The sequence below is a fragment of the Strix aluco genome, chromosome 5, assembly GCF_031877795.1.
Source record: "Strix aluco isolate bStrAlu1 chromosome 5, bStrAlu1.hap1, whole genome shotgun sequence".
Lineage (NCBI taxonomy): Eukaryota > Metazoa > Chordata > Aves > Strigiformes > Strigidae > Strix > Strix aluco.
In genome coordinates this window covers 80,553,758-80,810,747 of record NC_133935.1, presented here as the reverse complement: position 1 = coordinate 80,810,747, position 256,990 = coordinate 80,553,758, and the positions used below count along the sequence as shown (strand labels likewise).

The following is a 256,990-nucleotide window of genomic DNA, read 5'->3' as shown; positions in this document are numbered from 1 at the left end:
TGGCCCCTCCAGGATGCCCCACACTCTCAGAGTTTCTGATGCTCTCTCCTGGATCCCTCACCATCCCTGCCCAGGTAAGAACAGCCATTGACCGCTCTCATCTACCCAACCAAGCTCATGTTTCACAAGCTTTGGAAAGCTTTCTGTGACCTCTGTGACCACCAGAGATGACCATGAAGAACTGACCATGGAATATTTAAATAGAAGAAAATCTGTGTTTTTCCTGTGAAAGGGCTACTCCTCCCCACCAAAGAGGTCAAGGAAATCTTCTTGGTTCAAACCCCCCCCTCTACTCCGTCCCGTAAAACCCCACCTGGAGTACTGCACCCAGCTCTGGGGTCCCCAGTACAGGAAAGACGGACCTGCTTGAGATGGTCCAGAGGAGTGCTATGATCAGGGGACTGGAGCATCTCCCCTGTGAGAACAGGCTGAGAGAGTTGGGCTTGTTGCACCTAGAGAAGAGAAGGCTCTGGGGAGACCTTATAGTGGCCTTCCAGTATTTAAAGGGGGCTACAGAAAAGATGGGGAGGGACTCTTTATCAGGGAGTGTAGTGATAGGATGAGGGGTAACAGTTTTAAACTGAAAGAGGGTAGATTTAGATTAGATATTAGGAAGAAATTCTTTACTGTGAGGGTGGTGAGACACTGGAACAGGTTGCCCAGTGGCTTCCCCCTGCCTGGAAGTGTTCAAGGCCAGGTTGGATGGGGATTTGAGCAACCTGGGCTAGTGGAAGGTATCCCTGCCCATGGCAGGGGGGCTGGAACTAGATGGTCTTTAAGGTCCCTTCTGATTCAAACCATTCTATGATTCTATATTCCTGCTCACACTGTATAGAGACTTCCCATCTTGAAGACCTGTTGAAGCTTGGACACCTCCAATAAGAGCACAATCCCTTTATAGAAGGGCAAGGTTGGGCCACAACACCAGTCTGAGGGCAACAGCATGTGCTGGTGATGCTCAGGAAGGATGGCATTACCCAAAACAAGGTCCTGCTGAGTCCTGGCATAAGGACAATGTCTTCTTAAGGTGGTTCCTCTTCCCTGCCTTTGCCACAAACCAGTGTCAACTCTGCCAGTGTGACCTTGCCTTGGCCCCTTGTTGCAGCTCTCTCAGCCCATTGGTCTCTGAAGCTGCTTCACTCCTGCCTCACCTTCTGGCCTCTAATTGAGTCCTGTTTCTGAGTTAATCCTGAGCATGTCCAGCCTAAAGCAATATCAGATTTTGTTCTCCATCCCCCTGGCCATGTCCTACCACGGTTGAAGAAATCCCTGCAAGGTCACAGTGGTGTGTCTGCAGTCAGGCATAGCCATTTCTTTTGAAATACATGAAACTGTATCTGAAGCTCCTAATCTTTTTGGGGCTTAGAGAGGCATCTTTCTGCCATTTTAACTTTCTACTCAATCTTCATTTTGTGGGGTATTCATTTTGCAGTCTTACTGTGTTGGGGTATTAAATTCCCATTTACAGTCTATAGGAAGAGACTCTTAAATGCTCCTTTCGTAGATGATTCAGAGTAAAAGCCACTTCATTTGGTCTGCCCCAAATCTGGTGTTTATAACTGCATACACTCTGAGTACACGTCAGGGTTTTCTTCTGTGCTTATAACAAACTCATCAAATTTGTGGGAAGTCATTTTTTACTGTTCTTAGAGAATGAAATATTGTTTTTTCTTTCTCAGTCACCATGGGAAGGAGCTGAGAAGCAATTTTGGAGCTGACAACTTTTTGCAAGGCTGATCTGGAACACTAATTCAAAACTCTTAAAGTCACATTAAACATCTGATCAAAGTATTTTGGGTTCCATTATCGTGGATTTCTTAAATAGAAACAGATGGTATTTTACTGTGTGAAAGCACTGAGATTTCTTTCCTTTCAGTTTTATCTAGGGGGAATACTATTCATATGAATTCTTATGTAATTCCTAAAAAAAGCCCCCAAAGAAGTAAAAAACTAGCTTGATTCACAGAACTCTTCCTAATGAAATAACTTCTCCATCTCTGTACCACTCTTTATTGCACCTTCCAAAAGAAGCCCCTGATTCCCCGTGATTAAAACACTAGCGTGTAAACAGGTTTCATGCTATTTATATCTTTTTGGTCATCAATATTCCCCTTACAATAAAATTTGAGCAGGAAATCATGACTGTCCTTAGGCATCGCTATAGAGAGGAGACTGGAAGCAAATCCCAGTTAGCAGGGCCACACTGAAGTCCTTTCTCTTACAATTTTAATAATAACCTGAAATTATGTATAACGTGAATTCTCCCATGAAAATGATGGTGGGACTCCACCCAAAATTAAAGATCTGCCCATCTAATCAGTTGGCTGTGAAGGGGCCTAAGATCAATGTTTCTGTATTTTTCTTCTGAAAAACACTCTATTTTATCAAACAAACACAGGAGAAACATTGCTCCCTCCCCATCAGCTTTGCTTCTGCTTTATTTATTCTTTGCCCCAGAACTGCAACTCAGGAACTTTGTAAGTCTGCGGGTTTGCCTCTACCTTATTTTATGAAGAAATATTATGCTCCAGGGTTACAATGAAGACTAAGAGAGCAGTTTATGCTATTTTCTGTCCAAAGCTGCTCTCTGAGGCAATCCAGGGCAGTTCTGCATTACAGCAGATCTGAGAGGTGATTCTCCTAATGACATGACTAAAGGCAGAACTTCTTGGGTAACAAAAGTGGATTCTTAGGGTATGATTTTATGAATTGAGCAGGCAGAACTGGTTCTGTAAGACAGGATTTGTCCTGCCTGGTCTAAATCAAAATGAAAACTGAATAAATATATTTTTCTTTGCTGTATGGAATACTAACGGCTTCAGGAGTGTCAGACTGTTACCATGACTGATGTAAAGTGAATCCTGGCTCTCAGCGCTCTCCATTTCTATGAATTTTGCATAGAGGTTAAGAAAGATAATGATCTTCATAAAAGCAGCTCCCAGAATCGCTGCACAAGGCTGGGAGTTTCAGTGCCTGGAATGTGGATGAGATATCCACTGCCCTGGAGATTGCTTCCAGACCTGTGTTTCTAAGATTAGCAAGGGCTCTGCTTTCGTTTATCCTGCATAATGGTATCACGTCACTGGGGCATGTTAGCTTAATATAAATTGTGCATACATTTCTGCCCCCCAAAATGGACACATTTGCCTGGCCAAAAAATCAGAGCACTGTTAAAAATTGTAAAGCGTTTAAAATTCAGTTTTATTGTGGGGAAAGCTGCAGTTTTTTACGGTTTTGGAGAATGAGGAATTCAACCCAGAGCTGGACCTGGGACAGTTTATCTTCTCCAACATTACCCTGCTATGAATTGTGGACCATGGCTTGGGGAAATAATCTCATGTTTGGACACAATCTTAGTGAAAAAACAACAGTCTTGATATGGGCTCAATCTTTTAAATACCTTGTAGGGTCACATTTAATCCTCATTGTAACAGGTGGAAATATTCTTAGCAATGTCAGTGATTTTTAATTAACCTCTGAAACTAGCACTAGTTTGGGATGCCCCTGAGCCAGTGTATATCTACAGCACAGACACCTGCATTTCACTGAGCTGCCTAGACCATTCTAGCCATTGGAGAGAAATAGGTATCTGTTGGACGTCATTCATCCTATTTTAGTGCAGATGTCTGAAATAAGCCATGTGAATCCAAATGTGCAGCAGATGGCTCTGAAATGTTTGATATTCTAGCTGCTCCACCTTAAAAAACAGAGAGAGCTTTAGTCTATTTTTAGCAAATCAGTGTAAACGGACAAAATCCTTCGATAACTCAACATTTAACAATCATCTTGTGATTTTTTTCAATCAAAACTGAGGTTGGTACAAAACACTCATATTCTTAGCTCATTTACTAAATATGTGTTATAAACTCAGTGCTACAGTTGCATGGAGACCCCACGATCTCTCCCCTCACAGCCTTGTTGAATATTACAACAGCTTTGGTTAACACTTGCTGGTGAGAGTCCCTTCTCCATAAACTCAGTTGCCAGCTCTGCAGCAGCTCCGCAGTTGCCAGCTTTGGGGACTCCTGACACCGCTTCAGGATGTTTGGCATGACAAGCTGAATTTGTTTTAATATTGCTCTTCCTTGGGTGACACTCTGCCAAGAATTTTCCAAATCTCTGAAATGATTAAGTAGGCTTTGAGGTAAGAGTAAAATATGCATCACTTAATAAAATGCAAAATAAGAAATCAGTTGTTAGATTTAGAGTGACATATCAAAAGATAATTGATAATACACCTTATAGTTTCATCTGTGCTGGCAATGGGATGTCTGAAAGCTGGGTGGTGAATGTATTACAGATGGAGAAGGTCCTGCTCAGCTGGCCTGATCCAGGCTTACAGTCCATTAGCACAAAACCCCAAGCATATTGGGTGGCAAAAAGTGGAATCAGACTTCACAGAGGCTGCGCTACTTTTAAACCTTCAGGATTTAGGGGATTTTTGACCCTGTTGTACATCTACTGCCTCCAGATGGCTCACTTTTGGTTGATACTTTATTCGTGAAATCCCATCCACCTGGGTTTGCTGGAGACGCGCAAAGCGGTGCTGGCAGAGAGTAGCCTTTTGGGAAGCTGGATCTTCATGTCGGTGCCCATGTAGGGAGGACAAATGCAACTGGAGTAGGATGAAGCACCCAATTCATCTTACATAAGTGCCAACAAAGTGTCTATATTTTGCCTCACTATCAGGGACCCAAGCATGCGGTTGGTTCTCCTTGTTTACTTCCAAATGTTTTCCTGTGATTGATCAGATGTGTTGACTAGACAGGGAAGTGCTGTATTTGGAAAGAAACTATAGTTTACTCATTCGATATTTCTGACATAGGGCTTCTTTGCGGTTTGGCTTCACGAGTTTTTGTCTTCTGTGTTTGTATTGTGCTCAGCAAATTACAGACCTATTGTCATCAGCCTCAGGCATTAATGGATTACCTATACAACAGCAGCCTGCACACTGAGCTGGCCAGCCCATCGCCTGTGCCCCTGCCCGCAGAGGTGACATCTGTCTCTGTTCAGCTGCTTGTGACACAGCAGGAGGAGGGCTGAGTCACCTCCGTTATCCCTGCTGCTTAAATCATCTTTGCCTGCTGGGTTGTCTGGAGCATTTGGGGTCAGCTGGGTTACCTCTGTTTGGCCACTTCAGTCACCAGAAATGTATATAGGTATATGTCATATATTACATATATATACGTTAATTAAATATATGTACATTTAATTAACACTGAAGTTTAGCAGAAATAGGCTGGGAAATAAGAATAATCAGTCTGCAGGATTTGTCTCTGCATGTGGGAAAGTGACAGGGAAGCGAGTTGTCCAGCTATGGCAAAAACACCTAGTTATTATGATGGGTGAGCTGAGTCCAACCTCTCATCAGCTTTTGAAAAGACCTGTAGTATTTTCATTACCTTGATAAATATCAAGGGTCACTTTAAATCTTAAAACAGAGATTGCTTCGACAAAGCTTTTAACTTCAGGCTGACATTTTACCTTACCTCTATGGTAAAGCACGTTTTTAGAGATTAATTCAAACAAACTATTCACTTTGCAAGGTTAATTTCAAATTCACTCGGTCTGATCTCTTGCAGGTCTGTGAGTTTCTAATGACGTTAATGTTTGTATTTTTTAAAGCCAGAGGCACTAAAGATTCACCTTGCCCTCACCTTCACTATTTCTTAGTAATATCTAGGGATGAGTTAATACATAGCTTCACAAGGGGTTTAAAAAAATCGTTCTAGCCCTCAGCGGGTAATGAAATGCAGGTAAAACAGAGGCATAGCTCTGCCATCTTTTCAGTCTGGGGTGGTGATGTGTTGGCTGTTTTGTTCCCATCCTGAGATGCCTGGTTCTCCTCTGGAGCCCTGTGAAGCTTATGCCAGGACCAGGCTCCTCGTGAGTCATCCTGTATCTCTTCTTGGGCAGGTCTAGGCTGGAATGAGCACCCATGTACCAAGGACAAGTAGACAAGAGCTCCAGCATTAGCGTTTGTGCTCCTATAGAAGCTTGGATCAAGGAGACTTGCACTCCAACTTCACTTGCTAGATACTGCACTTTTTTGGCCATAATCAGCTGGCAGACAGACCTCTCCTGTCCTAGCATAAGTCTTCCTCATCCAAGCATTTCAAAGGCTGAGTAAATACTAATTTAGGGAGAAAGAACTTGAAATAAAGAAGTATAAAGTGGCTTCCCTGAGAGAGCAGAAGCCACAGTTCAGTCTGGGGAGGAAGACCCATAAAGGCATCATTCATCTCTCGAGTCTATTGAAATCCCATCTTGAGCCTTTAACTAGAGACTAAATAAGGTGTAAGTTTCAGGTTGATGTTCTGCAAAAGAATAAATTTTATCCAGAATGAGTCAGTGGCAGTGATGCGAGTGGAAAACACGTCCCTGGAGTGCTCATTTTACCCACCAGACACAGATCTCTTGCAGGGACTCGTCCTCGCTGTGCTGCTCTACATCTTCATAACCAGTGGGGCTGGCGCATGAGCTGAATCTCTATTCGGAAAGCAGGGTTTAAAATGAACTGGAGTGCCTCACAGACTTTTAATTCAAAATATTTTCTTTCAAGCGCGTTTGTAGAGAAAGGGGGCATTGGGAAAGGTGTTGGGGAAAATGCATCTTTGGGTAAGGTAATAAGTTAAGCAGCATTTTAAAGAGGGGGAAAAATCAGACACCAAGAAAAGTGGTAAAGAGGAAAGCAAATCCATGAGGGAACAATTAATAAAGTACCAAAATCACATTTACAACTTTTCTACTTAGAAAAAGTAGAGCCACTTAAGCACTAGTATGTTAATACAGTAGGCTATTTATAGTGCAATAAATCACTTCACCCCTTAAATTGCAAATTTACATTTGTGTATTTTGAAGGCTGTAGTGTATTACCAAATTTAAAGGTGCTGACAGAGCAATTGGTATTTTGTGGAGCAAATCCAACTGAGATTTTTTGTCAAAACAACATCATCCTGAGGGAGCTGGAGAAGTAAACATGTGCAGCCAAAGGTATATTACCCATTCAAGTACTGCCATATTCCCTTGAGTGAAACAGCTTACACTCCTAAAGATGCTGTAATACTCTTTAATCTATAGGACTCAGAGCACCTGCTTAAGAGACAATTCACCCCAAAACCACATGTGGAGCAACCAAGGCTGACTCTGAGGCAGCTCCTGAAGGTGGGGACAGGGCTGCTGTGGTATGTACATGTCTGCTCCCTCCTCCTGTGGAGAACCATGCAAAGCCCAGCTATCTTCCAGATCTGTGCACCCTTTCCCCCAGATGAGTGGTCCTCTCTCTTGCAAAGGGGTGAAAGGCCCCAAGCTGCGGGGCTGCTCCTCTGCTGGGTTTGGCCCCAAACCTCCCTCTTTCCCTGAAGATCAATAGAGAGCTGGGTTGAATGAATGAAAAAGTGTGGGAGTTTCAGGAGAGGAAGGCTGGAAACTCAGCAAGGCAGGCAAAGAGTTTATGCAATCTTTATTTTTGAGCATGCAGGCATCTGCCTGTGGCACCTGAACGGCTGCAGAAATTGTTTTCAGAAATTAGACATAACTGAGCCCAATCCACTGGGTAAATACTCTGTGACTCATAGAGAGCTGAACTACAGAAAACCCAAATGGTGACTGTCAGTGTTAGGACAAAATAACTTCTCAAATACATGATGCATGTGACAGTTAGATGTGCTCATCTAATTGCAATAACCGACAGAGAAGAAGAGGTTGTTACGAAGGTTTTGCATTAGCACACACGTTTGATGGTATTTATTGCTTCCGGGACTGGTGATGATGGAGGCGAAAGCTTTCCAGATGCTGAGAGAGCTGCTAACAGCACTGTGCATTTTAAACTTCCCCTGTCATAGCTGCAAAACCATCTAACACCACATGCTCTGCTTTAACTTATGCAGGTCCTTACCCGCAGGAGCATACTTCTGCAGCATTGGGAGTCAGGTACAACATGTGTGGCTACAGCCTCCTTAGAGCTGAAGCCTCACAAATATAGATGAGACTTTATATTGACTTGTAGGTCAGCCTGTCAGGATGGATCAGGCTGCTTGGTCACAGCTTCACCTTGGAGTGACCTTGAAAGGACCGACTTCATCCGCATGCTCGCATAGGGGCAGCGCAATTTCAGAGTCATGTATGTGAGATCAGAGTCAGTCTTCTCACATGATGAATTACCTTCTACTAAGATGACTTTGTTACAATCTCTGACATTTAGTTGGGTGCTTTGTATTTGGAAAAACTGGGTTTTGAAAGTTTACAAAGGCTCTGCCAGGAACAGAAAATCAATACTGTTAATACTGAGTTACAGTCGTTTGCCGCCATTGTGTGTGTCAACACTACCGGCAGTGTCAGCTCAATTAATTTTGCTGCCAACCATAGCAACAATATGGTAATAAAATACACCATATCTACAAAAGTTCCTGTTTATCAAACAGGTGGGACTTTCAAAGCATTTTAATGTTGGCTCAATATGGCTCCCACTGATTTCCCTGGGAGACCCTGGCATTGCTTTCTTTGAAGCTTTTGAAGAGTGAGGAGAAGTTGTCATTGATTCAGGGAAAGCAGAAAGACCTTTGAGAAGACCCTTGAAAACGCAGCCTTTTAATCATAAAAGCCTTCATTAAGATCAAGCTGGTCAATAGAAAATATGAGCCCCTTTTACCTTTCAGGGGACACTATCATAGAATCATAGAATGGTTTGGGTTGGAAGTGACCTTTAAAGGTCGTCTAGTCCAACTATGAAAGTCTTGTGTCATTTTGATTTTTATTTTTCTGGAGAAGCAAGATGCTTCTGGTGGGATGGATGGGAGAGGGAATTCTCTCCACCACACCGTGGGATAGTGGCCCCTGACACTTTGGTGATGGTGCGAGGGACAAATGGTGGCTGGAGAAGGTGCGTAATGTAGGGACCCTTTGGGCAGGGATACAGCACTGCATGGGGGCCACTCTGCCTTCTGCTCTTTCCCAGAGCCAAGATGTGCATCTGCAGAGCCCTCACTAACCTACAGTGAAAATGATCAGCCTCAATATGCCCGGCATCACTATAGAAATGAATACAGGATTAGCCCAAATAACCTTTCTTTACTGCAGAAAGCTATTTATTCAGTGTTATTCATCCTAACGTAGTTCACACACCAAATCAACATAGCCAGAGGATATAGATTTTAGCCTTCTAATAGTTTGCACGTAGTGCTCTATAATTGAGCTATGTTACTTTTCAGATTGCTCACCCAACCCCCCCATACGGCGTGTCCTCTTTAGACATAACCATGTCATGATGTGTCCCTGACAGTCATCTCACAAGGCTCAGTTTTGCATACAAAAATCAAGGGAATCATCATCACTCAACACACTCTTGCTACCCGATAGCAGATAAATAGGTCTGCTGGGAAAAGGCGTCTGTGGATGAATGGCTAGGAAACTCTAATAGCAACAGTAAAAGGCTTCGGATGCTGATCCTGCTGTCTATCATCAGTTATCTTGGAAATATTTACCACTGCTGTTCCTTGCTCAAAACAAACATGCTAACTGATTTTAACGCAGTGAGCACTGCTTTTATTCTATATGCATTGGGGGCGGAGGGGGAAATAATCTGGTCTATACATTTTAAAACTGAAAATGAATATTTTCCCCTTAGTCTAGAAAGCAAAAAAGGAGCTGTCAAATCATGTGGCTATCTCAAAAGCAGAGAAATTCTTCTCTTATTGCTGAATTTCTGGTGATTCAGATCCAAGCAAGGCAGCTTACCTCTCTAACCTCTCTTCTCCAGGTCTGTAGAGTAAAATGGTGCAGGAGTGCTTTGGGTCTTTTATGTCCAACCTTGGCACAGCTAATATTAAATTGTATGTATTCAAGGAGCTCTTCTAGTGCCAAGCCATGAGCAAGATTTACAGGAGAATTCAGCTACAGTCACAATGAGAGAAAGGATGAACAAAGAGATCACAACTGGAAGGCTCATAGAGGTTTAAAGGGGATCCAAAAGATGAAGGTTGCTAGAAAAGCAAAATACAGGCACTCTAAACATCTCCAGGGAGAAGAGTGAAAATACAGCATTCAGGTACAAGGGTATTAAGAAGGGAGGAAAAGGGATAAATGCTGACTGTTACGTATAGGAGTGAGAATTACAAAAGGCAGTACAAGCTGATCCTGGCTTTTCTCTAGCCAGGAAGCCTTTTTTTCCAGGGCTTTGCAGGTGTGGGTTTACATAAGGAGGCTACAGCTACGTGATGAAGCCTGCACCACAACATCATGTAGCCCAGCAACCACTGTCCCAGGTCCGTTCCACCGTGCTGTACTCTGGTTTGGATGCAAATGGGGCTGTAGAGTTTACTCTATAGACCAGTCAGACATTTACCACTTAATACGCACCTAAAGCTGGAGGACATGAACCTCATCTAAAGAGGACGATAGGCAGCAGAAGATTACCGAGGGTGGACTTCATTTGACCATGTGTAGGTGTCCATATCTGAGCTACCTAAGCAGTTAATGGAGAGAAAAGACATTCAGCTCCTCCTAAAATAGGTGATTAAAATGTCTGATGAGTGCTACCATCGCTTTCAGCTTTGGACACTTCTGGGTACCCTTTAAAAAGGGTATCATCTGATGTGTTTATAACTTCTTTTTTAGGAGAGGGTGAATGGTGCTCCCAAGGTACCCCAAGCTGTGGGTGATAAAATTAAGTGAGATGAATTCCAGCATCAGACTCTTCCATGGGCTACAGAAGAGCCTTAGAGAGATCCCACTGCAAATGTTATTCGTTTATTATAGTGACTGCTTGGCCTCTGTCCTGACATGTCAGCTTTCTCTGCATGGTTCTCCAGCCTATCCTAGCATGGATTCATGATGGTCCTTCAATGACTTGAAAGCAAAAGTGATGTCTAAGTAGGTCAGAGCTGCACCAGAGGCACAGGTATAAAACATTTTTTTACTGTTGCTATGTATCTTGAATTTCCAAAGAGCTTGAAGAGTCCGGGAATCCAAAAGTAAGAACATGTGCATGAGCAAGAGCATATTAAGGCTATCTTGAACCACACTTAGCAAAGCACCAGCATGACACGACATCTTGAAAGAGTGTTAATTTTTATCTCAGATAAAGTATACCCTCATGGAGAGTGCACAGATGACCAAGTTATATGGGGAAATATATGGTCCATAAGAAAAAGGAGATGTCTGAGCAAAACAGAGCCCACAGATAGATGTGTTAGCAAATTAAAAGAACATGCTACCTTCTGTGAGAAAACCAGTTACCCTTGTAGAGGGATTGTGTAATTTAACCACATGGAGAGTCACCAGTGTTGGAAAATGAGTTCCAGTGAATAAACTCCATAGAATTGCTTTGTATTTATTACTTTTTCCAAAAGCTGCAGTGAAATGCAAGGGCAGGCAAGGTCTTTAAGGAGTTTTCATCAGAAGCAGGTAGAGCAAAAAAGGGTTAATAGTTTCATTTACTCTATGATGTATTCCCACGCAAGCCAATGTCAGCCTACAGGTCTGACTAATCCCAAGTGTAGTTACTAATTGCTGTCATCCAAACAGTAGTTGGCAGACATTTAATTTTCCCTTTCACTTGGTGTCATTCACATTAGCGACATATGGGTGTGTCCCTGCCACAGCTAAATGGCTACTGGAGAAACCTATGGCTTGAGCTCTGCAAACATGAAAGTCCATGATTAACTTTAAGCATCTCGCTGATGTCAGGAAGAACCATTTACAGACCAGGATCCCAAATGCTTGAAAGCTGCTGGGTTTTTCTAGGCACAGTTATGGCAACAGTACAAAGGCACACTTTTTAAGAGCATCGTTAACTTATGCCAGACTAACGGAGAGGCACAATAAAACAGTTCTGGAGATGCCGCTTGAAACACATCTCACAGTTGTTGCAGTATAAATTATTACTTACTACTTAGCTTTCTTCCTTTCTTTTGGTACTTCAACATAGTAGAGCAGCGCAACTGTTTTTAACTCAGGTTGCATGATTCTTCTGAATTACTTTTGTATCCTCTCGCTTGACTCAAAATATTAGGTCGAAATTTCAGATACAGGTCTCAAAACTCCCAGTTTCACTGCCTGCTACCTGCTTTTACTAGATTTAAAAATCCTTTCACTTTGCTGCCTTATATATACGTGTTACTTTTTTTTTGGTGTTAAAGTTACATGATGCTTCCCAAATCCAGCACTGCTTTCCTCTACCTCATTTGTTCATGTCTGTCTAAGCTGATTAATTTTTTAAATAGTATATTTTTTCTGCTGGCCACATGCTTACTATGCACTGCAGAATTTTTGCCATGCTGCCTTCAGGTAAGATTTGCGGGATTTAATATTACAGACATTTTAGATCCTGTTCAAATAGTACAGCAACCGAAGTGACAACATTGCTTTTAAAGCTCAAGAAATTTCTGGACCTTCATTCAGTTGAAAACATAAAACAAGACAAAAAAATCTCAGATCTTAGTGATTTTTCTTGCTAGGAAGACAGCAAGTCCCACAGAGGACAGTAAATAATTTTTGGTAACATACAGTGAGCACTGAAGATGAGTATCTTTTTTATTATTATTATATTTGTATTTTATTCGTTGAGTTCTTCCCATTCTGAGTTTTAAAATTAAATAATTTAGTGAAACAAAAGGATGACAGAGCAGCTGACACAGCACACTCTGGCACTCCCTTTACTCACCCATCCCTATGCTGTACAGGAGGGCTGCTCACTTCAACTGACTCTAGCTGTTGTTGTATTAGTGGCACCGTTGACTTCCTGAGAGTCCCTGGGAGTCAGCAGTACACTGGGGGCAGCAACCCTCACATTGCAGAAAGCAGCCCCCGCCAGGTCTGCTTCCCACCCTGAGTTTTTATTCAAGGCCAACAACTTGAACAAGAAGTGCACTTTTCTGGAAGTTCACCCTATATCCATTTTCCTTGTCTGAAAGACATGCTGAATCCAACCAATATCATTTTCTCCTGTGTATTTTCAGGGTGAGTCCCTTGCTGATGTCTAGGAGTGCCTGCTTGTGTGTTTTATTTTAGCAAATGTAGAGAGAACCGCTGCTCCAGCTGAAATCAGTGTTCCTCAGACACTGGATTTTATCCCACAGTTAAGGTGAGCAATGAGTCTTTGGGACCGACTTTGTGATCTGTCTGGTCCAGGAGAACAAAACATAAAGCAGCATCACAGTTTCTATCCTGTTCTTCCCTTCTTCTGGAAAGATAATTTGACTTTTTCATGTAACAGTTCACACAAGCTGCTTCATCTGGCACCCTGGTGAGGGATGGGGACCATCAGTGGAACAACCAATAACCCATTTTCTTTCCTCCAGCTGGAGCTAAAAGCAGAACAAGGCTCGGTGTGAGAACAAAGGGAAAATTCAAACTTGTCTCCGTTAGCAGAGTGTCACAGAGCTCCCTCCAGACTGCTCCAGCAAGGTCCTCAAATAACATAAAATGAGCGAATTAAACCATTTTTCTGTTAGCGTACAGTCACAGCGATGACACCAGCCTGGGATGGTGAGAGGGGTTACACAGCGCAGGAAAAGATCTGACTTTATCCTCATACTCCTCATCTCTTTTCGAGAGATGAATAAAGGCTGAGTCAAACCTGGATCATGGTGAGCAGGAACTGCAGTAAAATTGCCAAAAAAAAAAAAAAAAAAGGTCACTCCACAAATTAGAAGTGAAAAATAAAGGGCTAGGTATTGGAATTCGAAAAGGTAGATCAATGGGGACAGGAACATACTGTGCTAGCAATGAGGAGCGCTGTGTCTCTGCTGGGTTTTGTTGGCTAGATAAGAGGAGGTAGAAAAGAAGGAAGAGTCAGGAGGGAGCAGGGAAGTGAGCAGGGTTGGCAGAGATGCCGGGGAGGCAGAGGACCGGCAGTGCCTGAGGAAGTACAACACTTCCCTAGGAATGAGTAGCTGGGCATTGCTGGGGAAGAGGAGTCAAAATCCGGGCTGAAAGGCAACCACTGAGGGAGAAGTCTGCATAATTCCGGGATAATGATAATTTGGGTCAGGCCACGAAGAAGCTGCTCTCCCACCCCACGGAGGAGGGCCGCTGTCATGCTCTGGCGAGGAGGCGAGCGGTGCCCCGCGCGTCCCAGCCGGCGGGGTCCCACCTTAAGGGGGGACAGGGACATCCTGAGCGCGGGAGGGGCAGGGAGAGGGGTGCAAGCCCCCCGCATCGCCTGGCGCTGCCGCGCACAAGGACGGTGCCAGCCGCCCAGCGAGGGGGGACGGGGGCTGCGGGCCAGGGGGATTTCACCGCTCCCACCCCAGAGCCTTTTAGGGCCGTGTGTGTGTGTGTGTGTGTGTCCAACCGGGGCGTGCTGTCGCGCTCCCCCAGCAGGGCCGGAGCTGCCGGGCGGTGCCTGCGGGGTTTCACCCCCCCCCGGTGCTGCTCCTACCCCCAGAGCCTTTGGGGCTGGGGAGATGCAACCGGGAGGGTACCGCCGCGCTCCCGCTTGCCACGCCGGGGCTGGACGAGCCTCGGCAGCGTGCGCCTGCGCTGCCTGCCTGCCTGCCTGCCTGCCTGCCTGCCTCCCTCCTCCTCCTCCTCCTCCTCCTCCCCCTCCCCCTCCCAGCCCCTCCTCCCGGCTTTGGCGGAGCCGGCTGCCGGGAGCGGGCGGCCGGCGGGGCCGCTGCCGTCCGTGCCAGCCGCGGGGTTATGCCCGGCGGCAGGCGGGGCGCAGGGCCAGGGCCAGGGCCAGCCCGACCCGCCGGCCGCGGCCGGGGCAGGGAGGTCTCCGGCAGGAGCAGGGGGCGGTGATTCCCCCACCCCCCCGCCACCTCCCACCCCCCCGCCCCCGGGAGCGGCGCGGGGAAGGGGTGCGCGGGCGCTCCGCGGCGGGGGAGGAGGAGGATGAGGAGGATGAAGATGCGGCGGGCCGGCGCGGAGCGGGGGTACCCGGGCAGCGCCTGGGTGTGCTGCTGGCTGCTGGGCTGGCAGGCGGCCGCCCTGCAGCTGCCGCCCTGCGAAGAGGTGAGATTTTCTTCCTCCTCCTCCTCCTCTGGGGTTTTCCCCATCCATAGGGGCGGGGGGGGAGGGGGGATGAACCGGCTCGGGGGGAGGGTGGTACCCCGGGAGGGGGGGTGTTGCTGGTTGTTGCTGCTCCCCCGGGGCTGTCCGTGGGACGATAGAGGGGTCGGACCCACGGAGAAGGTCCCTCCGCCGCGGTGCTGCTGGGGGCTCTGCGGGGCGGCCGAGGCCCCCCGTATCACGCGTGGAGCGGCCCCTTTAGCCGTCGGTCGCGAAGCCCCCCTCCCCTCCACCCCCCCGGTTGTTGCGGCTCCCTCCGGTGGGTGGAAATAGCAGAGCCCCCCCTCCCAACGAGGGGGACTCGGCTGGCTCCGCTGCTTTTCTAAATACCGTGTTAAATCAGTGCAAAAGCAGGAGAGAAAGGAGATGGTGTGGTGGGGCTGTCCCGACCCCCCAGTGTCAGCCCGGGGTGTCCTAGGCTGAGCCGAGCGTGTGACATGGGGAGAGAAACTTTCTGCCTCTCTGCTACTATAAAAACCCGAAACGGGAGGGACTCGGTGTCTTCGGAGCAGGGACCACTCTGCAGGGCTGTGCAGGATGCGGGAGCTGAGGCTGCCGGACAGAGATGCTCAGCCCTGGGTGGCCCAGAAGGAGCCCCGATGGAGGGGACCAAGGCTGAGCCTCTGCTCCAGGGTTCCCATCCTCACTCCTGCATGCAGGGAGATCCTCTCTGCTACTTTTAAAGAGCAAGTGGGTCTTTCCTGTGTTTTAAATCTAGATGTAGGGGTGAGGAGGTTAGATACCACCTTCCTAAACAGGTCGCGGTGGCAGGGGCTCTGTTCTAGCAAGCACAAACCTGTGAGTGTGCAGTGGTCAGTCCCTTTCTCGCACTCCTCTGAGCATGCTCTGGGAACAGAGCTTCCTCACCTCTCCTACTGCAGTTGCACTCTTTAGCAAGAAATACTTTGTATAGCCTCAGACTGGATTGGGGGTGGGTGACTGCAGCCCGGTCAGAGGACTGGTGAAGGGTCCTGATCCAGGCTTGGGGGCTGTTGCAGTGTGGGACCTCCTCAGCTGGGGGTGCAGAAGCTCCCTGCAGTGAAAGAGGCTGCTGCTGACCCGGGGAATATTCCCTCTTTGGCTATTGGATCTACTTTTTTTCTTCCAAGTAGCAGAGCCTCAGCGGGAGAGCTCAGTGCTAGTCTAGCATGGGAAATCTTGCAGCAGGGGGACGTGTGGGATACCCAAATCAATGATTGTTTTGGTCATGTTTCTCCTAAATGTTGGTCATTCTCAGCGAGGGGGATTTATGTAGCCACCTGCTTTGAATTACCTGTCTCCCTTGTCAGCCAGTGAAGGCAAACAGGCCCTTCTAGAGCTGATCTCGTCCTAAAGTCTTTACTTAAAAAAACGAACCTCTGCAGATGGTTAAAGGTGACAGCTGAATCTCAGCAGAGGTAGCAAAGATGTAGAGCTGGTATTTGGAACATTACACATCAGGCTTTAGGTGTGCAAATTCTCTCCTGAGCCCCACTTCTGGGCCCCCTTGGATCTGTACCTGAATGATTTTGCTTTCTTTTCAGAAGGTTGGACTGTGTTATTTTGCTTTAGTTTCACTTGAATACTCTTTGAGACAGAGACATCCCTCACATACATGGTTAAAAAGCTGTATGTCACTTGTGCTGGTGTATGTGTACAGCCATGCAACCATATGTCCCAAGGAATATAAATACAAACATGTCTGGATGGAGAAGGGGAAAAAAAAAGCTTGCAAAGCACCAGTGTATCAGATCAGAAGATTTACAAAAGGGAAGAACAAAAGTTAATAGTTATGTAAAACATGTCTAATACCTGGCTGTTATGTGTTGGTCTCAAAACTTTGCCATTTGCCCTAATTCAGCCTAATTCGAGTGATCTGGGTGTATTGCCATTAAAATCACAGCAGCTCCTGTTGTGATTGACTCTGGTTTGGGCAGACTTAGGGATGAAGTCACACAATGAGAAAGCACAGCCTGTTAGAGGGTATTGCAGTCCTTTGAAGACTTGGTAAGGGTCTTATTGTTTTATAACCAAAAGGCTTGAGAAGGACAAGGAATGCACTGGCAGGTAGTTAATTTTGAATCTATAGGGGATCTTTCCTTTAGCTGCATTTAGCTCCCTCCCCCTTCCTTGACAGCAGTTTTTCTGTTTCCTCACTGTTACGAGAAATACAGATATCTGCCAGTTTGTGGGATTCCTGTGCTGGTACAGCATTTGGAGCAGTGGGATCTCTGGCTATGCCTGAGGCTCCGTGGTGCTCTGATTACGTAGATAGTAAAAATAATAATGTATAACAGTGTCACTTTCCAGAAACCTTTTTGTCATTGGCTTCTTTCATCGGGGACTGTAGTAGTTCAGCACACTGGATTTAGGAAAGGTGTGTTTGTGCTGCAAACCAAACATACAAGCAGCTTGAATGAATGTTCCCATGAGTTTTTGGAGTAAATTGACATAGCCATAAGCTATATAACAGCGTTCAGTCTGTGCTGTGATGCCCATTCACATCACGAGCTTTCCCTGAGCTCTCTGATGCCAACAGCTAGTCTGAAGGTGAGTTAGGTGCACCTCCAAGAGGTGGAGGCAGGCTCGGCTTGGATGGCTGGGGTACCTCTGAGGTGCAGAAGCTGGGGAGACCCACTGCTGTATCCTGTGCTGCTGGCGACTTGGTAACTTGTATTAGGACGGTGATAGAAGAATAACTGCTTGGTGAACTCTTTCTGCCTAAGCCAACGATGAATGGGATACTAATGCAAATGTTTCATGTGCTGCATGAGACTTCGAATGGAGTTGACACCCATGTTTTTCACTGTTATTAAATGCACATTCAGCTATTATGATGAAAATGATGAGATAATTGTGTCCATCCCCCTGCCACTGCAGAAAGCATCTTCACTACATCTTAATTTTCCAGTGATTGGTGTTTTTTCTAGACTTTACAAGTGAATGAGTCTTCTTCAGCTTCCCCTTAGAGATTTGCCCAAATCTGAACAGATTTTGCTTTTAGGATGTTTTAACTGATATCAGCCTAAATGCATCTTTTCTTCATTTCATTATTCTTTCTCTATGCTGTTTTTGCAAGCATGACAAAAAATAATGGACGGACTCTTCTTACATCCCATTCAGACAAATTGTTTGCAAAGAGAGATACAGAATATCTGAGCTGCTGGCAAAAATGTTTTATTTCATCTACCCTGTTGAACTCTCAGTTACTATGCAGATTGAGAGCAAACACATGTTTTTGATACAGATAATAAATGTGATTCTGCTATGTTGAATGGTTTACCTGCTGTTTCAGTAGGCAGGTAAACCAAATATAGAATTATAAAGTGACTAAGTGAATGAAAGGATAATGCTAAATGTCTTCTATAAGGGAAAGTGTTTTTATACTAGTGTGCTGGAATACTTCTGGAGGAGATAAAAATGATAGAAGTAATTTATTTGGATGATGGAAAAATCTTTTATAAATTCACTTGCAAGACAAAGCCAAGGAAGTCTTAAAGAGGGAGGGGAAGTGTGAACTTGAAATTGGGTCAAGTACAGTGGATTAAGGGTGTTGAAATAATGTCAATTTTAACGATGAGAAAAGGTTAAAAAATGGGGTGTGTCTAAGTTAAGTGTGAAGTATTTTAAGTATGTTAGTATATTAAATCAAGATACTAGGTACTGAGCTAAGCAGCCTGGGAAGCAAGGTGAAGTTCTGTCTTCTCATGTAAAGGATGGAGAGGAGACATGTGTCAGTCTTGGAAGGATGTTACATAACAAAGCTAGATAAAAGTCACTGTGCTTGTCACCAAATATACATGGCAGGAATAACAGGGATGTCTGCTGGAAGGAATCTGAGTATCTTATACACTCTTATGTTGTAAGTGAACTGTACCTGCTTGGGAAAAGGGCTGGGGTCATTGTGGATGACTCTGTAGGGACAGCCCATGTGCTCATAGTGAAGTAAGTTGGAGAGATGATAAAAAAGCAGAATAAAGCATGTAAGAATGTTTTTGTGCCTTATCATTAGTGCTCAGAAACTGTGAATGTTGTGTTTGTTCTTTAACTTGTTAATAAGGATACAGTGATCACAGCAGAGGCTGATACTGTCTAAGTAAGAACGGAATAACTTGAGGGAGAAAGAGAAGGAAGAACATGCATTAATGCATGGGATAGAGAAAATTAATGAGATGCAAATCTTTAGGACAAGGTAGAAAGAAAAAGGCTTTCTGTGCACTTGAAAGGCTAAATGTTATTACTCTTAAATGGTAATACTTTTTTCTTTTCATGTAACTGTAAACAACCTCTGAGACTTCGTGATCTCTGGGATTCATTTAGACTCTGTTGGCCTTAAAACCTCTGAAGGGATTAGCTCATTGCTAAACATTTAGGAAGGAGTTCTCCTTCTAAGTCAGTTCCCTCGCTGTCCCTTATTGGTGCCCTTGTCCCTTTCTCTGAAGCATCTTCACTGGCTATAGCAAAACAGGATCTACCTGTGTCGGCTGCTGGGGTGATCCATTGTTCTATTCCCTGATTTCTAAACACCCTGAAAGATCCTAGACTCTGAATTTATGAACAGATCATAGTCAGCAGAAGAGGCTGTGGAAAGATTCCTAGACCTAGATCATCTTATTTTTATCACCTCCTATGCAGACTTGTGTCTTTGAGGTGAAAAGAGAAATGTATGGCTTCCATTTGCCACTGTGATGGACGGTCTTAAAGATGAAGAAAGAAGAGGAAAAAAACCATGCTATAAAATTGCTGACAATAAAGTCAATGGAGTGGAAACTGGTGCACAAAAGGTGAGAAGACAGATGCTGAGACACAGGTACTGCAGCAGAAAGCATCGCCACCGCAGCACGTAGACAGACCAAGGTGAGAGGTGGGGGGAAGCACAGGAGAAACCAGCGAGGTGTCAGAATTTGAAACCTGAGAAGGAGGACAGATACTGGTATAAAAAATGGAAAGTGAGCCATGGTTGTAATGGTGCAAGAATAAGAAAATTAGGCACAGTGAAAACTCCTATAACAGACCATAAATTCGAAAGACTACATTTCTTCCACTATCAAACAGCACTTGATCATTCAGGATGAGTATTTATCATCTATAAAAAAGCCCATGATTTTATTTTCTTCCTTTCCCCCCGCCTTTGTTCCTCATAGCTTGTGTAGATTTAGAGAGGGCGAGTGAGGACAGAAGCTGTGCTGGGATTCCTGGCGCATCCATGCATGGTACCAGTGGGGGACCATCAGTGAGCCAGGTGCTGGGATGGGTGTATGCAGTGATTTGGGTTGTCAGCTGCCTCCTCCAGGCCACGTTTGGCTGGGAAGGCTTTAGCAGTACTGTGCATTATTTTATGCTGGCTGATGACCTGGGTCAGAAATGCTGGAATTGCTTGAAGGGAAACCCTTGCCTGCAAGTCTGACCCTATGCTCAACGAAGACATTGGCAGGGCTCCCATTGACTGCGATGATTGCGGGTCAGAGCCAGGGGTTATCAGGACTTGCAGGGCTCACTCTGTGGGCATCAGGGAGATGCCACCAGAAGCAGACTTCCCCCATGTCGTTTGTGTAAGTTGCTATTGACATCTGCTGAAGGAAGCAGTAAGCACCAATTAAGTAGAAAAAATTAAAAAAAACGTGGAGAACAGATAAGGGTTGGAAACAAGTAAGGCAGCCTTGAACCCCTCATGCTTGAGATAGGAAAGCCGCAGTGTTTGGGAACAGGTCAGGAGACAGGTCCCACGTGTCTCCCAGACATTGCCAAGGTCCTTCTAGGGGCTGCTATGGCAAAAGTCCTGTGCAGGTATCCAGCATGGCTGTGTCTTTCCTAACTCTTACGTCTACTTGGGAAAGAGTGTCCCTCCCACTCCCCCTTGGTAATATTTTAGCTGTTGTGCCTGACCTGAAAATCTGTTTAGGTTTGGTTGATGGTAGTGGAAACATTTTGGTTTTCAGTCTTTTGAAAGAGAAAATCTCTGGCTTTCAAGAAGAGGAATAATTAAAACCCCTTTTCATGACAGCCTCCTTTTTTTTTTTTTTTTTTTTTATTAAAAAAAGCAACAACTTTCAATTACAAAACATTAGCCAAATCTAATAATGGCCTTGTTTCACAAGCATTGTGATGCTCACTTTTATAAATAGTGCCAGACAGTAATCGCTGTATACTTGGGACAAGGGCTCACAGCTGGTTTAAGATGATCTAGGACGACACGTGCAGCCGAGCTGCTGGCTCCCCTGTGTTGGTGCTGGTGATCCTGTCACTGTGTGCTGAGTCAGAGTAAACACTGATTTGGCTGAAAACTAACCTGACAAAAAAAAAAAAGAAAAAAAAAAGAAAAAAAGGAAAGGTTGAGTGTTTAGCTGGGTGAGTGGCAAAGATGACTTGGTGTTTAGTCTCTGGGAGGCTAGAAGTAGGCTTTGGGACCCACCAGGCACAAGGCTGGTCCATTATTAGTTTATTTCTAGAACATAAAATTTTGGTCAGATGGAGCTAACCTGGATTTACACTGAGATAATGGCAAGGGGATTGTATTTCCTGATGTAGGAAGAGCAAAATAAGAGATGTGTTAGTTAAAGGTGTGAAAGAACTGGATTGTTTCTCTGTTGTGGAGGTCTGTGCTCTGGCTTCAGAGATGCAAGTGCTGTCTCTGCAGGGAAAGGTATTTGCTGGCTGTAAGGTAAGTTTTCAATGAGAAAAAAAAGATTCAGATGACGGGCTATTCCCAACTAGAAAATTTCTTTGACAGAGAATTTTTACTGCTAAAAAGAGAGGGCAAATCACTCATCTTATTTTCCTTGCTGATATGGCATTAACCTCTCTTTATCTGTTAGTGTTTTATGGCCAAGAAATACAACATATAACAGAGATGGTTTATGGTGATACTTGAAGATTGTTGGAGAGCATCTATAAAAAATGGTAGGAACTGTATTGCTTGGTGGTGAAAATGCTGGGAAACTCAATTTTCATTTGTTTAGATTTTGTTCCACCTTAGGGGTGCAAATATTTTCCAGAGATAATCCACAGGAAAGTGGCTCAGGGTGTTTGGGGTTGGGTAAAAGGACATGCCCACCCTGCCGAGTACAGGAGCATCAGGGGAAGAGATTCACATAAACAAGGTGAGCCAGTCCATGAAAAAATGTTTCACAGAAAAGAGTGGTCAGCCAGTGGAATAGGCTGCCCAGGGAGGGGGTGGAGTCACCATCCCTGGATGTGTTTAAGGGTCGTTTGGATGTGATGTTGGGGGGATATGGTGTAGGGGAGAACTTTGTAGAGTAGGGCTGATGGCTGGACTCGATGATCCCAAGGGTCTTTTCCAACGTGAATGATTCTGTGATTCTGTGACACTGGACAGATCTGTGGCCCCCTTCTAGTTACCAGGGTAGACACAGCCAAAAGAGCTATTTTCTATATAATAATTACCAGGGTGAGTTACTAATGCTAATCTTACAATCCAATTTGATGAAAAACCCCTGCTTTGGGGAAAGGGTGAACTTTCCCTCTGAGGTTGGAACTGACCTGAACATGCTTAGAGGTATTTTTGATGTAATGAATATGGTCAGAAAATTGAAATGCATCAGATAACCAAGCTAGAGGAAGAAGTGATGGGGAGTGCAAGACCTGAAGATGCCATTAACATAATTGCTGCTGGCTTGATAAAGTATAGTATACATTTAATATTAGAGAAATACATGCCTAAATTGATCATACTGTCCATAAAACTAAAATGCACTGAGATGGTGACTTTTAGCAACACACTCAAAGGCAAAGGTGATTTAGACCTCAGCTGTTGACTCCTAAAGTGTTAATTTCCCATAGTGTTTCTTGTGGTGTGTGAAATCCTTCTGGTTTTGTAGTTACTCTCTGAAGTTTCTCAAAGGAGGATCTTCACACAGGCTGGCCATGTTTTATACACACGTAGGGGTGGTGCCACGTCTTTTGAGAGACGTACGTCGGAAATGGATGACTTCTGATTTTTCCCAGGCTTTTATATCCATGGCTCCCTCCTGCTGGCAGGTCAACAGTGCTGATCAAATGCTGCTTGTTTCTGGTTAGCTGCTTTTTATCTCCAGCTCTGTGGTTCCTTAAAGGAAATGAAGAAAAAGAAAGATTTCCCAAGACAGTTTTTTTCTTCTCTCTTTTGTTTGGTCTTATTTCATCCAATTTTTTAAAAAATCAGACTCCTTTTGAAAGGAAAGAAGCAGGGGCTCTAACCAGACTCCTTTACAGCAGGATTTATGCTTGCATGGAGGGAATATGAGCTGATGTGCATCTCAGTGATGCTGGGGGGAAGGCTGCTCAGTAGAACTGGAGTGGAGGAACGATTCAGCTCTTCACACTGCACCTTTCTTGGCACACACCTGCCCTGCGGACCTGCTGATGAGCAGCTTGTCTTGCCTTGTGATGAATGTCAAGTGCCCTGGTTAGTAAGGTAATGGCTGTGTCCCATAGAGCTGCTCAACTCGCAGCTGAACCCAGGCCAACTCTCTCCTCTTCCAGAAGATGAGACAGGGTGACTTTGTCAATTAATGCCTGGTTTTGGTGCCAAATGTAGGATTCACCAGGACTCTGATTTCTCCTTTTTTTGTCTGGAAGCCCACTGTACTCTGTGTTAGCCTCTGCATGGCGAGAGGCAGGGGATCCAGAGGCATTGCTGAATCCTGCACCAAAGCAACATGTCCTGTGAGTGTCAAGGCATCCTTTCAGGGTTGCACAGGCCAGGTATCACAAACAGTTCAGCACTGAGCCCTGCACTCCTACTGAAATAGCTGTGATCGATGATCAGATTCCCATTCACCCTAGCTAAGAGAAGCCATAATGCAAAAAAGAATCAATTCCTGTATCTTTTTGTTTTGCAGTATTTTTAACTGCACTTAAACTCAACCCTACTTAAATGTTTCCTGGCTTCTCTGAAGAGTCATTGCTTTTTAGTTCCAGCTTTTAAATTAAAAAAATAAAAAGCTGATTTGCAGCATTGCCCATTGCGATACTGACATGCTAATCTGTTGAACTGCTTTGCTAAACAAATGAAAAGATCTCCTTAAAGCCTTATCATGTGGTTATGCAGGAATTGCAGCTTTCATTGAAAAATGGGGGAAAAGAAAAGGAATGTCAGCTCCTCAATATTGCAGAGAAGAGTTGGAAAATGTTAACCTTGAAAAGCAAAAATCTGGAAAGTTAAGTGAGCTGGAGCTAACTTGCACCGTGTTTTAAGGTCCTGTGGCACTTAAATAAGTTGCATGAACTTGATGGGCTGGAAGCAATGATGCCTGACTCGAGGTTTTAGGAGGCTTTATGTGACTGTTACTGAAAGTACAATTTGATTAACAAACTTTGCCATTATTCCGCTTTAGCATTTACACTGTAGATGGGGAGACCCAGTGGCGCATCATTGGGCACCACACATGCTGGAAATAAAAGTAAATTACTGGGGCAATATCCTGCTTTTGCAGGCAGTCTCTAGCCAGCTAAATATGACAGATCCAAAGACCTCTGGTCCTTGAACTGTCCAGATCACCCCAAGGTTTGTTAGTGTGCTCTCTGACATGGATTATCCCATGAAAACCAGAATGGGAAGCTGTGGATGAACTTCCACAGTAGTCCTCCAGTTAGACAACTGTCCAGGAGACAGTTTTGTCATGGGATGGCTATAACTGGATACAGTTACTTAAATACCCACCATGTTAGGAGGGCACATAGCACCCTTGTAGTTCTTCAGGACAGCAGAAAATCAGTGTGAGCAGAAAACTTGCTCCAGCGATCCATGCGTAGTCCAAGCATGAGATCCTGGTGTTGTGGAAGTAGTTGAGCGCTGGGCAGAACCAGCATTTCATGCCATGAAAAGGACTTTTATCTCACTTTTAGCTATATAAGTTAGGCATCTAGTCTGACCTGAATGTCTAGTTGTCAAGACAGAGACCGTCACCCTATGAGTCTAATTTTTTCCATCCTGAAATGGGGGTGATTTTTCTGCTGAATGTGCTCATCCTTTTCTGCTGACTATGGAGGGACTCTGGCTTATATCAGGTCGATGTTCAACTTTTAGTTATCTAAAGTAAAATAAAATGAATCTGGACCCATCAGTGGAACCTTTACTAATTACACATCAGTGTAATCTCCACTCTAACTGTATTACATTAGCTGTTACACAAGCTATGAGGTTGCTCTGCAGTGCTCCATAAGCTGCAGGGGTGAAGGTGTGTTGATAAGGCTGAGACATGGCAGTGGTGGAGCTAGGTCTTTGCAGTGATCTAATTACACTGGAGAAGGGACCTAAATCTTTGTCTCTGAACTGCTGAATTAAAATGGAAATGGAGTAGGAGCACAGCCTTGGTCCTTAGTTCTGGAGAGCTATCTGTAAGTAAAGAGTTTTATTGTTTTGCCTTGTAGCAGCGTCCTACTGAAGGCGTGTTATCACACAGCAGAGTCCCCTCCTATCCAAGGAATAATTAACACCAAGCTCATGCCAGTGTAAATTTTTGTCTATGATACATGCAGGATTAAACCTAACATGTAAGCTTGCATGTAATGATCAGTTTTTAATTTATTGCAACTGTTTGTCAAATGGGCTAGGCCTTGTATTTGGATTTAATTTCCCAGTGCAAAAAGGCAGGTAGGTGTTCAATTTATGGTTGGCTGCAATGTGCATGATTACAGGCTGACTGTATTACCTGGGCGGGAAAACCAGCTATGAATGCATTTCCTTCTTCATGTTGTAGACTGGATCATGTCTTGTGAGTGCAATCAATAGCAAGGGACAGCGCAGGGACTGTGCCTGAGCAAAACTCTGATCTCTTCCTTATCCTGTCTTTCCCCTCAGTCTGTGGGCTGATGAGTCACTGTTAATTGATTTGACTGATACAGCCATTTTGATAACCCCTGCCTCTTGAAGAGGGTTTAATGGTGCTGCAGCCAAAGCTCTGCCTACTGCTGTCACCAGCCAGCTCATACCTCAACCCAGTCTTGGTTCTATGTGAGAGGGAAACTTGTGGCTCCAGGCTGCTAGAAATGCTAACAAATTTGGATTTGTAGCTGCCTAAAAAGCTGCCTTAGCCCTATGGGTAAATCTGGTCTTCAGAAGAAGTGTGTACTGAGCAGGGCTTGGCTAGACCCTGCTACTGGACATCATCTGGACTGGGGTTAGCAGCACGAATACAGGCAGAAGTCTAGGACCTGAATGCAGCTGGTGGCTGAGTTAAATCTAAGATGCGTTTTCTCCATCATTTGCTTAGCTCAGGCCGTCTTGTGCTGCTAGCTTGTCCTTGGTTTTATTTATTAGTTATTCTTGCAGTGGAAATGGACTCTGTGGGCTTGGAGGCAACCCAAGAGGGCAATATTGGATGAGGCTTCCTCATAAGAATATACGGTTACATATTTTTCTTGTCAGGCTGTGGTTTAATATCTTGCTTCGTTCAATGAACAGGATTATTTCAGACACATAATACAGTTAAGCAGCCACAAAGGGCATGGTCCTATCCTGAGACAAGTGGTTGCAAGTCAGGCAGAAGTTCCTGAGCTAAACCTCCCAAACATGACCTCTCTCTGATGTTACAGGTGTCATCAGTTTCTTTTTGTCTTTTTTTTTTCCCAAAAAATGGAATATTCATAAAAACATGTAGCATTCCCAAAGTTGAGTATCAATGAAGATTCAGCTAAAAATTTTTTAAAAATGTCTTATTTGCTATGAGTTGCTTTTTTTTTCCTGTTTGAAAATATTCAGCCATCTGGTCAGCAAACAAATAAAATGCTGCATGATATTGGCAGCAAAGCATACACTGAAAAACAACTAATGGGAGAAGGAAACAGTTCACAGTCTTTCTGTAGTCTGGTGGGTTTTGGTTTTGCAATTTTTTTTCACCACACAGAAGACTCTTGAGTTAAATTTGGTTTCATAAAAAGCAGAATCTGGTCATGATCTTCACATAAGTAAATGCAGCTTTGGCAAAGCCTGAAGTCAATAAAAATATTTCTGTTTTCACTTCCCCCCAGGGATTAATTAGGCTCAGTGAAAGAAGCACACCTTTTCTTCATTATCAGAATCCTTACTTTGTAATATTGTATGTAACAAGTCCTGGCTATAAATATTTTCTGTCAATGTGATCACTTTGGTTAAAATCCTGTCTCGACGAAGTTATGTGAGTTCAAATTCTAGTGCAAATCACTTACATTGTCACAGAAGTGACCTGTAGCTCTTATCCCTCTTATTTTGGGGACTATATATATCGATAGAGGAGACTTTGTATTGGTGTGATATTAGGGTAATCCCTTCCACGTTGAAGGTTTATTTCACTATATCTGTCCCCAGCTGTACCTAAAACTCAGCCTCTGAGGAAGTCAAAGTCTGAACGGGAAAAGCTGAGCTCCAAAATGAGCCAGACTCATGTATTCTCACAGCTTGAGTGGGGGCACAGACGCGGGTCAATAGTGATGAGAAAATGAGGGATGGGCTTTTCACAGCTGTACCCTGCTCCTACCCTGTGCAAGCCAAATAGCTAGCGGATATTTTTTCATATAGTAACATCTCGAGTGAGAGAAAAGGAAATGTGGAGCAAATGCATTTGGTAGGAAATTGTAGAGCAGGTGACAGGGCAGAAAAATGATACAAGATCAGATGAACGAGCATCACCCACACTTCCCTCTAATAACAGCATTGTTCTTTTTCTAATATTTTTCTGCTGCCTAGCGCCGTATGAAAAGCTCACACACCTAATGGAAACTGATAACCGACAGCAGAGGGGCAGGAATGGAAGCTTTGCAAAATGCTCGTGTATGTGCCTGATTTTAAGCACATGAATAATTCCACTGAAGTTCGAAAACCAATGCCTTATTTAAGATGAAGTTCATGCTTAAATACCGTGCTGGATTAAGGTCAGGGAATTCTGTGAATTACAGACTCTGACATAACTGAGATACATTATTGAATTTAAACCTTTTACTTCCAGTAAACCAAAGATTTTCCTTTAGGTGCAGTGTTGAAAAAAATGCGCTGACTGATGTACTTTAAAAGTACTTAAATGTTAAATCAGTTTGGTGCTCATTTCATGCTGTCTTTTGTGGGTTTTCATAAAAATACTTCTTTTGTTCCATATACATTCAGTGAACTTTTAAAGACTAATTTATGATGTCCTTTTATGTGCTTTTTAAAATGTAATTGATATAGCAGATTGGACAAGATGCTGCTGTGGGACTCTGCTACTGGAGAGGAAATGCAATGAAATGGGCCACATTGATTCCTCAGATGATTAAATCTGGCCATAGTTCAGGTCCTCACTGGATTAAAGTGGACAACTTGTAAAATTGTATTACCTTTATACTCTTCCACATGAACCTGCTGGAAGCCCTGTGAGGATGAGACGGGCGGTTTGGTGGTAGCTTGTGAACTGAATCCTTGAAGATGTATTTTCCCTGTGGGTACTGTAACTGCAGAAGTTAACTTGGTTCAGCGTGGTGGCTCAGTGAAGTAGTGGCCATACAGAAGGAGATGCACAGGCTCTAGGATGCGCTTGCTCATGCCCAAAAATGTTTATATTGCGCTAAATGGTTCACTCAGATTGGAGGAGCCTCATAGATAAATATGCTATAATATTTATCTTAACATTTGCTCTATCTCTCTCATTTTTTTTCAAGTACATAGATACATTTTTCCCACTGAAATGATCAACTCAGGGCCTCATCTGAGGTAAATTATCTTACTCTGCTCTGCTGTTTTATGTAATGTAATTCTCGTTTGTTGACTCTACACATCTCAGGAGCACCTGAAGTGAGATGTTTGCTGTGTTCTTTATTTTGAGAGTATAAAAAAGGACCCAAATTTATCATCTTGTCTTGCATCTGATAAAGAAAAGATATGACAAGGCATGACAAGAAGTGGGCTCACTTGGCTGGTGCTTAAGGAACTGCTGAAATTGGGCTCAGCATTGGTGTAGGGGTTCAGAAGGAGGGCAAGGGGCAGAAATAAAAAGGAAAAAAAATTGTCCTGGGGGATGAAAAGCTGAGTGTCCAAGAGAAGCCTGGGGAAAGCTTGTACATCTGTTGAGCAGAGGCTGCCTGTGGCCAAAATCTGCTCACTTGCCTTAAAGCAGTTGACTCGTGTGGTTGCTGTCCATCTCAGGTCTGGAACCTCCTGATGACCTTGACTCCTTCACAAACAAAAGCTTAGAAATTTTCCCTGTGGCTTTAATACATCTGTTGGGGTGCTGAAGGTACCTTAGGTAATTGTGTTCTTGGGATTTTTTTTCTAGGCTATTAAATAGTTATACCCTGAACTCCTTTTTGTGCAGATTGCCTTCTGAATAGGCAACAGTCAGCAACATCTATACTCAAAAAAAATAGAAGCTTCTCTTTTCATTTATGAGTCTTAAGCCTTGAATAGCTGGGAATAAAACATCAAGGTTGAAAAGGAGGAGGAATGAATAAAATCCAGCATATTAAAAGTTATAATTAGAACTGTGATCAACTTTGATACTGTCAGGCCTTCTCAACTGTAATAACTGTGTAGCTCTGAATAAAGAGCCTAACCATATTTGCAGTGAAACATGAATCTTGTTCTTCGAGAACGTTTTGGCTTATTACACAGTGCCAGTGTGCGTGAATTAGAGTGTGCTGTACTGAGATCCTGTGGGTGGGTTTATCTAGTGTCCATATGCACACAATGTTTGCATAAGACGTAGCGTATAGTTGATGTTTGTGAATAATAAGCACTAAAATTTACTTTCCTGAAAACAAAAGTTGTTTTGTGTGTATGGAAGTGACCTTGTACTAACAGTTCTTTGCAGATGTGTCTGGATGCTGCTCTGTTAGTGTGGTAGAGAGTAGGTGAGGGGCACCTGGCCAGCTGGGGACTGTCCATCCTGATGGCACCATGGCACAGGGACTGTGCCTGAGCACCTGGCGTCTTGGAGCACTTTGGGGAACGTCTTTCACCATTACCCAAGCTTTCCTTGCCGTAGGGAAGACAAATGAGTGTCATCATATTGGTGGTCTTGGAAGGCCCTTCAGTAGTCAGCATGGACAACACCTGCAGCTCTTGGCTAAAGTGGGATGTGGAAACTCCTTGCAAATGTGGCAAGTGGAGTCAATGTGTCATTCTTCCCTCTGCAAAGCTGCTTATTTGCTTTGGGCTCTGACTGTTGAACACCAAACAACAAAACATGGTGATTTAGTGAGTTTTCTTCTTTATAGTTTTGTAGGTAGAAATTTGTGACAGTAGAGGAGGGAAAATACTATCAAATCAAAAGCGTGAGTCACTACACCTCTCTTTACCTTTTTTTATTGATATAAAAGAGCGGATGAGGGATAGATTCCCGGTAGTTAACAAAGCAAGTACTTAAGCTATGGATAGGATGCTTAAATATTCATAGTTAAAAAGCTGTAGCACATTAATTCTACTTTTGATGGCTCTGCATGGGATCATGAATATTGGCATTAAACCTGACATTTTTTCCTTAATCCTAAAGTCTCTGTTAATGCTTGATCTTTCAAGCTAATTGGCTTCAATATTGCAGGTTTAAGCCCTGAGAGCCTACTTCAGCAAGGTGTTTAAGGGATTGGTCTTTTTGGGTTGAGGTGAAGATGTGCCCGGTACCACTGTGACCCTGTTCTCCACCACAAACTTGCACGTGCAGTGACCTGAAAACCTCTTGTCAAAAACTAGAACAAGTAAAAAAAAAAAAGTTATTTTTAAATACTTTTATTGAGTATTGAAATAGGGCTTCGTGCTTTGGAAGAGATAACCTGAGTAAAAGGCATTATCGTTGAAAAGGCTGGAAATAGTGGGATCTCATAACTGCTGGGAAAGCTGATTCTTGCTGTGTAGAAGCAAAGTAGTATGAGGCAGTGGGGTGAATATTTGTAGGGTAGTGTAAAATAGTCACACGTGCTGCCACAGGTAATGAAAGTACTACTGAAGAAGTTTAGCCATGTAGCAAGTTGTGTATTTATTAAACTCAAAATATTATTACATGTGCATTTAAATGCTTGTAGCAAGTAAGACTCCTAGAAAAAGAAAGAAAAAAAAAAACCACAAAAAGCAATCCTTCATGGATAACCCTTAAATGGTAAGATTTTCTTGTCATGAATAATAAAGAACAGTTGTCATGTATAGATTTGTAGTAATAAAAGCCATTCTCAGTTTGACAAACTGTATTTATTTGGTTGTAAATATAAGAGTAAAATTATAAAAACTCATAGGAAGATCACTGCAGTTAATGGAAAAATACTCACTTTATGGAGCTGGATTAAACCTGTCCAAATATTACTGCTGGGTGACTAAAAGACTGGATAACTCAATAGTATTAGGACAACAAAGATAAACATATTTATAAACATCCTTTACCACCATGTTCTTCACTTCAGTTTTCTCTTTGACTGTTTTTGACAGAAAATTTAGGAGCTCACTGAAAAAAATAAGATTTCCTCATCACCCTTGTCTAAAATCTTTTTGAGAAACAGTAGAGATTTACAGGTGAATTTGTTAGGTTTTGAGACTGAATGGTTAAAAACCCCACAACCCAAACCCCGAATTTCTGGGTTCATCAGAAATGTCCTCATGTTTTCCAGGAGAGCCTGGCAGTCTGGAGGGTCAACTGGGTCAAAGCAGGGGATTCTGCACCTTTCTGCTGACAATTGCCTTGATTTAAATCTTAATTTCTGGATTAGACCTTTAAGTCTCTGCTACAGGCTGTGTAGGAAACCTGAGTGTCATAGGAGAGAAACATTGAGGAGCAGGGAAGTCTTGAGTTCTCCATCCAAGCCGTGAAGCCTGTCTGGGTGGATGTGCCTCACCACAGCCCTTTCTTCTGTAGGCTGGACCTGGGTGTGAACATGGATGTAATGTCATTTCACACTTGCCCTCAGGGCTCTGTTGTGACTTGCTAGTGGGAACTCTGAAGCTTTATACAGTGTGGCTCTTCAGGACGGTCTTATGTTTCATCATCTCATTCAGCAGTCTCGCATTTCTCCTGCTCTTGTGAGAAAGGGACGTGATGGCTGTGGTGAGGAAAGGGGAGTGATATGATAACAGGAGTCATTGGAATTTTTGCTTTGGTTGTGGAGTTAACTTCAGCCTGTGTAAATGACACTGAAGAACTCCCTGAGAAGAAAGACTGGTCAATCGAGATGAAACCACAATGTTTTGGGGTAATTAAGGTGTGAAGCAAGCTTTCAAAGCAGTGTTTGAAAGGATCAGCCACTTCTGCCTGTTCAGAATCCGGCGGTCAGGTTTTCTGTTAAAGAAAACCCCAATCTGAATTAACATGTGCAAACAGCATGTTTTTTTCGAATATGAGTGTTGAGCTTCTTTCCGTGTGTGAAATGGAATAGGATTCATCTCTCTGAACAGTGTGTCTCCAGTGGGCAACAGTGCCACATCTCCAACCTGCATCCCACCCTATCCTGTACTAACTCTACCCTCCACATGTGCTTGTTGACCACACAAGAAGTCCCACCGTATAGATGGTTGAAACTGGATGAGATGGATCCACCAGAAGTCCCACCATGTAGATGGCTGAAACTGGATGAGATGGATCCACCCCTCTTCTGCCAGCATTCTTCCAGCAATGAGGGTGGACAGTAGCAGAGTTAGAGAGCTGGGAAGGTTGTGTCTTGGAGGTGTCTAAGGGGTGTGATGTGTGGATGCTGTGTGAATGCATTGAAGAGCGTGCTTTGACTCCTGGAAAACTGAAACTGAAACTTGGTGCGGTGTGAATGAAGATGAGGCTTGCCCTCTGCCTCTGTCCTCTCACTGGGTGGTGGAGTTGCCATCCCGTGTTGAAGGGTTTAATATTTGCTTTCCAAGAGCCCTGGTGGCAGGGACTTTCACTGATACACTCCTGGGAAGATAGTGGAGAAGTGAGAGGAACTTAGCCACAGTCAATTCATTTTCACAGAGGGTAATTTTCAAGCGGGAATGCTCTGAACTCTCCTTTGGGCTCTTTTAATATTTGTAGAGCTTTATGAGGATGAAAGGCTGTGCAAGTGCTCAGTGTTACAGTTCAGAGAGACAGCAGATGACATGCCGTTACCCTGCAGTAAGCCAATGTGCCACTGACAAGTCTATTACAAGTAAGGTCTGGCTGTAGCTTATTGCATTCAGCATCTTCTTACAAAGGGTAAAGTGTTTTAAAGAATTTTGTGGGAGAACTGTGACAAAATGATTGCACCGATTTCTTTGCTCCACACCAAAGACAATGCTAGTGTCAATGTAGCAGACCTCCTCCAAAGCAGTTGTTATTTAAGGCCAGAAATGGTAAAATCTGGCCTTACAATCAAATCCAATGTGGTATTTAGACTACAAAACCCTTTGAGAAAGGTCCTCTGGATCAGGAAGAGCAAGACCCCAAGTGGTTTAAGCATTATAACTGGATGAGTGTGTATCAGAAATACATAGGGTTGGTGCTGGGAATCCTGAAAGACAAATTGACACATCTCAGGTTAGCAAAGGTTAGAAAAATATTAGATATATTCCAGGGATTGGAAAGAACAATAAGTAAATGTGTGGTGAAACACTGACAGTTGAGAACTGGGTACATCGTGTCCTGGCAGGAGCAGGGGCTGTAGAGAAGGAGGAGGTGGGGATAGGTAATGCAGCCCCTTGCAGTGTTTGAACTGCCCTGGTCCTGGAGGCTGGCTGGCTGGAGGTTGGCTGGGCTGGTCTTTGTGCCAAAATTATAAAAGTTTATATTATAAACTAAATTATATTATATAATATTATATTATATGTTCTCCTAACTAGGCAGTGCCTTATGTTTTCCTGCTCATAAAGTTTCTCTGTATTAATCAAATGAATGCTGCTGGATTTCAAGGCACTAGTTATTGTAGAAAGGGTTGTGACAAGCTTGAGGCTTGCTAGCTGCAGCTGTACTGGCTGCAAGGGGCATCTCCATCTCTCTGCCAACCCCTCTACAGGCTGAGTTTAAAAATGTATGAAAACTGTGTTGGCTCACTTTCAGTGATGCAGGTGAAGGAGGGCTTACGTGAGCTGGTCATCCTGTGAGTGGGAGAGGGGAGGCAGGGGAGTGAGCTGGGGTGAGTAGTAGGTGTGGAGAGTCTAACCCTGTACATTTACCACAGTAACATCCAAAACAGTGTGTGATCACACTGTGTTTAGGAGCAGAAAGTCTTTGTCATTTCTGCAAAAAGAGGATCCATATTATTGCTGCTGACCAATATTCACTGAGTTGCAATCAAAATTAAATAAAAAAAAATCAATGAATTTTGATGCTACCAGAGAAAAACCCAAAATATTGTAGACTATGTGGGAAACCAGTTCTTGACTGCCTGTGATATATACACGGGTACCCCAGCCTGTAATACCTCACAGTAAGCTATACATATTCTCTTGCAGTGGCTCTATAGCAGAGCTGCTATCTTCTAGCCTTATTTTACAGATGAAAAATAATGGCAGATGTGACTGGTTTATGTGTATCCAGCTGCAGTTCAGAGAGGATTGTTCCCATTTGGTTCTAAAAAATGGCCATTTGATCCCTCTGCATAATATTCCCATGCTCCTGGGCCAAGCTGGTGATCTGTGTTAGTACAGGGTTCCTGCCCGCAGCTGAGATCTCTGCCCATGCAATGGAGAGTGCTACCAGCCTGGGCTCCTCTCCTACTCCAGCCTGCAAAGCTACATCTTCCCAGCACGTTGTCAGAACAAGGTTCAGAGTTTCCTCAGGACCTTTTATTTAGCTTGATTATGGTAGATTTCTTAACGATGGAAAAAAATGACATCTTGAGTCCTGGGGAGATGAAAGGGGAAAGGCCCACTCTGGGCCCTGATGGATGGCATCTCCTCACTGCTCCCACCACCACCCTGGGTGCTGTGCCATGGTTTTTGCCTGTTCAGAGTTGTGTTGTGCCCCAGGCACCATCGTCACCTCTGAGCTGTGGAGGAGCAGTTTTGTGCCAGTCCCACTTGGTCCCCTAGGTTTAGGCAACCCCATCACTGCATGGGAGTGGTTAAGCAAAGCACGTGAGGGTTTGTGGGCTACCGAAATACCTTGCTTGGGTGGGAAGATGTTTGGAAAATCTATCATAAAATAATCCTAGTGTTCCCTGAGCCCTCCAGCTAAGGGGATGGGTAGTAACTTTGTACTTCTCACCTCCTCATTAGGGGATTGATTAGCTGTGCTTTTAAAGATTTGTTGACAGTCTTGAGGTTTTTGTCTCAAATTATTATGACCTCGCTGTTTTACCTCAATTGTTTCACCTCTAGAATTGGACAGCATTTTCCTGCCTTTGGGCAATTTCAGTGTCAAAGCTGTTATTTTCACTCAACGTTATGGCCTGATATAATTTCTTCCTCTAATTCTACAAAAGAGGAAAATTGACATCTCAATTTCTCAGCCTCCTACGCAGGGTAGCACAGTATTTGCCTTTTATTCCCAGAGTAGCAGAGTTAGTTAGCAGTGGTAAAATCTGGTCCTGTTCTCTGTTACTGGAGAAATAATAAAAATAAAACAATAGAGGAAATTGTTTCCTCGTTTGTTGTTATTTTGCCTTTAGGATTAAATGATGTGCTGCTGAAACTGGAGACTTAACGATGGCTCATTCTCTCTCTGTTATTGGATGTTGCCTTTTGAATCAATCTCTAGGTCTTTGAGCTAATTATTTTGAGGCGATATGATGGTGCATAAGTGTTCCCTCCCTTCCCCCATGCTGGCATGGCCTGTGAGGAGGGAAAGGACTTATACAAAGTCCAACATAAATGCTGACCCTCTCTGAATAAGTTAAGAAGGAGCTGGAATTACTGATAGGAGTGTTGGACTTCATAATCTGAACAAGAATGAACATTCAAATAAGAAGTGCTTTGGATACTTAGGTGAATCCATAGTGAAATTTTAATTATGCCCTTTTGTGACTAAGCCTAAATTGCTGCCTTAACAACTTTCCAATCAGTAAGGCTAGATGAAATGGTGTTAAATATTGTTAGTGTTTTATCACTAACATTTCTCAGGAGCAAGGCTACTCTGTTAATTTTCCATGAGAAGCACAATGTGTAGTTTTCTGCTTTGTGCCAGCCCTCTCTGATGCTGTTGGGAAGGTGCTCGCCCACTGGATCAGGAGCTGAATCTGCCGTGGGCAGGCGGCTGCAGCCGTGGTGGGCACATGAGCTGCTGTCATGATTTCAAGAGTAGCAGGGTTGATGCAGACCATCGGATGTCCAGAGGAACCCAAGTTCCCAACGCAGTTGGGAGAATTGGGCTCTGCATCTGAATTTTCTGATTATAGGTGCATGGTTTAGGTTTTGCAGCTATTTGTCTTCTCTGACTATATAGGGTAATGGATGGGGATGAAACCCATCTGTCTAGAAGTTAAGCAGCCTATAAATAATTGTGCCTTGCTTCTGAGTTTTCCACATTTCCAACAGTGAGGCATAACACAATATGCTGCAGCCCTTAACCATTGGCATATTAGGACATTAACAAACCTATGTGTGCACATATTCTTGTATCTTGTAATACTCGTGTCCTGTGAAGAAGGGCTTTAAAAGAGTATGCTTTTAAGGTATGAGGGATGCAGAGATTTAAGTGGGAGGCCTAGTGGTTCTCTCAAAGCCACACAGCAGCTCAAGCTGGTGGCAGAAGAAGGATCAGGAGCTGTAAGCCCTATTCCCAGTGCTTGCTCTAAACACTAATGAACATGCCTTTTCCTTATGCAAAGCCAAAGTCTAAAGTCTGTGTTGTGAAATATCCAAGAGAGTAAAACTCAGGATGTTTATAAGCCAGTTATCTTCAACCCTTCTAGACATTTAATACAGAGCCACAGTCCTGACTCACTCTTCTATACTGCTATGAGTAATCAAGCTGGTGAAATGATGGAAATATCTCTGATTACTTATAGCAGTTTCTTGTGTTCAGGGAAAAACATACAACTAATGTACAACTTAAGGTGACTACCAAAACTACCTACAGCCCAAAGAGCAACAGCATTCATTTTTAGATGTACATTTTCATCGTACTTACTCATCACAGGACTCGTCAGGAAGAAAAAGAAAACTGTACAATTTATTAGACGGAGTGCTGGAGAAAAATGGATGGAAAATGAGTCATTGACTCTCTAGTTGTTATGGCACCCAGATGTGCATGTTGTGGACAGGTCTAGTATTTTCATTTGGATACATACTCATGAGTAATTCCCTATTCCCTTCTGCCATGCGGAAAAGAGCATCTGCACTCTCATTTATTATTTATCTATGAGCAACATTTTCATTTAATTAGAAATGTCAAGGTAAAATGATCTTTTCTGGGAATAGAAATGGCTTTTGTACGTAAAGGGTAATGTGTGCTTGGAAAACATTAATACATTTTAATTAGTGAAGATCATGTCAAAACTATACTGTACTGCACCACACTTTGTAGAATTAATGTTTTGGAGAAGATGATAGAATTTGATAAAAACCCCTGTTATTTTTGGTCAACTTCTTAAGCGATCATTTCTTGGTAATTAAAACTCATTCTTTTTGTGTTGTCTAATATCATCCCTGTATGTTATAAAGCTCTTTGATTGTGGATGCACATAAAGTGTAACATGTAGGAAGAGAGGCACTGCTATATCATGCCTATGCTTTGCACTTACCCCTGTTTCACATTTGGTCACCTCTTAGTTTGATGCGCTGATTGCTATCCATAATTAAATTTTCAGCAGCAAATTCAATTTCTGAATGGGTGTGGGGTTGAACATGTTCCTCCTGCGTCTTCTTGGATGGTATTCCAGAAAAAAGCAAGGCAGCATGCAAAAAATATCAAGTGTCTTTAGTAGGAGGAGTTGAGGAGGGAAGCATGGAGTGGGTAAGGATTAGTCCTGCCAGTCCTATAGACCTTAAGAAAAACACTCCTGAATTAATGGAAAAGACATCTGTCTTTTTGGGGATATGGTCTCCATTCCCTTTCTCCAGGCAGCATGGCTCTGGGAGAGTGGTTGCTGCGGATGCCAAATCTTTAGTTCCATGACAGAAGTACTGGAGCAGGGCACTAACAAAAAGGATATTATTTTTAGTGTTAAATGTCATCTGGGGACCATATCACTTAAGTAAGGATCTGCCCATTCATATTAACTTGGGGATGCTCAGACCCACTTGTGCTATAGACAGACCTTACTATGTGGCTTCCCATTCTTTTACGTGGCCAAAGGGGGGTCCACAGCCTTTAGGTTGTCATCTTTGCTAGGTAATCCAGTTTCACCACCAGTAAATCTTTTAACAATTTTTAAAAAGGAGCAGCTGTAGTAAGATTAATATGTTTGAAAGCATCAGTTGATGAGAAATGGTGTTTTTTGGCAACTCTGGCTCACACGGGTAATTTCTCTGAAGTCAGTGGGATGACTTGCTTGAGTAGAGGCCATTAGTCATTGTGCCTGGCTCTGTACATCCTTAATGAAGCGCGTGTCACTAAGGGAAGGTTGCTGCTTCTAAGAGGAAGGCACAGATTCAGACTTACTGAGTAGATGGTTTTGTGAGCAATCATTGCTGCTCAGTAGTTTCATCATTTTTGGAAACATGACTCAAGAAATTGTTTCTGTCAGAAATTCCCATTATATTTTTGTTTGGATTAGGTTAAATGCTATTGGGTTGGTGGGAAGAGAGTCTCCATTAGCCTAGAAGCTATGTATATTCTTACCATGAATAATCATCTCTGCCATTTTCATTGGTAAGCCAGTAACCAGGTCTTTGATAGATTTGATAGCCTAATTCCACTGATTTCAGTAGTCATAATCTCTTCGGCAGGTTAAAATAATGCAGACAGGCTGGGGTATAGTGAAACTCTTACCTAGAGGTGTCTAAAAGGAAAAGGGCTAAGAAGGCCACCCAGTTCAAGTAATATTAATGTTTCCAAATTTTCCAAATTTTCCCAGACTTGAAATGCATTTTCCATGTGAGGTATACGGTGGGAATGGCTGGAAAACAGCCTGCAGCCCAAGTGGTGCTGCTTTTATCATTTAGCATTTTTTTCCTCTGGTGATCTAATTCAGTGGACTTTTTGATATGGGGTGTTGCAACATGCAGTTGATAGCACCAAAAGGATGCTTTCATACAAGCTCTGTATGCAGCAAGACTTGGAAATTCTTCTTAAAACAAGAAAGAAAAAGATTGACCAGAGCAAAACTGGACTGCAGAACCAGATCCACTGATGATCCTGGTCATGATTTGGTGGTACCTGAGCAAGGCCAGAGTCCTCTGCTGGGCTGGTAACGCTGCGCGCAGGCAGAACATCGGGGATTTCTCTACAGCATGCCTGTGCGCTTATTTGGACTGGGATTACTGGGGAGTAGCTGAAAAAATACAGTGGTCGTAAAGGACGAAAGGTTTTTCTTAACATATTATGGACCAATTAACCTGAGTTCTTCAGAAAAAGAAATAAAAGCGGTGGTATTATCAAAACAGTGGGGATAAAAATTTCTGCACTGAGAGAGGTAAACAAGCAGATGAAGATATAAAGAGGCATCTCTGACTAATATGGGAAAAATAGCAAACAAAAATGAGGAATTATATATATTACATAAAATAGGTGTTGTTGGCTGGTGATGTTGGCCAAATATATCAAGGAAATGGAGAGAGCTTTTAGACTCCTAGAGAAGAGAGAATAATGTTTACTTTACACTAACTCTATTACTGATAATGTCTTAAGTATTTTATGATGAACAGATACTCACCTGTGAAATACCTTTATGGAAAATAATTAGAAAGTGGTGAAGAGCTTGTACAACAATTGGAAGGATGATTTTAATCTAGAAAACAAATATTCAGTTAATGTATATAAAGAGTTTGGTACGATAATGAGTAATAGAAAATTCTGAGAAATGGAAAAAAAAATGCTGTACTGTTTTTCAAAAAAAGGCAATCTTGGCTATCACTGGCCCATAAACCTGACTAAAACAGTGTAACAAATAATGGAGGAGAGAAAATCATTATCTAGCAAATAGCAAAATCATGGATTTCGCTGGAACAAATGATGTTAGACAAATTTCATTGCTTTTCTGATAGAGACAAATCAGTAGACGAAGGTGACTACACCTCATGTTATTTATGTTTGTCCTGTGATAAAGCACTTGCTGTTGTATTGCGTTGAAACCTTCTCAGAAAATAAATTCAGCCTGTGCTTTGAATCCTATCGCATAGATTGATAAGTGGACGAGGAGCTATAAACAAAGCAATGACATGTCCAGACAGAGATTCATAGCAGGGTAACTAGTTCACAGAAAAAGCACTTCTGTTTGACATTTCCTCTGATAAGGGTAACTTTCAACTACCCTCAGAAACTGTGTAGATGGTACTAAACTGGTAGGTATAGGAAATACTGAGGAAAAAGGAGTAATTCATGGCATGGAGATGTTTGATTGCTAAATGTACAACTTAGTGACAGAGCATCCAATAAATAATTTTTATATCCTCAGTGTTTGCTTTATTTTTTATTTAGGATTTAGGTGTACACAAAGAAAAATGACATGAAGCTCTTCCTTGTTTCTATGCAAGAGAAAGAGTTGGCCATATGAAGTGAATTGAATGGATGTGTCTTAACAGCAGAATTGCATTGGTTTACTCAGAAGGAGACTGAGCCAATGTTGGCCAAATTTGCAATGGAAATCCAATTCTTTCTTACATCCCTTTCAAAGGCTGTTCCTGGACATTTAGACAGCGTTTTGTCCACATGCATGTTTGATAATTTTAATTTTAAAAGCTCCATCTCTCCTATAAAGGAGCCAATACAACACTTACAAGTGCATGCAACTGGTAAGAGAGTATACAGATCCTAGCCCCTGACCCATCAGCCTCCTACAGATACATGCTTAGTTCTGAGGTTGGGCTGGATACTAGAAGAATACTTTATATTTTGGGTTTAAATGGGGGATATGGAAATGTCAACACATGCTGGAGTGCTCCACCATGTAACTGCAAGTGAGAATGCTCTCCCAAATGACTCAGCTCCTGCACGCTAGCTAATATCTACCAATAATAAAAAAATAACTTTCTGATGACTTCTTAGAGAAGGGATGATTATATTAACCAGAAAAAATGACTTCCAGTGAAGAATTCAAATATCTGTAGTAAAAATAATCTAAAAGACATGTTCAGTGGAAAGCAGAAACCTGGAAATAAGGAATGTCTAAAGAGATCCAGGGATACAGGGTGGCAACATAACAGACTCAATTTGTCAAGTAGCATAGTGAAAAAGAGTTTGGTGACAGAAAGTGCCAGTCTGTCTCCTGGTGGCTTCGCCTGAAGAAATAATAAAACATACCAGTGATGAAGGGTGTAAATAAATAGCTCAGGGAGAAATTAAATTCAAATTCAAATTTGATTCAAACTCAATTCAAATTAAATTCAAAAATTCAAATTCAAATACATTGTAAGTGGTTGTAATGGAGAGGGAAAATGCACCATCAGTTTTATTCTGCTCTTTATGGCCCACTGAGCACTGAGTTGAAGCTGAACTGCCTGAAATAACAACAGTATGCAATGAGGACATCTCACTTCTAACAGGGTGACCGATTTGAGATGACCAGGGTGACTGGGACTGATTCCTGCACTCCTGGGTCCACCTCTGCATCCTGTGGTGGCATTGCTGGAGGCTTTCCAAGGCTGCTCTTTTTCCCTAGGGAGCAAAGGTGTGGCATAGAAATATTTTCTTGGGAAGCTGGGGTGGATTTAGACTTTCTAAATCAAAGTGTCCTGAGGATCACTGCTAATGGAACTGCTGTCTTTTGAAAACCCTTGCAAATGCAGGTAAGACAATTACCAAAACAATGTTGTCACAGCGTTTAACTCTTTTTCACATTGCCTTATCAAAGCCTCTGTAAGTGCTGTGGTGGATCCAGGGAGCTGGCAGCCTGTTGTGGCTGGCATGAAATGTGCATCCATTTAGGTCCAGCTCTGACGACACCCCATGTTGCTAAGGCTGCTTGAGGGCTGAAAGCTTTATCCCCTCCTGACATACAGCTCCTGCCAGTGTCTGAAGCTAAAAAGACTTTAATGAGTCTGCCTCTCACAATAGTGACGGGCCAATTATAGGCGGTGTTTAGGTTTCAGGATCATTAAATTCATCAGGAAAATGCACCGTAGTTCCTGTGAGGATGTTGTGTTTTGCTGCCTTTGTCCACTGCCCATAAACACCGAAAAAAGCTGAAAAAAGAAAAAAATCCTGTTGAAGGAAAAACAACTCGATGTAGAAGTCAGTATTGTTAAGATGAGGCCAGCCATGGATGTGGTCTGTTCTGTTGACTTCATATAACCATGCTGCGATATTATCTACCTGTACCTAGTTTACTCTGTGAATGTATAACATGATAGCTAATATATTTCTTTCTAATGTATTCCTTACAGTTAAAACAACCCCCCTACCTCCTGTTTGGCAGCAATGACCTTGCCTTCTGCCTCCATCTTAGTTCTTATTTCTTCCTTCTCCTTATAATCCTTCCATTTGTCTCCTTTCTCTACTAGCCTTGTACTTCTTCCCCTGCTATAGCACAGTCTGGTTTAGAAATGATTTCATGAACTGAACTTCACAGAGATAAAGAACCGGCTCCTGCAACTCATCTGTACATAAAAGACCAATTAACCTTGAGAATCAATCCTGAAGGAAGCTGGGGAAGATTTCTGCTATTCATAAGCCTATGTGGTTTTTTTTCCCCTCTTTTCTTTGAAATGTGCCATTGGATCAAGCTGTAAGGAAACTCCATTGACTTTAGTTGTGCAAATGAAATTTCATTTTGATACTGAATTTGACTCAGTCGTTTCCTTTGAAGAATGCCTGTGCTAGGAAAAAAGTGACAAGTTGTAGCTTCAGTAAAGATGTAGCAGGGTGACTTTGGACCAAAAAAATTTCTTTTCATCAAGAGAGTTGTAGACATCTTTGTGATTTAACATTTTTAACTGCTTGCTCTTTAGAGCAGAAATTTAGTTTTGTGAAGTTGGATGTAAATGTAGCAGGGGTCATTTTACAGACCATTACTGTAGATAGAAGCTATCAAAATAGAGCAAGCCATTTGTTTAAAGAACAAGAACACAGGCAACAAAGTTAAAGACAAATATTGGCAACCAGATTCTGTTCTGTTGAGGGATAACTTGGTGATAATGCCAAAGATTTAAATGAAAAATGGTTTCTAGATGTGGGGTGAAACCTTTACATTTATACCCAAGCTGTGAATACATTGAAAGCTCTCATTGCATTCTTAGAGCATTATATTTACAGAGTATTTACATTTTTGTAATGTACAAATGTGCTATATATGCCCTTGATTTCAGTAAAGAGTTGACTCTTGTTTTAGAGAACACTTTCACTGGCATAAATAAGATCTCAAGCCTAACATGCTACAAGTTGGGAGTTGTATTGAATTTATAATTTTCTCCCTCTTTAACTTTTACAAGATTTTATTAAAGTCAAGCTATAGAAACAGAATTATCATTTACTTATTGAATCATACTTTGGAGTTTAAAAAAATCACATTAGGGAAATCCAAGGAAGGAAACTCTTACTACTAACAGGAAACTGATAAGAAACTGCAAATGAAGCCAAGTTGGACCAGGAGCCTGGAAATTCATAGATATTTGCAAATTGCAGTGTGGCAGTCCTGAAAAGCATTGAAGTTGTCCTTGAAGTCGATAAGAAATGAGAAAGCTTCTCTCCTCAGCTGAACTCCAGGACAGTTTTGAGCTCTGAAGCAAGTATTTTTAGGTTTTTATTTTAAAAAGTCTGAAATGCAAATCTCCCTCAACTTACACTGAAGGAGGATGGATTCAAAGTGTGCTGAAGGCAGGGGAGGTTTTTGCACTGAATTCAGGGGTTTCTTGCACTGTACTGTGTCCTCCCCTCCCTCCATCTCTCAATCTCCCACTTACAGCCTGTGCTCTCATTTCTGTAGCTGTGTCGTAGCTTTTTCACAAAGAAAACACAGAGCTGCTCTTTTTATAGCTGGCTTTGCAACAGTGTCATAAGATGCTGTAAGACTGAAATACATTAAAATGATAAGGATATATGAGCAGTTCCAGGCTGTAATAAACCTCATCTTCAGTCTGTCCTTATATGTCTAGTCATACTGTGTATTCCCAGCTAAACAAAGGAGTAAGGGTGGGTGATAGACCTGAAGACTTTCCTAATTTGGATAGCATAAAAATACTGTGAAATCAATGAATATCATGTTGCTATTAAACCTTTTCATCCGGGCATTTCAGGAATGGTGAATGGGGACAGAGCTTTCTGCCCTCCTCTTCACCCCTCTTGCCCCAGTTGTGTGATTCCCCTTGGAGCTGGTTCCTGCCATTTCTTTCCCCCAGGGGGTGAGGTGGGGAGAAATGGGTCCCACTGGTCCCTATTCTCTTGCCCTCCAGGGGTGTGGACACCGGTGTCCCAGACACCCTAATAATAATCTCTTGGGACTCATGTTCTTCTTGTCCCTTACTAATGCCACATACACAAAGTCTTTGCTCTGTGTTTCAGTGGGAAGGAGGTTGTTGTAGGCTGTGGGAAGGAAAGGAGCCTGTGGCATGGCAGGACTTCTGGTTTCTTGATGGGTGCAGGGCATGCTCAGCATTTCAGTTGCAGGTGATCCAGCCCTTTCCCTTTTGCACTTGAAGATGGTTCCCTGCGGATGCTAGTGCTGAGGGGTTGCTATAAATGTTTGGACAACCTTCCCCATGCTTGTCACTTTACAGCTGATGATTGTTACAGCTACATCTTGATCCCCATATGTTCACATAAACTCCCGTTGACATTAATGGCAATGTATGCCAACAGAAGGGCTCGTAAGGAATGACATCCTCATGGTGTGTGAGTGGGCACAGTAGGTTTGAGCCCCTCTGATGGTGGGATGCTGTAACCTTCCTCTCTGGTCTGGGTTGCTGGGATACAGAACACCAAAGTGGCAGATACAGGCAGCTGTTAATTACTGATTTCTGTCAGCAGACAATGACTGCCACTTTTCAGGGCAATCTACTTTGCTTTCCTTTGTGGCTCCAGCTCTGTCAAAAGCCCAACTGAAATCTGGACTGGGTGGTTTGTCCTCTTCAGATCTACTTTTAAAATACTTTTTCTGCATGGAGAACTTTCCTTTTAAAAGAGTTTTTTTCCTTTTCTCACTTAATTTATTTGTCCACACTAGATTTGTAGGTTCGCAGAGCTGGGGTACTGCTGTCAGCTTTGCTCTGCTCACTTTGGTTTACTTAGGACTCCAGAAATGTGGCAAATGCAGTCAGAGAGAAAATAGCAAAACTGCTTCTCCAGCAAAGCAGAGGACTCTTCCAGCCACTTGAGAAACAAATAACACACATTTTATCAAACACTTTTTTCTGTTGAGATATCATATTACATTTTTTTTCTTACTAATTGACGGGAGTTCCCAAATCCCCAGTGTCAGGAGGACCCATGGATCAAATCCTAAGGGCCCTTTCAGAGCTTCATCTTTTAAAGGGTACATCTTTCTTACACCGTGAAAGTGAAGAGAGTTTAGTCTATTGTATAGTTGGTCCTGAATGAAATTTTTTTTTGTTGGCCTGCTTGAAATTGGTTGAAAGATAGTTACTGACTTTGTGGATTTGGATGGTGGCCCTTTTCTGTGTCAGTTAAAAGCTGAACTTCTCTGGAATCAGCTGTTTCCCTGCTCAGCAAAAGCACTGGAAGCTCAGAAGAAGCATGCTCCAGTTCAAGTCAAGCTTCATTTTTTTAACAAAAAAGTGGAAAAAAAATCTGGAAAAGACAAGACTAAGAGCCTGTCTACTTGGAGGTTAAAGTATTCTGTACTATTTGAGTGAAAAACTAGATTATATATAAAAAGACTAATGAGGACATGTGAATAGTACAGATTTTCTAAAATGTTTTAGTTTGAAAAGTTTAAAAAAATGTGGTCACTTCCCACAAAATATCTCAGGGAACTTATGCTTTTCCAAACAACAATTTTTCAACCAGAAACTCCCAGCCAGTTTCTGTCCATATGTACTGACATTTCTGAGGCAGAGCTTCTGTCATAGAGTAAGGCCAGATGAGGTCCTCCTGGATAAGAAACTTGCCCTGCTGTGGTCTGGAGCATCTTGGCAGCAGCAGGAGCCCTGGGGGCTCATGGGCCCTGGGAGAGCATCTTCCTGAGCCCTGCCATCACTGTATTCCTAGTTTTGGTAGGAGGACAGGAGAGGGATCTGTGTATCCTGGATGTATTTATGGAGTAAGAAGATGTTCTTTGAGGGGTGATTGCTGTCTCTGGTAAATACTAAGCACCTCCTAAGTTTAAAAACAGTCATTTTCCCTATAGTTCTTCCCTGCTCCTATTCCCAGAACAATTTATTTTCTGCCTTTTCATGTGTAGCCTCTTAACATTAAGCTTACAAATGTGCTGTGTTTGTGCTGAATATAATCTATTTAATAGAAAATGATTGCCTGAGGCTACAGATCTTAACCAAGCGTTAGGCAGACCTAATTTAGCCATGGTGCCTATTGGCCTGCAAAAGCCAGTTGTTTTTTTTTCATTTCCTCTTTCCTGGCTGCATAAATCTTCAGAGGATCCTTAGTCATGTGTCAAACCTTGTTTGGCCTGAGGAATTAATCCTTTTTAAGACAAGTCTTTTCTTTCTCACATGCATGGGTATTCATGGAAGCACAGTCTAAATCCAGGAGAGTTTTCTTTAGAAACTCATGGCCTTCTGCTAAGGAAAGTACATTATTCACCTAAAGAAGAGACCACCAAAGCTGCTGTCTTTAACATTTTCCGCATATATCATAACCTTAATTTAGACCCATCTCTGTCTTTGCTTTGGAAAATTAAATTGTTTAATTGCTGGAAATTTGATTCTCTCTCCAAAACAGGGAGTACAGACTCTCCTGCTTAATCTTCCTGCATCTACCCCCAACCTGAGCTCCACTAATATGCATTCCCTGACTTTTAGTAGGGTTTGATATGCCAATAAATCTGTGCCTCCCTCTCTTTGCAGCCTAAATTTCTGCTCATGAAAAATAATTTTTTAGCTGTATGGGCTCACAGTCATTTCCATGAATTCAGTCTGGTTCATCAGGACTTCAAGGGGAAGCTGTGACTGAACATGCTTATAAAAGAACACTCTTTTTTTTTCTTGGGATAAAAGGATTATGGTTATGTGAACTGCAGTATTGAATAATGAGACCATTTGTAACAGGAGGTATTATATGTGAGATCCTTCTAGGTAAAAGGACAAACTTTGCTTGCATGCAAGTACTAAAAAACCTTTGTACTTTTACGATTACCCAATTACATCAGCCATTACAGCCACCCAGATAGGGTTCTATTAAATCCATGAGCTCCAGACACAAGTAATTACAGGCCAAACACCTCAACTGTGGGAGCAAATATGCGAGCACCCTTCTTCTAGAAAGCCTGTATAGCCCCTACCATCCTCTTTGTGACCCCAAATCCATCTCTGTGGGCAACTTCTTCCCTTTCATCTCCATGTACAGCCTCATGTTTCCCCTTCCCCAGCCCCATGTGTGTCTATCTCCAAGCCTTCAAATCATCCTACACTGATGCACAACCCACGGTATCAGTTATGTCTGTTTTTCCCAAGCATGTTGCTCTCTGCTTGTTGCCAAATGACAGCAGAGATTTAGGTGTTCAGCTGCTAATTCACATTCTGCACTACACGGCGTGTCTTCAGGTGGTTTATCCCTGTGGGAGCTCTGTTACAGCCCAGGAACCAGGTGGGTGAAGCATCTGTGGGTGGAAATATCCTAAATCTGCTGGGCAGTTGGCTATGCCTTGCAGTCTGCAGATTTCTCACCGCTAACCTGAAGGTGAGACCTTGCTTGGTGATTACTTTCCCATGGGCAAGGAAAGACACCAATAAACTGCTTTCTGCTTCTGTCTGTCATCATCTAACATGATACATCTTATGATTTGGGTAGCGTGTGGTTGGAGGAGAAAAAATCATTAGAACTTGATTATGCGCCTAGTAGCATCATTCACATCATATTTTCTTCCTTAAAAAACATGCTGAGTATGTAAGTGCAGTGGCCCTGTACAAACGGCTGTTAGTCATCTGTGTTATTACTGTTTCAAAATATAGAGGCTTGTTCTCTGTGCAGGATGTGGGAGTGGCATTTAATGGTCCAGTTACACCCACCTCGGCCTATAAAATTTAGGTCCTGTGGCTCTTCAGAGTGTTTCTCCATTTGGGATTGCTTATGGCGGGAGCCAGCATGCGGGTGAGCGGCTCCTGGCAGCTGAGGCAGGACTAAGCCACTGACGTTTACAAATTGGTTCTGGGATTACGCGGATGGGAGTTGGCTCTCTGTCCATGGTGTGCTGGGTCTCACTGCACAGCTGCAGTGAATGGAGGAGAAGAAGAGTTGTCAGGATGTACACCATTATCCTCCAGTGTGTGCTTCTCACCACCCTCAGGCAATGAAGAACATTTTCTCTGTCCTTTCTGTGAGTGGGCTGAGGACATCTCCCACTTTGTTGCAATGGTAAGGGTTGGTGAGGCATCTCCCAAACCCATGAGAGAGGTGGTCTGGTTGCACCTCCATGATGTGCACTGTCAGGACATGGCTCTTCACCAGGTACCTTCTGCAATATCCTTCCCTGCTTTAGACCCAAAGATAATCCTGAGATTACACCTTTTTCCTCCTCTCTAGAAGGCATCCATCACCAACCATTGCTATCACGTTGGTCCATGGTCTCCTCAAGGAGGATGTGGCCCTTGCCATGGACAGGACCAGGCTGTTCCCAGGGGATGCTCATGCCTTACCATGCCTGAACCTACCTGCATCCCCCAGTGACTCCGCTTCCTGGCCATGTCTTTCACAATGAGCAAACAGCTGTGTTGCTCTACCAGTGTGGGTAAAACATCTTAACTCCTCCTCTGCACTCAACTGGCCTGACTTCTGCATGCACTACTGCTTGCTGATGGCCCTGCCATTCCTCATATGCGTTTTTATCCGTAAGGGTCAATTAAATCACTAATGCCATCATCTGTCTGCCCAGAATGACTCCCAAGCACCTAACGTTTTGCTGCGTAATAACACAGAGGCACTTATTTCTTTGAGGCTGTCTGTGTGAATCACTGTAATGTATTTGCACAGTGAAAGGGATTTGGAATTAATGTGGCCCAAATCATGGCTATTGATTTAGCCCTCCTTTCTGTTTGACACTGTTTATGTTTTTTAACAGGGACACATCAACCGTGCAGTTCATGTTGCGCTGAATCATTGTTCATAAATCACTAGGTCAGGATGGTTTTTTATTTTAATCTCCCTGTCTGGCAGAGTGGGGTTAGCAGTGCTTCGTGGGCAGCTCAGTCCCAAAGGGATTGGTCACTCCTGGGTTTAATTTTGTTGTGATTTACTGCAGCATCACACAGTAAAAAAAAAAAAAAAAAAAAGCCAACCCCCAACCTCGGACAGATGGCCAGTGCTGGTAATCCTTCCTCATAATGGCTCCTGACAGAGCAGCTGTGGTTCACTGCTAGTCAGGGTCTTCCATCAGAGACAACAGTTTTCCTGGGATATGAAACTTGGCTGTAGCAGTTTTCTTCACTTGAACATCTCTCACGCAAAAGAACAACAAGAAGAGAGAATAACTCTTTTGGAAAGGGAAGATAATCTGCTGGCACGTGACTTTTTCTCTCTGCCTGTGGTTATGTATTTTAAAAAAAAAGTCTCAGCATTTAAATTGTGGTATTGGAAAACTTGTAGAGGCTGGAGGTGAAAGCCTACAAAAGCAGAACAGCTTCAAATGGTCACAGATCTTCATGAGAGACCAAGGTGGAGGCAATGGTGAATTAGGGAGTCTGGGGTTGCTAATGGAGAATTTGATTTAGCGCTTTATTTCTTCTCTTTGTGAATCCCATGGATATAAAGCAGGAAACCCCCAGGAGCTTCACTGACTTTGTTATCTCTTGTGTTGGATTTTCCAGTCCTGCCTGAGGTGTCAGGTGGGTAGAAAGGCTGTAATTGAGATTTGCTGCCTTCGGTTCTGTGCCCATACATATGTGTGCGAAATGCTCAGCCAGTGGCAGAGGATTCATAATTATTTCTCTATCTCTGTGCCGAGTGGTGCACAGTTGTATATTGATTTGCTGTAGTCAAGATGAGCAGACTAATTACCATGTTTCATTACGAACACTGAATTATGGCATTGGGCAGACAGTTGTTTGGTGTGTGACAAATTGTGAATCAATAGGATAGGATGTTGCACAGAGAAGGACACGTGGAAGGTAGCAGGCTGGAAAGGCATGGAGTGGCTTTGGCTGACTTGGCATGACTGCTCCATCCCTGGAGTTTTCCTGAGTGCTGCAGGAGACCCTTAAGTCATGTTGATTGAAGTTATCTCTGCATTGGGTGTTACAATGACTTAGTGCTGATGGTGTCTCCATCTGACACAATAAAGCTTTGGCTGGGTTCTTTCTGGCTCATGTGGAAGTGGAACTGCCATATGGGTTGTACTGTGGTCGTATTCTGAGTCCTGACAAAATTTTCAGTCTGCAGTATTTTACATGAGTGAAATGAGAGAAAAATGTCCACTGGGTTGTTTTTGTGTTTTTTCTTTTCTTTTTCCTTAGAAGAAAATGTTTTGGTGGGTGGGATTTGAAGTATTCCACATTAAAAGGAATGTTTCCCAACTGCATTTTGACAAGCCTCCTTTTATCTGGAAAGCAAGCCATCTCCTGTTGAATTGATGTTTCAGAATGAAATATCCTTTGCTTTTCAACTGAGAGAACCCCGCAACTCAAACCATCCTCCCTCCTTCCCTTCATCCTTCCAGCCTTCAGAGTGAATGACTTTGACATCCCGAGTGGTTTCATCTTAAAGACTGTCAGGTGGCAGAGACTCCTCTGAGATGACATGTACTGTCCTCTGGAGGCCCTACCTCTCTCCTTGGACAGTGAAGGGAGACATTTAGACTCATTTAAATGAGGACAGCAAACTTCCAGACTCCTGGGTTGAGGCAGATTTGATACTGTTGAAACAGGTACAGTTTGCAGAGAAAAATGGAAACATAATCATTCTATGCATGTGCTTAAATCTGATTTTCAAAGCTAATTAAGAATGCATTTGGTTGCCCACTGCAAGGTAGAAACATGTGATGCCCGTATGACATCTCTTCATTTCTACTTGTCACTCCTTGAATCTTGCTTAAAACTTCAATACTTGCAAAGAGCACTGTGGCCAGTGGTGGGAAGATGCTGTGGAAACCCATGCTAACGTTAGTCTGAGAAATTCAGAGTTAACAGTATTTGGAAATCAGCTGCTTTATATGCACGTTGCCTTTCAGTGGGTTTTTTTGTGGTTTTTTTTTTTTTGTTTGTTTGTTTTGTTTTTTTTTTTTACACCTAGACTACATTAACCTTGTGCTGGCTTCATCACGCTGGCTGACATAAGATGGATGATGTCGGTGGCCTGGCATAACGGCCTGCATGCCAAGTGCCTTTGAATGACACCCACTGCCTTCGAGGGGGGAAGCCTGTTTGCTCAATGAAAGCACATTTAGCAGTGCTATCTGCCTAATTGGCTGGAGAAGCCCATGCCCCTGATTTTATGGGATGAGCTTTCCTTGGCAAGAAAACAGATGGATTATCAAGAAAGCTTTGCAGAATGACAGAAATGGGGCCAAATGCTCCTGTTTTGCTGCTTTTTGGAACCCTGCTGAGGTGTTAGTTGGGATTACCATGATGTGGGCTGCTCTAAGGAGGTTTCCTCCTGCGGTGCTTCCACCAGTCCCTCAGGCAGGATCAACTCAACAGATTTAGGATGCTCTTAAGGAGGAGATTCATCCAGTCTTTAGACACTCAGGAGGCCTGCATTCAATTTTCTTGTGTGCCACCTTGTCACAGTGCTTGGGGCACGACTCTAAGCTAGTCAGGAGCCCAGCTGCTGTAGCGATAGGTGCCTGCACAGGGACAAGGATCTTAAATATGGACCTAAATATCCTGGACCTGAGCTCCTGTGCAGAATGAAATTGGGGATAACAGCACTCATCTTCCATAGCAAGGTGCTATGAGGATAAAGACACCATATTGCCCAAGGTGTGCTTTGATATTCTGTGTTGTAAGGGAGCAGATGTAAGATGAACACTGAATTATAAGATTTTTCATAGACTCTCATTTCAGATCTCAGATCTAGAAGCTGGGAAGAGCAAACCCAACCAGCTATTGACATCAGAGCTGTTCTCACCCATTTCAAATATTTGGGCATGATTCAACCACTACCTCAGAATTTTACATTATCCACTTAGAGTGGGAACACGAACCCCTGCAGACAGATCCTGCTTCAGACAGGAATTTGCAGCAAGCTGGGTGAATGTCAATGTGTGTGTTGTGAGCTGGTCAAGAGCTCAGATGCTGAACTTCCAGCATACTCAGAAAACTTTTGCTTAATGGAGACTGACTTAAGCATGTACTGTGGTCTCTCCTTGTCCCTGTGCCTCAGGTGATACTCCAGTTTTGGGGAGAGGTGTAGGTTTGCTCTTTGCATTTCAGACTTGCTTTGAATTTTGCCTTTGGTGCTTTTTTGGGTTGATTCCTGTATGGTTTAGTGTTAGCTGCAACTCCTTCCCCAGCGGCATGGCAAAGACATGGAGCTTGACTATCTGTTACTGGTAACTGTGGAGCACTGCAGCGAGCCTGGGCCTTCAGTTCTATAAATTCCTGTTTAATGAGGACTTTCTTCTGCTTTTGGCTCAGAAATAATAATGCTTATTTACTTCCTTACACAGGGAAAACGCCTGATAAACTCAGAGGGAGTCATATGCAAATTCTGCAGCCCCAGGAATAAATATTACGCCTCTTTTAGCTCTGCATGCAATCAAGCCTGTGCAGCTCTTTTTGCGCTCTGTTGTGTCAGGGCGGTCTTGTTTCTATTTCAGGCCTTGACTGATTGAACTTTTGTTTGCTGCGTTTTGGCTCAGTTGCTCCATGCTACCTGAAGAGGAACTGAGGGAACAAACAGCTTTCCTGAGCTATTGTTACTGCCTGGGGCAGATCCGAGCAGCTTGGCCACCCCACACAGGCATGAGCTGTGATCCTGAGGGGTGGCCAAGGGGACAGGGATGAGATAAGGCATCTGGCATCTGCTTTTTTGCTGGAGTGATGAGGCTGGTCTCGCTTGGCAAGGATGTGAGGCTAGGAAAAGTCTCATCGGCATCTCCAGTGTCAAGAGGGAGGGAAGAAGGTTGTCACTGCCCCAGAAAAAGGGTTGTAAACTGTTTTTTCTGCTCCGCTTGCTGAAGACTATCTCTGTCCAAATCTTCTGTGACCTTTTCCCATGGGAGTTTTGCATAGAAATAGGAAATAGAAGTAATGAAAGGGGGAAGAGCGATTACGTGAAGCTTGTGGAGAAGCATTACTGCAGCTGTTTTAGCTGGAGCTTTAAGTCACAGTCCTTAAAGGAAAGGGAATAGCCTTTGATCGCTCCTGGTTTACCATGTGGGTCTGAATGCCTTTCTGCTTTGTCTCGAGTTATAGTTCTGCCTCCTGTATTTTTGGGGCACCTGTATCCCTTTCAGATCTCCAAAGACCTGCACTTGTCTCAAGCCAGGTTAAGGTGGTCTGCTGGCAACCACCTGACTTCAGAGCAACATGTGCTTCACTCAAAGTGTGATTTTTATTTTACTGGAGTCACAGGTTCGTCTCCATGTGGCTGAGGTGAAGCACACACTGAAGCAGTCAGGGTGCTATGAATGGGCAGTTGCATTGCCACTGTGACGTGTTCCCCTCTCAGTGTCCATCAGGATATTTTCTATCCAACTCTACAGACCTTAGGAGCTCAGATACTTGTTTCCTAGCTATTTGCAATCCTTTGTCAGGCTGATCTGAATCCCTGTGTAGAGGAAATTAGAGTCAAATTTGTGTATGTGCATGTTTGTTGGGATGTCACAGAGGCAGAGGCTGCAGGAGAAAGCACGAGGCTGGAGTAGCGCAGGGCGAGGAGAATAGATTCGTAATCAATAAAAAGTTGGCTTTGGTTGTAATGCCTATATTTATATTTAATGTTAATATCCCTCCTGGAGCACCAGCACTTCAGTGATATGTAACACAACATAAAAGCATCTGAGGAGAGAGGGCATAAGAGAAATGGGTTTGTTGTATCCCAGGAGGAAATCCAACCATGGACTTTGTTGTGGGGTTTCAGTGGGTATTAGCAAGCAGAAAAGGCAGAAGTTAGCTACAACCCTCCTTCAGAGCACTGTGGGCATTGCCTTGACATGCCCGTACTGTAGATCCTGAGGAACCATGATGGGACCCTGGAAGGGAGTAGCGTTGTGCCCAGTGCCCCCGCAGCGGTGAGACTTTGCATTGTGAAAGGGGTGCTTTCTCAGAGCATCTTTTTTATTCCAAGATAGGGACAGACATCAAGCTCCTGCTCTGTCATCCTTGCTGTCCATGTCCTGGCGAGGTCGTTCCCATCCTGTCTGGCTCCTTATAGAGTCTCCTCATGCTGGTCCATGGTGGGATTTACTGGCATGCTTGGAATTGCTTTCTGATTTGTTCTGTGAATGCAATTAGTCACCACTGGCATGCAGGTGGAAGATGGAAGTTAATTCTGTGGTACCTAATTAGCTGTCATTGCTGGAAGGGTTTGAAAGCAGAGACAAAAAACTGCAGTTCTGGCTGCACGATCAGGTGGTCTCATGGAGCAGCAGTGAGATATACCAAATTTCACCTGAGACCTATGTGTGTCAATGAGATACACCAAATTTCACCTGAGACCTATGTGTTACCTTTAATGACATTTTGTCTTTCTGTTAAAAGATAAACAAGAAGCTTGAGTCTCTGTGAGTGTAAATCAGTGTAGCTCTGCTGCAGACAGTGGAGCTGTACCAAATTTTATCAGCCAAGGAGAGGTAGACCCTGTGGGTTAAATGATGACAGAATTATCCTTGTGTGAAAATGCACATGCAGGTGCATACATGCCCACACACTAGTTAAAGGTGACTGCTTTTTTTATTTGTTTGTATTTAGGGCACCTTGGAGGCCCTAACTAGACAACAGTCAGAAATGAAATGTCATCGGATCAGTAACACATCCCCAGGTTGTTAACAAAATAATCACATGATTTGTAGTGAAAAAAAACAATTGAAAGACTCGCTGAGTAATATTCCTTCCAGTCTCCTGACATGTACATATATTAGAAATCCATTTGATACAAAGCACAGGACAAAAATGATCGATAGCAGGTTATAGTGCTCTTTATTACAACAAATTAATTGATCATGTCTAGCAGATTTTCCTCCCAGCGGAAACTCTGAGTATTGAACATGTCTCTCTCATTTCTCTTCTATCCTTGCTGTTGGAAACATGCCAGACAGTTTCATACCATCATTTAAATTTATCTGTGACCTGAGAAAGTTGTGTCACCCTTGAGACGGTTAACTTTCAGCTAAAAAGTTTGGTGACATTGTAGGAGATACAGGGATAGATATTACAAAAAGTTTTCTGATGAGGAGGTGGAACAACTCAATCCAGTCCTGCATCAGTAGGTCCCACCTGAGAACTGTGTTGAATATTTTCCCTGATCCTTGAACAACTCTTATTTGACTGGCATCCTGTTCTAAAGCCAACATATTCCAAAGGTATTAACCAGCACTGTTTTTCATAGTCCTGGGCAGTGGAGCCCAAAAGCAAATGATTGCAGGGAGTATCCCTTCAGCCTAGACAGGAGAGTTCTGGTATCAGATGATGACAGGGATATGTTGGTGGAGAAGAAGAGTGGAAAACTTCTGCTGCTTGCTGTGACATACTATTTGACATTATGCCCTCTTTCCGGTAGGTGTTGGGTGACTTATATGTGGAATGACCTGTCAGAGACACAGCAGCAGGTTATTAACCTGCTGTTTTTACAACCTCTATCCTGACAGAAATGTCCTCTTTGAGGCTCCTGTCACTGGCCTATTACAGAGTCTTAGATGTAAAGAACATAAGTGCTCCAAGCCTTTCATTCTTCTGAAGCTATGCAGACAGTGGGCGAAATGCTGTGGAATTACATTAGTTAATTTAGATCTGTTTTGTGGTTTTCCCCTTTGCCTGCAGAGTAAGAAGTATTATCTGTTTAAGGACTCGGCTTCTGGATGCCACTCCTGACTTGTCTCATAATTTGACATTAGGTAAAACACTCAAAAATAGTCTGGCTCCCCAAATAATCTGCAGAGAAGTGTATCATCTCCAGGTGTGCAAAATGAGATTATACTTGTAGGGCAGGTGAGTGAAGAATTCTTTGAGACTCCACAGCAAGCCAGCAGTTGACGAAGGAGGAGAACTTATGCCTCTGGTCCATACAAACCCGCCTATCTATTATAAAAGAGCCCTAGTCCTTCTGTTTGCTAAAGGATTTGAGGTCTCCTGCCATTTTTACAAGGTACCATTTACTCCTTCCATCTCATGTGCTTTATTTGAGATGTGTCTACAGCCTTCACTCCCACATCTCCAAATTACCTAAGTCAAGCTATTGGGGTGGGGGGTCAATGGAGCGGTCAATGGAGCAGGGTGGGAGGATTTAACTGTACTGTCTCCTTCAGGAAAAAAAGTGTTTTAGGGCTTAAGATACCATACAAGCATGTCTGAATTTCTTGCTGATGGCTTTCCTGCGAGTTGCTTTATGTAAAGTGGGGGAGTATTAAAAGAGGAGTCAGCATTTCACCAAAGATGCAGTTAAAACACAAAGTTTATTCTTTAACTCTCTAGTTTTTATGTCCTGATTGGCATTATAAAGTCTCTCTTTGATGAAGATTTGTAAGGCTTTGTTGCTATGAATGAGAATATGCATTTGGAAATTCTGTTGAGTGGCTGTGAGATGTGCATCCCTAGAGACTGTTTTAATTTCCATATTCATTATACTGTTCTGTCGTGCCTGAGAGAGACCCAAACCCTTGAATAACACAGCTGTGAAAGCTGGGAGAGGAGACATCAGGATCAAGACACACTTTCACCATCAGTTTAACCCAGTCTTAAGTCTGCATGGCCATTAGGTCAGTCCTGTTCCCTGCTATTCTTCCCCTCTCCATCTTTCCACCTCGGCCACCCATTGCTACTTTCTCTGTGTCCACAGCAGCACTTATGCAGCGTGTGATGAACCGGATCAGGGAGCTGTTCTGGCTGAAATCTAGTGAAAAAAAAATTACTTTAGGATGGATCAGGTTCTTATAAACTGTAGTGTTGACACAAGGGAAGAAATAAAACATGGCTTGGGGCAGACAAACTGCCCAATATCCCTTTTTAACTTATTAAGCCATCACTGGAGACGTGTCCACACATATAGTTTGTCTGGCTGGAAATAATATTTTTGAGGGCCATTTTGCACCATCCCTTAGAATTCTGTATTTGATATCTCCACCCATGAAATTCAATGGGATGATCTTAAAAGGTAGAAAAGTCTTTGCTTTCTTTACAGTTTTGCTCGCAAGGATAGCAATGCCCATTGCCTGTTATTTATTATTTAGGGTGATGAGTACACAAGCTGGTTGACTGTGGTTCATCCTGTTGTCCTTTGAAGTCAATGGATATCTTTTATTGACTTAGCTGGGCAACAGATGAGGCCCTGGATGAAAGAGCCACTGTTTTACTAAAGACTACTTGTCTCTGTAGGTTGCAAAAATAAATAATCCCAGACACTTTCAAAGATGGCTGGGGTAGGGCTGCACATAGCTTGTTTGTGAAGTTTTATTTAAAAGAAAAATAAATTTCTCACAGTCAAAGGGCTGCTGGCTGACCTGACCTTTTCAGGCTGAAAATGGTCACTGAAAGGATAAATAAGATAATGATAATAAAAACTCTCCTAGTCATTACTGGACTGCTGCTGAAAGGGATTTGGCAAAGGCTGAAGAAATGTCAGAGTGAAAAAGTGCACCGCCCCTGCTGAAAGATGACTGTGTCTGACCCCGTCCGGTGCCCAGTGAGGCTGGTGATATCTCCACTGATTTCAGCCAGAGTGAGGGTGGCTGAAGGCCAAGAGAAGACACTGCTCAGAGCACAGGCCTGAAGTTTCATGCAAGTGATGTTGTGTTACATGGGAATGCAACTGTCCTTAACAAACCATACAGTAAATGTATAGTATAGTAAATGCAGTTTCTTGGAAGGACGCAACCAGCCTTTGGTGCCAGCCAGGCTCTCTGAATCTGTTTATATATGGAAATGGTACCTTTTGAGCGGTGCTTTTCAACAAATAAACCCTTCACCCTCATGTATTTCTCCTAGCTCTTTTGCTCAGCTTCCTCGATGATCATAACTGCTTCATTAGCTGCCTGATGAATGGTCTGTGCACATTAGCATCATTTTATCTAGTCAGTAACTATGAGCTGTGTAACATCCATCACTGGGGGTTTTCTAAGAGGCTAGGCAAACTTCTGTCAGGAATGGGTGGGCTAGAAGATGGAATTTTGAAGTACCCTTCTAGCCCTGCTATCTCTTACTTTAAGAAGTACTTACTTCTACTTACACAGAAATAACACATTATTTCTATGACAAGCATCTCTGTGAGGCTCAGTTAAGAGGTGGGTACCTCTTGGACTAGGAGCTGTTCAGAGGCTGCACCAATGCTCAAAATTGAAATGGCAGCCCAGCGTGTCACAGCTGGGTGAAGACGTACAAAGGGAAGTAGTTGTCCCACGTAACCTCAGATGCTTGTTTGAAAACATGTGTGTACAAGCTAGCCTAGCTAGCTCCTCCAGCTCTGGAGAAAGAAATGAATAGAGTTCATGTGCCCTGCTCTGAACATCTGAGATGTGCTGGAAACACCTCTTCTCTCTGCTGACCATCATCTGCTGAAGTATGTTAACCAAGGGCAAAGGAAGTCCTTTGACCTGGTTGGTAGGAGAGCTTAGTACCTTTCTCATTTCCACTGGGATGCAATATTAATCCAAACACTTTTCTATCAGCTGTTTGTTTCTAAACATTGATAAGGGTTGTCTCTGTCCTCCTTCTGCTGACAGAGTTGCTCATGGCTCTCTGAACTTACCCCATCATTCTGCAGAGATCTGTCCACTGCAGGTCACTCCGCTCACTGGCCTAGGACTAGACATTTATTTTAACACCTTTGGGTTAGAAGTCTGGGAATTATGTTTAAACAAGTTATATAAAAACTTACCTAAAATGTCATTCTGATTCCTCACAAATATTGATGATATATTTTTGCTGAATTTTGGCTTTCATTCAGTAAACCTCTTCAGTTCATCTTTAATTTGCAGATGGCTTTGGCAGTGTTTCAACCTCAGCTTCTGGTGATTGAAACCTGGTGCTGGAATTAGGCTCAAGATGCAAAAAGCCTGATTTCAGAAAGTCTGAATATATGCAGCTGCCTTGTGGAGTTCTAAGTAATGCAATTAGGGCTGGGTTTCTCACTGCCAAAAAAGCCACAAATGAATCAGGAGTCCAGAAAGAGAAATGCAACAGAATACACATAAACATCTTCAGGAATTTGTGGATTTAGGAATATGGATGGAAATAATTGAAAGCCTGGCTCAAGTTTTCAGCTGAAAAGTGCTAATATAAGTCATTTCAAAGGAGATAAAAGAGGAACGTGATCACATTCAGGAGAAATGTTGAGCTGGGCATTAAGTCTAAATGAGTGATGTGACAGAGCCCTGCTGATGGACAGGTCTGCTGCTCACTCATGGGCTGGGGATGATAGGAGCAGAGAGGGAAGACAGGGATATTTACCAAAGGGTATAATCAGAAATAATGAGTGCAGTAAAAGAAGAGGATGGGCTAGAAACCTGAAACTAATAAGAAGTGGGAACTTGCATCTCAGCTTTCAAAGCCTAAATTAGGAGAAGTGACTGATAGGCAGCCCTTGAAAACACTGGAGTAGTCTCAAAGTGTTGAATGCGAAGTCCCTGAGTATGCTAATGCTACAGAGGCCAGACATGGGGAAACAGCCACACAGAGAAACTGCTGTGTTTTTACACCTGCTGGCTTTTGGGATATCATGTCTTGGTGTATCAGGGAAGTGAAAATATTGTCTTCTTTTCAGTGTGATTAGTGTGGGGGGATCACAAGAGTTCTCGGTTGGACTCCCTTCTTAGCTCTTCCTGTATTCATTCTTACCTTAAAGACACTTTTATTTGTGTGTGGGTCTATTTTTTTTTTTTTTTCAATAAATACACAGCTAATCCCTGTTGCACATGTAGATATAGATAGCATGTGGGTCTGTAAAGATTATGGATGCCCCTTTCAGCAAGCAATATCTTTTAATAGCATTGTGTGCAGTTAATCAGGTTAAGCAAAAGTATCAGTGGAACTATCAGTGCAAGTTCAGGGAAGGAATAAGTGTCAGAACTCTCAAGAGATGTTTAGTAATATTGTGGCAGGTAGGGTAGAAGCTTTTTTTCTTTCTTTTTTTTTTTGGCTCAGTGATGTCAGTGGTTGGAAAACAACATGAGCAGAGCAATCTGTTAAATTGCAAGAGATTCTTGCTATTATATTTCATAACAGATATGGTAAATGTTTATTGCTCCTTGGTTTCATCCATTGTTTTATGCCCATATCAAGTGTTCAGTGCATTGGGAACTGGTTGTAAGGACTTGTGCCCTCTCTGCCCTTCAGTTCTAGTTAAGTGGAAAGGGCTACAGGGCATCTCCCATCTAGGGGAAAGGAGGGAGTGAAAAGATTGGTGCAGAAAAATAGGAAAGGCATTGAAGTGGGTGTTGCTCTTTGTCATGGAGAAAGCTTAGTTCTACAGGGGGTCATCTGGGAGAAAGCTCTCTGGTCAATGGAGAGTTTCATAAATGCCCTGAAATAGTGAGAGGAGCTGTGCCCTCGAAATGCCTGTGTCTGTCAACTGTTGTAAAGGACCGTGAGATGACTAGCTCAGATGAGGAGGTCTGCACTGGAGGCATCTAACACTACATGCACTGGGTCTGGGGACCTGGGCAAGGAGGAGCACTTGCTGCTGCTTAGAGTCAAACCAAGGACTGTATGAGAAGAGGGGCAGTGAAGTTACAGGACACACGTCGAGGGGACATGCCTTGCTGAAGTGTTGCTCAGCCAGCTCATGGTGGGCTGGGAGCTGGAGAAGGGCTGCAGGTCAGGAGGTGCAGGTGCCCCCAGGGAACCAGGAGATGTCTGCTGGAGTTTTGCACAGGACATGTGCGAGAGTGACAGGCATTGATCCCGTATCGATGCTTTTTGAACATAGGATGCTAGATAAATTCTGTTTTTCTTTCTCCCTCTGGCAGAACGGTGACCAGTGCACCATCTCTTTGGTGTCATGTGGATGCATGAGGACATCTTTTTTGTACACAGTGTCCTTCAAAGAGAGCATATGTACGTCAGAGTTTCTTTATAACAGCTTTGCATGGTAGTGCAGGTGTGAGTTCACTAGTTATCCAAGAACAATGAAGCAAAATTCAGCACAGGGTAAAACAAACACACTTGACTATTTTTGGTGGCATTTTTCAGGTTACTATAAACCTTTCATTTGAAATGTAATGCTGATGACCACACATTGATTCTGAGTGGCTTCTTGTAACAGCATCAATTTTTCATTTAGAAAATTGCTTTTTTTTAAGCTTAACTCTATATGGGGTGTTGTTCATTTTCTCCCGAGAGACACTTTTCTATGGAAACCTACTCTTTGGGTCTGAAATTCAAACCAGTTTTGCCAAAGCCTAGGATTTATGAGCAATAAAATAGGAAATGTTATAGGAAATAACAGCTGAACAGGGGGAGGGACATGTTTAAAACATTAAGGCCAAGCCCAGAAAAATAATAAAACAGAGTCAGAATTACAGTTAAAATTAAAGCAGGCCCATGGCCAAATTTAAAGATACTATATGTCTGGTTGATAGTGGGGAAAAAACATTGAAAGCAAAAACACAGTAATAGCTGGCAATGGATAACATCTGGCAATGAATTTGCTGTGAAGTTCATTTCAGAGAACTGGTGGGTGAAGAAATTTCTCTGTCAGGAAGGAGAATAAATCCCAACATAATGCAACGGCATTTTTCAGTGAGAGGCAAAGGTGTTGTAAGTGTCCCACGGTGCTGAAGAGGCTCCTCTGTCAGCCTTCTATATTTGGAAGTTCAAATTGCTGAGGCAGATTAGAAGTGCTGAGCCTAGTAAGCCAGTGTTAATGGCTGATTTCCAGTGCCTGCATACATCACGTGTGCTCTGAAGGTGTCGATGCTGTGGTCAAGGCATGCTTCTAGCTCATAGGGATGGACCTGAGCTACACCAGGTGCTGAGGGTAGTGTTACCATGGCTGCTAAACCAGCCTGATATGCTGGATCATTTAGCTGAACCAGAGCTCCATGCAGCTACATTCACCCACTGTAAGCAGCCAAACTGGTTAATTTAAAGCTGGCCAGTGGTGCAGCCAAAGTTGAGAGCTGCTGTCATGCAGCTGTGATGCAGCATGGATGTATTCTGATTATAAAGGATACGGCTGGGCCCTCAGTGATTGTTTCTAGGTAAAACTATAGTATAAGGGAGAAGAACTATAGAATAGAATAGAATAGAATAGCATATACTATAGTGTATAGCATAGCATATAGCATAGCGTATAGCATAGCATAGCATAGTATAGCATAGTATAGTAAATCCAAGGCACAGCTGGAGCTGAACTTGGCTAGGGATGTGAGAAATCACAAGAAGGGTTTCTTCAGGTATATAGGGCAACAAAGGAAGATGAAGGAAACTGTACCCCCGCAATGAATGAAGTGGGAGACCTGAGTACAGCTGACATGGAGAAGGCTGAGGTATTCAACAACTTTTTTTGCCTCAGTTTCACCAGCAAGTGCACTAGCCATGCTGCCCAATTCACAGAGTCCAAAGGCAGGGACTGGGAGAAAGAATAACCTCCCGCTGTAGGAGAAGATAAGGTTTGAGACCATCAAAAGAACCTGAATGTGCACAAGTCCATGGGACCTGATGAGATTCATCTGCGAGCCCTGAGAGAACTGGCAGATGAAGTTGCTAAGCCACTATCCATCATATTTGTAAAGATCTGGCAGACTGGTGAAGTTCCCACTGACTGGAAAAGCAGAAACATAACACCCATTTTTAAAAAGGGAAAAAAAGACCTGGTGAACTACAGGCCAGTCAGTCTCATGCCTGGCAAGATCATGGAGCAGATCGTCCTGGAAACTATGCTAAGGCACATGGAAAACAGGTGATTGGTGACAGCAAATGATGACATGGCTTCACTAAGGACAAATTGTGCCTGCCAAATTTGGTGACCTACTACAATCATGGATAAGGGAAGAGCAACTGACGTCATCTACCTGGACTTGTGCAAAGCTTTAGACGCTGTTCCACATAACATCATTGTCTCTAAAATAGAGAGACATGGATTTGATGGATGGACCACTCAGTGGATAAGGAATTGGATGGATGGTCACACTCAAAGAGTTGAGGTCAGTGGCTCGATGTCCAGGTGGAGACCAGTGGCGAGTGGCGTTTCTCAGGGGTTTGTCCTGGGATCAGTATTATTTAACATCTCTGTTAAGGATGTGGACAGTGGGATTGAGTGCACCCTCAGCAAGTTTTCTGATGGCACCAAGCTGTGTGGTGTGGTTGACATGCTAGAGGGAAGGGATGCCATCTGGAGGGACCTGGACAGGCTTGAGAAGTGGGCCTGTGTGAAACTTGTAAAATTCATCAAGGCCAGGTGCAAGATCCTACACCTGGGTAAGGGCAATCCCAAATAAGGATAGAGGCTGAGCTGTGAGTGGATTGAGAGCAGTCCTGCAGAGAAGGACTTGAGGGTACTGGTGCATGAAAAACTGACTATGAGCCAGCAATGTGCGTTTGCAGCCCACAAAGCCAACCATGTCCTGGGCTGCATCAAGAGAAGTGTGGCCAGCAGGTTGAGGGAGGTGATTCTCCCCCTCTACTCTGCTCTGGTAAGACTCCACCTGCAGTGCTGTGTCCAGCTCTGGGCTCCCCAGCATAAGAAGGATGCACGAAGATGATCAGGGGGCTGGAGCACGTCCCCTGTGAGGACAGGCTGAGAGAGTTGGAGTTGTTTCACCTAGAGAAGAGAAGGCTCTGGGGAGACCTTGTAGCAGCCTTCCAGGACTTAAAGGGGGCTACAGGAAAGATGGAGAGGGACTCTATCAGGGAGTGTAGTGATAGGAAAAGGGCAAGGGTTTTAAACTGAGAGAGGGTAGATTTGGATTATATATTACAAAGAAGTTCTTCACTGTGAGGGTGGTGAGACACTGGCACAGGTTGTCCAGAGAAGCTGTGGCTGCCCCCTCCCTGGCAGTGGTCAAGGCCAGGTTGGACGGGGCTTTGAGCAACCTGGTCAAGTGGAAGGTGTCCCTGCCCATGGCAGGGGGATTAGAACTAGATGATCTTTAAGGTCTCTTCCAAGCTAAACCATTCTGTGATTCTATGCATCTTTGATTCTCAGATGGTAGCATTGGTAGCTGGCAGAGATTTTTGGAGCTCTTTGTGTGTGACCAAGGGCAGAAATTAATTTGAATATTCTTCATTGCAGTCAATTATCAGAGGAACAACCAGGTCCATGGAGTGGTTTTCAGTCATAAAGTTGAGTTGAAGGTCAGATAGAAATCAAAAAAAAATCCCAGTCTTCCATAAGGGAACTGAGCACACAGGAGGAAAAATTATTGGAAAGAGACCATGTAAGAACTGTAGTTCTACTGTACACCCTTCCTTGTGATTCTTGGGACTCCTCTGTGGACACAGCTAGCTGCACATGAGGATGGGGTAGTCAGAGGGAAGGACATCTGTTAGATCTGTCTCACTAGAATCCTCATCTGACTGGTTAAAGCTGGAGAGATTTCCATGGAGAGGTGGAAGAGGAGACATGGAAACCTGACTGTTTTGCCTTATCTTGGAAGGAGAGCAGAAATCCTTTTTCCTTTGTATTTTAGTTACTGTCCTGAGTTCTGAATCTCTGATGATACTTGACAGTCAGACAACCATTAGAAGGGATGTTTCTGCACTGCATGGTGTGTCCCTTGCAGCTGCGTCACTTCTGAGACCCCCTCTGGCTGCCGAAGGATTGTGTGCTGGCTAAACATCCCTGAAGTGTATTTTGAGAGGATGGTTGTGAGAGCAACCTGGATTGTTGACACCAAACTGCTCTCTTTTTGACCTGATACAAAATAGAAAAGAAATCTGAACATGAGTCAGATTCAAAGCATTTAAATGTCGTTCTCTTTGTTTTACTCCAGTTGTGCATATTTAATTTTACAGATATTTTTTTTCTTATGTGATATGAACTATGAGATGGATCTATTATGGATATGTTATTTATGTATTCTGGTTGCCTTATAGGCAGATTTCATACCAAGATGATTAAGGACTGTTTTTTTCTGTTCCTTCAAGATTGTATAATGAGATGAAGGGGAGAAAATGCATATTTTAATTGAGTATATTTGTAGAGTTGAGAGTATGGTATATCATATTTCATGTTTGGCTCTGGGTTTGATAGTATCTTCTTATGCCTTGATTTATTTTTGAGACAAACAGTTTTGCTTTCTGCTATGCTGTTAGGTTTCTAAACCATAAGTTGAGCCACAAAGACATTTATTGAACTATGAAAATATTAATTCCAGAGAAATCTGAATATTATTTTCACTTGGATGCAAAATAGCAAAGGCTTTCATGATGTTTAAGTAGAACTTTATTAACATTTGAATATCTCTGGAGATCTATGGTAACAGTAGAAGAAGGATTAAACTCAGTATTGTTTGTTTTTCTATAAGTAAATGAGGAGAATTGCAAGTTTTCTCCTTGTGAGTCAGCTGAATATTTGCAGAGATTAACTAATCTATACCAGAGACAGCATGGACCAGCCCTTATCCATCTGATTCCCCTTCTTCTGCTCCATCATGTGGGATGTCAGTACTTCAAGGGAACAGAGAAGGAGCCAGAAAAGATCGGCCCCAAAATAATCCTTGTGTGCACAGAGTACCTCCTCACAGGGTAGTATATCTTAGGGACCGATCTCTGCAGTCATGGTGACACAGATCTTTAGGAAGGCAGTATTATGCTGCTTCATGGGTGGGTTTCGTCATAGTGAGAGTGAGCTATGCCAGCTAAGGAGCTCTTCGGCTTGTGCCTTGGGCTGCAGACATGACCACTGCCTTCCCCCTACTTGGTTCATGGACAGTCCTGCCAGGAGAAGCCAGATAAATTGCAAGGAACCAACCAAACTTTATGGATCCACCACACCAGTCTGCCCTAAAGCTGCATAAACCTCAAGCCTGTCACTAAAACTCTGATCCTGTTTTCCTTGGTCCCACAATTTTGTGTTTTATGGGCCATGCAGGGCTACAAAGACAAAACTAAAATTGTAACTAGATGTGAGTCTAGATTGTATGTGGGATCTGATTCAATATTATTAATAAGATAAATAGCTAATATTATTTTCTAGCTAGTGTTAGGAAGTTTCTTACTGCTTTTTGCTTAGACTGCTCAGGGCATATCTCAGTCACAGAGATGGGGCTGATCTCCCCTCACACCATCATTCTGCCTTGAGGCACTCCTCAGAGCTGACCCTGGATGGCATTTTCAGAGGTATCCCAATATGGGGTTTATCTCCCCTAATGTGCCTGGTTTTCCTCTGAAATTGATGAAGAGGGTGATTCATCCCATCCATCTTAGACATCCAACCTAACATGGGATGACTTGTGCTGTAGGTATGGCTTGCTCTGTTGACCAAAGAGGAAGCCTGGTTGGCTGCTGTAGATCAGATACATGATGGTCAGAAGTTTGGGATCAATCCCGCTCTAAGAGACTGGGAAAAAAATTCTAGTGGCATCTGTGTCCCATCTCTCAAGTGATTTTGCAAATCCCACCCTCTGCGTTAGCATTCGTGCTGCACAGCATCTGATGTGCTTTGTGCTTGCTCTGTGATGATACACAGTGATCATCAAAGCAGTGAGAGTGCTGCACAGTATGTTCCATGCCAGCTACTTCCTTTCTGGTTTAATTACAACTGAGTTTGCTAATCCCAGTCTTGATTAATGAGCTTAATATGCAAATGTTATGATGAAACTGAAACTCTTTGTAATTGCTTGCAGACAGATTACCACTTCGAGTACACAGAGTGTGACAGCAGTGGCTCCAGATGGAGGGTGGCTGTCCCGAATCCGTCGGTGGAGTGTTCTGGACTACCTGACCCGGTGAAAGGGAAGGAATGCAGTATGTTGGCACTTTTCATTTTACAGACCATTACTAGCTGTTTGTGCTATTTACCCTTGTATGGCTTCTTAGCTCTGTCACTGATGTCCTGAGTGTCTCTGAGTTAGTCCTTCCCCTCCAATCCTTATTCTTGTCTCTTGGAGCTGTGGAGCAGGGATTGTCTTTGCAGCATAGTTGTATAGCTCAGTATCTGCTACAGGTACCCTTGTACGCTAATTCACAGACAAGGCACGTCTATTACAACACCCCTTGAAGAGATGTGGTGGCTTGTCTTGAGCTGCCATACTCTTAAGTTCTGCAGCTCTCTAATTCATTTGGCTCTATTGGCCAAAATGGTGACCAAGAGTAGACAGATTATATTTGCATAGTGTCCAAATTCTCATTACCTGCATTATTTAGCTAATTAATAAGCTGAATGCATAAGTAATGGTAAATATCTTATTTGCCTGAGTTATTTTCATGATGAAGCTTTTGCATTTTATTTATTTTTGTATTTATTTTTAGCGACTTGGAGTGGTCTCATATCACTTGGTCCTGTGGTTTTTTAAACGTTAAAACACTTGTTTGCATCTGGGGACATAAGTGAACTTCTCTGCAAACACGTTTGAACTGTTCCCTCACTGTTTTGTAGCTTCCCAGGCTGAATGCTTTTTCTCGTAACACACTTCCTTGCTCTAGCAATTCTCTCCACAAAAGATCCTAGCAGTGCTGTTCTTTCTCAGTAATTTGTATCAGGGAGTATAAATTATTGTATCTGACAAACAGGATGAACAACTGCGACATCCTTTCAGATCTACTGTAGGAGAGGTGAGATTTACTCACTTCTGACTCTCCTCCTGTAAAGGTTTATTGTTCATTTCTTTACAACGTATGTGCCAGTGTGAGACACGTAAATGTTTTCTGCAGCAGTGTTGACCACTGGAAGATTGCTGACTGCTTGCAAGCATCATTTGAGAAGTTGCCTGTGTCATTCCTGGTATTTGGGTTTAGTTTCTGAGGTTTTAAATGTGGAATGTCTGTATATCCTTAGGGTGTGTTTTTCAATTACAGAAATATAGAGCTGGGAAGCAACTCAGTTGGTCCCATATTTCATACCCCAGCCCAAATAGCTATATAGCAATGACTTTGTCTTTCATGGCTGATGTTTGGCTGGACTGTTCTCAGGAACCTCCGGTGATGAAGAGCCCACAAGCTCTCCGTTTATTTGCTCATTTATTTTGTTCTTTTCATTTTCCCTCCTGTTACAGCTTTTTCTACTGGTGAGTGTCCCTCGTTATACTTAGAGCCTGTGACTTTTTGCTGTCTGCACTATAAAGGAGCACATAGTGTTATCCCTTCTGCTGCAAACCCACTTTTGTTGTACTCTGGAGTACATAGGTGTAACTCATTTTTTCTGACATACACTATTTCTTCTTAAATCTTGTGATAAATGGTTTAAGGTCCAGGAACATTACACTCTCCTTGACTTTCTGCTACAGATTTCGACAAATGGTGCACTTCCCTCTTCATCTCCTCTTATTTGTGTGTCTTTCTGGTCTTAAATCAGTTCCAATGAAAATTCAGCTGTTTTATAACAAGAGATGAATCTCTGGCTTCTCCATATCTGGCCCCCTGATAGACAAGGGCAAAACTTTGCCCAGTAGATTGACTGTGATATTATACTCCAAAGTACAGGATTCTGTTAAATACACTGGAAAACTCATCTCAGTAGATGCCTCTCCTCCTCGTAGTGTTGCTGTTAAGTCCCATGGAAATTCAGCTGGTTTGAGAAGCAATTGGATATTCGACTTTTTTTACTGAACCCTTCAGAACTCATCTCTTCTTTGGGCTCTTGGGAGTGCAGTGGTGTTAATGTAGTTCTGTCTTTTTTCGTGTCTGTAGTAGATTATCTGGCTTCAGGAGATGTCTGGCTATATTCTGATGGCAAAAGTAATTTTAGGTTTCTCATTTCTTAGTCTTTCACCTTTTGCTTTAAGAACAACCAATCTTTCAGGCTGAAAACATGAATCTGTCGACAGTAGTCAATCACTGCAGGAATGTGTAGGGAACTCCCCTCCCACTTGGCTAACGTGGTGGTTTTCACTGCAACGTATCTGAACCAGCATAGAGTTTGGCTGACAGTCCATTCTTCAATGGGTGGGATATACTGGGAGAGGCAGCTTTTAAAAATTATGTGCCCTCCAGCCCCTTAGAGTTTGCACATGGGTGTCTGTTGTTGATGATGAGTTGTATGGAAAATGCTGACAGATAGACACCTCCTCACTGACTTGTCATATTCTCTGAGCTGGTGGCTTCTGTCTCATCTGACAACACAGCGGCTGGACCAAGGATGTCTTATACTAAAAGCATAAATTTATTTCTGTAACCTGAGGAAAATGAAAGGTTCTGTATTTGGGGCTGCTACAACTCACGTTCTTGATGGATTCTGTACAGAGTGAGATTTGTGGGCCAGGGGTTGCATATGCATACACCTCTCACCAAGTAATAAATGGCTCTTTGAGATGCCTTCCTTTTCTCATAGGCCTAGGGTTATTTTATCCTGAGGCCTATCAAGAAATACCATAACTATGCCATTATCCTTTGAGATGAGTCTTTCTAGACATTCTGCAAATTTATTCAGAATCTCCTACATCTTGTAGATCCTACCCTATGCCAGAGCATACTTACACTGGGACTCATTATGACATTTGGTAGAGTCTTGGGCTCCCTTAGATATCTCTTTCAGTCCTTCAGCCTGCAGAACCAGGGACCACAGCACAATTACCCCAGGTAAGATGATTTCCAGTTTTGGAGATGTTATCTTCAGAAGTTTTGATTGGTATCTACTAGTCATAAGATGTAGCTTAGCCAACTATGTTCTGCTGTTAAAAAAGGGTTGCAGTTGTATAGCAGCATGAGCTCTTAGGGCTTTTTTTGTCTGGTTGGGGTTGGTAGAGCCCTCAGTGGTCCTTGGTGGCAGTTAGGACACAATGGATATGGAGGAATCTGGGTGAGAAAGTGGGCTCTTTTGGGAACACATCTGCCACCGTTGCTGACTGCACAATGTACAGTTTGCAGTTGTTTTCATCTATTCAGTAATGCCTGCCACTTGAGAATATCTGCTATCGATCTTTACTGCTCTCTGAAAACAGAAGTGACTTGCAGGCTGTCATTAATTTTGGATCCTGAGAATACTGCGCCAACCTCTCCCGCTTCCAAATGCTCAACAGTCATTCTCTTTAAATTGTGCCTGAACTAGGAATTTGAAAGATGGTATAACAATATGTTAAATGTCTCCAATCATCTCTGTAAATATGTCTAGACTGTGGTCTCCAGTGGAGTGGAAAGACACTTGAGATTGCTAAAAATGTATTAGCTCAGGTGCTTCACATATCTGGAGCAATCTAACTGTGGCACCAGAGCTCAGTCGGTGTCTTGAGATGTGCTCATTTTCAGGATGTTGTGTTTTACTGCTTTTTCATTCGAATGAACCCATTTAAAATTAGGTTGGGTATCTCTGTGCTCTGCTGCATTTTGAAGTGCACGCCAACCTGCAAAGCACAGCTGACTGTGACCTACTGAGAGTAACTGTCAGCATTCCCTGAAATGGCTGTAGTCCCAAAAACGTGTCAGGATTCAGCCTTTTTTTTTGAGTCTTCAAAAACTTAATCCGCAAAGTTTACCTGCAGAGAAGACGGGGTCCTCTTGAGAAATAGTCATGGGGTTCAGTAGAAAGGGCTGTCATATTTTGACTGCTTTATGACCTGGTTATTAGAAAAAGGGTTTTTTTTGCCTTTATCTTGCCATGAACACAGAGCAGCAGGATGACCCACCTTCCCCTCCTGCTACCCTCCCCTCCACATCTCTCTCTCCCATCCAGGTGGGAGGTGGGAAGAAAGAAGGAACCTCACATGACACATGTTTGTGATGCTGTAGGAGGCCCTGCTATGCAGTGACCCCAGATACAGGAGGGAAGGTGCAGGAGCAGCTCTGTGGCACAGTAGCTCTCTTGCAATGCACTGGGATAACATGCCCCTTTCTATACTTCACTCCCCTCTTTTTTGCTGATCCCCTTGCCCTGTGGGGCTATGGCCATCGCCACTTTCAGACCCCACATCAGGGTGTCAGCCTGCATTTTGTCATTCAGTGTAGTGTAGTACGTCAATGCCCCATGGGGCTGGGCTGCCTCTGGACAGGCCATGGTACAGCCACGCCAGACTGCTCGGCCACCTCTCTCAGGCTGGTGTTTGTTCAGAAATGAGTCATATTTTTGATGCCACCACATTACTGTTTCAAGGGATCCTGCAAAGAGATGCCTTAGAAGTGTAGCAAAGATCTTGGCTGGGAAAAAGACAATATTTATTGTACTCAAAGCTACTCTGTGTGGCTCTCCTCTGCGTCCCATTTAAAATGTCCCCTCCAGGCATCTTCCCCTTACCGTTTTGGATGTAGGGTACATACATGGAGGCAAAGAGCATTGCACTGGTGGGGGGTGGCAGACAGGGATCCTCTCTCAGTGAAATCCAGACCTCTGAATCACTCCATTACTTCTTGACAGTCAGGAATGAGCTTAACTAATTTGGTATCGTTCATTTTTAATTACCACAGATCTCACTCTGATCTCCTCATGAGTCTGATAGCAGGGAGAATTTAGCTGATAAGGATCACAGCCATCAGGGCAGTTGCTTGGCTTCTCAAATGGAAAATATTTATGGCAGTCAATGGGAGCAGTTTGCTTTCAGGGCTAAGTCCTTGCCTGCACCCTGTTATGGCTGGTACCTCTGAAAACCCTTTGCTTTGGTGTGGGGGCTGTATGCAGTGTCTAATGGGGACCTTTTGGGGCCTGGCAGCAGGAGCAGGACTTGGCATTGTGCTCCCGCTGACATTACGCTGCAGTCATTTCAGTGGCCACAGTCAGCCTTTTCTACCAGCCTGATCATATGCTGCATGTTTTACACTCAAATTAAAAGTCTGAATTTGGAGCCTTCCTTCCTTCCATGTCTCCTTTCTCTTCTTTGTCTCCCTTCACTCAAGTACAACCCAAATATCTGGTTCAGAGTGTGCCGTTGCTCTGCTCAGGTGCACTGATATGCTTCTCTCAGCAGTTTGTCACCAAAAAGGGCTTAAAGTGTTCACATTTTGACCTCAAATTCTTTTCTAATATTATCTCTTATTCCACAGAATATGAGTTATTTTTTGCCATCCTAAATAAGAATAGGTTGCACCTTATCTCATAAATATCTGTTAGTTTTAGTGGTGCTATGCGCATAATAAAGAAACTATAATGGGAATAATAGAGCAGTTTAAAAAAGTTTTGTATTTGCCATATTCAAGGGGAAGAAGTGCTGGTAGAGTCATTGTTATAATCAGCATCCTGAAACGAAGAAATTAACTCAACAGTCAGAATCCAGTATAACTGTTAAGCAGGTATTCTTTATTAGCAGCGCTGGGGTCACCCTGGGGATTCTCCACCATAAGGGCTCCCAAGAACTAGCAAGGGACATCAGTTTACATACACACAAATCATACATATTAATTAGATTTCCTGGAAAGGGGTGTCTTATGATAATGAGTTCCTGGAATTCATTTACATAGTCCAAGCATGCGTAGTAAAAATAGAGTGAGGGTCTTTGGTGGTTGAGGGAAGAAGTACGTGATCTTCTTCACGGTGTCGGCTCTTTCCAGAGCATGGCTGTGAGGTAAAGTCCAGGTGTCGTCTTCTCTCCTTCGGCGAGATCATCCTCCCTAGACTGTATCTCTGTGTTCAAGTTCCCCCTTATCTTAGTTTACCCAAGTGCACACTGAAGGCTGCTATCAGTGAGTTATATAGGAAGCGTTTTACTTTTGTGTAGAGAGGCAAAGAGGCGTGGGGAAAACAGCTGAGGAGTCCTTGGGAAACAAACACAAGCAAAACTTCCATGCATCACAGTTTAGTCTTGATCAGAAATTCATTGGTTTGAGCCCTTTCAATCCAAATGCCAGTTATAATCAGCAAGATTTCTTAAGAAAGGAGATGCAAAAATTATTGATAACATGGAAGAACTTGATCGTCTATGGTGCTGTGGAGGTATTAATGGCTCTGCTTAGCAAACTCCACCTTTACCTGGTGCCACTAAGGTGGGAGGAACTTCTTTGAAATCAGAAATGTGCTTCAGTTTTGAGGTGAGGTGTGTGAGCGTGTGCCAGATTGTCAGCATGTGAAAAGGTCCACTGACTTCAGAAAATACCATGGACTTTACTGGGGCCCGAGAGCAAAATTTGTCCTGATTTATTGCTACTGAGCTGTGTTTGTTGAGTTTATTTTAACTCATGTAATCTGCTCCTAGGATACCACAGGAGGAGATATGGATCTTCCTGCTAATTGCAGTGCACTTCAGACACAATTAGGGCAAATGACCTTTTTAGGGCTTGTAGGTTTTATAATATACACTTTAAAGCAATTTAAGTGATCTGCAGGAGTTTTAACATTCTGCTTTCCTAACAGAAAACTTAAATAGAAGGGTTTGAATTTGATGTTCTCTCTGTCTCTGGTAAGATTGGATATCCCAAGCAGGTAAGAAGTAGGTCTGCTCCTAACTTCCTTGAAGTCGTTGGGCATCTGTAAATTTTATAATATGCGGTGTATGAGTATACACATCTGTGTAGATGGATAATATAATATAAATGTTATATGTCTGTCAAAATCTGTGTGCTTGTGTTACAACTTTCTGACATAAAGTTTACATCTGTTCATTGTCAACTAGATATGTATTCAGGCAAATTCCATGTAGTCTTTGTGCTGAAGAATTGGTTCTGCTGAAGTTTTAAATAACAATGATAACTTTTAGTAGTTTCTTTAATGTTTACATTATTGCAGATGTGGATGTGAACATACTTACAAATACTCCCATGAGAATGGTGCTATTTATTACACAGTCATATTTATTTATGTTATCTCAAAATAGTTTCTTATGTAATCAAAAAATTTTATTATCACCACAGTGTCACATACGAATGCATGTAAGAACTACTTTTCATAAGGCTTAAATAAGCCCAGAGTTACAGCCTCTTGAAGCAAACATGTGAATCCTAACAAATCATCAGAGAGGTTTTTTCCTTTTTTTACTTGACATTCACTGAGGATTATTTTGTGGTCTCATTAATAGGCTTTGAAATGATTGGGATTTCTTTGTTTCAGCTGAAGAGAGGAAATATGGTGACATCAGCATAGCTCTGAGGCATGTATCCATTTCCATTTTTTCTCATGTCTTGAAAGCACTGGATCTTGTCCTCATCAACCTTATTTTTTTCATTGTCAGTGTCATTCAGACATATTTTTTTCATTGTCAGTGTCATTCAGACATTGCTTCTTTGGGTATTCACCTTGGAAGAAACAATGAGGTCAAGTTATTAATGGCTGCTGGTGTTTAACCATGTCATTGAGATGTGACATATGCACATAGATATACTTATATAAGGTGACAGGTTCTGTTGGGTATCCTGAGATGTAGGAAAGTACTATTTTGAGACAATGTTCAAAAAATGTATTCAGAAGATCTCCCCTTTCATTCCTCCATCCTTGAGATTGCTCTCTTGAATGGTATATGCTGATCTTCTCCCTCATTCTGGCTAACACCTTCCCGTCTCCCTTCTCTTTTGAACAGTTCCATGGCTCCCATGAAGTTGCCTGTCAACATATAAGAGTCACATATGAAAGGTTACTCTCTCACACCTAAGTACCAAAAAAGCGGATTCTTAGTGGGCATGAATTCCAGCAAAACTGAGAATTTCTTGATATGCTATACATTTGGCCCTTGGCCTGTCATGTCTTACCTAGCAATTAAGGATATCTGACAGAGAAAAACATATAACTTTGTCTCTGGAGCCATCTCTGACATCAACGGCAAGATGTGCAAGAGTTAGAGTTCAAAGTCATGATCTTTATAGGGGTACTTTTGTGCGTATGACCTGCAGGACTGGGCAACCCAATTTTACCTGAGTCTCTTTTGTATCCCTAGGAAAATTTTTATGTCTTTTCTGAAAGGAGAAGGAAAAGCTTTCCCACTACATCACACTGGGGAGGGGACTAGCACACAGCAGCGGAGGCTGCTCTGAGGAACACTGAAACTGAGGACTTAATGCAAGGCTGTCATGTAGCAAAGATGTTTAGCCAGCAGTGGTGTTCATGGCACAGTTTGAGAGTCGCTACTAAAAGGCTGTGATTTAGCAAAGCACTCAAGCAGATATTTATTCCTATTGCTCTCAGAACATCCCTGCTAATGCATGTTCCTAACTCAAGTCAGGTAGATGAGTCCTATTGATGACATTAAATTTCTCACCTGGACAGAGGCTTGAGGCTACATTTTATCATGGCATTTCCATCTGGATATTTTCCTAATGTGTACTGTTACCCTGAGAGATATTGCAGTTTTACAGGTAATTTTTCCAGATGTTTTCATCTGTGTATGAGCAATACACTGTCTTTGGAGAAAATGTCCCATTGTTGGCTTTTTGAAGCAGATTCTTCTAGGTAAATAGTTATAAAAGCAGAAGAGTTTGCACTGAACTCACAGAGTTTAGTTCCTGGAGAAGTTACCAGGAACCGCATGCTGATGTATGTATTGAGACTTCCAAGAGAAAGGTTGGCCTTAGTGTCTTTTGATGGTTTCTTCACCATATTTGTGTAATTAAGTAAGTTGAACACAGCTTCCTCCGAGCCACTGATTTCTGTTTCAACAGGGAAAGCAGCTGGCAAGACCTTGAGATTTGTTATGGCTTGGTAGAGGGATGAGAGGCAAGCACTGTGTGTGTGTTTGTGTGTGCAGAGGACATCTTAAATGGCACTGGAAGCCATTTGTACCAACCACTTTGGTTGATGAGCAATCAAATAAGCCTGATGGAGTCAGTGGGACTTTGAGAGCTACTCACTCACCTCGAGATATGTTTCCTGCCATCTCCAGTGTTGAGTCACTAGAATGGTTGTAACCCTGGCAGACAATGTGTTTGCTAACCTCTTGGTGATGACTGCCTTCCTCCACATTATGCCACACATCATGTATTTATTCAGTATTCCTATTCCAAAACCACACCTTTCAGTGTCCAAATGATGAAATAAAAGTGATAATAAAACTGTGCTCTTTGCCAGGCCAGCTGGGGAAAATTATAGAATCATAGAATGGTTTATCTTGGAAGAGACCTTAAAGATCACCTAGTTCCAATCCCCCTGCCATGGGCAGGGACACCTTCCACTAGACCAGATTGCTCAAAGCCCCGTCCAACCTGGCCTTGAACCCTTCCAGGGAGGGGACAGCCACAGCTTCTCTGGGCAACCTGTCCCAGTGTCTCACCACCCTCACAGTAAAGGACTTCTTCCTAATCCCTAATCTAAATCTACCCTCTCTCAGTTTAAAACTGTTACCCCTCAATACAGTCCTTTATAAAGAGTCCCTCTCCATCTTTCCTGTAGCCCCCTTTAAGTACTGGAAGGCTGCTACAAGGTCTCCCCAGAGCCTTCTATTCTCTAGGTGAAACAACTCCAACTCTCTCAGCCTGTCCTCACAGGGGAGGTGCTCCAGCCCCCTGATCATCCTTGTGGCCTCCTCTGGACTCACTCCAACAGGTCCACGTCCTTCTTATGCTGGGGAGCCCAGAGCTGGACACAGCACTGCAGGTGGAGTCTTACCAGAGCAGAGTAGAGGGGGAGAATCACCTCCCTCAACCTGCTGGCCACACTTCTCTTGATGCAGCCCAGGACATGGTTGGCTTTGTGGGCTGCAAACGCACATTGCTGGCTCATAGTCAGTTTTTCATGCACCAGTACCCTCAAGTCCTTCTCTGCAGGACTGCTCTCAATCCACTCACAGCTCAGCCTCTATCCTTATTTGGGATTGCCCTTACCCAGGTGCAGGACCTTGCACTTGGCCTTGTTGAACTTCATGAGGTTTGCACAGGCCCACCTCTCAAGCCTGTCCAGGTCCCTCTGGATGGCATCCCTTCCCTCTAGAATGTTGACCGCACCGCACAGCTTGGTGTCCTCTGCAGACTTGCTGAGGGTGCACTCAGTCCCACTGTCCATGTCACCAACAAAGATGTTAAACAGGGCTGATCCCAGTACTGACCCCTGAGGAATGCCAGTTGTCACTGGTTTCCACTTGGACATTGAGCTGTTGAACAAAACTCTGAGCGTGTCCATTCCACCAATTCCTTATCCACTGAGGGGTCCATTCTTCGAATCCATGTCTCTCCATTTTAAAGACAAGGATGTCATGTGGGAAAAAAATGGTACTGTTCCTGTCAAAGAGATGAACTTGAAAAAGCATTGCTCTGTTTTATAATTTCTTGGGTAAAAGGAAAAATTATTTACTCTTAAAAGGAAGGGTCTCTTCCACAGAAGGTGCTCTTCCTGAAGTTACATCAGCTTTCAGTGTGATCCCATTTCAAGCCTAAACAGCCTTGACAGACTTTTTTTCTTAAATTAGGATTCAGTCTGGTTCCTGGTAACACATTGAGATATAATGACTGAAGAAAACGAACATCAATTATTCATGGTCTATTGGAGAAGCCTCATATAAATTATTCATGGAAGACATTCTGAAGCTGGCTGAGATTATAGGAAACATTAATAATGAAGCAATGATTTCCTCTTGTCCTTTGGCTTGCTTTTTTTCTCCTCATCCTGTATTTTTGTTGGTCCTTGGTTCCATGTTGTGTGGACCCTGATGTCCCAGGGTATCACTGAACAGATGCCTCTATGTACTTGTCCTTGCCCACATCTTCCCCTCCAGGTCTGTGGCATGTGTCTGCTGAAACCAGCAGCTGTTCAGAGGGACAACTGCGTGATGCTGCCAAACTTATATTTCCTTTCGAGCTACAGTTTTCACCTCTGTCTATGGGAAGCTGAGATAATTCAGCCCAGACTCTGCCTGCAGGAGATAGTAAGATCTCACTCGAATCACAGGCAGTGGAGCTTTAGATGAATAAAATAGGAATGGAGGGGGAAGAGATGGAAAGCCAGTGTTTGAGGTTATTTTTCCTGTGTATTTTCACTGGTTTGGGTAGAATTACTCCATTGCATGTCGTTATAATCTGTCAAAATCCAGTCCTGTGTCTTTTTTAAATTGTAATGTATTGAGAGTCAGGGGGACACAGAAGGATACACATGAACGTGCACATGCTTAATGGCAACAGAATAAAGAGAAGAGCTGAAATAGTTTTAGGTATCTTAAGTAAGAAAAGTCTGGAGGAAAATGTCTGCTGAGAAGAGTGATAGAGGTAGAAGTAGTGGGTCCAAGTGGTGTGGGATGAGAAGCTAGACAAGGGAGGGTGTAAAACTGAGTGGCCAGGGCTGCATAAAGGAGGAAAGCAATATATTATAGGTTTGGTGTTGGAGGATGCAGGGCATTGAGGCAGCTTTGATTAATCTTCTAGTGCAATCACAAATATTCTGATCCCTCTCACAGTGTGGCAATATCTGGGAGATACTCAACATGAGAAAACACTCCAGAGGAAGGTTTCAGACCTGAGAAGTTGGGTGGTCATATACATGTGAGGATCTACTCTGTTAGTCCAGGTGTGTTCATGATAAGCCTGTCCTGATCTCCAGCATGAGAAAGTTAAGCAACATGGGATTGTTAGGGTCAGTTACTAGAAGAGAAACATGCCAACTAACATTGATCCTAGTCCACCAAAATCACTGGGAGGGCCACAGCTGTACTAAAAGGCAGAACGTGACCCTGGTGCCTTGCAGTCAAAGGGCAAATGAGGTAAGCTTGTTTATGGTCTGTTTTGCCCTCTGGGGAGCCATTTTGATGTCTGCAAAGTGATTGTAAAGTGCTATCAGATCTGCAAAGTAATCTATTGCAAGCACCCCTTGGAAGTGGTTACACAGTGTCGGAACTCCTGCTTCAGGATGCCCCACTTCTGTGGTGTGTCCCAGGAGGGAGGTAAGGTACCATCACTCTTGACTCACAGAGTTTAAGAGGAGGGGGATTAATTAGATTTTCTAGTTTGATCTCACAGGCCATTAAAGTGCATCCAGTTAGGCTGATGCTGAGGCTGATAATTTGTATTTGGCGTGAGCTTTTCTTCCATATGGTGTCCGGATATGGTATGAAGGACTTGAGAGACAAAGGGTCCATTGCATGCCGTGACAGATTGTTCCAGCAATCAGTCATTCTTCCTATTAAAAATGTCTGCATTATTTCCAGTTAGAGTTTGTCTAGGGTTCAGCTTCCAGAAGGTAGTTCTTCTTTCGCAGTTCTCTGCTTGATTACAGAGTCCAGTGGCATCTTGTGTTTTCTCCCCCTGGAGATGCTTATATATTAATGAAGTGGACTCTCAATCTTCTTTTGATAAAATAAATAGACTAAGCACTTCCTATCTCTCACTGCAAGACATTACCCCTAATTTTAAAAGCATTTAAAGTCGTTTTGTTTTGCACTGACGTCTTAAAAATGCCAAATCACAACTATATTCAGTATTAGAATGATCTTCTTGCCTGTAATACACACGTCTCATCCTCCACTTCTCTACCTCCACCTCTAAATATATCCAGAGAACTCACTAGTGCCTTTTTGCGTGTCTTGACAGTGGAAGCTCTTGATGAATGGTGAGTCCACTCTGACCCTCAGGCGTGCTGCTCTCTGGGATACATTTCAGCCTTCTGCAGGCAGGGCCAGCACTCCTTGCCTTCAGTGGCTTGTCTTTACCTTTGACTCTGTTGAAGCACACTGACTTCGGGTGGGCTCAAGCTTGACAACAGTCTCTCACCCACCAATTTTAATATTGTTCCCTTTCTATTAGCCTGCAGATCATTGATAAAAATGTGGACAGCCATCAAACTCGGTCCTGGGGCAGGCAGAGCTGCCCCCTTCCTCCCTGCTCAGTGATGGTTTCCTACCGACAGCCCTGTCTAAGATCTGTTACTCAGGCAGTTCTTAATCCATTTAAGATGTGCCTTACTGGTATTGTGTGGTACTACCTTCTTCATCAGAATGACATGCAAAACTAAGTTAACTGTATTAGAAACCCTAAGTCTATTACACCCACTCAGTCACCTTTATCAAGTGACTTGTAATCCTTTTAAAAAATGAAATGAGGTCTGTTTGACAAGACTTATACAATGGTTTCGGTGGGCATTAGTACTATAGCACTTGTTAATTATTTATGAAGTGAATCCAGTTTCAGCTTTATTGCATGCACGTATGAATGTGTGTGGCTGCCTGTGGCAGTGTCTATCTAACAGTACTTTACAGCATCTTTTGTTTGTACAGGCAACCAAGACCAGTTGCCTGTACAAACCACAACATTTTTTTTCTTCTGTATTTTTTTTTAAGAAAGCTACAGCCGCAATTCACCAATAATTGTATCAGCTTCACTGGAGCTACTGAAGGCATCAGTGTATTCAGTACCACAGTATGTTGTACTGTTCCTAACTGCCTCTGAAAATGTTCTCCCGGTTTTAAAAATGCCCATGATGGGGCAAGTCATGAAAACTTCTAATGCATTTCACAGGTTTTTTAACAGAAAGAAAGAAGTTCAAATTCAGTTTTCACAATGTGCGTTGCTCTGTGTAAGTTGGTGTGTAGCACCTAAACTGATATTTGAAAGGTGTGATAGGAAAGTTTGCAGTCAGAGAGGGAGAGGGAATACTCTAATGTCTAAACAGGATCAATAGTGTCGATTCTGGAATAGATTTTCAGAATTGCCTACGTGATTTAGCAGCCTTAGTTCAGTTTTCTGAAACAGGGTAGACATGTAAGGAGTTATTCAATAGAGATGTTTTCTCCAAAAATTAAGTATCAAATTCTTAAACAAATGGGCTCAGAGGTCTAAGCTGTGTCTTAGTGAGTTGGAGCAACCCTGAGCAAGGCGAAGTGCCAGTGCCCTGGGACAGATCATCTGTCTGTGCCCTGTCCCTCTGCAAGTGCCTTCTGGCCCATCGTGGGGGACATCTGCTCTGCAGGGTCCCTCTGGGCATGGCCACAACCTGCCCCTCTCCATCTGGGACAGACTACTGAATTGATGCTGCTTAGATTAAAGAGGGTTTGGCCTGACTTTTGGTCTCCCCTCTTGCTGGAGGAACAAATTGTGACACTCTAGGAGAGGAGACCATCTCCATGTTCGTCATACGTTGTGTTTCTTCCCCATCCCCCTCCAGCTGCTCCCAACCGCCTGGAATGAGACCAAACGATGCATCTGTTCCAATGTCGAAAGTGGTTCATGTTGCCATTAGCCACATTCAGCCCCAAATTGAACCTGGCAAGCAGCTGGCATGCTCAGAGCTAGTTTGCTTGCAGGCGTATGTGTTTTGACGGGAAATGCTGCTGCTTTTGAAATACGATTCTTAGAAAAGAGAAAGAAGGTAATTCCCCACCTATATAAGAAAAAGGCTCATCTGTCTCCTGGAAGGTGGGCGATGGATGGAGGTGTCCTGTGTGGCAGTCTGCCTGATCTCTTATACTCTTTTTTTAATCTGAAATGATCAGGCTGCAAGGAGTTAAAAGATATTAGTTCAGTTAAAGCAATAATCTCTGCTCAACCTCACTGCAATCAAAGAGGAGGCTCTGCTGCCTTCTGCGTCTTCATTGTGGCAGTGAATCGCTCACCGTTACTGACTCCTTATTTGAAATTCACAAATCTGGAACATGTGGTTTATCAGCTCTCTCATTTCTTGCTATTTAACGTTCTTTAAAAAAAAGTGTTGAAACTGTTAAAGCATTCAAATATGTCATGAGAAAGCTCGCTTTGTTACTTCTCTTCCTGATGGCTTCTCTTTGAACCCTTCAAAAGAAAAAAATAAAGTAGGATTTATTAATAATGCTAAAACAGTGAGTCAGAACACCTTTATGCATTTAAGGTGAAAAGCTGTACAAGGTGTGGTCTCAGTTCAGACGCATGGGGAATTGCTCGCTACTTTTCTCCAGGTCTCTGAAGAAAGCTGTGTTTCTGACCCCAGCTGCAGGTCCAACCTACGGCTTGAGCTGAGGTCGCAGAGGTAGTCAGATGGGATGTTAGCTGTACTGCTGTGTCACGTGCCACTGCCTACTGAAAACTACTTGCCTCCACTGAGGGTGGATCTTTTGCCTGTCTATCAGTCTTTCACAGAAATCCATTGTGGCAGGATTTCCTTGTATATACCCACCCCAAACCCCATCCCTGCTAGGCTTCTTTCCTTCTTGGTCCATCACCAGTGAGCAACGAGATTAGAAAAACAGATTTGTTGTCTTGAAGTCCACTGGTTCAAATTCAGAATATGCTGATATGACCAAGAGGGAAAAATGCCCCTTTGGCAGATCTTTCCATCAAAACAGACCTTTTTGTCTGCATTTCAATCTGCCTGTCAAGGACAATTACACAAAGAAATGCTTCAGGATCCAGCACAGAAATGGGAACCTGAACTGCAGTTGGATTCAGATGGAAATTGGTGTTATACAGCCATGTCTTTATCAAAGTACTCACAGTCAAACAAGTTTTTCTGCAGTTAGATAAACATCAGCACATCTATAAAACTGCATATGCTGGGACTTCAACTGGCATCAGTTGTTTTGGGCCAGTTTCACCACTTTGGTTAGCAGTCTGGTCTTGTCCTACAGTTTCTCAGAATATTGAGTTATGTCTCTCAAAGTGAGTGTATGAAATACCTGTCACTGCACAACATGGCATGCATGAAACAGTAAAAAATCCCACCATTTCTTGGAATGTGAGTTGTGTGCATTGCTCTGAATCCTGCTTTGGCTAGACTGACACAGTTAAGTTTAAAAATCGAGCAACATAGGAAATATTATGCTCTGCAGAAAGTGCTCATTTGTTTTTCATCCGGGATGTTCAGTTTCAGAGAGGACATGGTGCAGCATGGGGCTGGGGGAAAGTGGGATGGTCTGCCATTGAGATGAGCATCTTGGCAGGAGTTAATGATTCCTGGCACAGACATGGGGCTCTGTGGTCATATACAACTTCAGCTGCTGTGTGCATTTCCTCTATATAATGGGAATATTCTTCCCTTAGCAGATAGAGGTGTGATCAGACCGGAACAAGGGACATATAGCTACTTGGAGTAAGTAATTTTAGAGATATCAGTAAAAAAAACACTTTGTGAACATTCCTTCTAAATTATACTTCCCCTAGTTACATATGTTTAAGTACAGTCTTTGCTGTGCTGACAACCAATGTTTATTCTCTCAACATGCTAATATCACACCCATCAAAGATCCTCATTTACAAGACACAGGCCCACTAGTGATCTTTTCCAAGACCACCTGGTCTGTCAGGCAAGATGTTCAAGGCTTTGTAGGCAGCCCATGTGAGGAGAAATGTGGAGAGAGCCTTGAATTAGATCTGCAACTCTCGGCTAAGGTTTGTAGTGTTATATTACAGTCAGCACGCTGCTGTGCACTCTTCTTAGCTACTATATGGGTGGGTGATATGAGTCTACTCTGGCTCTCAGGTGCTGGTGATTTTAATTGAGTTCAAGGTGTAACAGATGGGTGAGCAAAGGTGAGGAGAACTGTATTACAAGCTCTCATTTTCCAAATTGCTTTTGGACACAGTCTGTGGGTAGAGTTTTCATTTCTAAATCTTGTTTTGCCAACGGAGACAAGCTGCAAATCAGGAACCGTCATCTGAGATTTGGTTTCAGTGCTGCTACATTGGTAGAAGCAGGCACTGGTGAACATCTCAATTTTGCAGCCAGTGTTGGTACTCCAGCTGTTGTGTTCCTGGGGCTGGGACATTCTTGCTTGGTTCCCTTTAGTCACAGTTCACTCTTAGTTAATTAAGTGGAGAAAACCAAAGGAAATTAGTTGGGATTAATTTCTCCATTCATATGTTGGAAACAATTGTCTCCCCAGCTTTCTCCTGTGCCTCTGGTGAATACCTAGAGATGAAGAACCAAGTGTGCAGCAAATGTGCAGAGGGGACGTACTCACTGGGCAGCGGGATCAAGTTTGATGAGTGGGATGAGCTACCAGCAGGATTCTCCAACGTGGCGACTTTCATGGACACGGCAGTTGGCTCAGCAGAGAATAAAGCCGACAGCTGCAACAAGTAAGAATTTCTGTTTGCATCTGGTTTACGCAGCCATGGGTGAACCTGAGACAACTCAGCAGCACAATGCCAGCTTAATGACTTACCTAAGCTCTCCAGAGGGTAACCAGACCTACCAATGGCAAAGAGTGGCTGGGAAGTGAAATTTGTAGCCATCTCTTTGGTGTCATCGTGGTCTCCTCAGGCTCATCAGCAGCTTGTTAGTCTAAGAACACCATGGAGCTGTTCTTATTTGTAGCTGGAAAGCTCCAGGGTCATGGTATAGTAAATGCAGCCCAAAGGTGCTTTCACAGCCTATTTAGAGACCCATGGTCATTGCAGAAGGCTGTTTCTGAGTATAATTGAAAGCATCTTGAACCTACAGATAATAAACTTTTCCTATGTAGGCTGGGTCCTAAATTTCTTCCACTGAATCCTTTCCCATGCATGGTTTTAATGAAAAGTATTAAATTCACATGAAAAATAAATGGGAATCCAGTAATAAAGTTATAAATTCACTGCAGTCAGCTATTGTGGGATTCTAGGTTCTTAATTAAGTAACATGTTTTTGCATAGTAGTGTAAGAAAAATCTGTGTCTGTGATCTCAGCTGAGGCTTGTTTTGTTTATGTTCATTAGCTCTTCGTGGACGCCTCGAGGGAATTACATAGAGTCGAACAGGGATGATTGTACAGTTTCTCTCATCTACGCTGTGCACCTGAAGAAATCTGGTTCTGTCTTCTTCGAATACCAGTATATTGACAACAACATCTTCTTTGAATTTTTTGTAAGGCCTTTCATATGGTGAATCCAACCTTATATTGTAAGAATTCAATCCAGATAAAGATCATTAGAAACAGCTTTTTCCTCCCTTTACATTCCCTATATGTCCATATCTTGTTATCGCTGAATAAGATTAAAAAAAAAATCTCCTCTTTCTGTCACTTATGCTGCCTTTTGGCATTTATTCAGCTTCAAAACTCAGGCTAAACTGATTCTATCTACCATGCACTGGGATTTTTCCATTAGGGGTCATGACTGCCTTTTATGAGACAGCTATTGGTGGTAGATGCTTCAGTTTGGGGGTGTTTGACTTGAGATGCCTTTGAAAGAACGTTTCAAAAGACTTCTTCCAAGGTAGGCATCCAGAACCTGAAGTGCTCCAAGGCATTAGCATCTGGAAACCTTAGCCCTGGTAGGAATTAGGCTCCGAGGACACGTCTGGACTGTGAAATGGAGGGGCTGGGGATCATTAGCTCTGAAATGGGAGCAGCCTGGCTGGGCTTGCACCATGTTGTACCCAGATTACTAAAACAATCTGATCAGCAGTGATCAGAATAGGAAAGGCAACCCTGCTCTGCCCATGTGGATGGACTGATTGGGGTCCAGGGAGCCAGAGGGTTCCCAGCACCGGGCTCTGCAGTGTGGTGTAGATGCCCCACGTCACTGAGATGCTTTGGAAGGTTCCACCAACACCTGCATTGCTTTCCTTCGCCTGTTGTACCTGCCATTTGGGACAGAAAAAAACATAATGGGGGGACAACTCAGAGCAGGAGATGACTGGAAATTTTCAGTCTCCTCTGTTGCTGCCTCTGTATCTGTTGAGCTCTGGTTTTCATCCCAAACACACAGATCACGGTATATATCACAGGAGTGAGAAGCCTTAGCTAGTGTGGGTTAATGTTTCTTGAAGCTTAGACAAAAGTGCAAAGTATCCTTTATCCTTAGTAGAGGTGGGAAAGGAAGACAAAAATAACCTGTTGGGGGCACCCTCTTGCTGCTACATCAGTGAAATAGATTACTATTGCGCTTTGATAACAGACAGTGCAGGCAATATTATTTAGCCATTTCAGGTTTCTGTTAGACTATTATGCCTCCTTCATGGGGAGAAAGCAGCAAATATGCTTTCTGCTGTCAGATGAATGTACCAGGATTATGAATCCTAGCTCCAGTTGCTTGACTGACTGACTATTCTGTACCTGCAATGGAGCAAATATATTGTTTCTCTGAGCACTGACTTTGAAAATGGCTTTTTGATTATTACTTTTATCCCACTCATTCACCTCCTTAAATTTATCATTCCCTGTTCAAGAAGCAGTGAGAAGTGCAGTCCTTTATAGAAATACCCACGTAAATAATTCCTAGTCAGCTTCTGTATTTCAGGGAAACCATATTTAACACTTGTCTAAAAGTTTGGGGTTTTTTCTCCAGCATGTCTTTGTGCTTAAATATATTTAATGATGACACTTTAGCTCTGGACAGTGCCATTTCAGTGGCAGTAGCTTGCAGGTTGCTGGGCAACGGTGAAGATTTTGGGCTCTCCAGGTGCATGTGGCTGCACTGCCAGTTTGAGGATAAGCAAGGAGATGTCCTCAAATGTGGGAAGCAAGCATGGACACTTCTTGTTAGATACCTAGTGCTTCTGCAGCCTGCCCTTCCCAGGCTCTTTTTACATATTGAAGCCCTTTACACCTTGTGAGAAGAGACTATATACTCTTATCTCCTTTTTGCAGATGGGAACTGAGTCACAAAGATGCTGTAGCTCAGTTGTGCAAGATAATTAGGGATCCACCTTCTACTTAGGTGCTTCTTCTCACCTCTTTTCCTCCATGCTGTTGATCTAGGTGGGAATTAAGTGCAGATATACTTTGGAGGATGTGGTGTTATGCAACTTATTCCAGACTTGATGTGGAGCAACCTGAGGAGGATGCTTGACCCCAGGTCTTCTGAAAGTGTTGGACTGGCCTTTCTCCCTGGTGGAATAAAAGCTGAGTAATTGTTGTGCCTCAAAGGGACTTGATACTTCTTCTTCGGAGAAGACAGTTATGAGAGGAAGGAAGTGGACCGCTGTGAGGCCACACAGCAACGCCTGCTGCAAGGAAAGGCTGCTGAGCTGTGCTGGAGCTGGGCTAGGGACCATTAAGCTCACACTTCTGCCAGGGCACGCTTTCCATCTCATGTTGCCTTTCCTTTGATAATGTTACTCTCATCCCTAGGGAGGTTGGGTGGCAGGGAGCCAAAGACATAGCAGATATTGGCTTCAGAGAAAGCAGTTTGTCTTCTAGCTTTGGCCTGTCCATTCCTACTTCCCTTCTGACTTAGAAGCCTCTGGATTTTAGAGAACTGGGTCTTAGTGGGCTCAGGAGAAGGAGGAGGCAGCCAAGCCAAGATGCTCAGCATATGAGTCTGACCAGATAGTGAGAGGACAAGGATGAGATCTTCTCCTCCTGCTCTTTTTTCTGTCTGCACCAGGGGTATTCATTGGAGGCACTGTTAAGCTGCTAGCAGGTTTTGAAAGTTAGGGTTTTTTTTGCCACAAGCAAGGCAGCTGCTGTCAGAAATATCTAGACAAGAGGAACAAAGCTGAATCTTATCATTCCCAGCCAGCAGTCAATATGCTGACAGAGAGATGCATCTGATTGTGGTCACTGATCTTGTGTTTTTATTAACAGATACAAAATGACCAGTGCAAGGAGATGGAGTCCACAGCAGACAAGTGGGTGAAGCTAACAGACAATGGGGAATGGGGCTCTCATTCTGTAAGTGTGCAAAAAATTTCTTCATGAAGCTTTTTTCCATTTATGCATGTCTGTGATTTCCTCTGAGCAGACAGCAAACAAGGGCCAGATCCTGTGAATGAATCTGAAGAAGCACAGCTTTCTTAGCACTGAGGGAAAAGCCACCAAGATCTCCAGGGGTCTGATCCCAAAGCAAATGATACAGATGCAAGACTTTGTATTGATTTCTCTGGGCTTTGAATCAAGTGCTTTATGAGGTTAAATAGATTTATGCATATCTGCACACCACAGTCACTCTGCATGATTGTAATTGAAATCTACAACAGTCATGAGAACGTGAGATCGTTCCCTCTTGCTCAGCAGAGTGGCGGGAGCAGTGTGTGTATGTGGAGGCAGGCAGGATGGGCATTTTATTCTCAAGTGTGTGCAGAAGAGCTGGACTGCACCCAGCTTGTGCTCTGTGGTGACTTACCCTGTTGAAAAGCAAGCTGGCAGCACCAGGGTGGCTCCTGCAGCACTGATACAAGCATGTCCACGTTGGGAGCTGCAGCCCTTTGGCTGGCCTGTGGCCCAGCTGGACAAGTTTGCTCAATGCACAGACCACGTGTAGACCAAGTCATCAGCTCATGGTGATGCCTGGCTTCCACTATACCATCATACCCTAATTCCCAGAGCCATACCACCAAAGGCCCAACACAGGTGATACTATGCAAGAAGGAAAAGGCTTTTTATGGGCATATACAGCAGCCTGGTCTCTGTTTTCCATGTTCTGCTTATCCTTCTGGAGAAGAAACTGTATTCTCGAGCCAGGTCTGGTTGTCAGTGCCTGTTAGCTCAGGTGCAAGCCCCTCACGAGTCACATTGAGAGGCAGGAGAAATGGGCAAGGAGGAGCTAAATCCAAGGTCAGGACATTGACTTGGGTGAGCTGAGAGATGTAGACAGTGTCTGCATGGGAGATGATGCCATCTGAGCTCATCATCTGGGATGTACAAGTATCTCCACTGACTACGAAGGTTGCTTGGATGCCTGGCTGAAATGTAGACACACGAGCTAGGTGAGACGACTATTCTGGTTCTCCTCAAGGCTTTTGTCTGCACTGCAAATCCTGTCATGGTGGCTTCTCTGAGCCCAGTTTCTGCAGCCTTTGCTTTCAGCATGTTAGTCCTGCTGCAGCAGAGCTGATGTTGGGTATCTGCACCACACAACGTGATGTTTGGTTCCATATGGTCCCAGCTCTGCTGTTACCTGTGGTATCCCAGCTCTCCTCTGCCCCCCTGGATAGTAGCTGGGAAGTGGGAGATACAATATTTCCACTTTGCTGAATTTTGGGACTTTTTATCCTGGGTGAACAAAAGCTGTGGTCCTGCCAGGCCTGTACAGTATTGCTGTAAATCTCATTATCCTGGACCCTTATGCTGGTAGGGTTTATCCCTCTTTTTATGTGAAAATATAGCACCTTCAGTCCAGTATCACTGTGCTGGCAGTAAGCATATTATACCGGACTAGTAGATATGGTACAACTTTGCAGGCCAGGCAGGGTCTTGGTAAACTTTCTGCTTTTAGTGAGTAGAGTGATACTGTAGTTACACAGGTGAGTTGAAGGCAGCAGGCCCCAACACTGCTGCTGAAAGAAGTGGTCCTGACTTCCTTCTGCCCCTTATCCCAGTGATGGTGCCACCAGCCTTTCCTGTGCCAGCATAGGAGTTTGTGCAGCTGCTTGCTGAACCACGCTGTGAAGACAAGTAGGTCAAGACAGTTGGAAACCAGGTTGTTTACTGCATCTCATCTGCTGTTCGGGGTCAGAGATGATCAGGAGGGGTGGGACTGCTGCTGGGGACATTCATGGTTTGTGCCTGACTTACTGATCATGATGCTGTAGTGTTAGATGCAGCCAGAGCTTGATTTTTAAAGCCTATAAATAAAACTCACTTGTGAGCCTAGATTTTTGAACTCTGTGTTGTGTTGGGTCTCTGTATAAAAGTGCATCTCAAGGCTTTAAGAACAAACTGATTGACTACATCTGAACACAGAGCTAGAAATAAAAGCTCCTGAGTGCCAGGGGTAGCTGGATAAAGGCAAGAACAGCTTTTTCCCAGTTCTGCTTCCAAGGTCAGAAACAGCTCTTGGTGGTTTTCCATAAATCTGGGGTGTTGAGAAGCTTTTTTATAAAGCACACTTTGGCACTCCTCAGAGATGTCTCTACAGCATCTGCCTAGCTGTCTCCCCATTACTTCTTGACTCCTGAAACAGCTTAGGAAAAGCCAGGATTGCTGCTAGAGTGAAAGAAATCTGAGTAATGGAAGTAAGAAATAAAACAATTTATTGGTGAGGGGATGTCTGCTAACTGTCATGCGTGTTGTTGCAGGTAACTCTGAAATCAGGTAGCAATATATTATACTGGAGAACAACAGGGATTCTCATGGGGTCCAAAGTAGTAAAACCAGTTCTGGTGAAAAACATCACAATTGAAGGTAAGTGATATTTGCCTTTTAGGTCTTATCTCGCCCTGTCGTCACAGTGTTTGCCAAGTGCCATTTCTACGGGTGTGCCTACAGCTTTTTTTTAGCCCCCATTGTCCCCTGTCTCCTCCTCTGAAGTGTAGAAGCAGAACAGCAAAACTTCACACTGACAGAGAAAGGCTGAAAAAACGTTTTAGCTGGTAAATGATGCCATCTACTGGAGAAGACTGGCTTAGCAAATAAAGAGAGAAAAAGGAATAAACAGGTTTTCTTTAGTGTTGTATAGAAAGATCATGCTTATTGGTAAGCCTCTCAAAAGGGATAAATGGATATATATCATAACACTGTCAGTTAAATTACTATGCAAATAATTTAATTAATCTGGGATTACTCTTTTGGTCCTGTTCTAACTGTAATCAAACTTGGAGTGTCATATAAGGTTCTTACATGGGTCAGACTTGCATCGAGGAGCAAAGGTTAAAGACCTAAATTATAAGTCAGCAAAGACAAAGTGTCTAAAGTGAGTGGTGAAAGTCTGTGATTTTTAAGCTGTTATGCACCTGGCTTTCTTTCCTCCATAAGCAGGTAGGCAGTAGTTACAGAGATACCTCTCTGTATTTCAGTGCTTTACCTGTAGTTTATCTTACAGGAGTTGCATATACATCTGAATGCTTCGCATGCAAGCCTGGTACCTTCAGTGACAAGCCAGGTTCATCTGGGTGCCAGGTGTGTCCAAGAAATACTTATTCTGAGAAAGGAGCTAAAGAGTGCACCAAGTGTAAAGAAGAAATGTATTATTCAGGTACATAAATCAAATGGGTTAAGCCAAATCAACAGAGTCTGAGTACGTAAAGTTCTAAGCTGTTTCTGTGTGCAGATGTGAGAATGGTTTTATCCAACAATGACGTTTAGTCTCCAGCTGATATGCAAAGGGGAAACAAAGATGGGACTTCCCGCAAGCTGCAAAGGGCACGTATATACATAATGGGCAACAGTCAGTCTTGGCTAAGGTCATCTATGCTAACATGAAGGAATGGAGATCTTTATGATCCCGAAGTGAACAGTTCTTCTGAAGGATAATAACAGTCGTGCTGTGCCCTCTCGTGGTAATTTGTGTTATCAGTTGGCAATGACCTGAATTGGCTTCATCACTGACTTCAGACTTGTCATGTTTCAAGGAATCTCCTTTCCAAATCTCTCCTGACCTGTCCCTGCCTCCTGTGTGGTTGGAAGATGTGGTGACCTAGTTGCAAACCCTAGTCCACAAAGACCTCTGCATTTTCAGCTGTGGTTAGTTGGTGATCATCAGTTAACATGGGCGCAATACATTCTTCATGGACAAAATGTCTTCAGTTTTCTTCCTTGTAGTTGTTTTATAAGAAAGTTTTTAAAGAATCAGTTACCAACCATAGCACCTGATATCACAGACTATGGCAGATGCTTAGGGACCTGTGCCTGTGCTAATGATGGGAATGGAAATTTTGCAAAAATATCTGGGGAGATGAAAAATTGGGCCAGTGTTGCAAGGAAGTTTCTAATGGGTTAGAGTGTTCTTCTTCCTTATCAAGTGAGAACATATTCCCATGCTGTCACATCCCGCTTCACACATGCTTGGCAAACTACACAAATTACTGCTTGAAGGTGAAGGGGTGGGGTGAGGTTTGGGTGACTCCCTGATTATACTGAATCAATGAATTTCAGCGTGACCAGCATAGCTGGTATTTTCCCTGTTCCCCGGCTTCAGTTCAGGGGAAGGTTCATGTAGACTCCACTAAGAGTTTGTTTTTTCATTCTTGTTTTGTATTTTTCTGCTGACTCAGTTTAATCTCCAGATTTTAAACTCGTTATGGTTGTTTCCAGGGACCATTTGATAGTTTAACATCCTGTTCCTCACCCTTTCTTTTTAGATGAGGGATCAAGTGTGTGTATAGAGCGTCCTCCATGCACAAACAAAGACTTTTTCCAGATCCATACCCCATGTGATAAGGAAGGAAAGGTAAGTAGAAGGCATGATACTATTTTTAAGCTCATTGAGCTTACTGTGATCTCTTGATTTGAAAACAATATAGGGTTTCTATGAATCTCTTTCCCAATTGCTTTCTCAATTTTGCTTACAGCATTGAATCTCTCTGAGGCTTTAGGCTTGTCCTTTAGCTGCCTTCTCTCCAGCATTTATCCATTTGTAAGAATCTGCCTGTCATGGGTCTGCTTAAAGGATCTGCCATTGTGAAATGCTAAGCTCCTTGCACTTGTCATTAGTCTGACTGGGTCACTGGTGCTATCTCCTTGCTCATAAAAAACGAGGGTTGGAGCACAGGGTGAAGTACTGTCCCAGAATAAGCCCCACTGTTTAGCTGTTAGCAATCTCTCCTGGCATACTTTTGGCTTGTGACAACTTGCCCAGCAATGCCCAGGTCATAATTGTACCTTTTTCAGGTGGAAAGAGTGTTTGGCTGCATAGGTATGATGTGTATCATATCCCTTAGTTTTAGCATCAAAGAAGAGCCTGTGATCTGTTGAAATAGTGATATATACATAGCCTGGGAATATTCATATGCAGCAGCAGAGCTTAGCTGCTGATAATGTGCTTGCCTCATGGGATGCCTAGAAACACCTGGACTCTTTCACTGTGAGATCCACTGGGTCTCTCACAGAGGGACCCGCTGGTGGAGCAGCCTGGCTTTGGAGCTCTCATGCTCTTTGTCCTAGCAGTCAGGTGGGATTTCGGTGGGATTTGGAGAAGAAACTCCTATTTACTGGGATATGGAGCCCACAGAGGTGTGGACAAACGGTCAGGCCTGTTTAGTCTCTTATCTTCCGTTTCCCATCTCTCTTAGATCTGGATGGGATAGCAGGTAGTCAAAATCCATAGCACTTGTAGGTTGCTGCCCTAGTATTTGCTGGCACGATGGAGTGTTTTGGTTAGCCAGTTCCAAAATGTAGCTGAGAGTTTGTGTGTTTTAATAATGAAGCAGCAGTGAGTTTAGCCCCAGAGCTGGCAGGATCTACAACGTAGTCTTGATTCACTGATTCTTGCTCTGTTAACTGCCTGTAATGACTCGAGGAATTAGCAGCAGTGTTCACTGCTACACCCCCAGGTAATTCTTTAATTGCAGCCTTCTGCAGATTACCCTGTCACTGCTCTGTGCCATTCAAGGCTCCCTGGCATTGAATGGGCTCCTACTGTTGACCCTCTTCCTGCCTCCTCAACAGCCTTTTCCTTCACTGTGGACATCATCAGAATACAAAGAAGTGGGTCTTTCTGCAGACACCCTTCATCTTCCAGTTGCAACAACAAGATGTGTCATAGACGCACAGATACTGGCTGGGTTTTCAGGACTGCTTTCACCATTTAGTGCTCTGCATCTCTGGAAACAGGTCCAGGTTTGCCATACTCCCCAGCCATCTCTCTGTGTGATGTAGCTCAGTGAGAGGACCTGACGCTGCAGCCCATATTCAGGTGAACAGTGGCTGTAAAGCACCAGCCTAAAGGCCTGATGATCCATGACTTACTAAAAGCAGCCAGGTTTTTCACCGGGCATTAAATTGTTGTCTCCCTCCTGCTGTCCCCACTCCATGTGTAGAAGGGGCCTCACGAAATTTAGGCACTTGACTCCTATTGACTTTTTACCTACCTGCTGCTTTGAAAATCCCAGTTTGGTTGCTTCAGCCCCAGTCTTAGAAATCCTCATCTGCGTGGCTGTGGGCTCTCTCTGACCCTTTTCTCTGTGCTCAGGTGCAGTAGGATTGCTTTAGTGTGTACAGTGTATGTGGGATCTGGGCAACCACACAGGTACTTTGCCAGCTCCTGAGCCTTTTTATTTTAAATGCCATGCACCCTGATGCTGCTGAAGCATTTCTGGAGCTATACTCCAGAAAGTCATCTAAGTGTTCAAGAGCAGCAAGGGCAAGGCTGATCCATAAGGGACAGATGCCACTCTGACAGCAGGAGCAGTCTCACAGTACCTGAGCAAAGCGAGCAAAGCAGACCCAGCATCAGCCAAGGTTGCCAGACAAGTCCATAGTGATGAGGCACGACCAGTGTCAAGCTGGGACATCAAATCCATGGGTCAGTCAGGATGTGGATCAGCCAGGGTACATGACCTGGCACAGGCCTGGCTGCAACACAGTGCAGGCAGGGACAAAGGGTGAGAGCCTCAGCTTAATTGCAGCTCACAGGAGCTGGGGCCTAAGCCTGCACTGAGGATTCTCCCAGCTTTTTTTTCAAACAGTTTCAAAGATGATCAATACTTCCTGAAGAGCTCTGTGTTATCAGGGGGCTAATCTTGACTGCAAGAAGCTCAACACCCAGGATGGCAGGGTCACCTGCTCAGGACCCTGGATCAAATTCATAAGGTGAAACGACCCCTGCCAAGCTCTGTACCTGTGCCTCTGGCCTCAAGGATCCCTGATTGCACTGCTGGGACCAAAGGGCGGAATTATCCAAAGGGAGAGCTGTGGCCAGGTTAAAGTCTTGCCAGTTGGGTTTCTCAGCTCTGGAACTCAGCTAATTTTCATCTTGAGATACTGAACCCTTTCAGGGGTAGACCCAAAGTCAGATGAAATTTGAAATCCAGCTTCACGGGTGATGCATCTCACCTTAAGCCTTTTCCTGAAGACAGAAAACTTGTCTCCTCAAAGAGAGGTGATGATGGGGAGGTGATACTGTTGTATATGGTAATGCCAAGGACTGACTCATGTTAGTGTTCATAAGCTGCTCCTTATGTGATGTGGAGAGACTGGAGAGAGGTTGGGAGAGCTCCTGTGTGGTTTTGGCATGTGCTCAGTGAGTGAAAATGGCTGGGGAGAAATTGAGGACTTTTCAAAGAACAAGACAATATGGAGAAAAAATGCAAAACTTGTGGTGTTCTCTGCTAACAAATACCTTCCCAATAAAGGGATTTTATAATGCAGAAGTTATATTTTGGGTTACTATGGTTAAAATACAGAGATTGCTTATGCAGTTGTTAGCATTATCTGACATTCCTCAGAAACATTTTCATGGCAACATTCACTAGATAAATAAGAATGAACAGTAGTAATTGTTTTAAGCTTCACATATTTGCTTTGCTCTTCTCTGATATCTTGGAATTGCCTGTGAACCAGATCGCTTCTCTTTCCCTTCTCTACCGTTTCCTTTATTGTCCTGGATGTACAAGGTCTGGTTTTGGCCTAAGGCATTGGGAATACCCTAATTGCATTTACAAGGGGGACCATGATTGTTGCAACTAGTCCTAAAGCTTCATAACACACCAGGTGAGCCCTGTGTCTTCTTCTTCCAGACTCAGATCATGTACAAATGGATTGAACCCAAGATTTGCAGAGAGGATCTCCCCAATGCATTGACCCTACCTCCTTCTGGAGAGAGGAAGGATTGTCCACCCTGCAATCCTGGCTTTTACAACAACGCCTCATCTTCCTGTACTCCTTGCCCACCAGGCACATTTTCAGATGGGACACAGGGTAGGAGTCCACGAAAAATTGCTTGTGTCCCCAAAAGCATTTGTCTGCTTGCATGTGACTTAGTTTAATTGACACTTCATCATAAACCAGAGTTCATTTTGCATAAAATACTTATTAAATAACATTGGAGAGTTGGAGTTGGATATCTATTTTCACTCTGAAGTCCTTTCTTATCAGGGATTGCTGCTCTAAGTTGACCTGCTGTGTTCTGGATGCATTTACTGGCTGATATAAACATCCTGAGAGTTATTTTATGGGATTCTGAGAAGGAAATCAGAACTACAGTCAGTAATTCCTCCTCACCCATTCTCCTGTCCATGCCAACTTCTTCCCTGTGAAAATCTCATTATAAGCAGTGTCAGACGAGTACCCTGCCAACATTGTCTAATCTAAACTCCGGCTTGTTGATTCTGAGATGTATTGGCCCAGTGGCTACCTGCAGCATTTTGTAGGAATTCATGTTTACTGGTATGATCAAACCTTCAGCTGAAGCCACTAAAAAGGAAGTGTGTCTTGGGGGATCAGTTGCAGATAACTTACCATGGGGTCATTATCTGCAGTTTATAAAATGCTGGTCTTGTTTCCACTCTTCTGGTCCTGATAAGTCTTTGACTGTTTAATTATAAAGAAATAAATTATTTTCTTTGCTCATTACTTGCCCCAGAGAGTAGAAAAGTAATATCTACGTTCTTTAAAACACTTTTTGAGATGTGCTTTGACTGTGAGATTTCCTTTTCTCGCCCTGTAGAGTGTAGAGCCTGCCCTGCTGGGACTGAACCAGCTCTTGGGTTTGAGTACAAGTGGTGGAACATCCTACCAGGCAACATGAAGACATCTTGCTTTAATGTTGGCAACTCAAAGTGCGATGGGATGAATGGTGAGCCAAACTCCCTGTGTTATGCGCCTGTCTCCTGCGCTGATCACTGTTGTAATGGAGCACCCATCACAATAAGTATGCTCTTTGCTGTGTGAGTCGCAACACAGTTTCCCTCCTTTTCTTTAATTGCACCAGGCTTGAAATTTCCTGTAGGAAGCAATGTCACAATATCACAAAGAAATAAAAAATCTCTTGTATACCAGAAGAGGGCAGGAGCTGCATATGTGAAGGTCCCCTCAGCCAAGGGCCTATCTCACCATAGACTTTGATGCATCTCAATATCCCCATTGGAAAAAACACAACTATTTGACTTCTCCCTAGTTTATCTCCTTACATGTTTTGTGATAACTATGCCCATCGAGGTCACACATAATTCTTCTTGAAAACTTCATTAAAGCCTGTGATTTTGTTCATTTAGCCCTCAGATCTTTCTCTCTGCACATGTGCTAAGATTGCAGCAGAGAGCAGTCACAGCTCACCGGTGAAAATGATCCTGTTCGGGACTTCTCCCACCTCCAGCTTTCTCAGGAAGATTTTCCTCAGCCTGAACCGCCCTGTCAGGCAGTTGTAACTCAAGCTTTGAATTACGTGTCTCTAGCAGAGGGGCACTGAAGTATGTTTAACACATAGATTCATTGATTCATCTGTTTTAAGGCTGGAAGAGATCAGATGGATCATCCCCCTTGAGCTGCACAGCACAGGTCAGGGAATTTCAATTGCTTTGCTGATTTCAAGGTGACATTTGCCTATAAAATCAGCAGTTCATACAATTACTAGAATTTTTCATCCAAAAGCATTATTATACTACTCTATACAAGGCATCATTAAAATGTACTAAAGTACTGAACTGCTTAAACACGTATGGTAACATAGAAATTTTTTTGGCCATATGACCCAGAAACCATTCATTTCTTGATTTTTTTTTTTTCTTTTTTTTGTCCTGTGAAGGTTGGGAGGTGGCTGGTGATCACATTCAGAGTGGGGCAGGAGGCTCTGACAATGACTATCTTATCTTGAACCTGCACATCCCAGGATTTAAGTAAGGAACAGGATTTTTTTTCATCTATTTCTCATTTATCTCTGTTTCTTACACCTATTTCACTTTACCCCTGGAATGAACCCAGTTTTCCTTTCTGAAGTGCAATAATGTCAGGAATGAGACACAAGAGGAAATTTGGATTTTATTCCTGTGTCCTCAGTCAGCCCATTGCAGCAGACAATTCTGTAAGACCTTGGTTTTTAGCAGTGTTTGCTTCAGTCTGAGATGCCAGCTGGTTGGCTGTGTGGAAACTGAAAAAAGATATTCCTATCCCTCTGTTTCTAAATTATCCCAAAGTAACCAGCTAAAGCTGCCATAGGGTGGATACTGGTGCCTGTCCTGAAGATATTTTACAGAAACCCAAGTTACTTTGTGGTGTGGCTCCAGGCAGCCTGCACAGACTGTGCTTCCCCTGGAGGCAGTGGAGAGGCACTGAGGAGAACAGGCCATCCCACCTCTCATGGACCCTCAGACAGGATGAAATAGCTGCTTGAGGTGCTTGTGTCTCTTTGTCAAAAGAGTGAGCTGAGACTCCTAGCCCAGACCAGGTGTCAAATATTCAGACAGGTAAGGTATGGCAAAATGAACTTCACCCTCCCTTTGTTGTATTTCAGCTGAGGGGGGATTGTGACTTCTTACACCCAATGAGCAAACCCTGATTTTTATTTTACAGTATGGGCAAAGAGCAATTAAAATAAAAGAGAAGCAAGAAACATATCTGTGGAAAAGCCTGGTGTGCGCCAGCTTACTGTTTGCTGTTTAGTACTTTGCAGGGAAACACCCTGAATACTTCTGATTTGCGTGAAACTCCTGAAAGCATCCCCCACCAGTGGAGGGTAGGGGCCATTAAATTGTTGTAAATCACTTAAAACATGTAATGCATTTAAGCCATAAGATTCCCTACCAATATGGTCAAATTCGGGTGTTGATTATAAGGAGGGAACTGTACCATAAAGAAGTCAGACAGTTAAAAAATAACCCTACTGCGCCCGATATCTGATGCAGAACTGCTGTGCAAACCTGGCCCTGGCAGTTCTGCAAGGGCAGGTTTTATGTGACAGGACTTTGACGGTTTCCTCGCTGTACAAAAAGCAATTTGAAGGATTGATTGCTGCCTGTCTGGAGAGCACCTTGTAAATGTTTTGTTCCTTCTCTGTTAAACAGACCTCCGACATCGGTGACAGGAGCGACTGGGTCAGAACTAGGACGGATTACTTTTATTTTTGAGACCATCTGTTCAGCAGATTGTGTGCTGTACTTTATGGCGGTAAGTGAGACCTCTCTCTCCATGACTGAGGACTGAACCTGGTATTCCACATGTCACTTTAATACCTCTACATAGGTGTGATTAGTTGCACTTGGTTTATTATGACTAAGATTAAGTATGACATTAGTTTAATATCTGCGGTGCCCTTGCAGGAAGGATTTAATGAATGACCTAGCAGAATTCCTCCACCACGTGAGTTGCAAACCATTCCTGGTTATCTGTTTATTTTAAAAGAAATCATTGGACACCAGAGAGCCAAATTTTCCCTTGTTAAGCTGACTGATAAAATTCTCAGCGTCTCTCCTGCAGCCTCTAGTCTAATAGAGTCATGAATCAAAATATGGGACAGAGGGATGGGAAACAGAAAATTTGGGAATTTAGACTTGATTCTGTCAGTGATCTGGGGGATCAGTAGGGCAGCAGACCAATGTTTGTTTGTGAAAGCAAAGTGCTGTGTTTTTTGCTTTCCTTATCTGCTTATTGAAAGTCCATGAGCTGAGGAAGGTAACTGGATCTACGAGCGCTCCCTCGCCCCTTCAAAGGGAAGCTGGTCCTTTTTTTTATTTAGTGGTACTTTAAAGGAATCTGCTCTTAATTTAAGGAGAATTAAGTGAAATTAGGTGGTAATTTAAAGGAATCTGCCTTTAGTGGTAATTTAAAGGAATCTGTTTTAAAAGAAAAGCATCTTTCTCTGGAACATTTAGAGATGATGGAGAATAAGAAACACAGACATAGATTGAAGACGTTTTTCTTATGTAAACTTTGATGCTGTCTTATTGGCTCCAGTTCTGTTTCAGTAGACACCAACAAAGTGGGTATCCGAAGATGGTGGAAACTACAATTTTTCTTTGAATTTTGGCCTTCCCCTTTCTGTGCTCTGCCACCCACATGTTTTATGCAAAACCAGAATTTCAAGTCTGAAAGAACCACTGTGCTGAGTCTGTCCTCATGACGTTTATAACCTGCTATAGGACTTTGAACTTAAGAGTTGTGTGTACTAGAGCATCTTTTGGAATAGACACCCATTCTCAATTAAAAAATTGACAGTGATGGAAAACTGAATAAATATGTTTGCTCTCCTTTATTGAATATGAAATGCAATTGTAAAGTCCTTTATATATATTAATCTCTATATTATAAAACAATAGTGTTCAGTGTAGTATGACCACACTCTTCATCTTTTAAAAAAAATGTTATGTCCATTTTATAGGATGTTAATCGAAAGAACACCAATGTGGTGGAATCATGGGAAAGAAGTAAAGAGAAACAATCCTACACTCACATCATCTCCAAAAACGCCTCCTTCACATTCACCTGGGCCTTTCAGAGAATAAACGAGGGCCAAGATGTAAGTACTTCTTTATGTACAGGGCTTCACAGCACAGCTTTCCTTGGACACTCATGGCCAGAGCTCCTGCCCTCCATTGAAGCTGACAGTCTTGTAAGGGGCAAGTGGCTGTCACCATATAGCAGCCCTTGGGAGGCAGCTGTGGGTAAATCATCCATGTGAAAGACAGATGCATGCACAAGTCGATCCCTGAATCAGTGCACTAGTGCACAGAGTTGTGGTTAGTGTCCAAGTGCAATGGTGTGATGACAGCAGGGTGGTTCCTTGGCTCTCGTTCCAGAGCAGACAGTTCATCAATGACATGGCAAAGATCTACTCCATCACGGTGACCAATGCAGTGGATGGAGTCGCCTCTTCTTGCCGGGCCTGTGCGCTGGGTTCTGAGCAGTCTGGCTCATCCTGTGTGCCCTGCCCGACAGGCCACTACATTGAGAAGGAGACCAGCCAGTGCAAGGAGTGTCCAGCCAACACCTTCCTGTCCATCCACCAGGTCTATGGCAGGGAGGCCTGCATCCCGTGTGGGCCTGGCAGCAAGAGCACCAAGGTACCGAAACCAAGTGTCTCTGAGTGATGGGCAGACAGGGTTTATTGGGATACAAGCACTCAAAGGGCCAGTTTTAGTGCTTTCCTACAGGTATGTGCCTTGTGAGCATTGAGGTATAATTATAACCAACCATCCCACTCTTCCAAATAAGTCCCTAATCTAAATTCTGTTTGTAAATATGCAATAAGAAGATAAAATTGACCACACTGTATCAAAATAGGTTCATTTCAAGAAGCTGCACTAGGGAAAGTGGCAAGCATATATGTTACTTCCACCTAAAACTGTCCCAGACTTCTGCTGCTTTAAACTCAGAGACTTCCTCAGCTGGATGATGTTTCTGTGTCTTTAGAAACCTGTAACAAGTTCCTCTTATATAAAATTGGCCTTAAACCTAGATAAACATTTATCATGTGCAGTGTCCTTTGGCAAGGAGCTGCACAGGGACTTGAACTGTTCCAATTTGTTCATATTCTGCCTGTCTTCAGCTGGGTTCATATCCTGTCCCTGTTTCTTGTGTTTCCTTTGCAAGATGCAAGTGTAACTGTGGCCATGTTCTGGTCTATCTACAGGGCTTTAAGCTGGGACATTGGGATCCTAAAAGCACCCACAACAAAACAAAGCAAGAAACTGCATTTTCTTGGCTAAAGCAGCAGACAGCAGAAAGGCCAGGTGTAGGGAACTTTAGAGCCCTGATATGTGATTACAAGGGACTGAAACAGGAATGGGAATTGTCCTAAGGGAAAGGTGAATTACAGAATAGGAAAAAGTTCCCCTCCATCCTTAACAAAGAAAGCAGTCCTGTCTGCACCTGCTTGCTTTAACTCCCAGGTGAATAGTTTGCTGCTGGTCCTTAACTGCTCTTTAACGGATGCCTTTTCTTCTCTGAAGGACCACTCTGCCTGCTTCAGTGACTGCTTGGTGTCATACATCAAGGATAACCAGAGCCTAAATTATGATTTTAGCAACCTCAGCCAGGTGGGCTCACTGATGAGTGGACCGAGCTTCACCTCCCGAGGGACCAAGTTCTTCCACTTCTTTAACATCAGCCTGTGTGGGAATGAGGTAAGCTCAGCTGGTGTTGAGGGTCAGGGGGTTGACCAATTTGCTGCCCATGTTGATGCTCTGTGGGGTCATACAGAGACAAGATGAGGACAGCTGAGCTGTCACTGACACCATGCAAACACTTCTCTCTGGATCTTGCTCAGCAGTGCAAGAGGACTTCTGAGCAGCCAAGTGATTTTCCAGAGCAGAGATGACAGTGTTTTAGGCATAAGAAACACTCAGAAGAAAATCCCTGTCACATCCCTACCTGTTCTTAGTTCTTGTGCCTTCAACTTACTTCACAACCCTGACCTTTTTGAGCTGTCACCAAGGAACTCAAGTAAGAGTCTGAGCCTTTCAATTGCCAAATTCTTTCCGTATGTTTCACTTGTGACTTGACTGGAGACACTGCAGTCAGCAGAGCCCCTGGTCACTCTGCTCTCTGCCAGTGGCTGGGGTGCTCACTGCTGACTTTGATTGCAGCCTTTTAAAGTGGTGGAAAAATGTGTTTAGTCCATGAGTGCAGTCTCTTCCCCAGAGTCAAGATTTTTCTGTCTGCAGCTTGGACATACATAAATTGAAGTTTCAGAGCAGTACCGGTGATGTGTATTGTCCCATGAATGCCAATGCATGTAGTTTACATTAATGTTCAGCCCTGTGAAGTTCTGAAGTCTCTTTCCCATATACCAAAGGGTTTGCATGAGTTGAGGCAAATGAGTAGTCACATTTCTTTGCAGTGTTTTGCATACTTTTAGGCTTAAATGTGTGTTTAAGTACCACCTGGCTTAGAGCTGCTGGCAACTGGATCCACAATGGTACAGATATGCTCACTCCCCCATGGAACTGGTCTTCATTTTCCTGGAGTACTACGATGGTAATACAGTACCACCAATGATTAGGTCGTGAGTGCTTGGCATTTTGTCAGGACAACTGAGTCTGGTGATTTGTCTTGCATTGCTGTTGCTCTGGGATTCTAGCACTGGTCTTGACACATGACATTAATGCAGCCTTGAAGGCTATATATCTGTTTAGGGATTTCATGTATTTGTGCTTTGAAAATATTTTATCTGGACTAAATCTCAAATAAAGAGGTATTCTACAGTATATCATTTAAGGGCAAGGGAAATATGGTTTTCCTTTGCAAGCCATTTTATTATGCTCTGCAAGTAAACACTGTGCTGTCAGGATAAACAAAGAAGAGTTCTTCATAGCACAGGTTTCTGATAAGACACATACCAGAGGTGACATCATGTTTCTGGGTCTGTACAAGGCTTTAATCGTAGCTTTCACAATGGCACAGTTTGTTGTTGCAATTTGTCCCTCTCATGACAGAAACATCAAGTTGTTACTAAGGTGCAGTAATCAAACTCATCCAGTTTGCAGACTCTCCTTTCTCAGGCTTTTTCATGTCTTATCAACAACCAACATCTTCCTAATTTTTTCCTGATTGTCCCCAGGGGAAGAAGATGGCTATTTGCACTGACAATATCACAGATGTCACGCTGAAGGACATGGTTGCAGAATCAGAAGATTTTTCCAATTTTGTGGGAGCTTTTGTCTGTCAGTCCACCATCATTCCGTCGGACAGCAAGGGTTTCCGAACAGCCCTGGCTCTGCAGTCCAACAGCCTTGCTGACAGGTTCTTAGGTACATGGTTTGTCTTCTGCTTATTGTTATCATAGATGTACTCTTGTGTATTTAGGGCTGCAGAGTAAATCCTTCTCAGCTCAGCAGTACTGCATTACCTTGGGGGAAGAGTGGAAGGGCAGCCCAAGATTCAGTCTCACTTTGTTCCTGAGATGTGAAGCAGATCTGGACAGACACCATTGGTTTTTGCTGCTGTTTCAGTTCAGCTGATGACTGGAGGAGAAGAGTAAGGGCTGCCCCCATTCTTTGTTTTCCATGTCCACGTTACTCTTCTCTGTGTTTGGTCTGGTGGGTCCCATGGTGCACAGAATTTCAGCACAAAAATCTGGAGAATGTAATTAAAAAGCACGGCTTTTCTTTCATGTTTCCTACCCACCTCATGCAGGGCAAGACCAATCACTGTAGTAGTCACATTTGTCCAAGTGTTTCTGTCCATGCCAAGTCCCCACTTGGGCAATTTCAGAAGAAGAAGCTGGTGCTGGGACATAATTAGGCGAGGAAGGAGAAGGCTTAGGGCAGCATGGGGCCGTGCACATCATTAAGTCTTGCATTGCTCTGACTCACAAGTTCCCAGGGTCCGAGGCCGGATTAGACAATGTAGTCATTTAGTCTGCTCACCTATCCATTACAGGCACTGAGTGTTTGTACTTTCTCCCTGGCACTGAGCCCAGAAACTCATGTTTGACAAAAGCACGTCTTTGGAAGAGCATTCAACCTGGACTTTTAACGCTGCCAGAAATAAAAGCTTTGCCACAGTCATTGGTATTTTTTTCCACTGGTCAAATACTGCCTCTGTATTTTGCTTTAAAGCAGACTTGTTTCCTGTTTGAATTTGCCTGCCTTCAGTTTTCATCTCTTGCTTCTTGTTATTCTTTCTCCATTTCACACCCACATTTTCCTCTTTGGAGAAATATTGTGTGTACTGGAACCATCACATCCTCCCCAGTCTGCTCTTCTGATAAACTAAGTAGACCAAGTTCTTCTAAGTCTCTTGCTATCATGTATTTCTCTCAAGCATCTGAATAATTTTTGAAGCTCTTTCTGAAGCCTCTGTAACTTGTTATTATTATATTTTCTTAAAGCATAGGTTTCAGAATGGAATAGGATTCCAGTATTTAATTCTCTATAATGGCAATAAAAATCACTTCTGTATTTGTATTTACATGCAAGGATCGAATCCCTGAGTCCTTCTTTCTCCAGACTCCTGGGATTTCATGATGGCTTCTTGGATCTGATGTCCACGCTAAATCTTGTTTCAGAGTTAGTTTCCAAGGGGAAATCTCTCTTCCTTAGGACTGGCCTTCATCTCTTGCTGCACTTCTCTGCACTAAAATATGTTTAGTATGATTGGTACCAGCTTACCAAGTGAACCAAGTTGCTCTGTATTTTATTCCTGTTCCTCTTAATCTTTGTCTCATCTACGCACTTTACCAGCAGCTATTATATAGTTCCTTGCAGATCCCTGATGATAATCTTCCATTTTGGGACTCCCAATATCAATACCTTGAGAAGCCTAGAGACATACCACATTTGATGACAATTTCCCATGGCTAGATAATTTTATAATTAATTAGTTAAATAATTTTTAATCCAGAGTGTCCGTTTAATTGATATTATACTGCTAACTTTTAAATCAGCATCTCATGTGGTAATTAGTGAAATACTTGATAAATTTACATAATTTTCTTTAGCAACCAAATTCATAAGCACTTAAGGAATGAAATCAGATTGTTCAACAGGAGATGTTCCCCATAAATTCATGTTGACTGTCACTCATTATGTATCTATTCATTAAGTGAAACCCATCTTCCACTTACCATTCTTGATATTTTGCCTCATCGTGTTAGCTACATTGTAATTTGGCTTACCATATCCCCTCTCCATCAGTCTTTTGACATTTTACTATCATTAAAAGCTCTGTTAAAGGTCACTCTTAAGTATGGGTTTGCTAGTTTATAAGTGTGCATGCCAAGTAGATGCCAATATTCTCTCCTGCCACTGAAGGAATGAGGTGTTCAGTCATTGTCTTGGAAAACAAGTAGATAGTCCTGACTTTTTCCTAGTAGAGAGAATAGATATCAAGCTCTTCTGCTAACTTTTCTTTATCACAATTTTTACGTTTCAAAATGGTTGAAATTTGCCTTTCCTATCCATAAGATGTACGTTTATTTCTAGTATTTCTAAAAAATCTCCAAACTTATAATTTTTCTACTACTGCCAAACACAGGCTTTTCCCTGAAGTCTTTAGCATCCATTATCATTTTTCTGTAACTCATAACTTTTGATTTTGTTTGATTCTCTATTCTCCCTCCATTAAGCTTGTGCCAATATTTTTATTTGAATTGCTCTTTTACCGCTGTTCTGATCCAATGTGGACTCTTAGTCAAAGCTATTGTCATTCTTGAGAGAGTCATTGTGGCTTTTTAGCCTTATAATTAATATCCTCTGAAGAATGACTTTTTTTTTTTTTTTTTTCACACTTGATTTTGCTTCCAGTGTTCTTATTTTTGAGAAACTGCACTTTGAGATGCCATCTGTATGGTACTGCGTATTGGTGGGGAATATTCTCTCATTGCCTCTGTTGAATATAATAAGGTCCCAAGGAGCTATCATCTTCCAGTCTAGTGAGTAACTAACTGTGTTGAAATCCCAATTTAAGTTACCCTGTGTTTGATGCAATGTCTTTGATGAGAGGAAATGATCATCCTTGCTGACGTCAGCATGTTTTCAGAACAGAGCCCCTCCACAATAACCCGACATCTTTCTGCACATGCCCTGATGGTTGCTGCACCACAGCTCATTTTGTTCTGTCTGTTGATGTGATGCTCTGTAGCTATCCCTCACCTGCAAGCCCTCCTGAGCAATGTTACTGAGCGCATTGATCCATGTGCTTTCACAGTCCCAGGCTCTGACTTGTCCTACACCAGGTAGTGGTGTCTAGTGCAAACTGTCACCTTTGTTATCTACTATATTTACCTAAAAGGGTTATAACCAGACATGGATTTTCCAGCTGTGTGAATTGTCCTCTCAAATGTAATGACAGTTAATCAAAGTCAAGTCAAATCCTAAGAATTCAGCTAGACTGTCTGAACTGTTACAAAAACAAGTGGAAAATTTATTTTCTTCAGTCTTTCCCATCTTCCCACCAGTTGCTGGCTGCTACCACTTTTTCTTGTTGTTCTAGCAATTTTTCACCTCACTAGAAGGATGCAGCCTATCCCATTTGTACAGCTCCCTTTTCTTCTGAAATGTTGCAGTGCAGCAACCAATATTTTCTGTGTTCTTTGGTTCATGCGGTTGGAAGGATCTCTAAGAACTTTGGTTACTTGAATTTTCCTCCTTTTCAACTCTTCTCCAAAATCCATGCAGACCTGTGTAACCTGTGTTGTTCCATTTTTTCCAAAATGTGACATCAAGGCTTGACTACGACTTCATAATCCTGAATATTGTCATTGCATCTTTCAGTTTTTCTCCCACAGTACTGCAGTTTGCTCAGGGTGTTACACGGTTATGATGTGTTAGGGTTATATATTCAAGGCATATGCTTTGAACAGCTGATTGAATCAGATATCTTCAGCAATCCTTTCCCAACCAATTATTTTATGATTCTGTAATATCCTGTGATTGCTTTAAATTCATACAAAAGAGTAAAACTTAATTACACTGGTGTTGTTTTATTTTTTCATTATGTCTGTATGAGGAAATCAGACTGTACGAGGAATGTTCAAATCTGCAAATTGTAGTTAGAATAGAGGAAAAGTGTATAATGTATAGTAATGCCATTAAATGCTATTAAGTGAGACCCATATCTTTCAGACTGAGAAAATGTTATATGTGATCCCTTCAGAAATCCATTCTTAGCTTGTTCCTTTTGTTTTTCCTTCTCAAATTTTAGGAGCTACTGTTGAAACAATGCTGGAAAATATAAGTATCAAGACAGATATGTTTCCTCCCTCTCCAAGCAAAATACCTGATGTGCATTTCTTTTACAAGTAGGTAAAAAGTAGTGTTTATTGGTACGTCAAATTTCTTCATTTGTTTAAAGGGAACTAAAACTGTGAGGGGAGATCTTTAATCCACCTTTAATCTTTATCATTTTAATCAGTATCTGGCTGATGTTGATTGGCATGTTGAAGAACATCTTATGAACTCAGCAAACACTGTTTACTCAAATCTAAATTACACTTGATCTGTAGAGAGTGATACCAGAGCTTTGATTCATCCAGGTGCCACTTCCAGTGTCATGTTCCTTTCCATAATTTCTCATATATGACTTTGATATGTCCACTTCCCATTGCATATTTTCTTTCACACGGATTTGTATTTAATTTGATGTTACAAAACTGAACTAACCGAGGTTAAAAATAATTGTTCCAATCTGCACAGTTACTAGTGTGCTTCTCCTATTCTCCTCTTTCCTCCATAAAAAGAATACCTCAGCTTGGGTAAGAATCAGCTCAAAGATCACCTCATTTAAGATGTTTACATGCTGGTGTCTTCATGTGAACGGGGTTTCTAAGCTTGGGATCTGGACCCTGTGGGGCTATTCAGCTTATTTTAAGGCACATACCTTTATTCTACTGATTGGCTCTCTAGATTGTCCTGGCTTTTAGTGATAGATCTTAACTGGCTATACATAGCACTTTAGATATTAGCACTTTATGCATATGTGAATACTTAAATTACATGTCTGATTCTGCAAACTGAACCCCACACCACTGGCCCTATTTTGAGTATATCATGAACCTGGCTTACAATGTCGTATCATGTTGGAATAAGGTCCATTTTTTGAATCCCCTTTGCCTTGTGCTATTTCAGGACAGTGTGATTCTCAGACTACTAGGCAAGGAGTGAGCCATCATAAACTCTCCAGCAGACTAATACAACAACCACAACACCTGTGATTCTCTTTTTTAATCATTGTGTTCTGTTTTGTGGGCAGGGTTATTCCTTGACTCAGCAGAATTCAAACTAGCTACAAAACCAGAGCAGTTCCTTGAGTGGCATCTCTGAGCACTTTGAGATTTAAATGAAGTGGTAAAACCTACCCTGCTTCTGTTGCTCCTTTTTTTATTTCCATCTGACAAAGGCAAAAGTGCTGTGGTAATGGGTATTTCTTTAGCGTTGCAGTTGCGTGAATGGACAGAGACCTATGAAAGAACAACAGGTATTTACAGTAGTGGAAACATAGTACATTTCTCCTCTTGTTTGACATTAGGTCTTCAACAGTGACAACCTCCTGTGAAAATGGCCGCGCAACTGTTGTGACAATGAGATGCAACCCCAACAAACCAGACCAAGGAGAGCTTTCTGTGCCCAGGTATACATGTATTTGTATCCTAGTAGTGCCAAAAAGCCTTTTATCCTCAGGTAATCTTTACAAAACTCATTAGTAATTTTAGACTTAAGTGCAATGAGAAACGCTGTCTCCCTCATTAGCCACCCAGTAGATCTCACTGCTTTCTCCCAGGTGAAGTACATGTGTGTCCATCACCTCCCAGCACACCAACTGGTTGTATTTAGACTGTGTGGTGAGAGATGTTAGAGGTCAGGCAGGTTGTTCCAAGCTTAAAGCCAAAAGAAAATGTAGTGATGTTTTCTTGTCTCCACTTCTCCTTTATTTCAGTTCCTTGTTTTAATCTTTGGCCTCCTGATCAAAACTGCCTAGTTATGGCTTTGAGAGGTAGTTTTTCTTCCTTGATCTATAGCAGTGGCTGTGGACAAAGTGATTTTTTTGAAAAAGAGCAATCTGTCCTAGTAACTATAAAATCTGCTATTGCAATGCTTATGTGAGCCCTGACTCTGTCTAGTTCAAATTCTGTATGTATTTATTTATGTGCCTCATCACTCCAGTTTGTATCCTGGACCCCTTGTACCAGTTGTGTTTAATTTGCCTGACCTTTTCTCCACTCTGATTCAAGTGACTCCAAAAAGCATCTTCCCTTCAAAGTCCTGTTTATGCCTGCACCTGAGAAGTTGCAGAGAAGAAAAAAAAACAGTAAAAGAATTAATTTCATTACTCTGTAGCAACACCAAGTGATTCTTCAGAAGTTCCTTTCAACTCTGATAACCCTCCTCTTTGGCTGTCAAGGCCCATCTTAGTCTGTTTGGACCTTACTATAAATCTGCTGGTCACCCTTTCACTCATGCTCCTTCCCAAAAGTTAAGTCCTCTTCCCAAAAGCTAACAGTGTGAGAAGTGTGGGATCCTCTTTGGTCCCTGTCCCTCTTGGGACAGGTGAACCATGCTCACTTGAATGAAGGCAAAGAGGCATCTACTTCACAGGTGATGGATGAGTGATTGACGTTTGAACAACTTTGGAGAAGCTTACCCCAGTTTCTTAGGGACCTGACACACTACAAATTATGCTGGGCAACAAGCCACTGTCTATCAGCTGCAGGGTGAAAACCCTCCAGGTGTCCTTCTAGTATTGTAAGTTTAACATGATGTGAGCTGTGTTAACTCACCAGTAGCGAGGAAGGAGAAACCTACCTTGCTTTTAAAAGTGTGAGCATGGGCAGAAATGGCACACAGCTGACATGATGTACCTTATCTCAGTTCTTTTTGATCTCTCCCTTCCTAGCTCCCTTTGGTTAGCTCAGCAGTCAGACAGCTATTTTCAAACAGTGAGGTATCTGATACATGTCAAATAATACTGCATGTAACTCCTTGATCCTCCAGACATGGTGTTTAGTATCACATGAAGGTACAGTATCAAATGAAAGAGGTTGAGGAGAAAGGTCTGGCAATGCTTTTGCCATGTACATTGAAAAAATGTTCCATAATCCATAGAGGACAGTTGTCAGTTATTCAGTTCAGGATATTAGGACTGTGGATTTTTCATTCCTTCAGATCAGGATGACAGTTTTCCAGATGATACAGAAAAAAAATTAAATCCATTTTTCTGTATGGATATATTTCACATTTACATGACCTAGCTTCTTGTGTGGACTTTTGGCCACTGCTGCTATTAGACCTGATGTAATTGTCAGTAACAAAAGCTGCGTGAATGTCCTGCCATTGCCAGTACAACTTTCTTCTGCACACTGAATGCAAAATAGGGTTATTAGTCTCTCTTAGACTAAGAAAAGCTGTTATCTCTTCATTAACTGGTGAACATCCGTCTAGTAATTAACCATGACAGGACAAGTCCATTCCATATGGATGAAATCACCCAGACATCATTAGAACAATAGCAGGAACCAGATAGCAGCATTCGTGTGGAACAGTCACCCAGTGCAGGAGAACAGTGATAGAGGTGCTTGCTGGGCTAGCCCATGCTGGGGCAACACTGGAGTAGTTCCTTTGGTCTCCAAGGCTTAGTTCTTTCTCTCCTCTTCATCGTAGGTGCGTGAGTAGCACTCACTGCCAGGAACTAGACTGTTATTTCAGACCTTTGACAGCCCAGCATCTGTTTTCACTTGAGAAAGCATTTTATGAACTGGGAAAAATTCTTCTCCCAGATTTTTCCATCTGCTGACTTGATGGATATTTACCCATTTGTTGTATGTACCATTACCAATCTCCAGCAGCAGAATGTGGAGTGAGGATGCAAACCCCGGAGTGTTTCATAAGTCATAACTAAGCTTTGCTCTCCTCCTAGCTCATGCCCTGCAGGCACCTGCGATGGATGCATTTTCTACTTTGTATGGGAAAGTGCAGAAGCCTGCCCTCTCTGCACGGAGCAAGACTACCACGAGATTGAAGGAGCCTGCAAAAAAGGATTTCAGGTACAGGACCCATGTCTCCAAGTCAGATGGGTTCATTTGGGTACAACTTGGACTCTGTTGAACTTTGGTGTGCAACTTAATATTTAAAAGTAGGTAGAGTTGGGAAATCTCAGTCCAGGCTCTGAGCTGACTGGGTGCAAGTCTTATTGGTGAGGTGCTGTGTTGAAACACAGAGATATTTTTGCCAATGGCAGTGTGGTTCCTCGAGGAGAGCTGGCTTGTGCAGACCAGCTATGTGGATAGGGATGTGAAGTCTGTATGCATTCATACATGCTGGCAAGTTATTTGTGAAGGATAGAGTGCCCTGAGGGCTTCAGTTCTTTAACAGCCATAAACATCAGGGGCAGGCTAGGAAAGGATTCAGAATTTCAGTTCAGAAGTTCATCCTCCTTGCTTCCAGATTTTTTGCTGATACCTTCTCTAGGCAAATATTAGGAAGTCCTTTCACAGGTTCAGAACTGTCCTGTTGATCAACAGCTCCAATGCAGGCACAACACATTCACAATTGCTGTCCAACCCACATTGTGCCAGGTGAAGAGCAATATGGAAGAGGAAATCCTTTTGCTGTGACTGAACCTGCAGGCACTATCAAGAGGACAATTGAGTACACAATATAACTCTACCTAGAGTCTGAAGACATGAAGTACATGTTTTGGTTGGCTTTCATTGAAAAGATGTCTAACCTTTCTACCTCAAAACAGCTTGTTTTCCTCAACTCCAGATAGTTCTCTCTTTCCCTACAAGTGGCTCACTTTTTGGTGCTTTCAATTTTCTGTTTGAAAGGAAACCTTGTATGTATGGAATGAGCCAAAGCATTGCATTAAAGGGGTTCCCTTGCCAGAAAAAAGGACCAGCACTTGTGAAACAGTGGATTTTTGGCTAAAAGTTGGAGCTGGTGTTGGTGCTTTCACTGCTGTTCTGCTCATAGCCTTGACCTGCTATTTTTGGAAGAAGAATCAGAAGTAAGTACTGAAAATTTTGTTCCATATATAAGTAAGCGAAAAGCTTGATGTAGTGGACAGAAAGACATTTCATGGACCTGACCTTATGACAATGTTGATGAGAAATACCGTGTTGGATCAGTCTGTTAATCCACCAAGCTGAGGTTTCTTTTGCAAGCAGTGGCTCTCAAAAATGCTAGTGAGGAAAGTATAAAAAATCCACAGTAATTTGTTATGGCATAATTTCCCAAAGGAACTGTCTTTTTAACCACTGAGAGTTTGAAGTTGACCTTAGGTCCTGAAGCAACATGGCTTTCTCAAGGTCTGAAGACCAAAAGGATATCTCTTCAATCTAATTAGTCCCTTTCAGCTGGGTTAAAATAGGGTTCTTGCTTAGGTCTATTTTGTCAGGATATGTCTGGTACACACCCAGAAGATCCCTGCTTCTCAGACTGAACATACAGACTGTTCCCCATCCCCATTGTCCTCTGCTTCTCAAATCTCATGCCATAAGCTTTCAAAACATGATTCCACCTCCGTGGGATTTCTTCACTCCATAGCACAGCCAGCTTCACCAACTCCAGACTCCAGTATCATGGTCCCCACCTCTTGCTGCCTCCTACCACACACTGTTACACATCTCTCCTCTTCCCCATAACCTCCTTGGACAGAAGTGTGATGCAGATTCTGATACAGGCTGAACCTGCTGTTGCCCCAACCAGCACACAGGTTGCACTTCTTCATGCAGGAAATCTTCTCGACCTACTTGCAGTCTTTTGGGAAAACATGGCTCTTTTATAAGTATAGAGGACTAATCTGGAGAGCAGGAGCTCGATGTATGGTTAACACTATTTTGGTTACACATTTTTAATAATTGAAAAGTACCTAATTTCCAGTAAATACATCTGAAGTAACTATGTGGAAGGACTGCAGATAATCTAAATTACAAACACCTTGAATATGGGACATTTGTAAAAAAATCTATGCCTGTCTGGCTTTATATCTTCAGGCTGGAGTATAAATATTCCAAATTAGTGATGACAGCAAACTCAAAAGAGTGTGAGCTGCCAGCTGCTGACAGCTGTGCTATAATGGAAGGAGAAGATAATGAAGAAGAAATAGTATATTCAAATAAGCAGTCACTGCTGGGGAAGCTCAAGTCCTTAGCAACGAAGGTGAGTAGTAATTGCTGCTATTAATACTAAAAATAATTATTACCTTTATTTATTACTGGATGTGATGAGGCTTTGATGCTAATTTGCACAGTGCTTTGCGCAGCCTCCCATGCACGCTTCACCCAGTCCATAGTCAATCTGCTGAAATCCACAGCATGGATAATGATAAAAAATGTTGCAGGGTATTGGGTAAATGCTCTCTTCTGCAGAGAAATTTCAGTGTCATTCTTTATTGTATGGGTGATTCCTAAAAAGAGCAGTTAATGGTGAGGGGAACCTCTCTGCCTGGATTCCTACCAGACACCTCCATTGCTGAGGCAAACACAGTGATTATAGACACAGAAAATTAACACTGGGAACGCAGCCACCAGCTGGCTGCTTGCAACTCACCTGGGCTGGCTTCATGGCTGACTTGAGAACCATAATTTTGAGTGCTATAGGATTCAGTTGAAGAGGAGGCATCAGCCACAGTCTGTTACCCAACACAACAACCTCCTCCATTTCAGTGGGAAGCAACAGCAAAAAGCATTTTTTTCTGCAGCTCATATGATGTAGGCTGCTGCATGTCTGAATTCATAGCACAAAGGTCTTTGGTGTCCTTTGAACATTTCTGAGAGGAGCAACAGAGGACTATCATGGTAGATCCTGCAAGCACTTTGGTCTTTATTCCAAATGCCTTGAAGACTATGGGAAGGTAGTGTTGTCTTTAAGGGAGTCCAGGTGGGGCATCTGTTATGATCAGGATAAAGGTGGATGACATTTTCTCTTTCAAACAGCTTTGCTGAAGTGGGTTATTTGAAAATAGGAAGGTTTCTTAAAAGATCTAATAAAAAATTATTTTAAAAAGTCACTCTCTTCTTTCTTGTTCAAATAATATTTCAGAATGTTGAATTCTGATATTTTTTTCTTGTATTCCTTTTTTTCCTTTCTGTGATTGAGTCCAGTGTAATTAAAACCCGTGTGTCTTCTTTCTTTTCCCTTATTTTTCTCTTCTCTTTGTTCTTTCACTTTTTTTATTAGACTGCTGTCCTCTTTACATGCTACCTGCTCCCCAGAACCCTCCTAGGAGAAGTTACCATTACACAGCTAATATGCGGAACTTCCCCTTGACCCCAGCCTGACTATTTGTCTTGCAAAATCAATATTGTTCCTTGTGGAAAGGGGCAGAAACTCAATATTAATTCTTAATTCAATATTGAGAATATTGAAAATGTAAATAAAATCAAATCACATCAAATTTTGTGGTGGTGTTGCAAAAATGGAAGTTGATTCCATTTTGAATCCTATAGGGACTGACTTTGAAGTACTGATGATTTTTTTTTGTCCATGAAATGGCTTGGCTGGCTGTGGCTGAGTGTGATGACCAGCGCTGCTGGTGAGAGTAATTTTTTGCTGTATGCCTGATAAGTGTAAAAGCTTTGCTGACTCCATTTGCAGCACAAACAACTGGCTCCTTCCTGATTAGAAGTATAGAGACAAGAGTGTGGGAGAAGTGGGTTTTTTTTTCTCTTTAAAGTAAGCTTTAGTACTTCAGTATTCAGACCACTTGAATTTGGACTCAAAAAGAGTTTTTTTGAGCAGGCTCCCTGAGTATTCTCTCCTTTTTAAACAAGCCTGTCAGATATTTCTAAGCTGGTTCCTTTTTTCCTGCTAGATAATCATAGCTGGCAAACTCAGCTTCCAGTACCTCATTAGCTTACTGAAATCTGTGTCCTGTATCCCTGCAGATAAATGGAATTTAATACATATTTCTCCAAAACAACTGTTATAGGCATCAGTTTTTATTTATGCAAAAGATGAAGAAATTCATCTCCTGCTGCATATGCATATAAAATACAGAAGAAATATATGGAGGAAAACAGGGGAGAAAAAGAGAAATGTAAACTAAGAGAGAAAGAAAAATCTGAAGTATCCTAACTATATGTTCAAGCTCCAGGCAATGGCATTTCTATGAAGCAAAACATCTCATGAAGCTATTAGTGGTTTTGAGTACCCAAGGAATTAAGGGCTGTAATATAGAAAGAAATGGTTGTTATTTTTAATGAGAATATAGGAGTTAAAGAATTATGAAACTACTTCACATTGAGGCTATTCTAGTTCCATGTGTTGTCTCCAGCATAACAATGCCAGGTCTATCAGAACAAGAAATATATAGTCTGCAGTAGAGTAGCACAGGACAATTTTCTCCTCTGCTCTTTCTCACATCTGCACTAGGCTGTCCTGATCTGAGTGAGATGGCTTTACAGATCAGATCATGAGGTTAGTTTAACATAGTTTCCAAACTGTTTGGGTACATCAACAAGTATAAAAGGTAGGTACATGAAGCAAGAACCAGCATTTTCTGGTGAGTAGTTTTATTAGGGCTCCTTTATTCATTGGCTCTGCATGGACCATTGGGTTGTTCACACACGCAGTAATGCGTGCGTCCACACTTCTCACCCTGATGCCTTCTGGCCAGATGGCCTAGGCTGTCACCCAGCAAATAACAGAAAGCAAACTCAACCCTCCAGCCCTGATTTTTAAGATGGCAGAGGATTTGTAGACTGCTTTTGTCCTGTGGGTCTTCCAGAGGAGGAGTTGGGATGGGAATCCAGGAACAAGGCAGTGGTGTTCACGTTCATACACTTTGCTCCAAACATTTTATTTGTTGTAGGAAACACATTAATAAGTAATAATAACCATAGATACGATTACCTTGCAATTCCCCAGCTCTAATTACCTGTCCTATACTATGAGTATGAAATGTAGACTTTCCCTGTGCCCTCTAATGTACCATGAACAATATATATGGCATAATTTTATTGATTTTGCAAATTTTTACAGAATTAGCAGTGTTATTAAATAATAAAGGGTCAAACCATGCACTTAATGACTGTGGTAGAAATAATGCAAAGTCTTTGACAAAGGCTGCTCTGGAGATATTAAGAGAAGAAGTGACTGTAATAACTGTTGGAGTGAATTTGATGAATCCCAGTTGATGGGAACCTGTCTTTTCCATTGCAGGAAAAGGAAGATCATTTTGAATCTGTTCAGCTGAAATCTTCAAGATCCCAGAATATATGAAGAATTAATGCTGCCTTCAAAGAAACAAACCTAATTTCTATTTTTACAGGACCATATTTTAAACATATTCTGGCACACATTGTAGTGGTGATCTTGGTGAGAAATGGTTGGCCATTTAAGAGGAAAGAAGACAGGAAGCAAACCAGAAAATTGGATTGCCTTACCGTGTGATTGAGTACCTTGCCAAAAAAGAAAGCAGATGCTTGGATTCCATATCGGGAGTGAAATTCAACTCAGGAAGAGATATACATACTGCAAATAACATGAATTTTTTCATTCACCTGGGCATTGCTCAGGCATGCCATATGATTTCTAGGTACCTTTCATTTCCTATCACTCCTTCTACACATATTCATAAGAAATGATTTTCAGAGAGGCCTGAAACCTGCAAAGGTTGTGTATTGTCCTTTGGTAGCATAACTATGAGTCTCTCTTAAAATCAGAATGTGATTGGTACTCAGAATGAGCCTCAGGTGAGTTTTGAACTTTGTAAAATCCTTTTGATTTTAATGCTTTGAAGGGCTGGATGATCTGTGTTGGCCTCTAATACAAGAGGCATGGTGTTGCACCTGCAAGTTGAACACATTCTGATGCCTAAGTCATGGTCATCAGTGTTGGGGTAAAACCTGTTGCAGTTAAATTTAAAAGTGTTAACTGCTGTTGTATGAATTGTAGGACTGGGCACATGAGTTTGTAGGCAGTAGCAGACTCAAACTATATAAGGAGAAGGAAAGTGATACCTGCAGTGCAAGTTGCACTTGTCCCTCTCTGTGGAAGCTTGTTCTTTCAAGAGAGGTCGTTGGCAGTGTCAGTACCCTCCGTTTGGCTGCCAATATGTCACCTTTCCCTGGGTTGCAAACCAACAAAGCCTGAACTCTGGAGGTAAAGCAAGAATCTCTACTTCTGGAAATCAGGGATCAGCTTTGTCAGTTGAGAGGCTTATTAGAAATACTTGGCCACCTTGATTCCTGAACCCACACAAGGAATGAGGATGGATGCCCAGCAGAGGTGCACATGGGTTATGTACTTGCACAGCTCAGCATCTAAATGCTTTCTGCTGTCAGTGCAAGTATCTGCTTTGGAAGAAAGGCACAAAATTGTGTCTTGAAAACTGGAGGCTAGGTGCACTTTTTCATAAAATCAGTCACATTATAAGCATGTGATCTTCATAATATCCACCGTAATAATTTCCTGAAATTCCCATTGAGGTCGAACTCAAAGGAATCTGAAACTTAGGCAAAAAATATTTCAGTAAAATTATGCAAGACTTTTATAGAGCCAGGAGAAAATGAGGAACGATTCTTGTATTGACCTCTGGTCAGACTCATATTTCCATTATAGCAAAATTATGTGAATTGTGGAATGCATTAAAACCAGATCAGACACATGAGCAGAAATGGTCTTTTTGCTGTAAGTAATATAGATTTTTGATTTTATATGACTGAGCTAGATCTATCAATAAAAGAGGGCCCACTTTTAAGTAAAATTTAAATTAAACTGAATTTTCTGCACTCTAAATATTTTATTATACTACAGATGTGGACAAAAATTTTATGAAGTTTAGAATTTTTTTTTTTCTTTTGGAAAAATTCAGCTCAGTTATTTTATATCTCCAGTCAAAGAACACAGACTTTACTCTTTTGATGGGAGATACATCAGGCATCTTAACTGAAGTGGTGTACATTTTTTGTTGTTCTTGAAAAGGCACTTCACTTTCCCAACAAAGATTTTTATGGGGTATTGTTGAATGTATATTAAATACACATTCCTTTTTGTATATTTTGTACCATTGCACACTTATTGTACATTGTATTTGTTGTCATGATGTCATTTATATATGGTTGTCAAAGAAGATATATGCTCACAAAGTAATTGGTTATGGCTTTGGGATTTCACTTCTTGGATCTTTTATGAAGAGGGTTTTTATGTTGTTGATTTTTATTCAACTAGTGTGCTGTAACATCAAAGATATATATCTGATGGACATTCATAAAATAAAGTGAAAATATATTTGAAATTTTGGACTTCAGATGTTTGGTGTAACTGCAGCCTTTCCTAAACAGTGCAGGTCTGCAATGGTGGCCAGAGCTTTTCACTGCCATCAAATTGCACCTGTCTACATCTCCTTTAATCTTTTCCCTTCTCTCTCCATATGTTTTCCAGGCCATAATTCTCCAGAACATTGTTTCTTCTTTCATCACTGGACCCATATCTCTGTAACGTCAAAATGTCTTAATTTTTATTAACTATATTTAATTTGACTTAATACCACAGAGAGTTTGTTTGATTCCCGTCTCTTTCCGTTTTATTTTCCAAATAAAGTAGAGAGTGGAAATTTTTTGTCAGCTCTGACAGACTTTGCTGTATGACCCTTCTCATCTCTGCTTCCAAATGGTTTGTCATGATATTGTTGAAAATTCTTCCAGGCAATCTAATAGCAGATCTGGTGCAATGCTAACATAGTGGGATACAAACCAATACCGTAGACTTTATTTACCTTAAAATAAGAAAATTGCATTTTCCAACAATTAAGCAAGTAAAAACTGGCATATGTTAGCTAACTTCTGCTATTCTTTTCTTTCTGTTAAAGAAATAGTAGAGACAGGAAGTTTCCATTTTCCCATAAGAGGCAAATTTTGGAAGCCTTTAACACTTTATTAAGAAATCAGTTGTCTGTGACCTCTTCTAGTACTCTGCCAAAATATACTTACAACAACCTCTCCCTTTTCTCCCACAAGGAATCACATCAGAAACTTATTTGATGCCATAAACCAATGTGAATCAGTCTGTTATGTGTTCAGTTGATTAAATGGAATGCATTTTATTGCTGCATTTGCATGCTTTTCTTTGAAATCTGGAGTCAAGCAACTGAATCTCTTTGAGGATTAAGCACATTTTAGTGGTGTCTGTATAAATTATTGGCAAATTAGCACAATGTTATTGTCTCAGCTTTTGACAGTGATTGCTAGTGGGGAAATATGCAAAGAATGTATTTTATCTTGGCTCTGATTATCCTGGTTGATGTTTGTAATGCATAATATGATTGATTAAGAGTCTAGGTTTTGAAAATTAAGTGTTTTAGACCCACCATGGGAAGTTACTGGGTAGCTTCAAGGAGCTGTCATCTTTGTTCGAAGGAAGGATTTAACTATTTTCTCTTGAAAAAGAGGTTCTGGGACTCTTCGTTAGTAAAGGGGAAAGTCTGCAGTTTTTGGCTTGTCAGTCCTACCAGAGCCAGTAGTACCCATAAAATCAAGATACTTAATTATAATCAGACAAGATAGCAGCAGATGTTGTCATTTAGAAGCCAGTGGTTGTTGACTCATCTGCAGCAATGGCCAACACAAATTCTTCAATGTAAGAGTAAAAGCAGCTACAATTGGTGCTGACACACCAATGGGGATGGCATTTCTTCCTAAGCAAGGAATGCTGCTGGTTGGTCCATATCATGAAGCATGGAGGCCTTAAATATCTACTCTAGGCAATGTAACAGAATGATAACCTCAAGGGAAATCTTAGGAAATTCTGCCTATCTTTGGTGGTGTTCTGTCTTAGTCTTTCCCCTTGTATACTTCTTTCACTGACTCCCCTTGTTTTTATTTCGTGCTGCTTTTGAGTGCTTGTGAACTGCGTTTCTTTGGCAAGCATGTAAGGAGATATGAAGAGAAATAGAAGGAGGTCAGGCTCATCCTAAAATATACAGTGTGTGTCACAGTGTATGGTGACACCCCCAGTCACGTGGTTGGATGTGTCCACCCCGAATGCACCAGGAACGAGGGAGACATAAGAATTGAGTTGGTCATAAACTGCTACTGTGTTTTGGATATTTCTCTGTATGTATAGAGTGGGACCTCATCAGGAAGAAAACTCTAAGGTCCCGTGTGCTGTGAGACTGGTGCTCTAACAGCACCTAAAAGCCAAAGCGAGGTTGTATGGATGTGTGTTTGCTTGAATAAAAGACATGCAAGAGTGACCTCTGAGAGTTTTGGTGTTATAGACAGCCCATTCCTGTCCTTGTCTCCTTCCATATTTAAAATGGCAATGTACTAGAAAGTCATTCTCTTTGGGGGTAACATTTTCTGTTTTCCAGCTGGTTGTAGGCAGTGGTGAGGCTGTTATCTGGCTTGCTGTTGTTGCCTCTAAAGGAGGGGTAGGTGTGTGTAGGGAAGTGGCACTGCTAGGGAGAGAGAAACCCCTTCCTGACCCTGCCATTTCCTTAGATGTAGGAGAAGCAAGAAGACTGGCACTCCAGGTCTCTCCCCAGCCTTTTCTTCTTACCCATCCCCTTCCTATTGCAACAACAACCCAGCCTGGCCTTGGCCTCTTTTCTTCTTGCAGTGACAAAACTCAGCTTTGCGTATGTTGCTGAGAAGCTTTGAGGTGGCTCTGGATAAACAGCTTCTACCTTTCATCTTGCAGACTGCAAGTATAAATGAATAGGCAATGACATCATGGACATCAGACTGCATTTGGTGGTGACTTAAGGGTTTGTTTTGGTCTCCCTTACTCTAAGTGTACTAATTGGATGAAAGATTGCAGTGGAAACCTCTTTAACCAGAGCTGAGATTTCTGGGTGGAGCTAGGGTATTTTGGACATTTTGTGCTGATTTTGGGGATTTAATTTTTCAGGTAGAACATGATATTTTTTAAAGAGGTTTTGATCATTTTTCAATTTGAAAAGACAATTCCTTTTGAAATTTCTTTGGCTATGACTGAAACCAGTTGTGGTCAATTAATTCAGGAAAAACGGTTACTTGAAGACAAAATAAAATGTTTTGTTTTACCACAATAAATTTTGGTTTTGCTTTCAGACTTCACTCAAGACTTAAAAAAGCAACACCTCTCCTACAAAACAACACCAAAAGCAAGAACAAGGACAAAAACCCTCCCAAATAATATTTACTTCAGATTGACCTGCGATGTTTTTTGAGTCTTACTCTTCTGCTCAGCAAATAAATAAAAAGTGATCAGTTTTTCAGAAACCTTTCTGCACTCTTGATTTATAGCACAGAGCTAAGGTACTCTGAAATTATGATTTCTGAATGAAAAACTAAACTTTTCTGCAGCCTCCAGTAAGGCACCATAGATGCTGTGTTAAGCCTTGCTCTAGTTCCCATCATTTTCCCCTGGTTGTCTGCGTGCAGGGCTCGGAGCAGTGTGACAACTCTTCAAGCTCACAACCAAGGTACTTGGGGCTCCCCTCCACCATGCAAGGAACCATGACAGGATCCACTGTGCTTTGAGATGCATTACTCAAATCTTTAGATATGATGGGAGCAATAAAGACACCAGAAGAGTTTTAGAGTCTAAAGTCAAGTTTGACACAAATGGGAACAAAAAGTATAAACTGTTTTAATTAGAGAAACTAAAATGATGATGTGAGACAACAGCAAAAAAAAAAAAAAATCCCTTTCTCAAGAGATTTTAATGCCAATATGGTGTGCAAAGCCTCTGACAGACTTTGACATTTTCCTTTTTTATTTTGCTGTGTTTTGAAACTAGATTACTTGAATCATCAAGCAATACCAGATAATCTGTGTCCCTGGACACCCAACAGAAAGTAGTGAAAAGCTTTCAAGACAAAACCAAGAATGTTGGGAACATTCAGTGGGGCTGAAACTCCAGAGCTCCATGTGCTGGTGGTTTTTTGTGTGAAAAACCGACATGCAAGTGGCTTTCAAACCACCTAAGTATTCAGAGTGTGTTCAGACATAGATGTTGGGTCATTTTCTCAATAGTGCTATTGAAATGAATGAAAACTCTGGGACAGTAAGATCCTCACCTGCTATAAATTAGCTTCAGTGATGCCAATTTAGATTTAGGGTTGGAATTCATCTGACACAATGCCTTTATTTTCAGTGCAGACTTTGTGATCTGAGCAAGCTGTGCTAGCCTTTATTTGGAGAGATTCATTTTAGCCTAAATTAACAGTCTGAGATAAGCCAGGGGAATTGTGCCTACTTCCCTCCACTGAGTACAAAGGGAGAAGGGGTTGACAATCTTATATGTAGCTATTTATACTGTAGACTATGAATGTTAGGTGAGGTGGATTTGACCCTGATTGTTGCTTTCTATAGAAATTGAGAAGAAATTCTCATTGGCTTAGACATTTTTAAGAGCTGCTTAAAGATAATGTAGATGCAGGGACATAAGCATTATGGTCAGATATTCTGCCCTTTTGCCGTACTGTGAACAGCCTCTTAATCCACACAAGAGCATACAAAAGTCACATGAATGTAGCTGCCCAACTTGAGATGCTTTTAGTGGTCTTCATTTAGAAAGTAAGATTCCCAACCTGTCAAAACTTGGCCCCTTTGTTGTGCATCAAGGTCAGAACCAAGCCTGAAACGTTAGGTGGTCTAGAGCTTGTGGAGAGAAAGAAGCTGAATGCAGAGCTCTGCATGTAATGGAGGCTGAGCAATGCCTACTTTGGGGGAAGTCACAGGAATTTCTGTGCAAGACAGCTCCATGATGCAGAGGCTTAAATGGCTGCCTGTGGAGCCAGTCACAGAAGTGTTGACATCAAGAGGTCTTTGCTGGTGGACATGTGGATGTCCAGAAAAATTAGTCATCTATCTGTGAGTAGGAATTTTAAGAACCTGCATCTTTAGTTTTTGTATTCAAAATAACAGCTACTTCCTCTGCCAGTTCAGCCCTAAGGACTTGCACCTTTCCATAAATGTGTAAAAACTTCTGCAAGTGCAGAACTGGGCTCCACAGAACTCATACATCCAACAGTATGTATCTATAGTGTCTGCCTTTCAAGCCTCAGTGGTGTTGCCTTTGAAGTCAATGAGAATTTTGCTATTGACCTCAGCTGAAATGAGATCAACGGGAACAAGCCCTTAGGTAAATTTGCCCAGACACATTAATCAAAGGTGTGTTTGTTTCCTTAATGACTTTTTGGACCCGGCAGAAGGGAGGATTTCAGATTGTTTCAATAGAGTGAGGGCAGCTTTAAGAGTGCAGTTATAAAAGTGAGACTTTAAAGGTATTTTGCAATTGTCTAAGTAGCTGGTATGTGTGTTTTGAATCGTTTGGTTTGAATGCAAAGGTCACTTCAGAGACGTGTAAATGTCTCCTGGATTTCTCTTTTTTGACTTTTTTTGTCTCCATTTCTGTGGTGCTCCAATTACCTTTCACAGCACTGTTGATGCAGGTAAGCTGAACCAGCTTTGTTTTGGCTGGAGGTATAAGACAGTCTTAGCTAATTTTCTGACAGATTTTATTCCATCTCTTTGCCAACCTAATCTAAAATCTCTTTGTTTTTTATATGCTAATCTATTGTGTGCATGACAGCATTAAATCATGCCAAATGAGTGAACCAGCGATCAAAAATTTTTTGCTAATATCTCATTGAGATGCAATTAGATATTTTCACTTTTGAAAATTACCCTACATTTTAATGATAAAAAGAGCACTTGAGGTGCTTTAATAATATGCATTTTTTTTTTTTAAGTAGAGGGAATTTATACTTGACCCTGACAAAGCATTTATTGTAAGCACTTATTATGTGATATGGATTTTGTAACACAGGCACAGACCCATACACAGATATGTGTTTGTACACACTAGTACTGCCGACTTTTTATCTTTTTTTACCTATCCTGCTGACTAGAGAAATGTAATGACCTTGAGGGAGGAAGAAACAAAAATGAAACCATGCTGAAAAACTTTTATCTTTTTATTATTGGTGCCTTTACATTAATACTGCTGTTTTGTGCTGAGAAAACCAAGCTGTTACACGTAAGGTAACTGTAATATACAACATAGAAATGCAGTCTAAGTTAATTACAACAAGGAGCTACAAAAAAATTTCGTAGGAAAGAAGTCACCTAACATTGCAACTCTGCTTGCAACAAATCACCCCCTTACTGCAGGACTATGCACATTGTGAACCATGGTTATTTACATGTCCCTTATGACCATTAACAACAGAAGGGCTAAAATCAGTCTAAAAAGTTCCAGAACATCACTATATACTGTACAATCCTCAAAAATAATTTATTACACTGTTTCTAAAAAAGGTACTAATTTTGTTTTGATTTCTTTTGCTTTCTGGTGTTTTCTGGAGTGCACAACATGTGCAAAATTTTGCCTAACAGTCTAAAAACTCAAGAACTGAACTGCAAGTCACAATCACAGAGATGAAGTGGTGGAGTCCAGAACTTCCCTTCCATTGCAGACAGTTGGTACATACATGCTAGCAGATGCTGAAAGAGAAAGAGAGGGGAAAATCAACTGACTTCAGGGTGGCAAAAAATTACAACACACAGGATTAGAATTAATGTTGATTTGGACCATCTCACCCAATTTAACCAAGATGCCCAATTAAAAGTCACTGTTATGTGACATGTACTGTGTCAGCAGTGGATCTGATGGAGGTACTGCTTGCACCTCTACAAGGTGCAAGATCTGAGGCTGAAGAATCCGCTGGAGGAACCTGATTTCTCTTTGCTGACCACTGAACGCTTCTTCTAGAAATGTCTGAATAAAATACATTAAATTTTTTTTGATTATTCTGCGCCACTGGGACTCACTTTATAGCACTTTGCATGGTAGTGTGAATTAATATAACTAGAGTGGTGATATTATCCCCGTAGAATAAAAAGTGAACCTTTGGATTTTGATGTTTTATTGGCAAGAAATGCTAAGGCCTGATCCATTGAGCTTTCACATAATTGGAATGGACATTCCTGAAATATAATATATGCATTTTTAAATCTGGGAGAGAATCCACCTCTGCATATTAGGACCTTGCGTTGATCTACTTTTTAATTAAAAAAAAAAAGAATTCTAAGTACATGCTGGATGAAGAATTTTTTTAATAACTGAATTTGAAAGCAAGATTATTTCTCATTAATCCCAGAATATTTTCTGGCCATAATACCCTTAATTTCTAGGAGCTCTGGATTGGGATTCAATATGCATCCAGAGGTGAGGGCCAGATTCTGATACCTTTGTCTACGTTGCCTAATATTTTATACAACAGGTTTTCATTGCTTCAGTGATACAAGATGACAATTGACTCTGAGTATCAGAATCTATTTCTAAATGTATTTGTATTTTGACTGTAGGGTATATTACCATTCTGCTAAAGACTGCTGGATTTTAATTTAAAAGCAAGCTGGTTTGTCCATCTTTGTTAAAATTATCCACTGGGCATCAGGAACGTGTTTTCAGATACTTTGTGACATCTCCGCTTATGGCACCACAAAGCTGTTTTTTGAAAGATGCATTAGGTTAATGATAACAGTGACCCGGAGAAATGTGATGCCTTCATCAAAGAAAACACACGGCAAGCAATGACTTAGTAAACTCAATCATCCAGTGTAAAAAGCAATTTATGCAGCTGACAAGGGCATGCTCAAACTTCCAAAACTGGTGCTGGCTACACTCTCAGTTGCAGACTAGTTCTTTAAAGATGGTCAGCATTATTTTTAGAACAAATAATTTTTTCTTCAAATCAGCTACTGTTTCTAATTCTTTCATTGACTGAATAAATATTTAATGGAAAACAGAACTGCTTTAACAAGAGAAATTTAGAGGCACCCATTGGACTAACCTAATACTTAAGAGGGCAGGATATATTCCTGATTGATAAATAAGAGAGCCAAGAATGAGCCCCTGCTCTGAATTAGGAAGATGGAGTTTGATCTCTCGCAACCTGGATATGTGTTGTGAGTCACATACATGAAAGCAGTTATTGTAGGTAAAAGGTCATAATGCATCATGTCTATGATTTTGAAAAAATTACCAGGTTTTGTATTCAGTTTTTAACTGGATATAACAGCACACTGACCTGAAATTTTTATTATTGTTGTTATTTTTATTTCTACTTATTGTTGTCAAATAGAAAAATCAATACTGCTTAGGAGACCCAATTCGAATCCCTGTTCTGCAGTATGACTACAGGCAAAATCATTTTTTTTCTGTGAACATCAGTCACCTACCCAGAACTTTTTTAGCTTCAGGGTTTTTTTGAAGTCCAACACATTGAAGAGCATGAATAGCTCAAATACTACGGTAACTGGGTCAGGAGGATGTCAAAGTTGGACAGAGAAATACGGTGGTAGGTGAGAAATAAGTGGCCTTGCCTTTTGAGTTCTCAGGCTTCCTCCACAGCACTTACCTCTCTTGTAGTGCTGGGAGGCAGTTATTAACTCTGTTGGGTGGAGTAAAGTATTCACACTAAGTATCCAGCTCTCTGAGACAGAACAAAAGATCTTGCTTTTTCTTACAGACCTCAGCAATGTTAATCGCTGGCCCTGCAGGGTTCTGAATTTCATGTTGTGTCTTATAGCAGCAGCCAAGGGGTTTCCTGAAGTATTGCTGGATATGCTAGAGATACTTCACCTCCATTTTGCCTTGTGTTGAGGTCAAAGACAAACGTGTGACATGACCAGAAGTCTTGATTTGGCTGCAATTCATGCTTTTGATCTCCTCTTTCCTGGCCATCCCTAATTTTGCTTTGGTAATCTAAGGAAAAGAACTGGAGGTAAAATGCAAGAGCCCAGCATTGCCATGGGCACCTTGCAGCATGCCTACATAGTCACGACCAGGCAGATTCAAATTTGCTGTCTGCATCCCACTTCCTCTACTTGTGCTCACAGCTGAACAACTGTGAGTTAATCATGTATAAAAGACATATATCAGGGATAGTTTGGAGTAAGGGCTGGGAAAAGAAATTCTGAGAGAGAAAATTTACCAGTCTGGCTATAAACAATAGCTTCAATTCTTTTTCTTACCCTTGTGAGGGTAGAACTCAAGTCTGTGTGCCGCTCTCCATGTGGACATAACTGTGTAAAAGCTCAGCCTGAATCATGTAGGAGCTTAAATCAGATCTGAGCTCTCTGAGCTCTCTTTCTAAGTGCTGATCTTCTACCTTATGGGGATACCTCTGCCAAACCAATAAAACAGGCCACAGGAAAACTGGGGAACACCTTGATGGTGGAAACACTGCAGGGGAAGCAGAACTTATAGCACTCTGAAAAATGTGAATTTTCAGATTCAGATAAATGTGTACAGATATATAAGTTTCAAAACATGTCGTATGCCTAGGTACATACATATCCTGACTCTCTTCAGCTTAAATTTATATATTCTTTTGTAGTCCAGACCTCAGCTGTCAAAATGATCAAAGCTTGGTGCCACTAAAACAAGTTTCCTCGCTTAGAAGTCAAGTATTCACCTCTACTTGTTTTCTGCAGAGCATGTAGCAAAGACAAGTTGCTGTATTCAGATGACTACGTGAGGTGCTCAGTTTAGCTCTCATGACCACTACCACATGGCAGCTTATGCCATTGACCACTGACTCAGGTGCCCCCTACACTGTTCAGTTTAAGGATGTAGTTGAGATACAACTTTAGAACTAACACTTAACACTACCCAAGAGCACCATGATGTCACTTACCTTTTCTCATAGTGTTTGGCCACATTTCATAGTTCAAGGAACTCTGTTAAAAACTGGCTGTGAGTCACTTGCTGCTCGTGACCCACTATACTCATGGCATTAATGACTGATGGAGTGAAGAGGTAGTGGCAGCGCTGAGATGTAATGGAGGTGGGAATCCATGGAGAAAGGAAACACTGCCCATTCGAGCAATTTGGGTAATCCTGTTCTCTAAAGCTCTGATAATGAACAAGAAATGGATTTTTGGATGTTGCTGTTACTAGAATGCCCTGGAGCTAATTTTGATCAGCTTCATATCAAGCAGTTTCTGACTGATGAAAACACTATCAGACCAAAATAAAAGCAAGATGACAGCCCCAGGATTGATGAAAGGAATATTTTAGACAGGGATTACAGAATCCCAGAATCATCTAGGTTGGAAAAGACCTTGAAGATCATCTACTCCAACCATTAACCTAACACTGACCATTGGAGACTTATAAAGAAATAAACAGGTTAAAAAAAAAAAAAAAAAAGAGAAAATTTATTTAAAATCATTTACAAATAAATGGAAGGGAGTAAGAGAAAATTTTCCTTCTTAGAAATATTAGCACTGTGATAGACAGTGAATTCTCAGTGTATTTTCCCAAATCATTGTCCTGGATGGAAACTGTAGGACTTTTTCCATTGTATGTGGTGGACCTTTTAGTTCTACTTCTAGGTCCATGTCTTGCCATGGTCTGAAAAGACGAACAAAGACAAGCAGCTCTTATTCAGCTGGAAAAGCAAATGACTGCAACCACCTTTCTAAACAAAGAAGTAGCAAGAGATTGTAAATCTGGATTTTTATGCTTTCCTTAATGTCTTGAAGCTGTTCACAAACCTGAAGAAGCAGGCTTTTAATGTAAAGATGTGCATGGAGGATGTCTTTCAGTGGCATACATGCTTGTGCACACACGTGTATTATCCAGCCGTTGTAATAAAAATATCAAATTCCGAAATGCAATCCTGTACAAAAGTCTCCATGAATCAAAACGGTTTCTGACTCAGTTTATTCCATAGCATGAGAGAATTAAAAAACTTGGAAAGACCACTTACATGAAATTCATAAAGGATCAAAATAATCTTATGGGACTTACCATTTCATCAAGGGACCAAACCTCTAAAGGTTTTCAGGAATCCATTGGTCTTGCAAATCCAGCCCTTTTGAGAGTGCTCAGCACTTTGGTCACTTAGGGCCATCTCATCTCTCTTGGTTTAAGTTTTCCAAAACAGCAAGGAGATTTTGGGTTTTGGTGCCAGGGCTGGATGCAGCCCTGACTCTGATGAGATGGGGGACGAGTAGAGCCACATGCCTGCTCTCTTGTTAAGGGACCTTGGGCATTCATGACACAATATGGTTTGGGGTGGGAGAACCAGAGATGGCTGGGACCCCTTTACCTCCTAATCCCTGCAATGTGTTACACAGCAAGGTGCCAAGTTCCTTCTGTGTTCTGTCTGAAATCTGAAGTGCCAAAGGTTTCTAGCCAATTTTGAAATTTAGGTGATACTCAAAAACCTGAGTCTAGGTTAGTGTGAACTTGCTGGCAAGCTTTGCTCTGCATCCCTCCTTTCATCTGTGTCGTATTCCTTGTCTCTTTATAGTTGTAGCGTGCTTTTCCAATTAGCTTTCCAGGTTAGACATACTGTTCACAGAACTCTGCGAACAAGGTGCTGTGTGCTCCTATTCTTAACTAGTTAAGCTTGACAAGGGAAAAACCCCACAAACATATAGGTGACCTAATATTTTTTATTTTAAACCCAAAACAATCTGTGAGCAACTCTCCCAGAAGAGGAGCAAAAGCCTTAAAACAGAATTACAGACGTGATTCTGCTTGGGATGAAAAATCTGAAGATAGAGGAAAGGAGAGAAGCACAGCATATGAGCTGTCCTTGCAACAGAGCACTGATTGTTTCTCCCGGCTGTGGCACTTACAAAGGGTACTGCTCGCACTCTGCATACAGATACAGTTTATGGCATCCCTTGTATGTGTTTGCTGCAGACTTGGAGCCTTTTCTTATAATGCAGGTGATAAGAGCTGTTGAGAGCATGCTGCATTTTGGCCCAGGTCCTGTCGGTGTGTCATTTTGACAGGAATACTCCAGGGCAATCTGTTCCTGTCGTTGCTGCGAGAGTGACAGCGAGCGACAGGTTCTGCTTGCTTTGTGCAGCAGGCTGGAGTCAGAGCCTGCTGAAAGCTTTCTGCTGACTTCAGTGAGCTTCAGAGCAGGCTCTGAGCTGATTCCCATGGGAGGGGGATGAGTTTTTCTCTCCAAACACAAATGAAGTGATGCTTCCACGGGGTACACAGCCCAGCCTATAAAGGACTTTTTGTTGCTCGTAAAAAACCTGTTTTGTCTTTACCCAAACACACCACAATCCCACATCCTTATAAAAACATGGCAGTTTTGTTACTTACACTGGGAGTAAGTGGTCCCGGTCCCACTGACACTGAACCTGTTGAGATGGAGTCTGTGAGTGACCACGTTCTTCTGGGGCTGGAAGAGGATGATGTGCACCTTGGGCGCGAACAAGCAGCCCAGCACAACAAAGCCGCTCAGACTCACAGAGATGCACATGGTGGTGGTTTGCACCTAGGAGAGAGTGGGCGCAAAGTGCTGTGTTTCAGTATGGAAAGCTCTGAAATGCAGCATATTAGTAGCATTATCATACAACAGCAGGAACCACAGTCCTGCGAGTTTGCACAGGTACAGGCTGGCTTGAACATCTGTCACATCCTTATCTTCCACACTCCTAGGATCATACGAGTGAGGGGCATGGTGCTGATGGTGCCCTGTGTCTCTGCATATCAGGGAGAGGTTGACTGTGTTCTCCCTCAGTTTAATACAGGAAGAATAGTTCTGCTTTCTCTCATCTCTCATGCCCTTGTTTTCTAAACTGATCAGGAAATCCTCTATAATGCCTGTCATGCAATATCTGAGCAAAGCTGGCTACAGTAGAAACCAACTTGCCCATACTGTACTTTGTGTGGGTTTACATTAGACGCCTCATGCAAAACATCCATTTGAAAATCATTTTAGTCTTCAGCCTCAATACTAATCAGAGAATTTGAACAATCCCTTGCAGCAATATAGGTGTGATTTGGAACAAACATGAAAGGTGGTGACATTTGTCAGACTGGGCCTGAAAGGTGCCCTGACTTTGAGAGATAAGTTTTTGGGGTCAGAAATTAACTGCTTGTAAGACTGCAGGGTTTTAGAGTAATTGCCTTGGGGATTTTGTTAGTGTAACTTTGTTGGCACCTCTTTCTTTCTTTCTTTCTTTCTTTCTTTCTTTCTTTCTTTCTTTCTTTCTTTCTTTCTTTCTTTCTTTCTTTCTTTCTTTCTTTCTTTCTTTCTTTCTTTCTTTCTTTCTTTCTTTCTTTCTTTCTTTCTTTCTTTCTTTCTTTCCTTCCTTCCTTCCTTCCTTCCTTCCTTCCTTCCTTCCTTCCTTCCTTCCTTCCTTCCTTCCTTCCTTCCTTCCTTCCTTCCTTCCTTCCTTCCTTCTTTCTTTTCTTTCTTTTCTTTCTCTTTTTCAATGGTATAACTAGGTGCCAGTTTACTGCCTCATTTTCAGTTTACATTCTTTTCCTCCAAGCAGATCCCTTAATTAAGATGGTGAATTAAACTGCTTTAAACTCTGCTGCTTAATTTGAATGATTATACATCCACAGCTCATTTTTTCTTAGTTACACTCCTGCAGACCTTGGAGATTAGCCTTCCATGGGAATGCTTCTTATATCTCCTTGTCAGAAATAACTGGTGCAAAATGAAAAATAGTTTTATATATATATACCAAGCAACAAGTGCTTTGTTAGCAGTGAGTATAATTAATGTGATCATATAATAATCATTCTTTACCCAAGGTAGATGTGGCAAGCACCATGAAAAGGTGCTCAGCATTCACAGGGTGAATGAACATGGAAAACCCTACCAGGGCAGCATGAGAAAGGGACAGCTGCACTTTCTCCTTCACTTCCCTGAATTTCATCCACAAGGACTCTGCAGTCAGTTCGGGGTGGGTATCGAACTGAGCACTGTACAGGTAAAACAGGATTGGGAGTTTTCTTATAAAAAGAATAAATTGAGGTGGTAGTTTCAAGGTAAGTTTTCTTCACTAACAAAGCCCTCCTCCCCACCCTGCTTTGCTAGGGTTTGTGCCTCCCAGAGCAGCTCAGCTGTGCTGACATAATTATACACTCAATCAATGAAATGATTTGGGTTAAAAATAGCCCCATCCCACAAGATTCCTTTTAACCCAGGTCACTTCAGTGGTTCGATGTATAACTGGCCTCAGAGACACTGGTGTGTGGGCAGAACGGAGGCAATCCTGCTAGACCAGGCAGGAAAAACTGGCAGGGAGGGCAAGCTCCTTGAAACAGAATTACCCCTAAAGAAAATTCAGGGAGAAACTGTCTAAACAGTAGGAGCTTTTGACACCTGATTTTGTGATAACCAGTTTAACACACAGAATTCTCCTTTCCTGTGTTATTGCTGCATTTCTTAAGCTTTTGTCTAAGGCGATAAGGTCGAAAATTCCCTTAAATGTGCTAGATATTGGGGCTGCTGTGAATTTGTTATGTATGATTATTTAATCATATCAGGTTTCATCGTATCTTTGATTCTGAAATCAATGTGGATCTCTGCATGAAAAACAGTGGCATCAGAGAAATCTGTCTTTTCCAGGAGCTCTCCTTCAAATTTTTGACAGTGCAGCTAACAGAGTCAGCCACCAGATGCAGCAGTTTGCAGAGGAGTTTCCGGCCTCTGTTTTGGGATCTTCTAGACCTGGGAACAACCTCTGAGATCACTGGAGGACTCTTGGGACCACTTCAAGGAATGTCAGGGTGCCTTACTGCTGCTGGGAGAGGACTGTTGCAGGAGGTTGTGACTTCTAGCAACCTTCATCAGCTCCTAAGGATCTCTGTCAGCTGTCCTTGACCAGCTTGGAGCTTTTGTCTGAGCTGACTCTTGGTTAGGTAAGGTTGGGCACTCTTGTTGCAGGTGCTGGGAGGAGCCCTCCGGAGGTGCTAGGCAGCTAACAGGTTCAGCATCATGCATAAATGTGCACAGAAGAGGGCTAAAAACTTTGCTGAAGGCTGTGTTTGTGTACAGAGCAAGGGGGATGCCACAGGGCATGGTCCCCAGTGCCCGCAGGGGCAACTATCCCTGGCATGTCAGGATTGACCCAGACTGAGCTCCTGAGGGAGCTTTGGGGCTGCAGGGATGCCTGAGGCTTCTCATGGGGTTTGGGAGAGTTCTCCTTTTCTGCAGGAGATGTGGAGGATTTCTATCATCAAGATAAGGAGCTATGGGAGGAGGACAGCAGACTTTGCAGCATCAGACATGATGAGAAAAAGGTGGATTGGATCTTCTCTGACACTCTGCAGGTACAAGAGCCTGGTCTGTACTAGAGAAGAACTAGGTAGCCTACGTTTGTTGAGTTGGGAAATGGAGACTCCCATGATGATGAAAGCTGTGACTTGTAGCTCCTGCTCTACTTACAGATCTGCAATGACAGCATAAATCAGTACCCTGGTAGCAGGGTGAGGAGAAGGAATTGCACTCTGTGTGAGAGAGCAATGGGAGTGAATGGAGCTCTGCTGGGCAATGGGTTTTGAGCCAGCTGATAGATATGGGTCAGGATTAGCAGGCAGACCAAAGTGGACAACATTATGGTGAGTGTCTCCTATAGACCACATAATCAAGAAGAAGTAGAAGAGGTATTTTTCAGACAACTGGAAGAAGTGTCATGTTTGCAGGCCCTGGTCTTCTTGGGGCAGTTAACCACCCTGATACCCACTGGAGGAACAACACAGCAGGGCAGAGGCAATGCAAGAACTTGTCAGGAATGTGACAGGCAGGGAAAGCTTTGGCTGCTGCAACCAGCAAATGGTGGAATTCAGGATCAAGAAAAAAAGTAGGATGTCCACCCTGAAGAGCAGGTTGACTTGTTCAGGTATCTTCTTGGAAGAATACTATGGGATATGGCACTGGAGAGAAGAGGGGTCCAGGACACCTGGTTATTTTTCAAGAATCACCTCATCCAAGCTTAAGAGTGGCCCATCCCAATGGGCAGAAAATCACGTAAATGTGACAGGAGGCTTACATGGGTGAACAATGACTGCCAATAGTCAGTATGGATTTACACAGGAAATTATGCTTAATCAACTGATAGACTTCTGCAGTGAAATGACTGGCTTGGTGGATGATGAGAGAGTAGGTGATATTATTTATTTTATCTTTAGTAAGGCTTTTAACACTGTCTCCTATAATATCCTCATTGACAATCTGATGAAGTACAAGCTAGATAAATGGACAGTGAGGTGGACTAAAAACTGGCTGAACTGCTGGGCTCAGAGTATTGAGATCAGTGACACAAAGTCCAGCCAGAGGCTAGTCACTAACTGTTCCAGGGGTTGATATTACGACCAGTGCAGTTTAACACCTTCATTAACTACCTGAATGCTGGGACAGAGTGAACTCTCAGTAAGTTTGAAGATGATACGGATTTGGGAGGAGTTGTTGATATACTAGATAGCTGTGCTGCCATCCAGAGGTACCTTGACAAGCTGGAGAAGTGGGATGACAGGAACCTCATGAAGTTCAACAAAGGGAAAAGCAGAGTTCTGCACCTTGGGAGGAACAATCCCAGACACCGGTACATGCTGGGAGCCACCCAGCTGGAAAGCAGGTTTGCAGAGGAGATCCTGAAGGTCCTGGTGGGACAACAAGTAGATCATGAGCTGGCAATGTGTCCTTGCAGCAAAGAAGGTCAATGGTCTCCTGAGCATTATGCAGTGTTTCCAGCAGGTAAAGGTTAGTGATTCTTCCCTTCTGCTCAACACAGGTGAGACCCATATTGGGTGCTATGCCCAGCTCCGGGCTCACCATTACAAGACAGACATGAACATACTGGAGGAAGTGTAGCAAAGGGCCATGGAGATGATTAAGGGAGCGGGACAACTGTCATATGAGGAGAGGCTGAGAGAGCTGGGACTATTTGGTCTGGAAAAGAGAAGACTGAGGAGGATCTTATCAGTGTGTATAAGTACCTTACAGGGGGAGAAAAGAAAAAGGAGCCAGACTCTTCCTAGTGATGCCCAGTGACAGGACAAGAGGCCATGGGCACAAACCAAAATTCAGGAAAAACATAAGAAAACTATGAAGATGGACCAACACTGGTACAGGTTGCCCAAAGAGGTTGTGGAGTCTCCATCCTTGGAGATATTCAAAACCTGACTGGACACAGCCCTGAGTGACCTGCTGTAGGTGACCCTGATTGGAGCAGGGGAGGTTGGATAAGACAATCTCTAGAGGTCCCTTCCAACCTTGGTGATTATGTGAAGACATGTTGTGTGTGGAAAAGACCCACATCTGAAGTCATGATGGAATCACCAAGAGCTCTACCGTAAATCCTTCCCCCAGAATTCCTTTCGCTGTTAAAATTTATTTGTTTCAGGGAGAAGAGAGTGATCATGCCAATATAAGCAAGCTTAGACTAACAGAAAAAAAAATGTATGTACTGGAGGCATAGCTATACAATAAGCCCTTCTCACAGCAAAGGCCTTAACCAAATAGCAGGGTTATTTGGTGGGTGACTCTGTAAGACATACAATGATATGCCATCCCAGCATATCTAACATGATGTCTGGCACCTGTCATACAGGGTTCATACAGGGACATTTCTGCTTCAGTATTGGTAGGGATGTATACTATGTTGATCTACTTATTTTTGTTTGTTCTTTAACTACTACAGTGAGGTCAACGCCAAATCTCTAGATACATTTCCAGGAGCTCTCCCTTTTTTTTTTCAGTAGGGTGAGTCCTAAGTGATGTTTGTGTTTAATGATAAAATCTCAAGCCAGCCAACATTCATTTTTTTTCATTGCTACTATTATGTTTCTAGGTTTGTTTATTGATGGTGCCACGACTATTGGTCTACATGAGGATGACACGGGTTGATTCAGAATAAACATGTAACTCTGCAGGGAAATTAAATATGGGCTTTTCAAAGGAACCCTGTAAGTGTAGACATCTAGAATGGGATTTTCAAAAAGCTCCTGACATGTCATGAAAGCATCAAAAAAGGTGTTAAAAGCATTTTGTGTCAATTTGGTAGGACTGGAATTGGCTTATTTGGAACATTGTATTTAGATTAAATGCCTACAGGTGGTTTTGAAAAGCCCACTCAGGAGATAAGGCTGAAAAATGCTGCTTGAGCAATCAAGTCCTGTTTCTTTTGACCATTTAGTGTCTGTGCTTCCCACTCATGTGACTGTCTGCACTGATATTACCCTCCTTCTCTGTCTATTTTCCTGATTACTTTGGGTGTCCTGATCTGTACCCCTGTGCCTTCCTTAACTTTTCCTTCATTAGCGTCAATTGATTACTCACCATTCTAACTTCTCCTGAGACTAAATAATCCCTTTCTTTCTTTTTTTTTGCCTTGAAATTATTTATAGTCTGTGATCACGTCTCCCTGGGTTTACTCTTGTCTAGACTAAATATATTTAGCTTTTTTACTGTCACCGTGTGTCTTACTGCGTCATTTGTTATCTATCCTTGTTTTCTCAAGGTTTTCAGTACCTTTCCTAAGCTGAGAAAAATAGTACTAAATATACTGTTCCAGGGTGGTCACACCAAAAGTATGTTGAGTGAAATTATTAGCTCCACAGTTTTACAGGTTATTTCATGTACATACTACTGGTAATTATACCACCCTAAAATAATCTACCTTTCTTCTGGGCAGAAAGTTGAATTAATTCACCAGAGACTACTCCAAGGGCCAGCTCCAGCAGTCACTTCTCACATCATAATAACTGTGAGATTTCCAGTGGAGCAGATCTGAATCTTTTTCGGAGACAATTTCCTTCCATCCAAAAATATGATTTTATTGAACTTGAAGCTTTGCAACACTCTGTGACAATTTAAACAATTTAATGTTTTTTAAGTTTGTTGGTGAAAGCTGACCAATATTTTCTGCTCAGTGAGGTATGTGTTCTATCCCCTACAAAGTGGAGAAATAATAAAAATTTCTATATTTGAGCATAACATCTGTTGGATTCTTTTTTTAAACAATCCTGTTTCATAGCAAATTTTGAAATTCTTTCCTTATCTTTTTTATGTGGAAGAAAATACAATGTTTGAATGGCAGATTCTTTTGCAGAAGGAGACTAGCTAGTTCAGTTTTTAATTTAAGGTCCACCTCCACCAAATAACTCATTATGACTCATTCTAGCTCATGATCTACTAGGCTTTTCTGTTAGGACTATGACTTCACATACTGATGTACCAATATGAATACTTAATCTATATGCTATGTCTCTATCACAAGCAGACTGATGGTACTAATCCCTTCCACCTCTAACTGTACATGCTCAGTTTGAAATGAGACCATCTTTCTTAGAAATAAGCTAAAATTTGGTAATATGTTTAGATGGACGTTAACACTGAAACAGAGCTTGTTTGCAAGTGATCTGGTGGACAAAAGAAGTGAAAGAGCTTTTAGTGAATGCCAACATGGTCCCCTAAAGTGATGCACATGATTTATGGAAACAGATATCCAAAGACTTACTCTGTAGTCACTAGATGTCACATAAAATATGGGGAGAAAGGCCAGCCAAATGATGCACGTTGTGTACATTGTGAAACCGATAAACTTGGCTTCGTTGAAGTTCTCTGGACATTTCCTTGTTTTGAAGGCATATACAGTGCATAAGACTACGAGGATTACATCATATGTTAAGGAGATTAACATACTGGAATCTTTGACATTGCATTTCAATATGACAGTCTCTCTCTTCTCAGGAAGAGTGTACCGCCTGGTGCCAGGGGCCTCCAAGATAAGCCACACAGACACCATTACAATCTGTACCAAAATGAGACTCAGGCAGATGAAGACCTGAGAGCTGGGGCTGATGAATTTAGGCCTTTGAGCACCGTTCTTTACACCATCAAATATTCTGGCTATGCAGTTCGTTTTTGTCAGAAGGGCAGAGTAGCAGACAGCAAAGGAACTTCCTAACCCCAAACGACGCAGGGTGCAGATAGCTGGAGAAGGCTTGGCTATGAAGAAGAAAGTCATGCTGTAAGACAGGAAGACCCCGAAGAGCAATATGTAGCACAGTTCACGGCCAGAAGCTTTGACCAGGGGGGTATTGTTGTGCTTGATGAACACTGCAATGACCATAAAAGTACAAATAAAGCCCAGGCATGCAATGGTAACAGGACCTATTGCCCAAGCATCTTCCCACTTGATGTAGTCTTCTGGTAGATCGTAACAGCCAGTCAGGTCAGCTGTGGGCCATTTTCCAGGCCCGCAGTCTGCACAAGTGAATTCATCAGCCAGGTACTCATAGGTTTCACAGGGAATACAAATCCAACAGCAGACATCTCCTGGTTGCATATTCTTCATCTCGTTAGGAGCACAGGGGTCACTGCACTGGGAGACAGGGACAGAGTTCCTGGACCAGTGGATAGAGTCTACCTCAAGTGACAAGGTTTCTGCCCAGTGACCAACCTTCACATAGGAGTATCTGCCTCCAGTGTACTGGAAATTGAACACGTTGTATCGTCCTATTCCATCTCCATAGGCATCAAATTTGACCATACTGTCTGCAGCATTGGGAGGGTTGAATGGAGCTGTGAAAAAAAAAGAAATAGAGAACATTATTATCAAAACTGCAGATGACATTTTTCATTCCTTTGGCAAGCACAGACACCTGACAGCTTACAGAATCCAATTCAAGTGCCAACAGGTAAGTCGAGAGGTCTGTTATCTGTCTCATTTTTGAACCCGGAAGAAGAAAAGAAGTCAGATAATAGAACACTATTTCACTTTACTGCATGAGATATATTTGTAAATGTTAGATTACCAATGTCCTTACTTTTTTTACCCTGTATACAAATGAATTCTCCAGTTATTTCCCCCAGTATGCACAACTGCTACCTTTCACATTTTCTCTTGAAAGAAAGAGGTCTGATTCTAACTGAGACTCAGCATTATTTGGTAAAATTCAGCTGTCATGACATAAGAAAAATTAAATAGTCAGATTAATAAACATCAAATTTGAGGCCAACAGTCTGGGATGCAGCTGAATAGAGTATTCGTTCTGAAAATAATGGAGAAGTAACTATGAAATCCTCAACAATTTCTTACTATGTCTTTTCCACTTCTCCCTGTGTCGTAGGAAGTTTTGAATCCCTTCTGTTTTGCTTCAGTTTTACCAGTTTCTGATATTTCTTGTCTGGTCCGAGGTTCCCAGCATGTGCTGCTTTGGTCCTATATCTTATTTGGGGGTTAGATGAAAAAAACCACAAACTTGATCTGTGACCTTCTGTGAAATCAATATTGTAACACTTCCAACTGGTAAACTCCGGAGAGTTTTTGTTTTTCTTCCAGCTGAGGCTCATGCAGGGAATGAAGAAATATTAAAAATGTAGGAGGAAATTGCATTTACCATGTGATTTATTGGTCGTTTGCTTTAGCATCAAAGGTGAACAGCTTTATAGGAAGCTGTTTATTGGAAGCAAGTTTTGGGGTTTTTTGCCATTGATGAGCAATAAAGGTGATTTCATTCCCCAGTGTCTTTGGTTACAGAAGTGGTTCCACTATCATTGCTGGAATAAATCTCTTTCCTTGCATCTGTGCCCATGCTGTGCTTGAGCATGAGCAATATCATATAAGGATGTAATATCTTCCTCCACTTCAACCTCCAGATACTTTAGATTTCTTGCAGTAGATTTATTTAGCTTCTATAAAGCACTGAGGCTAAATTCTTTCACCTTTATTCCTGCAGAGTGTTACCTTATTTTGCAGTACTCCCACTAAAGGCAGTAAAAGGGACAGTGGTTTTTGGCACAGAAGCCCCAGTTGGAGCGTTGATGCATAGCCTATACCCCCTCAGCTGCTGGACTTGGAGTGCATTTCTTTCCCAACTGTCTTCTTATCTTAGGGCAAGGTTGGAAGATAATTTACATCCACCTATAGTCTCTTCTGGGTTTGAGCCAAGACTCGGCCTGTTCTTATCCCTTCCCTCTCCTGCACTTTACTGCCTCACCTGCATCAACCACAGTGGTAGACAGCCTTGATTTACAGGATTACAGACTAGGTCTGGGTAACCCAGGAATGCGTAAGAGGATTATTTTATCTTTTTCTTCCCTGTTGGCATCTAGTTGCACTGCATGTAGCCCAACAAGACGGCTGAGTGCACAAAAATTAAGGGCAGCATATTACTCCCCCAAATGGCCAGTCCTCCTGGAAATAACATGCTCTAAATTAAACAGGTATCTGAATTCAAAATATAGGTCAATAAGAAGAATATTAAGCAGCTTCACTTCTCTCCCTCCTCCTCTTCACGCACAGGCATGTAAGCTCTCTCATCCAGGAGTAGCATTAAAATGAAATCATAATGCAGCACTTAACAGCTCTTCAATAATGTGTTGTCATTGACAGTGTCTTATTTCATTATTCATAACACTTATATAGATTGTAGAAGCTGTTAACGCAGCAGCCCAGTTTTAAGAGCCAATTTATTCACTTCAGTGTTATACAGGCCAGCTCCTGAGGTGTGCCGAGAGCCTGTGACTTCTACTGGCACCACTGGAGCTGCAGGTAAGCGAGACAAACTGCAAACTGTTTGCATGGCTTATCTTCTGTCACGTGCACGAGTACCCCGGCACAAGTTATGTGAGGGTCAGAAATATCAGTACTTTTCAGGAAAGAGTTCTGCCTGCGTAACATGTTAAAAAACTTCTTAGTTCTGATAAAATATTTATCATTTAAATAGAACAAAGTATTTGCCTTGGACTTTGCAGGTAGGTCAAGAAGGCAAAGCAGGTAATCTCACGTATAGTTAGCTCAAAGCTTATGCGTATGTTGCCTTCCATGGGTCTGGTCCCACACTACAGATATGAAGAAAAATAATTTGTAGGACAATATGTTTTAAGTCAACCACAACTAGTAGCTTAAAACATTAATTTTTAGTCTCTGCTAATAGAGGAAAATAAATCACACTCCTTCAGATGGAGAGGATGAAATCATTTAACCAAACAATGATGTATTAAATTATAGTATGGTGAGCCAAAGACTACAAATGAGCCCACTGGGTGGCAGCAATTAATATACTGACTGATTACACATAAAATCGCTAAGGCATTTTAACTGATATTTATCAACATATTCTAGATCCTGTAGAACTACTTCCAAAAAATCATGTTTTCAGAAAATATGATGTCATAATAATCATAAAAATGAGATGCTTATAGGAAAGAATGCAATATCATAAAAAAGCAGGACTTTATGTTTTAGAGTAACAAGAATAACTTTTGCATATTAATAGATGTCAGGCCACATCATAAATTACTTAGAACTTTTTTGCAGTTACATTTTAGTTTCGAGTGTAAATCTACAATATTTATAACAGGTATTTTTGGCAGGTATTTTTCAGGGTTGTAGCTAAGCTGTTTTGGATCTGATCCTTGGGATACGAGAGACAAGACTCTCTGGGTCTACCCATGCTGTTAGCTAAAAGTCTATCTGAATGACAATATAAACTTTGTTTCCTTTGAGCAGTATCTTTGAATCTTCTCCTCCCCTTGCACTTCATGAAATGAATTATCCTTATGCAAAGCAGTTATCCAAGAGAAATTCTATAAAAGAAGTTATTAAGGAAAAGAAAGGATAATTAAAAGTGACTTAAAGATAAACCAGCAATGCTTTGTGCTCCAGCTTGCAGCAGTTCATCAATGAAGATGCAACACCAGTGGCATTAATGAGAACAGGAGAAACCCTCAGGTATATGAAGTGCAGAAGACAGAAACCTATGGAGCCACAGTGCAGGCAACCCACCTCTGCCAGTTCACTGGAGAAATCCTATCGGAGGAGAGGATGCCATTGTGTAAGTGGAGCACAAACTCCTTCAGCTTCAGATAAGAGAGGAAAGACTGTGTAGTTTCACAACAGTTTTAGTGGCAGGTATGGGTAAGAATGTAAAATAACATCATAGCTTCTATACAGTGAATTATGTCATTTTGTTTCTATCTTCCTACAGTGGTATTCCCTTTTCTAACAATCACATAGTTATCAAGTATGTGCTTATGTGTTGTTAGAAGAAGGTGGGTTGCTTTCATTTGGAAATCTTTATTATTTTTGGTGTCAGTGATATATAGTTCTTGGTGACATGGAAGATTTCAGAAAGAAAGTTCTGAAGGTGGGATTTATTTTCTTATTGGGCAAAAACATTATTTTAAGAGGTGGTATAGGAAATATTTTTTAAAATGCTTCTGATTCCACACATTGGCTCAGTTGGGTGAAAAATACTCCAGGATTTTTTAACCAGGGATGAGTAGATGAGGAAAACAAAGCAGTTTTAATCCTAATTAGGCACTGGGAAACTTTCAAGAAACAGAGCAGCCTAGGAAAAGATGAGCGTCATCTGAAATGGCTTGGAATCAGACAGGATTTTGTTTGCCAGCAACATCTTTGGGCCAGGAAGGATATTTCGCATACAGTCTTGCATATGTCTGGCACAGAGCTAAGTGTATAGATGTTGTCTTATAGAAAATATAATCAGTAACACTTCCTGCTAGGAATGATGACAGGTATGCCTACATCTGAGAACATCCTTCACATCCAATAAAACATGCATCTGTTCTTTGCTTGCAGAGTGTATTCTTTCAAAACAAGGTACAGATCAGAGGCACAACTCACTAGCTAGGAGGCAATTCATTAATAACAAGGCTTGATGAAAGCTCTGTAGTTTTTCAGCTCGGCAGTTTGCAAAGCTGTGGGATTTCATGTAGTTCAGAAAGAAATGTAAAAGGGACTATTGTGTGCACCAAAGGCAGATTCTTCAACAGCTTGTTGGCCCCAAAGACTTTCAGCCAATAGACTATAACCATATCGTGATTAAAAAGAAATGCAAATGTAAAGAGGAAACAGGCGGGAGTTTCTGAAAAGTTAGGTAAAACCTCTTTAGTCTCACTAGATGGTGCTGCAAAAACTCTGAACTTCTGATTTAAGACTGAAAAACAAGACATTTGTTTATGTACTGGAAAAATATAGTTTTTTTTAATGCCCCCTACTCCTTCTGTTACACATCCTGGGCAATGCCTTTTTAAAGCACTGTAAGGAAGAACCTTGATAATAATACAACAGGATATGGTGTGTTTGTCCAATGGACTTGTCTGCATGTATGATGCCTTATCTTGAAAACTATGCATACATACTGAGAATGCATACATCTTTTAATTTTCTTTTATTTTTATCTAGATATGGTTTGTTGAGGTCAAAGTGACTTATTTCTGCTTGGCTGAACATTCAGACTGAGTAATGGAGACCTGATGCACCCACTCTTGTTTCTGTCTCAGCAAAACGCAGCTGGTTTCACATCTGATTGGCAGAAGGGATGTTGAATTTGGTAATTTAAAAGTTATTATAGGAAAGATCAGAGTGAAGTGTCACTAGATTGTACCTCTTCACAATTAATAAATAATGAATGGTCTTAAAATATCAGTTTTCACAGAGACAAGTAGTCACTTTTAACCTCTGCACCATCGTTTCTGGATGTGTTTGGGTCATATGCAGTATTGCTTTTTCTCCTTCAAGAAATGAATGAGTCTAATTAGTCTTCTACAAATGTAATTTTCCTATCTATGTCTACAGATTTTCTATTCAGCTCTATGGTTTCTCTCTCAGGTTAGAAACTTGTTTACTGTAGGGAACTTTAACATGTCATAGACCACCACAGTGTTCACAGTAGTCAGAGATAGAAATGTTTCCCCAAGCCTAGTTGCAAAGATCTATCACACAGGTATTTGCATATGAGTTACTTATCCCAAGCTTCTGCCCTACAAAAGAGAATGGGTGTTTCTAGGGTTCACCTTAGAGTAGGTATCTAGGATAGCTCATCTGAATTGTACATGTTTTTTTTCTGCTGACCATAATGAGAGTGACTAGCTAAAATACACCTACAATATATGTAACTGAAGTTAGGTGAGATGAATATCACCAATATTTGGAACAGAAAGGCTGACAGCTGGAGTGCCAAGTGATATCACCTTGCACAAGCTCTCTGCAAGGTACCTGTGAAGGAGTGTCTCTTGCAAGCTGCCTGCAGAGGCTGCAGAGGCAATCTGAGAGGAGTCCAGGAGAAAAGTAATGTGGACGCTGGCAAAACAAACTAAGAGAGATCTCAAAGATTAGAAGAATTAATTCAGCTTGTCATTATCCTCAGCCTGGCTGAACACAGAACCCCCTAGCTACCTTTCCTGTGAAATGCTTGCCTTAAGCATAATGTTTTAATTTTCAGGTGTGTGGTGTCCTCTTACTTGTGTGGCCTTTGGATATGTGTTGTCTTTAGGACTTGGGGATAATGAACTAGATGCTAAGTTACAAACCTTCATCAAGGAACTTATGAAATCATTCTTATTTTTTTAAGAAAATTTAAGAAATTAAAAGGGAATTTTTGATTTCTTAAAGGATTTGGATTTTGAGACACGGAAGGCAGAAAGCATGTAAATGTTTTGCAGTCATTATATTTCCCTTAAAAATAGAAAACATCCCTAGAAATTAAGAAAATTTCTTGACGTTTTTTGGTTAAGGTTGCATTAGACCAACTTTAAAATAAATCAAACATTCATGAAAAAGCATCTGAGGTGTTTTTCTTTTTTTAATAAGTCTGCTAGGTTGATAATTGATAGGAATGATTTGTGAGATTCCAACATAGCAATGCCTTTCAATTGATACCATTCTTTTAATTTAAGATTATTCACTTTAGGAAATGGCTGGCACAAGAGGCAAAATGCATGCAAAGTAATTTATACTAGCAATCAACTTGCAATTACAAAGGAAATTAAACCATGGCTTTAACTGCCTAACTCCTCCCTCAGGCCAACTAGTTATTTTGTAAACAGAAGCAGGGGGAACCCATTCCCATTATGAAGAATTATGTCCACTGTTAGGGTGGCAACACAAAAGCTTGGGAGCTGGAACTGTAAATTCTATGCTGGCCTTTGGTATCTCTTGAAATATTTTGGTCTGAGGAAAAAATGAGTTGGCTGGTGAGTTATGTTACAGTTGCTGAACATGAGCATTGCTTTCAGAGCTTGAGATTTTGGTTGGGACTTTCTGCCAGTCCCAGGGTTATGAGTTCTCTGTGTCTGACTTGGACTGTTGGCTGAAGGACATTCTCATTTAACCTCAGTGCTGGGACTGGTGTCATGCCTTACCCCTGTCTTCTCAATACATCCGGGGTGCAGCTGAAGGAGGTTGAAGCTGTGTGTTAATTTTGCTAAAATTAACTTTTGGACTAAGGGAGGGACTCAGTTATGTCACAATGGCATGAATCTTTCTCTTTTTGGAGGTACCATTCCATGATGTGCTAATTCCACCTCAAGATTGCATATAGTAACTGGTGGCTAAGGATGTGTTGAATACCTAATAAAATTTTTTGTTCTCTTTGTCAGCCTGAAGGAAATATGAATAGATTCAGTTATTAAGATATTGAAGGAAGGTAGTTAAAACATTCTCTCCTCTGTGAGGACTTGAGGATTAGAGAGCTGTTTCCAAACAGTGATCTGAATAATTTAGATAGTTTGCCCTTAGAGATCAGAACCAAATGAACCATGAAATAGACCCTCTGGCTGTTATTTCCTGATTGACTTGATATGGAGACACTCCCAAATCAGGTGGGCTGACAGAGATTTAATCACTTATAATGCAATACTATTATTTAGTAGTAGGAAAACTGTAGCTGTGATGGTCTAAGATTCACGAAATTTCAAGCTCCTAAGAAAAGCACTATTTTTTATTAGACTAGTCTATAGAAGGAGGAAGTGCAGAAGCTTTCAGGCACAAGGTGACTTCATTAGGTCATCAGAGAAATTGCTCAATAAATTTGACCTTCAATTATTTTGAAGGAACAGCTCTGCTTGGAGTTCAGTATATCAGGTTTTTATTTCCTCCTGAAAACACAATTTCACTTTGCAAACCGCCTCATTATTATCCATTTTCAGAGTGATTGCTGGGAGCTTTTCCTTCGCTTCTTTAAAAGTATATAGTTTAGAAACACAGGGTCTGATCAAGATGCAAGACAAGATACAGCAAAGAGATGTTGTGCCAAAAGCTTTTCTGTCCTTTCCAGATACGTGGGCTGTCTAATAAAGGTATTGGCTCTTCCTACAAATCTTATGACTCTACGCTATTATTTTTGTTAAAAAGCTACTGAAAACTGTCAGCAATCACCCTACAAATTGCTAATAATGAGATAATTTGCAAAATTAAATTGTATTTCCAGTAGGAAAATAAAACCATAAGTAGTGAATTCTAAGGAGAGCATCTTTTCGAAATAACTGAAGCTCAACTTTATTAAACATTTTGTGGAAAAAAGGATTTGTAGGATGCTTCATAACTAGAATAAAGAAACAATGCTGCGGTGAAACACACAGAGGAACCTTTATGCTCAGACATATTATGCAGCTCAGTTATAGTACTTGGCACATCTGACATAATGTTGGTGGAAGACAAAGAACACTTGAAGTTCAGCTGGAAATGTAAATATTTCACACATCTTATGGTGTAAGATTCTGGAGCAGATCAGTTCTCTGTAAATATAATATGTGCATGAAAAAAGTGGCCTATATTTCTTTAACCTAAACTTCATTAGAGTGTCTATATTGGGAATGTAGTTTTCTTACAGAGCTCCTATAGCCAGTGGAGAAAATCAGACACCACCAAAGTTGGGCTCTGGCTAGACTGAGTTGCCATCAGGAAGGTGGGTAGCTTCCTCCTTCAATAGTTCTCCAGTTATTAGACTACCAAGTGAGTTGTGTCAAAGAAGATATGAAAGCTGTCTGGCTTGAATTTTGGCCACTGATGGAGAAATCATCAAACTAATGTTTTCAGTAAGGCCCACCACACACATTAAATGTGACTCATCTTCCTTTGTAAAGGTTTGAGCCTGGATTTGCTTTTTACTCCTTCCCATACAATAATGTGATGGCTAGAAATGCACATCTACTAAAATGACAGGTTAAGTGAGTATTCAATAGAGTATATCTCCCATATGACCAGATGCTGAGTCAGCAAATCAAGAGGTGGAAGTGGGTTACTCACAACAATGAATTTCAGTAAAAAGATAGTGATATAAAGGATAAGAACTTCCAGCTTTTATGGTTATTCATGCCTATCACACACCAGCTGCAAAGGTAGCACATCACCTCTCCCAGCATCATCAGTGTTCACTGACGTGCATTATCCTACAACATGCAAGCTGCATGTCCTATTAGTACTTGCAAATACTTCTTCTCTCAGGAAGAAAAGATAAAGCTGAGAGCACAGAATCATTTTTGCTAATGTTTTGCTCTGCTGAATCAGTTCAGCAACAGCAACAGCAATCACTGGACCTCAGGGGAAATGTAAAACGAAAATGTTGATTTATTTGCCTGTTTAATGGTGGAAGCAGAGACATATTGATAGGCTTAGACTGATAGTGTTTCAGAGATCTAGAAAGGACATTAACAGCACTGCCTCAAACCTTCATCTGACTTGAGATATTTTCTTATCTAAAGAACCTTTAAAGATGGACTTTTTATTCTTTTAGTTACTGGACCATTAACTTGCCATTAGCTATTTATTAAAATAGATGTGCAAATCTAATAGAGGAAGTTTAACAAACTTTTCCAGCACATTTTTGTCAGTTCCCAATAGCAGTTTCATTGAGTGTCTTATTTGCCACTGTCTGGTGGAGATCTCTCCTGACGTAGCAAGATAGTCTCTGTTAGCAAGCTGGCATCAAGATCTCGGATCAGTGATCAGGTTCTCCATCCATCAGGGCCATAGATAAATGTCAGGGAAAAATTCCACTTTTGGAGAAACTATAGGTAAAATTTATTTATAGGGCCAGTGTATAGTTATTTATGGCAAGGGAAGGGACCACAAGAGCACAGCCTTCTGCTGTTAGAGGTAACAATGCTATTGCTGCTTAGATTAGAAGAGTCAAGCAAACCCAGCCCATACGCTTCTGCATATGATCAAGCATTTTCTAGTGTTTTGTAGCAAATTTAAGACCTACTGTAAAAGATAAAGAGCCACAGAAAAAGTGTTCCCACAATAAGAGTGTGGGAGAGTTCTGTAGCAGAAACTCAGGAAGATGCTTGATGCTCCAGAGCTACACACAAACAGACAGCTACTGATCACTACAGAAATTTGACCTTGGCAACAAGGGATGATTCTTTTTAAGGCATAATCAATAGAAGGAAAAGCATGTATACAGCATATACAAAACATCCTGTGTACGGTGAAAAGACAGAAGAGATAACAAGAAGCTACAAGGGCAGTAATGGCCTCTGCAAGAAAAGGAAAACTGAGAAAAGAATCACTCTGGGACTGTCCTCTGGTTAAGGATTGTGCAACTCATTGGTGCTACTACCCAAACACCAGGAGGTTCTTCCTTCTTTTTGGTAGAAAAAGATGTCTGTTTTTTGATTTGCTGTTCACTTTTTGCCAATACAAACTCAACAATTGCACATCAAGTATTATCTTCTAATGTAGAACTGGGTCGAGCAAATCCAAATTGTAAAGAACAGTGAGTGCTCTTGTGAGCGTGTGCACATGCATGTGTGTTTGTGCAAGCCTGTGGGTGTGTTTTTTGATCTAAATGTTCCATATGACACTGGTTGATACTGAGTCATGGAGTCAAAGTAATGTCAGATGCAGCCATTAGGGATCACAGTCCACCCTGAAAGACTCAGCTACAGAGTTACATGGGATTTCCGTGGCACATATTCTGTGTGAGGACTTTGTTCAAGGCTGTGCTTTGCTCATCTTTCTCACACTAGTAGTCTCCCTGTTTGCACTGAGCATGGTGCAATTCCTTCCCTGGCTAAAACTGTGGTGTTTTCTCAGCTGAGCCTTGCATTTCAGCCACAGAAGTGGTAAACATTTCATATGTATAAAGGAATTGCTGCATCAGCTTGCTCTGTTGTCCATCAAATTGTCTGGAATCTGTGTATAGCAGTGTCGCACTGAGGAGCAATTGCACATACACATTTAGAAAGTTAATATCTCTCAGTCTTCAGAAGTACTCTTGACTTTCTTCTGTAGGAAAAGTGCTAGATATATGTGTGTCATTAGTCGAGAAGAGATGAGATGATTCACATACTGGCAAGTAGGAAGATGGGCTTGTAACAAGAAAAGCAAAACCGTAGGAGCTGAAAAGTGGATGCAAGACTGAGGGGGCTGGGGCCTTCAGACTGTGAGGTACATTAACCTTTGCTTTCTATTTATTGGCTGTTTGCAACTACCATTCACACCACCACCGTTTTTGGCTCTGTGCTGTTCTTCCTATGCACTAAAGAGATAGTGAGTTTTGGTGTCGAGATCCTACAAGCCAACTTAATGATCTTGGTAATTATTTAATGATTTACAAGCCTCAGGTTTAAGGACTTATGTTTGGAGATAGTGTCATTTCTGGCTTAGGGATGAACCCCTTTGCATCCCAATAGTGAACAGGTGAGTTGATGTTGATTTACTGCTCCATGACTGGAGCAAGGGGTGACAAAGCAAATCAGAGGATCAGTGCTGTTCCTGAGCCATGCTACAGTTAGAATTTTATGGACATTTTTGTTAGAAATTTCTCTGCTTCTGATACCCCTCTGCATGAATATGTGTGTTTTTCCCTCTGCCTTGAAGAATTTTATTATTCTTTGTATTCACTTGTTATATCCTTAGACAAAATACACTTTCATGGCAGGAAGAAGGAAACAAAGGGAAATGACTCACCCAGATAAAGGCAATGAAATATCTTCTTACATTATAGTCTGTGTCTGCTATCAAAATAGCCATAAATATTGCAGTGATGCCAAAGCAGACATTCTCTGAGATGCTTTTAGAGGTGTTTAGAAACATGGCTCTAACAGATGAGGAAGTGAAAGAAACCCACCCTTTAACACATTTATCTGCCAGGTCCATCCAGTTAGCAGTCGATGTGAATTGTGTATAAGGTCAGTTTGTGGAGAGTACTCATACATAAAAGGAGTTTCTGCTTCATGAAAGTGCAGATCTAGTTGCTTTTTGAATTTGCTTTTAGAAGGTAGGTGTGATCTACTGGCCTAATTTTTTTGATAAAAATACTCACAAACACTTGCATGAATATGAAAGGTAAATTTGTGATATCCTTTCAGTCATTTCTCTGAAACTTTTGCCCTAAGTACTTCTTTTGATTCATGAGACCATTTACATAAAGGTTGTAAATATTTGTGGAAAATGTGTGTAAGTGCAAAAATTTAGACAAGGGATGTTTTGAGGTTGGGTTGAACTCCTTTCTCCCTTTGAGATAGAGAAAAATGACTGTCGCTGAGCTCGTTCGTTCTGCACTGAATGTCAGAAACTGGCAGAGATAAGCTGGAAGGGAGTAGTTTAGTCTTTGCAGAAAGCTGAAATAAATTCACATGCTCATCTGGGCTGCAGTTCAACAAATACAAGTACAGCAGTCATCTTGTGGCAGGTTTGCATGGAAATATGCTATGTGGAAGTGATGCAGGATTCAAACCAAGATCCATGTCTAGATTGCAGCACCAGGCTGGGCAGAAGGTTAGTGTCTCATTAATGCGGCTATATTGATTTGGTACCTTTGCACTGTGCTCTACTGGGTGAAACAAAAGCGTCTTTCAGAAATGTAGTGATATTAAGGTTATTTCATGAGAAAAGATAGTTTTCTACAGATTATGTTTTCAGTTCCACCTTTCCAGTATAATTATTAACTGCCAACAAAAATACAGGTTTGGTAAAAGATAACATTTGGCTATCTTTGGGGCTAGATTCCTGGGTTTGTGACTTTCCATAGTTTTCTTCATCACCTTTTGAAAAGACTAATTTTCTCGGGGATTTAATGAAAGTCCAGGACACACCTGGATTACTCAAAAGAGTAATTTATTTTCCCAATGTGTCATGCTGTCCCAGTGTGTCCCTATGGAATCCTTGTCCTCAGCCTCATTAACACTGCTGTGGTCATGTTCTGAGCGCAACCTCTGCCTTTTTTAGCCCCTAAAATAGCGCCTCAGCATGCAGGTGAGACTAACTGAGATTACTTCTGGAAGTGCTAAAGTGCTCTTCCATAGGAGGTAGTAGAGCAGAATCTGGTCTTCCCTTTGGCTTTTCAGAGCCAAATTAGAGGTTAAAATGTAAGGGGTAGAAATCCTGAACCAAACTCTTTTCTCACATATCTTCTTCTTCCAGGTCACAAGGAGAAAGAAGCAGACCTGACACCTTTTCAGCTATATGTGGATGTCTTGCATGAAGAAGAATAATATAATCCCATGGTATGTCCTGAGCTGTCCCTCTGTTGTAGAGATGAGTTGGACTGGAAAAGAGAGCATGCATGGTTGGGGGATGAAAAGGCTGTACAAGTTTTCCTGCTTCTCCGAGCACTTTGTGCAGACCCTCGGTGTTTGGGATTCACATAACATTTGCCAGTGAAACAATAACTATTATAAAACAAGCAGCAGGCAAACACAGAAATCTGTGATTTAGAGAAATTAGGTTACGAAGCCTTCTGTCTCTTAAATATGTGATCTGAAAGCAAATAATTGCTCAGTTTTTCAGTCATGTGTTTCTCCATAAACGCAAAGTGTCTAATCTCATCCTCATTTACACACCCGCATGGGCACTGCGCAATCTAGAGATTTACGAGATGCATAAAGGCCACATTATAAATATGACAAAAGCAGCTGACTTTGTTACATACAAGACACAGACTATATAACTTCTTATTCAGTTTTTCATAGCTCTGCTGAAGTGGTGGGTTGTATAAATATTCAAGTAGAGGAAACTGAGATGGAGAGCTATTTGCTCTTTTAGGGATGTCAAAGCAACTTCACCTAAATATGCTGCTACAAGTTTGAGGCCATTGTTGGCCTGTGGTTTCTGCAGACTTTCCAGGAATGGCACCCAGCTGGGTAAAGGCCAAAGGCAACATACTTCCAGAGCCTTTCTGAGGACTATGAGAAAAGTTGTTGCTGCTCTGTGTTTGGCTAATGCTGCATTTCCCATCATTTTGTCTATGGGAGCTCAGTGCTCAGGTCAGGCAGAGGAGTAGTGGCAGCAGGCAGTGGTGGCAACAGGCAGAAGTGCTTTCCTCCCTAGTTAGATGGGAAGCAGTGGTCCAGTACACCTTGGCTGTTGCTGCTGGATCTTATCTCAAGAGGCAGGAACATAATTTAATCTCTGCTCCTGCTCACTCAGGCCAATTACTGTTAATTAGTACCAAATGAACACATGAAGAGGCAGCATTTTATGAAAATCTCTGGCTAGATAACAGACACCATTAATAGGTAGGTCACTGACCTGCCATGCTGGCAAGAAAAGTTCTAATGAAAATTTTATTTGGAAGTTGTGCCCTAGAGATGACAATGTCTGTGTCCTGCTGCCAGCCCAAGTACCCAGCTTACATGGTGCAGTGTGTGACACACAATGCATCCAGGGTGCAGACTGGATTGTTTGCCACCATAGTCCCTCAAACCTAAATTAGAGGATGAAAAGATTCCACAGTATTTTAAATTCAGCCAGTTTACATCTATAAAGCCCTGAGCACCTTGGTCCGATCTTGCAGCTGACCCTGCTTTCAGCAGGAGGTTGGACTAAAGACCTTCTGAGGGCCCTTCTAACCTGATTTATTCTTTAATTTTATGATTCTATAACTTATGAATCTATATTATACACAATTGAATATATATATGAAAATATGCATGTATATTACAAAAGTACAAAAATATATGAATATACACACATATTAAAAGCTTCAGGAAGGACTAAGCAGAAGGGGTAAATTTGCCCAAAGGAAAGCTGCAGATCCCCATCAGCAGGTACGTCTGCCAAGAGGCATCTGAAGGAAGGAGAAGATAGAGAGGGCCATCAGGAAAACCAGGCTGTCAAAATCTCACTACAGCTCTATGTGTATATATACCAGTGTAACTCTAATATAGAGAGAAATATGGGAAAATACTGTGCAGGTTCAACTGTTCCTCTGCTCTGAAATAGCAAGTCTCAAGTGTGCTTTCAGAGACTGTCCCTTAGCTGCTTTCAAGGTTTTAAATGCTATGACACATTTGTGGTCCCAGGAAAAAAGCAGTAATTTTTCCTATAAATCCTAGACATCCTTTTCATGTCTATTTTTAATGAATATCTTGGGGAATTCACTCTGTATTTTCCTTGGTTTTATTGGCCACAAATCCATCATGAATTACACTTTTTAAACATTTATGATTAACAAGGTATTAGATGCCTTCTGCCCATGAAAGTTTTACCTTCAGCTGAAAGCAGTGTTCTGGTTTATTTTACAAATAAGCATCACAAGGAAGGCCAGCAGAATCTTACAGCTGACTCTTCAAGTGCTGGAGGCAAAGGGGATCTGACCTGATAAACAGGAGCTCGTTGGGTGAGATGTCAGAGTAGCAGGGCCATGTGCTGCAGAGCCTGGGATATGAACTCTTGCTTTAGCCTCCACATTCCCTGCCAGGGCCTTTGAAGTTACTGCACCCATAATCTGCTCGTGATAGCAGACACATAATTTGTTGGTCTGTGCTTCATGCAAGCATGGCAGGACAGTGAGCTTTGATGTGGACTTTTGACGGGAAACATTTATGACTAAATCCCAGAGCAGGGACCATGCAGTGCTGCCGTGCTCAGAAGTGAGGTGACATCTGCCTGTTGCAGACCATGACTTTTAAGCTTTTTCCTACTTGGGTGGAAGAGCTGCTAAGGAAATGGTCTGTGAAAGTATATTCCCACCATGGAAGTCACCAGTGTTCAAGAGTAAATGAGAAGGTGAGTTTGTGTTTCTGCTTCATATTATTTGAGTGTTGACTGGGGCAGAGTGGGACGAAGAAAAGAAAGAAAATAAACCACACAGAAACTTAGGATGAGGCAGGAAAAAAGTTTTGTCATAAAGTCCAGTGGATGAAAGAGGACAAATCAGGCCTGACTTACAACCCTTTTTCATTCTGAGTAGTCATTCTGGTTAGTCACCTGAGAGGATTTAGCCCAGTATAAGCTAGGTTTGATGATATAGGCTTTACTGTGGAAGAGCTGGATTTCTGAACGTAATACAGGGATGGACATGACAGTGAGTCTTGTAGCTGTAGAGGAAGAAAGGGGTAAGAAAAGACACTCAATACTATAAATATATGTATTGCTTAAAATTTGTAATGATCTATTTTCCAGAGTTATTGCTTTAGCCAGATTTCTCCTATCATTTGCTGAGGAGATTCAGGAAGCTGCAGAAGACAGGTGGACATGCATACACCCCTAAATCCAACCTCCCTCTGCCTGTACACTCCCACCCCAGACTCATGGCAGAGTTAAACCTGCAATACCATCAGCCCTGGTAACTGTGCAGTGGGAAAAGCTGGAGCCCAGTCCCACGCCCTTGGGTGACAAGGCTGTTATCCTGCACAGCCAGCTCAGCAACCCTGGGCCAGATGGAGCTACTGGTGGTTCTTGAATGTCATTGCTGCCCTTCCTCATCCCTGGCCAACTTGGAGCCCAAGGCCCCAGAGGAGCAGTTACACCAGGTAGCAACACGTGGGGCGCAGCTGTGCAGGACCCTCCCTCTTTATCCCAAATGATGGACACCCTTTTCACACTGCCTGTGCTAACGTTCACTGTCCTGGTACATGTCAAATAGTGCTGTGGGCAAGGATAACACTGCTTTTCTGTTTCATCCTGGTGGCTTAAAGGAGCTAAAACAGCAGAGCTGGTTGCCGCACTGGTCCCTCCACCCCTCTGAGGGAGGGAGGTTTCTGGATATGTGGAGCTCTGCCTCGTGTTGGGGTTCATCTCTGGATTCACAGCCCTCCTGAGAGTCCCTTCCACACACTAGTCTCCACCAAACAATGTTTGGGAGATAGTGAGAAGTTTTTACTCTGTGCTCTCTCCCATGGAGCCCTTCACTTTTTTTTTCAGCACTTCTTTGTTGTTCTGGTAATACAAGCTAACAGCCTCTTGAACCAACATCTCTTTATCAGCAAAAGAGCATCACAATTCAGAACATCAAGTGCTGCACTTGTGCCCTCAGGAGGGAACACAGAGGGTGGGAAGATCAAGAAGATGAACCAGCCTATATCTCTTTGAAAGGCCAAACAAGCACTGAGACTGAGTGAGTGTGTTTATCTAGGGGCTGGGCTTTGCATTCTCAGATCCTGCTGCTGGAAGTGGGAATCAGGCACAGGCATCTCTTCTCCCTTACTGAAAAGATTCAGGACATCACGACATTTGTCATACACGTCTTACTGACTTGCAAGAAAATTATGTGCTCAGTGTATTGCACAGACACTAAGGAATAAAATCTCACCCTGCCTTTGTGCCACACTGCAGTTCTATGGAATGATTTCAATTTAATGAAAAAGGAGAAATAAGTAGGACCGCAGAGATATTAACGAAATACCTGTCACACAACATGTCAACATCAGTGGCAGCATGAGAGTGCACAAATCCTGGCCAGTCCTCTGCTCCAAACCTGCTGTTAGCTGGTCCCTGAGTATTTCCCTACAGATCCCATTACTGCTGTGCCTGAGAGTCTCACTTCAGGCTTTCAGCTAAATGGCAAGTGAGAATCTTAGTTGTTCTGTGCTCTATCTGCAGTCAATAGCAAGAGATGTAGGGGCAAATCATATCTCACGTGGGCTACTTCACATGCTCTGTAAGTGCTGATCTGCTCCATTAACTGTAATCAGATACTAACCAAAACTAATTCAAGTGTGTAGGGTAAATGTCTAAAATTGCACAGTCCCACACCAGCCATATCAATGCACCCTATCATTTACTCAGGCTGGTGTGTTTGAAATGCACCATCACCTGTTCCTGGAAACTGGGAGAATACATTCAGGGCCATTTGTCAGATTTCTTTCATGGTAAGCTGCAGGTTTATGCATGCAGGGATCTGTTGTTCTGTTTCTCACTTGCATCCTTTTAGTGGGTGTGGATCACTACCTAAGCTAAAGAGAGAAAATTCACAACCTGACTTAGTTGCAGTGTACCTGATGGGCTGGTAGCTTCCATGCCATCCTCTCTCTGCATCTATTCTCAGATTTGGAGCTGGAAATATGAGAGTGTCATTGATCAAATGTACCATGCAGCAGGGTCCTGACATTGTATTAACAACACACCCAGAGACTTTCTTCAACCAAAAAAGAGCAAAGACAAATTCTTGGTCCCATGGAAATCAATGACAAGACTCATATGTATTATAATTTCACACCTTTCTGAAAGGAAGAAGGCATGGGAGATTTGCTGATTCTCTCCCTACATAAAAATCACTCATCTGCTTAAAAAATCACTGACATTAAAACATGGATTCACATTTTAATGGAAGAGCTGATAACAAAGAAACAGATGAGTAAATCATGCTGTAAGCTAGTAATAATATATACAGAACAAAACCATTGGAAAAGAACCTGACAGGTTTTTTTCATGTTTTAAATTGGAAATGAAAATTAACTGAAACTAAAGCTCTTCAAAGTTTCAAAGATTTCCATGTTGATTTTAAAGCAAATTAAATTGGTTCTAAAAAGAGACTTCTGTTTTCAAAATTTCAAAGTGACAGGCTTTGATTTTTTTTTTTTCCCAGCTTGAACAGCTTCAACTTCTAATTCATAAAAAGTATAAAAGATATTTCAGTCAAAATGAAAATGAAGTTTTTTGGCTGTATCTAAATTAAATTTTCCTGGAGTTTTGGTCAAAGTAAGTTGTGGCTATTTTGACTTTCTGTCTAAATACTGAGTGGGAAAACACTTGGGTGCTTAAAAAATCTTTGCACGATAGAAAAATTATTAGGAATCATGTACTGGAACCAAGATTGTTTAGTGACAGACTAAAGCTGGACTCTATTAAGAGTGTACGCATTTAAGCCCATAAAAATACCTAGACTGTCAGAAAAAGTTTCAAAATAATTGAAGTTTAAGTTATTGCAGTGCCTACTCATTTAAGTGCCTCACTCATCGTTACTGTCCTGAAGTGTCTCCTTGGCAGGGGCAGAAGCACATCGCACACCACTGCCATCCCTTGCCATCAGGATGCCAGGACCCAGCTTCTGGAAGAGCTCCTAAAACCTTTTGATTTCAACAATTTGAAGGCATTCAAGTATCTCTGAGGAGAAGTGTAGGTAAATGAGAAAATAGTTTCTATGTGTTAAGTGCTGTGGGGAGGGGGAGGAGAAATGATGGTTATTTTCCATAGGTCTAAAACTGAGAAGGTTGTTTCATTCTGTTTTGTGCTGCTTGTGAAATTAATAAATAAACCAAATGCAATTACAGCATGACATATAACTTGTATACATTGCCTATGCATCTGTATATGTCATGGTATCTGACTATTCTTACTGATGCAGCAGTCTTTAGGAAGGAGGCCAAACAGCATGATGCACACAAGCATTGTGTTGCTCAGGCCAGGCATGTGGCTTCAGCTGCATTGCATGCAACACTCAGATGCGGGTTTTGAAGCATCTCAACGTCCATCTGTTCTCGCATTATTTTTAATTTGTGACCGAATCTATATTACCAGACCATGTCCAAGATCCTGGGTCCTCCTGAATCCCCTCCTGAGAGATGAGTTAAGATGCAGCAAGTGACCAATTCCATCTGCCCCTTCTTGATTTCTATGGTAAAGAAATCCAGGCATATGGGCTGCAGGAATTCCTGATGTGCTCTGAACAATTCAGCTAGTCAGCTAGCAGGATTCTGGATGATCAGGGGCCCTAAGGAGCTACGCAGTATGTGCTGGGAGGTATGCCTACAAGCACCCAAGGAAATGGAGTACTTGGCTACACCAGCCATAACCCACTGAGAGTGAGAGAAGCACTAGGGATGTGGTTGGTAATATCTAGAGATGGGAGGGAAAAGTTCAATCTCCAATTAGACAGTTTCACATAGTTTCCAGTGTAATTGAGGATCCCTTGGGACCGAGCATGTTGTATCATACACATATTTATCCTTCAATTCCTCTTGGAGCTAGTTCTCATACACAGCACAGCATGATGTTTCCTTAAATCAACTCGGTCAGCTGAGAATATCAGTTTAATAATACATAGAAATGCAAGCTCAACCTAGATGCTTCAAAAGAAAGTTAGACACGTAACAACAAAAAGACATGATGCTTTACACTTGGTTCCTCTGTAGATCTATTTAGCTTTGCTATGGTGTAATATTATCAAGAAACCTAAGCTCAGACATATGTGATGGCAAAAACAGAGATGTCATGTGCTGTGCAGCCAGTCCCCATGAAGTTTGCTCATATCATTGCCAGATCATTCACTTTCTCTCCACAAGTCTCCTGCATGTGTTTAACCTAGCTTTTTATACGTTGTCATCAAGACTAATGGCACTGCCCTACATATTTAAATATTTTACCTTGATCTGGTTCTATGGCAGGAATCATTACTTTACCATTGCAAGGACATTGGCCATTGACCATGCTCCAGATATTATGTAAATTCATAACAAAACAAGGAAGGGAAGGCCAGGTCTTGGCACAGGCATAGCAGGCAGCTGCCTAGTGTAGCAGGTGGTGAAAAGATCATTGGCCTCCAGACATGCCCAGCTGAAGCCAAACTGTTTGTGAATGAAATGCAAGTTGGTGTGTGGAAGTTTAGAGGATGGAGGGTAACATTTCCAAAACCAGCTGTTGTCACCTCCACCTCTTGCTTCTTCTGGAAACAGGAGGAGCATTGAGTTGTTTTTTTAGAGTCCTGACCAATCTCCCTGTCCTTCTTCTTTCTGCCTTCTTGTGGCAGGAGTGGCCTTGCCTGGGTACCACCCTGGTCTGAACTGTAATAATAGGTGCTACTCGGAATTCAGCTGGCTCTTACTGTGACTGATGAACATTTCATTAATTACAGTGACATTCTGTATGTACCAAGAGACAAGTTATTACCTGTAAAGTTTACTTTCAGGAGATAATCTTTGTACAGCTTCCTGCCATCCAGATGCTTCATGGCATCACAGAGTTTCGTGGTGTTTGGACACAGAGTCCTCTGCATTTTATGCAAGGCATGGGCCATTGCATACACAGCATTCACAACAAACATGATTTTGGATTCTTGCTCATAGTTGGAACTGTTGATGGTGAAGTGCTTGTCACAAGCCTTTTTATGTGGTTTTCGGTTCTGGAGATTACACTGGAATTTTTGCTCCCAGAAGTCCTTGAACCAGGGGTTGCGTCTGTTACTGTAAGGGCTGAGGCTTTGGAAATACTTGTCAAACTCTTTAACTGGATGGGAAGCCAGTTCCAAGGTTATTGCCCCAGAAGCTATGTGCTCATTGCCCTTGACAATACTCTCTTGTGCTCCCCATCCATCGCTGGCAATCCAGGTAAAGGAAACGTTGAAGCGGTTGGCAGCTGCAATGAGCTCCCGGGAGTCATCGCCTCGCATGAAGAGCACCACCACTCTGGCATTGGGTTTCTGGAGAAGCTCTCTGATCACACCATCATAGGACTTCCTGATGTTGGACCGGCCTACTTTCTCGGAGGTGGCGATGCAGATGTTGCGGAGGCGAGCTTCCTGCTCAAAGGCTTCGATCCCTGTCTCCCCGTAGTCTCCTTCTGAAGCAACTGTTGACACGTAAGTCCAGTTGAAGTACCGTAAGATTTCAGCCATGGCTTTTGCTTGGTAGAAGTCAGGGGGCACTGTCCGTGCGAAATAGTCGTAGCGGGATTTGTCACTCAGCTTGGCACTGGTGGAGGCATAGCTGATCTGGGGGATCTGGAAGAGTCTGAGCAAATTCGCCACCTAGACATAAGGGGGAGAACACAGGTTTTTCAAAGGGTGTTATTTATAAAACTGAACAGAAAAATTTAGGGAGAGGCATAAACAATGTTTTTTAATAAGAGGTGTTCTGACAATCACAGATTAAGAGTGTTGATAGAGCACAGTACACTGTGCATATGCAGAATAGCTGTTGTGCTGCCCAGTTAATTCCCAGGGTCCTACTGGGACTGTAATGGACCTTTTATTTCTGTCAAATGAGTCTGTTTAAACCAACAGAGAATTTGACACAAATGGACAATATACTTCAGTCTCAGCCTGTGCTCTTTACTGAAGTCTAGGGATTTGCATGCCTTTCCTGTTCGTAGCATGTTTCATCTTCTCCAAAACTCATTGTATTTGATAACCAAAAGTACTAATAAGACATAAATTTCTCTTTTATGCAAATATCACAGAAATAAATGTACAGGGCTTTCACAGGACTTTCTGACTGCACTTATTCAAGTTCTGAATCCCCACTTCTCCTACTTTTTACTCTTTTAAACTTTCTTCTAAGCTGTTCTGACTGCAGTCCTCCTGAGATGGCATATTTGTGGCATGTTAGTACTCCTCAAGTGTTGCACAATGTCATGTTGACCTACAGCTTTTCATAAATAATAAAAACTTTTAATAATCTCTAATAGCCCTTTTTGTGTGATTTATTTTGTCCAAAGTCCTGGTTTTTGTGGTATTTTTCATATGTTGCTATCTCCCTTGTGTAATTATTCCCAAATCTACTCTGTTACTCCCATAGAAGTATAGATCCTGATAATATCTGGAAAGAAATGAAGAAAGGTTATGGAAGTTTTTTCCTGTGATTGCTGCTTAAATGACAAAGGGAAGACTTCGAAGTTCTGCTCTTGATGACTGGAATTTGTGTCCAGTAGATTCAATTTAAAGCTGATCTTGGAGTACAGCCTGACAAAACCAAAGCAATAGTTGAGTAGTTGAGATTCCTAAGGGAAACTTATTAAAAATAGCCCAATCAATTAATTTTTCACATTTTCCCCAAATGTTTCTCTGACCACAGACTATGTCTGTGAGAATTCAAAGGCAAAGGACTGTTTTGAAAAGAATGCTGTGGAATAAGGCAAATTTTAAAGGCTCAGATGTCAATAGCAAAATAGACGGTCTCGTAAAACAGAATAATTTTATTTCTTTTTGGCAACCCTTATCTTTTGGGATTTTATAGATTTACATTCTCTCTTTTTTTAAATGCAGACACTGGACAAGTGTCTCTCTGTGGCTTGTCTCCCATTGTAAACTGGTGTAATTTCTTGTCTGGGCCAGACTGCTGCTTAACCATACGTCCACCGTGCCTTTCACAACCAGCTGGGCCATCTGAAACAGGGGACTTAAGGAGACTCATGTCTGGGGCACCAGGGAAGAGCAGGCGGGATGCCCTGGCATCTCAGGGCTCTAGGTGCCTGTATCTGGGGAGCTGAAGCATGTCTTTATAAAATAAATCACTCAGAGTATTTTATTTTCATTTAAACAAAAATAAAACCTCTTCTACACTGCTTGGAAGGAGTATCCTGACAGGGAGCTTTGGCTAACGCCTTTCGGTTTTGCCTATGGGTGTAGGCACATGTCTGGGAAGCGCTGTGGCTGAACAAGTCTCTCAGGAAACAGCTGATGCATCCTTAACCATCCTGCTAGGTGGTAACATGCATTAAACTGCCTTATACTGGAAATGTGGAATTTAATTTCCACTGTGGTGATTTAAACGAACAGCTTTAAAGTAATGGAGTTGGCTGAGAGGCTTGTTTTCTCACCAAGGTGCAATGGATGCTCTGAGCATTGCTAACACTCTGCGGCTTTGTAACTTTTGATTACATGCCCACATATCCACATGGTTTGGTTCACATACCCTCACCCAAAAAGAGTACTTTGATTTGGTAATAAGAATGTCCTTCCTGTAGTTATTCTGGAACATTTCTTGCAGAACCATGTGGGCTGGAATAGCTATTCTCGTCTCAGTTTATTCTAGCAGGAATTATTTTATTTGAGCTAAACCATAATAAGGATATGCACACATATCATTCTGCATTTCCCCCCCCCCCCCCCCAATTTGCTAAAAAAGAAGTCCATTTTCTAGCTAAAGCAGTGCTACTCAGTCTGTAGTTAAGCCTTCAGCTCACAGAAGGAAACTCTAACAAATATAGCAGCTTTTCTATTGTTTTTTATTTCTTTTAGTCTGAGCAGCAGGGAAACAGAACTACACCCCCATTTTATAAGGAGGCTCTGAGCCTTGGAGGTCACTGTACTTCTAGGGTCCCTTCAAACTGCCTGCAATTTTACTTCTTGGTCTATGGGGAGAAGAAAGCTTTGCTGTGGCAGTGCTCTTTGCTGTAATCCTCTTCACTGCAAAGCTGTCTAGATGGTAGGTTTTTCATAGATCAAAAATTAAAAAATACAATAATGTCTGATTAATCATAGAGGATAGTGACCCAATCATCCCCAAGAACTGTGACTGATCATGGAGCTCAGTGAAGTTATTAATTCAGATCAGGACATTCTTCTGGAAATTCTGGAGTTGGGGATTTTCTGGAATATTGTAACATCTTGATTTTAGGGACTAATTTTTCAAAAGAGCTCAGGTCTCAGGCACTTTGCTGATGCAGCCAGTTTCAGAACAGTCCCTTTTTCTATCCATTTCCATACTGATCTGAACAGCTGATTCTGAAAATCAGATCCTGATTAAACAAGTAACAAGATAAGGGCACAGGTAATAGGTTCTGGAAAGGAGCTGATATCTAAGGCTTTGTCTGTTCTGCAGTATCTCAGTGTAGTAGAGGACAGTGCAATGTGAACCAGAGTTATGTGCACGGAGGCTGAACCACCTGAGATATACCTACACCATAGCTCTATGCTGCCTTGGGATGTGCGCTACAGCTTCAAAACTGCAGTGTAGATCCAGCTTTTGCTAAGTGAAAGAATCTATCTTGGCAAAGCTCCAGGCAGCAATTTAGTCAAGCCATGGTGCATGCAATTAGAGCCTCAAATCCATATGTTGGCACTTAAGTAGCAGTAGTAGCCTGTTTTTTTTGCTGTCAAAACCAGGGGATTTTGCAGATACATAGCACCTTTGAAAATAAGTCTGGATGTTCTGTATCTGCATCCTAAAACAACAGCTTTGCACAGCTTGCTGTGAACAAAGCGTGTCGATATAGTCAACTTCCAGTGTGATGGGAAACCTTTATTTGCCCTCACACTGCAGGGTTTATTAGTGTAGCCACTGTCCCCTGCTAAAGTGTCCACTTCCCAAGTAAACATGGCTCTCACCCAGCTGCTAGGATGGTGGGTGATTCATAAGGAGCTGCCCAACATGAGCTCAGCAGGAAGTCCAGTGTTAGCCCTGTCTCTCTGTAGGGACAGACTGCACAAGCAAATCCTGGAAATGGAGTGGTCAGGGCAGTGCTAGAGGAGACTGATGTCCTCTCACAACATTGGAGCCACATCTGTCACGTCTACTTCTCTGCATTGTGGACAGTACAAATACTTGTGGGAAATTGCCAATATAGTTTATAACACTGAAAATGGCTTCCTAATACTTTTCTGCAAGGAGTAGTGGATTAGGTACAGCTATCAAACATGTGAATCTGGTTTCAGAGTATATTTCTGGCCATTCAGGAGTCCTGATGATAGATGGAGTCAGATAAGTGACACCTATATATCTCATAAACTCATATATGGATTTATTAAATCCCATCAAGCATTTTGCCTGTCCTCCATAGGACTTTCTTTGCAGGCGGTAGGATTTATTCTCATGTTTTTAGTTAAAATTTCCCTTCTTAACAGCCCAGAGGCTGTTGCATGGGTTGTTTGAATGTGTGCAGGGCTGGTGAGCAAAGAAAACACTCTGAAAAGAAATAAATCTCAAAAGTCTTAGAACAGATAGGGTTTCTTCAACACAATACACAAGTGTGTATCACACATCTGTTGGAGAGAGGAGGCCCCTTGTTAGATGACAGTGCTCTCTGCACTTCTAAAATTTTACTACGCAAGAATCTCATGGCACTTAACACGGCTTAATGAATCCAATTTCATAGAGCTCCTTTGAGACAGGCAAGAACTCCTGTGGCTGTTTTGAACAGACAGTAAATTAGGCTGCTGAGCAGAATGGGATTGAGGTAAGGGAGGTTTGTGTCTATTGAGAAACTGGAGAAATCCCTGTCTGTCTGAACTGCAATCTGTCCTAACGAAAATTCAGTTGCTGCCTTTGGTCACCTGAAAAAGTCTTTTTATTCATGAGGATAGATTCCCACAGCGAGACCATGGCAAAGCCATGTCCCAAGGATTTTCTAATGTCTGATGTCATTGCTATAGCACAGGAGCTGAGCTTGGACTTTGAAGAAGTGTGTGCTGCTGCCAATGTATGGTGTATCTAATTTCTAAATGATGATAATCTACATTATATTGTAGATTAATAATAATAATAATAATGATGATGATGATGTAGATGTATTATAATAACAATAATTTTTATTATTTGGCCAGCTCCAGGTCAAACTGCAGGTAAAGCATTTGCTCCAATGGTTTTGTTTTGCGCTTTTTTTTCTTATTTGACATTTTTTTTCTTAAATCTAAAAAGATTTTAACCAAATTTTAGCAGAAAGTGTCATTTTAAAAAAGCAGGAAAGAAACAGTTCTGAATGGGCTGGAGTGTGGGTATGTGATAAATGGTGGGCATAAAGTTAATGTAAAGAATAAATTAGGTACCTGTTTCCAGTCAACTGCCTACACTGGCCTGTACACCCTCCTCATGCTCCCAGCTCCTGGTTTGTACATTTGATGTCAAGTTAGAACCTCCCTTCCTTCAATTTATAGCCATTTTCTTCCATCCTCTTGTCATGCATCTCAGTAAAGACTTGCTCTGTCTTCTTGAGAACCAACCCATACATACTGAAAAGCTGACATTCGGTTCCCACTAAACTTTCTCTCCTCCAGGCTAAACACACCCAGTTCCCTCCATCTCTTCTTGTAGGGTGTGTTCTTCAGACTATTCTCCTCGCAATCATCTCTGTATTTATTAAATCTTTCTTTTATTGGGACATAGCATTCCAGATGTGGTCCACTGAGAATAGAATAAATAGAAATAAATAGAATAAATAGAAATAATAATTTCCACCTATCTACTGGCCATGTTTCTGTAGATAATGCCCAGCATGTTGTGAGCCTACAATGCTGCCAGGTTGCATCATTGGCAATAAATATGAACAATACTGAACAGATAGGCTCCACTATAACTTTCCCTGTCCTTCTGCGACTCAGTAGGCTCAAAGGTGTGGCTCTCACCTTGGGGACAGTGTGACCCAGTGTGACTCAGCTTGGGCACTTCTGACATACTCATATGGTTTGGGAATATTTGGGAGGTGTAGATGCCAGTAATGTAAATGCAGCTGCTCATCTTGGACCCAAGAAAATACTTCACTCCAAACTGTGGTTTGTGTTCAAAGCAAAATTAGAAGCCTAAGTTCCTTCCTGCTTCCAGAATTGAAATACCTCTATCAGTTTGGAATGTCCTCTCTCCATAACCCATTTTAAAACTGTAGGTGTTTTGTCTGGGATATTATAAGGAGCACTATGTAGGACAGTCTCTACATGGGGACTATGCCACCACCTGCAACAGAAAATGCCCATTTGGCTTCAGTTGCACTTCAAGTTCTGACCCCAGGAATGCATCAGCAATACCAACATCCCAGTCTTTTAATCATTAAAGATCACTTGCAAGGAACTAAGCCAGAAGCACTGAAGTTGTTTAGGAGTCCCAGCCTAGCTTGTACTCCTATGTAATCTGGCACATTGCAGGACTGAAGCAGTGATTTCCATCAGCTTTCTCTCTCTTTGGTATTAAGAGGGCTGTTTACTAGTTAGTGAGTTCCTTAACAAAATTCCTTCCAAACGGTAACTCGGGGAAAAATAATACATTACCAATCAAATAAAAATGTCTGGCATTTTTTGTTAGCAGGGGGAGGGGAGATGACAAGATTGGTTTTAGTCTTGTTCTTCTCCTGAAAATTTTGGCAATGAAGCTGGAAAAATATAGCTAAATATCTGCAGTGGACTCAATAGCTGTCACATCCAGCGAAAGCAGTGTTTGAACAGTGAAATAATTGCATCTGTGAAATGAACATCAGAAATGGGAAATACTGTCAGAATAACACCTAGGATTTCTGTGGAGGACCTAGGAATTTCTTTTTATATGTGTGTCCTGTATAATAAAAAATAAACCAAGAAGCAAATGCAGAGAAATGTTGTACTCGGAGAGAATAATTTGGAAATATTCTTTTCTTTTTTCCTGCAGGGGATAGCACAGTGAGCTGGTGCATATGTACTCTGCCTCCATATAGCATTAACTGTTGAAGTGAAGTAAGCTAAGCACTAAGCTGAGAAGAGATCTGTGCAGAAGACTTTGGTTTGCACAAAGAGTCAACTCTTCGCTGAGACTTGGTAAACCTGACTGTGAGTGACACATGATGAGAAAAGGGACTAAAACTGGAGTTGATAGTTTTAAAAGCATGAAATGGCTTCCGGAGTTAAAAGACCTATCATTGATAAATCTGGTTATTTGAGACTTATTAACTGATGCATAACTCCTAGTCAGAAGGGACAGAATGAGTGTAGGGAATGTCCAGATGTCCCTAATTAGTTCCTATTTCTGGCCACTTTCTCTTGTAGTTACATCCTTTCCCACTTATAACATGGTAGGGCTCCTTCCTTCTTACCTGTGATCTCAGGGGTTACTTACTCATCCCTGTAAAATTGTATCATTTCCCGTTGGCAAAAGGAGAAAATGCTCACACCAAAGGAAAAATTTAATCCCAAATCCAATTCAAAAAGGCTGCAAAGGAATCAATTACTTTGGGATTTTCAAAGAAGCCATCAAGAGGGAGGTACTCACATTCCTTTGAAATCTCTAGGAAAGTCGTCCAGTGCTGTTTGGGCACTTTGAAAATCTCAACCTAGTGGCTATTCAGTTTCTGATTGTGAAACAGAAACAAAGAGAGGAACAAACAGCAAGGATCTGGCTGAGAGGTAGTGGAGAGAGAGCAAGAATAGAGATAAAAGAAGGGAAGAGTTTAAAGGAGGCACCAGGAAGTCAGCAAGTGCATGTGTAGCTTAAATGCTAGTGGTAGGTGGCCTGTCTCACAGAACAGATCTTTTTAAAAGGATCTGATTTAGTTTTACGAGCACAAAATCACCAAAGGCTGTCGTTGCATAGCTGAATGCGAAGCTCCTCTATGAGCATGGCACAAATGGCGTACGTGGGCTGGAGTCCCTGGGGAATGCCTGACCCCCTGCACATTTCTCCTGCCCATATCCTTGTTGAGTCCATGCAGAGGGGGACAGAGCCCCATATGTTATGGGGAGGGGGGGTTTGCACGTAGTTCTTCTAAGGATTTTGCACTATTTTCAGTGGTTATGGAAATGACAAACTATTGTTAAGACTCTGGTTGGAAGATGGTTTATCCTTGAAGGAAGGAAATGGAGGTGATTAGCTTTCAGGCTCCATGAACCCTTGGCAGACTTCTGTGGCTAAGGAGAAACAACAGCCAGGAAAAGATTGCCAGTAAATGAGTACATGTTCTGAATTTCATACCAGATGGTCACTCACTTAGGAGAAAGGCCTTAGCTTTTCTGATAACAGTAATGCACCTTTAAGCCTTCTCCAGTGGCTTTGTTACAGTATTCTTGAGACACAACAAGGAATTCAAGAGAAGACAGCTGGGTACTGGTTTCTATTCTGCCATTTTTTCTAGATGAGGCTCCAACTTGGGAATAACTTTCATGACTGTGATCTGGTGGTCCTGTGGGTTGGTAGCATAAAGGAAACTTTGCACAGGGCTAAAGCCCTCCATCAACATGAATATAGTGGATATTGAAATGCAAAACCCAGTCTAACTAAGGGAATGTCTTAATGTTTCTAAGAACTGACTGCAGGGAAAGGAATCCAATTTTCATTTTCAGAAGATGAGTCCAGTTTTCAGAAACAGAAGAACAAATCCAGCACTTGAAGAGCCATATTCCTGCTTACACATGCATATACCTGACAGAGCTGATCTAAGTGTTTTAAACATGGCATTTGAATTAGCTATGCAGGTACTTCTCTGTGTAAATGAACAGTGCTTTTTTTCTTATCCATTTTACAACGTCATTGAACATCTCCAAGGAAAATATGTTTGAAATTTCTGTTGTTAACTAGGAGAGAGTGGATAATCTAGCTCAAATGAAAAGCCATGAACCTAAAATTAAGTCCTCCAAACTTTGGAGAATTCACCTTCTGATCCTAGATTCAGCTGAGGTCAGAATTTTATTTCAAGATAACAGCTTTTTTTACATGAGCTTTTCGACTGACTGAGTATCCTGGCTTGGGTTTTGAGGTATCAAATGTTGTGCAGATTGGGCTCACTGCTAATTTAAACACAACATCTAAAACCTAATTACCCAGATCATCATTAACGATAATAGCCTAGTCTGACCAGAAAATAATTAAGCATTCTGCATTCTCTTGTTGTTTTTAGTCTCTGCAAAAAGTGCCTATCGTGCATACTGACTCAGTGGGGAAGGTGTTCGTTGCTGATTTACCAGCAAATTCTTTTTTCCTTGGTGGAAGGATAATGAAACAAGCAGAAATCTGACAGCAGGAGCATCATGAAATGATTTGGTAGACAGCTGTCCAGACAAAAATCTGTAGAGGGAGGGTGAAAGGAGAGGAAGAAAATGTATTGAAATACAACAGCAAATTCACAGGAGGAAGAAAAAAATGCAGAAATAATTTCTTGTCTGAAGAGCTCAGCATGGTTTATTTTAAGGCTAAGAAACTGCATTGTGGACTTTATGATGTTTACAGCTCTCAGGCAAAAGAGGAATGCTTGACAGAGCTACATCTGGAAGCATCCAGCACCCTGAGTGCTGTTTGAAAGCACGGGGAATGGGGATGCTCAGACTTGCACATGCGCCTGCTGAAGTGGTTTGACATTCAGCAGTGGAGTGATTCCAGTTGATACTGGAGCTACTCTGTGCAGGTGACTGTCTCTGAAATTTGGTAGTCTCTTCTGGTGTGGCACCAAATTGAGCTCTTTAATGCTCTGAAGTCCTTATCTCTTCAGGCTTGAGTCTGCAATGTCTATTATTCTTGACAGGGATTTTCTTTTGAAACAGAACCGATGACTGGCTATCTTAACAAGATGAACAGGAGTGAATGGCTTAATTACATCTTTTCTAGATAGTGTGAAATCTGGAGGAAAGCTAGAAAACGAAAGACTGAAGGAAGGCCAACCCCATCTATGTCAAGGGAAAATAATCAACTGAATACTTCTTTTCTAGATGGAAAATGCTCAATGACACACTGATTTGTGAACCTGTTTATTTTTTTGAAGAACTGTGTAAGAAAGATCTTCTATTTGAACAACTATTGACAACTACGGGGAAGCTGTATAGATCATAGAGTAATATTAGATATAATTATTGTTTCACCATCCCTCATAAGGTTTGAAAATTGGACTACATACACATATGCATACAGCTTTATTGATATTTTTCACATGCACTGAATGGGAAAGACTCTTATCAGGACTTCCGATTTGTGTCTGACAGCTGCTCCTAACCTAAGCTTTTGGAATATGAAGCATCTGTATATACTATGTATATTCAATGTATACTGCATCCAATCTACTGCTTCAGATATGGATTTAGTCTTATGTCAGTGATCACGAGAGACTGGCTTCAAAGGGACAAATTGACAGATGCTGTGCAAGACTCCCTAGGCTGTTTTAGGAGTGTGGTGTGACTGCCTGAGGGTTTCTGGGAGGGAAGGAACTATCTGTACCATTTCCTCAGCTGTAACTACTTTTATGGATGTGCCTTTTAGGCTACTTCATGTCTTAATGTCCTTTGGACACACTTGAATTTAGGGTGGACTGAGAAACAGACTGACCACAAATGACTAGACCAAAGGTAGAGCAAAATCAATCACAGAATCACAGAATCAACTAGGTTGGAAAGGACCTTGAAGATCATCTAGTCCAACCATTAACCTAACACTGCCAGTTCCCATCTACACCATATCTCTCAGCGCTATGTCGACCCTACTCTTAAACACCTCCAGGGATGGGGACTCCACCACCTCCCTGGGCAGCCCATTCCAATGCCTAATAACCCATTCTGTATAGAAATACTTCCTGACATCTAGTCTAAACCTTCCCTGGCGCAACTTGAGGCCATAAAAAAATCACTCATACCTCTCCACCAGTGGGACAAGGCAAGCATATGACTTTTCCAAATATTTTACCAGCCTTGAGAGACTTGCAGATATGGGATTTGCTGAGCCAGAGACAGTATCTGTAGAGAATTTCCTGATTTTTTCTAGTCACTTCTTGAACTCATTCAGTTGTTAGCATGCATAACAATCTGACATTTGCTGGTTTCATTTGATGTACCCTTTGTCTGACTGGAAGAGACAATGAATAATGATTTCCTTAACAGTTTGTGTTGCCCAAAGTTTTGTAGCTATTGATTCTCCTCTCCACATGTCTCTTTTCTAGCCCTGCAACTTGTTCTTTGTGCTCCAGGTGATCAGACATATGTAACTGGTGAAGGATACATCCCTGCCATGTTAACTGGTCCACAGTGGGACAAAACCACCCCTAGTATGAGAGATGGCCGAGTTTCTGTTCTGCAGAAGCTGTTCTCCTGTGGTATGGGTAACTGTTTGCCCATGTATTCCCTACTATGGATACACAGAGAAGCCACACACTGGAACACAAAAGGGAATACAATGTAATTTGTTGAAATGCTTTTTCTGTGCTCATGCATGTCTGATGGAAATTGGCCATGCTCCCAAACTGATGGGATTTAATGCCTTGACAGGAGTAGTAGCCAGTTCCCCAATGCAATTCTGACTGGAATGAGCATTGGATGAACTCTTGGCCTGTTTATGAAACAGGTAAATGAAGCTCTGTGACTGCTGGGATAGGCTCTATGTAGTACAGAAGAACATTTTTCTCCTTTGACACTGATGCAGTAATTAGGGCCTGTATTAAGTCTGGAAAAACATATTGCTCATAGTGGTCCAGCACTGTCAATGTTTGGTGTCTTTGGAAATCTACAGCTGACCATTAGGAAATACTAGATGCAGGGTTTTAGCTTACCTGAATCTGGGCTTAAGGCATCACTCACTTGTGGTTGTGAGTGATGTGGAGTAGTTTAGTTAATTTAACCAAAAATAATGAGATCTATGTAGATTTGGCAGCTTCAGTGAAGCTAGGGACATTTTTGCTTGTGGACACTGACAGTGGCAGGGAAATTTAGAACATCTGAGGCTGCACTGCCATAGGAGTACTTGGTCTGGAGAGGAGAAATAGAGGATTTTTGCTAAAAAAGAGGACATATATGTTCTTCATGTTCATTTAATGGGAAAAAATGCCAAGGACTTAAAGTTTTATCATGAATTTATAAAAAATGGGAAGCCAAGACCAGAAGGAATCATGTTTAGTCCCTTGTAACTGAAACCAAGCATGGTCCACCCTAGCTGGAAGGATATATGGAGCATTTAACCCACTTCCAACTTTGCACCTTTGCAAGCCATTAAATACTCTCCAGCACCCTACTGACACCCTATTTGGGACCAATATTGTAAAAGCAAAAGCTGCAGTTACAATGTGCCAAAAGGAGGGAGCAAGAAATACTGAGGGCATCTGAACTTAAAGTTGTAAAAGTCTCATGAAATATAAGGTTCAGAATAAATTCTTTCGGACACTTCAGATGCCCTCAGGATATATGAAAACTAGAGGAAGTAGACAGGTGCCAGAGGTTTAAACTACAGGATGTGTTTTAAAGAGTGAATCAAACTACTATAAGTTCAGTAAAAATTATGTGTTAGATTGACCCCTAGGGTAAAGTGATTAAGCTAAGACTTGCTTTATTGACAAACTTATGTATGCAGTGGTTCTCTCACAGGAAATGCAGACTTATTCTCACCTGATGGGGCTCCTGTGACTTACCTGTATGGAGACACTGCTATAGGAACCGCCTATGACTCCTGCAATGAGTAATGGTAAATTCTCTTGAATGGCATATGAACCATCAGGGCACATATACTCTGTTTCATCCACTTTAGTCAAAGATGCCCTGACAAACTCCAAAGACTGTTCTAAGGCATATGTATCCCTGGAACATGTGTCCAAGATGTGAACTCCAAGTTTAATTCCTGGCAGCAAATAGTTGTCTCTGTTGATTTCATCAATGGCAAACAACATGGCCTCCAAGCGCTGGATGCCTCGGTCTTCATTGATTCTCCCACATTCTTCTATCCCTGTGCCTTTTTCGTTGATTGGGAATAAGCCACCTAAGACCAGGTCTCCTTCTATCTTAATTTCCTTCCTTACAAAGCTGTGGTCACTTAGGGAAAGGAAAACTCCTTTGGAAAACAAAGCTAGCGCAAGGACTTGGAGTCTCGTGAACATCTTCATTGGTCCTGTTTTAGCAGCTCTAAGAAACATTGGTGGGAGCAAAAGTGCTCTTCAGTCCTTCTGATCCATTGTCAAATTTCAAATGCTGTCCCACAAGCCAGTGAAGAACAAGCCAAGTCTTTCCACTGGACCTCTAAAGAAGAGATGGAAGGAATTAGAAAAGGCAAAAGGAGATGTGAGCTGTACAAACCTTTAATGAATAAAATATTCAAGAGCAGTGTTAAGGGATTGCTGGATAGCATAGAAAGTAAGAAATACATTTATCTTGCATTCTCACAGAACACCTTATTCAATTTGCTCCATAGCTGATTACAGACTAAGCATCCACTATGACAGCTATGCACAAAGACCACAGACATATGGGGTGATATATTTGATGCTGACCACTGCTCAACAGTGTTTTACATTTTGCAAGGACAGAGACCACTTTTGACATATTTTTGTACCATCCTCTCTTATTGCATCCTCTCTCTCTTCTGGACTTGGAGTCTTATGGACTCATAAGAGTCATAAGAGTCTCATTCACTGTGTGTCCAGCTGCTTCCAACCTTACCTTAATAAATTTTTTGCTGTTAATTTTTGCTGAACTCAGCATTTGGCCTTCAGATCCAAAGCTTCTTGCTGAAGTCCACCTGTCTTGCCTTCCTTTACCAGCCTGCTCACCTGCTGCAGTCAGTGAGAGGATGGGAGAAACCACTTGGTGCTTTACCTCTATTTTTGGGCTGCGACAAATGTTTGAAACATTGGAGAAGCCCATTTTACCAGGTGGGAACTGAAGTCTGTGTCTGTAATAGAAAAGCAATCAAGTCCATGTCATACCATTTAACTGTTTGAAAGCTCCCTGGGACGGTTTTGACTCAGGTCAACCAGTGGTCGTCTAAACAGTGCCTGAGCATGGTTCATGGACAGGCAGAGACCGGAGACCATTCCCAATAAAGAGTTTTGATGTGGTCACAGTGTTTCAGCCATTTCATGTTGGTAGGCGTCACCAACAGAGAGCAGTCCTTGGTCCATTTAGTTTATTAGCACTGCAGTTCTGCAAGGCACTTTACTAAGGGATCTACCAAGGGTAGTTATTATGTGAAAGGCCTGGAAGTTGAATCTGGCTCTCCATCAAATGCCTCAATCACAAAACCATCCTTCCTTCACAAAACCATCCCTCCTTAAGGCACAAAATATTTTCTTGCAAGCAAATTAAGTAAAAAAAAAAAAAAAGAGATGAAAGAGAAAAAGAAGAGACATGACAAGGATGAGTCTTGTACTTGATGTTTGCTTAGGGCATGAAAATGCTTACGGCTGGACTTGCTCTCTTTAATGTTAATCGCAGTTCAGTGCTCAGATCAAGGGGAGAACAGAGCAGTGATGTATGTACTCAGGATATGATTTTACTCTCACTAAGGTCAAGACAGTTTACCAATGACCTTAAAAGAAGAAAAATCAAGCCTTAGAATGAAGATACTCTTGTAACAATTCTGTAACTAAATGCACATACACAAAGTCTATATATGCAATATAGATGCATGATTTGTCCATTGACTCCTTGTCAATATCTCTTCAAATATGACAAACTGGCTGCCTTGATCTCCAAATCCTCAGACAAATCAAGTGTGGTAATATTTGAATAAATCATTTTAACAATTCATCTCTGTACTTACTTTTTCCTTAACAGAGTATATATTATTATTAAAGTTTCAGGGTTATTTACAATTAAGAAACACTTAAGACAAAGAAATTGGAATAAGCAACAATTAAGATTTAACACTGAATGATGGGTGAGCATGTTTATTGCAAGACAGTTGTTGATCCTGGTACAATTTCAATGTTGCTGTACCAAATTGTGTGAAAAGCTAGTATTTTATTCATATTTCGTCCAGCATTGTTCTCTCATAAATCAGTAATGTGTCAGACGCACTGTTAAAGTTCTTTCTCTGCAATCTTAGTAACATGTGTGTAGTCTGAGCTGCAGGCTGTCTCTGCAGATTTTTCCGTTCAGAAATAAGTGATATGTCAATGGAAATCAAGCTTCATCATCCCTCAGTGATCTATAAGTAAGATAGTTTGCTGATCACAGGTGATTTATTATGCAGGTCCGGAAAATATATTTCCCGGTAATATTAGGAGGAGTAATGAAGTAGCTGTACTCAGAAGTACTCTCTGTGTCAGACTCGGTACTATAATTTACCAAATATTATTCAAGCATATACAGGGATATAAAATGGTGATACTCTCCCATTGCAAATAATTATCAGACAAAAATGTGGCATTTGTCACATAAATGGTTGTGTGGTTAATAATTCAGTCAGACCAACTTCCATTGTTCTCATCACTAATCCACTGTTTGGATAAAAACAGGATTTGGATTTTTTTTTAAATGCAATATCCATTTTATTTAATTCTATAGCTTCTGTAACCACTGTATCTCAGCAAATATTCATACATTTATCCTTAAAACACTGGTAAAATATTTATTTTCTCTGTTTTACACTGGGGAGCAAAGAGGCACAGAAAGATGAAATGAGATTCTCAGGAGTCTAAATTCAGTTTTTTATTTGTTTGGTACTTACAATCACTATCAAACTTTGAAAAGGTCTCTGCTTACCTTCAGGAATTGAAGAACATGCTTTCAACTGTGCCCTGCACCCCCTGGTTCCCACCAAGGCACTGACTCTGAAAAACTTTCTAAGCAAGCTGGTCTCTCTTCCAAGCCTGTTCCTGAATGATTTACCTAAGGTCATCAGCACAGCCAAGAATCAAACTTTGATCTTTTCCAGTGCTCCTCTGATACCTTAATGATAAACCTCCCTTGTTTCCCATTGCTCCTTCTGGCTTTTATGTGAGTCTTTTATAAGGTCATATTAAAACCAGCCTGGTTTCAACAGCCCTTCAACACTGCAAAGAACAACTAACTTTGGCAAAGAAAAGACTTGTAAAGGGGGTCCTCTATAAGGGTTTCTAAAACCTACCTGGGACATGTCTAGAGCTACAGTGGATTTACCCCAAAGAGCAAGGAGGTTGTTCTCATCCCTCTGACTCCTTCATAGGTGCTGTGTTCTGCAAACGGCATCACACTCCACCTTGCATCATATCTGTGTATCAGAGATCTATGTGTCTCATACGTCAGCAACAAAGGGTAGAAAGGTACTGAAAATCTTTTCAACATTGCGCATAAAAAGTGTATATGTAAAATGAATGATGCTATAGAGAGAACTGATTTTCCCTGCAAAGCATGCAAAGGTTTTCTATATTTTGTCACTTAAGATGGTCACAGTGGCCCTGCTGAGGGAAAGGGAAATCAGTGATGGCACAGCAGAGGATCAGTCCCAGCAGAAGTCAAGGAACGACTGAAGGTGAGGATTGGGAATAGGTATGACCATTTCTCTGTTTCTTCTGTGCCTGTTTGTGTTGAGGGCACCGATCTGAAGGTGTCCAGGGATATGAAAGGAGGAGACGGTGAGAACACAGATGACTCAGCCCTGTGATCTCACTCTATCTGGGGATGTGCTGCTTGATAAGGAGTGCCCATGGGTGGGGGCCACCCACCTCCATCCATCACCTTAGCCTCCCCACTTGGCAATTCCTTCGAGGCTCTGAGCTTTGCACAGAGGCTTTGAAACTGCAGGGAGACACCATGCATGCAGAGTCCTGCTTTCCAGGAAAACGTGATCATCCTATTTTAGGTCTAATCCTTTGTTTATGAGAGACAGTTACCAGAAACACAGCTTTGGATATCAAAAGTGCGTCTCTCCTTCTGCGGACTCAGTAGCCTGTGCACTACTATCCGTGTAGCAGGATCGCAGTGTCCTGCCAAGGAACAAAGGTGCTGTGCACAGGTTGGTGAGTGGAGGCATTAATGCAAAGGCTGGTTTGTCAGGGGAGGTTTTCCCTTCTGGCTGTGAGGGAGGGATGCTTCCAGGAGCAATGGCTTCTGGGCGGTGGGACTCCTGAAGGAAGCTGCAAGGCAGATTTGGGTGGCTGGTGAGCAGCGTCACTATGGTGACACTGAACAGACAGCTTGATGTGAAGAAGGGAGGTTATTTTAAAGCAGCTCGCAAAGATGGGCTAGCAACTCAAGTTTCTCTCCTGTTCCCTCTGGCATGCACCTCCCACATGCTTTCTGTGCAGCTTGCATAACTCACGACTACATATACAAACATTTTGTACCTATTCCATGCTGATACACACATATTCCTCCCCTTAACCATGGTGAAGGTAGCACCCCAGACTCGAGATGTGCCATTTCCTACCAGAAGTGATTTCACTACACTGACCATGGCAATTTGGCTTTGCAGTACCCTCTTCTACTAAAAGCATATTTCTGGGAGGTTTCAAAAAGAAGTACCTGTTGATCAAGCTGCAATTCTTTCATTTTTCATTTGTATTTAATGTTTTAACTCTAGCTGTGGGCAGGGTTATATTGTTCTAGCTGTTCTGTTAATATTAAAAATATGTACACTCCAGCCCTATAGGCTTTGGATTCCTGGTGGAAATAGATGTAGAGCCTAGCTACAGAAGTGATCCAAATATTGAAATTAAAAATAAACAGAAACATGCCGAAGGAGAAAGGTTCCCATGTCTGCATCAGAAGGTTTCTGCCAGCACTTCCCTATGTGAACTTTAGCTGGCAGCATGCGGCTTGTGAAACACCTTCACTTGGCACTCTGGAGACCCTTCTCTCCACCAGCAAAGATCCACAGGGGAGAGCTACATCTGTTCTTAGGAGACACTGTCAGCACTTCCTTCAGTGAAAGCAACTCACTTGTGTTAAATGGCAGCTGTGCTGCTCTTGTTGAAAATACCCTTGCCTCTTGGTCTGAATAATCAGTTTTGGCAGACTATTTTTGTGCCTGTAAAGAGTTGATTGCACAAACCCTGTATTTCTTGGTGCAAGTTTGTTTATTTACTAAGGATGTGCACATTCTTGTTTCTGTGAAAGTAACTAGAATGAGAAAGAGAATGTCTGGGTTTTCTACATTCAGTATCCCACCAATATCATCTCCAAAACTAAATTTGTCTTTCATGGCTTTCTTCCAGGGCTACGTTCACATGACAGCTCTGGTCTTCCGCAGGGTTTCTGTTTGCAGCTCACAGAGTAGCTCCACCTGAACTGTTTCAGGGTTGAATTCTTATTAGCCTAAGTGTCTTCAGTCTATTTTTCTAGGTGTCAAACTCCAAAAAGAAGTGCAATTGAACCTTTCATTTAGCCAGATGACTTGTAAATTGAGTATGATTGTTCATACATCAATGACAATTTTGCTGATACCTTCCAGCATATCAGCACCAATGGTTGGCACTGGCAGTCTATCCAACAGCTGTAGAATTTCCAATTTTCCACTTATAAGGATGGAATGGAAAACCTTATCGAGAGCTGAGACACCTCAGATCTCCTGGCTAGTTTTCAACACAATTAACTAGTAAATGGGACAATCTACATGACTGGGCTAAAATTCTGGAGGGTTTTCCTCTCATCCTTACCATGTGCTATATCCTAAATTCCTCCACATTTGTTCCCATTTGCAGTATTTTTCAGGGCTCATCTGTTTACCCAGCTTCCTGAGAAAGGATGCAACAAGAGCTGACGTGCGTGCTAGAGAAGATTATGTTTAGCTTTATTGTGGGTGGCTCCCTCTTGGCAGTCATGGATTTTTAGTGCATTATTCAGGACTGTAATGTGATATTGTGGTGCTTGGAGCCATATGTCAACTTGGTATCACCAACCACCCTTAGTGAACTTTCCTCAGAGGAGGACTGTTCTTAGTGGTAGGTCACAGGGGAGGTTCCCCACACCTGTGCTCTTGTGGCATGTTACAACATTGAAGTTAATATTCCATCAATATATCTGTCTCCAAGGACATCCCATCAGAGAGATACCTTTCCCTGAGCCCTTGCTGTGCCCTACAAATCTCATCCTAGAGAAGCAGATTTCTGAAACAATGCCAATTTTGGCTCAAAATGCTGGTGTATCTTTCAAGACTGACACAACAAGTTAAATACCATGATTTCTTTCTTTCAGAGATCATGGATAACTTGCACAGCAGCATTGCTCATCTAACACATTTGGCACATTTATATGTGTTCTGCCAGAACTTGAACTTAATGCCTGATGAGAACCACACTGAAAGGTAAGATGTCTTACTTTGTTGGAAGAAAGTGATGGACAAGCTTGAGTCTTCTTAGCAGTTATAATTAGAGATGCCATCACCTCTGGAAGGCAAATATTTGTAAAGGAACTCAAGCCTTACGGTGACAGATATGTGCCAGGTACACAAATTGCTCACATCCTGATTCTGGCTGACTGCAATCTGATAGCTTAAATCAGGAGGTAAAAAGAAGAGGAAAAAGTTGCAGAAAACATGGTGAGGAGGAGAAAACAAGTACATTTCTTCCATGTAAATGGAGAAATTTCCTTCATGAAATGTTAATCATGTGCTGACACTTATGTGTTGCTGAAAATGAATCAAAGGGCTTTAAATTTCAATTGCTGGCTGTTATATCTCAGAATATTTTTTTTTCTTTCCTGTGAAAAGTGACAAAAATGGCTTTACAGCTATGAGATTTTCTGCCTTTCATTTCAGCTTGGAAATCCATACATGAAAAACATTAATTAATACAATTACCACTGCCAGCAGCATGAGAGTACAAGCCAATCAAGTTCATCCCATTCCTAGAATATTGTAGAAGAGTTTGAAAAGCCCTGAATGTTTAAAGGCACTTTCAATATAAAGAATGAAATATAAAGCAAGAGATAATATGTTGTGTAGAATGAGAACATTCCTCTTAAAATAAAAACTTATGCTCTGTTACTTTAGAATGAGAAGAAGAAAAATCAGAACACTGCATTACTGTTTGTATTTTGTTAGCATCAACAAGTGATGCTTTATATTTTCTACAATGTCAACATACAACAGATGTCCAGCCCTTTCCTCAGAGATCTACGATATATTCATCCTGTTTCAAAAAGAGAATTTAAAATATTAATCAGACAGGAAAACAGATGTCTCTGACATGATACTCTTGAAGTTTCTAGATATTAAAGGACTCTACAGATTAGGACAAGACCTATTAATTTACCCTGGGGAGGAACAAGGAGCCCCTGGAGATTACCGGACATTAATGTGGTGTGGAAATATGTGTCTTTGCTACTGGTTAAATTACATGAGTGCATTTGGCACTGGCTGAGTCCTTCTAAAGTGAGTTTGTTCTCAGGAGAGGAAGCTGCAATGAGCAGACCACCGGAGTTAGAAATCTGGGTCAGGTTATGCAGTCTCCTAACTCGTTAGAGTTTCTTCCGTACTTTGATAATAAGTATATTCAAGTGTATTGAGAAGTCCAGCCATGAGCCTGAGGCTTTGTACCATCTGGACAATTTGTGGTGTAATGATCTTGATGTAATGCAGGGTTAGACCTTTGAAAGTCCCACCATCTTCCCGTCTGTCTTTTTTGGATTGAGCTGAATCCTACTGCTTTTTATCCATCTGCTTATTTCTTCCAGGCATTGGCGACAGCTGAAAGCACACCAGCAGAGACAGCAACGAACAGACAAGTGCTGTCTGCTTATTGATTGCGTGTTAGTCGACTTTAGTCTCAGTCTCCCTGTGTGGCCCCAGAAAGACATGGAAGAGGAAAGGGATAGCATAAAGACTTTGGGTACAAAGGAGCAGCTGCCTTCTGTGACCTGTGGATGCCACAGCAATTATTCCTGCTAGGTGGTGCAGGGATGCCACTGCCATTCTAAGGTCAGCAATGTCAAAGGCTGAGTGAGAGAGGTAATGGCATAAATGTAGAGTAGTCCTGCACAAAGCGAACCATGATGTTTTCAGCATCATGTCCTGGGATGAAACTTTTAGCTAAGAGGAGCTTTAACACTTGTTCTTAGTGCAAGTGAAGCTTAACTAAGTGAAGTTAACACCAACCTAAGTATAGCTCCCCAGGGAGTATCTGTGCATTTAGTCTTTGGACAAGTATTTAGCCTTTCCTTCTTACTTGGTTCTTAAGCATCTATTTTTTTCTGCCCTTACAGATCTCGTTTCTGCCTTGTGCTCATAATCACTTTTGAGCTCTGCAACATCTGCAGGGTTTTTCTTGGGCCCAGATTGCTCCATGAGTTTCTGCCTGTGCTCCAGCCAAGGTGCTCTGCCTGTGCATTCTTGGCTCCCTCCGAATAGCATCAGTGTGAGCTGCCAGATTTCACTTTCATCACTCCTCTGCCAAGACATTGCATTTCCCTCACATTGTGGCAACACGGCCAAAGTATGGCTGAGCCTTTGCATATGTGGAGGGCAGTGAGTCCTTTCTCACTATTGCTTCTGTTGAGATTCAGTCTGTCTGCCAGCACAGCCACCCTTAGAATCATACAGACCTTACAAAACAGTTAAGTGTGCACCTTTTCTCTTCTCTCTCTGTATGTGGGATGACTTCTGCTGCCACCAGTCTGCTCTAATGGGATCCAATCCTGGCCTGGACCCCCAGGTAGTGGCATTCAAACCTGGCCTGGTGCCCTCTGCATCACTGGTCAGGATAGGAGAAACTGCAATAGCAAAGATGATGTCCAACAGTGGGCTAAGCCCCCTCCATGACTCCTTCTCACTCCCGCACGACAGTCATAAGTCAAACAAAAACCTTCCCAGGTTGGTGCTCCCATCCCTGTCTGGGCTGAGCTGTATGTCCCAGTTTGCTGTAGTAGTACCAACCACTCAGCTGGGAATTTTCTGAGCTAAGATGATTCTTCCCATTTGTCAAATGAGGCAATATTTCTCCCTCTGACATATACACTGGAAGCGCTTCAGAGACGGAGCTGTTGCCTTGCCCTTGGCTCTTCAGTGCTGAACTCTTGTCTCATCACCACTGACCATTTACTGATGAGATTCAATTTGCCTAACTTGCATACTTAACATATGGTCACATTTTAGGCACCTTTGACCTCCCCCAAGAGAATGTCCTGGCTATTCTGACTTAAGAAAGACACAAGATGTCTCTGGAGACCTCCAAAGGCACAAAAATCTTTCTAATGAACACTTAGGCACTTGCTTTAGGCGGACTAGTTCACCTAGATGCCTGATTACACAAACAGGGTTTCACCTACTGGTCCCATGTTTTGTTGTGTTCTTGACAATAACACAAAGCAATGGAACGGGATCAAAACAGGGAAAGGCTGTTCAGGTTTTTAAAGAAAGGAAAGAATTGTTTAGCAATGGATTGGATTGTAGCTTTTTGCTGCTGAGTTTTTTTTTTTTTTTTTTTTTTTTTTTTTAACATAAAAGGATTAAAAATTTAACAGTAACCTCTCTTGAAATGATCCTTTTCCCCCCACCAGAGCCCAGACTGGTAACTCTTCCATCACATGAATGTTACCTCCAGGCTACAGCATTCAGTGGAGTGTGAAATCACAATTAACGGAGCAAGTGTTTTTTAAGTTAGCAGAGACAGCTGCAAATTACATCCTGCTATTAGCTGATTTTAGAACAACGCTGTTGAACAGCTTCATGATTACTGGGCTGTGGCGTGTATTAAAAAACCATTAATAAAACATAATTGATTGTGAATTGTGCTTACTGCCTTTATAGTTTTAATCACAAATGTCACAGAAGTTTATTGGAAACAAAAGCTGCCCTCAGCTATCTCCAGGAACTGTGTTTTTCTAAAAATTTTACTGAATTTGATTTGCAGCTGTTGTAAATCAGTAAACTACTGAAACCTATGGATTTTGCTGACTTAGAGATCCTCTTTGCTTTTTTCTTTTCCAGTTGGCAAAGAAGGGTGTGATACTGCCTTGCCTCTGCCAGAAAGTACAACTGGAAGCTTGATGGAAACAATATCCTCAATCTCTCAGACCTGCCATTCACTCTGCTTGCCCTTAGAAGCAGGTAATGTCACCGATAGGGAACAGGAGCTGGTGGTTTCTATTTGCTGAGAAATAAACAACAATACAGAGATATACTTAGAAAATACTTACATTTATTTCTCTCTTTTTGGGCCTAAAATTATTGTCAAACCTTAAATCGTGTACTCTTACAGGAACCCAGTAATGTTTAATTCTGATCCATGACCCTGTCTGAGCTCACGGATGGAGAAGGTATGCCATAGTAAGTTTATGGCTACATTTTTCAAATTTGGATGCCCTGCTATGAATTTATGGACTTTAAAAAGGCCATTCACAACCAGTCTAATCTGGGACTTTGACAGAATTCGGGTCCCAGGCAGTGATGCAAACTGCCTGCTCTTCTTCATTAGTTAGTGCTACAGGGACCTAAAACTCACTGTCAGGCTGAGAATCCCCAAAGCACTTAACTTCAGGCACTGCCTGCATTTGCTGACCAAGATGACACCTAACTCCACTTATTAGCCAAATTTAGTTAGAGGAAGACTAAAGTCTGCCAAAGTCCTGAGGGAAATGTACTCAGGTATGTGAGCAGGATCTTGCTCTAGCTATAGGTATTTCGGTTCATACAGTTTTCTCACCCTACAGAGAGGTGCCATAAAGTGAGGAATAAAACCCAGGAGCCCTGAATCTGTCTTGCTGTGACCATCAGAAATGCTAGTGCTAGGAATGCAGAAAAAATCTTAGAAGTGGACCTAAAATGAGGTAATACAATACCTGTATTATTTATTGACTTTTTGGCAGCCTGTGCCCTGGCAAATAAACTAGTATAAACACTGGGAGTAAATTTCTGAAAAGCATTTCCTGTTAAAGAGCTAGCAGCAAGGATTATTTTTAATAAAAATAAACCTGTGAAAGCAAATTTCTCCTGTTTCTGCAAAGACATGTCCTACAAAGGCAGTAACAAACATGCCTTGTCCTGATGAAGGGAGTGACTTCTACTGGTATGAAATGAAATATAGGTCAGTCACCACTCAGGCTCATTTCTATTTCAGACTCAGCTCTTTGTAGGTGAAGGTGCATCCTGGAACAAACACCTCCAACCTGCAGCAAGCTGCTCCTTTTTCCATATGATCTGTCCATCCCTCAGATCTGGTGTAAACTGTTTACTTAGCTCCTTTCATGCAGCTCCACAGCAGTGTATGTACATGCATATATATATTTTTTTATGTGACGAGTCAGAACCTCACATCCCCAACATGCTTGCTGCCTTCTCTCACTCTAAATGGCCATTGCTATGGCAACAACCACTTAACTCAAAATTTAGAGAGCACTTAGCACAAATTATGAAAGAAGAGATACAACAGCGTTCTATGTAAAGCCATGGTTTGATGGCCTGCCTTGGCTCCAGTCGCCGATTGCTCCAGGACACCCTGGGGACCTTGCCACCTGTGGTCTGGCACCTTCTGCTCAGTGCGGTGCAGGAAACAGCTTTCTCTAATGCTGGCTTTGTCTTTATTGTTCTCTCTGCTGACAGTAAATGGCATTTCAGCCATCTGATCAGCCACAGAAATGTATTCACAGTCTGCCCAGTCTGGTCTTCATACTGCTGCCAAAATACTTTATGGTCTGATAGTGCAAGGGGGGAATTCCTTGCTAATGAAGGCAAGGAAAGACACAGGCCCTATTTAGAGTCTCTTGAAAGGTACTAGTGTTTTGCATCAGCATGCCTGGCAGCAGATGAAGGGCCCGGCTGAGTCGCAGAACAAAGCACACCGCATGCCTGTGACACTTCTCCTTGCGAGAAGTTGCTCTGTGGTGCCAAATCTCAGACATGAGGAGATTCATGTCTTCCTAAACCTGTGCTAACCTTGTCCTCCGTCCTTACATATGGCCACATCTTATATAAGGCAAGATGAAGTTGTTCTTATTTGTTCTTTACTCTTTGGATGAAGCACACTAATTGGTAAAAACTATTGAGAGAGAGACATTTTTGCCACCAAACTGCTTCTTCATAAAAAGTCCTTGGGAAATTCTTTCCCAAAGTCCAGTCAGACAACTAGAGCACAAGGATGCCAAACCTACTAGGACCTGAAACAGGCTGGAAGAATGGGCACTTATGGACAGAAAAATAGGTTCTTTTTGCAGCTGAGCGTCCCAGGAGTGGTTTTACTCTTGGGAAGGTGGAGGTTATATATGTTTTGGATCCTGTTAATTGTATGAGAAGTTGCAATCTGTGGATGAATAAAGTAAACCTGCCTCTAGAGGAAAATTAGTGAGGTGGTTCCCTCATTTAGGGTAAAAACTAGAATGACAAGAAGGCAGGCGTGCAGATGTGAACCATTCATTGCTGGATGGCAAGAGCTGTTCTGATCTGTTGATAATCTTATTTTCATAGTGGACATAGGCAGGGCATGGGTGGTGGCCATTTGCTGCCTCCCCTGCTACAGGAGGGAGGGAGCGCATGGGTAGGCAGCAGGTTGCATGCTCAGAACTGATGAAGGCAGGGGGTTCTCCTGCCAAGATACTGCTGAGCTGCTCAACAGTTGCTTAACACTTGCTGCTGGTCAGCATGGATGTTAATGTCTACATAGGCTCAGGGTCACTGGAAAAGTTCATGGGGGAGAAATCCACCCTGGACTAGTAAGCATGAGGACCACATGTCTTCCCAAGGAATTTCCTGCCTAGGAAAGGCAGGCTGTGAATTTACTCTTGGCATAGGCTGCACTGCAGGTTTGCTCTAGCCTATGGACTGCTGCAAGATGTGGGACAGCAATTTAAGCTCTCTATACCTCATAGTCACTGTTTACAAAGCACAGGGCTTGAGACTTTACTGAATTAAGACTTGCTTTGCAGTTTGTGGAAACTGGTGTCTCTTGATTGACTTCACTGGGAAGACATGAATACATAAATTCATGAGGCCAGCAGTTCACCTTCCTTATATCCTCCTCTGGCAGCGGTTAAAGCTGGTGCCTACGAAAATGAGCAAAAATTGAACAAGTGCATTGTGCTACTTCCCATGATCACGCTCCCAATCTCCAACAGTTTACAGCTCAGGGGCTTCCTATACTGGATATGATTTCTCTGAATTTATTAACCAGAAATAGATTTATCTGCTATAAACTTGTACTTTTTGCCTTTGAACCCATGAAACTGTTGGCATCCAGCAAATGAACTTCAGAGCTTTGAAATGGGGTTCTGGTGCTTAGCTGGGAAAAATACTTTTTTTTAATTGTAAAAACACACCTCCTTGTTTGATCCTGCCTCCTTCCAGCTTTGTCTGATGTCCTCTTATTCTTATACTGGAAAGGTAATACATCTGAATGAAAATTAGGAGAGATAAGGTAACATAAAGTTCTTCACTAAAGACAAATGTTCATATCTAATTTTAGACATCTAAAGTGAGGTTTCATAGCTTGGGTTCCTTTACAATGTATGGATGGAGATAGGAACCTCCAAATGGCAATTCCTATCCTGGGTGGGATGAAATACTCTCTGCAAGTGCTGCCTGTACTGTGGAAAGCAGGAGCTTACTGTGAAAACAACCCTAACTTCACTGCCTCAATCAGAAGCCTAAAGCTAAGCAGGCTGAATCTAACTCCTTTCATCCCTCACTGGAGCCAAACAAAAAGTTTTGATCAAGGAAGAGTTAAAACTGTTTTGCACGGCTGTTTGTTTATTATTTCTTGGAAGGTACAGTCCGCATTAGGGGTGTACTCCTCTTTCACTCCAGGAGGAGGTAGATAGATCTGATTTATTTTGGGAGGGCCAGGGCTGAATATTCTTCCTGTGTGGCCTGTGTGGCTTGTAATAACAAGCTTTCTTGTTATTACAGTTCTCATCGCAATTTAAGATTAATACTTGTATCCTAAATTTCACTGAGGCCAGCATGAATGAATAATAATCCCATTAAAGAATTCAGGAACCGGCCAAGAGTCACTACTTGTATTTGTTAACAAAACTGAACCAGAGGTGGGGATTTCATTGCTTTGCTTGCACTTTCTGGCTTTGATCGGGGAGAAGCTCCATGTCTGCCAACATTTCTGCTGACCACAGGAATGCCAGCAGAACCATCCACACAGCAGTGGGTGCACAATGAATGCTATTCTCTGATAATTGCCCCAAATTCTCCTGATGAACAGTGATTGAAAAATGTGAGCTGAGAAACCACAAGACCAGGTGTATGCAAAGGAAGTAGGTTAGGTATTGTACATGCCAGATTGTGATACATGCTACATTCCCCTCAGAGGCATATTCTTTCAGATTCACAGGTTGTTTCACGGGGCAGGAAGATAATGGAGAACAGCGATCTCTGGAGATCATTTTTTCTTCCCATCGTGAAGATGTGTGAGGAGCAAATGGGCGGGAGGAGGCTCAGCCTGTGGCGTTACCCCTGTGCCAGACCCACGGCTCTAACAGGAGAAGGACCCTAGATCGGAGGTGATGAACTGCGCAAGTGTCTTCTAGCAAAGAGAGAAATCAGGAAACAAAAGACCTGGAAGTGGGTCTGTTCCAGCAGCAGCTCAGTGGCAGGTCAGGCCACTGCTGAGCCTGGGGACAAACTCTGGGGGTTTGACTGATAGCGCCTGGGCAGAGGGGAATTGTGGAAGGAGAACAAGCCCATAAATGTGCAGAATTTGAGGGGAAATTTTAAAATTAATTTTCTAGGGCAGAATGGTAGCTTTGACAAAATCCTTAAGCTACATGATGGTTTGCAGAGGAAAAGAACTGCCGTTCGGAGAGTTTTAAATTAAATGACCTTATGTGCTTTTTTGGACCATCACACTCAAATTGGCAACAAGTATTGAAATACCCTCCCTTCAGTGCTCAGTCCCAGCTGCCTGGCCACAGAGGGTGCTGGCACACTTTTTCTCAGAAAGGCAAAATCAGTGTGGCCAAAGTCCTCTGCCTATAAACAGGAATGAAAAATATACATGCAAAGCGGTAGAGTCCTGTGAAAGCAGGTGACAATATTTAAAGTGGTAAATCCTATGGTGTCTCTCCAACATAAAATGAAGACAATACTTGAGTAACAGCCTACTTTTGCTTTATCACAGGCTGCATGTTTTCAGTATATCGCAGAACAGACACCTGCATCTGCAATATGAAGGTACCTCATGTACAAGTAACAGGTGTCAGAGATGGCCAGTCATCCTGACTTATGGATTTCTTGCTGGCTTGAATAAGCTACTGAATGCTTTCAGTGTGCCCCACCTGCAGCTTTCCCCTCTAAAACAAGGCTGAAAGGTGTGAAATTTGGGTTTACTGATTTTAAAGCTGAATTTCCACTGATTTCACTCAAACCCAGCCTATCCCCAGATGACACCTGAGTCTCAGCTTGTGTATTTTCTTTCTGACATTGTATAATGCCATGACATTTTTTTTCCAAGGCAGATACATTGTCTGGTGGTTTCTAGCTGATGCAAGATAAGTTACAACAGTGATATAGCCTATCTGAGCAAGCGAGCTTATTGAAACTCTATTTTCCTGTGGCTTTCTCCAGGGAGGATCCTCCAGTATCTGCTATTGTGGCTGAGATCACACTTCAGCCTTTCATTTTTCAGTGGGATTTTAATCTTGTTCTCCGTTCTTTTGCTCAGCCACCTTCCTTTCCTCAAAAGGAAACCTGTAACAAATTAATGTCTTTGAGGTCTGTATTTTGTACAGTTTTGTTGAAACTGGCTAGCATTCAAACTTTATTGGGATTGTCAGTTACTGTAATTGCATAAGCCCTGTTTCCTTAGGAAACCAGCCTACAAAAGACCAGTGCATGCTATGAGCACTCCTCTATCCTTGCATGTCCCAAGGTCTGAGGTTTAAACCTTCCCTATTGTTAAGTAAGCCAACAGTACAGTTTTACTCCTGGAATTAGTCAATTACAGGATGTGATTCATCTAATATATTTTAGACATTGGGATAGGATGAAATAAATTGCACTCAACTGTATCTATTTCTTTCCACTGACAGTGAAGGGGGCCTGTGGAGACGGACAATGGACTCTTCTGCATCGAGTGAACTCTTCAGACTCCCATTTAGTCAATGAGGTCAGTGTAGCCAAAAGAGGTCTGCATGCAATTAATTTCACCAAACGGAGGCGTCTATTTTAGGCTGAATCACACCCTGTGCTCTATTGACTATATTGATGAAATCCACATTAAGTCAGTTAGTTCACATGCAGACATCTACAACAAAGATGTCTAGATAAGAATGATTCCCCTTCATGTACTCGTAGCTTTTTGATATAGCTAAAGACCAGTTCCTCTGTCACATTACTATCAGACTCCTGTGTGCCTTAGTACCAAAAAGCCCCCCTCTGTGAGTAGAAGAAATACCATATGAAATAGGAAGAACTCACATTTTGCAAATCCATTCTCTCTATGGGTAGTGTTTCAGTTTCATTTTGGAATCATTGATTTGTTGGCTTCGAGCTGTTTTGTTTGTCAAGCCCAGAGGATAAGCTTTTTCTTGCACTGCATCTTTCTTCTGTGGCTAATGCTAGCTTATTCTCCTTTAAATCTTACGTAAAGCTTTTACAGGAGAATACATCTGTGATATGTTCTTCGACTTGTTTTTTTGGAAAAATATGAATAAACCAGAATAAACTGGAAGATTGTCAGTGTCTTTTGCAGATTATCTGTGTTCCAACTCACAGGAAAATGCAAAGTTGATTAAAACCCACCAAGTGTAATAAATATGTTTTTTGATTCTGTCAGCGTGGCTAAAGATGAAAGCTAATGGCAAATCCATAATAGTCATACAGATCAAATGATCTATTAATCTATAAGCTTGCATTCATGACAGATAAATGTTCTTATTATCTTTACAGCATGGCCCAGTTAGTCCAGCTTGAACTTGGTGAGTTAACTTGGTACTCTGCAGTTAGGATGCTTGCATATAGGAATATTTTTTTTACAATAGGATGGCAAATGCTAAAAGTTCCATTTTTTCAGCCTGTGAACTGTTCCTTTCACAGATTACTGCTCAGCTCAGTCCCTCAGCAGCTCTCAGACATATCCCACTCCTTGTTCCCAGTTGCAATCTCCTTGTGTTCCTCTTCCAAGCCTTCCCCCTCTTTGTGCCAGCAGCCTCTTTCTGCCAAGTTATTTGTACACTGCAAGACACTTTGGATGGCCATAGCATTTCAGTGGCATGGGTTTTTTTTTCCTTCATTCTACCTGACTGTGCTGACAATGGGGAGGAGACTCTTCCAGTGGTCAGCCTTACCATGGCTGGCTGCTGAGAACAGCAATTGCAATAAAATCCTGGCTTTGTCTCAGTGCTTTTGTCATTCTTTGCATGGATAAGCTGGTCCCAAGCAGACACAGTGAAGCAATGCAGCCTCCTTCGCTATTGTGTGGGATTATTCTGGATGGCACTAGAAGCACTGAGAGGCTCAAGTGTTTTCAGCAAGGACAGACTCTTTAAAGGCTTCAGCTACTGGTCTCTTAAGAAGGTTTTCCTGAGTATGTGTAAGCGGTGATTATGTTGAAGGGCTGGTAACAGCCCAGCTTCAGGTTATCCTAAGTGGTTTAGTAAAAGTCTTGACCAAATGACTCTTGTGCTCACTCTCAGTGTCCTGCTTCAAAGCATAAGCAACTGCCATTGTTTTTTAAATGAATCTTTTTAATATAATCTTTTTAAATGACAAAGCAGCAGTCCTTCCATCTCTGTCTGTACCTCTTACACAATTCCTGGCTGAAACTTTCTCACCCTCAGCACACTCTCAGCTCACCTTAAACTGAGCCTCAGGCAGACCACACCCTATGTTTCCATTCAACTAGGGCTCAAGAGAGTCACATGATGGAAAATTACAGCTTTAGCAACAGGCACCACTGAAAGGGTCTCTTACACTGAGAGAAAAGACCTACATTTTTCAAGCTGAATTCAACAATTTGTGTCTGCTGCTGAATCAACATGTGTTAAAGTCAACATGAGACCTTGACTGGCTTCACTGGTTCATTGAGTCAGGAGCATTATAGACTTGAACTATGAGCTCTCGTGTACCAACAGACTGTTTTGAGCTAGGACTGTAATCATGGGGAATAAAACACTGTGCAATGCAATGGACAAATTAAGTACTGGTGAAAGAGACTCCGTTTGTGTCATCATAGTTATCTCATTGATGGATCTGGACCATTGTTAACATTAAAACCTTTTTGTTCTCTTGTTCCAGCTGTTCAGAATTATTCATTCATCCTGAATGAATATTTGGTACTTAAATGGAATTCGATATGAGTGTAATATGGGAAAGCATAGAAATGTAATAAAAAGGACCATAATTTTTCAAGTGGAAAAATTAAATTCCTCCCTTCTCTCTAGTTGATGAATCTAGTACAGTAAGAAAGTCAGAGAACTTTAAAAGATATCTGCATGTGATGTAGAACTTGACCTCAGGTATATGGACACCCCTGTATTACGTGTCTAGAACATATATAAGCACACTAATCAATTTTGCCAGGTGTGTGTTGGTGCCCCTGAGTGACTGTTGCAGGTGTGGGTAGGTCCTCATCATAAACATATTGAGTAAAGCAGCAAACAGGTCTGCAAAATGAGCACAAGGACCATATTAACATTAGTATTAGAGGTCCATATAAGTACACCAATTAATTATTTTAATTTCTGATAGAAGGTGCAAACTTTCTCCATTGATACTTAAAGGTCAACAGGACTGACTTATGAATTTGTTATTTTATCTCAGGAGCCACAGAAAAGAAATTGAAAACTCATCAGCTGGCCAGCATGAAGGCTTGGAGCTTTGATACCTTCAGCTGTTAAGCCTGCTGTTTCAGAGAACCCATTTCCAACTTCTAGTTTTGCTGCTCAAATCAATGCTCTGATATTTGGTTGGAAGCAATACAGTTCCAGACAGGGTAAGCAGTTTATAGAATTTCCATCAGCCTAAGGGTAGTAGTGAGCATATATATGTATGCCTGCATGTGAGTTTTCTGGCTGCTTTCAACATTCAGAAAACAATTACAAGAGAGCATTAGCTGTGCTTCAGTGCATACCGTGAGTCTAAAGCAATGGCATGATCTTCACTCAGGGACTGTTAGTATCCTGGATGGCTCAGCAAGGCAACAGGGAAGTAAACCTGCAACAGACCTCTGTTTTCTTTGGTTACTTCTCTATTTTGAACACCTAATCCTTACACTCAAATATTTTTTCATGGAGTTGTGAACAGTCCTCTCCTTTTCACTAGCTGAACTAATAAACAAGAATATCTGGTACTTCTCCACCACATACAAATCCCTTTATTACTGGGGGATAAGTGCCACCTCTTTATTCTACCAATGAAAAGCTGTGGAGAAAACAAAGCGTGGTATGAATCAATTACAGAAGAAACAAAGGTCACTTCTTTCCCAGTGCCAGGATCTAATTCTCAGAGATCATCAGTGTCAGAGAGCTATGAAGAGAACAAGAAGCTAGAGGCGTTGGAGTACGACCTTCAATACAGCCCAGTCCACATACAAGAAGTGGTTCTTATTAGAAGACTGAGATGGCTGCAAAAAGTAGACATCATTTAGGGTACCAAAATTCTTTTTCAGGTCTTCATTATCCAAAGCTTTTTTTTTTCTCCTCAAAAACTTTAATTGAATTCCTATTTCTCTTTACAAATATTGCCTCACTTAAACTAGACCACTATGGCCACAGCACTAACCCTTTACAAAGTTATTTGTCCAGAAAGGTGATGAATTTCAATGGCGAAGGGACTGCATAACCAGCAGCAGAATCAAGAGAAAGGAATTCTACAACATTAGATCAGAACCACTCAAAGTGCCCTGAATATTCATTTTTTTGTTTATGAGAAGGAGAAAATCATGGCATTTTCTATGCAGGTGTCCTTCAGCATTTTTGACTTTATGATAATCTCTAATTTAAAGACTGACTTTCCCAAATCTCTTAAGAAAACTCAAGTACACACCATATTCCCTGCAGTCATCTCATTAAAACTCATAAGAATTTTTTTATTGGCTTTGGGTTTACAATATAATATACAAAATCCCCTTCCATTTGTTGGAAGGGCTCCAGTCTAGTAAGCAAAACAGTGCACTGAAACTTGGTTCCAGTCTCATCTCTATCTTTGGCTCACCAATTTGTACCTATATAAAATAGGGGTAATATTACTTTCTGACCTTGTGACCGCATCCTAAGAATTAATACTTGTAATGTGCTATACACTCCTCCAGTGAATGGTAGTCTAGTCAGTGAGTACACTCTGTTCTTCTCTGCATGGAGGTAAGTTAGGTATGCTTCTGGTGGCAGCAGAATTTTGGCCCCATTGGATAGCAACATTAATCCCATCTTCTCCAGGCTTCAGCCAGATTTCATTCAGCTGGTGACATGCCTCAGACCAAACTTCAACATTGTGACATATCCACAGGAAGGATTTTTTTTCTGGGTTGTGAGAGGGTATGTTGGTAGGTTGAGCAAAAACTAGGAGCACACACTCTGGTAAAACAGGAGATAGTCTCCAGAGAATTACATCACCTCTGAACGAATGGATAGAAGAACGATTAAATAAGGCATGTAGGGTCATCTCTGCTTCTAGCACGTAGAGAAAAAAACATAAACTAACCATTTTTCCAGGGCTCCCTCTTCTTTCTGGGCACATGCAAGTTCCTTAAGAAAATTCCATGAGATTTTCAGAGCACCTGTGTCTGGCTCCTGCTCTGAAGTGCTTTCTGGAGAGCCCTTCTAATGACCGTGGGGGAGTGTAGCATGGCCAGATGAAATATGAGGGTGTCAATAACCTCTACTGAGTTGAGTCTAAATTACCCTGGGATAGAGCCACTGGCATAGATGGACAGCATGTAGTCAGTGGTGCTTGGTAGGCTGACACTGCTTTCTGAAGCCAGCCTTCATCTTGAGCTGTAAGCAGGATGTTGCTGGGAAGTCCTCCTTGCTGTACTGAAAATAGCCAGCCTATAGATCAGGGTGTAGCCCACAATGTGCTGGGGGATCTGGACACTGAGGAAACCCTCCCCCCAAACAACTCTGAGTCTGTGACCCCATATCATGACAAGCATCAGCTAAAACCTCAGCACACACCCTTTGGACAAGCACAAGTTATTATTGATACTAATTATTTAAATATTTCAATTTTATTTAATAACTGACTTACATCTATGTTCACATTACTGTCCCCTTACTCCAACACTTACACTTAAAGGGCATACTATAATTACATTTAATACTTCCACAAATGCAAATGCTTTTGTTTGTTTTTCAATGTTTACTTGCTTGACTGGAGCGTTCCACTTGAGCCTCATACCCCTGTTAGTTACAGCAGATTGCAAAGTGGGATTCATGCCTGGGTAAAGATAGTTTGCTTGCTTTACAACACCAAGATAAATGCCGGTCTGAAGCACCGTCATGAGGTCAATCAGGTCTAAGATTTTAAATGCCGACAGATTTACAATTCCATTTTGACAGCCCCTTTGCTTTTCCTCCCCTTTCCCCCAGCAGTAAGACTCATTTAAAGCTTTAAAATATGGGAAGCAGAAAAAGAGTCATTAATTTTACTTACACAACAGCATTCGCACTTGTAAGGTTTTGACAGCTTCACTAAACCCAAAGGAATTCAGATAGCTAGAGCAAATGAATGCGTACCAATACTTGTATTAAAAGAAGGTAGTTTTCAGGGCTGAACACATATTTTCTTGCTGCAGGAACCTGACAGTGATGAGAGTATGTAGGATGTTTTACTACCGCATTCACGTGATGCTACTTAATGGTTTTTTTCCTCCTGTTCAGCATATTCTCTTTGTGTTTCTGAAATCAATAGAACTGCAGCAAGTCAACAAATTATTTCAATATTTCTTAAGATGCTCTGCCCTTACCACCATACTTAGTACCTATTGTTTTTGGCAAGGCATATAGACTCCTTAAATGTTATATTTGCTACTTAGAAAGTTCAGCCTCTGTCTTTCTGGGGATGAGAAATCCAATTGCAGAAAGCTAAACATATATGCATGGAACTGAATGCTTTTGGAAACAAATACTGTGGGATTTTATTTTTTTATCACTGTCATGATTTTGGATGGAAAACGGAAAACTTGCAATGAATTCATAATAGGCCATTGCATTTCCATCTGAGACACAAGAAACATCCTTACTTCTTCAGAAGGGAAGACAGATGAAAGCAGGCAAGATGCAGAATAAAAAAGAATTAAGTGGTAGCCACTTGCCGATCATTGTTCTGCTATCTGTCCATTATCTGTCTTGGTGTAGGTAGTAAATACCACATGAATTTAAATAAAACCAATTACTCACACTCACTTACAGACGTGATGATAGGAGTTGCTTGACAGATCTTACACAGGAAGCTCCGATGTAACTGAGCCCGTTGTTCTGTTGATTCTCTTCCAGCAAAATCCTCTACCTGTGCAGGAATATTTTAAGACCTCACTAAATTTGAAATAGTGACAGAGTATTAGGGTTTTTCACTTATTTGTTTTTTGTGTCATTATTGGGTCTCTACAATAACAGATGGTGAAATCTCTCCTGAGTAAGCCAAATGTCAGTGCTTTTTCTTACAGAATGTCATGCAAAAACACTAACAGCTCTGCTCTTATTAGTACTAGAAACTGATGGGCCTGCTCCAGTGCCTGTTAAAGTTCCTGGGTGTCTCTGGATCAGCTCCTTGTCACATCTGAATGAGTCAGGCATCTGCTTTAAACACTTTATTATTCCCAGAGTTTCTGTTGGACATGCTTTTAAACAAGATAATAATCTCTTTTTAAACAACAGTTTATATAATACACAGGCTCCTTTCTACATGAGTATAAGGTCAGGAAAGTTTGCAGGTATGTTTAAAACACCCATGTGCTTTTCCTTCTTGAATGAGGGACTGCTTGTTTCTGAGATGGCCAGTGCTGGTGGTTTGCGTTTGCTGGCAGCAAACACCTGCAGTGTCACAGTTGACAGAGATTAGATGGGTGGCAATCATCTTGACCAAGCTTGTCTTTCCCTGGTCCTTTCCCTGTGTCTCTTGTGCCATTTTGAAGGAACATGGCTTAATAGCTATAAAGGGATATTTAGAGCTATTTCATGCTCCTGGAGCTGTCCTAATTGACTATTTTCTCTCATCATGATTAACTTATGAGCTGATGATCAGGAAATCTCAACTGAATTCACAGTTTTATGTCAAGTGTGACTGTAGGCACATTTCTCCATCGCTAATAGTCCCATATTCCCCACTGGTGATATGAAACAAGTTGGAGTCCTTTCATCACACTGATGGGCTGTGAGAGTAAGTTTGGGTATATTTATAAAGTCTATAAATTCAGATTTTCTTCTATTTATATCTACCTGCATGTTAGAATTCTTATTTTCAAGCATATATATCTATGGATCACTTGCTTCTTTAGATAATTTTTTGATTTATGGATCAAAAGGTTTTAGAAGATACATAGCTTAGAACACAACTGTGAAATGAATGAATTGAGGAATATATAGATATCTCAAAATTGTAGAAATTAGTGGCATTTGGATGCTAATTGAGGTGTGGGGAAGGAAATGAGTGGATAAAGATGTTTGAGAAGCACCTGTAGCAAAAGTCTTAAGCCACTGGCTTTTGGTTCACAGTGCTCAATGCATCACTGCACATGCATAGAGCAAAAATCAGGAGCCCTAGGAAAGAAGGCAGACTGGTGGCAGGGGGTGCCTGCAGCTGGTGGGGAGGGACAAGATGCTGGCTGGGTTAGGCCTGAGATGCCTTCCTCAGAACTGTAGGGAAATGAATGGAGGTGCTTCTGCATCCTTGTAGTCCATGACATTGGTCCCTCTATGCATGTATTCTCTCCCGTCCAGAAAGCTTGCATGTACTTCACTTGTTTCTTCTCAGACACCATCAGAAGAAGAAGAACTGGTGGTGGTCCCCAGATAAAGAAGGTTTTACATTGTTGGACCTCTGGTCTGAACATGACCCAAACTGGGGACCAGGTTTGAGTCTTTCCTTTGCACTTAAAGAAAAAAGCAGATAAGTTCTTCTCATTCCCTTCCTGGTTCCTCAGATGAGATAACTGAATTTGTGACTAATATTGTAGTTTAAGCATTGTGTAAGTATAACTAGGAGTCCTAACAGGGCAGAACACTCACTGCAGTAGGCTTTATACACTTGCCAAGAGGGAGTCCTTCCCTCTTTATCTCTGGGACTGTCTGTGTTGGATAACAGTCAATAGCTGGCAATGGACACTGAGTGACACGGTAGAGACAGGGACTAGATATCTGCAAACCTGATACGACCCAGTTATGTACAGATGTTTGTGGGTTTGGGCTTTCATTACTCTAGGCCCCTTTGTTTTTTGGAGGGGTAAGCCCTGAATTTATCCACTTTGGCACTTTCCTTGAGAGAGGAGACAGATAACAGAGTAACAGAGTGAAGAAGGGTTTTCATATGAAATGTCTTAAAGGAGAGTAAATATCTTTTGACGGCTGCCTGTGGAGTTTTCATATTTATTGGGAAGAAAATCATGCTCAGCAATTGTCATTGCCTCCCAGAGAAGTGCTGCATCCGTTTGGAGGTACATATTGTGTCAAAGCTCACTGTCTCTCAGACATGACATGTGACAGCTGAAATAATTTGGGATGTTCCAGTTAAAGGAATTGAGGACCAAATTTCCAGGAGCTGTGGACAGTTTCTGTACATAAAACTCTGAGTATAAAGGGGATTTTTCAAAAGCATTCAAAATCTATTTTACCTGCTGTCAGAGAGTTAATTCTTCATTCTCTTGATCACCCAAATAGCCCTTTACTACATCTGATTCAGTTTGGCATCAATTATTTTAGCAAATATGATGGGTCATGGACCACTCTCTGGTCCGGATACCATCTGGCTCAGCTGTGCTGTGTCCTTACAGCTAAAATGTCTGGCGCTCCAGAACACTTGGGTCACATCCCAAGAGTCTATTGTGAATGCTGCTGGGGCTGAGACAGTCTCCAGCCTCTTCCCAGGAGTTGTCTTGGGAGAGTTATCTTGATGAAAACTCAAGGATCAGGGGCTGTGTTAGCAATTAAGTGATATGGATGATCATATTCTGGTGTCTGTCACTGTTTAAGAGCTGTGGTTGCAGCCTTTGAGCTCCTCTGTCATGAATATGGATGATCAGAACTGTGCACAGTCCTTCAGACAAGGAGATGTACACTAGTGTCAATAGCTATGTGGGACTGTTCTCATGCAATGAGATCATTAGGCCCACAGTGGTGTGCACCCATACAGCTAACCTCTCTCAGCATCTAAAACAGGGTGCCCACATAGAAAATAAATATGGTGAATGGTCCCCAATATGTGCTAAGTCCCAAGTCCGGTCTAGGAATTATTTGGGACAGGGTCATGTCCCAAAAGAACTACATGACTCAGGTCAGAACTATGTCAGGGACTGTTCCAGCAATTTCTCAGTATGGGCAACCAGATTATATTGTTTAGGACTTTTCACTGGCACTGTTTAGCTTATCAGTAATACACAAAGACAGTCCTCACTACTTCTGCTAAAGAAATCTTGCCTGATGCATCCAAGCACTGAATTTGCTTTACTAATAGTTGCATCAAGATAGTTCCTGGGCATCCTCTCCTGGATGAGAAATCTCTTGTGTCTCTTCCGAAGAGGTCTCCAGTATAAGCTTACAGGTGCTATCAGAAATTCCTCATACTTTCCTAAAGCTGAAAGCTTCTTTGCTGAAAACAACAGAAGAGACTGCTTAGGTGCATGCAGCACCTGACCAGTGAATACAGCTTTCAGAGTACAGACAGAAAGGGTATCTTCTGTAGATGTAAGTTGGTGCTAGGGCCATTGAACAGGATACCATTTAAAACTTGTGTATAATCCATGTATTATTGTCAAAATAATAATTGAAATAGGAATGAATAGGTGCATAAAAGGACTACTACAATAACCAAGGCACTCGTGAGTCTGTTTTAAAGGAGAAGAGAAATGTAGCATCACTTACTTAGCTGACTAAAAGGAAAGGTGAAGTTTTTGACAGCTATCCGTAGACACCTCAGGGCGCTGAGTACTCAGGAGGAAGGAGGCTAAAAGACATTTCTGGCATACGAACAAATTACTATAACCTGGTCCTGAATAGACAGACATTGGAAATTATAAAGAAGTTTCTAAACAGCAGAGGAATGAAGTTTTGGAAAAGCCTTCCAACAGCAGGAATAACAGCCAAAAAATCAAAATTGAAGAGGGAGCTTAAAAAATCCATGGAAGGGATTATATGACCTGATGGCTCATGACAGCAGGAACTGAACTCAGTGACCAAAGAGGTCCCTTCAAGTCCTGTCTCTGAAGATCTGAAAAGAATCTAACGAGACCATGTCCCATTGATCTGCAATGACAGAGAAGGTGGAGACTAAGTCTCAGTCTCTCCAGAGCTAAATGCAGGATGATGTCCTTGAGCAACAGTCCTGCCATACCATATAATGGCAAAAGAGCCCAGGAATAGCTTCTGCAGAGACATGCACAGTAACTTGCTATAACACAGCTGGGGAAGAATAGACTGAAAGAATTATTTATCTTAATCTGTGTTTGTAGTATCTTTTGTCCTGGGTATGCTATAAACAAGAGAAATAAATAGGCAAATATCTAGATATGAATTTTAAAACAATCAGATCTTAAATTCAAGAGCTTTTGTATCCAAATGGCTGCTTCGTGCCCTAAATTCTCTGAGTTGTGCTTAATTCTTGCAGCACATAAGGCATGTAAAAACCACCCACCCACTATTTCAGAGCCATTTTTCTTCATCTAAATGAAATTTCTTTAGTTCCATTCATCTTTACAGCTCATTCAACAGGTCCCTCTGCAGCAGTGAAGGAAAGCATGTTTCAATGTGCTAATCCAGCTCGGAGATGGATTAATTGACTCACAGGCCCCTCTGATCACTAGCCAGATGTCTCTCCCCAGCTGGCAAGCATTACTAATTTTCTTCTTGTTGTTGTTGTTAATTCTGGGTTTCCAGCCAACGGAGGCCCTACTCCACTCAATCAAGGGCAACATGCCCTCTGCCGACATTTTGTATTCTTTGGCCTGCTTTCTCTTAGGCAAAGATATTCAGCTATAAACCTCCTCTCCTGGCTCTTTGTCATCTGGCCTGTGGCCCCTGTAGAGAGGTCTCCTGGTGTGGTTGCACTTACATGTCTGGCATGCTGGGCTACCATGGGGTGGTGCTGTGCATGTACAAGGTGGGTGATGGAGGCATATGGGGCCTGCAGTGCCAGTTTCAGGAAGTGGTCCAAAATTTCAGGTCCGTGCATTGAACTTTTGGGAGAAAAAGAGGCTCCTAAACAGAGTTAGAAGCATTTCCTTCACTGAGCTGGGTGCTATGAAATGACATGGGAGCAAACTCTCGAGAGTGCTTAGAGGGACTGAGCAAGAATAGACCAGTTAGGACACTAAATCAGGAAGCAATGTAACATAAGGGATGGTTTGAAGATGGGATGTGTGAGTGCTCCAGCCTCCACTCCCAATTCTGTCATTGGCCCTGATGTCTTGAGCAAGACACTTCACTTTGTTGGTACTTCTATTTTCTCATGCCTAACAGAGGTTTAATGATAAACTTTTTTTTTTTTTTTTTTTAAAGATATCTGCTAATGAGCAAGACACTGTGTGAATTAAGTATCATTTGCGTCACTGAACATACAACCATGTATTTTCAGTGTGAAGGCTTCTGCAGTGTCTTACAGTGATTTGGCTAAAACTGTTGTTGCTGAATGGAAAAGTGTCAATTCTGGCCAGACTGTAGAACATTGCTCTTTACCAATGTCTTAGTTCATTACTGCGAATACACTGAGTAGAAACTTAATCTACGTGAATTCATCTGGATGGTGCAGCCTTTATTCACCTCGGCAGTGACTTCCTTACACAAGTTATGGGGGGTAAGTTGTCACTGAGGGAGGACAGCTTAGAGTACTGGCAGCAGTAGGAATATTTGAAGACTTCTATAATTCAACACTAAGACCCTGAAGTCCAGCTATGCATATAACTGAACCATCCTTATGGTTTCTGAATTATAAAGGTGGAATTCTGGTTTTCTAGTTTCTCATTAATGGGGGTCATTTATCCCAAGCTGTAAAAAAATGAATTCCTGGATTATATGAATCCTTTCCCTTTCCTTTCCTTTTCCTTATAATGAGCTGAGAGAAAGCAGTTCCCCAGAATAGAAAAAAGAAACAACAAATGCCAAACGCTTCTTCTTGACTGCACAGTTGTTTTTTTTTCATTAGAAAAGAAGTTGCAAAATATTTTTCCATGACAGGATCAAGAAGAGCACAGCTTGAGGAGAGGGAAATAAGAAGTTCATCTATGGTGTGAACATAAGAGTTCAGCTGCATTTGCTATGGACCAAACACTTCCTACTCCAACTAAAAATGGGGAGAAGGTAATTTCTTCAGCATCAAAGCAGTTGCTTACAATTCATAGGGATGTAAATAAGAAGAAAATCTGACTCTTGTAATTTAGCATCTTTGGTCTTTTTTAACTTAGATACGTGCTGTGTATAAATCTCACACTAATTTCTTCCCACATTGGGCACAGCCCCAGGGAAGTTGTTTTACAGGCAACTTAAGGCTTCGACCTTTGATCACTGTAACCTGGCTTCTCACAACCCTGAAAACAAGTGTCTAAAAAAATGAAATGTGAACAACATGCACCATCAATATCAATTACTGCGTTGCTATGTGGTAAATTTTCCCCACAGGGGGTGAGCAATTCACTTGACGTATTTGGCAAAGAGCTTGATTCTCCTCCCCACTCACAGCATTGTGGTGCTGACATCTCTCTATACACTTTGGTGGGGTGCAGAGCAGAGTAAGGGAGTGCAGAGTCAGACCCAAAGCCTCTGCGAGCGCAGAGGAAAGCAGTCTCTGTCAAGAGAGGGCTTATGCAGTCTGAACAGAGAGCTGCAATCTTTGAAGAAAAGACTTCAAAGAAAAAGGAGAAAAGAAACAATGTCTAATCTTCATACAAATGTGCTCAGGGGTCTCTGAAACTCAGAAGCTTCCAAGATTTAAGAATTAATTATCACTTGCCAGAAGCAAGCTTTATTCACAGGTAATGGTTATAGCAATCTGAGTCCTTTAGGTGTAAAATTCATGGAATTATATTGAACTGATTAAAGCTCAGTAAATCACCATATTTTCCCTTTGGTGTACTTGTACACTTTCCAAATGTTTGATGTTATCCTTCACATTGTTTACGCAGGATATATGACATCAGCTGCTAAAATTTCATCTTTCAAAGGAGATACACTTGGAAATATTTTGGTACAGGAATTGTGACTTTCAGGTTTGCATTAAAACATGCAACAAAGTGGTCCAGCTTCTCAGTTCCTGTAGAGCAAAGCAGACCTGTTGGCTTCTATTTACTGCAGCAATAGACAAGATTCTAAATCATTTGTCAGATCCACAGCTGTATGAATAGCGAGGAGCAGTGCGAATGACTAAGGGCAAAGCACTGCTGTTCCGATTCCTCTTAGCAAAACAGTGTGTGTAAAATGTCCCTCGGGCCAGCTGAGGTATTCAGGGTATCTCAACACCTCACAGGCTTTATTGTATTTGTCCTTACAATACCCTTTTAAGTAAGCACTCCTGTTATATCCATTTTGCACTTGAAGTTTGAAACCTAAGGAGGTGATATGACCCATGGTTGCAGGGCAAGTTGGTGGTGAAATTGAGAATTAAACATTTAAGTATCTGGAGTACTCACTTATGTGATGGAGTTATTGTGCTCAAGAAAGTGAACGATTTATTGTGAATATCTGACCAGAGACATACTCAGGCCATGGTAACATGTAGTTTAAATCCTGCATTTACCGCAAGCTGAAGGTATGAACCCAGCTGGCTGGTGTGGCTTGGCTGCTGCACAGAAACACATTAAACTGCAATAACTTGACTGTACATCCCAACCCTCTCTTCTATAAAGCATTATCTGTCTTTCGTCTTTAAGACTTCAATGAAAACAGGTGCTGCAGAAACTCGTGAGAGAGATGCACCACTTCAGGGAACCAGTTCCCTGACACGAGCAAGGGTCTTCAGACCCAGAGCAACTCTATCTGATATAAAATTTAAAAAATTGCCTTTCTTAAAATGTCAGTGAGCAAAGGCACCTGTACAGAAGAGAAAGGGAATGAAAGACAGAGACCAGGTCAAATGCAGCCACTTTGAAAGAATGAATCTCTCTGGCAGGATTGCAATTGCTTCATTTTGTGTTTATAGCCTTATGGCTTTTGAGGTTAGACAGAATTGGTCTTGATATTTGCCCACCAGCAGTCAGGAAGCATCTGTGACTGTTGTCTCCCCATACATATGAATACTTTGCGTCCTGGTAATAAGCAGACCCAACCACTGTGCACCACCAGCATTGCCAAAGAACTGTCAAGCATAGATCTTCTGCTGCTTGAGAGTCACTGGCCATCACAGAGGATCTAATTAACACAGGGGCATAGCATTATCCCACATTAGCCTCCAGAGGATGCAAAGGACAGAGCTTGACCCTGGCGTTGCATTACAGGCAGGACTGTGGGCGTTTGTTTTCAATGGAATTTTTCTTCTATGAACATTCAGAAAAATCCCAGGCAGTCTCCTCCTGCTGACTGTTGCAGCTCCCGAGGCAACAAAACCAAAGGTAACTGGTGCTGCCTCTCCCTCCAAATGGGAAATGTTGATATTTCAAGTATTTGTTTAACTGTGGATAGTTGACACAGCTTGTGAGAAATTATTCTGGGAGGAAAGGAAACCTCCCAAACTCCTCCGCTTCCTTTGCCCCCAGCTCCTCTCGGCTCCTGCTGGGTGCTCTGAATCACCCCACCAGGAATGTCCCTGCCCCAGAGCGGGGTCCTCCATCCCTTCTGTGGGGTTAACGTTTTCCTGCAGCCATCCCCTCCTGCCAGATCTGGGGATTGAGGGGTGCTCACTGAGCTGACTCTCAGTGGCTATAAAGGGGTTCAGCTCTCCTGGCATCAGTGGGGCCAAGCTGCGACACCTCAGCCCAGATGGGGTAAATCAGCCAGACTCTGGCTCTGAGTGACTTGGTACCAAACCAGGCAATCTGGTACTGAGTTATTTTTACCTGGTGGGGGATATTTTCCGTGTTTGTTGTAAAATTTTGGTGTCACTTATCACATGCCTGTTATAATGCATTGCCTGAGGCATAATTAAATTCAAAGGGCACGTCTGTGTTGAAAGGCAGGGTTGCAATTTGTTGGTGTTTGGATTTTTCATTAAGAACCAAGCAGTTTTTCTGACTGGCAGGAACAATGGTTACAGAACAAAAATGCTATTTAAAAAAAAGAGAAGGCAAAGGCTTTTCTTTTTTTTTTTTTTTTTTTTTTTTTAACAACTACCTGCCTGACATTCCCACGCTGACTTGGAATAAAGCCCAGCATTTAAAAATAGCGGGATTGTAACAGAAAGACAAGGCAAAGAGAATAGCCTTGATGTTGAAACAGGTCTGGCAGGTGGTAGGTATGACTTTCATATCTACATCTATATCTGTATCTCTATGCACACAAATATCTGTATCTATACAGGTGTGTGTATCTGTGTTTCACCTCCAGATGAGAAATTTGCCTTTGCTGCTGAAGTTTCCCTGAAAGCTCAGTTAATTAGTTCTCATAACACCCATAGAGGCAGACATTAGTATCATCCTTATCTGCAGATGAGGAGATAGGAAAGAGCACAGAGAAGGAAACACAGAGAGATTAAAGGATTTCTACTACAGTAAATTCAGTGTAGAGCTGGGAATTCAGTTCAGCAGACAAAATCCTAACCCTATTAAAAACAATGGGAGACTAACTTAAGAGATGCCTGGATTTGGCAATTTTGCCTGCTTTGTTCAAACCTGTCATCTGATTTGTTCACAGTTACATCTGTCCTGATGATGCTTTCAGAAGAATATTGCACCTCTGACTGTCTACAGCTCTCTGTCAAATCTCAGCTGAGTCCCTCAGCCCCAAAGCTTCAAAAGAGGGGCTGAATCTTTCTTTGAGGGACTCTGTAGCATACATTTACATATCTAGAAAAATAGTCTGATGTGATAAGTGAAGTAATTTAAGATATTCTTAAATTGAGTACTATATTCTCCCAGGCCATGAGGGTCATAGGAACTGAAATTTTACATGTCGAGTTACTATATTCCACAGCACAGTACTATCAAGAAATGGCTGGAGGGCTTCAGCTAAACAGATGAGCTACATTTAAAATAGATTGGGCAAAGACAGCTCATTAAAGAAAAAAAAAAAATGTCCTAATTTTATAATGGCTTTCTTGCCTTCTTTCTTATATACTTGTTCCAGGGCAATATTTTCATGTTATTAGGGTGTTTTCAGCTCTTATTTTTAAGCTCACTTCATTAAGGTTGCTAGAACACTTTGAAGTAGAAAAATGTAAGTGCTAAGTGGTATCACTGACACACTTTCAAGCCATTGCTTTTGCCTTCCCAGAGGTCATGTGAAGCAAATGTGTCACACCTGCAAATGTGCATAAATTGCTGCTGGCAGCAGAGGGCCAGATTTCCTTCAAAACTGTTGCAGCAGCTGTATGTGGCTGCAAGTGCCTGGAAGACGATTCCTCTTTTCAGTAGGGAGCTGCTCTGCCGAGCAGAAGTCTGACAGATAGAGACCGAGTCCCCTGCCTTGCTGTGAGGAGCCTGGCAGTGAAGCAGCTCCACTGTCTGCTACTTCTTATCTGCTGGATAGAAATCCCCTGAACTCATCTGAAAGTCACTCCTCCAGTGTTTGGTACCAAATCTCCAAATTTTCTTATTTCTCAACAAGAGTGTAATGGTCTGAGGAGTACTGGGAGGAGCGCAACGCATTTTGGGCTGTGTGGGAGAGGAAGGACTGGTGGGGTGGGTAGCAAATGCACCTGCTGTAACATCTTTGAACATGGGGACTGTTTCATGGGTCTTGTCTACTGCTACAGTGCAGTGCTGTCGAACACTGGGCTTTACTGCTCGCTTGCATCCAGCCTGGAGGATCACAGGGCAGGAGACAGGTTACCAACACCTGAGACTTATCTGTGGAGAGTGGTACCTATAGAGTCCTATGGCCTGTTTGAGAAGTCTGTGGCATCCAGGTTAATTTTGAAAATGTTAGTGCAACTGTGGCCCAGCTATTTTTATCCCTTCCCTATCACCCCCTGGTGTGTGGGTACACAGCAGGGATCCTGTCTATTGGCCACAGGGTACGATTTGGACATATACACTGCTGCTTGAAGAGAGCAAAGTGGGAAGCTGTCATGGCACTTAATGGCAGCCTTCCTGCTAAACTGCAATAACACAGCCACCCTGCTCACCCACAGCTGTGATTTATTACCTTGTCATATTTCAAAAGCTAAAGCAGGTTGAGCTTGGTCAGTGCTTAGATGGAGAGGTCTCCAAGGAAAAGGCAAGAGCTAGAGGAAATGTTCCCTGAGTCAGAGCTGGGGCAATAATCCAGCATGGTGTTAAAGATGTTGCTTTTGGACTGATTGTAAAATCAATGTATTGGCCACTGGTGGTCTGTGGGGAGGGAATGTAATACCTAACGTGACTGGACAATAGCTGCCAGGTATTTCTTTTCCTACAAGGGTCAGCTCTACAGCAGGTGTAAATTGGATGAACCAAAAATGATGAATCCAGCTGATTGCTTTCTCTGCCTGTGTCTTGTAATATGGATTTAGAGGCTTGGTTGTTTTTCTTTGTCCTCTTCCTTTGTACGTTATATAATTCCTTAAATGGTATGGAAGCACAGAAAATACAACAACAGGAAAGCATTTAGTGGTTTGTTTTTTTGTTTTCTAATAAAGTTCCCAGCTTCTGGAAACCCACAGCTTAAGGAGCCCCTTAAAGTTTTTTCTGCTTAAGACTATTGATTATGCGGATTTGATTTTTCCCTCATCATTCCCACAGAACTATCTCAAAACTCAGGCTGCTCACCACTGTTTGCAAGGTTGGATCCATTATCTACCAGCTTCTTATATAGGGCAGCAGCTCTGTGGCTGACTCTCAAAGATAACTGGCCACATCTGTTCCCATTAGCTCTTTAGATGTTGTGGTTCAGATCCTGGATTCTGCTTGCCAGAGCCCTGGGACAATGCATTTTTCCACAATGAAGTGTGCTTGCTGATTTTTCGTTACACAGTTTGTTTGAAACAGTGCCAATGAAAGAACATAGACATATCCCTTCAGCAAAGCAAGCTACATGCATGTAATAAAAGACATGATCCCTTTTGTAATTACAAAAAATATATTAAAAGAATATTGATCCAAATTTAAAGAGATAATGAAAATGAACAATCTCACCCACACACCAATCTGGCCCATCTGGTTTCTAAACAAGTAGCTTTTATTCATCTATCCTCCATTTGTAGCACAAAAAGAAGCATTTTTCTATGGGATGATGGAATTCAGATTCAAAGGCTGTGTTTTCATCTCCTGTTTCTGTGTTTCTGGTTTAACAAACTTCATATTTGAAGTAGAAAAGGTGATAAATGATCCCATACTAAAATCTACAAAGCAATTGGGGCATCTCTACCCACTCTGTTATTTTAGGTGGTCATTTCAAGAATGAATGAACCAGACACCTTTGAGGACAGCAGGGTGTTTAAGAACCACCGCTGCAAACACTCTGTGGCTGTAGTAATTAACTGTGGCTCTCCACTGGGAAAGCAAAGCCTTGATAAGCACATTACAAAACCATTGTCAGGAGTACAAGTGCTTTGAAGAGAGCATTGAAAGGAGTTTTGCTTTAGAATATAAGAAAGTATGTAATGTGAGATTTCTTGAAGGAAAAGATTATGCTTTATTTGGGCTTTTCTATACAGACTGAGAAGCAGAATGGGAGAATACTTCACGACTTATTTAGGAACACAGATATTTGCAGTCTGGACTGCACCCAAGTCCAATCTAGTCCAGCATCTTGTGTCAGAGAGTGTCCAGCACCAGATGCTGCAGGGGAAGGTACAAGAGAATTTGTAGAGGTTATGTTTTTACAACTGGGGGAAACATCTTCCTAATTTCCAGTTATTGTCGTTGCCTTGATTACATGTAGATTTAATTTCTATCTACACAGCAAAAATTAAACAGAGGTACCTATTTCAGACTTTAGATATCATTGTTCAAAGCATAAAATGCTTCCTCCCGGTCATACACTGAATGATTACAATCAAGCCAAAAAAACTGGCTTCCATACATGCAGTTAGTTATTCCAGTGCATCTTTCCAGTATAGATACCCATAATATGTCTCAGCTCCCTGACACAGAAATGACCACTTTCCTTTGGGCACACAGCAGTCAAGGCAAAAGGGAATTTACCCTGTGGTTTTGAATAAGGTGCCGGACTTTTTCTGTTGCACCAGCAGATCAACATCAAAGCCCCCCAGCCCTCACAGAGGGGCCACAGGGGAGGTGTGAGCCAGACTGGGACCCTCTTAATGGGGTCCTTACTGATACTGGCTGCCTATGGACAAGTTGTTTCCCATCTCTGTGCTGCCTCTACAGAGCAGTGATACTGACACTTGTCGTCTTTGAAAAGCAGCGTGATTGATAGCTGTGGCTAAAAAATAATCGTAGAACATAATCGAAGAGATTGTTTTTTAGGATTATCAGCTCCACCACTGAAATTGCTTGAAACCACCCACAAATCTCTTCCTTAGACAGAGAAGAACACATTCACCTCCATGCAAAGCTTTTCCTTATGTTCTTCCTGCAGAATTAAGCTAAGCCTTTGACTTTTATTTCTTGGCATTGACTTTTTTGTTATTATTATAATTTAAAAACCACAACTTAACTGTGGTCAGATCCCTCATTGAGCTGCAACGAAGTGCATTTGCACTGGAAATTAATATGACTGGCATGTCTGCCTTGGTTTTTAGGATAGTGTTTTCATGTTCTTTCCTTTCTTCCCCAGCTTTCTTCTCTTTTGTGTCTGTCTGCCTCTTTCCTGTTTCTTTCACAGTCGCTATTTTTGCTCCTAGCAAAGAACTCAGTCATGCTCTCACCCTCTCATGGGCTCTGTGTACACTTGAGGTCAGGCTAGCAAACCTGACTCTCTATGTAGCCAAATTTTGCACCCTTCCCTTACCCTTTTCATACCCTCTGCCTCATTACAGTTTTCTGTCTCCCGTTTCCTGGGTTTTCCCCTGTCTCTCTGCTGGCACATCTGGCTGGGGCTAGCCTGAGTGCTGTCAGAGGCTCTGATGTAGAGCTCCTGTTGGACACTGAGCCAGTCACTCATCTCCCCTTTGACGTATTTTATCCATTTCAACCACATGATTATCAGGAAGAGGGACAGTCTGTTACTCTTTGTCATTACCCACTGTAGCACAACACAGGTCCCCTGTGGTTCAAGGCACCATATGCTTCTTTAATATATACAGTCATTTTGATGTGCCCTGACATTTCTGTGAACTCACTTTGCCCTTCTGTCCTTCCTGACTCCTCTCTCTACTGTTGTTTTAACACCATCTTCCTTTTCGGCACTGTGGTCCTTCTTCCTTTTCCCCATGCTCACACTGCCCTCCTCCAGGGCTGTGCTGCCAAGCCTTGGGCAGTTGTCCTGGAGTGGAGATGGGGCTGGGACTGGGGCCCAGCAAGGGTCTGCCAGGCAGAGTTGAGCCACTTTGACTCTTCTTCCTTCAGAGGGAGCAGGGACTTCTATGCCTGATGCTGAGTGGGCAGGGAAATAAAGAGAAAGAAGAGGAAGAGCTGCCTAAAGAGCTCAGCAGAGATGCATGGCTTGTAGAAAAGGCTGTGTGAGCAACAGGGAGCAAACATTGCTGGAAGGAGTATTTAACATCTAGCTTGCAAAACCTCATTCCTTGGAGATCGACAGTCATTTTATCACTTTCCCTGATTTTCATTTTCATATCTTCCCTAATCTGTATGTTTTGTTGCTTATAATTTTCTTCAGTTCTGTTCAACCCTTCTTCCCACCATTCACATCAGCATGGCCTATGGGCTGCTTCACTCCAACCAACATTCCTAAAATCCCTTGATTGGGGTGCTCCAATGAGGCAACAATTAATTCCTGTATCTGTAATTTGTTTATCTTCTTCTATAGAGTCTTACAACAAGCCTCGGGAGAAGGATATAAATGATGAATGCAGGTTAATAACATGGGAGTCTGTGGAAAATTACATTAAGATGGCACAGCAATAATGGGTATAAAAACAACTGAAGCATGTGGTGAAGCCCCTACTATATCATAATATTTCCACTGGTAATATACATCATAGTTGGCACAAAAAAATCTGAAACTTAAAAGTGATAAAAAATTAATGTCTCCAAACTGCTACTGAGAAGAAAGGTTAGGCAAATTATTCCCAGTTGTTACAATAGGTGAAAAAAATAAGCAAAATGGGTAAATTTAATCCTATTTAATTTTAATCATTGAAAGGACTGGAGCCTAGCCATGTATATCAACAGAGCTCCCTCTCTCGTCAGTCCAGAGAGGCAGAGACCTCAAGGGAGACAGATTCATCCCAACCCAGGAAAAATGCTTAAAAAGAGAGGAGCTGAAGACACTGGCTCACCCTTAACTGGAGGAAACTAATTAATCTAGTCTTACATAGACAGGATGTCTAACCCTTCCAACAGCTACACTTGGGAGCTTTCTCCCTCTCGAAGACATTTAAAAAAAAAAAGGCCTAATGTCACTATGGCATGACTAGGATTAGCAGAACTATCTGTGGTTTCTGATATTCTGGAAAAGAGGTAAGGCCATTTCTTTTAGTTTAATAACACAGAGGCAGTTCATGGATTTTGCTAGATGCACTGGAAAGTCTCTGCCAGATGTGAGGTGTTGGAAGCAGAGATACACAGTTGTACCAGATGCTCAGGATGCTCAACAACCTATATATCATCTTTGTAAACATTTTGTGTTCCTGAGTGAGCCTAGAGGGGAAGCTACTTGTGTGAGCTAATATCACAGACGGGTTTGAGAATAGCTACCACAAATCTTCAAGAAGGCAAAGAAACCTGAGAAGCCTTGCCCTATCATGACCAGTCTGTTTTTCTGCTTTAACAGGTTGAAAAGTGGTGACAAGAAGTCACACTGGTACGAAAAGGGAAATCTGTTTCACTTTGTCCAGTAATGAACTGAAAGAATGAGAGCTGGACACCATCTCTGGAGCATCAACTGGACAAATGTGTAGAACATCCCACCCAGCAATCAGAAGCAGAATACCTTATGTGTCGGGACACAGGCACTGTGGAGATGTAGTTGCCAGGGTGACGGGAAAACTAAGAACACAGGTAGGGTTTGTCATCATGGTGAGATATGTTTCTACTATCATATTTCAGCATAAATAGCACTGATGTTGTTCTTTGAAATGATAGCATAAAGATGAATTGGGTAAATCCTTGAGTTAGAGGTGCGTTCCTAGGGAGCCAAGAGTGCAAAACCCCACTTCAGTGGGATAATGTAGAAGAAAGCACTTAGGTGAAGAAAGATTTAATGCATATAATTGTCTGTTCTTCCAAAGCCTTAGCCAGAAATCTGTCTGAAACACTGTTTTTAAGTGTGTGATCTGGTAGCCCAGAGACTGCTTTTAAGGTAAGGATTTTGGCTTTTTTAAAATGCTATTTTCCAATAACAGTAAAATTGCAGTTTTCAACCTGTGGTTTGTGAATCTGCGTGGGTCCAGGATTAATTTCCCAACATTCATGCTTTTCCACTTTTCTGAGAAAAGCAACCCTAATAACAATACATTTACAGAAGAATCTGCATCCATATAGAGAGAAAGGAAAGGTTTAGCAATGAGAAAAAGAGTGAAAACCGCTAGTAAAAAAGGAATATTTTTGAACTTGACACAAGAGAAAAGGTATCAAGATTCATGTGGGCTTTTTTAAAAATGTGGTTAATGGGAGGACTTACCTACACTTGTATCAAGAAAGAATGAAATGCAGAGAAGCTAGATGGCAACAGTCACTGACACTGTCAAAACCAATGACACTGTCATTGCCCAAAGAAAGTAGTACAGAAAGTGCTGAACTGAAGTCAGACTTGCTAAACTGATCACTGGGAATTGGAGATTTAGACTGTGGCCTACATCTCCAATGTGGTATGTGAGTCATGGCCCTTTGCTCTGAGAAATGGGAGACCTGAAATCTTATCATCACCCTTGATGACAGGGGAGAGAAGCCAGGAGGCCAGCAAGAGACAATTAGGAAGGGGAAAGTGCTGACTGACATTTTTATTGCAACAATATAAATGTAGCATGGCTCTCTGCAAGTTGCTAGCCAGCTGTTTTTAGATGATCATGGCATCTATTTTAGCACAATGTAAATTTTGGGGGTATTTTATTATACATCGGGATGACTGATCTCTAGAAGAAGTTCTGCTGGGTTTGTCACAGCAATCTGCCAGACACAACATCGCCAGCCAAGTGTTAAAAATATGAGCACATTAAAGGTATTGAGAATTCCAACTGATCCAGAGCTCTATGCAGATAAGACTGCAAAGTGCATTTTCTTTTACCTGACTTGAGTTTACTCAGTGGAATAACAGCCTGTGAGCTAAAAATAGCCCACAGAAATAGAAAATGCTTTCTCCTCAGCATTGTCTGTATTCCTCACTTGCTGCACGTTGAGCTGCTGTTTGTTTCTGTGGCAGGTCTGTGCAAGGAATGTATGTTGAATATCCAATGGAGAATTAGCAGGTGGCTTGGAGATCAAAGGTTGTCTGCTCTGCTTAATATCTGCGGCATTTCTCAACTCTCAGAATGGAACCAAACCAAACTAAAAAATCATCCAGGAAAAAGGCTGTTAATTGGCCAGATAAAACCCATGATCTGCGGGAACAGTTAGGTAAAATACGTATCTTTGGGTAAATCATAGTGGGGGGCATTGAAATCACAGAGCTCAGATGTATGATACAAGCTACAGATAAAACTTTATAAAATTATCGTCTTTGATACCATCTTAATAATCTTTAGCTGCTTGTTCATCTGTATTTGTGGAAAACATGGCCTTAACTCTTTCAATTCATTATGCTCTTCTCTTTTTAAAAAAAATTGGTAGCATTCTTAATATTCTCCTAGGACTCTTTTGCTTGAATATTACATATTTATTTGTTAAAGACAGATGTCCAGTGTTATGAAATGTCTAGCCTAATACCACAGTTTTTCTTTAACATGACATGACATTAGAACTGAATAATTTTTAGACATGAGTTCTGTGCCTCTAGTCATCCATTGACAGCTGGGATTTATTTTAAAAATATGTTAACTCTGGACTGAAGCAGTTTAAGAACAGTTTGGACCTAGTAATACATGAGTCATAAGGAGAGTTATTTCCTTGTTCTGTAAGTATTTTTTGACTGACTTAAGCAGTAAATACACAGGCTGATGAGACACAAACAAAGGTTTATCTGTGAAAACAGCCTCCTTAGCCTATTTAGCTACATCTATAACCACAAGAAAGTTAGTGCTGGTGGATTTGCAAATTCAAATGCTACAACAGGTTAACTTGGTCTGCTTGCCTGATGTTTATGGTGTTGTAACTCAAAAGTTATTCAGTGAAAATCAGTGGAGATCCTTCAATTTCATGCTGGAGAGACATTTGCAGCTGTAAAGACATTAGCAAAAAATAAACATTCCTAAACACAGCAGGAATATGTAATACTAAATTCCAATTTTTCTAATGCAGTCCTAGAGAAGGAAAACCAAATCATCAAAATCACTAGTGCGACAGCATCATCCTGGTAGGTCAGTACTGGAGACCAGTACTAGTAGGGCAGGGCTACGTGCAGTCCCTGTGTAGGTCCAGTGACTGCCTGTCATGTAATTAGGCCTCTGCCATATCAACAGATATTGATGGAAGGGTGTGTGTGTGCATGATTATAGAGCCTTGATACAAGGATAGAACATAAAGTGGTGAAAAGGGAAAAAATTTTCCCAAATCCATAAACTCAAAGCATAAATACAACTCAGGTTATAAAGACTGAGTGATGCAGATGGTGCATCCTCTTGAGTTTCAGCAGGGGAATGTACTTGTAATTGTTGCTGTTACCTGGTTATGCCACTCAAAGTCAGGACCGTGTTGAACTAATAAGTAAGACAATTTGAATATGTAAACGAATGAACCATATTAACCCAAATCATACCAGATTCTATTTCTGACTATGGTGAGGATCCATCTAACAGATGATGGATATTGTAATGGCCTTGTCCTGATCCTGTTAATAGTCCTGTCTTTAGGGATTTAAAGTCAGCTGACTTAGGAGAAAATCAAGCAGGTGGAGAAATCTTTGCAAGATTAGGGTACATGGGAATCTCCAGGAAGCTTTGACAGCCCCAGGAAAGACTTCCCCTAGCTCTAGTTGAGTCAACTCAGAATGAGAGACACTGTAAAGTGCAGCAGGGGAGGAGGAATAAAAGGTAGCTTTGAGGAAGAGAAAGGAGTACATAAGGGAAATCATGAGAATCCACTCCTGGGGGCTATAAGACTCGGATTCGTGCTGTTTTATGCAGAAGGGGCAAAGTCCAGCCTTTTATCAAAGAGCTTCAAATGCATGACAGCTTTTAACAGAAGACAGCAAAGGCTAGAGAAAGAAAAGAAAGAACTCAACCCACCAGTCACTGAATTTAAACTAAACTAAACTCTGGTGAACCCTGTCAGGGAATCTGTGCTCAAAAAGGAAATCAGGGGACCTGAGGTCTCAGGAACTCTTGAGGAGGAAGAGCAGATATTTATGATGTTGCAAACGCCTCTACACAAAAAACTTGAGTCTAGCAGAAGTCACTTTTTGACAGCATCACTTGGAAGGAAGTGTATTTGCTTTAATTTGTACAGTGTAACCTCCTCCACACTCAAACTACAGAAGCTATGAGCCTAATTCAGCTTTATGAACAGGAAGCAGTGTTTTAGTTTAAGAATGTTAAGATTTTGGCTTAGGAAATTATTGGTTCAGTCCATATTATAACCAAGATGAAACTTATCACATATGCATGGTATATAAACTGGGAAGAGTTTGCATATTTGCATACTTTAATATTGGACCAGACTGTTGACACTGTGAGATGACTGGAAGAATAACTTAGTATTTTCAGAACGGTCTGAAACGCAAATCTTTCAAATCAACAAGATCAAGATGAACAGAGAGCCTAGACTTGAATGCTTGCCAGGTTTTCTAATAATATTTTATTTCCTCAGTTTAGCACAGTTTTAATCTGGTATTCCTGAAGATTATGAGTAGTTAATTCACAGATCTACTGACTTTAAAGGCATAGGAGCCATAATGACCTTCCAGCTTGATCTCTCATATAAAGCAAGCAAAAGGACTTCCCTGTATTAATTCCCACTTCAAGTCTAGCAGTTAAGCACTAAGAATTTAAGAACCTTTGGACTAAGTTAAAACAAAGGCCTCTGTAGCCCATGTCTGTCACTATTCAGTCTCTGACAGAGGTCATCAGTGTACACTTAAGGAAGCATAGGAATAACAATGCATATATAAAATGATCCTTTTAGTAATGCCCTTTGATGACAAGTTTTAAAAAAAATTTGCATCTCTTAAAGTTTCAGATGGCAAAAAATCCCAGGCAGCATAAGTAAACTGTGGCTTTCGCATGTGGTAAAAAAGTAAAATCTCAGGGGAAAGGCAAACTCTAAATTCTGGGAGAGAAAATTCACTTTGCAAGATAAACTCTCCAAATAATAAAGATGGTATCTTAGGGTCTCAGACACATTTTGTGTTCCTCCTACTGAGGATCTTGTGTTGCAGAGAGATTTCATTTTTGGAAGAGATGCAGAACAGACTCTTGTGGAAATAAATGAGGGAGGACAACCTGGCAAAGACCAGAGAAAAAACAGCAGCACCAGGTTTTCTGCTCTCGCTGACATGGCATTTTGTTTGAGGTCAGTCACAGAGCAGGCTCTGACTAAAAATATGACTAAAATTTCAATCATGCGAGAAACACAGATAAAGCTGAGGCAGGTCTGCTGGAATCCTACCCTAGACATTTAGGTGAGATTCTTTTAACCAAACAGCCAGATTATATGTTCCTACATGTGATTCGAAGGTCCCTTTATAATTAGTTTATAGAAAAGCCAAATTCCTCTCTTCCTATAGGAGATGTCTAAAACAGATCAGTTGAATCACTCCTTAAAAGTGTAATTCTTCTTTTTACCAAGAAATATGATTTTCCAAAGATGTAGACCTGCACACTGTGGCTGCCTCTGTCTTCACGCTATGTCTGCTGAGATAAATCCTGCCCTCAGATGCTTCTTTTCCTTGATTTGAATAAAGAATGAAGTTTTGGAGTGAAATTATTGAAAGAAGTCCCAATTTCTGGGTAGTTACAGAAGTGGGGAAAAGTGCAACAGATCACTGCAGATACTCCCTTCCCACCCCTGCCCCAAAGTCCACAAGCTCCTCCTGACCTGGTGAAAGGGAGATTATCTCACAGAAGGGGCCGTGGAGAGAGACTCTTGTTCTTCCAGACATCTGAGTGGGAGTCAAGGCAGTTTAAATTTTACCTTCACTGTTGGTATTAATTACAAGCAGAAGGATTCAATATAAATATATGTAATTGATCTGAAGTGGAAAGGACTACTTGCTTGCTTAGAAAAAGTTTTTATGTGATGTAAGTCTGAGTGTCTGAGATAAAATGCAACTATTTGGTTAACTGCAAGGAGTTTGCAGGAAGACTAAATGATATGAAGTTCAGACCTAAAGGCAAAACAATTAGCATAGTTGTGCAACCAGCTGAGCCTTTACAGTTGCTCTCCACACACTTGGTTGGGCTGGAGTCACACATGACCCCAAGGGCTTGGGGCACAAAGTTCCCAGCACTACAGACAGCGGGAGGCTTGTGGGCAAGAGCGAGGAGGCAACTGCCTACGTGCCAGGAACAGATCCAGATCATATTGTACTCTCTACAGGCCCAAAGATCTTCCAATGCGTTGTAGTTTTACTCCAGAGGAATGTATCTGACCTGAGAAAATAAGCCTATTTTGTATTTTCAGGTATTCTCTGCTGTCACTCTGGAGAAGTCAGCATGGGTGTTAGAGAGAACCAGCTTCTGAAGAGGCAGGAGGCAGAAAGGAACTTGGTAGACAATCTGTCCATAGTCTGGAGACTTTTAGAAAATTTCAGGGAGGAAAGTGGCTTAGAAGCATCTGAAGGATGTTATTAAGCTGCGTGCCTGGGTTCTGCAGTGAAATAGGAAGATTAGACAGAGGAAAAACTTCAGGCCCTAGAGAATGGCTGATAGTCAGCAATGAGGACAACAGGCATGGAAAAGTCTGCACATGCCTCTGGCCACCAGACAGTGCAAAGGTCCTTCCCTCCCTCTCATCAGAAAGGAAGCGAAATGGCCCTGACACCAAGTGGAGACTGAGCACCGTCCAGGAAAATACTGTAGTGAATCTCCTCAGTGAAGAAATACCCATCAGCCTGAGATTTAGCCAAGGCTGCTGCCTCCATGTAGCTTTGCTAGAGAAGACTAAGACATAGTGAAGAACAATGATCAAAGAGGATGAAATGTTAGCAGTAGATGTTTACTCACGGAAGGTTTTGAACTGATTTTTTTCTTTTCAATAATCAACCTAAGAAGCACAGTGACTCTTAAACCGTTTGAGTCAGCCTGAGAGGTTTTTGATCATAGCAGAATAGTCAACTGATAGATAAAAAATTATTAGAGAAAAATAGCCATTTCTGCCATTCTCAATACCTTTTTCATCAACCACTTTTCACCAGCAATAGCTCTTTCTTTTACTTACACTCTATGTTCTTTTCAAATTGGTATTATTTTCTTGAGCAATCAGTGACTCCTTTACTCTAACAGAATCTAAATATTTTCTCTAATGAGCATAAGAGATAACAATGAATCATGTTAATCTTTAGTTGGAACTGTAGTGCAACAAGAAACTGATGCCATTTAAAAAACCCTTAATACATGGGTTGAAGTTTGTCATCTCACTAAGGAGCGTAAGATTATTTGGTTCTACAACTTAGAAAGGAAGCATCATTGCACTGATGATCCCACACTAATTACACAAACAGTGTAAAACATGTCTTGCTTTCTATTTCTTATGCTAAAAACCATAACAGAATGTCCCTGTAATAGGTGAGAAAAGAAAAAACCCAATCTTAGGAGTCTGGTTGTTCCACAAGCATTATTTTGAGTCTTTCCAGTGGCAGTGAATGTTTCATGGCTTGATGGCCAGTTCACCAGACTGGAAGCTGTCTCAGACTGAGAAGTGGGCCAGTCTCAGAAAGCTACAGAAATCATAGACAGACTGGTTTGAGACTCACAGCTTTCCAGATACCTTCAGCAGTCTCAGGTTCATCACAGATGTGATCAGTCTGATTTTAAGCAAAGCTGCATCAAGTTCAGGAGGTGAGAAATTAATTGGGGTGAAAGGATAACTTTGGCTGTGGTCATTAGCTAAAGCAGAAATGAACTTAAACTGAAAAAATAAATGTTTTGGCTAGATACTAGGGAGAATGTTCTCATCATAAAGGTAATGAGGCACAGGGACATGCTGCCTGGGAGAGTTGTGGAGTCTCCACCATAAGTTTTCAAGAAAAAAATCTTTTTTCAGAAGTGACACAATACTCCTGACTCTGCTTTGGGATGGGAGATAGGCTGAATAGTCTCTCCCATTGTTATTTATGTTGCACAACCACTATATTTCTCATATTTACAAGCTGTCTCTGTCCTTGGAGCTTGTAACAGTGCAGTTACACAGATTTACACTAGTTGGGGGACTGGGATAACATGTTCATGACTCGCGTTCTCATGCCATCAACTCCTCGGCAGCTTCCCACTGGTGACGTCCAAGCTCAGAGTCAGAGTGCAGTATCCAATCTCAGTTAGGCAGGCTAGTGAGCATGTTTGAAGGTAATACTCTATTGTCATGCAAGGATTTTGCTGCAAAACCCTCTCTACTGCTTGAGTAAGAGTATGGGAAGCAAGCAGGCTGACATTTGAAAACTTGAAACTGCAGATCTCATTGATCTCTTGAAGCTCTTAAATGATTGAAGTGCAGTACACCTGACAAATTGAACAGCATTGCCAGTTGGTGTAACATAGAGCAGCTCTGTTGACTTTGTTCCTAATTTATCACTCTAGGATTTGATCCACTGAATCCTGAATTAGATTTTTATATATTTGTGAACTATTTATACTATATGAAAAATCAATACCTTTTTATTGTCCACCAGATTTAGGATGGTTAAAAGGAATATTTCACTATTCTCCAGGGTCAGTGCAGAGGGGCCTTGAATGATGAAAGATACAGTAGTTTTTGAATTGAAGAAAAATTTCAGGGTAGAAAAGAAAGAGTGTAATTTAGGCTAAATATCTTTTCTATCAATGATATGAATAATACATTTTTTCACAAACTCACGACAAAACATAATGTCCTTTTAGAAGATGACATATAGTTCTCTATCTCTCTTTAAGAAAAAGTTATTAATTTTGAAAAATCTTCTTTCTGAATTTTTTTGCATTTTGTATGAGCCATAAAGCCTCCAAGGAGTTATTTGAATTTCAATAATGTCTCATACTTTTATTAAAATATACTCTAAACCTGCTTCAGTAATTAACATGAAGATAGGACCCTTATTTCTAGCAACTGAAATCTCAGTTATTTCAGATTTTCCTTAAGTATACTTTTGATTAAATAATTACTGTATAACAGTATTAGCAATTTGTGTATGATAGGGAACATAGCACAAATTTCCTACTTGTGTTTCTGCAGTGTATGCTTTTGCCAGTGTGTTTTATGAGTATTTATTAAAGATGATGCCTTGAGTTAATAACATAAAATACCTACTAGTTTCATAATCATTACTGCAGTGCAGAAAGCATCAGAGTTACAGTAGTTCTGCATTGACGACATCAGTAGATTTACTGCATTCATTTCCTTATGCAAATATTCAAAAAACATACATTACTTTATAACCTTATATAGTGTATTGCCTACACCTAAGGGTATCAAAGCCTATGAACATGCAGAGTGGACTTTAAAGTTGACGGTGCAAGTCGTGCTGTTTCTTCCTTTCTTGTTTCTCTGTTGTCCTAATATTAGAGCTCATTTAATGCTCATTTTTGTAGACCCATACACTTCTGCACATTCCCTACAGTAAGAGGTGGGACTGCTAACGGTCTTTACATGACAGACTACACTGCTATCTGTCTCAGTGATGCAGCATACTGCTGCTCCTAGAGAAGAGCAGGAATGGAATAGACACTCATAACTAGTCTGTGTGTGATTTAAGCAGAGACCTGTCACGCGTTCTCTCCCTGCAGACACACATGATCTGCCTCTGCGTGGCAGAGCTTACTTTTCTCTTGAAGGACAACCTTGTTTGCTTCTGAAATTTGTGCAACTTTTTCTCATTCTCAAGAGAAGCATGTTGCTTTTTGCTTTTACTGCCTCTGCTTCACCTCAGAAAGGGAATGGTGGAAGGTCTGCTTTGCTGGCAGATGTCTAGGCTGCCTCCTCGGAAGGTAGATGTTTGCAATGCAGAGTGTTATGATGTAAGATCCTGGAGTAGGAACCCTGAATGACGTTCAAGTCACTTAAAGAAGAGGGTCAAAAGGGACCCTGAAAGATCTTGATCTTCCTTTGCTCTTACCCAAATCAGGATCAACTTATGTCTTACCTAACTCATGTCTTGACTGGCTTGTTTTTAAATACCTTTGGTGACAGGAACTTCCTAGACTTCCCAGCAATTTATTCTGTTGCTTCACTCTCCTTACCATTAAAAGCTTTTCCTGAGGTCTCGTTACCTGTGTGACAATTTAAGCGCGTTACTTACCTGTGATAAATCTATTTTTTCACACCTGTAATTCTTCTTCTTGATATTCTCTGGACTCTGTCTCAGTGATTTATATTTCTTCTTAAAACATAATGCTCAAAGCTGGGCACCATATTCCAAATGTGTCCCTACTAGTGTTGAGTAGACAATAATGTTTACATTCCATATCTTGCAGACAATGTTCCTATTTATTAATCTCAAGTAGGAAATTTCCCTTTTTCACAATATGATACCACAGTGTTGAGCCATGCTCTGCTTCTGACCTTCCGTAGCCTTAGATCCATTTCTGTGGAACTGCTACCTTGCCTGTTGCCCATCTTCCCATATTTGTGGCAATACCTATGTGAATAATTTTATGGCTGGTCTACTTTCCATCATGGGTTATTTTGGGAGCCAATATTAATGTGTAGCTGATCTGAAAAAACCATTGCTTTCTGGAACTTGGAAGACTTAATAATCAAGCTAGCTATCAATAACTCTCTGCCCTCTACTTACCTGGCAAACAGATAGTCAATTATGCATCAAAATAATGTAAAAATTAATACATAATAGTAGTCAGCAATCAGCAATCAATTTTAGAACAATTCTTTTGTTTCAGGTACAATCAAGACCACTTTCATAGGACATTACATAGAACTATGTATAATTTTACAGAATAATATGTCTTAATTAAACATGGAGAGTATCTGCAATCGATACAGATGGAGAATGCATTCACATTAATCTTATTGAAAGAGTTTAAGTTTAATTTTAGGAAAAGAGGAGTACAGAGAGTTCTAGTCACATCTTGAAGTCCTTCTGCTACTGCTGTCATGGAAGTTTTACTTGAGAAAGGACTATAGGATTTAAGACCTGCATTTCAAGTGGATTCCTTTATTAAAAAATAAACATAAGTGAATGAATACATGCAAAAGAATTCTAGCAGGATAATAATGGAAACAAATAGAAAAAATATTGAATGGATTAGCACACTTAATAGGTCTTAGGTTGCCTAATGAACAATTAGCCTAGTGTTTAATCTCCCTTGATCCATTAATTTTTGCAGCTCTTACTCTCTGAAGATAAACAGGGATGATTCCGAATGTGCTTTTGTTTTTGAAACTACTTATATTAGTATTACATTGTAATCACTGGCATGGAAACTGTGTTATAAATGGGAATGGACAAAAATGGGACATGCTAGAGCACCTATTACTTGGTGTTTTAAAAAAGTGTTGCAAAAACCTTGCAGCATTCTAAAATAGGACTGAGATGACTCCTGTTGATTAAACATAGGTGAGTCTACATGGAAGTTGTTTTTTAAGGCCTAGGGAACCACTGTTGACCATCTAACAAGTGGCATTATAATGCTAGGCTCTGCTGACTGTGATCACACACTGTATCTTAGGTACTTTACTTAGCATGATCTAGGTTCAAGAGACAACATATTGGATGAGTATTCAGGATTGCTAAATGCTGAATGCAGGTATTACCAGTGGAGGAAAAAAGCATCAAGCTGCATCCCGCTGGTTGCCTGAATGTGCCCCCCTGTGTCTTTCTATCACAGACAGTAAAAAAGTTCTCCCTCACATGTAGACCCTTCACTCAGTGCATCCAAGTAGTGTTTATTTAGTAGTCCCAGTCTGATCAAGTTAGACAGAAGGTAGAGGAAAGGGGGTACTTGAGAGTACATAATGGTGACTTGTACTCTGATAGAGTCATGCCAGTTAAATCTTCAAAGCAGCTGCTTACCTGTTCAGTGGGAATTCAAGGCTTGGAAGTTAATGGTCAGGAACTAATGAATTAGACTGAAAGTGTTTTAATTTACTGAGATATATTAAAAGAACATGTTGGTTAGTTTGAAGGCTAGAGGGGACTTCTTTGTTGCGATGTTAAGGTGCTTTGTGAATTACTACAGATACTTGAGTGAGTCCTTTTTATTTTTTTCTTCCTTCCTGAGGCTTTTTTGGTTTTGATAGTAACTCCTACTCTTATATGCATGAACCTAAGAGCTGTAAAGGGTTCTTTAAGGAGCTTTGGGGCAAGTACCTGTAGCAGCTCCATTAGGACCCTTCTGATGTTATCCATGTCCTGGCCAGTTTGGAATATGTTCTAGGCTAGCCAGGGAAAAGTTTGAGTCTTAATAAAAGAAGAGAAATTAAACAAGAGAGGCAGAAATGGTGTCTAGGGGGTATGAAGTTCTGGATTCTTGCCTAATGCCACATTCATCAGGCTTAAGGTAGGTGAACTCGGTGTGGGTTTGCCAGCAGCAAAGTCAAACTTGTCATTTGAGACTTCCTGATTCATAGCTCCACAGTTATGATCCTGAAAGAATGAGCAGCTTCTGCCTTTTCATGGGCCTATAGCTGGAATACCCAAATGAATGCCAATCCCATATTTGTATCCATCACTCAGCTCTGCAACATTCACTAGTATATTTTATGCTTGGAGTTGGTCTGGAGGCTTCCCTTCAACAAACACCCCCAGGAAGCTTTTCTCTGACTTGTGGACAACCAGGCTGATAGCTAAAGTTAGTGATCATGATGGTCACTTCATACTGAACGTGCTAAACACGTGTCATGCTAAACATGATACATGCTGGACAATGCAGCAGTTAGGCATCCCTCTGTTTAGTAATGATTGAACCAACAGAAGCCATCACCCATGCAGATCCCTCTGGCAAAGACAAAGCAACAGGTTGTTCAAATTTCGTAAGAAATTTTCTTCTGAAATATTAATGTGGATGTGAAGGTTGACAATTGTTTGGTTGGAGTTGTATGTGGTTTTGAACTAGAAATGGCCAGAAACAATCAAGAAAAAATGTAGCAAATTGGAAGATGATAGGACAACAACATCACTATGCTTCTGTGAGGCTCCTGAGGGCTCTTTGGTCAAAATGTTGACTGGAATGACACTTGGAACATAGAACAAAGAAATAGCAGAAAGGATTTCTTTAAGGAATGTTGTATTCAAGACAAGTGAAGTCAAGCCATTCATCAGCTATACTTATCTTTTTGGTATGGGTCCAAATGGGCAACTGGAGAAGGTCCAAAGGAAAACAGCAAGAATAACAATATTCTAAAAAAAGCACATGGCTAAAAGAAAAGCAGTTATTTCATTGAGTCAAGAGGAGATGACTGAGGGAGGCATTACATAAATGAACGTTAAAAAGCCAAAATCTAGTCTCTTTGCTGTATAAAAGGCTGGAATGGAAAGTACTAAATTGCTTCTAATTTCCATAGCAGAGAGAACAAGAGTGATAGCCTTGATTGCAAAAAGTGGGTTTTAGTTTAGTTAAATTTTTGGAGACCTTATGTCCATAAGAACAGTGAGGCACAAACATGTGCTGTTGCAGGCTGTGAAATCTCTGTTGTTGCAGATTTTAAGGGAATCATTCAACAAGTATTAGTTAATAAAGACTTGGAGATAGTTTATGCTGTCTTTGGAGGGGGAGATGGATCAGATGAAGTCCTTACTGGTGTCATTATCTGTGGAACTATAAAAGCTATGTTCAGGAAAATGGAATGTTGTGTACAATCTTTGAAAATGAAGAAACTTACATGAAAATAGTCTCTTTCTATCCATTTCTACCCTAATGGATAGTTCACCTTTTCAGGATAAGTTCTAATTGGGACCTTGTGCCCTCACCAGGAAATCACAGGGACTAAGAAACCCTATTATTCTCTGCAGCCGCTCCCTGGACATTGATTTAAGGTATCTAGGTCTAAATGAAACTATTTGTCTACTTCCTTCCTTAAAATTGGTGAATGTGAAATAGACAGGCAGATTGAAAGGAATATGTGAGACTTGACTCCATCTTCTTACCTACTGGCCAAAATACCTAGATTAGTGACATTTTAGGAAGCAGGAACATCTCCCACAGATAAGCAGACAACAGGGCACTGCTGGGTCACACCACTCCCTGCTGTTACAAATGGATGCTTCAATTTACATTTCGCCCTTTGGCCAAGAAACCTGGGCTTCAAGTCATCTGCCAACAATCAGGAGCTGACGTTACCTCCAGACTAGATTCTTCTTCCTTTCCTCATACCGAATAATGCCACTAGGAATATGTTTATCCGAGCTTGATACTCAAAAGTGTTAACATTAAGCTTTCACCTGGATATCTGCTTCTGGGAAAAATTTTGATCAGATGGACTGATATAATTGAGAAAGTCATAGTTCTTAGAAATCTCAAAAATGTCAATGAAACAATAAAAAGATATCAATCTTTCCCTATTCATCAGAGGGCTCTAATGCTGTTGAAATGCCTGATATTTCTAACAGTCTTTCAAATAGTCTCTGAAACTGTTAAAAGAAAGACACCTTTCCCACATTTTCCTTCTCTGCCTTTCACAAATGATGGTTCTTTTAACCTCCTTCTCCCCTCTTTGTTTGTTTAGAGGATCAAAGCTTTTTTATTTATTTCTTTTTCCTCCCAAACAGTTTCTGGAGTGTTAAAAAACACCATGGGTATACTGAGTTTACATTACAAACAAGTTAAAATTCCCAGTCTGTCAGAGCTTTTCTCCTAGGATACCAAGGATAGCAAAGTTCAGCTAAGCTGCACAATTAATCAGAGATCACTTCTGAATGAAGAAGAAAAGGTTGTTTTAAACAGAGCTATTCTCTTTTTGGAAATTTAAAGTCCACTTCAGAAAGCAAAATTATTATTCTCTGAAAGTTATCTCACATTATTTGTATTCCTGGAACTACCCCATTAGGTCATCTTCCCTTTTCACTCATAAAATCATCTTAATGAATCAGCTGTGGGATTAGCCACATGTAAATACATCCTTATTGACAGCCACACTGACAAGTGAATGGATGAAAAAGGGCATGGACTGCATGTTGCTTTTGCTAGAACAGCAGTCATTTTTGTTCTGCTTTCAAGACCCTGAGGCAGACAGCTTATTTCTCGGTTATGAAGAAAATGCTATTTTTCAAGGTAAATGTATCCTGTAATAATGGTAAGGTAAAAAAGCATGTGCTGGGTGGTTTAAGTTTATTTGGCTGAAACAGACTTCAGTGTTGATCTACCATTCCCACATGGGCAATTGCTACCCTTTTCTCAACTTTTGAGAGCAAAGACTAGCCTGATAACTCAACCTAGTGCATCACTCCCATGTAAGATGGGCTTACACCTTTTTAAAAAAATGCACTGTCTGTTGATCTCATTGCCTGTTATTGTCAGGGGTCTTCTAAAGCCCTCATGGTTGCAAGGAAGAAAGTGAGCAAACACAATTAAGAGAGCCCAATGGAATACACTGAAAACAGTTGCAAGGTATATTTGACAAGTGTACTTTAGTGTATTCTTACAGCGTTTGGAAAAAAAAATGTTAAGAAGATTCCTATAAACTTTGTAAATTTTCTACTAAAATGTCATTCTGTGGTAGCATTTTGTGGACAAGTATTTCATAGTGAGGAAAAGCAGATCCTTATTACTGTCTATGCAAATAATGTGCTGTACAGACCAGCATTGTAAGGTATCCTTTTCACATAATTTTGCTAAAGTTTAATTCAATATTACTGCACTGATGTCCCACATGAATTGGGAATTCCAGATAGTAAGTCATCTTCATCATCTGGATGTGTTTAAGGGTCGTTTAGATGCCATGCTGGGGGATATGGTGTAGGGGAGAACTTTGTAGAGTAGGGCTGATGGTTGGACTCGATGATCCCAAGGGTCTTTTCCAACCTGAATGATTCTATGATTCATTGGGGGCCCAACTTAAATGTCTCTGTGCAAACACAGGTAGCACAGGGAATAAACAATAGGAACTAGACTTGCACACACCTGCACAACTATGATCTTATTGGCATCACGAAGATGTGGTGGGATAGCTCCTATGACAGGAGAGTCGGAATGGAAGGGTACAGGCTCTTTAGGAAGGACAGGCAGGGGAGACGAGGAGGGGATGTCACCCTCTATGTCAGTGACCAGATGGAGTGCCTGGGGATGGATGAGGAGCCAACCGAGAGCTTATGGGTCAGGATTAAAGGGAAGGCAGGGACAGGTGACATTATACTGAGGGTCTGCTACAGGCCATCTAATCAGGAAGACCAAGGCTCTCTACAGGCAGCTAGGAGCAGCCTCACATTCACAAGCCCTGGTCCTCAAGGGGGAATTAAACTGCTCTGATATCTGTTGGAGGGACAAGACAGCAGGGCTCAAGCAATCCAGGAGGTTCCTGGAATGCGCTGATGATAACGTCCTTCTCCAAGTGATAGAGGAGTCAATGAGGGGAGGTGCTATGCTGGACCTTGTTCTCACCAACAAAGAGGGGCTGGTGGGGAGTGTGAAGCTCAAGGGAAGCCTTGTCTGCAGTGACCATGAAATGGTGGAATTCAAGGTTCTTAGGGCAACTAGTAGAGTGTGCAGCAAGTTTGCTACCCTGGACTTCAGGAGAGCAGACTTTGGCCTCTTCAGGGATCTGGTAGAGTACCATGGGATAAAATCGTGGAGGGAAGAGTGGCCCAAGAAATCAAGTTAATACTCAAGGATCACCTCCTCCAAGCTCAGGAGCGATGCATCCCGACAAAAAGGAAATCAGGTAAGAACACCAGGAGACCTGCATGGATGAACAAGATGCTCCTAGACAAACTCAATCACAAAAAGGAAGCCTACAGAGAGTGGAAGCAAGGACAGACAGGCTGGGAGGAATGCAGAGAAACTGTCTGAGAAGCCAGGGATCAGGTTAGGAAAGCTAAAGCCCCAGTATAATTAAATCTAGCCAGGAACATAAAGGGTAACAATAAAGCTTTTAGAGGAACATCGATGATAAAAGGAGATTAGGGAAAATGTGGGCTGTCTCCAGAAGGAAATGGGAGACCTGGTTACCCAGTATATGGAGAAGGCTGAGGTACTCAACAACTTTTTTGCCTCAGTCTTCATCAGCAAGTGCTCCAGCCATACTGCCCAAGACTCAGAAGGCAAACGAGGGGACTGGGAGAATGAAGAACCACCCAATGTAGGAGAAGATCAGGTTTGACACCATCTAAGGAACCTGAAGGTGCACAAGTCCATGGGACCTGATGATATGCATTTGTGGGTCCAGAGGGAACTGGTGGATGAGGTGACTAAGCCACTATCCATATTTAAGAAGTTGTGGCAGTCTGGTGAAGTTCCCACTGACTGGAAAAGGGGAAACATAACCCCCATTTTTAAAAAGGGAAAAAAAGAAGACCTGGGAAACTACAGGCCAGTCAGTCTCACCTCTGTGCCTGGCAAGATCGTGGAGCAGATCCTCCTGGAAACTATGCTAGGGCACATGGAAAATAAGGAGGTGATTGGTGACAGTCAGCATGGATTCACTAACGGCAAATTGTGCCTGACAACCTGGTCTAGTGGAAGGTGCCATGCCCATCACAGAGGAGTTGGAACTAGATGATCTTTAAGGTCCCTTCCAACACAAACCATTCTATGGTTATATGTAGGTGGTTTTTGTCCCCTGCTTTTTCAAGGCAGTGTTAAATACTGGTAAAATACATCTGTTACAAGGTTAAATCAAGTTCTTTCATCTACTGAATACTGAAACATCTGGAATCTTTTACTATGGAACCAAATTAGATGTCAGCTGACATATAGTGAAGATGTCTTGTTGACTGACTGAACATTAGTAAAAATGCCATTAAAAATCTATGATAAATAAACAGAATGTTTATGGCCATATTCTCAACTAGTGACACTCAATGCTCAAATAATTACACGATCTCACCAAAAATTATAATGAAGCTTTTTAAAAACTCCCTCATCATGGCAAAACCAGTTATATTTTTTCATAAAATATTAATTTTTAAATGTTCTTGCAGATAAAGTAATTTTTGATATTTCTTAGCCATGTGAGCTGATCCAAGCAATCAAACTATTTTAACAGCTCAGAACCGAACTCTACACGTCTTACTGTACAATATCTTTCTCTTTGTCTCCATTGTTTTCTCTGTTTATTTGTTTTCTCTTATGAAAATACACAGAAGTGAGGAAAGAAAAAAATCACTCTATGAGTTCTGGAAAATCCACAAAATTTACTTCTTTATTTTTATCAGATCTCTGGCTATTTGATTCTAACAGCAGGGCAGACAATTTCTGCTAAGCATCACAAGCGTAATGTAATATTTTCAAACACTAGCAGAGCAATGTCTTCTCATGCTTTCCTAATAATTTCTTCACTGGATGATGCAACCACTGTGAATGAAATTAATAATAATGATATAAATATATAATAGCTATAAAATAATACAGAAATTGCTAGGCAGTAAGTACCGGATCAAAAAACAGCTCAGCCAAAGACCTCCTATAAAAAGTACATGTAGAAATGTTCACTTAAGCACAGTTGCAAGTCTCCCATCAGGAAGGCATGACACATACAAGCTGAAGCTGGTATGCGATCTAAGGAGCCTTAATCACAGCTACGTTATATAAAAAAGACAAACATCCTCATGCTATAAGCTCTACATTAAAATGGTCAAGAATTGCAATGAATACCCTACATAAGACAACCAAGGTCAACAAGGTCAAGAATGGTCTAAGAGACTCTCAGATAACACTCTAGCTTTCTCTAGGGCTCCATTCCTCACTAGAAAAGAGGAGTGTATCTAGTCTGTAGGATCCCTTTATTCCCATAGCAGAGGACTGGGGTTGCGTGACAGCTTCTGCACCACCTCAGCCCTGCTATTACATGTCCATGGTGCAGGGAGCCACGCCATTGATGGAATAATATTTAAGGATTTTTAGTGATAAAAAATTTTAGGAATAAATTTAGCGAGAAATTTTAGGAATTTAGGGAGGAAACGATATTTTGTAAGATTGTAATGCTCATTGGTTTGATCACACAGTATTCAATGACTGTTACAAACCACTACTGTCCCTGAGTGCTAGATCTGGCATCTGACATGCTAGTTTTGCTGGAAGAGGTTTATGGAGTCGTACCATACATTCAGGCATCCCCTTGTCACTTATCTCAGCCAGCTTCTTTGCAGGGCTAATTCCAGAGAAGAGTCCCAGTACTGCCAAATCTCAGACTCAGTAAATTGCCTTGCAGCATCCTCCTTCGCAGACTGCAAGGTATTATCTCAGTCAGCCTAACTACATGTGTCTTTGAGGACCAGCCACCACAAATGAGAGAGGCTGAGGCTTTGCAGAGCCACAGATTATGCAGCTATATAGTTACGTTAACCTCTCCAGATGCAGCATTTAGGTAACACAAAAATTGTCTCCGATTTGGGTGTCGACTCATTAGTGGAGCTTTCCATGGGAATGGAAGCTAATATATGAGTCTTACTATGTTTCTCAGATGAGGGTGCATTCAGTTGCTACATCCTGCACACTCTTTTTGCTCTGTTTTCCACCAGCATGTCATCTTCTAGACAAAGGTTTTGCACAGTTTTCATGTTCCCTTCAGCTTCTTCCTCCTGGCTAGCCCAGTCTCTGCCTCCTCCTCTGTACCAGTGGTAGGTGACTTCCCTGTACCACCCACCCCCTGTGCTCCTCTTTTCTTTCTTTTTTTTTTTTGGCAGTTCCTGCTTCCAGCCTTTGTCTGTGCTTTTCCTGATTTCATCTCAGTCCCAACCCTTTCATTTTAATTCCCTATTTTATTCCTCCCTTTGTTCTCTCCTCAAGCACCTCTCATTTTCTCAGAGCAGTCCTGTTTCTTCTCACCTGCATAATCTACCTCCCCTTCTCAGCACCCCTGCTCTCAGGCAGTACCTTAAAGTGTACTCTAAGCTAACGTATTCATCCTTCTTCCCATGAATACCTTTCTTCTAACGCACTAATTCTCCTAATACAGTTCTGACCTATGAATTTGCTGACTTTGTGGTCACCCACTGAGCTTTTGACTTCATTCTCCCTCGTGTGCACTTGCTTATTTTTCCTCTGGAATCTGACAGTCTCTCCACTGACTTCCTAAGAGATCACATCAATCTGCTTCTACCTCCTTTGTTTTTACTGCACTGTCTCTGGATTTTATCTGAAGCCCATGCATTGCTACAAGTTTCCCCTCCCTCCTTTTCTCAAGGATATGCTTAATTTGTTGATGTGTGCTCACTGTATGCTGATACCTGGTAAGACTTTCTGGTCACCATGAACTTCTCTTACATTCCACCTCTCCACCTAGCTTCTTAATTTTTCTTATTCCTTTAAATTACCTGGAAAAAATCAGCTTTATGATATTTTTTCTACTAGCTCACCCTTTCCTACATCTCTGCTGCAGTTCCCTTCCTCAGTCAGTATGCCTGAATGCAATCCTCTGCCTGGTTAAATTTTGCAGTTACCACTTCCATAACATAAACAATATATTTCCCCTGCTAGTTGGATCACAGGATAATTTCTAATCTCTTTAATGAGAGTGTCTTCTTCACCACCTTCACCTGCTTTATAATCTCTCCATATTACAACTGACTTACCATTCCATTTACTTTTCTTCCAGCTTGAATACTCATCTGAGTGTCTTTACTGCTCTTTCTTTCCTTTCCTATCAAGCTATTTTCTTCTTTATTTTTCCCATTTTATCTCCTACAGATCTATTTTTCTCATTTTTTTTTGTCTTCACAACATTTTTTCTTCTCTATTCAGTTTTCTAATTCACAGTCTAAGAATTTCACAGTCTCACAGTATCCACCAGAAGTCTGCTCCACGTTCCCACTTCATACATGAAATGTTCATCAATGATTCCCTCCATACACACCTTGCTTGATGCATATTTAACATAGTTTGTATACTTGGTCATCATCCTGTAACCCTTTGGATGTACTGGGAAAGGGGCTTTCAAGGTCAAGGCCATCAGTACTATTAAGGTCAAGCCACTCGCTAGACTTTATAGTGCTCTGAAGGAAGACTGCCTCAGTAACTGAGGTTAAGACCATGACTTTGCATGCAGATAAGTTGAGTCTTAGGTATTTGAGGCAACCTATTGATTTACATGAGGAGCCCATGTGTTCCTATATAAGTACTACAATTGCTAACTACATAAATGCTCCAATAATCTCAGCATAGCTATGAACAAGAGCATGATAATAGTTCCAACTACATCATTTTATATTTGAGAGAGACAATATGAGATAAAAGCAATATAGTTCTACAGCCTTTCTTTTGGGTGTAATTTGCTATAGCTCTAGTAAATTCTTTTATTTTTGACTTTAATGGGTTCATAGAGATTTGCCCCCTACGAAAATTTGCTACATTGCTTTGGAAAGACAGCTGGAAACAAGACAGTATATTACTTGCAATATTTTTGAAAATCTGAACATCCCTGAAATAGTATGTCCAAAAACCTCAAAAAACAATAGATAAACTAGGAAATTCATGTAGATCACACACTGGATTCTGGATTATCTGAAAAAAGAACCAATTGCACTAATCTGTAATAGTTAAAACATTTCTAACAATGAACTCTGTTTTTGTCTCAGTGGAAATATCTGACAATTGCACTGAGGCTGTTCCCAGATATCGTTGTGCCCAGAAGGAATTCCTATTTTTTTGTCATTTTACTCCTACTACTAAAATAAACAGATGATTTTCAAGCCAATGTGTATTTTCATAAAATGAAATGTGTCCCAGATTTTTCTGCCAGTTTAGGGCTAGATTATCAGAGTGAAAGTTGTCCTTATTAAGTTCATAGCCAGTAACAGTCACAGGCAGACAATTAGAAAGATGGTACCAGCTGAAGACTATGCTCTTTCCCTACCACCTTTGGAGCCCAGGTCCATCACTGCCATGCTACAGACATTCAGCACAGGTTGCAGGGGCAGGGTGGTTAATCATCATTCTGGTCACCCCTTCTCATTGGCTGCAGATACCCCTCCATTGCAAATGCAGCCCACATAGGAATTAAAGCACAACCTTATTCTCCAGTAGAGAGCAAGAAGACAATCTTCTCTTTAACTCTCTGACCTGGGTTAAGGCCTTGATTAAGCTTTAAACCAGCTGTCAGTTTTATATCAACAAGCAGGAAAAAAGCCAGTCAATATTACATGATCTACTTCACAAGAGCTTCTGTAGCTTACTGTGGTTATACAGATTCACACACAAACTGTAATGCCTTCTGATCCTGGAGTGTGCCAAACATCTCTGTGGTGTTCTGTGGCACCCTGAGAGTGATAGTATGCCTAGCATTTTATCACCCAGAAAAATTCATACTAACTGATCAAACTATAGTACAACATGTTGGAAGAAACAAGGTGCAGAAATCCTGATAAACATTTATTAGGGTTTTGGAAACAGCTTTCAAAAACTGAACAGGGTGAAGTCTCTTCTACAGGATGCTGTTGGCAAGTTCAACAGTCTCATAGGCAGGATCTCACACCCTGTAAAAGCTTTAGATTGGATTCTCAAATCACACTACTAAACCAGACTCTTGGTGGGTACACACTTCATGTGACCCTACGGAATTCTTGTAGACCAATAGAGAATTTAGCTCACCAGGTTTAAAGATAAAGTTGCAATTTGACCCCAGCATAAGTGACATTAGAACCAGGTCATTTAGGTCTTACAGTATTCTATATGAGACTCTGTGAGCTTCAGAATAATTTATGTGCTGTAGGACACTTCCATAGAGAGTTGTGTTTGCACAAAACATCTGAATAGCTCTTTCTTTAAATGCCAGTACATCTCCTTACACTTTCTTAATTTCCAAATTCAGCTCCACTTACATAATACAGACCACAGCACTAAATGATACCAGTATTTGTAAAGTATTTCTTTTCTTTTGGCTTTCCAGTCTGATTTAGTACTTTTCTTCATCACAATTTAATTAAGTGTAAAAACATAAAGTGAATCCAGAAAGATACTTTACTCCTGCATCTTGCTTTAGAGTCACTCTTTCAATGATAAAATTAGAATCTTACTTCTAGACAAGGTGTCAACATTTGCCTAAAAAACTTTATTTGTAGAAGCTTATAAGTAGGTCATCAGCACAAGTAACCCAGACAAACATAAAGAGTGACTAGAAAAGCATCTCGGCTCTTGGACGAAAGTCTTATTTTAATGTACTTGATACCAATGCCATTTTGCTTGTTTTTATGTTACAGAACAGTAAAGCAGTTGGTGAATTTTCTGTTTTGAAGTGTGTTTTATGTTTTATATATAATGCAGGACTCCAGAAATACTGAAAGTAACAGTGGACGGCATCATTCTTTAAAAAAAATCTACCAGCAAAAAAGCCACAGAAATTAAAGTATGAAATATCCTAGCAGAGGACAAATTAGCTTGCGTTGCTCTTCAAGTAATCAATTTATTAAGAGGGATTTGCGTGGATTGTTACTGTAAATGTCACTCGAAGAGTGAACATTACAAAAGTACAATTTTTCGATTACCCTAACTGTGAATAAAAGTAGCTTAATGTGCAATTTTCAACAATATAACTGAGGAAGTTACATTTTCCTGTAATATTTGTATTTATCAATATAAACAACAGCAGAAGAAGTCATAATGATTTAGGTGTATTTGAAGAAAATGAAAAAAAGTAATTTTCCTGAAATATGTATTTGATCAGGTGGGTTGTGTGCTTTTCAAATTGTTTTCATGCATATTTAATCAATGTGAGACATATACTTATGCAAGCTGAAATAGGTACCAGTCTGTGTCCCAGGCTGTTGTGTTTCACAGTCTTCTGACTGGGATTTTTAAAAGCTGAATTATTTAAAAAATGAACTAAAATAATCTTCAGCAGGTGGCATAAACTGAGAAAAAGACAAAGAACTCACAAACTACCAGCAAATCCTTAGTTCAGTTCAATGGAGCATTGGTAAGGTGCCTAGTTTTTCAAGAATTGCTTGGTTTTTTTTAATCTAGATTGCTGAAATACAGGGATGTATGTGTAAAATGATCCATGGAAACACTGCAAAAACCTGAGGGGGAAAAAACCCCGAATCCAACACGCACCCCAAATCCTACCTACACAGTGGCATAGAGATACACTTTCTCACCCCCACATGTGTATCTCAGCAGATATGTGTGCCTGACACACACACAGATGAAAGATACAGACCCACACACCTCTAGGTCTACACAGAGTTAGATAAACACTGTCTAGGAATATAACCACATAGGAATATAAGCACATTTTGTGAATCTATACATATAATACATCTATATGCATCCAAGAAAGCACAAGTGTAGATATACACACATACACACCCAGAGACATAGGAACACAGGCACGGCACATACATAGGCACAAGCAGCTCTAGAAGGACACACATATACCTTTACAGCTGGATGCATACTCACATGGACAGATAGATATACAGGCATATATGAGGGAGAGTTTACATTGGCTCTATCATCCCTGATAATTTCTCCTTTCGTTTTGAAGACTTCCAATTTTAGGATCCTGGAGTGAGCCAGGTCCCTGCAGGGGAGATACCTCAGGAGGAGCAAAGCATTTCCAGTTCCTTTAATGTTCCCCACCTCTCTTCCCCCTCTCTCCCAGCAGCAGATGCAGGGAGATGAGCTGGGTACCCAGCACGGCTCTCCCAGCTGCTGGCTTGCACTTTGCGCCCCAGTTTAAGGAAGGGTACAGACGACAAGCTTAAGATCGCCTCCCCTCAACCCCAAAGCCTGCCTCTGCGGGAGCAACATCTCTGGCCAACATCTGGACACAGCTGCTTTGCCCTGGGCGAACCAGCCCATTTCTGCCCGTCCCCCCACCCCCAGCTGTGCACTGGAGGGGGTCTCCCTACACCCTACCTGCCCTCTGCAGGTGTGAAAGCCCTTGTGTCCCCTGTCCCCCCCTGCACCCCCGTTTCTCTTGCCCCCTGACTCCCGTCAGCAAACCCCTTCGCAAACAGCCGCTCTAAACTTTTTCCCCGGCTGCACAACCCGCAATCCCCCGGGCAGCGGCTGCATCTCCGCGGGAGGGCGGGACAGACGGGGTGGGTGCGGGTTGCAGGGACCCGGGATGCAGGGATCAAGGCTGCAGGGTGTGGGATGCGAGGACTGGGATGCGGGATGCGGGGTTGAGTGGACCGGGGTGCACGGATCCGCCACGCAGGATGCAGGGACCGGGATGTGGGATGCAGGGACCAGGACGCGGGATACCAGTGCCCGGCTCCTTACCGTGCAGTGCAGGTAGGTCCCAGCGAGGGTCTCCAGCTGCTCCCGGGCATCGCGGGCCTCCCGATGTGCTCGTTAAACATCCACCGGGGAGTCTAACCCCCCAAACTTGTGTGAGCTGCTTCCTCTGGGAACAGTCACGCTTTCTCCCCCCCACCTTGGATCGGATCCCGGTGGAAACTCATCAAGGCCTCCTAAGCGGTCAGGGGTAAGGCTGGGAGGGAGGAGGAAGAGAAGGGGACAACGGGAGGGAGAGACTGCAATCACCAGGCAATGATCCCCGTCCCTTCCCCTCTCCTCTGGAGCACCCGCTTCCCATTCCTCTGAACAACTTTGGCTTTCCTTGGCCAGGCAGCGCCTGGTACCAGCGCTGGTAACTGGGGTCCCTTTTCGCAGCCTGGCATCTTTCTAGATTTCCTCTCCTTGCCGGGCAAAGGGGATTGGTGCAAAGCTTTAAATTAGGAGGCGACCTAGAGTTGCAAAGACAAGGAGTGAGAGCCGGCTGGCATTTGCAGGCTGCCTCTCCCGGCACTCGGGGCGTGCGGTAGCTCCGCAGCCGGTGCTACGCGGAGGGGCTGGCCGAGGCTTAGTCCTACCATTTATTCATTTACTGCCTTTCTAGTTCTAACTTTGAAGCTGGCCACCGCTCCTGGCACGGCCGGGAGCGGGGCTGTGGCAAGGAGCCCTCGGGCGGAGGCGAGCCGCTGTCCCCATGCTGCGGGGCTGCGCTCCCCGCGGCTGTTTAACAGCGCCGGCAGCGCGGGCAGGAGCGCAGCCCGGTCGCGGGGTGGGGGAGGACACGGAGGTGGGGGGGGTGGGGGGGGGGACGGGACACGGAGACGCTGCTGTCGCCTGGCAACCCCGCATCCCTGCCCCGAGCATCCCTCCCCCAGCGCCCTGATTGGACGGGGCCGGGGGGGGGTTGGGGGGGACGCCCCTCCGAGGATGCTGCGCTCTGGCACTGCGACTTGTCGCATCCTCAAAAAGCCGGGAGCGGGCAGGGGGGACCGAGAGCAGACGGGAGAGACGAGGCAGTTCAGGGTGTTGTATCACTGTCCTCCTGCCTTCTCTCTTCCAGCTGGCTTGATATATTCCCTTCTGCTCTACATCTCCTAGAAAAAGAATGTGTTTGTGTATGTATATATACACACACAAAATATACAAATATATGTGTTTATATAGATGTATATAAGTAAGCATATATATTTTATACATGCTATCTGTATTATATTCTTTGTGTTATCTCTCTATATTCTAACTCTCCCATATGGCAAGACAGAAGAAGAATAGTTACTGGGGAAAGATCACTCCAGAGTGCAGCAAAGCTGAATGCAAAAGGAAAAAGACAGCTACATTTTTGTGTTATATAGATCTGAAAACCAAAGGTTTACATCACCTGGAGTGTTATCAGGAGGTCGCGGTCCTAAAGAGAGAATTAAACACCATGAGGTGAGTGAGCTGTAACAGTCAGTGAGGGTGGATACTTTGACTTCAGAGAGGGTGAGTTTAAGCCGTGCTGCATGGGGCACCGTTGGTATTACGTGTGGCTTCGTTGCTCATTCTCTGCTACGGGGAACAGCAAGCACCTAGTTGAGTGTAGTATGGAGAGGGTGTCTGTAAAATCCCAATATCTCCCTTTCCATCCCAGCTCCGGTTGGGACACTGTGAATTTCTCACCTCTAACTCTCCAGCAGAGAGAAAGCCATCATCCGCTTCTCCCTGAATGCTCCTTTCCATCTTCGGACTTGCCCCCAGCCCAGCTCCCCACTTGCGTACCATCAGTGCTCGGGTAAAGCAAGGAAAGAGGCACTGCAGTCAGGAGCTGCAATCCAGCAACTCACATGGGGCCACTATTGTCTCAGCAGCCACGGTTCTGGTAAGGAATTAAGCCAAAGTAAAGTGAAATAAAACAAAAAAATCCGTTTCTGCTTTTTAATATTTTATGTTATTTAACATCTGCTTGCTTTTGTGATCTACCCATTACATTTGAGCTACTTGGCTAATTTTATAAAAGTTCTTTTCTTGGAAGCCAAGGACATTTGCTAAGATGTGCATGTTAAACTGTTTCATTAAGGGCTTCAAAGTCAAGCAGGGAGCAAAATGAGAGAGTCCAGTTCCTCTCAGGTTTACTCTACTGTCAATTGGATTAAAATATACATAAGACATTGCAGTAACGTCAGGGTAAGCTGATATGAATAGGAAATCAGTCCCATGTCTTTGAAATCATAGCACAATTTGACAAACACGGCTGGAGTACTTTTTTTTCACAGTCTTGCAGGCTGGTTGCCAGGAAAGACTAGTGGAAGAAAGAATCTGATTCTGCATTGCCTTGTACACAGCAGCCATGGATCAAAATAAGTATGAAAGTAACTTTTTGGTTGGGTAGGATATAAAACCCACTGTGTATGAAATTGGTCACCACAGGCACCACGTGAAATTTGGCTAAGATGTATTTTATGATTTGCAGCAGACCACTTGGAGGCAAGGAGGTGACCTGGTCATTCATGCCTTTGTTTCGAGAAGAATCCTTGTCACTGATGGTTCACTCTTTTTCCATGCCTCCTGTTGTGCAATATCTGATAACAGTCCCTAACATGGCTACTACTTGCATTTACACCTGATTTATGGCTACTGAGAAGCAGGGAAACAAGCCTGATCAGCTGACCAAGCTGTAGGTGAAGGCACAAGGGTTTCAGTCCCACTGTCTGTCAGTGAGCTTCCTCAGCTGGTTCTCCTGGCACAATGGGGTCTCATTTTAGCCATGAGAGAACTGACCAAGTCATCCCAAAGAAGGATTTTGGAGACCTTATTGCAGTGTATGATTCTGGAAGAACCATCTTTAATTTGTAGGGAAAACAACTGTGCCTCGATTCCCCTTTGGGATAGCATGTGCTACATCCAGAGCATGTGTTTTCAGACAGCCAAATGCTGAGACTTACAGGTATACACAATGTTACAATGCAGGGTAATCCAAAGATCTCAGTGAAGCTCTGTGCTAAGCTGTGTTTGGGTGTTACTAGGCAAATTACTCACTTGAGGCTAAATTGCGCACCTTACACTACGCTTAACTGTAGATATACTCATGGTTAGACACAGTAATCAGGCAGTATAAATTCTGCCAGGGGACAGCTTTGAGAAAAAAATCAACAGCCCGCAGTGTCTTTGACCTGGATCCAAAGAAGGAGTCTTAATATGAAATTTATTTATTTATTTTCTGTCTCTGACACAAAGATGTTAAAGCAGCATTAAAAGTTTCTGAAATAGGAATATTTTGCCTTTGTGAATTATCTGTTAGTGAAATGATAGTTATAGCTACTTAAAAGATAGTTTCCTTTCAAATTGAGTTCCCACATCACACCAAATTGAATTTGTAGAAAGCTTTGATGAGCAGAAGAATTTGTTTTTATAAAATTCATGAATGTGATTAATTAACAGACCACCATAAATAAACAGATGCATATCTTTTCCTTACATGGAATTTTAGCACGAGCTTCAAGACTGTACACATGGGAACTTTCCAATTTTACATTTGACAGCAAGATACTGTTCCAGCAAAACACTTTGTAGGGTTCCCTAACTTGCTATAAGCAGCTGTTTTGAGACACGCTCAAGTTATTTGCTGATTAAAGCCTAAAGTGATGCTTTAGAAAAATTGCAAGTGTGCATGTACAGCCGGTGAGTGATCTATGGATTGGGCCCAGCCTACCTGAATAATTCATGAGGCCTGTGATCTTTCCTCCTTTCCTGGGGACCTTACAGAAATGGACAGGGAATAGGGCCATGGATCAATGAGTTTTTTCTAGTAAATTGCTCCCTGCCACCTGATTTCCAACAGCTCTGCAGCTGTTTCCTTTGTGTGTGACTGGGCATAATCCCATTCTGCGGCAGTTGTCCTGAGCTAACAGTTGTGGTCATCACCACAGCACCAAGCCTGGCATATGTCAGTGGTTTGAGGCACACATCAGCAGCACCTAGAGATGATATCATGTTCTCCTGGGAGTCTACCAATTTCAGGGTGCACAACACCAGTTAGATGGAACAGGAAGGCTACTGTCCCATTTTTGCGTAGCCACAAGGGTCTAGATGTCTCTTCATAACACTATGACCACAGCAGTCTCCATCTTTGGAGATGCAAAGATAAAAAGTTCATAGTGGCTGATGCAGAGATCTACAAAGCCCCACACTATCTGGCTCATTCCTACCTGCCAATTGTAGGTAACATTGACATACTCTAGAGGAACAGCCCGATGACACGGGGCTTTCAGAGAGACACGTGTCCCCATCTGGTAGTTCTTAGGGGAGATCCACAGCTATAAAAAGCGTAAGGGGTGTCACTCTGTCCTACTCAAGGGCCTCATGCATCGCTGTGGAGAATTATGCACTGTTGTGGTGGGTTGACCCTGGCTAGACACCAGGTGCCCACCAAAGCTGCTCTATCACTTCCCCTCCTCAGCTGGACAGAGGAAAGAAAATATAACGAAAGGACAGGGAGAGATCATTCACCAATTACCATCACGGGCAAAACAGACTTGACTTGGGGAAAAATTAATTTAATTCATTACCAACCATATCAGAGTAGGATAATGAGAAATAAAACCAAATTTTAAAAACACCTACCCTCCACCCCTCCCTTCATCCCAGGCTTAACTTTACTCTCCTTCAGGCATCCCCCTGCTCCAGTGTGGGGTCCTCCCCGGGCTGCAGGTGGAGATCTGCTCCCCCGTTACCCTCTCTGGGTGCAGGGCACAGCTGCCTCACCATGGGCTGCACCACGGGCTGCAGGGGAATCTCTGCTCTGGCACCTGGAGCATCTCCTGCCCCTCCTGCTTCACTGACCTGGGTGTCTGCAGGGTTGTTTCTCTCACATATTCTCACTCCTCTCTCTGGCTGAAGTTGCTTGTGAAGATTTTTTTCCCCCTCTTAAATATGTTATCCCAGAGTTGCTACCACTGTCACTGAAGGGCTCAGCCTTGATCAGCGATGGGTTGGTCTTGCAGCTGGCTGGGATTGGCTCTGTTGGACATAGGAGAACCTTCTAGCAGCTTCTCACAGAAGCCAACCCTGTAGTCCCCTGGCTACCAAAACCTTGCCACACAAACTCAATACAACTGTACCAAGAATAGCCAATCTAGTGAGTTTCTCCTGTGTAGTGGTTTAGTCCCTGCTGGGGTCTGAGACCATGCGGCCGCTGCCCCTCCCCCACAAAGGGACTGAAATACAAACCCCGGGGCTGAGGTAAGGAGAGGTTTAATACAACAGTGCAACAGCAACACAACAAACAATAACAATAACAGTGATAACAATGAACAGAGCAAGATGTATATACTGATACAGCAGTGAGAGGACCGGCTGCACCAACCACGCGATCACCGATTCTTCCCGCGCTCTGGCGCCTGGATGTGATGTCAGCATGGTATATGAATAACCTGGCTAGAGCTTCCCCCCCACTGCTGGGGAAACTTAACCCTATCCTGGTTAAACCAGGACATCCTGGAATAAGTATGCGCTTTCTCCTCTCTTAACAACACTGATGGTTGATTAGCTTCATCATGAAGCTTATCATCAAAATGGAACGTCTTCTTGTTGTTAAGTGGTTTTGAAGAGATTGTAGGTCAATACATATAGTACAAAAAGTCCCCATGTACATTACTACCAACAACGCTTATCCTCTTACAGCTGACTTGTGTGGCACCCAATGGGACTTCAATGACATTGTTTCTTGTCAAATGTCTATTGATGACTTTTTCAGCTGACTGAAAGGATACTGGCATAGCACCAATATGGAGAACACGCCATGATGTGCCCAGGCATTTCTTAGGCAGTCTGAGCCCAAGGGTCATTGTAGAGGGTGACTCCATTCTGAGGGGTGTCGAAGGCCTAATATGCAGTCCGGACCTGCTTCATAGGAAAGTCTTCTGCCTCCCTGGGGCCCAGGTAAAGGACCTCATGGCAAAACTCCCCACTCTAGTGAGACCCAAGGACTACTATCCTCTCTTGGTTTTTCAGGTAGGTAGCGACGACATCAGCAGGAGAAGTCCTAAATCAATGAAGATAGATTTCAGGGCCTTGGGGAAACTGGTTAAGAGGTCGGGGGCACAAATAGTGTTCTCCTCCATCCCTTCAGTTGCAGGGATGGATGAAGAAGATTACAGGAGAACTCAACAGATGAACTTGTGGCTCTGAGACTGGTGTTACCAGCAGGGCTTTGGATTTTTCAGTCATTTTTGCCAGACCTTTTGACAACAGATGGGATGCACCTGTCCCAGAGGGAGAAAAGGATCTTGGGGCAGGAGTTAGCTGGGCTCATTGACAGAGCTTTAAACTAAATTTGAAGGGGGATGGGGAGAAAACTGGAACTCCCAGATATAAGCCCCAGGGAAGATTACCAGAGTTTGTGGGATGGTGTGCCAACGACAACCCTCACCCTGCCATCTCAGTGGAGGCAAGGGATGGAGACATGCAGCACAACAAAGATGCAAGGGATATTGATGGATCAGTAACCATGGTAACACCTGTGAAAGGTCAGGCTGGAATTAGGACCTCTAAATGCAAAAAGGTGCTGGGGACATCAGCCCAACTGAAGTGCATCTATACCAATGCACACAGCATGGGTAACAAACAGGAGGAGCTTGAAGCCATGATGAAACAGGAAAATTATGATGTAGTGGCTATCACAGAAACATGGTAGGATGTCTCCCATGACTGGAGTGCACCGATTGATGGCTACAAGCTCTTTAGGAGGGATAGACAAGGAAGGAGAGGCAGTGGGGTGTCACTGTATGTTAGGGACTGTTATGATTGCTTTGAGCGCAAGTATGGTGAAGACAGGGTGGAGTGTCTTTGTGTTAGAATCAGGGGGAAGGCCAACAGGGCAGATATCACAGTAGGAGTCTACTATAGGCCACCCAACCAAGACAGAGAGGTGGATGAAATATTCTATAGGCACTTAGGAGAAATCTCACGGCCGCTTGCCCTTGTTCTTGTGGGAGACTTTAACTTCCCAGACATCTGCTGGAAATACAACACAGCAGAGTGGACCAGTCCTGGAGATTCCTGGAATGTGTGGCAGATAACTTCTTAGCACAGCTGGTGAGTGAACTGACCAGAGAAGGTGCCCTGCTGGATCTCCTCTTTGTGAACAGAGAAGGACCGGTGGATGATGTGGCGCTCATGAAATAATAGAGTTCTCTATTCTTAGAGAGGCCAGGAGAGGGGGCAGCAGAACTGCCATCCTGGACTTCCAAAGACCTGACTTCCACTTGTTCAGGCAACTGCTTGACAGAATCCTTTGGGAAATGGTCCTGAAGGGTATAGGGCTCCAGGAATGCTGGACACTCTTTAAGAAGGAAGTCTTAATGACACAGGAGCAGGCGGTCCCCAGGTGTTGTAAGAGAAGCCGGTGCCAGAGAAGACCACCTTGGCTGAACAGGGAGATTTGGCTGCAATTCAGGGAGAAAAGGAGAGTTTATGGCCTTTGGAAGAAGGGGCTAGCCACTCACGGTGATTACAAAGATGCTGTGAGGCTATGCAGGGCGGAAATCAGGAGGTCTAAAGCCCAACTAGAAACTAATTTGGCTTCAGCAATCAAGGACAACAAGAAATGTTTCTATAAGTATGTCAACAACAAAAGAAAGACCAGGGAGAGCCTCCATCCCTTGCTAGACATGGGAGGAAACATGGCAATGAGTGATGAAGAAAAGGCTGAGGTGCTTAATGCCTTCTTCACCTCAGTCTTTAATAACAAGACTAGTTGTACTGACAGAATCCAGCCTCCTCAGCCAGAAAACAGAGATTGGGAGAACGCCCCCCCTGCATTCCAGGAGGAGATAGTCAGTGACCTGCTGCATCACATAGACACACACAAGTCTATGGGACTCGATGGGATACACCCGAGGGTGCTGAAGGAGCTGGCTGGGGTGCTCACCAAGCCACATTCCATCATTTACCAGCAGTCCTGGCTGACCGGGGAGGTCCCGACAGATTGGAAACTGGCCAATGTGATGGCCATCTATAAGAAGGGTCGGAAGGATGATCTGGGAAATTACAGGCCTGTCAGCTTGACTCAGTGCCCGGGAAGCTGATGGAGCAGCTCATCCTGAGTACCATCATACAACACGTGCAGGACAACCAGATGATCAGACCCAGTCAGCATGGGTTTATGAAAGGCAGGTCCTGCCTGACAAACCTGATCTCCTTCTACGACAGGGAGACCTGCTTATTGGATGAGGGAAAGGCTGTAGATGTTGCAGGTGCTGATGCGGAGTCTGAAGCACATGTCGTACGAGGAGCGGCTGAGGGAACTGGGTTTGTTTAGTCTGGAGAAGAGGAGGCTGAGGGGAGACCTCATCGCCCTCTACAACTACCTGAAAGGAGGTTGCAGAGAGCTGGGGATGAGCCTCTTTGATGAAGTAACAAGCGATAGGACAAGATTTAATGGCCTCAACTTGCACCAGGGAAGGTTTAGACTGGATATTAGGAAATATTTCTTTACAGAAGGGGTTGTTAGGCATTGGAATGGGCTTCCCAGGGCAGTGGTGGAGTCTCCATCCCTGGAGGTGTTTAAGAGTTGGGTTGACATAGTGCTTAGGGATGTGGAGTGATTGAGAATGGTCAATGTTAGGTTAATTGTTGGACTAGATGATCTTCAAGGTCTCTTCCAACATAGATGATTCTGTGATTCTCTCAGCCACAAGGACAGTAGAAACTCTGACTACAAGGCTCAACACAACAAAACCCCGGGCTTCATATAGTATGGTATGGCACATGGAAGGAAGACTGAGTTCAACACTATGCATATGCAGCAGCATCCTCCCTTCTGCCTCCATCTCCCATGACCATCAGTGTCTCTACCTACCTTTACTCCCCTTTCTCCAGCCAACTTTCCCATTTCCTTCAAACAGTTTCCTTCTGCCTTTCTCACCTTCTTCTCTTTTACTCTTTAGACAGTTGGATGCCTGGTCATGCCTGTTGGTCATGTCTCCAGTTAACCTCAAGCTTTTCTTGTCCATTCTCAGCAGAAAGACCTTTTTCCATGGAAAAGAAACAGCAGCTGTTGTTCATCTTTGTCAGCTACAACAAGGGGAAAGGTCTGGCTTCACTGTGGGAACTAGCTGCCCTCTTTCCACCTCTGCTTCCTTCTCAGAAATCAGGTTTCCCAGCATACTGCTGTGGACACATATGACACCCAGCTGTCATCCAAGTGGGGTTCCTTCATAAAAATACATGAACAGGCAAGGCTCCCTCCAGGTCCCTGCCAGATATACAAGTACACATACTTCACTTGCACCCTACAACCCTTCCCTAGCCAAGATCCCACTGCAGTTTGTGCAGGTGCAGGGATGAGCATAGCCTAGGCTCTGTCTGAGGTATGCCTGATACATGCAGCACGCTTCAAACCACCTCCAGTTTCCATTGTTCCATTACTCTGGAGCCAAGGTCCACCATCAGTCTGTGTCTTCTCACTCCATCCTCCCCTAAGGCTGTGATATAGGAGGTGATATTTGTCTTCTGAGAGGAGACTAGCCTTTCTCAGAAGGAGCAGGGGTCTTCCTCATAAGGGGAGAGGGCATGACACAGTAGCACATTTCATTTTCTGCCATACTCTTTAAATTAATACATGCGGATGACCCCATTCTACAAAATCATGACAGTTATCTCTTTTTCCTACCATGTGAATAATTGGGTACCAGATACTGAAATCACCTAACACATTTTGCTTTTGATTTAAGTCACCTTCACATTTCCGTGCATTATTATTATCTTTATTAGTATTTCAGCTGCTACTACTCTGGCTTCTTCAAAATACTCCTTCCTCCCCCCTGAAAATCCCCTAACAACATTTCTTCTCTTCTGAAACACTTTCCCTTCCCCATCTCTCTTCTCTGTAGGAATTACTGCATTTACATATTTTGTTTAAGGTGCTTAGGAATTATTGACAAGTTTGCTTTGCCCCTGGGGGGTTTATGCGACACAGTCAAGCTGTGAGCCACTTAAAGCATTGACTGGCTGATAGAAGGGATTGCTTGTGACTCTGAATTAGGGCACGGGCCAAGAAATGTAGCACGGTGCTGTCAGGGGCTGTGGCACACAGATCCATTTCCTTTATAATCCTACCATATCTATGACCTACCACATACAGAGCAAGGCAAAAGAACTACATTTTCCCATTAGCTCAAGATATGGGCTTCCCGTGAAATAAATTTACTCACAGCCCCTTTGCCACTGCTTTGCAAGCCTGAAAACCCTGTTTTTATTATGTCAGTGAGTGTATTTCAGACTTTCTTCACACTGAGAATCCATCTGGTTATACTACTGTCTAAATGTCCTGCTGAGATTCTGCTTTGCCACTAGTTAAAAATGAATGGCTAAATTTATAAACAGGAAGTTTATTGTGTTTGTCTGCTGAAAGATATTCTGGGTTTTATCTTGGCTGGGGTTTTTGTTGGTGGTGTTTTGGTTTTGTTTTTCTTTTTTTTTTTTTTTTTTCCAAACCATTTAATTTCACTAACACCCCTGAAAGGAACAGTGAGCCCAGAGTTAAAAAGCTGAAATAAAAGGGATAAAGTTCCTGGAAATGAGACTGGGGGAAAAAAAAAAAAAAAAAAGAAAACCCCAAACTAGTCACAATCTAAAGATCTCGACTTTTCCTTAACAAAGACAAACCATTTTCGAAGAAGGAAGACATACCTGTGCTTGGAAAACTGCTACTAGCACAAAATATAATTGAGCAGATGGTGACGGAAATAACACTTGGGCTGTTTTAGTCTTTTATTGAATGCCTTTTTTTTTTTTTTTTTTTGTCAGAATGCTGTTGTCCTCTCTAATTTAAGAAAAGTGAGGAAATACAGGCAAATTGAGAGAGCTGTATGTTTTTCTTCAGCTTGCTCTATTTAAATTGCAAACCAGTAAATGTGGTTAGGAGACTAACTTAAGGTTGCAAAGCAATCCAAATTTAGGAAATATGAGAATTAACACTGACAGTGGAATCTTCATTCAGCTCCCTTGTGCATGAGCATGCTGATACGCTCTTTAATTGGTTTAATACTGTCTTTTTTCTTTTTCAGAAAATCCTGATGCATTCAGCACCCTAAAGAAATAGGATTTTGTCAATAGTTTGATTTCTCTACACTGCTCAGTGACTCTGCCTTTTATACTATGCACTATTCTTACCCTGCATTAGAGAGAGAATGGTCCATTTCTTCTCCAGAAAAACATTCAAGTGTTTTGCAAACTAATTTTTTTTCTTCATTTAGTTTTACTACATTCCTGAGGTAAGGGCTGGTACTTTGGTTTTCCAGTTCACAGATGGGACAGAGGCATTAAAACCTGAAAGTATTCATGACTTCTGAGTGCCTGATTTTTCACATTTAGGGGGTATATACTTTCTGAATAGTTGACATTATACCTTGAAAAAATGGCTGTTGCTCACCTTATTTTAAGTCTGGGCTCCCAGCTGAGTTTTATTGGGTTCTAGATTTTGGCTGGGAGAACAATGTGGTTTTCTTAGACTCATTCTTGTAAGTGACTAAATCTTTCTGTATGAAATTATGCATAGTGACAGACAATCAACATGGAAAAGTCCATGCTGACAACTAAATTTTAGCAAAGGTGTAAGCCATTATAATCAGAGCTTCATGATGAGAAAACTCAGTAGTTAGACTACTCCTTGGTATTAATCCTGGAGTTCTAACAAACTCCAATAACATGGTATTAAATAATGAAGAGAATTTGGTTTAAAATACCAATTAACATCAGCAAGGTAATAATCGTACATTATCCAAAGCTTATTGATACCTTCACTCTACAAAGCCAATTTCATGAGTCCTGTGAGATGGCAGGGGAGCCGGTGCCTTGCTCTTTTATTGGTTTCTGTCTTTTACAGGCTCTTTGCCAAATATATGTTATTTCCAAACTTCATAATGACATATGTTAGTGAGTCTTTCATCCCTCCTTCCCAAATAAGGGAAGGCTGTGATCACCTTCAGATAGTTGCTAGAGATGGTGGGCTTTGCTCAGACTTCCTATTAGAGGGGGCTGCCAGTGTTGGCTCTTATGTAGCCCTAAGACCCAAGCTGTGCATCAGTACTAGACAGTCTGACTGCAGATACACAACAATAATTCCGTCTACACATTCTAATTTTCCATGTAAAGCCTTAATGAAGGAAAAACCCCTTAATTTTCCAAGTAATAAATGGCCACCAACCTCAAACCCTCTCACTGTACTATGTCCTCATGTCACCTAGCTTAACTTTACAGCATGCTCTAAAAGGTCTGGACTTTGGCCTATTGTGGAGGAAGAGTGGGAGGGAAAAGAAAAGAAGAGTGAGTGAGAAGATCTCCGAAGATGGATTATGCCATGGTAGCTTTCTTATGGTATGAAAGAAGCACCTCATGTGGTGACAGTTATCAGAGCCTGGCCTGGGAACAGAAATACCTTTCTAAGAACAGTATTGTGGGATCACGCCACATATCCATCCAGGACAGTATTTTGTATCTAGTGATGGCCAGTAGAAGATGCTCAGGAAAAAACGGAGACTGGACAAATTTTTCTCTTGATATACCACTTATAGCTTCCAGACTTTAGTCTTCATTTGATGCCATTATTCTGTTTGCCTTTACAAAGCCCTGCTGTGGGGAATTCTCTCACTGAATTGGGTGGTGTGTGAAAAGCACTTCAATTTTTCTCATTTTAATCCTGTCTCAGTGAGAACCCTGACTTACTGTATTCTGAGAAACCACAAATACTTTTTCCTTCCTCATCCTCTTCACACTGTTCATGCCTTTAGACATTTGCCGTATCCCTCCTCTGCATGAAAGTTGAAAAATTCTAGGCTGCTTAGTTTTCCTTTCTCATGATTTCCTTCTGGCCACATTTTTGCCCTTCTTTATTCTCTTTTTACCTTCACAGTACCTTTTTCTGAGATCAGTAGACCACCATTTGAAGCCCTCAAGGTGTGGGAGAAATACCTATTACAGTGTCATAACGATGATACTGGTTTTCTTTATTTTTTTTGTTGTTCTTTCCTGACAATTTCTAACATTTTCTTTGGCATTTTGACAGCTGAACTGGTATTTTCAGAGAACTGTCTTAAGCAGTAATAATTAATTTGGGGTCCACTGTATCATACGCATAACTTGAGTAGTATTTTGTCTCTTCTGCAGTGTTCCACATTCATTGAGAGTGAATTTTATCTGCGATTTTATTGTCCAGTCAGTCAATATTGTGAGATCTTTTTGTGCCTTGTAGCTGTTAGTTTTACTTGTTAGTTTTACTTTTTACTATTCTGAATATCTACATGAGTAGCAGTCTGATGTCTCATTAGCCAATCATTTTCCAGGTCTTTCCAGACTATGTTAAGCAATATACGTTGCAGAACAGACATTTGGGGAAGACACTGGGTGGTCTTCCTTCACAATGCAAATTGAATGTGAATCCCCACCCTTTGCTTCCTCATTTTCAGGCACCTTCTACCTCCTCTTGTCTTCATTAAGTTTCCTTGAGAGTCTTTTATGAGGAAATTTGTCAAAAATGTTGCAAAGATGCAAATAAAGGTGACCCGTATCTATTTGCGTATGGGCTCCGAAGTGCTCTTGCACCCATGTGCAGCACAGTTTTCTCCATATCAAGAACATGTTCCAAAGATATTTTTCCACACATTAGTTAACACCATTCCTTACCATTGTTTTCTTAACAATCTTCTGGTAAGACAAACAGATTTATTCATCTGTATTTCTCCAGATCACTCAAAAAATGCTTTTGAACAACACCTGATGTATTCTATTCTTTTGGTAACAGGGCTGATTTAAGAAATAGGTTACAGACCACAGGCAGTAGGTCAGCAGTTTCATATCTGAATCCCTTTATTGCTTGGGTCTGGCTATTTTTTATTGTTCATTTTATCACTTTTTTATGTATCCCTTCTCTTGACAACTAGATTTGAGAGAGTTCCTCAGACTTGTCACCTGTAAAGAAAGGCTATGGCAAACACTGATGCAAAAAAATAATTTGTGTTTTCTGTTATAGCCTTAACATCCTTCAGTGCTTCTTCTATATCTGGACTATTTTTTGACACCTTAACTGTGGCAGCTTTCTTCCGATGTAGTAAAGAAAAAATCGCTATTTGCTTTTATGCTTTTTCTGCACATTACACCTTAAAACCTTTTTCCATTTAATGTGTGACAATGAAGATTTTATATATCATAAAACAATTGCCTAAATCCTATCTCTAAGACCAATAGGCAATTCACTGCAGAAGAGGGAAAAATGTAAATAAGCTATGCTGAAGATGATCTTCCCAACTATTTGTGAAGGCAGGGATATTTGTGGCCATTTGTATGGCATCTGAAGTGACTCGTACAAGTCACGTTGTGAGTCACAAGTCTACGTTGAGGTAGATGCAGGACTCCTAAGGTCAATTTAATGAAATCTCAAAGTACACTTCCAGCTACCTCTTCCATCGGTCCAGCGACACAGGTTTACTTCATCAATTCTTATCAGGCTGTCAAGGCTTACTGTAGAAAGCCTTGCAGAGAAATATATGGGAAATACTTTACTGACCCTGCTCCAAAGAACTCTCATTCTTTGGACCGACTATTTCATTTCTGACTCCCTCACCTTTCTGGTCATACTTCTAAACATTAAGAGTGTCAGAGATATTACCCTAGCAGTAAAAAAGACCTTTTTTCTTCTGTCTCTGTTTCATATTTCCTGGATTGTTTTTATGAGAGCAGAAAAGGAGAACAGGAAGTGAAATGTCTAACTTATTACACCAGACTGATCAATATATGTCTTTTTTGCAGTACAGTAGAAAGATGAAGTTGGTTTAGTTGGTTTCATAGCTTGCAACTAACTTTCTTTACTTCAGGCTAGACAGACCCAAAGGAAACCTGTGCATGCTAATGAATAAAAAGGCTTGAGGACGTCTGCAGAGAAAAGGTGTTTCCCTCTGGTTCCAAAATAATGGGTCTTGTTGACATAGCTCAACTAGAGAAAGAGGAAAACTGGCACTAAGTGCTTGCAAAAGGCCTGGCAGATTTACTACAAACATCAAGTTACAACAACCTGTATACAACATATAAACACATATTCCTAAGTACCTGAGACAGCCCTATGCTCAGAGGTAACTGTCAAAGTAACTTTGACTTTACTAACTTGCTAGTCACAGACAAAGTAATAAAAAGCTAATCAAACATATAATTACATATGAACACAAGTAAACCAAGAAAAGGTATTTCTGAAGCACATGCTGGTGCTCCCACAGGGGATCAGAATATCTCCAGGTGGAAAAGTATGATAAGGAGATGGCATTCCCTTAGAAGGAAAGCATGTGGAAGGACAAATTTTGAATTAGAGACACAGCTGGTGTAATCCTAAGGCTACAGTTTACAATAATTCTTCAAGCTTATGTTATTACAAGGATTGTTATAACTAACATTATGCATAATTAGTATCTGTTATATATATATGTTACACATAAGTCATAAACATGGTGCACAGAAGCCTTAGCTGAGATGTGGTGCCACCACAATAAATGCTTTATGTGTTACTGGGACTCATCCTTTCTGCAGTTATATTCAGTCAAAACACACAAATACGATTGCTTGTACAAAACAGTGATGCTTGTATTTCAAGTTGCATGGCTCCAAAGAGGGACAAAATGCAAAACATGTGAGTGGAACTCCATAACTGGTATCACAACCTCTCAATATATGCCAATGCTGGTTTGTGTCCCTACAGTGAGTCATGTTATCATAGAATCATCATAGAATCAGAATGGTTTGGGTTGGAAGTGACTTTAAAGATCATCTAGTCCCAACCCCCTGCCACAGGCAGGAACACCTTCCACTAGACCGGGTTGCTCAAAGACCCGTCCAACCTGGCCTTGAACACTTCCAGGGAGGGGGCAGCCACAGCTTCTCTGGGCAACCTGTGCCAGTGCCTCACCACCCTCACAGTAAAGAATTTCTTCCTTATATCTAATCTAAATCTGCCCTCTTTCAGTTTAAAAGTTACCTCTCATCCTATCACTACACTCCCTGATAGACTCCCTCCCATCTTTCCTGTAAGTCCACTTCAAGTACTGGAAGGCTGCTATAAGGTCTGCTGGGAGCCTTCTCCTCTCTAAGCTGAACAACCCCAACTATCTCAGCCTGTCCTCACAGGGAAGGTGCTCCAGCCCCCGATCAACTTTGTGGCTCTCCTCTGGACCTGCTCCAACAGGTTTATGTCCTTCTTATGCTGGGGGTCTGAGAGCTGGACACAGCACTGCAGGTGGGGTCTCACAAGAGCAGAGTAGAGTGGGAGAATCACCTCCCTCGATCCGCTGGCCACATTTCTCTTGATGCAGTCCAGGATACAGTTGACTTTCTGCGTTGTGAGCATACACTGCTGGTTCATAGTCAGTTTTTCATCCACTACTATTCTTAGGTCCATCTCCACAGGGTTTCTCTCAATCCCCTCATTACCCAGTCTGTATCTCTGGTTAGGATTGCCTTGATGTGCTTAGGACCTTGCACTTGACCTTGTTGAACTTTGTGAGGTTTGCACTGACCCACTTCTCAAGCCTGTCAAGGTCCCTCTGGATGACATCCCTTCCCTCTAGCGTGTCAACCACACCACACAGCTTGGTGTTTTTGGCAAAGCTGCTGAGTGTGTGCTCAATCCCACCATCTCATTCCCACTGTCCATGCCGCCAGCAAAGTTGTTAAACAGCACCGGTCCCAATACCGACCCCTGAGAAACAGCACTCGTCACTGATCTTCACTTGGATATTGAACCCTTGACTGCAACTCTTTGAGTGTGACCATTCCATCAGTTCCTTATCCACTGAGTGGTCCCAATTCCTTATCCACTGAGTGGCCCAGCCATCAAATCCATGTCTCTCCAATTTAGAGACAAGGATGTCATGCAGGACAGTGTCAAATTCCCCACATCCTTTCAAAGGTTCCCTTCTTCTCTTCCTAATAAGTGCACAGCATAAGTCATGAACCTTACAGCAATGCTGAGAACGACAGGTCTTGGCTTCAGAGGTGATTATTGCACACACAAGGAAGTACAATGTGAAAATGGAGGTATCAAATTATGTGTGGCAACTCCCATCTGTATGGGGCTAAGGCAAAGTCAATGGCTGAGGTGCAGCTGCCTCAGGTTGGCGCTGCAGAGGCCATAGGTGCAGGCAGCAATCAATGCCTGCCACTGATGAAGCAGGTGAGAGAGGCAAAGGAAAGATTTGATTTGCCATAGATTACACTCCAAGTGACTGAGACAATGAAAAAGGCCTGAAACCCAGCTGACACATCAGATGTGAATTGTAGCACTGAGAATTAGACCGCAGGAGTGTGAAACACCTGTGGCATAAATGGGTCCAGTGGATTAGCCACTTTTGGGTCACTATATAGCCAATGGAGAGAAAAAAAATTTTTTTTTCTTTTTTTATTTAATGAGTGTAATTGATCTTATTTTAGATATATCTTTTTAGAATCAGGGTGTTGATTCACATCCTTAAATGGCCTGTTTCACTCTGCTAATTGTAAAGTGAGTCTTGGAGGCTGACAGATAGAGTTGCACCATAGACATTGGACCAGATGAACACCTCTGTAAATGCTGTAGTTGATGTGTGTGTCTGAACCCTAAAATAAGCTCTGACAGACATTGGGATGTACGTGGTGAGATGGTCAGAGGGGTCTGCAGCCTCCCTCCAGCAATGCTCATCCGTCCCTTAAAGTCATGCAGCAGCAGACCCGCAGTGCCCAGCCCTGCAGCTCACACGGCCACAGAACAGCCACAAAACCATTCCTTTCCTCTGCAGTGTTACTAACGCTGTCACTTGCTGAAACGGAGAGAATTAATAAAAAATAAAGAAAATCTCTATTGCTTTTTTGCCTTGGGGCAGCAAAGGACCAGAGTAACGGACACGCCAGGATCACCTTGATTTATAGAATGGCTTCCTAGTCAGTCTCACGTATTTAATCTTTTTGTGCCAGCAGGAAGTTGAAAAGTCTGGACTGCAAAAAGTTTAATTACATACTTATAAGGCTAATTAAAAAAATGAGTTGCAAAAAAAAAGCCTTTTTAGGATTTGTAAAACCTTACCTACTCTAAACCTATAATTCATTTCCATGTGACTGAAGGCATTCCTTTAGCAAATGTGAGGAAATAACATTGAAAGGAGAAATAAAAACTACAGATTGTATGGTTTTTATTTTTCATTTATGTCCTATTCGCCTTAGAGAAATATCAGCAAATACTTTTGTAACAGACACATACACTGTTTTGCTCTGAATGATGCATTCATGTTCAAATTTTAATGTTGCTAACGGCTATTCTTTCAGTAAAAGTACATTTTGGTGAAAAAACTCTGCTTATGTTGTTTCTTATAGTGCTAAAACTTCTACATATATACCTATGTCGGATACACACCTGTGATACAACATGAATGGAATATATTGCAAAGCCATTTCATGACTGCATATAAAATGAACTTTGCAGTCTTTCATTTGCACTGTTTCCCAATCCATTTCTCTCAGACACTACTACTACTGTAAACCTCTGAGGCACTCCTAATAAAAACATAACAAACACAGCAAAATAAAACTCAACTCACCTCAAAAGTGGCTTTATTTTAAATGAGGATTCTTCAGTTTTTCTCTCTGTCCCCGGAATTACATTTGTCTCAAACCTAGAAAATGCAAGATCCAGCATGAGCCACATTCTACCCTAGTTATGTTTGTTTACACATAGTCACCTACACAAATCATTCTATTTTCATACTTAATGTCTCTGTTTAATGTGGAAGGGAAGTTTATACCATGAGAAAGAGACTTACAACTTTTTGATAAGACTTATCACTTATTTCTAAGTATTTAAGTTTTTAAGGCCTTGACTTATTCAAAGAAAAATAATTTCATTTTTTGGGGGGGGTTGGGGATGAGATTTGAAAATGGAAATTAAGGGCTTGAAGATATACTAAGATGTCATCTAATGCAGATTCCCCTGGTATTCACAAAACCTCATCTCATTGCACCTAAAATCCCTCATTTTGGATATGTCTGCAAGGAACTCTGGAACCTGCATTGCTGCAGCTGCTGCATGGTATGGAGCCATCCAGTACTCACCTGTTGATTAAGTCCCCTCAGCACCAATGAAATAGTCATCTGTTTGCTAAACATTTCCTGCCTTTACTGTGAAGCCTGATCCAAAGCTGTTTTGCTTGTAGCCTTTTAGAAATCCATTTCTTCAGAGCCTACCATACCTGATGCATGCTCTGTGCCTGCAAATCCTGCAGACATCCAGACAGCACCACTGACAGCCTGATTTCCTCTTGGGTCCCTGGTTTGTGAGCTTCTGTTTGACAACACTGACAGAATAGGTGAGATTCATCTGATTAAAGACAGTTATTAATAACATAAACATATTTCTGTGATCTACCCACCCTGAGCTTGTTTTCTGTATGTCCACTTTAGGGTGAGGTGAAGTGGCTTCTGAATGTGCTTTTTCCTCTCCACTGGCTCCAAAGGCAGCCTCAGGCAACCAGCTCATGTGAAGGTCTATCCTGTAGAATTAGGAGAGATGGATCCCATCCCCAATCTAAACCTAATATCCCCAACCTAATATCTAAACCTTCCCAATGTCTAAACCTTCCCAGGTGCAACTTGAGGCCATTACCTCTTGTTCTATTGCTTGTTACTTCGTTAAAGAGACTCATCCCCAGCTCTCTGCAACCTCCTTTCAGGTAGTTGTAGAGGGCGATGAGGTCTCCCCTCAGCCTCCTCTTCTCTAGACTAAACACCCCCAGTTCCCTCAGCCGCTCCTCGTACGACATGTGCTCCAGACCCTTCACCAGCTTCGTTACCCTTCTCTGGACACGCTCGAGTCATTCAATGTCCTTTTTGTAGTGAGGGGCCCAAAACTGAACACAGTAATCGAGGTGCGGCCTCACCAGTGCCGAGTACAGGGGTAAGATCCCTTCCCTGTCCCTGCTGGCCACACTATTGCTGATACAAGCCAGGATACGCATCAGTGCTTCCTGCATGGGTGCAACCTGCAAAGTCAGGCAGTCAGATATGCCCCTATTTATAGAAATGGGCTCATTTATGCTGTGTACAGGGGTGTATTATTTTCAGTTTCTTCTGGAAAATAAACGTTACTTTCTCATTACAAGATATAGACCTTACATTAAGTTGGGATAGGGTACACAAAAGACAGAAAAGCAGTGTGTAATGATCATTTCAGGCCTTGTCACACTAGAAATGATCATTTGTCTTAGATTATACAGAAACATTAATTTAGAGTGCTTATTTTTAGGCCCTGTCCCTTTTCCCTTTCATAAATCCTTTTACCTCTGGGGTAGGACTTTTCTCTTCCCCCAGCCTCTGACAGGCTCCACGTCCTTCCCTCTGACTGCCCTTTCAGGTTCATTGACTTTTGATTCCATGACTTTAAAGAGCCTCCAGCCTTCATCCCAAAATATTTATTTCCTGAATTTATCTCTTGCTATGCATCAGTCACTTGCCTTTTCTTTTGTTTAAATTTCAATTATTTTCCCTCACTCTGTGGATTAACAGTATCTTGGTAGTCTTGAGCTGCTTCAGCTGGGACCTATTCACTATCAGACCAAAATACATTTCCTGTCCCAAAGAACCAACAGAGAAGTAGTAGAGATGGCTCCTTTACAGCTGAGTGCCCCTGCTGCTTGGCTATAAAGCCACCTTTTGTTGTGCCATCTCTATCTTTGAAATACTTTAGAATGATGGAGTGTCCCATAGCCTGGGTGTGAAACCCCTGAACTGGTCTCATCCATGAATGGAGACATTGCTGAGGGCCAGTCTTGGTCAGACATCCAACTTGCAGAAAATTATTACCTAATCATTCAGGTCATGCCTTGTGAGTTTTGTTTTGGTTGATTGGCTGGGTTTTGGGTGTTTTAGGTTTGTTTGGGCTGTTTGGATTTGTACTTTTAGTGGGTTTTTTGTTTGGTTTTTTTTGGTGTTTTATTTTTTCTGTTTTGTTTTTAATTGGTTAGTGGTTCTATTCAGCATATTTATTCTCTGGATCACTCTTCACAGTCACTTTCCTTGCTCTGAGTGTCTGCATAGAAAGCCTAGCCACCCAGTTAGAGTAGCTGTGGAATTTTCATATGCCACTATACTTCAGTGCCTGAATAGGTGTCCTGGAACTTGATGTCCTCTTTAGCATTTCCAAGATGAGGAGGCAACTGCAAATGAACCCAGTATTTCTTAATCATAAAATGTCTGAGTTTTGACTCCTCATTTTGGAAAGCCTGAGGCTGGCAGGTTTGTTATGATAACCTTTTGTTAAACTTCTCTGTTCTCTACTAAGCCTTACCTCTTCATTCTTCTCCTCTTGCCCAAGTTCCTTTGTTTCATTTCACAGAGACTATACTATAGCAATTAATTTTGTCCAAGCATGTATTTAAATCAACACTCTTCTTCTGGGTACATTTACTTGTAGATAAAAAGATGTAGAAGAACAGGACTTAGTAAAAGATCTCAGAAGTTTGTTCTGATGCTGGGAAAAATCACTCTTATGTTACTATGGCAGAAAAGCTTTTTTCTTCTCAGCCTTTATTCCATCCCATGCTTTTGTTTGGAGGGTGAGATTAACAGCATAAATACTTAAAAAATTGCAGTGTTCTTGAGGTGACACCTCATTTCCATTTGATTAATGAGCCAGTTTAATCAATGAATCCTCAGATACTCAATGCTTTACTTAATGGTATTTGAAAATTCTATACGACTTGTTTCTTCATTGTTTTAGGGGTTGAGGAGACCTTCTTGTTCCCCTTCTGTTCTCTCCTCCATTGAATAGCAATATAAAGTCATACACATAAAACAGAACATTTATGAGCTGATATCTTTCCAAACAATTATGTTTTCCCCTGAAAGAAGTACAAACAGTGTATTTTCTCTGCTGTGCAAGTTCATGCTCCTAATCAGTTAGACCACTGAAAACAAGCATAGCAGACAGAGAACAACTGTAATTTCTTATTATGTGCATTTTGGTATGGTGTAGAGAAGTGAAATTACAACTCTAGTTTGGGTGAGGTGTTATAATATGACCACAGAGAAAAATAAGTGAAGATAACAATTGCCTTACAAAATTACGTGAGGCGAGTTTTCCTTTCTTGTCTGTCCCGTGATGATCCAACTTGACCTAGAAGTTTGGCTTGTGCCTTCAAACTCTACTACTTTACATTTAAGCCTTGGATGCTTGTGGTTCAATTCCCTGTGGATTGCCTGAGAACACAGTTATCAGACTTCTATTTAAGGGAGACAAAAGGTGGAAGAAAATAAAGAAATGGCTCCTTTATGTAAACAAGCGGATCAGGCACAGAGATGGATGCATCAAAGTACTTGCATGCCCAATTTCTATTTCTCTTGGAGGGAATGTAAGCATGGAACTATTTTCCTAGATTTGACCCAGAGGCTAAGCAGAAGACTTTTGAAGTACATATAACACTTAAGCACATAAGTATTTTGTAAGTAAATAGTCTTTAGGTGCTGTTGCGCAGAAGCAGCCTGACTTTCAGTTTTCACATGTAGGAAAAGTTCAACTCAGCCTTTTA

At 41.9% G+C, this 256,990-nt stretch overlaps 2 protein-coding genes across 7 annotated transcripts; one reads left to right on the top strand and one right to left on the bottom strand.

The window, feature by feature from the left end:
- The first annotated feature begins 14,668 nt into the window (after positions 1-14,668).
- On the top strand, positions 14,669-118,133 carry ELAPOR2 (endosome-lysosome associated apoptosis and autophagy regulator family member 2). The gene is made up of 22 exons (XM_074827939.1): positions 14,669-14,955; positions 66,904-67,024; positions 83,830-84,025; positions 84,643-84,790; positions 87,456-87,542; positions 89,888-89,993; positions 90,631-90,783; positions 91,889-91,977; positions 95,264-95,444; positions 96,193-96,321; positions 97,270-97,360; positions 98,525-98,627; positions 99,838-99,975; positions 100,256-100,519; positions 101,408-101,581; positions 103,018-103,207; positions 107,103-107,199; positions 108,426-108,527; positions 110,811-110,937; positions 111,721-111,899; positions 112,888-113,053; positions 116,057-118,133. The coding sequence occupies exons 1-22, from the start codon at positions 14,836-14,838 to the stop codon at positions 116,114-116,116; spliced, it is 3,021 nt and encodes a 1,006-aa protein (XP_074684040.1). The 5' UTR covers positions 14,669-14,835; the 3' UTR covers positions 116,117-118,133.
- A 5,649-nt stretch (positions 118,134-123,782) lies between these two features.
- GRM3 (glutamate metabotropic receptor 3) lies at positions 123,783-235,148 on the bottom strand. 6 transcript variants are annotated; one of them, XM_074827933.1, is made up of 7 exons: positions 234,411-235,148; positions 193,904-194,012; positions 171,349-171,949; positions 158,473-159,328; positions 137,125-138,191; positions 129,968-130,142; positions 123,783-124,329 (listed from the first exon to the last, which is right to left on the bottom strand). In XM_074827933.1, the coding sequence occupies exons 3-7, from the start codon at positions 171,844-171,846 to the stop codon at positions 124,256-124,258; spliced, it is 2,670 nt and encodes an 889-aa protein (XP_074684034.1). In that variant the 5' UTR covers positions 171,847-171,949; positions 193,904-194,012; positions 234,411-235,148; the 3' UTR covers positions 123,783-124,255. The 6 variants fall into 6 exon arrangements, with proteins under 6 accessions (XP_074684034.1, XP_074684039.1, XP_074684036.1 ...); XM_074827938.1 differs by having other exon boundaries at positions 138,070-138,191; XM_074827935.1 differs by having other exon boundaries at positions 193,914-194,012.
- Positions 235,149-256,990: the final 21,842 nt, after the last annotated feature.

Bases quoted from the DNA above. Each gene is read 5' to 3' on its own strand.
- ELAPOR2 (XM_074827939.1), top strand. From the start codon at position 14,836: ATGAGGAGGATGAAGATGCGGCGGGCCGGCGCGGAGCGGGGGTACCCG. The intron at 84,026-84,642 runs GTAAGAATTTCT...TATGTTCATTAG, and splicing joins AAAGCCGACAGCTGCAACAA to CTCTTCGTGGACGCCTCGAG. The intron at 98,628-99,837 runs GTAAGTGAGACC...TCCATTTTATAG, and splicing joins GTGTGCTGTACTTTATGGCG to GATGTTAATCGAAAGAACAC.
- GRM3 (XM_074827933.1), bottom strand. From the start codon at position 171,846: ATGTTTCTTAGAGCTGCTAAAACAGGACCAATGAAGATGTTCACGAGA. The intron at 159,329-171,348 runs GTAAGTCACAGG...CCTTATGTCTAG, and splicing joins ATAGCAGTGTCTCCATACAG to GTGGCGAATTTGCTCAGACT. The intron at 130,143-137,124 runs GTAAGTCTTTGG...ACTCTCTCCTAG, and splicing joins TGACATCTAGTGACTACAGA to GTGCAAACCACCACCATGTG.